At 43.4% G+C, this 288,358-nt stretch overlaps 3 protein-coding genes, 2 long non-coding RNA genes and 1 pseudogene across 6 annotated transcripts; 2 read left to right on the plus strand and 4 right to left on the minus strand.

Annotated features, from left to right (window-relative positions):
- Positions 1–1,693: 1,693 nt before the first annotated feature.
- On the minus strand, positions 1,694–6,999 carry LOC124035134 (survival motor neuron protein 1-like). Of its 2 annotated transcripts, none has more exons than XM_046348554.1 (9): positions 6,854–6,999; positions 4,211–4,282; positions 3,841–3,960; positions 3,569–3,760; positions 3,226–3,393; positions 2,919–2,993; positions 2,635–2,742; positions 2,134–2,211; positions 1,694–1,846 (listed from the first exon to the last, which is right to left on the minus strand). In XM_046348554.1, exons 1-8 carry the CDS (start codon positions 6,899–6,901, stop codon positions 2,158–2,160), a joined length of 837 nt encoding a protein of 278 aa, XP_046204510.1. In that variant the 5' UTR covers positions 6,902–6,999; the 3' UTR covers positions 1,694–1,846; positions 2,134–2,157. The 2 variants fall into 2 exon arrangements, with proteins under 2 accessions (XP_046204510.1, XP_046204512.1); XM_046348556.1 differs by having other exon boundaries at positions 1,694–1,931.
- An 11,969-nt stretch (positions 7,000–18,968) lies between these two features.
- LOC124035991 (drebrin-like) lies at positions 18,969–78,564 on the minus strand. Its single transcript, XM_046350015.1, has 12 exons — positions 78,223–78,564; positions 36,237–36,292; positions 35,044–35,156; positions 34,231–34,305; positions 21,817–21,954; positions 21,418–21,495; positions 20,820–20,971; positions 20,595–20,649; positions 20,387–20,461; positions 19,935–20,043; positions 19,240–19,766; positions 18,969–19,110 (listed from the first exon to the last, which is right to left on the minus strand). The coding sequence occupies exons 1-11, from the start codon at positions 78,306–78,308 to the stop codon at positions 19,312–19,314; spliced, it is 1,392 nt and encodes a 463-aa protein (XP_046205971.1). The 5' UTR covers positions 78,309–78,564; the 3' UTR covers positions 18,969–19,110; positions 19,240–19,311.
- Positions 78,565–100,895: 22,331 nt separating this feature from the next.
- Positions 100,896–165,661, minus strand: LOC124035992 (annotated as a pseudogene).
- Positions 165,662–190,624: 24,963 nt separating this feature from the next.
- On the minus strand, positions 190,625–199,957 carry LOC124035993. The gene is made up of 3 exons (XR_006838827.1): positions 199,376–199,957; positions 198,467–198,585; positions 190,625–192,127 (listed from the first exon to the last, which is right to left on the minus strand). It is a non-coding gene; the product is annotated as an uncharacterized LOC124035993 (long non-coding RNA).
- A 27,839-nt stretch (positions 199,958–227,796) lies between these two features.
- Positions 227,797–240,151, plus strand: LOC124035135. Its single transcript, XR_006838688.1, has 3 exons — positions 227,797–227,923; positions 239,718–239,751; positions 239,857–240,151. It is a non-coding gene; the product is annotated as an uncharacterized LOC124035135 (long non-coding RNA).
- Positions 240,152–254,162: 14,011 nt separating this feature from the next.
- Positions 254,163–263,418, plus strand: LOC124035994 (aquaporin-3-like). Its single transcript, XM_046350016.1, has 6 exons — positions 254,163–254,367; positions 261,328–261,454; positions 261,644–261,781; positions 261,933–262,048; positions 262,149–262,366; positions 262,637–263,418. Exons 1-6 carry the CDS (start codon positions 254,260–254,262, stop codon positions 262,824–262,826), a joined length of 897 nt encoding a protein of 298 aa, XP_046205972.1. The 5' UTR covers positions 254,163–254,259; the 3' UTR covers positions 262,827–263,418.
- The last annotated feature ends 24,940 nt before the right edge of the window (positions 263,419–288,358 follow it).

Genomic DNA, 288,358 nt, shown 5'->3' on the forward strand with positions numbered 1-288,358 from the left:
CGAGTATTTCAGGCCTAAACCGCTTCCCCTCCTGGTAGAGATAGTGCCAGGGCAGAGGGACTACGTTTGGCCTCCCCCCAGCCCAAGGTCTTGGTAATCCTATTTTGGCGTTGATGTTATACTAGGGGTGCATTCCTTAGTGCACACTGTAGCAAACAGTTTTGCAACAGAAGATGTTTCCAATGGAAACAGCTTTCTTTACCGGGAAGATTCAGGTAGGTCCCTCCCAGTTTCATCCCGTTTGCTTCCTAGTGAATACACCGCAGCTTTAGAAGCTTCTCTCATCAGGGAGCGAGGAAGACAGTTGTGAAACAAAAAGATGGATATGAGTGTCTTATTACAGATTATGGTCGGTATATGTTTATGAGATGTTGCTGGCCAACATTGAAAACAGGTGGCAAAACATCACTCACAAATTGACCTTTAGTTGATCAATTGACACGACATAATGATGTCATGCTTTGGGGCGGCAGGGTAGCCTAGTGGTTAGAGCGTTGGACTAGCAACCGAAAGGCTGACAAGCTACAAATCTGTCGTTCTGCCCCTGAACAGGCAGTTAACCCACTGTTCCTAGGCCGTCATTGAAAATAAGAATTTGTTCTTAACTGACTTGCCTAGTAAAATAAAGGTAAAATAAAAATAAAGCAGGAACTTTGAAACAATTGCTTCTTCAGTGTGTACAGGACTACCCTGCCATCTACTGGGGAGGAACTGTTACTGCAGCAGCGTAGCCTAGTGGTTAGAGCTTTGGACTAGTAACCGCAAATTCGAATCCTCGTGCCGACAAGGTAAAAATCTGCCCCTGAATTGTCATTGAAAATAAGAATTTGTTCTTAACTGACTTGCCAATTAAATAAAGGTCAAAAACAAATACATCAAGGTGATTGTACCAAAGATGGAAGCAGGAGGCGAGATCAGGACCATTCTAGCCAATGAGAGGGCAGATGCGCACGTGGAAATACAGGCACAACGAAGGTGTTTTTCTCAAAGTTAACAGAATGCCACGCACATCTGCTCATATCAGTACAAAACGTATATTCGATCAAATTAAGCCTCACGTAATTTGACACTCTCACATAAACCTCCATACAAAAAAAGGCGTGATCTCACGTGGACAATTGTTTTAGGCTTCCAGTTGAAGCTCGCATCCGCTACAAGACCATGGTGCTTGCCTACGGAGCTGTGAGGGGAACGGCACCTCAGTACCTCCAGGCTCTGATCAGGCCCTACACCCAAATAAGGGCACTGCGTTCATCCACCTCTGGCCTGCTCGCCTCCCTACCACTGAGGAAGTACAGTTCCCGCTCAGCTCAGTCAAAACTGTTCGCTGCTCTGGCTCCCCAATGGTGGAACAAACTCCCTCACGACGCCAGGACAGCGGAGTCAATCACCACCTTCCGGAGACACTTGAAACCCCACCTCTTTAAGGAATACCTAGGATAGGATAAAGTAATCCTTCTCACCCCCCCCCCCTTAAAATATTTAGATGCACTATTGTAAAGTGGTTGTTCCACTGGATGTCATAAGGTGAATGCACCAATTTGTAAGTCGCTCTGGATAAGAGCGTCTGCTAAATGACTTAAATGTAAATGTAGGTCAATTCAGCTCGCTTTGCCTCCTCTCTGATTGCGAGATCGACTAATTGAATACTCACACGTATTAAACAAAATAAAAGGTAACATGTAACAGCAACTTTTGAGCTAAGAGCCTTTATTTGGGTTTATTTACAAAGAATACAAAACATAACCCTGAAAAACATGGAGGCTTTGAAACAAGAGTTCATTCACACATGTTACAATTCATTCACAGCACTCCAGTCCTCTGCATCTGGGATGGAGACAAACACCTAGGACCCGCAGCAGAACACAAAGGTCATTATTTTTGTGGCGGGATTAACACAAACGGTTTGAAGATATTAGTTGACGGTTTGTCTGAAATGGCAAGAAAATGATCATTATATTCTTTCCATAAAGTGGCAATTGAAACATCAGAGGCTCATGGAAGTCGGTCTAGAAAGATTTCAATGGAATCCTTTCCCGAGCAGGTAATGGCTACAACACAATTAAAAAAAAATCCACTAAAGTAAGTCAGTTTAGTAAATGACAAAAAAACAGCTAATTATCATTTATTTACCAGGTAAGGACGAAGTCCCCCTTTTCACTTGTGCTGAGCCTTCTTTCCAGCAGCTTCTTTGCGGCCTTGCTTTAACCCCTATAACGGAAAAGAAAAGAAGCAACTTAGGCACAGACTTCCTTTTGCGCCGGAAAACCCGTTCACACCTGGTATTGAACTAAAAATGTATTTCCGATCAATCTTCACGCGATCCATGGAACCATGCTCCAGATCCGTCAGGTTTTCACATGCACAAGTACTGTGCACAAGTACAGTGAAATGCTTTTCTTGCAAGCATTAACCCCAACAATGCAGTAATGAATAACAATGTAATACTAAAAATAACAAAAAAAAGGTAGAACAAAAACAAACCAGAGTTATAAAATAAGAACAGAACGTGTATCCATGTAGATACCGCTATGCGTATTAGATAGTGAATTATTCAACTTAAACATCAGTAATAAGCAATTCCTGTCTCATCTACAGCATGCAAGACATGATGCGGATGGCATGCAACTGTACCAGGTAGTATCCGGTGTGGTATCCACTCATGTACCAGGCGATCAGCATACTTCCCAAGGCCTCATCGTCCTCTCCGTCTGGACTCATGGGGGGAGGGGGAGGGATCATCTGACAAGAGACAAAACAACCATGTTCAGACTGGTGCATCTTTCAGAACATCGCATGAAGAAATGTAACAGCGACACAGCTCAAGAAGCGTCATAAGATATGAGAATAGAGTCAGATCTCTACGGCCAACATTTCAAATGCCAGAGAATATTTCTGTGCTCTAGGATCTACCTTACCGGTGGCCCAGAGGGCATCATGGGATGCCATCCCGGAGGGGCAGGCCCGGAGGCCCCAGGTCGCCTAGTGTCTCCCTGTAGACAGAACAACACTCTAAAAATATGCAAACTCCATTGTCAAATAAAGGATTTATTCCATCCACACATACAAGATGCCATGTTTCAAATGCCACCTCTACCTGTTTAAGCAACTTCGAAATGAAAGTTAAAGCAAAAGTTCACCTAAATGTGTTGGGGCTTTTTCGTATGTTAAGAAGTAATGCACGGATGAACAGTGACTGACAACCTACAATTAGGGTCTACTTACCATTCTGAAGCCAGGCATGGGAGGGGGACCTGGGGGAAAGCCAGGGAAACCTGGACCCCACATTGGAGGTACTTTGGGGGATTTGGACTTGGGTTTAGAGCGTGGCACATGACTGTGAGGGGCGGACGACCGATCGCTCTCCTTTGTAGAAGACTCTGCTTCTTTGACCTGTATTACAGAAAGAGAAATAAGAACACTCCAAAAGATGTCCCCATTCAAAAGTAATTGAAGTCTGACTTCTATGCCTACTGCTGAGTTCCACTAGGCTAACCGTCCATTCTCTTCAGTAGTTACAAAACCAATCATACACTTTGGGACACCTTCACAAACATCCTTAACGTACCTTGTCGGGGGCTTCCTCCTCTACCTCTGAGCTCTCGGTCAGAAGGTCACAGAGATTCAGCTCCTCCTCGTTCCCATAGTCTGTGAACACAACTATACAGGTGCCCCGCTTCTCGTCTATGGAGGAGATAGTGGCAGCGTAGAGTTTGCCGTCTTCAGACCAGTAGGCACAGCAGGACTCGCCGACTCTCCACTGCAACACAGTAGTCGTTGTACATCTGTTAGGTTAGACCCTTTCATTTAAAAGTACTTGTATTATCGCGCAGTGCCTACCTCTTTATCGGAAGGAGCACTACTTCTCTTTCTGCTGCGGTTCTTTTTGTGGTTTTTCCGTTTCTTTCCGGGGTTGTCTTTCTTTGGGATTGTGGTGTCCTCCTCCCCCTTCAGGGCAGTCTGACAGTCAGGATCAATGGTTACAAAAAGGTATCAAAACGTGAGCATGACGTCGGAGGGGGATAAACAGGACATTTTCACAAAAGCTTTTCTGAGATGCTACTTCAGGAGACATGTTTGCCTGCCGTAATGCACAAACTGTAGCTGTAATGACCTGATACTGATGCATGTTTCTCAACCCAATTGTCAATCCATGTGAGGAAAATAAGAACACAGTCAACAGAACGCTATAATAACACTGTGGAGGCACCTTGAATGATGCAACTGCTTTGTCGTAGGCCTTTATCAGTGCAGTGTCATCCCAAATGTCAGAATCGTCACTCTGGGAGAAAAAAGAAATACAATCAGAGGAACAAATCAATCCTCTGAGAGACTTAGAGTAAAGCACGTCATTTATAATGAGGGTTACAATGGAGAAAACGGTTGTGGGTTCGCAGAGTACCGTGGACAACAGTAGGGGTGGAAAGATCTCCTTTATAGCAAAAGCACTGCATGAATCTATCATCGTATTTGCAGGTTCAAGAAAAAAAGAGCCTTTTATAAACATTTCATGCAATTCTCCACCATGTTACGTATTAGCAGCATCTTTTTTTCATATCACACAAATCACCCAAATTGCAGGCTAAGAATGGACAGAGATATAGGCTTGCGTGTTCATCTTATATTTCTCCAATGCCAAATCAGTGTGTCTTGTTTGCAACGAAACTGTCCCTGTTTGCAAATAGTTCAATCTGAGAAGTCATTAAGAATCTGAGTACGGTACTTTCAAAAGTTAGGCCTACCAGACAGAGTAGGCCTACTGACGCAGAAAAATGTGAACTTTAACTACTGGCTACTCCTTTACCGTGGTTTAACCTAACGAGAGAAGGTGTCAAGTGTTTCCCTAAAAGCTCTCTTTAATCAATTGGTAGTGACCAAATTAAATGACTTCCCAAGCAAAGCCTATGTTTAGTTTCCTCAGCTATAAAAGGTTGCATCTCAGCCTCAATGTCAAAGAAACAAAGCAATGATATTCCCCTATGCATCAGAGTCACGTCTTTCCCCGGCTGGTCTCATAGACTAAACGTAACACAGTAAATGTAAATCAGGGATACTCAAATTAGAGTGATATGTTACGGTTGGTATGGTTACATAAGTTAGAAGGTTCCTTAATGTAAAACCCACCCAAACCCACTCATTCCTTTAATTTAGGGTGTTGAATAACACTAATATGTGAGAATATATTTTTTTGTGAACAAATGTTTCAATTTGACATTATAATATGGTTGATAGCAAAACAGAAAATCATGGTGGAAATCCGTTACAGCTCAAGTCAACTAGAAAATCTACAATGCAATGCTCTCTCCATGGGCATGTAACGTAGCTAATTACATGACCCATTTCTTAAATAGGATGAAATAGGCTCCAACACAAAGCCCGCTTGTTGTTAGTAAAGTATAATTAAAATGAAGATGGTTGAAATGAATTTAGCCTACTGGAATTCGCTCACTTGCAGCACCATGAGCTGTCCATTTCAGATTGATTGTGCCGCGATGCTGTTTTTGAAGTTTCAGCACCACAATGTAAGGTACTTACATCTGGCTTATTGTGAGGTCATTAACGCAGAAAAATACATTTTTAATTTGACCTTTATTTAACTAGGCAAGTCAGTTAAGAACAAATTCTTATTCTCAATGACGGCCTAGGAACAGTTAACTGCCTGTTCAGGGGCTGAACGACAGATTTGTACCTTGTCAGCTCGGGGGGTTTGAACTTGCAACCTTCCGGTTACTAGTCCAACGCTCTAACCACTAGGCTACCCTGCCACCCCAAATGGGTAATAATGGGTAATAAACATACTGCTTTTAATACAAAACTATTATGGTAGTAGCAAACTATCAAAGTTGAACTCCGGCCCTCCATCTCATCACTACGCTCTCTTTCTCAAACTGAACAGAACATAGATAGTGCATAGGCCTAATGACATTTTTTTTTTTTGGGGGGGGGGGCGACCTTTGACTCTCCTCCTGAATTACCACCAATTGTTAGGCAGCACACAAAAAGTATTTGATCAGCAAGAGCAGATTGGAATATCCACAGCAGTGTAATGCAGTTGTATTTACACCATCCCAGCAGCTATCTTATAAATATAATTGCGCGCTGTGCTTCTCCGAGCCTATAGATAATTTAATTGAGACCACACTAAATAGCCTATAGGCGCACTTGAAATCGCGCCCAGCGGAGAATCAGAGATGAGGGGCAGCATCTGGCACACATCGATATATAGCCTAATAAGCAACTAATTCTAAAACACTGAGAAATATTGAAATGTAACAAATTATAAATAACACGACCCTCCCCTCGACTGAAATTGAAAAAGCATGACCCTGCCCCATTTTCCTCCAGGTAATCATTCTGTACATTTCGATCCATCCCTTACATTATGCTTTCTACTTGATAGACAAAATTCCATCTAGCTTGTCGTGATGCACTGCTCAATATTCATAGCTGCATAATAAATGTGTCATAACTAGTTGGCCAAGCTAACTAGCAGGTAATTGCTAGATAGTAAAACATATCCAATGCTATGTGACCTTCCTGGTTCCCGCTAACTACATTTGGAATTGGCCATCCGTCTTTTTAGTGACTGGTGCTGGCATATCAACTGGTAATCTGACTTGTTACCACTAACACTAACAAGATTATGAAAATTAACCCTACATCTGTGCTGCTAACACTAAAACTCCGGTGCTATACCGAGTAGCTCGCTATCTATCTAGCTAGGTGGCTAACTTAGTTGGTATCTAGCGAATCTGCAACCATTAGCTGAAATTCAACAATAGCTATTAGTTAGCAAGCCAATCTACGCAGTTATCTATCTACTTACTGAGTAACTATATAAATTATAACTTACTTGTCCAGCTCCACGAGCAAAAAGCATATCTTTACACCCATTTGCCATGAATAAGCAGAAATGTGGCTGCTCTCACAGCTTTGATTGTTGAGTTTTCACTGAAGCGTCGCTGACGTTCCTAAATAATGATGACGTTAAAAAGCTGCGACAAAAATTTTGGCACGTTGGCTTGGCAACGAATGTACGTCCCTCTGTCCACAAACACTATTGTTCACATTTTCTGGCAAGTCGTGATTTTTTCGGCAAAACAAATGATAGATCCAGCTTTAAATTCGTTGGGTGATCAGGTTGTCTTGGCTGCGCCCAGCTACGCGTCTACAATGTAACGACCCCGTTACAATACTAAAAAATGACATTCTTAAAAATCCCCTGTACCTATGTTTGTCCTCTATTGATGCGCGCCTTTGTTTTGCCTAAATCGATACGTTTTAATAAAACGTTAATCAATTACAACCGCTGACAGATTCCCTGTTGATATTCAATTTCCACATGTGCATTCACGCTCCGTTGCCATCTTAGAGCAACAGCATTTAGGAAATAGTCGATGGTTGTATTTGATTAACGTTTTATATATATATATATATATATATATATAAAACGTTAATCAAATACAACCATCGACTATTTCCTAAATGCTGTATATATATATATATATATATATAAATAAAGTGTATTTCAGCATTAAAGAAAGGCACACAACAACATAGGAAAAAACATGTTTTAAGTATTGACGCATAGCGAGTCAGAAGTTAATTTAAAAAACTAGCCGAGGTACTTGGCTTGGTGTATGCTTACTATAGTTTGATCATGCTTGAAATGTATATGTTATTTTGTTCTTGTTCTGTTTCAATTAAAAAATAAGACTTAAAATTGAGAAGAGCATCTCAGACGATGCTACTGACTTTGAGGCTATTTCAGAAAAAGGTAAGCAAAGCCACTCGATCCACAGTGCCTGAAAGCTAATTAAATCTGTCATGTTACACAGCAGTGTTGTAATCGTCATTGCATTTTCTTTACGGATTTGAACACACAGAGGGTTATCTTCAAACACATAATACTCCAGTGAGTTGACTATTCTAATCTAATGTGTATAATTGTACTACAAACATACATGGCTATGGGTGATTACAACAGCCTTGTTTTTTTCTCTTTACTACTGATTAGAATGACTGCAACACACTTCAACACATAATGCGCTTCATCTTAACCTCAGATATGACCATTTTGTCTCAGTACACAGGGTCAGTGTGGAGGGATGAAATCTATAGTACCTTTTCGTAATGTAGACCTTATGTCTGAATACCTAATATGTTACCAATTGCATAGCCTTGTTTATTTATCAGTGTATATTTTAATATTGAACCGGGATTGAATATGTAACATCACATGGGGCCCAAGGAATAGTTAGTTTTCACCAAATCTAAATTGTAACACAATCTGTTCAATAAACCTAGCAGCGACCATGCAAGGGGCATTTTGTAAAAAGGTAGTTTATGTAAACAGTGTTCACACAGATATATTACTTGATCCAGCGTGTACTCAAACAAAAAGTATAAAACCTGTGATTTTTTGGGCAAATCTGACTACTACTATCTGAAAAACATTATGCACTTGACCCCAAAAAATGGTGACAGTTGATGTGAAGTGAACAGAAGCTGTATTTAAAGGATCTCCACCTGTAATCTGTGTGTCCACCTTTAGTAATGCCAGATCACTATTTGATTAGGTGCACTATGGTAGTTATTAGTTATCAGGGTCATTTGTGTGCTGCAGAGTTAGTCTGGCCAAAGATGGATTTTTCAGAAGACAATTTCAGCTTACTTAACAGTGTTTTATCAGGGAATGATCTCACACTTCCTGTATAGTGAAAAGGTCTTCAAACAGCAGGCTAAGATAACGACCAAACTCACTTTATTGCATCAGTTAAAACATTTCTTACGTGCGATGATTCGTAGTCACACTTTAATCAAATTAGGCTATAACCTTTAGGCATAATCAAGGGCTTCAAAACGCCTTTATAGGTTTAGCAAATCATTATAGGCAAACATCATGTGGCATAAAGTCTGACCAGTCCTTGTTGGTTTTATGCAGAGTCACATGTTAAAATTGTTTTCACAGACCGGGGATAACTCTGCTTGTTTTTACAAAGCCTTGTATAGGTACTGAAGTTAGGGCCATTGTACAGTAGGGGGCAATATTATAGATACTAATCACAGATGTGAGATATCTAGAAATGTATAGGGAAACATTTCCTACAGTTGAAGTCGGAAGTTTACATACACATAGGTTAGAGTCATTAAATCTCGTTTTGCAACCACTCCACAAATGTCTTGTTAACAAACTATAGTTTTGGCAAGTCGGTTACGACATCTACTTTGTGCATGACACAAGTCATTTGTACAACAATTGTTTACAGACAGATTATTTCACTTATAATTCACTGTATCACAATTCCAATGGGTCAGAAGTTTACATACACTAAGTTGACTGTGCCTTTAAACAGCTTGGAAAGTTCCAGAAAATGATGTCATGGTTTTAAAAACTTCTGATAGGCTAATTGACATCATTTGAGTCAATTGGAGGTGTACCTGTGGATGTATTTCAAGGCCTACCTTCAAACTCAGTGCCTCTTTACTTGACAAGCCCGGGCCTGATCCGACATAACAGACATTGAATGAGCCCGAATCCTAAAAAAGGCCAGATTTCTAGTTAACTCGGCTATATTGATTTAAACTGATGTTGAGAACATCACAGCGGAGGAATAATGGTTTGGGGCTGTTTTTGATGGTTTGGGATAGGCCCCTTAGTTCCAGTGAAGGGAAATCTTTACGCTACAGCATACAATGACATTCTAGATGATTCTGTGCTTCCAACTGTGTGGTAATAGTTTGGGGAAGGCCCTTTCCTGTTTCAGCATGACAATGCCCCCATGCACAAAGTGAGGTCCATACGGAAATGTTTTTTTTTTTAGATCAGTGTGGAAGAACTTGACTGGCTGCACAGAGACCTGATGTCAACCCCATCGAACACCTTTGAGATTAATTGGAATACCGACTGGGAGCTAGGCCTAATTGCCCAACATCAGTGCCAAGCTCACTAATGCTCTTGTGGCTGTATGGAATTAAATCCCAGCAGCAAAGTTCCAACATCTAGTGGAAAGCCTTCCCAGAAGAGTGGAGGCTGTTATAGCAGCAGAGGAGGGACTAACTACATATTAATGCCCATGATTTTGGAATGAGATGTTCGACGAGCATGTGTCCACATACTTTTGGACATGTAGTATATATTAGCTGATCAAAACATTTTGCTATTATGTTATACAAGTCTCTTTGCACTTCACTTGTGTAGTAAGTAGCCTGTCCTACTCCTGACCAAAAGCCTGTGACTTGTCTGATAATCAATCAATGTGATTTTGTTTCACTGAATCTGTCTATATATTTGGTTAATTGATTTCTGGCTGGACAAGTGGAAGTGGTTGCTCATTTGTTCTTTTGCTCATCTATCACTGATCTGAAACATTTACCATGCAATTATGTAGGCTAAATCAACTGTAACCTATTATCTATTGACTCACGTAGTAGCTTTATAGCCTTATATACAGTAGAGCCTAGGATATTTTCCTATTGTTCCTAGCCCACTCAAATCCTGAAAATTCCTAACTTTATTCTGTAATCCATAGGTTGCATTATTAAAGCACGTCTCACCTATGCATGTGTGATAATACGGCTATAACATGTCCCCCGCTTCTCTGCTCGTATTGCTGCCCATATGAGAGCTTCGGTAGAGAATTCAATATTTTTTTTAAACAGAGTTTGTCCCCGTTAAGATATCTTGATATTTAAACAATTTCCTCTCTTCATCTCACCCTTATTCATGAGCTGATCTGCTATCTGTATAATCATTAACTCGATTTTGCCAAATAGGAGATCATCTGTCATTTGTTGGAGGTTATCTAGCAAGTTTAGCAATTTGGGTCATTTGACTTTTGTTTGACTGCCATTACAAAGTTGATATGGAGACAGTATAATGCCACTCTTAAATGTGCAGTTTTGTCACACCACAGAATGCCACAGACGTCTCAAATTTTGATAGAGCGCTCAATTGGCATGCCGACTGCAGGAATGTCCAACAGAGCTGTTGCCAGAGAATGTAATGTTAATTTCTTTACCATAAGCCACCTCCAACATTGGTTTAGAGAATTTGGCAGTGCATCCAACCAGCACCACAACCGCAGACCACGTGTTACCACGCCAGCCCAGGACCTCTACATCCGGCTTCTTCCCCTGCGGGATCGCCTGAGACCAGTCACCTGGACAACTGATGAAACTGAGGCGTATTTCTGTCTGTAATAAAACCCTTTTGTGAGGAAAAACTCATTTTGATTGGCTGGGCCTGGCTCCCAAGTGGGTGGCCCTATGCCCTCCCAGGCCCACCCATGGCTGATGTAAAATCCATAGATTAGGGCCTAATTATTTGATTTAAATTGACTGATTTCCTTATATGACCTGTAACTCAGTAAAATCTTTTACATTTTTGCATATTGTGTTTATATTTTTGTTCAGAATAAATATCTGTTTCCGAGCAGTATAATCTTTACATAGTGGTGTAGCCATGCTGGAAATGTGACGCAGCAACAATTTTATTTTGGGAGAATCCTGGAATAGTGACCACATCTTGGTTTTAAATGCTTTAAAATGAGCACTTCTGATTTTTGCAGTATTTCCAAGGACTTTTGGGATAAATATAAATCATTCCCGGTATTGAAACTATTCATTCTTAGTGTGAACCTAAAAGGTTTAGGACTCAGCCCAATGAGATGAAACTGTTAGTATGAGGTTGCCGTCCATGACTCCAAGTTACGTGAATGAGAGCTTTAAAAAGTGCTCTTTTTTATTTATTAAAGTGTTGATTTTCACCCATCATCCATGTTTAATCTGTGACACTTCTGTGACCTTCCTAACAATTTCTCGCTCTCAACGATTCAGAGGAAAAGAGACGAGTAGAAGTAGTTAAATATTAATCTAATCTGGTGATCCCAGCGCGCACGACCCACGTGGAGTTCCAGGTCTCCGGTAGCCTCTGGAACTGCCGATCTGCAGCCAACAAGGCAGAGTTCATCTCAGCCTATGCCTCCCTCCAGTCCCTCGACTTCTTGGCACTGACAGAAACATGGATCACCACAGATAACACTGCTACTCCTACTGCTCTCTCTTCGTCCGCCCACGTGTTCTCGCACACCCCGAGAGCTTCTGGTCAGCGGGGTGGTGGCATCGGGATCCTTATCTCTCCCAAGTGGTCATTCTCTCTTTCTCCCCTTACCCATCTGTCTATCGCCTCCTTTGAATTTCATGCTGTCACAGTTACCAGCCCTTTCAAGCTTAATATCCTTATCATTTATCGCCCTCCAGGTCCCCTCGGAGAGTTCATCAATGAGCTTGATGCCTTGATAAGCTCCTTTCCTGAGGATGGCTCACCTCTCACAGTTCTGGGCGACTTTAACCTCCCCACGTCTACCTTTGACTCATTCCTCTCTGCCTCCTTCTTTCCACTCCTCTCCTCTTTTGACCTCACCCTCTCACCTTCCCCCCCTACTCACAAGGCAGGCAATACGCTCGACCTCATCTTTACTAGATGCTGTTTTTCCACTAACCTCATTGCAACTCCCCTCCAAGTCTCCGACCACTACCTTGTATTCTTTTCCCTCTCGCTCTCATCCAACACTTCCCACACTGCCCCTACTCGGATGGTATCGCGCCGTCCCAACCTTCGCTCTCTCTCCCCCGCTACTCTCTCCTCTTCCATCCTATCATCTCTTCCCTCTGCTCAAACCTTCTCCAACCTATCTCCTGATTCTGCCTCCTCAACCCTCCTCTCCTCCCTTTCTGCATCCTTTGACTCTCTATGTCCCCTATCTTCCAGGCCGGCTCGGTCCTCCCCTCCCGCTCCGTGGCTTGACGACTCATTGCGAGCTCACAGAACAGGGCTCCGGGCAGCCGAGCGGAAATGGAGGAAAACTCGCCTCCCTGCGGACCTGGCATCCTTTCACTCCCTCCTCTCTACATTTTCCTCCTCTGTCTCTGCTGCTAAAGCCACTTTCTACCACTCTAAATTCCAAGCATCTGCCTCTAACCCTAGGAAGCTCTTTGCCACCTTCTCCTCCCTCCTGAATCCTCCTCCCCCTCCCCCCTCCTCCCTCTCTGCAGATGACTTCGTCAACCATTTTGAAAAGAAGGTCGACGACATCCGATCCTCGTTTGCTAAGTCAAACGACACCGCTGGCTCTGCTCACACTGCCCTACCCTGTGCTCTGACCTCTTTCTCCCCTCTCTCTCCAGATGAAATCTCGCGTCTTGTGACGGCCGGCCGCCCAACAACCTGCCCGCTTGACCCTATCCCCTCCTCTCTTACATTTAATTTACTCTTCTCCAGACCATTTCCGGAGACCTTCTCCCTTACCTCACCTCGCTCATCAACTTATCCCTGACCGCTGGCTACGTCCCTTCCGTCTTCAAGAGAGCGAGAGTTGCACCCCTTCTGAAAAAACCTACACTCGATCCCTCCGATGTCAACAACTACAGACCAGTATCCCTTCTTTCTTTTCTCTCCAAAACTCTTGAACGTGCCGTCCTTGGTCAGCTCTCCCGCTATCTCTCTCAGAATGACCTTCTTGATCCAAATCAGTCAGGTTTCAAGACTAGTCATTCAACTGAGACTGCTCTTCTCTGTATCACGGAGGCGCTCCGCACCGCTAAAGCTAACTCTCTCTCCTCTGCTCTCATCCTTCTAGACCTATCGGCTGCCTTCGATACTGTGAACCATCAGATCCTCCTCTCCACCCTCTCCGAGTTGGGCATCTCCGGCGTGGCCCACGCTTGGATTGCGTCCTACCTGACAGGTCGCTCCTACCAGGTGGCGTGGCGAGAATCTGTCTCCTCACCATGCGCTCTCACCACTGGTGTCCCCCAGGGCTCTGTTCTAGGCCCTCTCCTATTCTCGCTATACACCAAGTCACTTGGCTCTGTCATAACCTCACATGGTCTCTCCTATCATTGCTATGCAGACGACACACAATTAATCTTCTCCTTTCCCCCTTCTGATGACCAGGTGGCGAATCGCATCTCTGCATGTCTGGCAGACATATCAGTGTGGATGACGGATCACCACCTCAAGCTGAACATCGGCAAGACGGAGCTGCTCTTCCTCCCGGGGAAGGACTGCCCGTTCCATGATCTCGCCATCACGGTTGACAACTCCATTGTGTCCTCCTCCCAGAGCGCTAAGAACCTTGGCGTGATCCTGGACAACACCCTGTCGTTCTCAACTAACATCAAGGCGGTGGCCCGTTCCTGTAGGTTCATGCTCTACAACATCTGCAGAGTACGACCCTGCCTCACACAGGAAGCGGCACAGGTCCTAATCCAGGCACTTGTCATCTCCCGTCTGGATTACTGCAACTCGCTGTTGGCTGGGCTCCCTGCCTGTGCCATTAAACCCCTACAACTCATCCAGAACGCCGCAGCCCGTCTGGTGTTCAACCTTCCCAAGTTCTCTCACGTCACCCCGCTCCTCCACTGTCTCCACTGGCTTCCAGTTGAAGCTCGCATCCGCTACAAGACCATGGTGCTTGCCTACGGAGCTGTGAGGGGAACGGCACCTCAGTACCTCCAGGCTCTGATCAGGCCCTACACCCAAATAAGGGCACTGCGTTCATCCACCTCTGGCCTGCTCGCCTCCCTACCACTGAGGAAGTACAGTTCCCGCTCAGCCCAGTCAAAACTGTTCGCTGCTCTGGCTCCCCAATGGTGGAACAAACTCCCTCACGACGCCAGGACAGCGGAATCAATCACCACCTTCCGGAGACACCTGAAACCCCACCTCTTTAAGGAATACCTAGGATAGGATAAAGTAATCCTTCTCACCCCCCCCTTAAAATATGTAGATGCACTATTGTAAAGTGGCTGTTCCACTGGATGTCATAAGGTGAATGCACCAATTTGTAAGTCGCTCTGGATAAGAGCGTCTGCTAAATGACTTAAATGTAAATGTAAATGTATTAAGGTCGCTATCTCTAAGATTAATGAGGGAGAGTACATATGAAGCCATTTACAGTCTTACACAGAGGTAGAGACAGAGTGTACAAGCAGTGCACAGAATCTTGGAACATAATGGCTTCAATCGTAAAGCTCAGCATTCTACTACTTGCTTTCCTGAAGAAAACCATCCATGCAGACCAAGAATTCAATGAGATTGTGGCGGAAGGTGATGTTTATTCCCGTTTCACTGGCGAGACATTTCCACTGATTGGCAACCGTTTGATTTTCACGTATAAAACTAAAGAAAGCACGTTGCTGTGGACCATTTCTAAAACCTTCATCTGAGAATGTCATGCTGGCTGCTGGTTTAAAGGGATCGACTAAAATTATCTACCAAGAGATTACAGATCCATGATCTCACTCAGTCAGACTCTGGGTGGTACAAGCTTGAGTGCAAGGGGACCTAGTTGGTCATTGCAGCACACAATACCGCTCACCGTTTGCAGGGCTTTAAACTATAAACCACTACTGCCTGTTCATACAGGAGACATTAAACCTGCAGTATAAGGGTGCAAGGGGTGGGGACAACATGACAGTTTGATAGTACCAGGCAGGTTTTTGGCCAATGGGCAGATCCCGGGCGAACCTTAAGGAGGACGTAGGTAGCCGGGTGCAGCCGTCTGAGAAAAGCACCTCTCTCCACATCCCTAACCTTATCATTAGACGACTTTGCGTTTACAGTTGCCTGGTATGGGAGGGACCGATGTGTTCACTGATTTGTGTTAGGGAACTCCTCCCTATTTATTTCCTCATTGATGCCCAACCACACAGGGCATCACGAGTGTCGTGTGAATACGGAGTCGTTTATGACAGTGACAGAGGTGAGTTCAACCAAGGTTCCCAAACATTTGGGAACTTTTTCCCCTGTTGAACCCACCTCAGTTCAAAAGGTTTGATTATGTTCTGTTGGTCTGCCCCAAGTCTGAGCCCATCACAGAGTTCTTATCAGACTGAGAAAAAGGTTGCTCCCATCTGGAACTCTAATTCTACCGAGTCTGACAGGGTTGTGTGGTACAGACAAGACTGCTCAGGTGGACGGCGTCATTTTGGACACAGAATATGGACTAACAATGCCTAAGGATTTGGATGGCCGAATGAGTGTCTCACCCTCACTTCTCTGGTCCTGTGAGGAAAGTTTAAAAGGTGTAAATTGACCAATAGTCAAGTAAATGTCCACTGTGTGGACTGTACATTAGCCTCTCTCAAACATGCGAGGCTAATGTACAGTATGTTACCTGGTAAAAAGACAACTCTGCAAAATGATTTATATGTACATACCCATTATATTTCTCAGAATATATAAAAAAACAATTTCTCATGAATATGTGCAAGTGTTTTACGTTAAAAAAATACATAATGGTTGTTTTTGTTCAGTTCTATTAAATGAAATTAGAATTATTTTTCCAACATCACTTCTAGGTTTCTGTGATTACAAAGTAACCTGTTGTAGTATTTCCCTGTTGGTGGTTTAAAAAACAAAACAGTAGGATATGATTATGTAAAGTTACTTCCTGCTGCACGTTTCATGCTTTGTATGCTGTTTTTCATCAATAACGAAATATACCTTTAAAATAGTATTTTGTATTTTAATGTAGGAACAAAAACTAATGAGACCTGTAATATATATATGAGCTCGAGTTTAAGAGTATCATGAGTTCGTAAATGGTATAGGCTACTATTTGTAAATGTGGAGTAAATGCAGGGAACACAAACCATACACACTTGTAGAATGACAAAGCAAAATAAACCAAAATGCATGTCACTATACATTCTTATGTACGAGAGGTGTATTAAGACTGAATGACTTTAAAAAAAAACTCTCACTTCAAAGAGACAGTTTGATTTACAAGTAGCATTTTTCGTTTATGTTAAATTAGCACAACGCTATCAATTAGTATCAGATAGGAATACCATGCTGCTTGGATTAAAAAAATAAAAGTGTAGATAAAACACAGATTATGCACACATAAAATAACACCGATACAGGAACAAGAAAGACAGTCCCTTACAACATGGAAAACGCTGTTAAATGTACCAAGGGAACGACACATCCACACAGACAGTATGCTAATAGTAACAACAATCACCAGAATATTAGGTTGTAATAAGAGGGACTGATTGAGCCTGCAGACATCCCATCTCTGGTGCTCCCTCTCTTTCCCAGTCCTCCTCCTTGTGGAGTGAAGGATGGGAGGGGGGGGGGGGGATCTTGCTAGTCCACAACTGTGTGTTTCGGCCAGCTAGGAGTCTGCCAGTGGTTAGAACAGGAGACACTGGCTTCCCCCACAACACAGCCGAGTCGGAAGGGGAATGAAATTATCGCATGGAATCCAATGGAAGTTGTTCAATGTGCCTATTGAAGTTACGGGGTCTATGTATGCAGCATGTATACTATGGTGCTTTCACTATATGGGGAATGAGTGTTCAGTCCCTGAGTGTGTGTGTGTGTGTGTGTGTGTGTGTGTCTGTGGTGTGTGTGTGTGTGTCTAGATGGTCTCCACGTAATTGGCTGGGAAGAGTCCGAGGCGTCCATCTTTACTGAAGCCACGCCACCAGACCTTGTCCACAGTTTCCACAGCACTTATGATGTCACCTGGCTCAAAGGAGATCTCTGATTCGTCCTCTGTGGAAAAAAGAGAAAGCAAGGTTTAACACACTCAGAGAGCATCATAGAGGGGATAGGTGTGTATGTGACCCATGGTATGAGTTACACCTGGAACTGACCTGCTTGGTAGTCATAGAGAGCTCGAACACACATCTGTCTGTCTGGTGAAATCTGAAAGAAACAGCGAGAAAAGCTATCACAAATGGCTCCAGCCTGGGGAAAATTAAATTTTTCCTATTGTAGAGCCCTGTCTTGGTTCTCATCGACATGGCATTCATATTAAATGAGTCATTCTTCAATCCTGTTCCTGGGCTAGACTTGAAGCACAGTAGTAAATATGATGGCATAGCAGGGGACAGAGGCCATATTACTTTGTTGATTGTGTTACATTCCATACCTCTTTTCCATTCTCTGATATCTCCTGGTCCTCAATCTCTTCAACAAAGTCCTCCTCAATTTCATCATCGAAACAAACAGCCAACTCCGGAGTATCTTGGTCCCTTTCAGGTGGACTCATGGAACGTTCTGGAAAATAGGAATCATGAGAGGGGTTGGATTCTCATTCCCTACTAAACAAGCAAGTGTGTAGTATTTCAAACCCCTTCATGAGCTTAAAAATCCATGAGGAAGAGGATTTCTGGAAAAGGATAGGAAATTGTAACATAGCATACCGGTATGTCTATTCCACGTTATCTCATCAATATAAAAATTCATCCTGTTTGAGAGCAACTTGGGCAATGTAGGCTAGTGTAGAGTAGAGATAACTAAATGGGCAGATCCCGGGCGAACCTTAAGGAGGACGTAGGTAGCCGGGTGCAGCCGCGCTTGTAACGCCAGGGTAGTGGGTTCGATCCCCGGGACCACCCATACGTAGAATGTATGCACACATGACTGTAAGTCGCTTTGGATAAAAGCGTCTGCTAAATGGCATATATTATTATTATTATTATTATATATATTATTATTATTATTATATTATAAATGGCTGAGTGTGGTTACATACCTGTACCATTGTGTTCCACCAACTCCCCCTCATCTCTCACCCCATTGGTGGATGGGACCACAACCTCCTGTGTGATTGGCTGAAGAATAACCTCTGCATCTGAACATAACAAGACATGGGTTAGATTGTGTTAGTTGTGTCACTCTTTGCACAACATGTCACTCTTTGCACAACATTCTTATACATACAACTCCTCACTCTTCTTCTCTTTTAATTGTTGTATTTGACCTTTTTGAATTTGTATAACAGGACAGGCCTGTACAAGATACAAAACAATGTACTGTACCTGTGACAGCTGGCTCCTCATCCTCTTCTGAAAGCTCCACCAGCACTGGCTTACCAGAGGCCTGGACGTCATCTGATTGGTCCTCCTTCGCTTGTTCCTCTGCCACAGGCTCCTGCACCGATAAAGAGTCTGAATCTGGTGCTGAGCCCTCCTCTCCCTCCTCCATGTTTGGGCTTGGCTCTGTATTCCCAACACTGGGCTCAGGCTCTGCCTGTTCTTCCTCATCTTCCTCTTCCTCCACCAGTATGGCTTGTACGGCTGTGTACTGCTCTGGATTGGAGATAATGAACCATTGTGGTTTTAAGTACAGTCATGCCAAACTGACAACACAAATCTATAACGGCTTGACAGACACCATTGGTCATTCTACAGTAGGCTGTGTGTATGATGAGGACCTACCTGTTGACTGCAGTGGACTCTCTGGCAGGGGGACAGTGGGAGGCTGTGGTGCTGGGGCAGGCTCCAGGGAGACTAGTGGAGAGGGGGAGCACTCAGGCTGGGACTGGGGAGGGGTATCGGGGGGGAAATGGTGGCAGAACCTGAGCCTGGTACTGGTTCTCTGGAATGGTGGGGGTCAGGGTGGCTAGGAGGCCTGGAGAGGCTGGGGGGGCAGAGGGCTGGGTTGGAGGCTGAGACTGGGGGCTGGGTGATGGGAGGGTAGGCCGGGCTGAGACAGCAGGGGCGGAGTGGAGGGGTGATGTGGGAGGGGACACCAGGGGGGCGCGGGGGCTCTGGGGAGAGGTGATTGGGCGGAAGCTGGTGCTGGGTGGAGACATGGTGCGGTGGAAGGGGGAGGAGGGGACACGGGAGAAGGGTGAAACCAATGTTGGACTGCGGGGGGGAGGTCGGAGTGGGGCCGTCCCATTTCCCAAAGATGAATGCTGTGTCGGTCAGGCTGCGCTGGTACCGCCTTAATGGAGGTTTGCCTTTGTGGAGAGAGAGAGGGAGGGAAGAAAGACCCAAATTAAGAAATGCACTGCAACAAGACTGATAATGGTTGTTTAGGTTCATACCCTATTCATAATCACACACTGCGTAGACGAGCCACACCTTGGTTTGCCAATGCTTATTAAACAGACACACAGTGAATTTACCTGTACGGGGGGAGCCGGGGCTGGATGGGCTTTGGGACGATGATGATGACAGCTGTCTGAAGAACTCTCTGGGGTTCATGGAGCGCTGTGATACCAGCACTGCTGCCTCCTACGGGTAGGAAGAGGAATCACACCACACTGTTTTACCCGAATGATGTAAAGGAAACTACAGCCAGGTCTCAATAGTCTAAAGCTATCTCCTCTCCTCCTTCTTTCCTTTCCTTCATCTGCACTGGTGTGAAAGAAGTGGACAGGTTCCCATGATAGGCCATATTCCTTTTGACCTATCCTGTGTTTTCAGATCAGTGCAGATGAAGGACAGGAGACAAGGAGAGGAAGCCACTTCAGAGCGTTGGGACACACCATATGACATGAACAAGAGGTGAGGTGTTTAGGGAAGAGTAGTAAGGGAGTTTATTGGGATTAGAGAGGTCAGTAAGAGAGACACTCACTGCTGCTTTCTCGATGGACTCGCTGCGTCTCAAGCGAGCTCTCATGTCCTCCTCATGCTCTCTCTGCTGCAGCTCCTGTCACACACCAACAGAGAGGTCAGAGTTCAGACACACACAGGCACAGAGTTCAGCGTGAAGATGCATGCAACAACACAGAGTTCAGAAGTCAGAAACACCTAGAGGTCGAGTCGCCCAATAACTTTCTCACCCATCTTGATTTCTCCTGCTTCCTCACTTCTGCCTCCAGCTGGGCCTGCATTCTCCTGGGAGATACAGAGATGTCAGAAACCTCAGAATATTAGCCTTAAGTAGCCTTTACTTTGACAACACATTCAAATACCTGATAGTGACACAAGAGAATACCCTTGAGTCAGAGATTGTGTTAGTAAGTCTTGAGTCAGTGTGTGTGTGTGTGCGTGCCCAACTTCCTGACCTCTGCCCTTCGATCATCTGTAGTTTCTCGTTCATTTTCCTCTCCCTCTCGTCAGCCTCTTTCCGTTCCTTCAGCACTCTCTCTTTCTCCCAACGGCGTCTCTCCTCCACTGCTCGCTTCCGCTCTTCCTCCTTTCTCTCTTCCTCCTCACGCTGAGAGAGAGCGAGAGAGAAAGAGGAAGATGGAACACAATAGATGAAGACTTATTACAGTTGACAATGTGAACATTAAAGAGGTGACGTGTTGTGAACATTAAAGATGTGAACATTAAATATGTGAACATTAAAGATGTGAAGTGATATGAACATTAAAGATTTGAACATTAAAGATGTGACGTGATGTGAACATTAAAGATGTGACGTGATGTGAACATTAAAGATGTGACGTGATGTGAACATTAAAGATGTGACGTGATGTGAACATTAAAGATGTGACGTGATGTGAACATTAAAGATGTGACGTGATGTGAACATTAAAGATGTGACGTGATGTGAACATTAAAGATGACAACCACTTTTCTCCTGTTGCATTGACGAATTACTAGAAAAACTGTCTAAAACTATGAGGGTAACTGTGACTTCGTTTCTGTGTAGGCTACCTCTGCACGTGCCCAGAAGGAGTCTCTGTTGGCCCGTCTCATCTCCATGGCAGCGTTAGTCTTCCTGTAGTTAGTGCCCTAACAACAGAGAGCGGCAGATACAGAGGAAAGAGAGTGTGACTGGAGAACAACACCGTATGTACATATATAAAACCCAGTTTGTAACTCATGCTATTTGCATAAGGAGCCTTGGTTGTTTGTAACTCATAATTGCTAAAGTATTAATTATTTTTCAAAACATACTGTAGGTATAGAGGAAGTACAATGCATGACAGAGATTCAAACTGAGAGAATCTAACTGTGTGGGATCCTCCTCCATGTAAAAGCACAGTTCCGGGTTTTGTCCAGGTGTTAGCGCCCCCTGCTGTGGACAGATGGTATTGCAGGAGGAGCACTCACCACTGTCTCCTCCTTGTCCTTGGACCGACTGCTTCTTCTGACATGCTCTGTCTGGGGGCGGACTTTACTGATCTCAGTGCCTATCTTCTCCTCTGTGACATCCTCAGTACTCTCAGCACTGATAAACACATGAGCCTCCTGCAAAAAAAGGGGAAAAAAGAAGACAAGAAAGAAGAGAGAGAAAGTAGAGAGAAAGGAGGGAGAGAAAGAAGAGAGAGAAAGGAGAAAAAGAAGAGAGGAGAAAGGAGAGAGAGAAAGGAGGGAGAGAAAGGAGAGAAAGGAGGGAGAGAAAGAAGAGAGAGAAAGGAGAGAGAAAGAAGAGAAAGGAGAGAAAGGAGAGAGAGAAAGAAGAGAGAGAAAGAAGAGAGAGAAAGGAGAGAGAGAAAGGAGAGAGAGAAAGGAGAGAGAGAAAGAAGAGAGAGAAAGGAGAGAAAGGAGGGAGAGAAAGAAGAGAGAGAAAGGAGAGAGAGAAAGGAGAGAGAGAAAGAAGAGAAAGGAGAGAAAGGAGAGAGAGAAAGAAGAGAGAGAAAGGAGAGAGAGAAAGGAGAGAGAGAAAGGAGAGAGAGAAAGAAGAGAGAGAAAGGAGAGAGAGAAAGGAGAGAGAGAAAGGAGAGAGAGAAAGAAGAGAGAGAAAGGAGAGAGAGAAAGGAGAGAGAGAAAGAAGAGAAAGGAGAGAGAGAAAGAAGAGAGAGAAAGGAGAGAAAGGAGAGAGAGAAAGGAGAGAGAGAAAGGAGAGAGAGAAAGAAGAGAGAGAAAGGAGAGAGAGAAAGGAGAGAGAGAAAGGAGAGAGAGAAAGGAGAGAGAGAAAGGAGAGAGAGAAAGGAGAGAGAGAAAGGAGAGAGAGAAAGGAGAGAGAGAAAGAAGAGAGAGAAAGAAGAGAGAGAAAGGAGAGAGAGAAAGGAGAGAGAGAAAGGAGAGAGAGAAAGGAGAGAGAGAAAGGAGAGAGAGAAAGAAGAGAGAGAAAGGAGAGAGAGAAAGGAGAGAGAGAAAGAAGAGAGAGAAAGGAGAGAAAGGAGAGAAAGGAGAGAGAGAAAGGAGAGAGAGAAAGGAGAGAGAGAAAGGAGAGAGAGAAAGGAGAGAGAGAAAGGAGAGAGAGAAAGGAGAGAGAGAAAGGAGAGAGAGAAAGGAGAGAGAGAAAGGAGAGAGAGAAAGGAGAGAGAGAAAGGAGAGAGAGAAAGGAGAGAGAGAAAGGAGAGAGAGAAAGGAGAGAGAGAAAGGAGAGAGAGAAAGGAGAGAGAGAAAGGAGAGAGAGAAAGGAGAGAGAGAAAGGAGAGAGAGAAAGGAGAGAGAGAAAGGAGAGAGAGAAAGGAGAGAGAGAAAGGAGAGAAAGAAGAGAGAGAAAGGAGAGAGAGAAAGGAGAGAGAGAAAGGAGAGAGAGAAAGAAGAGAGAGAAAGGATAGAGAGAAAGGAGAGAGAGAAAGAAGAGAGAGAAAGGATAGAGAGAAAGGAGAGAGAGAAAGGAGAGAGAGAAAGAAGAGAGAGAAAGGAGAAAAAGAAAGAAGAGAAAGAAGAGAGTTGCTGTTAATCTTTGTTACACAGTGCCATGACACCTGCTCCAAAGCTTATAAGCATGACAGCTCGAGTCCCTTCAATAATCTGAGGTCCTGAACATCCTTTCAGTATTTTAGGTGAACATTCCAAGGAAGGACATCAGCTGTCCATTCTTTTGGCCTGCACACATCAACTTTGCCACAGACACTTGATGTCACTTGATCCTTTCCAGAATTTTTGGGAACAAGAATGTCATTTTTATTGGCTGCTATGATCTACGGTATCAAACGTGTGAAACTTCAAACTCCAATACAATTCTGCTACAGCATTCCAGATGAGGGAAAGAGAAGGGGATATTCCCCTCCTTTTCATGTACCCACTGACCCTGTGAATACATATGTGCACAGACGCACAAACACCCAAACTCGCATGCACGCACACACACACACACTCTCTACGAAAGTAGTTATTTGAAAGCTTTCCCCCCTCAGTGGTTCCTCTTGGCTGTGGCCTTTGGGCTGTAGCTAAACTATACAGTTGTGTATCAGCCTGTACCTAGTATCTGGCTTAAATACTAGAGAAGACAAGAAGGAATCTATTGGTTTGGAAGAGATAGATGGGGGGTGGGGGTGTAAACAGGAAAGAGTGTGTAGTGGTGAGGATTGGAGAATTCACAAAGAGCACAAGGAAAGTGAAATGAGGTGAGAGAGGATGCAGAGATTTCAACAATGACAAATGACCACAGAACAGTACACTGTGTTCCACTGCTAAACTGTCACTGTACTGATACACTTCAGATAGGCCTGTGTGTGTACGTGGGTACGTGTGTGTGTGTGTGTTTGCACCCAATTCTCTGTGTGTGTTGAGAAATATTAAAACACCCTCACAGGCCCAGCCCCAACTCTAAATCACACATACATGCACACACAGACACGCACACAGTGCGAGGTGCCACTGAGGGAGGATGGAGGGAGTTGTGGATGGTGAAGAGGATTTAAATGATCTCCTCTGTCTCTCCTAACTGTCTGCTATTATGCTTCAGACGATAGGCCTCTCCCTAATACTGTCCAACACGGCTAAGAGCGTGCTCATTAACCTTACACACACACAGCTGCTACACCTCCCCTCTTTTCCCCTGTCCTCTCCCACACACCCACCCCTGTCCTTTCCTCTTTCATAGATGTCTCATATCCTTCCATTCTTACTCCTCCCCTCTATCCTCACCTGTACCTTCCTCCTCCTGTCTTGTTCCCTTCATTCTCATCTTCTCCTGAATAGCCTCCCCCCCTCCCGCCCAAACTCCTTCCACTGTCGCGTCATTTAGCTGATGCTCTTATCCAGAGTGATTTACAGGAGCAATTATAGTGAAGTGCCTTGCTCAAGGACACATCGGCAGATTTTTCAACTAGTCGGCTCGGCTATTTTAACCAGCGACCTTTCGGTTACTGGCCAAAGGCCTACTGGTCTGTACAACATGATAGAATGTACACAGTCCACAATGCAGACGTCCTGCTCAATGCTAATCAATTACTCTCGTCGAGCAACAATGAGCCCATTTGCAAAAAGACTCCCACGCTTAGCTTCGGCATCACCAACTGATACAATAATATTGTTTCACATTAGGATACACATTCAGACACCGCTGGTGATTCGCCGTCTCTCACACGGCCCTCTGTTGCTGGTTGAGACTTGCAGAGGTAGATGGAGAGAAAGAGAAAGATAGACACCAGAAAATAGAAGTGCCACGGGGGCATTCTGACTGTCGAAGCACGTCCTAATCCCGACTATTCATTCAGAGGTTTTTGGGACAAACAAACAATAACCGAGTTCTCATTACTCACTCAATCATTAATCCTTCAAATCGACGCAAGGATTATTACTAAGCTTCAACACAGAGCAGGATCAGGCTTGCTGGTGGTCCTGCAGTGTCTACTGCACTCGTGCCATTTCCACCACACCACACATGGGAAATAAGACAAAACGAGGGCCTAACTCACCAAAGCAGGAGGTTAGGTGAGCTTTGTACTCATCAAATAACGCAGTACCACTGTAGGACACAGGTCTCATGTGGTTTTAGAGACCCTACAAAAGGCGATAAGAGAGAATAGGTTGACAAATATGTGTAGCATCAATGAGAGGCGGAAAGCCTAAGTCTCCCAGAATGGGGTCATCAAATATTGAGGACAGCAGGACTGCAATGTGAAGGGCTGTAAATTGCCACACAGATGCTTTCGTGTTTGTTTAATCGCTTTGGGGCACTTTTCACAAGTATGTGGGCAACTTTCACAACTCTTAGTACAAAACTCAAAAGATGATCGTCAAAAAAGGCAGTTGGTTCAAAATACGCACATTTTCAATTGACTAAGAACAATACAAAATCACAGTCAGTTTTTCACCAAACCTAATCAGTGTTTCATCTATGTGTGGCAGATAGCCTAGCGTTTCGAGCATTGGGCCACTAACTGGAAGGTTACTGAATTGAATAACCGGGCCGACAAGGTGAGAAATCTGTCAAAATGTGCCCGTGAGCAAGACACTTAAACCCCAATTTGCTCCAGGGGTGCCATACTACTATGGCTGACCCTGTAAAACAACACATTTGACTGCACCTATCTGGTGCATGTGGCGGTCATAACATTTTGTTGGCCTGGTTATTGTCATGCAAAAGTCTGCCAATTAATATAAAACACGTTTAGCATCTCTAATCCTCCACATGTACAAGCCACTGATTCGCGCCTTTGGAACATCTGCATGTAAAAAAAGTAGAATACAATCATTTAATATATCATCACAAATGAATTATGTATTTGTCAGGTCTAAAGAAACATGATATGAAGAAAATGCTCCATGCCATAGGCTGTAGGCTTCTTCATTTAGCTATCAAGATATCCTTTTAAATCCCATGCCATTACTTTATGATTTTATAGTAAGAAGAATATATACTGGACAAAAATAAAACTCAATGTAACGTGAAATAAAAGATCCCTGAAATGTTCCATAGGCACGAAAAGATTAGATCTCCAAAATGTTGTGCACAATTGTTTCCACCCCTGTTAGTGAGCATTTCTCCTTTACCAAAATAATCCATCCACCTGACAGGTGTGGAATATCAAGAAGCTGATTAAACAGCATGGTCATTACAGAGGTGCACCTTGTGCTGGGGGACACCACTGGTGTCCCCCAGGGCTCTGTTCTAGGCCCTCTCCTATTCTCGCTATACACCAAGTCACTTGGCTCTGTCATAACCTCACATGGTCTCTCCTATCATTGCTATGCAGACGACACACAATTAATCTTCTCCTTTCCCCCTTCTGATGACCAGGTGGCGAATCGCATCTCTGCATGTCTGGCAGACATATCAGTGTGGATGACGGTTCACCACCTCAAGCTGAACCTCGGCAAGACGGAGCTGCTCTTCCTCCCGGGGAAGGACTGCCCGTTCCATGATCTCGCCATCACGGTTGACAACTCCATTGTGTCCTCCTCCCAGAGCGCTAAGAACCTTGGCGTGATCCTGGACAACACCCTGTCATTCTCAACTGACATCAAGGCGGTGGCCCGTTCCTGTAGGTTCATGCTCTACAACATCCGCAGAGTACGACCCTGCCTCACACAGGAAGCGGCGCAGGTCCTAATCCAGGCACTTGTCATCTCCCGTCTGGATTACTGCAACTCGCTGTTGGCTGGGCTCCCTGCCTGTGCCATTAAACCCCTACAACTCATCCAGAACGCCGCAGCCCGTCTGGTGTTCAACCTTCCCAAGTTCTCTCACGTCACCCCGCTCCTCCGCTCTCTCCACTGGCTTCCAGTTGAAGCTCGCATCCGCTACAAGACCATGGTGCTTGCCTACGGAGCTGTGAGGGGAACGGCACCTCAGTACCTCCAGGCTCTGATCAGGCCCTACACCCAAACAAGGGCACTGCGTTCATCCACCTCTGGCCTGCTCGACTCCCTACCACTGAGGAAGTACAGTTCCCGCTCAGCCCAGTCAAAACTGTTCGCTGCTCTGGCCCCCCAATGGTGGAACAAACTCCCTCACGACGCCAGGACAGCGGAGTCAATCACCACCTTCCGGAGACACCTGAAACCCCACCTCTTTAAGGAATACCTAGGATAGGATAAGTAATCCTTCTCACCCCCCTTTAAGATTTAGATGCACTATTGTAAAGTGACTGTTCTACTGGATGTCATAAGGTGAATGCACCAATTTGTAAGTCGCTCTGGATAAGAGCGTCTGCTAAATGACTTAAATGTAAATGTAAATAAAAGGCCACTCTAAAATGCACAGTTTCGCCACACAACACAATGCCACATATGTCTCAAGTTTTTGGGGTGCGTGCAATTGGCATGCTGACTGCAGAAATGTCCACCAGAGCTGTTGCCAGAGAATTGAATATTAATTTCTCCACCAACATCATTTTAGAGAATTTGTCAGTTTGTCCAACCAGTCTCACAATTGCAGACCACGTGTAACCATGCCAGCCCAGCACCACATCCAGCTTCTTCACCTGTGGGATTGTCTAAAACCAGCAACCCAGAAAGCTGATGAAACTGAGGAGTATTTCTGTCTGGAATAAAGGCCTTTTGTGGTGAAAAACTCATTCTGATTGGCTGGGCCTGGCTCCCCAGTGGGTGGCCCTACCTCCCAAGTGGGTGCGCATGTTGCATTTATATTTTTGTTCAGTATAATTTAACGTCGCTGAAGTTAGCGAGTGCGCATATGAAGTGGCTATGTTGAGCGTAAAAGTGATCATTTGAAACAGGTCCTATATGCTAGATGTAGAGTTATTTGGCAACTTTAATTGTGAATAATACAAACCTTAGAATGTCTTAGAAAACAAAACATATAAATCGGTTGCATGGTGCGACTATAGGCTATTGATGATTTGAAAAAGTAGCCTTGCCTCCGGCTGCACAGTTATTCTCTCATCAAGTGATCAATATATTCACCCATCAGACTATTCTCAATTTAATCTCATATTTACTAATATCACAAATTAGTTTTGATATAGAATGCCTCATTATCAAATGGGCAGGAACAGGGGCAAAAATACATGTCATCTGTGTGCACTCGAATAGTGAATGGAGGCGGAGTGCTTTCCCACCCGTTTTGTAGGCGACTTCGCTTTTATGGCTGAGCTGTGCTTAACACGAGCAGCTGAGAAATACATACAAGAACATGTATTTCACTCCAAGCATGAACCACTGCTTGCGGAGCAAGTTCTCGCTGCCAACAGGTGATATCCCGCACAAACTGTTGCCCAAGGGCTCTCCAACCTTGTTCATGCAACTACCCAGTGCTTGATTTGGGAAGCTAAGTGAAATCTGTTCGGGAACATTGATAGTAGTTCTTTTCAACAAAATATTGTCACGGCCCCTCTGCAGTGCAGGGGTGGTTCCTCTTGCAGGCAGAGGACGCTCGTTAGTGATTGGAGTCACCGGTGCTCAAAGTATTTAAACTGTTTCACTAATCACTCTTGTCCCTCTCTCTCTCTCTGCTCCTCCAGGTACGATCCTGTTTTGTTTGTTCCTTTGTAGTTTTGCATAGTTTTCACTCAGTCATTCACATACACAGATTCATGCATCCCTGCACTTTACATACACCTTACATTATGATACTTTCACACCTCATTCCCTTTTCTTTGTTTAAAGTGAATAGTTTTGGTTTACAATAAAGAACCTTTTTGATTGGCCTATACCTGTTGTTCGTGTCTCCTCATTCTTGCCACAGGCTATGAGCCGGCCTGGGTCAATATAGTTCACTAAACTGTTGACAGCCCGTCTGCGCGCACGAGAAAGGAATAAAGTAGAGATAGGAGATGGAAACGCATGTCGGTGAGATATTCTGTATGGCTAAAGGTAATGTGTCACCCAATTAAATATGAAAATATAAAAACATGACCTATTGCTAGGCTATTCAAAATCAAATGCACACATTTTTGGCTAACTAAACCAATCAAGTAAACAACAGCATCACCTAGGGCTATACCTTCTCTCCGGGACTCATGGATATACATTTTGAAGGGTACAGTAGCACAAGGTAAGCAGTCCTTCCAGTATGCATAATAATACAGTCCACACTCAAAGGCGATTACTCAAATTTGTTAATATTGGGAGTATAGGCTAGACCTATTAAGTGCCAAAGACAATCTTAAATCAGTTTGATGTGTAATATGTGGAAGGCTGAGTATTGTATAACAGCACAATCATACTTTTAATTCAGTTTTGTTATTTTCATAAACCTATGCATAATCTCTAATATTCATGTGGGTGTTTTGAATTAATCATCATCTTTGAAAGCTACTGTGTTACGCTTTGTAGACATCCACATCAACCATGTTTTACACAGTTTCAACCTGCTGTTTATCTTCTTTCTTGGTTACTACATTACCTTTTGACTGGTACTGTGTATATATACACACGTTTCACATTGCAATACATGTTCATATGAAGTGATTGCCTTCCACAATGCTCACAGTACTTTTAATATGATTCTTTTCTGTTAAAAATACATTTTACTATTACCTTAATCCAACTGCTCTTAACTGACAATCACTAAAATGTTTGGTAAACCTATAGATTTGACATGTAAACCTGTTTGTCTACTACAGATTTGGTGAACTACATTATGAAAATGTATGTCTATATTGTAAAAACATTAAGTATGATACAGTGCCTTGCAAAAGTATTCGGCCCCCTTGAACTTTGCGACCTTTTGCCACATTTCAGGCTTCAAACATAAAGATATAAAACTGTATTTTTTTGTGAAGAATCAACAACAAGTGGGACACAATCATGAAGTGGAACGACATTTATTGGATATTTCAAACTTTAACAAATCAAAAACTGAAAAATTGGGCGTGCAAAATTATTCAGCCCCCTTAAGTTAATACTTTGTAGCGCCACCTTTTGCTGCGATTACAGCTGTAAGTCGCTTGGGGTATGTCTCTATCAGTTTTGCACATCGAGAGACTGACATTTTTTCCCATTCCTCCTTGCAAAACAGCTCGAGCTCAGTGAGGTTGGATGGAGAGCATTTGTGAACAGCAGTTTTCAGTTCTTTCCACAGATTCTCGATTTGATTGGATTCAGGTCTGGACTTTGACTTGGCCATTCTAACACCTGGATATGTTTATTTTTGAACCATTCCATTGTAGATTTTGCTTTATGTTTTGGATCATTGTCTTGTTGGAAGACAAATCTCCGTCCCAGTCTCAGGTCTTTTGCAGACTCCATCAGGTTCTTCCATAATGGTCCTGTATTTGGCTCCATCCATCTTCCCATCAATTTTAACCATCTTCCCTGTCCCTGCTGAAGAAAAGCAGGCCCAAACCATGATGCTGCCACCACCATGTTTGACAGTGGGGATGGTGTGTTCAGGGTGATGAGCTGTGTTGCTTTTAAGCCAAACATAACGTTTTGCATTGTTGCCAAAAAGTTCAATTTTGGTTTCATCTGACCAGAGCACCTTCTTCCACATGTTTGGTGTGTCTCCCAGGTGGCTTGTGGCAAACTTTAAACGACACTTTTTATGGATATCTTTAAGAAATGGCTTTCTTCTTGCCACTCTTCCATAAAGGCCAGATTTGTGCAATATACGACTGATTGTTGTCCTATGGACAGAGTCTCCCACCTCAGCTGTAGATCTCTGCAGTTCATACAGAGTGATCATGGGCCTCTTGGCTGCATCTCTGATCAGTCTTCTCCTTGTATGAGCTGAAAGTTTAGAGGGACGGCCAGGTCTTGGTAGATTTGCAGTGGTCTGATACTCCTTCCATTTCAATAGTATCGCTTGCACAGTGCTCCTTGGGATGTTTAAAGCTTGGGAAATCTTTTTGGATCCAAATCCGGCTTTAGACTTCTTCACAACAGTATCTCGGACCTGCCTGGTGTGTTCCTTGTTCTTCATGATGCTCTCTGCGCTTTTAACGGACCTCTGAGACTATCACAGTGCAGGTGCATTTATACGGAGACTTGATTACACACAGGTGGATTGTATTTATCATCAGTCATTTAGGTCAACATTGGATCATTCAGAGATCCTCACTGAACTTCTGGAGAGAGTTTGCTGCACTGAAAGTAAAGGGGCTGAATAATTTTGCACGCCCAATTTTTCAGTTTTTGATTTGTTAAAAAAGTTTGAAATATCCAATAAATGTGGTTCCACTTCATGATTGTGTCCCACTTGTTGTTGATTCTTCATAAAAAATAGTTTTACATCTTTATGTTTGAAGCCTGAAATGTGGCAAAAGGTCGCAAAGTTCAAGGGGGCCGAATACTTTCGCAAGGCACTGTATATCCTCGAATGTACTTCTATGACTAATATGATTAAAATAAAATCTAATATTGACAATATTAGAGCTGTACTGTATGTAACAAATCAAATCTCAATGTATTGGTTGTGTACAACGATTAGCAGATGGTACAGCAGGTGTAGCGAAATGCTTGTGTTTCTAGCTTCTACAGTGCAGTAATACAATACCAATAAGCAAATATTCCAGAATGTTCAAAACAATAAATAAATACACCCCTATTAAAACAAGTATCTAAAATTAAGTTGCTGGGGTCTTTTTGATGGGGGGTGTCACACCCTGACCTTAGAGATCCCTGTTTATTCTCTAAAGTTTGGTTAGGTCAGGGTGTGACTAGGGTGGGTACTCTAGTTTTTGTATATCTATGTTTTCTTTTTCTTCGTTGGCCTAGTATGATTCCCAATTAGAGGCAGCTGTCTATCGTTGTATCTGATTGGGGATCATACTTAGGCAGCCCTTTTTCCTACCCTCAGTTATGGGATCTTGTCTTTGTTTTGGCTGCATGTATTTTTGCACGACAAAGCTTTTCATTCGTTGTATTGTTTATAGTTTTGTTTCACTGGCTCACATTTCAATAAAATAGGATGAATTCAAATCACGCTGCGCCTTGGTCTACCCTTAACGACGAACGTTACAGGGGCGTTTCACACTGCTTTACTAAAACATCAGTGGCCAATACAGTACTGTAATACCATAATATATGCCATTTATGTAACAGTCCACACATTTTGGTATGTGTTCCCAATGAGGATAGAACCCACAACTCTGGTGTAACAAGTGCCATGTTCTTATGAGCTCAGCCACGTACAGGACCACTACAATACATAAGTACAATATAATACAAAATACAATACACAATTAATTCACCACAGACTTGTGAAAATAACACCGAAGCGACAATAAAAAAAAATGGTAATATGGCATTAGTGCAGTCAAAATGCTATATTGTATCTGACTGGAAGTGAGTGTGTGTGTGTGTGTGTGAAGCATACATGTGTGTATGTGTGTGTTCGGTTAGGGATCCTTCTCCTCCCACACTTCAGAGGGCTATTCCTACACAAATATGTGGGTTCAGACCCTGTCGACTACAGTGTGTCACCATCAGTATTTTATCAAGGAATGACCCACAGTGCATATAGAAACACACACATTCATATTACGTAATAAACACACACACACACACACACACACACACACACACACACACACACACACACACACACACACACACACACACACACACACACACACACACACACACACACACACACACACACACACACACAGTCTTGTATATCTGAGACTGGTGGTCACAGAGGTGCCTGGCCAAATACCTAATTGAGTGTTAAAAAAAGAGACAAAAACTAACATCAAACATTCCAGGGATGCTTCTGGAGTTGACCGGGTGATGCCTTAATATGGAAACAAGTTCAAATGGGGTCTGACTATAGGCTGAATGGACAACCCATAACCTTCTCTGCAGTTAGATGGAAATGTTAAATAAACACAGTTTTAGGGGCACACATGGAGGGACACAGCAGACAGAGCGACCAGCATCTGGCCACTTAACACACACACACCACACACCAATCCGCTCACACACACACACACACACACACACACACACACACACACACACACACACACACACACACACACACACACACACACACACACACACACACACACACACACACACACACACACACACACACACACACACACACACACACACACACACCCTTCTCCCTGTATTCCCCCATTCCTTTCTCCGTTTCCTGCCAGGCTCTGTCACCACTTAGTAAGTGGTTGTTTGTGTTGTGCCTGTCGGTGGCCCATCTCCCCATCTTGGTGGCACCAGGAACAATAGGGTCAGGAAGAGTGGACCCCAGCCTGGGTATGAGCCCAGCCCACAAATGGACCAGACCAACCTATGCAGTAGGAAGTGCTCTGAGGACAGGAAGACGTACAACAATGGAAGGTAAACTACTGTGTGTAAATATAGAGCATGTGTGTGTGTGTGTGTGTGTGTGTGTGTGTGTGTGTGTGTGTGTGTGTGTGTGTGTGTGTGTGTGTGTGTGTGTGTGTGTGTGTGTGTGTATCTATGTTTGTATGTGTGAGAGACAGAGAGAAGTTGTGTGTGTGTGTGCCTGCTGGTGCATATTTACTGATGTATGCGTGTGCACATAATGCACATGCTGGTGTGGGTTTGATGCGTGTGTGTGTGTGTTTCTAAGTGTGTGTGACAACATGACTATTCATTCCCTCGGGCCTGGTCAGGCGAGTTCCACCCTTCCCACACTAGCATCACCCAGCTCTCTCTGTATAGCCTTGACAGTTACTACCGGAGCCCGTTTACCCATTATTCATCGTTAGAGAAACAGAGTGAAGAGACAAAACAGCCACCCACGGAGAGCTACATTCCACAACGGTACCGACACGGGATTGTAGGAGATGGATAGAGAAAGTGAGTGAAAGAGAGAAATCTGTATCGTGCCTCTCCTGAATGCTATCAAATGCTGCAGCTGCAATAAGGCCCCTCAAACTGGCTGCATGACCAACAGACAAACTGGTAGCGCAGGGCAGGGATAGGAGTGGTGTGGTACCGTACCTTGAAGAAGGCCTTGATAGCGGGCACATGGCTGGCACATTCCGTCCTGCGGTATTCATCCACGTTTGGCCCGACCTGGAGACAAACACAGGAAACACACAGGGGGTGTTGAGCTCTTTTTAACCCAAGCCTCTGTTCACTATCAGAAAGTCTAGTTTCAGTCTTTTGTCATTAGGTACCTGCATGTACACCATTTGACAATGTTAGGGAGTAAGCATAACGTTATTAGCAAGTTACACATCTTATACGAGATAATTAAGGTACACTGACATTTTTTTGAGGTACAGTAGGTTTCACAATTTTCAGATTTGTGTTTGTTTTGCTGCCTGACTGGTTACAGATGCACCCCTGACCCACACCACAACATTCCACAAGGTCGCCATAGAGACGGGACCAGCGAAGCACATTGTGAAAATTCTAAGCATCTGCTCCCCTGCTTGTGTGTGTGTGTGTGTATCGGTTAAAATATTTGGTATCAGTCAGTAGATAGGCCTGGCGTCCCGAGTCCGCAAGTTCACTGACACATCACACACGTTGACCCCTGACCAACGGGCCAATCAAAACACATCCAACAGTAGCTAGAACCAGTGGGAGACGACAGCTTGAAACAGATTGCCTATAACCTGATACAGGGTCAGATATTTTCTCATCCTCCTAATGGTTAAGGTTAGGTTTGAGGGTAGAGAATCTGATCTGTGGTTATGGGCAACTTCTACCTCAAGCATCATGTCATTGGAGTTCATCAGGTAACATACTGTATGGCATGTCCATACGACTGTATGAGAGGGCCATGCTGTAGTGGATGACACTCACCCAGCAGATCATGGCGACCAGAGGGCCTCCTGTCTCGGCAGAGCCAGCCCTGCAGAGCCCATACAAAGGCCTGGCTATGTGGAACTTCCCTGACAACTCCACCACTCCACCCGCTGTAGGACAGACATGGGGGAGAGAGAAAGAGAGAGGAGAGAGAGAGCTTAATAAACACCACCAACTTTCCGTCTTTATCATTTAAAGGGGAAAAAGTCACAAAAAACAATGAAGTGGAAAGTTAGAACTGTCCAGTTAGCTTTAGTCATTTTCTGTCATTTCAGCAAGCCATGACACCCACCATCTCACATTGTTCTGAAATGGATTCTGTAGTGAGAAACAGGTAAGATTGGCATTCCTGAAACATTATTTTATTGAAATGTAATTTTATCTCAGATAAATTAAGCTAAATGATTGCACCCAAATTGGCTATTTTAATTTACAGGATTCAAATAACAATTAATAAATATATTACCAAACATCCAATTTGGACCAAAATTCTTGATGAGTAAGCCAACCACGGACTCCCCACACCCCGTGCCAATCCCACCCCAACAACCAACATACAGTATCAGCTATCTATGTTTGACAAGTAGTATGAAGCTGTGGCTTGGAGTATTGCTTCTCCATACTATGTAATGTATTCCCTGTGAATCTGGTGATTTTTCCCACCCCTTGTTCAGAGAAATGTGTAATTGATGTCCCTTGCATTATCTACCATAAAGTAATGTGAAAGTACCAGGTTCTGACAACTAGACACCGCTGTTCCTGCTATACCGCCACACTCGTTTATAAAATGTTGCTGGTGTCATTAATTATTATTATTAAATACATCAACATTTCCTTTGCAACTTTGGGTAGAAAACCAATAGATTCGGCTCATGATGAAAATAAATTGTGTGTTCATCCACACATTTCAAGCAAACCAGTTGTTAGGGTGGGATTGGCATGGGGTGTGGAGGGGGTCTGTGGGTGGCTATTGACTTTTTGGGGATTCCTCATCTTACTCATTGCAAGGAAGAAGTTTGGTCCAAATCGGATTTTGGGTACTATATTTATTGTCTGAATCCTAAAAATGTAAATGGCCAATTTGGGTGCAATAAATTAGCTTCTCAGATATCAAATTATATTTCACCAAAATAATGTTTCAGGAATGCTAATCGTATCTGTTACTAACTACAGGTGGAACTACCCTTTACCTCCAGAGTCAGCCAGTTTGAGGTTGTTGGTGACCCCATCGTAGGTAAATAGAGCCCTGTGGAGAGATAAAGAAAGACAGCTTAGGGACAGGAGCACAAACACACTACATCATCACAACCATGGATCCAGCGATTCAGTGAGCCAACATTTGGTTTGTTACAGCTTAGCACTAGTATCGCGTGGCAGGTAGCCTAGCTGTTAAAAGCATTGTGCCAGTAACAGAAAGGTCGCTGGTTTAAATCCGAGCCGAATACGTGAAAAATATGTTGATGTAAAGAGCAAGGCACTTAACACTAGCTGCCGAGTTGTGCAGGGTTCTAAGGCACTGCATCCAGTGGTGTACAGTACTTAAGTAAAAATACTAGTAGTATTAGTAGTTTTTTGGGGATATCTGTACTTTACTACTTGTACTTTTACTTCACTACATTCCTTAAGAAAATAATGTACTTTTTACTCCATACATTTTCCTTGACACCCAAAAGTACTCGTTACATTTTGAATGCTTAGCAGGACAGACAAATAGTCCAATTCACACACTTATCAACAGAACATCCCCGGTCATCCCTACGGTCTCTGATCTGGAGGACTCACTAAACACACATGCTTCATTTGGAAATGATGTCTGAGTGTTGGAGTGTGCCCCTGGCTTTCCATAAAGAAAACAAAAAACAAGAAAATGGTGCCACCTGGTTCGCTTAATAAGATATTTGAAATGATTTATACCTTTACTTTCGATACTTGAAGTATATTTTAAACCAAATACTTTTAGACCTCTACTCAAGTAGAATTTTACTTCAACTTGAGTCATTTTCTATTAAGGTATCTAGACTTTTACTCAAGTATGACATTTGGGTACTTCTTCCACCACTGACTGCATCTCAGTGCTCGAGGTATCATTACAGACCCTGGTTCGATTCCAGGCTGTATCACAACCGGCCGTGATTGGGAGTCCCATAGGGCGGCACACAATTGGCCCATCGTCGTCCGGGTTAGGCCGTCATTGTAAACAAGAATTTGTTAACTGACTTGCCTAGTTGAATAAAAGTAAATAAACCAAAATAAACAGTTTGAAGAAGGTTGCTAAATATCTCTAGTGCAATTGCTAACTAGTGGTGTTAGCGCAATGACTGGAAGTCTATGGGTATCTGCTAGCACCCAGATACCCATAGACTTCCAGTCAGTGTGCTAGATACACATAAACTTCCAGTCATTGCGCTAACGCTAGTTAGCATTGGCTCATGAAAATTCCCCTAACATAATGGACATGCATACAAATGGTATCCACAAGTTCATCTGACTCTGGGGAGGTAGATAAAGGGCCTCATTGCCAAAATATCATTTTAAGTCGACAGTACACGCACACACGCTCATACGCACTCTCATATACATGCACGTACAAACGCACGCATGCACACACGCATGCACACACACACACAGTTGGCATTGGTTGCGGATACTTTTGCCTAAATCCTAGCGAGCATTCCCAGAGAGTGATGCCTGTCCAAAATGTGCCAGCAGATGAGCTCTGTTCAAGCATGACTCTCTCCCTTTCCTCTCATTCCATCCCTCGCTCTTTTTTCCTCTCTGTTATGCATGTTCATTATTTTTTTTTTACCCTTATTTGACCTTGTTGGCGAAGGGCCCTGCGTAAGACAGTGAGGCACTTATTACACAACATCTGAACAATAGCACACAGTGACATTGTTCCCTCAGTCTCACCTGGAACCCATGTAAGCTATGCTCGGTGCACTGCAGGGTTTTCGTTCTACACAAGAAAACCTGGCCTGCTGCTCTCTGCTCACTCAAGTCACACAGTCTCTCAAAGAGGACTTTCATACCGTAATGAGATCCCTGAAAATACACAACACTACACACACACACGAGATGGCGTATAGGCATAACTGTAGGTTCATTCACATGACCGAGGCTGGTAGCATAGTCAAACATAGGACTTTTGTTTGGCTGTCCCATCAGACCACTTCACCAGTATCATCATAATATAAAATGTGTTTTGCTGTCCCATACACCGGATAGGTGCAGTGAAATGTGTTGTTTTACAGGGTCAGCATAGTAGTACAGCACACCTGGAGCAAATTAGGGTTAAGTGCCTTCCACTGAAAAATACTTTTTCCACCATCATTTGCAAATAAATTCATTAGAAATCCTACAATGTGATTTTCTGGATTTTTTCCCCCCTCGTTTTGTCTGTCATAGTTGAAGTGTACCTATGATGAAAATTACAGGCCTCTCTCATATTTTTAAGTGGGAGAATTTGCACAATTGGTGGCTGACTAAATACTTTTTTGCCCCACTGTATATAAATAAATACAAATAAGAGGAAGAGAGAGAGAGAATATGTGATCTCTATGCCCTACGAGCAAAACACCATGAACCATTCACCTCACTTTCAAGCCCATGAGAAACAGAACGGAAACAGTTTACTGTTGAGACAGTGCCTGCCAACCTCTCTCCGACTCGGATTACTTTATGGAGTCATATATAGTGTAGAGCATGACAGGACAGGTAACATTGAATATCACATCATTTGTTGAGGTTTCTCCCATTGAGACGTTGATAGATTTCTTTTTTTTAAAGAGCCCTTTCAAATTTCACCAGTATCAGCACATTGACAAATTAGATTACATCACACATTTGCCTTGTGTCTATGAGCTAAGGACAGAGGCAATGACGTTTTGCTATATGAATCTCCTATACAAGGCATAATACAGTAGAGTACAGCAAAGTAGGGACCTCAACAAAGACAGAATTAAAGACGTTATAAGGAAGAGATCACTGTGGCTTGTGCTGGCCAGAGGCAGGCCATTCTAAAAGACCCACACAGTAGCCCACATACACTGAGGACATTGATTGACCCTTAAACCTCACCTCTATAAAGACCTCAGCAGACAGGCTAACTGGGCAACCGTGTCTGAATTAGTGAATGAATGTGAAATCATTGTGCAAAATGAATAAGTCAGTGTGTGTGTGTGTGTGTGTGTGTGTGTGTGTGTGTGAGATGAGTGATGAGGAACAGTGTTGGGGAAATGGGATACAAAAGTAACATGTCACAAAAAGAACGATCTACAGTAATATATTACTTTTAGTAGTAACAGAGTAATTCAAAGAGTTACTGTCTTCAAATATTGTTATATTATTACAGTTTAAGCAAATGTATCCATTACTTTCAGAATCATCTCTCTCAGCGTGTTATATACATACAAACATACATATACACACACACAGTTGAAGTCGGAAGTTTACATACACTTAGGTTGCAGTCATTAAAACTTGTTTTCAACCCTCCACAAATTTCTTGTTAACAAACTATTGTTTACGCAATCTACTTTGTGCATGACAAGTAATTTTTCGAACAATTGGAAACAGACAGATTATTTCACTGTATCATAATTCCAGTGGGTCAGAAGTTTACAAACACTAAATTGACTGTGCCTTTAAACAGCTTGAAAAATTCCAGAAAATGATGTCATGGCGTTCAAAGCTTCTGATAGGCTAATTGACATCATTACAGTCAATTGGAGGTGTACCCGTGGATGCATTTCAAGGCCTACCTTCAAACTCAATGCCTCTTTGCTTGACATCATGGGAAAATCAAAAGAAATCAGCCAAGACCTCAGAAAAACTAATTGTAGACCTCCTTAAGTCTGGTTCATCCTTGGGAGCAATTTCCAAACGCCTGAGGGTACCACGTTCATCCGTACAAACAATGGTACGCAAGTATAAACACCATGAGACCACTCAGCCTTCATAAAGCTCAGGAAGGAAACGTGTTTTGTCTCCTAGAGATGAATGTACTTTGGTGCAAAAAGTGCAAATCAATCCCAGAACAACAGCAAAGGACATTGTGAAGATGCTGGAGGAAACGGTTACAAAAGTATCTATATCCACAGTGAAACGAATCCTCTACCGACATAACCTGAAAGGCCGCTCAGCAAGGAAGAAGCCACTGCTCCAAAACTGCTATTAAAAACAAAGAAAGACAGGGTCCTGAAATAGGGACGTTTCTTTTTTTGAGTTTATATATACACACACTACCGTTAAAAGGTTTGGTGTCACTTAGAAATGTCCTTGAATTTGAAAGAAAAGTTCATTATTTGGCTATTAAGATAACATCAAATTGATCAGAAATACAGTGTAGACATTGTTAATGTTGTAAATGACTATTGTAGCTGGAAATGGCAGTGTTTTTAAATGGAATATCTGCATAGGCATACAGAGGTCCATTATCAGCAACCATCACTCCTGTGTTCCAATTGCACATTGTGTTAGCTAATCCAAGTTTATACATTTTAAAAGGCTAATTGATCATTAGACAATATTTACCAAGTAGGCTAGAATAAAAAGTAAGAATGATGCTCCAGATACTCAACTCGTCTAAAATAGGCCAGTTTTTTCTTTCTTTAACAACGGTTTTCAGCTGTGCTCACATAACCCTTTTGCAATTTCCTAATGATAAATTAGCCTTTTAAAATTATAAACTTGGATTAGCCGTTTCCAGCTACAATAGTAATTTACAACATTAGCAATGTTTACACTATTTCTGATCAATTAAATGTCATTTTAAATCTTTCAAAAACAAGGACATTTCTAAGTGACCCCAAACTTTTGAAAAGGTAGAGTATATATATAAAACATGTTTAAATGATTATTTGGTTTGGGGCACCTCCGCCTTGCAGGTGGCTGCGGAGGTGTGTGGTATGCCACTGCTTATAACTATAACAAATAGTATCCAGCTCAGACCTCCAGCTATGCATTTGGTTTGCTAACCTGCTAGCTAAGTGGCTAGATGTCAAGGGCAAGCTTCTTGGTTACAGCAGAGATGTTCAATCCCCTCCTGGATCAAGAGCCCTGTTGCCTGTACGGTGCATTTCGGAAAGTAATCAGACCCCTATACTTTATCAAAATGTTGTTACGTTACAGCCTAATTCTAAAATGGATTTAAATCAAAATTCCCCCTCAATCTACAAACAGTGCCCCATAATGACAAAGCAAAAACAGGTATTTAGAAATTTTAGCAAATATATTCAAAATCAAACACGAAAATATCACATTTATGTATGTATTCAGAGCCTTTACTCAGTACTTTGTTGAAGCACCGTTAGCAGCGATTACAGCCTTGAGTCGTCTTTGGTATGAAACTACAAACTTGGTACACACCTGTATTTGGGGAGTTTCTCCCATTCTTCTCTGCAGATCCTCTCAAACTCTATCGCGTTGGATGGGGAGCGTCGCTACCCAGGTATTTTCAGGTCTCTCCAGAGATGTTCAGTCGGGTTCAAGTCCGGGCTCTGGATCGGCCACTCGACATTCAGAGACTTGTCCTGAAGCCACTCCTGCGTTGTCTTGGCTGTGTGCTTTGGGTTGTGGTCCTGTTGGAAGGTGAACCATTGCCCCAGTCTGAGGTCCTGAGAGCTGTAGAGTAGATTTTCATCAAGGAGCTCTCTGTAATTTGCTCCATTCATCTTTCCCTCTATCCTGGGTAGTCTCCCAGTCCCTGCTGCTGAAAAACATCCCCACAGAACGATGCTGCCACCACCATGCTTCACCATAGGGATGGTGCCAGGTTTCCTCCAGATGTGATGCTTGGCATTCAGACCAAAGAGTTCAATCTTGGTTTCTTCGGACCAGGTAATCTTGTTTCCCGTGATCTGAGAGTCCTTTAGGTGCCTGTCAAGTGCCTTTTTCTGAGAAATGGCTTTCATCTGGCCACTCTACCATCCAGGCCTGATTCGTGGAGTGCTGCATAGATGGTTGTCCTTCTGGAAGGTTCTCCCATCTCCACAGAGGAACTCTGGAGCTCTGTCAGAGTGATCATCGAATTCTTGGTCACCTCCCTGACCAAGGTCCTTCTCCCCCGATTGTGCAGTTTGGCCGGGCGGCCAGCTCTAGGAAGAGTCTTGGTGGTTCCAAACTTCTTCCATTTAAGAATGGAGACCACTGTGCTCTTGGGGACCTTCAATGCTGCAGACATTTTTTAGTACCCTTCTTAGTACCCTTTTTAGTACCCTTGTGCTTCAACACAAGCCTGTCTTTGAGCTGTACGGACAATTCCTTCAACCTTATGGCTTGGTTTTTGCTCTGACATGCATTGTCAACTGTGGGACCTTTTGTAGACAGGTGTGTGCCTTTCCAAATCATGTCCAATCAATTGAATTGAAGGATGATCAATTGTAACAGGATGCAACTGAGCTCAATTTTGATTCTCATAGAAAAGGGTCTGAACACTTTTTTCTTTTTCTAAACACCTTGTTTTCACTTTGTCATTATGGGGTATTGTGTGTAGATTGATGATCATACTGGTTTTTAATCAACTTTAGAATAAGGCTGTAACATAAGAAAATGTGGGAAAGGTCTAGGGGTCTGCAGACTTTATGAATACACAGAATCTCACTCCAGATATCTCCCTGGACTCATTTAGTAGCAGCTAGTTTTCGGAGGTCCGGATTGGATGCATGTAGGAACTGTCCCATTACAGAGAATACCCTAGCTCCATACAAGAAATTAAGGAAATGCGTATCTAGAACATTTTTGTTCAGAATTGATAAAAGATATCCCATGATATTGACTCTAACAGCCGCTGGATGCACGGACCGTAACAGCTTCTGGTTTGTCAGCATTTTGAACTTGCAAACTCGGAGATGTTTGTTCAGGGCACAGATGTCTAGAATGAGGCGTAAACCCCTGTCCCATTCCGGAACCAGGAAATATCGACTGTAACAGCCGAACAGGGCATCCGGGAAAGTCGCCATTGGTAACCCCAAGCTTCCCCAGGAATGCTTACACGCCTTTCCAGGGAGTTTGCATGCAGCACATGGCAATGCGCACATGGACTGGTTTGAGCGAGGGCTGCCTGAGCGTGTGAATATCTCCCAAGAGAAATAGTATAACCACACGACTGGGGGCATGATCTCGACCCTGAACCCGGCTTAGCCATTGTCGTCTCGGTTGCTTTCTTAGCCATCTTACTCATTGCTCCAGCAAATTGAAGAATAACTAAGTGTTTGTGATTAGGAAACTCGTGAGAACAAATACAAAAACTTCAGCACATAATATCAAGGGGTGAGCACGCTCTACCACTATGGGATAGTTTAGTTGGCGCAACATAAGACAGTCTCGTTTTCCAATTGTTTTGTTTTTGTACCACGAATCGTTCCTATCCAAACCGAGGTGAAGAGTGTAATAATTGATCGAGTGAATCCAAGCCTCGCGCTTATTCGCCTGCGGAAGGTGGGGCTTCCAGCGAGGCACAGATTTCATTGGCCTCGTCAGGGGTGATTGTAGATCATTCAACCAAAGTCGCGAGAGTGCGACTCCCAATAGTATGATGTACCGAAGTTGACTGACTGAAAAGGAAACCCCTGTTAGCGTTTGCAGTGTGCTGGCTCAGCGTGTGACAAGGCAGACTGACACAGCTCTCTCTGGGGGTTGTGGTGGGAACATGACCATACACAACACATTGAGTAGCCTGGCTTAGATTCAGCTCATCTCTACCAAGCACAACCACCACAAAAGCCATGCACCCATCCATTGTGTCTGTCTGACTGAGCCTTGTGTCGGTCTGTCTAGCTTCATCATATGAGTGACCTAAGTCTCTGTTTCCCACTTGAGATCAATTTGAATAATTTTGGTGGAAGCCATGCCCATGGCTGTTCCACTCTGATTAGTGCTAGAGGCATTCCCAAAGGTCAGAGGTCACCGTCTGCAACAGGGTCCGGTTCAAAGGTCACAGAGGCACGGAAGGAATCGTGATTGCATGCACAAATTCTCAACCCACAGGGAGTTGGCTGGCTGTGAGGGTCCACAGTGTTTAACAGTGTTTAACAGGCTTGCTTTGTTAATATGTGGGAGTCAGGCTCTCACATATAGAGATGCAAATTCAGGCCACAGACATGCTTCCCAGATCAAAAACGCCACAAGTGAATAAACAGATTTAACGATACAATCAATGTAAAATATGATTGTTGTACTTCACGTCGATAATAGGGTGTGGCTAAATAATACAGTGGATTCAACACATTTTTGCCATGGTGCAGAGAGAAAATGTTGCCGTTTTAAAGCTAATATCCTGCTATTCTACACTTTTTGCCATGGGGCAGGGGAAAAAAATATGGGATAACTAATAGGATCCTGAGCAAGTTAGAGGTCTCTGTCCCTCTCTTGCTCGTTCTCTCTCTCTCTCCCTGGATTTACATGAGTAAAATATGTCTAGTGGGATCTCACAAAATCAGATTTGCAACTTCCCTGGATGTGGTGTGGCCAAAGCCATAGTCCTACTTCATGTGTGGGTGCAGCTGTTAGCATACCGTAAATACCATCGTATATAGAGAAACAAAATAACGACCGCAATTCAATACAGGAGCTTCTCATCTAAACCATGTTGCACACTTGATTAATGCAATGATTCACAAATGTGTGGGGATTTTAAAAGCCTTTAGTTTTAAATTTTGCTAACAGAGGAAACAAATACTGTCTGCTAGCATTAAGGTTTTTCTCGCAGGGACACGTGGAGTGGAAGAGCCGTCGTCTTTACACTGTACCAAACATAGATCAGTTGAGCTTGTTCACTCAGGCCGTTTACCATATATAAAAAAAGTGTTAATTTAAGTCTACTTAACCATAGACTTCAATGCAATGCAATATCAGCTGGGTCTGGTCTACTTCGTTAATTCACTTTTCATTGAACGAGAAACAAAATGGAGGGGGGGGGACAGCGAGTGGGGTGTCTCACTTCCTTTTCAATGTCTGACTGTTCCACTCAGGGTTTGTGGTGTAGATGTCTCCCACAGTACATCCGAAGGTAGTGTGAGAGACATCTCTTAAAGAGAGTGATCTGATTCTAGATGCGCCTCTTTACACGACGTACTGAGTCTCTCCTGGACCTAGTTGGTGTCGTCTACGCCGTGTAATGTAAAGGTGTCCTGTCTTTCTCTTCACACATGTGGGTTTCCTGCGTGCACAGGCTGATTGGAATAACAGACCAAGCTCTGTACAGCAGCCCACTTCAACGCCAGCCAACTATGAGCTCAGACAGAGAGGGGGGATAGAAGAAGAAAAAAAAAAGGGAGGTGGACAGCGAAAAATGGGGATGTTGGGAAGGAGAAAAAAGAGGGGGAGGGGACCATTACCAAGGTGGGCAGTGGAGACAAAGTGAGGATAGGGAGAACAAAAGAGAAGGATTTGAAAGGAAGAGAGAAGAGAACGAGAAAGATGCTGTCATAACTAGGAACTTTGTTAATTGCTTCCACAAAAATATTTGACAATGGTAATTACATTACTGGAGCCGACCAAGCTAACCTCAATGCAGTCATAAACAAACAAGGCGAAGATTGAGCATGCACGTTGTCTTTTGCACACACACACACAAAGGGATTTCAATGGGTCTTTCTCTATTGTTTTATACTGTTCAATTCAACTTCAACCCAAAATCATTTTCAGCATTGTAATCCATTTCTGCATTTCCTGCACTCATTTGTGATCCTTTCCATACTACCACGGCTACATTGAATGTTTTCTCTTAGCTACTTCATGTAGGCCTGATTACCAACAATGATGAGACACCTCCTCCCTGTAGGCTGAGGGCCCTGGCGGAGTGGTGCCAGGAAAATAACCTCTCCCTCAACGTCAACAAAATGAAGGAGATGATCGACTTCAGGTCACAGAAGAGGGAGCACGCCCCTCTCCCCATCCACATGAAGGTGAAAATCTTCAAGTTCCTCTGCGTACACATCACTGACAATCTGAAATGGTCCACCCACACAGACAGGAGTCTCGTCAACCTCAGGAGGCTGAATAAATTTGACTTGGCCCCTAAGACCCTCACAAACTTTTACATATGCACAATTGAAAGCATCCTGTCAGGCTGTATCGCCGCCTGGAATGGCAACTGCACCTCCCGCAAGCGCAGGGCTCTCCAGAGGGTGGTGCGGTCTGCCTAACGCGTCACCAGGGGGCACACTGCCTGCCCTCCAGGACACCTACAGCACCCAATGTCACAGGAAGGCCAAAAAGATCATCAAGGACATCAACCACCCGAGCCGAGGCCTGTACACTTCGCCATCATCCACAAGGCAAGGTCAGTGCATCACAGCTGGGACCGAGAGAGAAAAACAGCTTCTGTTAAATAGCCATCACCCTGTTAGTCAACATTGCACCTAGAAGCTGCTGCCCTACAGTATGTACATCGACATGGCATCACTAGTCACTTTAATAATGTTTACATACTGCTTTACTCATTTCATACAGTTGAAGTCGGAAGTTTACATACACTTAGGTTGGAGTCATTAAAACTCGTTTTTCCACTCCACAAATGTTTTGTTAACAAACTTTAATTTTGGCAAGTCGGTTAAGACACCTACTTTGTGCATGACACAAGTCAATTTTCCAACAATTGTTTACAGACAGATTATTTCACTTATAAGTCACTGTATCACAATTCCAGTGGGTCAGAAGTTTACATACACTAAGTTGACTGTGCCTTTAAACAGCTTGGAAAGTTCCAGAAAATGATGTCATGGCTTTAGAAGCTTCTGATAGGCTAATTGGGCTAATTGACATCATTGAGTCAATTGGAGGTGTACCTGTGGATGTATTTCAAGGCCTACCTTCAAACTCAATGCCTCTTTGCTTTACCTTCATTGTAGAAGGTAAAGTAAAAACCCATACTGGTCCGTGCATCAATTCCGGTATATCGTAAAACACGGTAATACCGCCCAGCCCTAACACACACACACACCCACACACACAGGGAGAGAAAGAGAAAGCCAGTAACCTCACCAATCGTTTATTTTGGACAGCAGCAGAGCCTGTAGTACCTCCAAACACGCTCTGCTCGAAGAGTTCAAAGATGAACATGACATAAGCAGATGGTGCAGTACAGAGCAGATGGTGCAGTACAGAGCAGATGGTGCAGTACAGAGCAGATGGTGCAGTACAGAGGAGATGGTGCAGTACAAAGCAGATGGTGCAGTACAGAGGAGATGGTGCAGTACAGAGCAGATGGTGCAGTACAGAGCATATGGTGCAGTACAGAGGAGATGGTGCAGTACAGAGGAGAGAGCTAAGATTTTACTTAAAGACACACTCCAGGGGTTTTTGAACGTTTCCTGCGGAAAAGTGATATCCCAAGTATAAATACAATAAAAGTACACACACTAAAGGGTCATTGTAAAACATTTTGAGCAGAATATATATATATTTTTTTGACACAACTGCAAACTTCAAGGAGTAGAGCATGCATGGACTGAGGCTGATGGGAATTCGTGATGTCATCGGCCTCCCGCCTTGCTTGAAGAACAATAGATGAAAAGCCCCCCGCCCCACCACATGTGCTTTGTCATGACATACCTGGTAAAACAGCTGTTAAATGAGGTGAAAAGACTGGAATGTCACTTAATAGTCAGGCTTTTACCATTCCCTAGTCCCTCTCAGCCATTTTACTGTCTGTGTGTGTGTGTGTGTGTGTCGCACACGCGTGTGTGCGCACACGACACACCACACTGAACAAAGGTATCTTCCTGTTCCGAACTCTAAACAGACTAGGATCCTAATGTACACTGTATTACCGTCTTTCCGCCGGTGGCTTATTGCCAGATCATTCCAGAATGTTTTGTGAAGTTTCTAAAATTCACGTTTACATCCTTTACTTGAGTGATGAGAACAGCAACTCCATGTCTTGCAAAATACTGCCGTTGTACAACAAACCAGGTACATAACCCCCCAAAAAACAACCGGCATCATTTAACATTTTTTTAACTTCACCCTTTTCTTTTGTCTCACTCTCTACCCATCCTACACAAAAATGGCATATCTTTCCACTCTAACCCCCTTGTTTCCACGCTTTCCAGCCTACACCTTGCCTACAAAACAATAGTAACATCCCTAGTCACAGACAACCCCTCCGTTGAAGACAGTAGAGAGATTTGTAGGGTACAAGATACAACTTCCTGTAGACACAGAGATAGTGGGGACCAGATGGTTCGGTTTCATGCCAAGATATACTACTTAGAGCAAACTCTTAACGGGATATCTAGGGGAAGCCATCTTGTTTTTAATGGTACATCTGTGCTCTGGGTATGATAGAACATCAGTCAAGAGCGCTGCCTCCTTTTCCCCCAAAAGGTATCTCTTTGGTGATAACTATGGAGAGAGAGAGAATGAGAGGTTGTGTTGTGTCCTCCCAATCTTTTCAACCCCTACTTTCCTCTGTTCTTCTTTTCGGTGCCATCTATTGGTCTCCTTTTTTCTTTCTTCCCCCTGTTATTAATTTTTCCTCCTACATCTTCCCCTTCATGTTCATTTTCTCTTTCCTCCCCCCATTCTTCCCCTCCCTCTTGGCTCCTGTGTCTGAGTTGTGACCAGGCTTCTATTTATAGCCATTAGCCAGTCAGTCAAGTCTGTGAGTCTGAGTGTGTTGGAGTAGAGACAGACTGGAGCTGTGTGGAAGAACACGGAGACGTCGCTCAGCTCAATACTTGTTTCCTCTCTCCAAACACCGGACAAAAACAGCCAGACCAGAGCAGGCTTGGTGCCAGCACAGTGAACCTGTCGGTCAATGCCTCCGTCTGTGTGGAACGGCTGTGCAGTATACAGGGGTAGCTATGGGCTGCTTCTGTTTCTCCTCCGTGTGAGGTGATGGGGTATCAGAATAAACATTCTGACCGACTTACCTGATGCGGTGGAGAGCCATGGGGCGAACACATTCCTCTAACAGTGGGTCGGGCGCAGACAGAAATAAGTCTTAAAGACTTAAGTGTACTGTGAGCAGTGGAGGGGAAAAAGCGGGGGAAAAATATCAAATGCCTTTTTATTTTTACTATTTTCACCTGGACAATATTGCACTGAATGTGTCCACGTGGACACCATAACAACCAAGCCCTTTTCCCAATAGGGCTTCCGACATTGACCGAAGACCATCACAATAAGAAAGCCGTTCGCTTCAGTAAGCGCTGACAGGTGGAAGTCAGGTCAGGAGATTTAGACTGTGGCTGAGCCATGGTGTTCATGAAAACCTCCCTGAGCTCATCGAAACCCAATAGGGGAAATGACCTGTGAATAGAGAGATGGAGAGATGAAGGGGGAGAGATAAAAAAAGGGGTAGAGAGCCCCGCTCCAGCGATAGTGAGTCTGTACTCATGTACTCAATGACTGTTCATTCAGGTACACCGCAGACAGGGACAGACATACACAGACAGAGATCCCCTCACAGAGCCAGGAGCCATCCAATATAATGAGAGCTGGTGGGGGAATGCATGAGGAGGTACATACAGGGGGACCGGCACACAGAGACGGACGGGGGAATAAAGGAACACACATACTGTAGCCAAGAAAGGAGCAAGCCAAACTGCCTCAGGCCAACACATTGTAATATCCCCTTTATTGTCATCTCAGCTGCTGGTTAGCATTTAGCATGCTAGGCTAACCCCTACAGAGTGGAGATTGACGACCAGGGAGGCCCACAGGAGATGTCGCTGTACTTGTTGGGAAGAGAATAAAACGCAGCTGAGGTGCCATTCCCAGTGCCCGTAGTGTCAGAGAATGTGTTTGTCCATTAGTCTTATACTCAAGTCTCATTCTGCTTAAATATGTTTTAATTGACTGCATTTTAACTGACTGTAAGTAAACTCCAATCTGAGGAATGTTGGTTTCCCCAAACTATATACCCAAATTGTATGTGTATAACATGAATTCCACACGGGTTGTTCTTTAGTAAAGTCCCTTGTCCTTCCCTTGTCCTGGAGGAAGTTGTGTGTCGTCATAGAGGTTTCACTATAGAGACACCTTGGCACAGATATGCCCTACACTGTAGGCATGTTACTGTCTGGCACAGTATAATGCCAAAGTCCCAATCAGCACAGTTTAAAAGTGGCCAAACACTCTGGTAGACTCTGAGACCGGTCTACTGGTCTGCTGCACACAAGCCATTTACTCCCAACACTACACATATACATATCTAGTGTTGTATTTATCATTTGTATCATTGGGATATAATGTGCTTCATGTTTGGATTGAATATGACGGACGCCAAAGGCAAGTCCCTATTGTGAGCTGAACTTTTGACTTTTGAACACATTTCCTAATTCGTTGGGAAAAAACAAAATTTCCAATTTAATAATCATAACTCCACAGTTGAAATGGTGTGTGTTTCCTGTATATTTCCCACTGGTTGTAAATTCATACAGAGAGAACAGAAGGGGGACCTTGTGCCGCCCAATACGTGAGAGAGCAGTGGCTGCTGGGTTCTGGCTGGGCGAAGGACTCCCCAGAGTAGCCATTACAGGCCAGCAGAGCTATTTGCGGAGAGAGAAAAGGAATGATAGAAATACGAGAGAGGCTCCGTCAAGGGTAGGGAAGGAGGGAATGGAAAAGCAGGAGAGAGGCAATTGAGGAGAAAAGAAAGAAAACAGACCCAAAATGGAGAGAGGCAAGAGTGTCAAAAAGACATGCATGGGAAGGGAAAAGAGAGAAAAAGTTTCAAATAAAGAGAAAGGAATGGCTAGGGAGTGGGAGAGAGGGAAAGGGAGAGAGGGTTGGAATGTTGAGGGGAGGAATGGAAATGTCTGCCTTCAGCAAAACCTAGAGCCAGAGAGCTTTAAAAAAAATGACAATCCAAACAAACAAATATATATATATATATCTCTGCCAAGGATCTGTGAGACGTAACAACTGTACTGAACCAGATTAGAAAAAAGGCTGGGGGGGGGGGGTCCCCTATCAAAAACATGCCTCTGTTTTTTGACTGTCAGATTATCTAAATCTGGCTCAAAATATCATCTCTAATCACGAATGAAACCAAGATTATCAGGAAGAGTTGAGCTCTAGTTAAACCTGGACCAAACCGGTGAGTGGAGCATTCACTGTAAGGGCATGGACACGGTGCTCTGTCTGAAGGGAGTGGAGTCGAGCGTTGAGAGGACAACAGAAAGTCTGCTGTTACAGGGGGTGGCTACTAATCCCAAGATAACCTTATAACTTCTAATTGTGTAAGTGTGTCACAGAACAGTCATTACTTAGTTACCACAGTCCTCACTCTGTAACCTCATCTATACGGTGTGGTGTGTGAGTGTAATAAGAAAATGGTCATGTGGAGGGCATGCAGTTTATCAGTATATTCCAGTCCACCTCGAAAGCAACACCAGAAATATATTTCCTTGAGAGCATATAGGTCTTTTTCATGTTAAAGGGAAGTCGTCTAGGCCTCCCCTGGTGTCGTGATCAGTGTGTTAATGGGAGGTGATGACAGAGAGGGACCAGACCAGCTCCCATTTACACACACATGGCTATATGGAATCAATCAACACTACAATGACCACTATAGAGGGAATTCACTATACTGAATAACGAGCTATCATTTGGCAATTCGAATATCTAGATTCTTTTGGGTGAAAAGCCTATGGATGTTGATATGAATTCACGGTCTACCGCATTCAATGGATCTAGAGTAAGATCCCTGAGTTCTACTGTTGAGTGTACAAATGTTCACACTAAATTCAAGAAAGCGCATTTCCTGTGTGTACAGTACACCGATGCAGCCCTATTCTCCAGGCATTGATGATAAGAGTGTACTATTGTGGGCCCATGGGGGTGTGTTGCTAAGAAGAGTGTGTGAAGGGGTGCGTTAAGGCAAAGGGGGGTTAGACTACACACTGGGAGGGCTTAATGCTAAGGAGGTCTGGGAATTCAAACAAGCACTAAAGGCATAGGTTGAGAGGGGTGCATAGTGCATACAGGGGTTGCATGCTGCTGTTTACACACAGGGAAGGCTATATGGGGTGGTCGCGGGATAGGGATAGGGTGTGTGTGTGTGTTCAGAGGGGGGTACTGGTCCCGCTCTCTACAGATGATGGGACAGCTGAGGGGGACAGGTGAGGAAGGGGGGTGACTGATGGCCCAACCTGGTCTCAGAGCATTTCGTATTATTCTGTACGTAAATCAGTGTCATTCCATTTAGTATGATATATTACGTTAAGTATGGTAGGTATTCATTTGTGGATGTCCATCACCCATTTCGTATAATACGTATGAATTACAATTCTTATTATTTGTTATGAATTTCCAAAACATACAATATGTTACAAACTTGCAAAAAGTATAATATGTTATGAATTTGCCAAATGTATGACATGTTTACGAATTCTAGCTAGCTGGCTAGTATTAGCTAGGCAGGAGTTAGTGTTAAGGTTAAGTTCAGGAGTGAAAAATGGCTAATTAGCTAAAATGCTAAAGTTATTTGTCAATGTCAAGATTCAACCTCACAACCTTTGGGTTGCTTGACGTTGACGTTGTACCCATCCACCCTGACTAACCTCCCTACTTTCATGTTTGCTTTATGTAACCATTCCAAACGTAACATATGATATTAATTTGAGTGTCCCGCATTTACATTTACTATGTTACGTCTAGTCTATGTGACCAGGCTGGATGGCCAGATGGGCCCCTCTAAATTAGCACTCCTCTGGGACAGCTCTGGCATTTCCTGCCCAGGCAGTCACACACACTCACAATTGCACGCACACGCCACATACTTCCCTATTACGCACAATGTCAAGAGCGATATATACCGAAGCAAGAATCATACCCTTACCCTCAAAGTAGCCCCTCTACTTCTCGCTTTCACAAAACCTCTCCTGCTCTCTTTTTGCTGCTCTTCTTCTCTGTAGCGTACAGTTTAATCTCTTTCATCCTTTACTCTCCTCTTACTTACTCCTCCAATCTTTCCTCTACTACTCTATCACTCTGCTCATCTCAAACCTCTCACATTCTCCTCCTTTCCCCCCTCTATCTCTTCTGCTTCTTTTCGTAAAACACTGTCCTCTGCATTTCTTCCCACAATGCCTCTTCTTCTCTTGCTCTGTGTTCCTCATCTCTACCACTTCATCTCCCACTCTCCATGTCTCTCACTCCCCCTCTTCCCTTCTACTCACACAATCAACAACCTTGGACCTCCCGGCAAGGGTGAGCATGACAATGGTGCCCTGGAACGATTGTTCCAGTGTGAAGCCATGGCTACCACAGAAGCACACAGCTAGCTCGCTAGCCTTCAAACTGTCATGGAATCACTGTCTGTTTTGTTACCACTCCAGCGCTAAATCAGTATGTTAGCATACTTAGCTTTGACGCTACTTAACACCGTCAGACTGCTCGGAGCTGAGTGAAGGAAAGGAAAGGAAAAGAGAGAGAGAGAGGGGGGAAGAGGGTGAAGTAGAGGGATGTGCCTGATGATTTTATAACAGTAATTATTGAACATTATAACCCCGTTGAACATTGTGGAGAGATTTATTGCTGTCAAACGGTGCTAGGGCTGGTTTGGCACATGCACAAAGAACACTCAAGTCAAGCCAAACCAACACAAAACGAGACGGAGACCCTCCCAAGTTCCAGCATGCCTCGCCTCGGTTAGAATCCCTCGCGTCACTCCTGTCAGTCTTCACCCTGGCTCATCATTTATCAAACGTTGTTATGTAATGTGGTCTACCTCATTGACACGATCAAGAGATGTGTGTGCTGCCTCATGCAGCAACTGTCTAAACAAAAGGAAGAATTTGAGTTGAGCAGTGATCAACTTTTCAGGTCATATCTGGACTGGAATCATATTTGCTTAAGAGTCAGAACAGTTGAAATGTCTCCAGAAGATGACCCTCTTCCAGAGCTCTGGCTGAGGCGAAGACTTTAGTAAGAACATCATTTCCATAACCTCTTAGTTCCTCTGACATGAGCCATCTGTGTGGGAGCAGAACTGGAGAGCACAGTGGAAGCGCTACAACAGAGCACATTGTGTTTCTGTCGCCTGGCCTCCACACTTAGCCTCAGCCCAGGCAGCAGCAGCAGAGTGGAATGGGACAGTCTGCTTTATGGCAGCGTACAGTGTTTCCAGTCCCACAAGAGAGGTGGATTGAGGCCCAATAGGGAGTATGGGAATGAATACAATGTGTGTGTGTGAGAGGCTGTGTGTGTGTGTGTGTGTGTGTGTGTGTGTGTGTGTGTGTGTGTGTGTGTGTGTGTGTGTGTGTGTGTGTGTGTGTGTGTGTGTGTGTGTACTACAGCATATGGGGCGGGGCGGCAGGGTAGCCGAGTGGTTAGAGTGTTGGACTAGTAACGGGAAGGTTGCAAGTTCAAACCCCTGAACAGGCAGTTAACCCACTGTTCCCTGGCCATCATTGAAAATAAGAAATTGCTCTTAACTGACTTTAAGTAAAGGTAAAATAAATATGGACAGTGATGTCATGCCCGGTCTAGTTCAGACACCCCAGAGCAATGTCTCAGTAGGGCTGACACACATCTTATACTGACTCCAGATCAGCCTGTGTTTGGCGAGACACTGACACACAGCTGCCTTTTAGGGCAAAAATACCTTATATATAAATATATGGATGAGCAATGACAGACCGGCTGTATGAAATACATTATATACATATGAGATAAGTGATGCAAGAAATGTAAACATTATGACAGTGGCATTAACTTAAGGTATAGGGGGCAGCATTTTCACTTTTGGATAAATAGCGTGTCCAATTTCAACTTCCTGCTACTCATGCCAAGACTATAAAGATATGCATATTATTAGTAGATTTGGATAGAAAACACTCTGAAGTTTCTAAAACAGTTTGAAGCATGTCTGTGAGTATAACAGAACTTATGTAGCAGTCAAAACCCTGAGGTCTAACCGTTCACGATTTTGTTTTTTTTAGGTCTCTGTCTGTTCAATGAGTTCTCATTGGCAAACAATATTTCTTAGGAACTTGATTTCAGTTCCTACCGCTTCCACCGGATGTCACCAGTCTTTGAAATTTGGTTGAGGTTATTCATTTGTGCAATGAAGTACAGCCATCTAGGAACTGCATAACACTGTTGAGAGTTGCGCAAGACTTGAAAAGTAGCTTGGTTTGTTGTCTTCCTGTATTGAACACAGATAGACCCGTCTTCAATTCGATCGAATATTAACGTTTAAAAATACCTACATTTTATAGGCAACTTTTGAAATATTTTGTCGTTTGGAAGCTGTTTTTCTTCTTGATCAAACGCGCCAAATAAAATTGACATTTTAAATATATATGGACGAATTAATCAAACAAAATGACCAATTGTGATGTTTATGGGACATATTGGAGTGCCAACAAAAGAAGCTTGTCAAAGGTAAGGCATGTTTTATATTTTATTTCTGCGTTTTGTGTAGCGCCTGCAGGGTTGAAATATGCTACTCTTTGTTTACTGTTGTTCCATCATCAGATAATAGCTTCTTATGCTTTCGCCGAAAAGAGTTTATAAAATCTGACATGTTGGCTGGATTCCCGGTTTTCCCACGGTGATGCGTTGTGCAGACCTCACTACTCTTTGGAGATCCCTGCGGTTGTGGGCGGTACAGTTGCCGTACCAGGCGGTGATACAGCCTGACAGGATGCTCTCAATTGTGACACAGCCCAACAGGATGCTCTAATCTGTAAAAGTTTGAGGGTTTTAGGTGACAAGCCAAATTTCTTCAGCCTGTTGGAGGTTGAAGAGGCGCTGTTGCGCCTTCTTAACCACACTGTCTGTGTGGGTGGACCATTTCAGTTTTTCGTGATGTGTACGCCGAGGAAAAAAAATCCCCTTTGTGCATGTGCATAACTAAAGATAAATCCGATAAACTCTCCTGAGTGATGAGAGGATCTCAAAATCTCTGAGCAAGAAACACTTGGACGAACATCAAAAAACTGTTATTTTCTGGCAATTGTGCTGTTATGTGCCAGATGTCAAGACTACAAACCATTATAAAATAGCCCATTTGCGAGATTGACTTGTCATTTCAATAGGCATAAGCTACAGACTCAAATCTGGGTTTACGATTGTAATTCAATGTCCGAGCTAATTTATTTAATGCGCTCTAGTCCGCCCAAAGTTGTTTTCTAGTGTTTTGTCTCCATTATTTCTTGTTGTGCATCAGTTCTAGTGTATTAAAATGTTTTATGAAAAAGGGTTGGAAATATGTGTCTACATAATGACAATCTAAATAACTTTTTACCAGTTGTAGGTAGGCTCTCCTCTCGCTCACGTGCCTCAGCCAAAAACTGTAGTGCTCTCCCCCCCACCCTCAGTCACTCAGCAGCAGGTCACAGTGAAATATATATTATTTAAAGAGAAATGCCATGGCGGCCACAGTGAAACTTAGAAATAACCCAAAAACCCTGCAACCCGCGACCAATACATTTTCACCCGCGACATAGTCTTCAAAGTAGCCCAATTTAGCTGGAAAACTGCAAACATGGCAACACTGGCCGCATGAGCTCTGATAGGTTGGAGGACGTCATCCGAGAAGTTGTCATAATAACAAATGATTGTGTAAGTGTCACGCCCTGACCTTCGAGAGTCTGTTTATTTCTCTATTTGGTTAGGTCAGGGTGTGATTTGGGTGGGCATTCTAGTATGTCTATTTCTTTGTTGGCCTAGTATGGTTCCCAATCAGAGGCAGCTGTTTATCGTTGTCTCTGTTTGGGGATCATACTTAGGCAGCCCTTTTTCCCACCATCAGTTGTGGGATCTTGTTTTGTGTGTAGTTTCCTTCTGCGCTGCATAGAGCTTTACATTCGTTTTTGCATTTTGTTGTTTTTGGTATCTTTGAAAATAAAAGTAATGTGTACGCCTACGACGCTGCACCTTGGTCTCCTTCCGACAGCAAACGCGACAGTAAGTCTATGGAAGGAAATGAGAACCATGAGCCCCCTAGATTTTGTATTGAAGCCAATGTACCCAGAGGAGGACAGAATCTAGCTGTCCTCCGGCTACACCATGGTGCAACCCTACAGAGTGCTGCTGAAGACCTTCATTGCGAAACAGTGTGTTTTAATCAAGTATTTGGTGACAAAAAGGATCATTTTGTTTACGTTTCACTATTTTAATTTTTATGAAATTCACTGAGGATGGTCCTCCCCTGAGGAGCCTCCACTGGTGTAAATTGTTAAAAGTAGTCCTTGTGCAGCCTCCCAGGTGGCACAGTGGTTAAGGGCGCTGTACTGCAGCGCCAGCTGTGCCACCAGAGACCCTAGATTTGCGCCCAGGCTCTGTAGTAACCGGCCGTGACCGGGAGGTCAGTGGGGCGACACACAATTGGCGTAGTGTCGTCCAGGTTAGGGAGGGCTTGGCTGGTAGGGATATTCTTGTCTCATCGCGCACCAGTGACTCCTGTGGTGGGCCGGGCGTAGTGCGAGCTAACCAAGGTAGCCAGGTGCAAGGTGTTTCCTCTGACAAATTGGTGTGTCTGGCTTCCGGGTTGGATGTGAGCTGTGTTAAGAAGCAGTGCGGCTTGGTTGGGTTGTGTATCAGAAGACGCATGACTTTCAACCTTCGTCTCTCCTGAGCCCGTACAGGAGTTGTAGCGATGAGACAAGATAGTAGCTACTACAAAAAACAAAAAAATTGGATACCACGAAATTGGGGAGAAAAAGGGGTAAAATTAAATAAAATATATATATATATTTTTTTTTAAGTAGTCCTTGTATGGTTTGTTAAACTTTGAAATGGTCTTTGTCTAGCATATATTTTAATCTGAGTCTCAGCGCAATATCATTACAGTAGAATTGCCCATATATTCTGTAGTTTGAAACACACACACAGTTTGTATAAGAGTCATGTCTCATCATGCCAGACCTGAGATTCCCCGACAACAACCCTACACACATAAACAGTGTTTTAGAGAGCAGTAGGCAGTTGTTTAAAGATTAACATCACTTCAGTTTCAAAGCTGACTTAAACACGGGAGCCATGCCCTTTACAGCAACCCCCATCACTAGCATCATCATCAATCAACCTGCCACACACATATCTGGATGCCACCCTGCTAGGCCATCACCTGGGAAAGTGATGCCTAGAGAAAGAAAATAGAGAAATAATAAAAAGGTTACCATAAATACACAATAAATAACAATCATTTGGCTACATACACAGGGTACCAGTACCAAATCGATGTGCAGGGGTACAAGGTAATTGAAGTAGATATGTACATATAACTCGGAATAAAGTGACATGGCAACAGCATGGATAATAAACAGTAGCAGCAGCGGATGTGATTGTACAAGGGCAGAGCTGTGCACCTAACCTGCATACGGGATCCCCATCTCTTCCTGAATGTGTATTGATCAAGCCCCCATTCTCTTTAACCTCTCTCCCACACCTCACCCAAACGTAAACACATCCGGTACTGTAAAAAGCCCTCACCCCCCACCACTTATGATCATTAGAGTGATAACTAACTACACAGGGAGTGAGGTCTGGGTCCCTGCCCATAAGGACAAATGTCACGATACAATCATTTTGACACAAAAATTGTACAAAAACGATACCACTGCAAAAAAATACAAGGAGTAGTCACAGAATAACCTCTGGGTATCTTTTGAGTTTTTGTCGTACTTTGTGTGAAGTTCTAGCATGAATATAACGGTAGGCTGACTCACGTTAGCTGATGGAGTGGTGGGACTTAACGTCTGTGTTTAAAATAAGAGAAACCAATAATGTATAAGGACAGACGCCGGGGACAAGAAGCTGGTACAGGGAGTGAACATTTTATGAATAACGGACATGAAGCAGAACAGGAACAGAATATGGACAGCGTTTGGACGGGAAACGGAAACAACAAAAATGCTGATACAGAAAACACATGGGGAAGCAGACAGAAATAGGGAAGGCAATCAACAAATTAAAGGAATCCAGGTGAGTCCAATGATGCGCTGCTGCGCGTGATGGTGACCGGTGATGAAGCGCAGATGCGCGTAATGATGGAGACAGGTGTGTGTAATGAAGGCGGTCTGGCGCCCTCGAGCTCCAGAGAGGGAGAGCGGGAGCAGGTGTGACAGTAGGGGCGCCACCCGGCATCCCACCTGGGTGAGCCTGACGGGCCGGCCGAAGCATGGGCACTGGACAACCTGGCTGGGGCGTAGAAGCCTGATGAACCGGCAGAGGCGTGGGAGCCTGGCGAGCAGGCTCAGGCGTGGGAGCCTGACGATCTGGCTGAGGCATGACAGCCCTACGATCTCGTTGAGGCGGGGAGCCCGATGAACCGGCTGAGGCGTGGGATCCTGATGGCCGGCTGAAGCATGACTTGGGAGCCAGCAAAAGGTGTGCTGATGAGCTGACGGAGGCACCCCAGTTCCCTTGGCGACAGCACCCTGACGCGACTTCACCAAATAAAACAAAAAAACAAAAAAAACTCCCTGATGCTTCCTTAGTGGCATCAGCATTCTGTAATGACAGACGCAAGGGAAGAGAAGTAGGTACAGGGTGTGAACATTTAATGAATAACGGGCTTGAAACAGAACAGGAACAGAATACGGACAGCGTCTGGACAGGGGAAACGGAAACGACAACAACGCTGATACAGGGAACACACGGGGAAGCAGACAGAAATAGGGAAGGCAGTCAACACATTAAAGGAACAAAGTCCAGGTGAGTCCAATGATGCACTGCTGCGCGTGATGGTGACCAGTAATGAAGTGCAGGTGCCTGTAACAATGGTGACATAATGAAGGCAGTCTGGCGCCCTTGAGCTCCAGAGAGGGAGAGCGGGAGCAGGCGTGACAAATGAGATGCAGAAACGTAGCCTAAAATCCTTCTACAAAACTACACATGAGACTCAAAGAGCAAACAAAATAATTGTCCAAATTAATGTAAAGAGTTTTAAAATGTAATTTGATACATATCAATATATATTTCAAAGTTCATTTTAAGATATCTCACATTTCGAAATAAGACGTTGCCCCTTTAAGAAAGATTGAATCTGATCTCCAGGATCTATTTCACCGTGGGAATCTGGTGTGTAACTGTGAATAAGCATAGCTAGAGAAACTCCATGGATACGTGTGTGTTTGTGTGCGTGTGCCTACGGACAGCGTCTGTCTGTGTGTGTGTGTGTGTGTGTGTGAGAGAGTTTGTGTGTCTGCAGCTGCGATAAGCAGCAAGGAGATCTATGTGGCTCAGACATTGGGATAACTCTAAATAGCAGCCAGAAAGATAATGGTTGTTTAGGTTCACGCATGTTTGACTGTGACCAGCGTCATAATCACACACTGCATAAGAACACACCTTGGCTTCTCAGTACCACACACACACACTGCATAAGAACACACCTTGGCTTCTCAGTACCACACACACACACTGCATAAGAACGCAACCTTGGCTTCTCAGTACCACACACACACTGCATAAGAACGCACCTTGGCTTCTCGGTACCACACACACACACACACACTGCATAAGAACGCACCTTGGCTTCTCGGTACCACACACACACACACTGCATAAGAACGCACCTTGGCTTCTCGGTACCACACACACACACTGCATAAGAACGCACCTTGGCTTCTCGGTACCACACCACACACACACTGCATAAGAACGCACCTTGGCTTCTCGGTACCACACACACTGCATAAGAACGCACCTTGGCTTCTCAGTACCACACACACACACTGCATAAGAACACACCTTGGCTTCTCAGTACCACACACACACACTGCATAAGAACACACCTTGGCTTCTCAGTACCACACACACACACTGCATAAGAACACACCTTGGCTTCTCAGTACCACACACACACACACACACACACACACACACACACACACACACACACACACACACACACACACATAAGAACACACCTTGGCTTCTCAGTACCACACACACACACACTGCATAAGAACGCACCTTGGCTTCTCAGTACCACACACACACACACTGCATAAGAACGCACCTTGGCTTCTCAGTACCACACACACACACACACTGCATAAGAACACACCTTGGCTTCTCAGTACCACACACACACACTGCATAAGAACACACCTTGGCTTCTCAGTACCACACACACACACACTGCATAAGAACACACCTTGGCTTCTCAGTACCACACACACACACACACACACACACACACACACACACAAGAATGCACCTTGGCTTCTCAGTACCACACACACACACACACTGCAGTCACTTGCCCACACACATGCACGCACGCGCACAAACACACACAGCCCCCCCCCCAGACACAGGTGTGTCCTCCACCAGGTAACCTTAAGACACCAGCACCCTAAAGGTATCCCTTTATGCACCGACGGAAGGCCTCCAAAACACAAACACCTGGGATAAAATCACCAAAACCATTTCAAATCAACAGGTGATTCCTCTCACACAAGATCGAAGGCCTTAATGTGACAGATAGGACAGGGAGGGGGGGGGGGGCTCAGTGGGTTGTTTGATGACTTAGATGAATTGCATTACAGCATTATATTCCCAAAGACTAATCCACCGGATACACAGAATAACAAGGTATTCTAATTCAAACAGGTTAAGCAACATCATAGGGAAATAATATGTCAGAAAAAGGGAGGAAGAGTAGTGAGAATTGGAGGGATGAGGACTTGTTCATTCAGGCCTTTCATGAAACTATAAGAAGTCGTACATAACAGGCACTACTCGTTATATATCCAAAGACTGCATTTTGAGGTTTCTCCCTACCATGTACATGGCATGTGTGCCATCCTCTGGAAATGCATACACTGTCAGATCCTTGAGGAGTTGTCCTTGCCTGTTGCCAACAAGATGTCATTTAAAAAACATCTTCCTTGGAACAGGAAGATGAGTGAGTGTGTCACGCCAGATTCAAACCAAAGAGTGTGTGAAAACTATGGCTGGCACAATTACCGTTTAACTGTGGAACCAATGGTTATGGTTGAAGACCGTCATGAAAATAAAATAACTGTCATAACAATAATATAAATTATTATATAAAATAATAATAAATATATAATATATATATATATAAAAATTGTCCTTTTTTGGGGAAAAAACAGCTGACTGAAAACGGAATGGCTGAGCATTTGTGCGTTTGAGTACGTTTTTGCACTAACATGGACTCTTAAAACAACGTGATTAAACTTTGTTGCTCCTTGCTGAAACAACCAAGGTGTTGTAGAACCTTTAACCCTGGCCATTTGACCGGTAAACTCATGGATACACTAGCAATGGCTGCCTGGTATTGTGATGCAATCATTTCCATGGTTATGTAATGTTCATCCAAATTATGTTGAGGATGTGGCTCATGCAATGGAATGTATTATTTGTAATGTCAGTTGAGTTGAATCAAGAAATCACATCACAGTGGGTACACTTTAACTTCCTACTTTGTTCCTATGGGTACATTCACAATTGCCACCAGTCCGCCTGTTATGCCATAATTGACTTGAATGGGGATGCCCGTTCTATTAATTCTATTTCTATGGCAGTACATGCAGTTAGGAGCGGAGAAGAGAAAATGTGCTATTTGAATGGCTATTACAGAGACCACAGTCATTTGGCTGGCCAATTACCAACTTCCAAATTTCCCAAGACCGTCACAGCCTTAGTGAGAACACCAAAGCCAAGAAATTATAGAAAACACTAAAACCCAGATTGTCTTCGGACAGCCTGTGACCCTTTTAACACAATATAATAACACATTCTACCAAATCATTGTGTCATGACTGTCCACGAGAATCCAAATAGGTCAGATCAGGTTTGCAATGAATAACTTCAACCAGACCCCGTCTCCCCCTAGGGGGAAGGAAAGAACTAGTCGGGATTAACAACTCACACCCTGTTGTAAATCAAGGGAGAAGATTCAGGCCTGCGCTCTCAAGATTCACCAAAGGAATGTGCATGTTTCAACAGACTTTTTCCAGCTGAAACTCTAACACATTCAAAAGCGAATACTGGGACAAAATTTCTAACATTGAATTTGGGGAATGGTGGTGAGGTGATCCACTCCAGAGGTGATCTATAGACCACTAATGTCATTTTGTGATGTCAATAAAAAATATATATAAAATAAAATACTTTAACTACATATATGAAGTTTCCATACTCTGCGTTGTGCATGTAATATGAAAAATGATTAAAGTAATTTTGTTAAGAGAGGGAAGCTATAAGAGAGAAGCTATAAGAGATAATAGTTTTACCTAACTTTGCACAGTGAGTAGTTACCGCCCGGAGTGAGGTCAGAGAGCGTGCCAGCCTGCCACCCCTTTCCAGCAAACTGTATGAATGGTGGGTTAAGAAAAAAACATGTTTAAAAGTGGTTTGACCTTTGAATCTCAACAGGAGTTGGAGACAATAAACTCACCTCCAAGACAATCACTGGTACTGCTGATTAGCTGTCCTAAGTAAAGTATCTTCGAAAACGAATTTAGGTAGGACCAACCTGTTACTCTGCTCAAACCATTGATACGGCTGGCTAGCCTATCTTCAAAGAAGCATTTAACAAGAGCAAATGGAAGGAAAATAAGGTTACGACCGTTCAGAATAATTATATGATACGAGGTTATGATTAGTACGTTGACTGTTTATAGATGTGATAAGTAAAGACCTTTCAGAATTTCATTCTGGAGATGGTAACTCTTTAAAGAACTGCTCCCGTGGTGCCCCAGATCCTAATGAGATAATTGTTACATGATTCATTTAATTGGGTAACAATTAAACATAGTTCTCAGATTAATGTTTAAATCAAGTCATGACAATTGCAACTGCTCACAAACTTCTCAGTTTAGCTTTGGAAGCGAACCCATCTTCACTTCTCTTTTGAAAACACTATCACAAAAAAAATTAAACGGTTGAAATGTTACTTTGGGCCGTTTGGGAAGTTATCGAATGTGTACCGTATCGCCATCCAAAACAGCAGTGGTTAGATCTTTGCAACTAGTCAAAACCAACTAATTGTGAAAATGCTCCCCCACCCACGCCCATCCACAGTCAACACAGTCTGCCAAGAGCAGTGGGAAGAACAAGGTGTGTTTGACAGTGTTCAAAGTCACCAGAGCCCACAGATGGTTAGATACAGCTCACACCCAAAGGTGATGAATAGGGGTCGCGCCCCCATTGAGCTCTAAATGAATTCCATGTGATAATGTGCAAACTAAGAGCTGTACACTTTTAGTTTGATGAAACATCTATTTAGTGAATACCATTGGTGGTTAATATGAGGGTTTCAACATGAAATATCCTTATATATATATATATTTGTTTTACAAAGATGTATTTATTTTACTATGTCAATATGTACAGTGCATTCAGAAAGTTCACACCACTTGATTTTTCCCCCACTTTTTGTTGTGTTATAGCCTGAATTTAAAATGTATTAAATTGAGATTTTGTGTCACTGACCTAGACACAATACCCCATAATGTCGAAGTGGAATTTACTTTTTAGAATGTTGTTTTTCAAATTAATAAAAAAAGTCAAAGCTGACATGTCTTGAGCACAATAAGTATTCAACTCCTTTGTTATGGCAAGCGTAAATAAGGACAAGAGTAACAAAGACAACTGTGTGATATAACATGATGTTTAAATGACTACCCCATCTCTGCACCAAACACAATTATCGGTAAGGTCCCTCAGTCGAGAAGTGAATTTCAAGCACAGATTCAACCACAAAGACCAGGGAGGTTTTCCAATGCCACGCAAAGGAAGGCACCTATTGGTAGATAGGTGAAAATTCAAAAAAAGCAGACACTGAATATCCCTTTGAGCATGGTGAAATAATCAATTACGCTTTGGATGATTTATCAATACACCCAGTCACTAAGATAGAGGCGTCCTTCCTAAGAGACGTCCTTCCTAACTCAGTTGCCGGAGGGGAAGGAAACCGCTCAGGGATTTCCCCATGAGGCCAATGGTGATTTTAAAACAGAGTTTAATGTCTGTGATAGGAAAAATGTAGGATGGATCAACAATAGAGCTGTCCCCAACTAAAAAAATCTTGCTTGACCGAGAGTCATCTGTTCTTTCAAACAATCCATTTTACCATATACAGTGCCTTCGGAAAGTATTCAGACCCTTTGACTTTTCCACATTTTATTATGTTACAGACATATTCTAAAATTGTTTAAATTGTATTTTCCCTGATCAATCTACACACATTACCCAATAATGAAAAATAATTTAAAAAATAGAACATTTTGCACATTTATAAAAAATATCTAAAACTGAAATATAACATTTACATAAGTATCCAGACCCTTTACTCAGTACTTTGTTGAAGTACTTTGTTTGGCAATGATTACAGTAACGATTCTTCTTGGGTATTACGCTTGGCACATCTGTATTTGGGGACTTTTTTTCATTATTTTCGGCAGTTCATCTCAAGCTCTGTCAGGTTGGGTTGGGGAGCATTGCTGCACAGCTATTTTCTGGTCTCTCCAGAGATGTACGATCGGCTTCAAGTCCGGGTTCTGGCTTGGCCACTCAAGGACGTTTAAGATGGCGCTGACATACATGGCAGCTCTGCTTCTAGCTCCTAAGCAACTTTGCAGTATTTCGTTTTTTGGGGTGTTATTTCTTAGATTATCAGCCCAGAAAGTTTTTTATGTGTTATTACATACAGCCGCAAATAACTATTGGATATCAGAGCGGCAGTAACTCCCCATCATTACAACCAGGAATACAACTTTCCCGAAATTGATCCTTTGTTCGTACACCAGAGGCTGCTCCAAGACGCCATCGGCAGAGAAGAGGTATTCGGAGTGGACTTCTAGTCTGGCTCAGGAGGCGTGCCATTCACTGCTTCTGAGAATATTACTCACTAATGTTCAATCTCTGGACAATAAAGTAGACAAGCTCAGGGCGAGGATCTCCTTGCAGAGAGACCTCAGGGACTGTAACATATTCTGTTTAATGGAATCATGGCTCTCTCCAGATATACTGGATAGACAGGAATAAAAGAACTCTCCGGGAAGAAGAAAGGCGGTGGTGTATGTTTCATGATTAACTACTCATGGTGTGATTGTGGTAATGTACAGAAACTCAAGTCCTTTTGTTCACCCGACCTAGAATGCCTCACAATCAAATGTCGACCGTATTACCTCCCAAGAGAATTATCTTTGGTTATAGTCACAGCCGTGCATATTCCCACTCAAGCCGATACCACGGCAGCCTTCAAGGAACTACACTGGACGTTGTGCAAACTGGAAACCACATATCCTGAGGCCGCATTTATTGTATCTGGGGATTTTAACAATGCAAATTTGAGGTAAACACAACACATTGACTGTAGTAATCGCGCTGCTAAAATACTTGACCACTGCTACTCCCACTTCCGGGATGCCTACAAGGCCCTCTCCCACCCTCCCTTCGGCAAATCAGATCACGACTCCATCCTGCTCCTCCCTTCCTATAGGCTGAAACTCAAGTAGGAAGCACCCGTGCTAAGGTCTATTCAACGCTGGTCTGACCAATCATAATCCATGCTTCAAGCTTCTTTTGATCACTCTGACTGGGATATATTCCGGGTAGCCTCTGAAAATACCATTACAAAGGGAAAACCAGCCAAGTCGGACACCGACGTCTTGCTCCTAGACAAGCTAAATACCTTCTTCGCCAACTTTGAAGATAACACAGTGCCACCGACGAGGGCCACTCCCAAGGACTGTGGGCTCTCGTTGTCCATGGCCGACGTGAGTAAGACTTCTAAGCCTGTTAACCCCGGCCCAGGTGGCATCCCTAGCCACGTCCTCAGAGCATGTGCAGAACAGTTGGCTGGAACTGTTTACGGACAGATTCAATCCATACCTATCCCAGTCTGCTGTCCCCACTTGCTTCAAGATATCCACCATTGTTCCTGTATGCAAGAAAGCAAAGGTAACTGAAGTAAATGACTATCGCCCCATAGCACTCACTTCTGTCATCAAAGTGCTTTGAGAGGCTAGTAAAGGATAATTTCACCATTACCTTACCTGACACCCTAGACCCACTTCAATTTGCATACCTCCCCAATATATCCACAGACGATGTAGTCGCCATCGCACTGCACACTGCCCTATTTCATCTGGTCAAGAGGAATACCTATGTAAGAATGCTGTTCATTGACTACAGCTCAACCTTCAACACCATAGTACCCTCCAAGCTCATCATTATGTTTGTGGCCCTGGGTCTGAACACCGCCCTGTGCAACTGGGTCCTGGACTTCCTGGCAGGCTGCCCCAGGTGGTGAAGGTAGGAAATAACACCTCCACTTCGAGGATCCTCAAAAAATGGGACCCACAATGGGGTGCATGCTCAGCTCCCTCCTGTACTCCTTGTTCACCCATGACTGCGTGGCCACGCATGCCTTCAACACGCCTCCACAACAGTAGTAGGCCTGATTACCAACAATGATGAGACAGCCTACAGGGAGGAGGTGAGGGCCATGGCGGGTTGGTGCCAGAAAAATAACCTCTCCCTCAACGTCAACAAAATGAAGGAGCTGATCATGGACTTCAGGAAACAGCAGAGGGAGCACCCCCTATCCACATTGACAGGAATCCACAGTAGAGAAGGTGAAAAGCTTCAAGTTCCTCAGAGTACACATCACTGACAATCTGAAATGGTCCACCTACACAGACAGTGTGGTGAAGAAGACGGAACAGCGCCTCTTCATCCTCAGGAGGCTGAAGAAATTTGGCTTGGCCCCGAAGACCATCAGAAACTTTTACAGATGCACAATTAATGGCAACCGCAGGGCTCTCCAGAGGGTAGTGCAGTCTGCCCAACGAATCACCAGGGGCACACTGCCTACCCTCCAGGACATCTACAGCACCCGATATCGCAGGAAGGTCAAAAAGATCATCAAGGAAATCAACCACCCGAGCCATGGCCTTTTCACCCCGCTACCATCCAGAAGGCGAGGTCAGTACAGGTGCATCAAAGGTGGGACCGAGAGACTGAAAAACAGCTTCTATTTCAAGGCCATCAGACTGTTAAGTAGCCATCCCTAGCTGGCTACCACCCGGTTACTCAACCCTGCACCTTAAAGGCTGCTGCCCTATATACATAGACACGGGATCACTGGTCACGTTCAATTTTACATTCTGCTTTACTCATTGAATATGTATATAATATTATATTCTACTGTATTTTAGTCAATGCTACTCCGACATTGCTCGTCCTAATATTTATATATTTCTTAATTCTATTCTTTTCCATTTAGATTTGCGTCTATTGTTGTGAATTGTTAGATAGTATTGCATTGTTTGAGCTAGGAACACAAGCATTTTGCTACACCCTCAATAACATCTGCTAAATATGTGTATGTGACCAATCAAATTTGATTGATTTGAGACTTGTCCCGAAGCCACTCCTGCGTTGTACTTTGCGCAGCGAGTGTTGATGTCTCTGATGATCTGGTGAAATTTGCTCTACCCTCAACTTTCGGACTAGTCTCCATCTTGTTGTGCTGTTTGTTGCTCCTTGGCTATCTGACAAACTTTTTGGTTCTTACTTTGAATACATTTACCTACGTCTTAGTTTTTTCCTCATGCTACTTTTTTCATTCAACTTTTTTACCCCGGACGCTTTATCTGGACATGGTTCTACAGGACCTCCACCAGCCGAAAAAGCTAAGTAGTAACATTAACACTATACCATCTAATTGCAGTCGCTGTACTCATAATATAAAGGAGAACTATCACCTTATGGTGAGGATAGCCGTGTTGCAAGCACAGCTTCAGACGCAATCGTTAGGCAAGGGTAATTTAAGCGTAGTAGGAAAGGATGAAAAAGCGTTTGACCCACCAGTAAGTCCAGATAGTAGTATAAATCCCTCCGCACAGTCTCCGCAGCCAGACAATTTTCTCAAGGCTTCTGGAAAGAAATGCTGTTGGCATGCTCAACCGGTCTCGCTCATTCAGCTGACAAACTTTCAACCAGTTCTTCCCATTAATGCAACGAGTCAGAGTCAGAGGCCGAGCCTTCTCAGGTCTCCCCTCCACCCAAAACGGGGTCTGAGCTGTCGAAGCCTCCCACCATTAGCTCTGACAAATTGAAAACCCTAATCATTGGCGACACCATTACTCACAATATTAGACTTAAAAAGAATCATCCAGCAATCATACACTGTTTACCAGGGTGCAGGGCTACCGACGTAATGGCTAATCTGAAGATGGTGCTGGCTGAGGCTAAAACTGGCGAGTGAAGAGAGTATAGGGATATTGTTATCCACGTCAGCACCAACGATGTTAGGATGAAACAGTTAGAGGTCACCAAGCGCAACATAGTTTCAGCGTGTAAATCAGCTAGAAAGATGTGTCGGCATCGAGTAATTGTCTCTGGCCCCTTCCCAGTTTGGGGGAGTGATTAGTTCTACAGCAGTCTCATAACTCAATCGCTGGTTGAAAACTGTTTTCTGCCCCTCCCAAAAGAGAGAATTTGTAGATCATTGGACCTCTTTCTGGGACTCCCCCACAAACAGGACCAAGCCTGGCCTACTGAGGGGTGACAGACGCCATCCTAGCTGGAAGGATGCTCTCATGTTATCTATGAACATAGACATGGCTCTAACTCCTCTAGCTCCACAATGAGACAGCAGGCTATCTGGCCTGCACCCTGTTAGCCAGCCTTCCAGCTTAGGGGAGTCTGTCAATAGCACAGTCAGTGTTGTCAGCTCAGCTATCCCCATTGAGACAGTGTCTGTGCCTTGATCTAGGTTGAGAAAAACAAAACATGACAGCGTTTGCCTTCGCAATCTCAATGGAATAAAGACCTCCTCCATTCCTGCCATTATTGAAGGAGATTGTGATATCACACATCTCAAAATAGGGTTACTTAATGTTAGATCCCTCACTTTCAAGGCAGTCATATTCAATGAACTAATCACTGATCATAATCTCGATGTGAATGGCTTAACTGAGACATGGCTCAAGCCTGATGAATTTACTGTGTTAAATGAGGCCTCACCTCCTGGTTACACTAGTGACCATATACCATGCACATCCCGCAAAGGCGGAGGTGTTGCTAACATTTATGACAGCAAATTTCAATTTACAATACTTTTTCTTCACTGCATTTTGGTCTTTTGAACTTCTAGTCATGAAATCTATGCCTACTCAATCACTTTTTTTTATAGCTACTGTTTACAGGCCTCCTGATCCGTATACAGCATTCCTCATGGAGTTCCCCGAGTTCCCTGAATTCCTATTGGACCTTGTAGTTATGGCAGATAATAATATTCACATTTTGGTGACTAATATTCACGTGGAAAAGTCCACAGACCACTCCAAAAGGCTTTCGGAGCCATCATTGACTCAGTGGGTTTTGTCCAACATGTCTCCAGACCTACTCAATGCCACAGTCATACCCTGGATCTAGTTTTGTCCCATGGAATGGATCTAAATGTTTTTCCTCATAATCCTGGACTATGGGACCAACATTTTATTAAATTTGAAATTGCAAAAAATAATCTGCTCAGACCCCAACCAAGGATCATCAAAAGCTGTGCTATAAATTCTCGGACAACCCAAAGATTCCTCGATGCCCCGACAGAGTCCCTCCACCTACCCAAGGCCGTCAGAGTACAACAATCGGTTAACCACTTAACTGATGATCTAAACGTAACCTTACGTAATACCCTATATGCAGTCGCACCCCTAAAAACAAAAAACAAATATGTCACAAGAAATTTGCTCCCTGGTATACAGAAAATACCCGATCCCTGAAGCAATCTTCCAGAAAATTGGAATGGAATTATCGCTCCATCAAACTAAAAGTCTTCTGACCAGCTTGAAAAGACAGTAACGTGCAATACCAAAGAGCCCTCACTGCTGCCCGATCATCCTATTTTTACAACCAAATGAAGGAGAATGAAGAACAATCCAAAGTGTATTTTTGACACTGTCGCAAAGCTAACTAAGAATGAGTATTCAACAAGAGAGGATAGCTTTCACTTCAGCAGTGATAAATTCATGAACTTGTTCGATGAAGAGATCATGATCCTTAGAAAGCAAATTATGGATTCTACTTTGAATCTGCAATTTCTCCAAAGCTGCCACAGAACTGCCAGGACATAGGATCAATGGAGGATCAATGGAGACATTCAAGTTGTTTAATCCTGTATCTCGTCACACATTCATGAAAGTAGTTATGGCCTCTAAACCGTCAAGCTGCATACGGGACCCTATTCCAACTAAACTACTGAAAGAGCAGGAAGTATCCTGTGCTTGGCCCTCCTATATTGAACATATAAATGGATCCCTATCCACCGGATGTGTACCAAACTCGCTAAGTGTCAGTAATAAAGCCTCTCTTGAAAAAGCCAAACCTTGACCCGGAATTTTTGTTTTTACAAATCAGCCTATATCGAATCTCTCATCTCCCCCCAAAAATATGTTATGCAGAAACTCACTGCCTTCCTGAACACAAATATATGTATATGAAATGCTTCAGTCTGGTTTTAGACCCCAGCATAGCACTGAGACAGCACTCACGAAGGTGGTAAATTACCTTTAAATGGCGTCAGACCAAGGCTCTCCATTAGTCCTAGTGCTCCTAGACTTAGTGCTACTTTTGACACCATCGAGCACCACGTTCTTTTGGAGAGATTAGAACTCCTAATTGGTCTACACCAGGGGTGGGCAATTCCAGTCCTCAAGGGCCTGATTAGTATCCCAGTTTTGCCCCAGCTAGCACACCTGACTCCAATAATCACATAATCATGATCTTCAGTTTAGAATGCAATTTGATTAATCAGCTGTGTTTGCTAGGGATGGAAAAAAAGTGTGACACCAATAAGGCCGCTCTCCCTCACTGGCACTCGAGGCCCTGCATTACGTACTCCTACCACCATCATTACGCACACCTGCTTCCCTCGTTACACACATCAGCGATTCATTGCACTCACCTGGACTCAAATCGCCATGTTATTACCTCCCCTATATCTGTCTGTTCCCCAGCTCTGTTCCCCGCTTCTGCATTAATGTTTGTATGTCTTGTATACCTGGTTATGATGCTCTTCCTCTCTTGTTCATGTCTGTGCTAAATTAAAATGTTCAACTCTCCGTACCTGCCCTCTCATCTCCAGTGTTGGTTCTTACAGCGTGCATATATGTGCCAAACAGGGGCTGTTAGATTACAATATCATTTCTGACCATCTGGAACAATATACACAACACTAAATAAATGCTAAGCGTACCAGAGAGTCTGTTACAATTATTTATTTTGAACTAAACATTGCAAAGCCTTTATTACAGCAAACACTAAAAACAAATTGCATTCATTCGTGAACGCAATTTCCGACATGGAACAGTTTATTGTTTACGCTAATTATTCAAGGGTAGCTTTATTTTATTTTCAAACGGAAATGCTTAATTGCATTTCAAATCATAAATGACTCATATGCTGTGTGATGACATGAATGAATGATACAGTAGCCTATATACATTTTGAAATATAGGTTTAAGTTACGGTATTAAAACTAAACAGTATGTACTCTTTGGCCTAGAGCACGATGGTGGTTCTACAAGGCTGCTATACTAAGCCTACTAATGATAACAATATTACTTATTATAAATGATGATCATCATAATAATAATAAGTAATAATAACAAGGAGATCAAGAAAAAGGAGGGTTATTATTATACGTTTTATTTTTCTGACAATTTGGAGGAGAGTAAACAACACTAAATAACTTATAAGTAATACCAGAGAGGCTATTCTAATATATTTTTAAAAAGTGTAAAGCCTTTATTACAGTATTGCAAAGATTAAAAACAGACGAATTTGTGAAATTGTTTATCCCACATGTGGTTGCGTGGGGCTTGGTGCTCACAGAATCAGTAGGCTATTGATCATGCACTCAAACAGAAGCAGGATCTGTCTTATTTCTCTAGATATACAGTATATGGATGATTTACAGTATCAAGCCAGGCACATTTAACAATTAGGCTATTGATTATAGACCTATTGCCATTTCCGCTCTCCTCACTTTTCTTAGAAAAGTATGGCAAGTGCTGTTTTCTTGTCTCCTAACTCGGCTGCTGCCTCCGCCGCATTCTTCTCAACATCAATATGCTGGTTAACTTTGCTATTATGCACATAGCGTCATGGTCTAAGAAAAGACGGCAATTCAGTGCACTGATATTTCAGAACCACGGTCAGCAACCGCGATCCAATGCGAGAGAAAGCAAGATTAATAAAAAAAGAACATTATTTTTACGAGTGTTGCACTAATGTTTTTACGTAATATAACCATATACGATTTTAGTAGCACGTCTTAGTGATGGACTGTGCCATCCCCACGGCCTCCACAATGGATTGGTCCACTCAGACAGGCGCGAATCAGAGAAGTGTCTTGTACACCATGAAATTCTATATATTTTTTGCTACTGCTCGACTAAAGAAATCTCGACCGACCAACAGCCTATCAACTAAATGGCATCAGCCCTTAACAGCATTGTAAATACTAACCTAAATGACAGGGTGAAAAAAAGGAAGCCTGTACAGAATAAAATATTCCAAAACATGTATCCTGTTTGTAATAGGGCACTAAAGTAATACTACAAAAAAAAATAGAAAATAAAATGTACTTTTTGTCCTAAATACAAAGTGTTAAGTTTGGGGCAAATCCAACAAAACACATCACAGAGTACCACTTTTTAAAAAATATTTACAAGCATGGTGGTGGCTGCATCGTGTTATGGATATGCTTGTCGTTGGCAAGGACTGAGAAGTTTTTTGGATAAAAATTACAGTAATAGAGCTAAGCACAGGCAAAATCTTAAAGGAAGAACTGGTACAGTCTGCTTTCCAACAGACACTGGGAGACAAACCTCACCTTTCAGCAGGACAATAACCTAAAACACAAGGACAACTATACACTGGAGTTGCTTATAAAGACGACATTGAATGTTCCTGAGTGGCCTAGTTACAGTTTTGAAAATCTATGGTAAAACTTGAAAATGGCTATCAATCAATGATCAACAACCAACAAGAGCTTGAAGAAAATGTTCAAAGAATAAATGGGCAAATATTGTACAATCCAGGTATGCAAAGCTCTTAGAGACTTACCCAAAAACACTCAGCTGTAATCGCTGCCAAATGTGATTCGAACATGTATCGACTCAGGTGGTTGAATACTTATCTAAGCAAGATATATTAGCATTTAATTTTTCAAATATTTTTTTAAATCGGAAAATTCTTCATCCACTTTGACATTGTTGTGGATCATTGACAGAAAAGGACAATTAAATACATTTTATTCCCACTTTGTAACAAACAGTCAAGGATTGTGAATACTTTCTGAAGGCACTTTGTCGTCAATGTTCTGAATATTTTTTTTTAAGTTATTCAAGTATAAATTACCCAAAGTTACGATAGATTGGCATAGATTTTCTGTTAATTACCTAAATTATTGAAGATGCTGGTGACTTTGGTAAATTACTGGTAGCTTTGCAACCCCGGTTATACTGGATTGGTACAACAATACACTGTCTATTTGGTATTCCAACAACACTGCTGCCCATATATGCAGTCTGCCTGACAAGAGTACACCCAAAAACGTCGGCAGAGAAATTACATTTAGATCGTGAAATTCTGGCATAAACATTCCTCAAGTCTACACAGTGCCCAGTCCTTTTGGATGGAAAGTAAATTAAAGTGTGTCTGCCTTTGATCAGCATTAGGAGCATGGCTACTGACTGAGGTATTTTATGGAGTCATGAAAAGTGAGAAAGGGGAATTTTTCAGCCCTTAGTGTGCTGTTGCTAAAATAAGCTGTAGCTGTACTTTTATGAGGGTTACAATCAGAATGAAGAAGTATGTGAGTTAATAGTGTGCGTGAGGCAGCTTACAACGATTTCCATTTGCAGCCTTGTGCATTACCATATATGTCTCTTTGGACTTACAATAAGTGTCTGGTTTACAAAGTTACAGTAGTAGGGTGTATGTTCATGTCATTTTGACTACTGCTTCAGACACTGACACACACAAATAACACACACCAGTTTGGAGGCTGTGTGCGAAACAGTCTAGAGTCCACAGTCATTAAAGGGAACAAGGAGAGACCTCCGGAGCTGTGTTGTTTAATAGGCAGCCCCTCTATTCTTAGGTGCCTTCCCATACAGAGGCTGGTTCCCCATTCACAACACAAGGTCATTAGATAATACACAGTGGGACCTCAAGACCAACACGGTGGGGGTGGGAGGGCCACGCTACAAAACAACCTTTTCCCCAACTCAAACTCCCCCTTCTCGGTCTCTCTACACACAACACACACACAAGAATGATTATGTCATTATTACGCCCCCTTCTCAATTCAGTCCATTGTTATTCAGCCTTTCAGTGTGGGTTTCCGCTCTCTCGGTGTCTGTTATTAGAGACAGGGCATCAATATACGCTTCTACACCTGCATTGCTTGCTGTTTGGGGTTTTAGGCTGGGTTTCTGTACAGCACTTTGAGATATCAGCTGATGTAAGAAGGCCTTTAGAAATAAATTAGATTTGATTTGATAATGTGACCTACTGTCACAAGAAAAGGGCAACCAGTGAAGAAAAAACACACATTGTACAACCCACATTTATTTTCTCTTTTGTACTTTAACTATTTGCACATCGCTACAACATATGACATTTGAAATGTCTTTATTCTTTTGGAACTTCTGTGAGTGGAATATTTACTGTTCATTTTTATTGTTCATTTCACTTTTGTTTATGATCTACTTCACTTGCATTGGCAATGTCAACATATGTTTCCAATGCCAATAAAGCCCCTTGAATTGACTTGAGAGAGATATCTACTGAGTGTTTGGCCTCACTGGTCTCTCTCAGCTCCCAACATGCTCTATTTTGGTGATGACAAGAACTAATGCCGAGGGAGCACTAAGGCCTATTGATTTACACTGATGCTCAGCTCAGGAATGAGTGAGTGACAGAGAGACAGACCAGGTTGGAGAAACAGAAACAGAGAGGAGTGTGAAAACCAGCCAGACAAAGATTTGTAGTAATTGAGCAAACAATTAGGCTTGCGCCCTGCTTACAATCCACTAAAGCTGAAGCCTGTATTTTGTTTTATTGTACCTTTAGTTAACTAGGCAAGTCAGTTTAAGAACAAATTCTTATTTTCAATGGTGGCCTAGGAACAGTGGGTTAACTGCCTTGTTCAGGGGCGGAACGACAGATTTTTACCTTGTCAGCTCGGGGATTCGATCTTGCAACCTTTCGGTTACATGTCCAACACTCGAACCACTAGGCTACCTGCCACCCCAATTTTAATCCCACGTTGTAACATAAAAAGTCAAGGGTTGTGAATACATGTGTCATCAGTAGGGTATGTGGACACAGCATAGTGATGGTAACAGCCCAGTTCCTGTGGGGATAGCTTGGCAGCCAATGACGGTATGTCTGCCCTTCCTAGCCAAACGCTGTTTGGCTAAGTCACCATGACGACGGAGCTGCCAAGCCTCATTTCAAAAACTCTAGTCTGTGCTCAACTCTGTGGATGAAATCATCATGGAGTTGAGGTACTTGGCAATGACACAATGTACTCCTGCACGCGTACATTTCTCTGTCAACCTTCTCTTTGTCGGAGGGAGACTTTCTTAGTTCACTGTTTGAGAAAGCATACTTACTCTGGTTGAGTGTGTCAAGAGGTTTCTGAGTCAATAGAGCAGTTATTATGCATTCATGAATCAGCAACGTATTTTCTATGACGTTCAACATCATACGACCTATAACAGTTTGTTGAAAAACACAGCCACACAACCTCGGATGGGTGATAGATGGGTGGTAAACCACAAAGCAGAGCCCACAGATCATTATGACATCACCATGGCAACATATCTCTATTATCTATAATTGTGTGGGATCACAGTCAACTGAACAGAGAGATCACCCACATTCAGAAGTTCATCAAAGGAACATGGCACTAATTGGGCATAATTGAAGGTGTCCTAAATATGTGTCTATGAGCTATCCGCCACAGGGTTCAAACATGTGGGGATGCAGATTATTTTTTGTCTGCAGACGCTTATATCGGTCGCTAATACAAGACTAGTAAAGGCCCAGTGCAATACTTTTATGGGGTTTTTTCGATTTTTCAGGGGGTGCTGCACCACCCTCAGCCCTCGAACTTCTCGGAGCTTTGGGTTCAAAGGGAAAAATGGGTCCATTAAAGTGGATTTGCAAATATTTGCCCGCTAATAGAATTCAGGAGGGGAAATAAATAGGCTATTTATTTTCCATTACAATGCATGGTATTCTATGCGTCAATGCTGTTCGTGTGTGTCTCTATGTCTGTGGGTGCGTGTACTGTTTAGTACCTCTCTGTGCTGAATTACAGTCCATCTCAAAGATCGCCATGTAGGCAGACACCCGAGCTGTGCGCTGAGCACAAAGAATAAAGTCAAAGAGCCCTGGGGAGAATAGCCGAGTCACTCCACGCGAGGCCGGAAAAAGCGCAGGCCAGGTGCTAAAAGCAAGACGTGCACGCCACACAGGTAGCCAACAGTTTGGCACGCGCACTAACCTCCGTTGGTTGTATGGTAAGGACACTCTGCAGACTACCTGCACTAACGCCTAAATAATACCTACAGTGATTTGCGCAAAAAGGTACGCAGCATCACCTGGATGTGTGCAACAAAAGTTCAACATTCACCTTCTGTTAATATTTCTGGCAAGCTGTCAACACATACAATGTGATGCATAGCCTACGTTCGATAAATCCAAAGTATGCGCCACACAGAACTGCCTCTGCACTGCAATGTTGCACGGAAAGCGTTCCGTTCCATTGGAAATGCATGTTCTTCTGGTGTACCAGGGTGCACAAAACACTATCGGTGTGATCGAGGCGTAACTGTGCCACCTGAGTTGCCCTGACTATCACTGATACTATCACTATCACTTCCTCTATCTATGCCTAGCCTATATCTAGACCTAGAGCACCGTTTTATGTTATCCTTTGACGACCTCCATAATATTTCCACTCCTGGAACCAATTCAATCAAGTTTGAATTACACAACACCCTTTCTTCTTGTAAACGAGAAAACAAGATCCAAATGCTGGGACCGTTTACGTAGCTCTGAATGAAACCGGATATTTATGTAACGAACTATCAAATAAGTATTTAGAAACTTCCTTATGGGAGTTTAAAATGCGACTAAAGGTATACTCAACATGAGCTTGCAACTATATTCAGGCACTTAAGAGCAAATAAGGATGTTTAGGCCTACCAGTTGGTTGATGAGCGGGGGTTGAGAATGTCCTCTTTGGCCGTGAGCAGTGACAGGCTATAGGTATCGAGGTTAATCGCTCGCATCGTGATGGTGAAGTTTTCTACAATCCACTTCCGAAGATTTCTTCACTTCGCAAGTCGCACTAGAAACGTACTAGAAACTGAACACGGCCACACTGACGCGCTTTCACGGCCGGGAGAACGATTAGTAAGTAGGCTTATCTCATGCAAAGTAATGCAAGTTTCAAGTGGAGAAGAAGGTGACAGTCCGCCAGCAAGCTATGCAGGCTGCAAACACACACACTGGGTGGTTGAGGCTGTTGCAGACTTTCTGCAGTGAGATGGAAATACGTTTTCACTCAAAGCCCCACCTCCTCCTGACGAATGGGGGGGAAGCTGAGTTACATTCTAGCTGGTCCTGGTCCAAACTTCAACTTCACACACCATTCTCTTCACCTCCATTCCTCACTTTAATAATAAGGTGGAATTGTGGAAAATATATATTTTTTATAATTAAAGCTAGAATCCTTAAGTGAAAGAATAGCAAAGCTGACACCACACCTCTGTTTTGGTATAAAAGCAAAGGGATTGGCTTGGAGAAATGTAATCACTCTCAAATTAATAGACAGAGCTATGGATGCAAGGACTGACCATCCATGTTTTGAAGCTATACAGGGTTTGTTTATGTTCACATTGTTTACGAACATTGGAGTAAAACAAGATTATATTTCTGGTGGGGTACAAGAGTTGGACTAAGTTCATGAGGCATTTCTAGGTTCTATTCTTCAAGAATCAATCGGTATATACTGTATCATTAATTGATAGGTCCAAAATTGGAAGTAACTAAGGGTTCTAGCATTAACTTGCCTTAAAGAGACATTCTGAACTTTGCTGACTAGGGGTAAGTCATTTTTTTACCTCACGTTTTGTGTCAATGTGTAGTTCATACTTGCATTATATATGAGCAGAATTACTGTCTTACCTCAACTCGCCACGAAATATTTAGCTTGAAAGTGACTGTTTTCTGGAAGTTTTGCATGAACTTGGCCTTCTGGGCCAGCACCTAGCAATTTGAGTTCCAGCCAATGAGCCTCAGCCCCTGGCCATTTGAGTGACAAGATGCACATGCACATTGGACGACTTGCACAGTGAAAGAAGAAGGCTGGGCCAGGCCTGACCAGCATTATCCATTGAGGTTGCATAGCGGGCCCAATGGCTGAGTGACACAGCAGACAAAGCGAGAGAGAGCAATGATGTACTGCACATATCTGCACATATATGATGTAGTAGGACATTTTCGGGGACCAGTTTTGGTTCTTGAGCTTTACTTTCAGAACTACTGGCTAGAATGTATGAAAATCTTCCATAAAGTATCTTCAAGTGATGTGCATACAACCACAATTAACTATTTTGAGAGCCATTCATGTACATCATCTCTCACTTTCTGTGAGCTAACATTATCCAGAAAACAACGGCTACACAAGACAGCTGATGATGTCCCCATCAGCTATCCCCATTGAGACCGTGTTTGTGCCTCGACCTAGGTTGGGCAAAACAAAACATGGCGGTGTTCGCCATAGCAATCTCACGAGAATGAGCGTCTGCTAAATGACTTAAATGTAAATGTAAATGTAAAGACCTCCTCCATTCCTGTCATTATTGAAAGAGATTTTGATACCTCACATCTCAAAATAGGGCTACTTAATGTTAGATCCCCCACTTCCAAGGCAGTCATAGTCAATGAACTAATCACTGATCATAAATTGATGTGATTGGCCTGACTGAAACATGGCTTAAGCCTGATGAATTTAATGTGTTAAATGAGGCCTCACCTCCTGGATACACTAGTGACCATATCCCACGTGCATCCCGCAAAGGCGGAGGTGTTGCTAACATTTACGATAGCAAGTGTCAATTTACAACAAAAAAACAGACATTTTCGTCTTTTGAGCTTCTAGCCATGAAATCTATGCAGCCTACTCAATCACTTTTTATAGCTACTGTTTACAGGCTTCCTGGGCCATATACAGCGTTCCTCACTGAGTTCCCTGAATTCCTATCGGACCTTGTAGTCATAGCAGATAATATTCACATTTTTGGTGACTTTAATATTCACATGGAAAAGTCCACAGACCCACTCCTAAAGGCTTTCGGAGCCATCATCGACTCAGTGGGTTTTGTCCAACATATGTCTCTGGACCTACTCACTGTCACAGCCATACTCTGGACCTAGTTTTGTCCTATGGAATAAATATTGTGGATCTTAATGTTTTCCTCATAATCGGACCACCATTTTATTACGTTTGCAATCGCAACTAATAATCAGCTCAGACCCCAACCAAGGAGCATCAAAAGTCGTGCTATATATTCTCAGACAACCCAAAGATTTCTTGATGCCTTTCCAGACTCATTCTGCCTACCCAAGGACGTGAGAGGACAAAAATCAGTTAACCACCTAACCAAGGAAGTCAATTTAACCTTGCGCAATACCCTAGATGCAGTCACGCCCCTAAAAACTAAAAACATTTGTCATAGAAAGTAGCTCCCTAGTATACAGAAAATACCCGAGCTCTAAAGCGAGCTTCCAGAAAATTGGAACGGAAATGGCGCCACACCAAACTGGAAGTCTTCCGACTAACTTGGAAAGACAGTTCCTTGCAGTATCGAAGATCATCCAAAGCTCAGTTGTCCTGAGTCTGCACAACTCTGCCAGGACATAGGATCAAGAGAGACACTCAAGTGTTTTAGTACTATATCTCTTGACACAATGATGAAAATAATCATGGCCTCTAAACGTTCAAGCTGCATACTGGACCCTATTCCAACTAAACTACTGAAAGAGCTGCTTCCTCTGCTTGGCCCTCCTATGTTGAACATAATAAATGGCTCTCTATCCACCGGATGTGTACCAAACTCATTAAAAGTGGCAGTAATAAAAGCCTCTCTTGAAAAAGCCAAACCTTGACCCATAAAATCTAAAAAACTATCGGCCTATATCGAATCTTCCATTCCTCTCTAAAATTTTAGAAAAGGCTGTTGCACAGCAACTCACTGCCTTCCTGAAGACAAATAATGTATACGAAATGCTTCAGTCTGGTTTTAGACCCCATTATAGCACTGAGACTGCACTTGTGAAGGTGGTAAATTACCTTTTAATGGCGTCAGACCGAGGCTCTGCATCTGTCCTCGTGCTCCTAGACCTTAGTGCTGCTTTTGATACCATCAATCACCACATTCTTTTGAGAGACTGGAAACCCAAATTGGTCTACACGGACAAGTTCTGGCCTGGTTTAGATCTTATCTGTCGGAAAGATATCAGTTTGTCTCTGTGAATAGTTTATCCTCTGACAAATCAACTGTACATTTCGGTGTTCCTCAGAGTTCCGTTTTAGGACCACTATTGTTTTCACTATATATTTTACCTCTTGGGGATGTCATCCGAAAACATAATGTTAACTTTCACTGCTATGCGGATGACACACAGCTGTACATTTCAATGAAACATGGTGAAGCCCCAAAATTTCCCTCGCTAGAAGCCTGTGTTTCAAACATAAGGATAAAACAGAGATGCTTGTTCTAGGTCCCAAGAAACAAAGAGATCTTCTGTTGAATCTGACAATTAATCTTGATGGTTTAAGTCTTTACTGAAGACTCATCTCTTCAGTAGGTCATATGATTGAGTGTAGTCTGGCCCAGGAGTGTGAAGGTGAACGGAAAGGCTCTGGAGCAACGAACCGCCCTTGCTGTCTCTGCCTGGCCGGTTCCCCTCTCTCCACTGGGATTCTCTGCCTCTAACCCTATTACAGGGACTGAGTCACTGGCTTACTAGTGCTCTTCCATGCCGTCCTTAGGAGGGGTGCGTCACTTGATTGGGTTGAGTCACTGACGTGGTCTTCCTGTCTGGGTTGGCGCCCCCCCCTGGGTTGTGCCGTGGCAGAGATCTTTGTGGGCTATACTCGGCCTTGTCTCAGGATAGTAAGTTGGTGGTTGAAGATATCCCTCTAGTGGTGTGGGGGCTGTGCTTTGGCAAAGTGGGTGGGGTTATATCCTGCCTGTTTGGCCCTGTCTGGGGGTATCATCGAATGGGGCCACAGTGTCTCCTGACCCCTCCTGTCTCAGCCTCCAGTATTTATGCTGCAGTAGTTTGTGTCGGGGGCTAGGGTCAGTCTGCTATATCTGGAGTACTTCTCCTGTCTTATCCGGTGTCCTGTGTGAATTTAAGTAAGCTCTCTCTAATTCTCTCTTTCTCTCTTTATTTATTTCACTCTCTCTTGGAGGACCTGAGCCCTAGGGCCATACCTCAGGACTACCTGGCATGATGACTCCTTGCTGTCCCCAGTCCACCTGGCCGTGCTGCTGCTCCAGTTTCAACTGTTCTGCCTGCGGTTATGGACCTGTTCACCGGACGTGCTACCTGTCACAGACCTGCTGTTTTCAACTCTCTAGAGACAGCAGGAGCGGTAAAGATACTCTGAATGATCGGCTATGAAAAGCCAACTGACATTTACTCCTGAGGTGTTGACTTGTTGCACCCTTGACAACTACTGTGATTATTATTATTTGACCATGCTGGTCATTTATGAACATTGGAACATCTTGGCCATGTTCTGTTATAATCTCCACCCGGCACAGACAGAAGAGGACTGGCCACCCCTCATAGCCTGGTTCCTCTCTAGGTTTCTTCCTAGGTTTTGGCCTTTCTAGGGAGTTTTTCCTAGCCACCGTGCTTCTACACCTGCATTGCTTGCTGTTTGGGGTTTTAGGCTGGGTTTCTGTACAGCACTTTGAGATATCAGCTGATGTAAGAAGGGCTATATAAATACATTTGATTTGATGATGTGTATCTGTCTGGCATGGTTTATGTCAGGTTCATGAAAAGCCGCAGGAAAACACACCACTTTATGTAGGCATTCGGAGGGATGGGGAAAACGTCTGTGTGAGGAGTGCCAGTGAAGGAGAGGTTGTGATGCTGCTTAGGTTCAGAGGAGGCATGGGGGTGGGGGTGTGGGGGCAGGTATGGAGCTGTCACTCTCTCTTTGTCCCCCCAGCCATTTGAGTAGGCCCCAAGCAGCCCTTGGCAGCTGCCAGAGAAGCCATTTACAGTGAGGGCCATCTCCATCAAGACCCTTGAAGAAGCAGAGGGAACAATTTCTTGGGAACCTTGTCTGAGGTAGCCAGCATGTAAAACATTTATTTTTAAAGTACAGGGGCTCTTTTCTGTGTTTGAGAACAGCTGGGGGTCTGGACAATACATGCCCAGTGCCATACACACGCACACACACACACACACACACACACACACACACACACACACACACACACACACACACACACACACACACACACACACACACACACACACACACACACACACACACACACACACACACACACACACACACACACACACACACACACTTTCAGAATCAGTTCTCTGTTATTTGAGTGTAGGGGAGGGGGTATGCATAGACCTTACGTTTAGGAAAGTTTCTCAGTATTTTCTTCATTGTAAATTTGTGATAATTCAGTGCAGATGTGTCATTTGATAGATGGTATTTTTGTTTTTGGTGTGCCAATCCAGAGTTTCCCCTTAGATCTTCAGAGATTCAGTGGACAGACAGAGAGTGACTAAGCTCCAGTGAATATCTGCTCATCAGACTCTGGCATATCAAACCATAACCACCTTAAAATAAAAAATACGGAACCATGCTTTCTCCATCTTCCTCTTTTTTTTGTACAATCACCAGGCTATTGGGGACCCTAAGCGCAATTTGGTTGGAGGGCCCCCGACCTCGCGGCAAAACATTTTAATGGCCCCCCTCTTGACGGTGAAGAGAAGAATTTAAGTTTTAATGTTAATTTCCTGCAATTCTATAAATTTGCCATGGGGAGTAGATAAACTGTTGCAGTTTTGAAGGCCCAGTGCCGGCAAAAACGTGATTTTTCTTTGTGTTTTATATTTCTTATATTTCCACACTGAGGCTGAAATAATACTGTGAAATTACTAACATGAGACCACCTGAAATCTCTACCAGTTTTGGTGGGATGGAGTTTTGGCTTTCCATGGTGATATCCCCTTGCAATAAATTAGTTATCTGACCAATAAGAAAGAGAGTTCCAAACCTCTCTGCCAATAAGAGCATATATTTTTTACAATTTTAATTGAAAACAATCACAGTCAGGAATTGTTACCAAAAATGTATTTGATATTGAAATAAATACAGCTACATTGGACAATTGAAGAATGTTTTCTGCAATTCTACACACTATGCCATGGGATGGAGAGAAAACGTTGAACAAATGTCAGGCATTTCTACTCATTTTGCCATGGGGCAGAGATTATTTATTTTCTCCAGTTTTACAGATAATTTCCTGCAATTCTACCCATTTTGACATGGGGTGGAGAGATATTTTTGCAGTCTTAAAGTTAATTTAAACTCTAGACATTTATGTCTGTCACGATCATCGTAAGAACATTCGGACCAAAGCGCAGCGTGATATGGGTTCCCCCCCACCCCCCAAGTTGCGGACTCTGACCGCAAAACCTGACACTATAGGTGGGTCCGTATGGGCATCTAGCGTCTGTGGCGGCTCCGGTGCGGGGCGAAGTACCCACTCAGCTCGCGGAATCCGCCAGCATCGGGGGTGGCTCTGGTGCGGAATGGAGAACCCGCTCAGCTCGCGGATCCACCAGCTTTGGTGACGGCTCTGGTGCGTGGTGAAGAACCCGCTCATCCCGCAGATCCAGCCATGGACCTGGGCTGAACACTGTGCCTGGCCTGGACCTCTGTGTCAAGGAAGGCTCCTGCCATGGAGCGGGACTGGACACCAGCCCTGGCCTGGACATCGGTGCAGAGGAAGGCTCCTGCCATGGAGCGGGACAGGACACAATATCTGGTCTGAGCAACGGCGCAGAAGAAGACTCCGGCCATGGAGCAGGACTGGATGCCGTGTTTGGACTGGACACCGGCGCAGAGGAAGGCTCCTGCCCTGGAGCAGGACTGGACGCCTTGCCTGGAAGCTCTGAACCGTGGACCATCGCTGGAGGTTCCGGACTGTAGACGGCCACTGGAGGTTCCGGACTGTGTACCGTCGCAGGAGGTTCCCGGACTGTGTAACATCGCAGGAGGTTCCGGACTATGTACCGTCGCAGGAGGTTCCGGACTGTGGACCGTTGTAGGAGGTTCCGGACTGTGAACCGTCACCGGAATCTCTGGACCTAGTGCGTGGAGCCGGTATAGGTGGCACTGAACTGGTGACACACACTTCAGGACAAGTGAGTGGAGCTGGCACAGGACATACCGAACTGGAGAGGCACACTGGAGGCCTGATGCGTGGAGCCGGCACAGGTGGTACCGGACTGCGAAGGCGCACGGGAGTCCTAGTGCGTGGAGCTGGCACAGGACGTACTGGGCTGTGGAGGCGTACTGGAGACCTGGTGCGTATAACCGGCATCAATTGTACCGGAACGATGACACACTTCGCAAGGCAAGTACGAGGAGCTGGCACAGGACATACTGGACTGTGAAGGCGCACTGGAGACATGGTGCATATAGCCGGCATCAATTGTACCGGAACGATGACACACTTCGCACGGCGAGTGCGAGGAGCTGGCACAGGACGTGCTGGGCTGTGGAGGCGCACTGGAGACCTGGTGCGTAGAGCCGGCACAAATGGTACCGGAACGATGACACACTTCACGCGGCGAGTTTGGAGAGCTGGCACAGGACGTACTGGGCTGTGGAGGCGTACTGGAGACCTGATGCGTGGAGCCGGCACATATTTCACCAGACTCATAGCATGCTCCTCAGGAGGAGTACGGAGAGCTGACTCAGAGCTGACTCAGGTGGCATTAAACTGATAACACTCTCCTTAGGGAAAATGTCGTGCATCTTCCACCAACTCAAGAACTCTTTCCGTTCTCTCTCCTCCAATATATCCATCCACTCACTGATGGTCTCTGACTCTCTCCGTTCACTCTCCTCCAGTTTCTCCCTCTTCTCCCAGACTGGTTCACTCCTCGGCTCTGCCGACCACCCCTTGTGCCCCCCCTCCAAAATCTTGTCGGGCCGTTTTTTGGGCTTTCTTTGTGGCCGCAAACCCCGGCATGGTCCCTGTCCTCCCTTCTCTCCTTGCGTCTGCCGCCAAGGAAGGCGATCCTGTCCTGCCAGGATGTCCTCCCATGTCCAGGATCCCTTCCCTTCCAGGATCTCCTCCCAAGTCCAGGATACCTTCTCCTCCTGGGCACGCTGCTTGGTCGTGGTGTGGTGGGATCTTCTGTCATGATCGTCGTAAGAACATTCGGACCAAAGCACAGCGTGGGGCCTCCCGGGTGGCGTAGTGGTTAAGGGTGCTGTACTGCAGCGCCAGCTGTGCCATCAGAGTCCCTGGGTTCGCGCCCAGGCTCTGTCGTAACCGGCCGCGACCGGGAGGTCCGTGGGGCGACGCACAATTTGCCTAGCGTCGTCCGGGTTAGGGAGGGCTTGGTCAGTAGGGATGTCCTTGACTCATCGCGCACCAGCGACTCCTGTGGCGGGCCAGGCGCAGTGTGCGCTAACCAGGGTTGCTAGGTGCACGGTGTACCCTCCGACAAATTGGTGCGGCTGGCTTCCGGGTTGGATGCACGCTGTGTTAAGAAGCAGTACAGCTGGTTGGGTTGTGTATCGGAGGACGCATGACTTTCAACCTTCGTCTCTCCCGAGCCCGTACGGGAGTTGAAGCGATGAGACAAGATAGTAGCTACTACAACAATTGGATACCACGAAATTGGGGAGAAAAAGGGGTAAAATTCAAAAAAATAAAAAATAAAAGCACAGTGTGATATGGGTTCCTCATGTTAAATGAATGAAATGTACAAAAACAATAAAGAACAAACTAAACTTGAAGTCAATGAATAGCTCACAGGCAAATACACATAAACAAGATCCCACAAAACACAGTGGGGAAATGGCTGCCTAAATATGATCCCCCATCAGAGACAACGATAAACAGCTCCCTCTGATTGGGAAACATACCAGGCCAACATAGAAATAAACACACTAGATTACCCACCCTAGTCACACCCCGACCTAACCAAAATAGAGAATAACAAGGCTCCCTATGGTCAGGGCGTGACAATGTCACTTATGCCTGGAACCGGCCTTGTCAATCCCTTTAATCTGACAAGGCACTCTCTACACAGTCTTTACTACTGTATGTACAGTAGTGCTACCACAAACTCCTATCCACCTGTGCCACCTCTGCAGTCGATTTCACTGCATCGCTCCTTAAAAGGCTAAACCTCCACGGGAGCCCACCTACAACCCCCCCGCGCCTACCACCCCAGCCACCCCCTGCCTCCCCCTCCACTGGTTCATCGCCAAGGCTATAGGACAGAGGGCAAGACATCCCTATATCCCCATGCATCTATTATTCTTACAACTTCCTGTCATTAGGAGCTTCTCTCTGGCCTGTCTGGTGCCCCTGGCTGGATGTGAACTGTTGTGCTGTTACGCTTCACTTCAGACGGCTCTGGCATTTCCTCTGCTTGGGTGCGGTGGCAGGCAGTTTTTGTTGGATGTGGCTTTTAGTGAGAGAAGGGGGAGGTGAGATTCGGAGGGGGTTGTTTGGGGAGGCGGGGGGGTATTCATTTGACTTTTTACTGAAACTATTTCTCTCTCTAAATTGGCTTAAGAGAATTTGCTGTTGGATGCTTTCCTGTGGCCTGAAATACCCACACTGAGTTTGTTCAGGCTAACAGAGTATTGAGATGAGTATCCCAAAGGCAACATTCTGTCTCAGCTCTCTCGATTGTGTGTCTAGGCGGTTGTTATTGGTCACTATGTACAGTATATCCATTGCTAGAAATGGTAGGCTCATTCACGTTTATAAGCAGGGTTATAGGCATGGTTGATTACACAGTACATTGTTGCACGGCGATGTATTTCCTCGTAGTATTTAAGCAGAGGTTTTCAGCTATAGAAAGGTGTTCTATAATGAAGATGTTATTTTGTGAGTGAAGTGTAATGTGCACAGCTGCCCATACCTTACATGGCTAGGTCATTCTTCAGGAAGAGAATATCTTCTCAAAATGTACTTTAAAAACACGTGCGCAGTATGAGCTATGGCTGGTATGCTTTACTGTCTGCTTATTGAACCGATAAGTACAGCCTTTCCCAGGACATTATCATGTTTAGTTGTCTCGTGAATTTACTACTCACTGGAATGTTTCCTACCCTTGAAGGCTGTGTGCTGTGTTTTGGTCATTACCGTGCTACACAGCATTATCTATCCTCCAAGGAAAACACTGCCATAGGCAAATCAGCAGAGGGAATCATTCTCAGGCATCCAATGCCTACTGTAGTCTTTTCATCTATTCTGATCTATTAAGCTCACAGCCATGTTGAGGTTCAATTATGAATAACGATATGCAGGCTTGGCTGAAAAATATTTATCTTTACACATATCTCTCAAAGAAATCTGCACATGATTTGTATGAAGTTCCAAGCTACGTGATCATACACTATATGTAAAATTGCGCACGCAGCCATGCAATCTCCATAGACAAGCATTGGCAGTAGAATGGCCTTGCTGAAGAGCTCAGTGACTTTCAATGTGGCACCGGCATAGGATTTCCATCCAGTCAGTTCGTCACATTTCTGCCCTACTAGAGCAGCCCCGGTCAACTGTAAGTGCTGTTATTGTGAAGTGGAAACGTTTAGGAGCAACAACGGCTCAGTCACGAAGTGGTAGGCCACACAAGCTCGCAGAATGGGACCACAGAGTGCTGAAGAGCGTACAAATCGTCTGTCCTCGGTTGCAACACTCACTACAGAGTTCCAAAATGCCTCTGGAAGCAACGTCAGCACAATAACTGTTCATCGGGAGCTTCATGAAATGTAAAGTTTGCCGCCATTGGACGCTGGAGCAGTTCTTTGGAGTGATGAATGACGCTTCACCATCTGCCAATCTGACGGACAAATGTGGGTTTGGCAAATACCAGGACAACTGTAAAGTTTGGCGGAGGATAAATAATGGTCTGGGGCTGTTTTTCATGGTTCGGGCTAGGCCCCTTAGTCTCAGTGAAGGGAAATCTTAACACTACAGCATGCAATGACATTCTAGACGCTTCTGTGCTTCCAACTTTGGGGAAGGTCCTTTCCTGTTTCAGCATGACTGCTTTGGACTGTGCTTCCTAACCCAGCTGGGATGAGCTAACACACTGGCAGCCTGATACTAGGGTGTGTTCTGGAAGCACCCTTCACCAGGGTGTGAGTATGTGTGTGCAGGAGAGAGAGAAAGGAGGGAGAGAGAGAGAGAGACTGCACAGATTCTGTCAGGCCTGGGCCCTGACAGTAAATCTCAGTAGGACAAAAATAGTTGTGTTCTAAAAAAGGTCCAGTTGCAAGGACCACAAATACTATTACTATCTAGACATCAGCGCCACAGGTAACTTCCACAAAGCTTTGAACGATCTGAGAGACAAGGCAAGAATAGTTTATTTAATTTGAATTTATCCTTTGTTCAACTAGGCATGTCAGAAGGAGAAGGGCCTTCTATGCCGTCAAAAGGAACATAACATTTGACATACCAATTAGAATCTGGTTAAAAATACTTGAATCAGTTATAAAAACCCATTGCCCTATATGGTTGTGAGGTCTGGGGTCCTCTCACCAATCCAAAATTCACAAAATGGGACAATTACCAAAATTGAGACCTTGCATGCAGAATTCTGCAAGAATATCCTCTGTGTACAACGTAAAACACCAAATAATTCATGCAGAACGAAATTAGGCCCATACCTGCTAATTATCAAAATCCAGAAAAGAGCTGTTAAATTCTGCAACTGCCTAAAAGGAAGAGATTCCCAAACCTGGCTTAACAAAGCCATCACCTACAGAGAGATGAACCTGGAGAAGAGTCCCCTAAGCAAGCTGGGGCTGTTCACAAACACAAAAAGATCCCACAGAGCCCCAGGACAGCAACACAATTAGACCCAACCAAATTGGAAAGAATTAACAAAAAAAACTGAGCAAACTAGAATGCTATTTGGCCCTAAACAGAGAGTACACAGTGGCAGAATACCTGAAGGAAAGCTTTGACTATGTACAGACTCTGTGAGCATAGCCTTGCTATTGAGAAAGGTAGGCAGACCTGGCTCTCAAGAGAAGACAGGCTATGTGCACACTGCCCACAAAATGAGGTGGAAACTGAGCTGCACTTCCTAACCTGCTGCCAAATATATGACCACATTAGAGACACACATTTCCCTCAGATTACATAAACCCACAAAGAATTCGAAAACAAATCCAATTTTGATAAACTCCCATATCTATTGGGTGACATAACACAATGTGCCATCACAGCAGCAAGATTTGTGACCTATTGCCGCAAGAAAAGGGCAACCAGTGAAGAACAAACACCATTGTAAATACAACCCATATTTACGTTGATTTATTTTCTCTTTTTTACTTGAACTATTTGCACATCGTTACAACACTGTATATAGACATAATATGACATTTGAAATGTCTTTATTCTTTTGGAACTTGTGTGAGTGTAATATTTACTGTTCATTTTTATTGTTTATTTCACTTTTGTTTGTCCATTTCACTTGATTTGGCAATGTAAACATATGTTTCCCATGCCAATAAAGCCCCTTGATTTGAATTGAGGGAGGGAGGAAGGGAGGAAGGGAGAGAGAGAGAGAGAGAGAGAGAGAGAGAGAGAGAGAGAGAGAGAGAGAGAGAGAGAGAGAGAGAGAGAGAGAGAGAGAGAGAGAGAGAGAGAGAGAGAGAGAGAGAGAATGCAGGCCTGTAGTAGTATATATTATGTGTCTGCTCTCTGACAGGGTTGAAGCGCCTGGCCTCTCAGGTGAGGTCACCCCTCAGCTATGCGCCTCCCCAGCTACTCTGACTGACTTATCTTCCCCTGGAGCCCCAGTGTGTCTTACATACACACGCATGCACACGCACACACACACATGCGCACACACACACACTTTACACACACGCACTGGCAAAATACTTAGACTTACTAAACACATTGTATAACTCTCTCCCTTTCTCTCCACCTCTTTCTCTCTTCCGGTCCCTCTCTCTGTTTGACAAAGACTTTACTGATGAATCTTTGCTACTGACCAATCACCAACGAAGGGGCGTAGACTTTGGCGCCGAACATCGGCTTGCCTCCAGAAAGAAATGTTGGTGCCCGGACAGCCTGAAAAAACCCTCACCGAAATCCAAACAAACAAAAACGTCACAAAATGTCACCATAATGTACGCACAAACTCTACTGAACTGTTTCGGCTGGGAAGCATGCGGACGCCTTTAGAGTCCCCCGTCCATCACAACGTTGCCATTTCTCTGAGAGATGGGTTGAGTCGATTATGGATATTTTCATCGCAAGTTGACGTGCTTGCTCTTGAAACGTCAGCTCAAATACATTTCTTGTTAGCAGCATGGCAATATTCTCCCTCCTTTCTTCACAGATTCACATCCTCTCATCCTCTTCCTGGAGAAAGCTCTGAAACGAGAGCCACATGTGGTGGTGGTGATGTCACCATGTGTCACTAGCTCTTAGACTGCGTTAAACGAGGCTGTGGCGGCGGTGCTCAGTGGGAACGCTGAACACATCCCTGATAAAGCAGCGGACACAGGGTTAAGGCCTGTAATCACTGCCTCACTGACGTCTCTGGCCAGGCGACACACAGCAACCCAGTGGTCACCGCCACACACACACACGTTTGTAAATCCCCCCCATTTACTACAATATGAGGAGAAATGACGTCAGTTATAAAGGAGTTTGGGTGGCAGTCGGTTACTGGTGATGCCGGGGTGTTGTCAACATTGTGGCACATGTGAGGGTTGTTATTGCCATCGAACAATTTTGCATGCACGCAGACACAATTACACAGTCACGGGCACACACAAACGGGCCCGGATTGAGATGGCGTGGGTACAAGAACTCCATGACCTGTAACCACCCACCCACCCCCACTGCCCTTCTAATATTACCCATAAGCCACATCACTACAGGTAACCATGGCAACCCAGCAATCCCCAGCCCAGTTTGCGTGGCGTTTACTAAACGCTTACCAGACTTCCTCTATTAAAACACAAAACTCTGACGGTTGGAAAGACTATATCTTAATGATTCATGTCTGCTATGAATAGACCAGTGAGCAAAATGGCAAAGATTTGCGCTTACTCAGTGTACAGTCTGTCTGTCTGACTTCCAGAACCTTTCAGGAAACTCAGAAAGTAGAATACCATTCTGGATACAGGCAGAATACAAGATGTTTTGTCAGAAAGCCATTACATGTTGGAGGGAACAAGTAGAGCAAGCTGGGGAATGGCATTTCAAAATGAGGTAACGGTTTGGTTTGTGTGGGGATTGTTATTAGACAGTCCACAGCCATTATGGGGATATACAGTCACATCCAAAATGATTGACACCCTTGCAAAAGATGAGCAAAAAGGATTTTGTAACAATTATATTATTTTATACTAATACAATTGCTCAGCATAAGAGTAATTACTTTTTTTCTTTCAAAAAGATAAGTGTCAGAAATGTTGTCACTCCTAAAGATTCGTATAAATAAAATCAAACAAAAATGTTATCTGCATTGACATTCTACTTTTTCTCAATTTAAGGAACTGTATTGTGGCCTTCCATGTCTTCCTGTTTCACTGGGGTATGAAAATGAGGTACACAAATGTGAAATCCCTATGTCATCCATTACCATGGAAAAAGGCAAAGAACTCACAAACGAAAAGATTGGTAAAAAAATAAATATATACCACTTAATCCCTATTAGGGCAACAATTAAGAAGTTTAAATCCACTGGAACAGTGGTAAACGTTTCTGGTATTGGACTCAAGTGTATCTTGACGTACAGTGAGGAAGATGGTTTGTGATGCAAAGAAAAATCTAAGGGCCAATATATGAGAATTACAGGACTCGGTCACATCTTCGGGTCAACAAGTATCCAAATCTACAATTAGACTAGAAAAAAAGCCTTTATTGAGAGCGACCAAAAAATGTGAACGCCTGGAGTTTTCTAAATGGCATTGGCACTTGGATTGGAACCAGTACTATGGTCAGATGAGACAAAAATAGAGCTCTTATGCCACACACACTAGGGGGGTTTGGCATTGAAAGAAGGATACATATGCCGAAAACACCTACTGTAAAATATGTTGGTGGATCTTTGATGTTATGGGGCTGTTTCGCTTCCACTGGTGCCGGCGCCCTTGTTATTAAGGTCAATGGCATTATGAACTCTAGCATGTACCAGGACATTTTAGCCAACAACCTGGTTGACTCTGCCGGGAGGTTGAAACTTGGCTTTAAGTGGATCTTCCACGAAGACAATAACCCCAAGCACACATCAACATCCACAAATAAATGGTTAATTGACAACAAAATCAACATTTTGCAATGGCCATCTCAGTCCCAGACTCGAAACCCCATTGAAAAGCTATGGTATGAATTGAATAGGGCAGGCAATAAGGGCAGACCAAAGGACATACATGATAACTTATTAAACTAAATGGTTAAATATAGTATTTGTGTTATTTATTTCATAGTCTTATTTGCTCATCTTTATCAAGGGTGATTATTTTGGACGCAACCGTATAGGTAAACGGGCTATACTCTACTGATCAGTTCACTGAGTAGATGATCAATATCAATGGGTTGTGTTGATGATCTCCCACATTTCATCTTGCTCAAATGAGGAACTTCACTGGAGTTCTCGCTCTTTTCGTCTTCTTCCGCCTTCTCTCCACTCAATAATCTGTCTCCTTTATGACAATAGCAGCAGCAATAATAACAGAGCTTGAGGTGACTTGCTCAGTGTGCATGTTGTGGAGCTAGAGACAGAAACCCAGTGTGTGTGTGTGTGTGTGTGGTGCTACAGCTTCACGTCTTCCTACTCCATTCCCTCTGTATAGGCCAAGGCTGGGATCGTTCCAATAGGTCCACAGGCTGACTGAGACTCTGGCGTTGTTCCTCACTCCAAGGGAAAACTGGTAGAGCATGGAGATCACATGAGCTTATGTGAAGGAAGGAGAGCAGGGTACTGCTGTGGATCAGGTGTAGGTAGGCCCCACTTTTATAGACTGTAGCTAGGACCCAGAGTTTTTCCAGGTCAGGTTATAGGATAGGCCAGTTCTTATTCAAAACCCCTGGTGGAAAAAGTACCCAGTTGTCATACTTGAATAAAAGTAAAGATACCTTAATAGAAAATGACTAAAGTAAAAGTGAGTCACCCAGTAAAATACTACTTGAGTAAAAGTCTAAAAGTGTTTAGTTTTAAATATATTTAAATATCAAAAGTAAATGTAATTTCTCAAATATACTTAAGAATCAAAAGTAAAAGTTCAAGTATAAATCATTTCAAATTCCTTATATTAAGCAAACTAGACTGCACCGTTTTCTTGTTATTTTAATGTACGGATAGCCCTGTGGCACACTCCAACACTCAGACATCATTTACAAACAAAGCATGTGTGTTCAGTGAGTCTACCAGATCAGAGGCAGTAGGATGACCAGGGATGTTCTCTTGATAGAGTGCTTGAAATGGACAATTATCCTGTCCTGCTAAGCATTCAAAATGGAACTTTTGAGTACTTTTGAGTGCCAGGGAAAATGTCTGGAGTAAAAAGTACATTATTTTCTTCGGGAATGTAGTGAAGTAAATGTAAAAGTAGTCAAAAATAGTAAAGTAAAGTACCCCCCAAAAACAACTTAAGTAGTACTTTAAAGTATGTTTTACACCACTGTTAAAAACCAATAAAATGTCGTGATGTTAGGGCTATGCTTGACCCTTTAAATTCAATCCAGTATATCTGCAATGATGTGATGGTTGACTGTGGTTGATGTGGTTATGCAGTGTCCTATAAAACTATACACCCAATACCTTACCTAAACAGGTCTAAGTTTAAATACATCAAACTTTAATTCTCAAAAGGATCTCGATCTGTTGTGAGGATTGAGGCATTATTATGTCATAAACTGAGGCAGGAACTATGAGGAAGAAAGAGCAGGAGGCAACGTTGATCTCTACCCCCATCTACTGGTTACATAGATGAGTCTCCTGACACAGACAGACCAATGACTGTATATATGAACGCACAAAGCCATTGATCACATGACACCATTCATTCCTTTGTGAAGACTCAATAGCCACTGAAGACAAAAAGTTGGTTTAAGATGGCATCTCATTGAGACAGAACATGAGCTACTCCAGGAAGTGACGTTGCAGGCTAGCTCAGTGCTGCCCCCTCTCACTGAGCAACTCAAATTGAAGGCAACCCGGGCTACTGCAGCAATGTTAGCGTGGCTATATAAAGTGCATTCAGAAAGTATTCAGACCCTAAGATTTTTTAAACATTTTGTTACACTACAGCCTTATTCGTAATTGATTAAATAAAAATAAAATCCTCACAGCAATCTACACATAATAACCCATAATGACAAAAAGCATAAACATGTTTTTAGAAATGTACAAATCAAAAACAGAAATACCATATTAACATAATTATTCAGACCTTTTGCTATTAGATTCGAAATTGAGCTCAGATGCATCCTGTTTCCAATGATCATCGTTGAGATTTTTCTACAATTTGTGGTAAATTCAATTGACTGGACATGATTAGGAAAGGCACACACCTGCCTATATTAGGTCCCACAGTTGACAGTGCATGTAAGATTAAAAACCAAGCCATGAGGTCGAAGGAATTGTCCGTAGAGCTCCGAGACAGGATTGTGTCGAGGCACAGATCTGGGGAAGGGTACCAAAAATTGTGTGCAGCATTGAAGGTCCCCAAGAACACAGTGGCCTCGATCATTCTTAAATGGAAGAAGTTTGCAACCACCAAGACTCTTCCTAGAGCTGGCCCAATCGCCAAACTGAGCAATCGAGGGAGAAGGGCCTTGGTCAGGGAGGTGACAAAGAACCCAATGGTCACTCTGAGAGAGCTCTAGAGTTACTCTGTGGAGATAGGAGAACCTTCCAGAAGTACGATCTCTACAGCACTCCACCAATTAGGCCTTTATGGTAGAGTGGCCAGACGGAAACCACTCCTCAGTAAAAGGCACATAACAGCCCAAAGGCACCTAAAGACTCTCAGACCATGAGAAACAAGATTCTCTGCTTTGATGAAACCAAGATTGAACTCTTTGGCCTGAATGCCAAGCGTAACATCTGGAGGAAATCTGGCACCATCCCTACAGTGAAGCATGGTGGTGGCAGCATCATGCTGTGGGGATGATTCTCAGCGTCAGGGACTGTGAGACTGGTCAGAATCGAGGCAAAGATGAATGGAGCAAAGTACAGAGATCCTTGATGAAAACCTGCTCCAGAATTCTCAGGACCTCAGACTGGGGCGAAGGTTCACCTTCCAACAGGAAAACGACCCTAAGCACACAGCTAAGACAACGCAGGAGTGGCTTCTGGACAAGTTTCTGAATGTCCTTGAGTCGCCCAGCCAGAGCCTGGACTTGGAACCCGATCTAACATCTCTGGAGAGACCTGAAAATAGCTGTGCAGTAACGCTCCTCATCCAACCTGACATAGCTTGACAGGATCTGCAGAGAAGAATGATACAGAAACTCCCCAAATACAGTCTGCCAAGCTTGTGGTCATACCCAAGAATAATTGATGCTGTAATTGCTGCCAAAGGTGCTTCAACAAAGTACAGAGTAAAGGGTCTGAATATTTAAGTAAGTAAAAAGTTTCAGTTGTTTTCTTTTTATAAATTAGCAAACATTTCTTAAAACCTATTTTTGCTTTGTCATTATGGGGTATTGTGTTGATTGATCAGAATAAAAACCATTTGAATCAAATTTCCAACAAGGCCGTAACGTAACAAAATGTAACAAAAAGTAAACGGGTCTGAAAACTTTCCGAAGGCACTGTACATAGGGTACCAGTACCGAGTCGATGTGCAGGGCTATTAGGAATTTGAGGTAGATATGTACATTTAGTTAGAGGTAAAGTGACTAAGCAACATGATAGATAATAAACAGTAGCAGCAGAATGTGTTGGAGTGTCAGTGTAAGTGATGTGTGAGCAGAGTCCAGTATGTGTGCATACTGTCTGAGTTATTGCAAAAAGGGTCAACTATTTAGCAGTTTTATGACTTGGGTGAAGAAGCTGTTCAGGAGCCGTTTTCTCCTAGACTTTAGCGCTCTGGTACCGCTTGCTGTGCGGTAGCAGAGAGAACAGTCTGACTTGGGTGACTGCAGTCTGACAATTTTTAGGGCCTTACTATGACACCGCCTGGTATAGAGGTCCTGGATGGCAGGGAGTTCGGTCCCTGTGATGTACAGGACTGTACGCACTACCCTGTGCAGCGCCTTGCGGTCGTCTGCCGAGCAGTTGCCATACCAAGCAGTGATGCAGCCAGTTAAGATGTACTCAATGGTGCAGCTGTAGAACTTTCTGAGGATCTGAGTGCCCATCTTTTCAGCCTTCTGAGGGGTAAGTGGCATTGTTGTGCCCTCATCATGACTGTGTTGGTGTGTATGGACCATTATAGGACAATGATCAGCAAACTTGATGATGGTGTTGGAGTCGTGCGCAGACACTCAGTCGTGTGTGAACAGGGAGTACAGGAGGGGACTAAGCACACACCCATGAAAGGCGTTGAGGGTCAGTGTGGCAGATGTGTTGTTGCCTACCCTCACCACTTGGGGTCATCGCTTCAGGAAATCAAGGATCCAGTTGCAGGGAGGTGTTCAGTCCCAGGAACCTTAGTTTGGTGATGAGCTTGGAGGACACTATGGTGTTGTAAGCTGAGCTGTAGTTTACGAACAGCATTCTCACGCAGGTGTTCCTTTTGTCCAGGTGGGAAATAGAGATTACGTTATCTGTGGATCTGTTTGGGCGGTATGTGAATTGGACTGGGTCCAGGGTTTCTGGGATGATGATGTTGATATGAACCATGACCAGCCTTTCAAAGCATTTCATGGCTACAGATATGAGTGCCAGGGGCAATAGTCATTTAAACAGGTTACCTTGGTGTTCTTCAGCACAGGGACTATGGTGATCTGTTTAAAACATGTAGGTATTACAGACTGCATCAGGGAAAGGTTGAAAATGTCAGTGAAGAAAGACACTTGCCAGCTGGTCAGGGCATGATCTGAGTACGCATAATTTTAATCCGTCTGGCCCTGCGGCCTTGTGGATGTTAACCTGTTTAAAGATCTTACTCACATCGGCTACAGAGAGCGTGATCAGACAGTCGTCCAGAACAGCTGGTGCTCTCACATATGGTTCAGTGTTGCTTGCCTCGATGCGAGTATAGAAAGCATTTCCCTCGTCTGCTAAACTCGCCTCACTGGGCATCTTTCAGCTTGTTTTCTCTTTGTAATCTGTGATGGTTTGCAAGTTCTGCCACATCCGACGAGCATCAGAGACGGTATAATAGGATTCAATCTTATTCTTGTAATGACACTTTGCCTGTTTGATCATTAGTCGGAGGGCGTATCAGGATTTTTTTAACAAGTGTCCGGATTAGTGTTTCGCTCTTTGAAAGCGGCAGCTCTAGCCTTTAGCTCAGTGCGGATGTTGCCTGAAATCCATGGCTTCTGGTTGGGATGTGTACATACTGTCACTGTAGGGACCACGTCGTCAATGCACTTATTAATGAAGTTGGTGACTGATGTGGTAAACTCTTCAATGCCATCGGATGAATCCCAGAACATATTCCAGTCTGTGCTAGCGAAACAGTCCTGTACCTTAGCATCAGCTTCATCGGACCACTTCTGTATTGGGGTGTCACTTGTACTTCCTGTTTGAGTTTTTACTTGCAAGCAGGAATCTGGACGATAAGAGTTATAGTCAGATTTGCCAAGTGTGGGGTGAGTGAGAGCTTTGTATGCATCTCTGTGTGTGTAGTAAAGATGATCTACAGCCCCCCCCCCTAGCTGCACAGGTGACATGCTGGTAGAAATGAGGTAAAACACTTTTTTTTCCTGCATTAAAATCACTGGCCACTGGAAGCGCCGCCTGTGGAAAAGCATTTTCTTTTTCACTTATGGCCCTATACAGCTCGTTGAGTGTGGTCTTAGTACCAGCATCGGTTTGTGGTGGTAAATAGACATCTACGAAAACATATAGATAGACTCTCTTGGTAAACAGCATGGTCTAACTTCCTTAATATTAGAGATTGTGCACCAGTCTTTGTTGACAATGAGACACACCCAACCCCACCCGCACGGATCTTCCCGGACGCTACTGTTCTGTCCTGCCGATGCATGACAAACCCTGCGTATTATCCATGTCCTTGTTTATTCACTCACCACCGTAGTCTTGTCAATGTGCCTGTCCGGTGACCTCGATAACAACGTGTTTTCCTCTTCGAGTGTCGGGGATTAGGGTCTGCTCTGAGGTGAGCGCAGTATGTCCTGTGCCGAAGACTCATTTATTTAACCTTTATTCAACTAGGCAAATCAGTAAAGAACAAATTCTTATTTACAATGGCAGCCTACCCCGGCCGTACCCGGACGATGCTGGGCCAACTGTGCGCCACCCTATGGGACTCCCAATCACGGCCGGATGTGATTCAGCCTGGATTCAAACTAGGGACTGCCTCTTGCACTTAAATGCAGTGCCTTAGACTGCTGCGCCACTCATTGAAGTAGAAGTCTTCGTTCAGATTGAGGTGAGTGATTGCTGTTCTGATGTCCAGAATCTTTTTTCAGTCATAGGAAATTGGAGAAACCTCATGAACAAAAAAATGTAAGATCAGCGCAAACTAAATAACAAAATTGGTTAGGAGCCCAATAATTGCGGCTATGCATCCAAGCGCCATCTTTATACAACAATTAGCGTGTTAGCATTTATTGAGATGACTCATGTACTGGATGCAGCTATGCAGAGTGGTCACAAGCTGCATAGCCACAAAGTCATAAAATCAGATTTTAAACCTAACCTTAACCACCTTAAATTAAGTTCAGAAAGCACATTTTCGTTTTCATGAAGTTTTACAATATAGACATTTTTTTACTTTGCAGCTGGTCCGTCGAGCAGAAACCGCTCATTTCTGCCTCCAGGGCAAGACTCATGACAATAAATGACAAACTGAACTAAATGATTCCTTCTTCATGTGATTTTAAAATAATCAATGCAAGGACATACATTTGGTGTATTAGAAGCAACTTTTGGTAACATGATTGTCTTTCAAACATTTATTTTATTTACACAAAGATCGACCACAAAGATCACCTTTTTTAATTCACTATAATATAGGATCTTGTTTTGTTCTAAAGATGCCTGCAGTACCTGCGGTTGGCCTTGAACCTCCGTGGCAGTCGCTTTCCCCTGACACAGACACGACACACATTTTACTATCTTAGTGAGGACCAAACAACTGATTCACATTCAAAATCCTATTTTCCCTAATCCCTAACCATAATCCTAATCCAAGCTCCTAAACCTAATTCTAACCCTAACTCCTAAGCCTAAAATAGCCTGTTTCCTTGTGGGTACCGGTGAAATGTTCCCACTTGTCACACACACACACACACAGTTTCTAAAACATATCTGTGCACAAGAAGCATCATGGAGAATTGATATAGAACAATAGGCTCAAAAGACAAAAGGACAAATAGATAATATTTACTTAGGGTTTAATTAAAAGCCAGGTGAAACATTAAAATACTGAAACGGCAAAAGAAATATATTTTGTTTCCTTTTTTTTTTTTTTTACAAATCAGTGGTTAAAAAATATTACAAAGGATTATTCAAAACATTTTTGTAAAAGCAGCAAAACATTCTGATTGTTGTCTTTAAAAAAAGCCCTTAATATTGTGTGTATGTGGTGTTGTGTGTGTGTGTGCTTTTTCAGTTTCAGAAACATATTAACACAAGCAGTTAATACCAATATTCATTTGAAATGAGAATGAGGGAAACAGAAGTGCATATTAATACTATGTGTAAGTCACACTGAAAATGTCACAGAGCAGAGATACACCTACAACCTACCAAGGCTTCTGTCCCTCCCAGCTCTCTCCGTCCTGGGCTAATGACGCATTCATGTGCTAATTGGAACTATTAAAACTCTAAAAAATGTGTGACTTGCGAACTGCTGGTGGTTATACACGTGCCCTGTTCAACAAGTTAGCAAGTCGGAAATTTCGGAGTTTCCGAGTTCCTGACTAGCGAGTGAACGCGGCGTAACACACAGTTTTGGGTCAAACAAGTGGAGATCAGGTTTACAAAATTAACTGGAGAGTATTGTTGCAGCCGAGGAGCAGTTGTGCCATTTTGTGTAAAAAAAAAAAACGGTAGACACTGTAGTGCTCAACTTTCACATTTTGTTGTACTGTCTCCCTTCTTTATTGAGAGAGAGAAGAGAGAAGAGAGAGAGCCAGAGTTGGGTTGAAGCCATTTGTGACTGCCGAGGCAAGCTGGTAAAACTGGGTTTAATAATCCATTAGTACACACATGGTGTAAACTTAAGGCTACATAATAGACAGAAAGGGCATGCCTTGACAGACTGCCAAGTGCAAAAGATCAGTTTGTTCATGAATCTGAAATCTGTCGGTTCTCAATGTCTTCTCAACAATTTAGTATCTACAGCCTCGCTTGGTTTGGACGATGTGACGACAAGGTTTGGGTGACATATTTGTAAAGCTCCAAGTCAGGGGCCTTATGCACTGTGTACCCCACAGCTACTGTAGACTACTGTAGGCCTCAACAACATAGCCCCTTTGGTACACAGCATAGGATGGCGGAATCATTGGTCAATCCACAGGCACTAAGAGACAAGGAGGAAACCCGCCTGGTCCAATGTGTGTGCAGATGTGTTTTTAGCCTGCATGGTGGGTGCTAACCTGAACCCAGAAGGCATTGGTTTAGAGGCCCCTCCTCATATGTACAGTAAACCTATAGAGTACCATGGTACGAGTCATAATCGTTTTTCCACCATTCATTTTTACCAGAGGAGATTTTAGAAACACCGCAAATAAGGGCTGTGTTTCGTGTAAATCTCTCTAGGACAAGGTGACTTTTATCAAAATATTTGCCTGTATTTAAAAAATGAAATGCTAATTAGAGGCTAATGTGGCTATCATAAAGAACGACAAATGCTTTGATGATCTGGGCGAGACTGCCGAATCGAGGCAAAGAACATCTGGATTAACTATCTAATGTTAGCTAAATGTAGTTATGAAAAGCGTCAACATTTATATAAATTGACAATTATGTAAACGGTCTTGTGCATGTTTTAAATTGACACAAAACCAGTTAGCAAAGGTGTCAGTTACAGATGACGTGCATGAGCTTGCAGGGATTTGTAGTCTTTCATGATGTCTACTGTGATGCTAATTAGAATGTTCAAATCTGAATGTAAATAGAGCTAAATATAGTGATACAATTTATTTGAAGTGTTTCTAAAATTCCCTAACAGAAAAATGAATGGTGGAAAAAACGATCGGAACCATTTCCCTGTTTGACCGCTAGAGGCTCGACAAGAGGGCGCCAGCATGAGGTCATTATCAAAAGGCACAGGAGACGCCAGACCAGGGGCAAACAACAACAAGGGGTTCTCTGTCAATAAGCGGCATGGTCAAAAATATTCTTCAAATTCTCAGCAATACTCATGTTTTCTTTGGACAATACTACACTCTTGAGCTGATGCAAATTATGGTGATGTGAAAGTGACATCAAAAGAGTATGGACTTAATGGGGCGGCAGCGTAGCCTAGTGGTTAGAGCGTTGGACTAGTAACCGGAAGGTTGCGAGTTCAAACCCCCGAGCTGACAAGGTACAAATCTGTCGTTCTGCCCCTGAACAGGCAGTTTACCCACTGTTCCCAGGCCGTCATTCAAAATAAGAATATGTTCTTAACTGACTTGCCTGGTTAAATAAAGGTAAAATAAATAAAAATGTGACGTTTCAAATCACAGGTACAGAAATGGGCCAATAGGGGGCAATGTGGGTCAACTATTGACGGCTGTTCAAAGCCAAAGATCCACTTCGTAATTTGTTTCCCTGTGTATACATGCATTTCAGCCCAATCAAAATTCTGTAGCTCCCAAGGCTGCCCGATTTATAAATAGGACATTCCCAAGGTGTATGAATTCATAGAACGTGAGCACAACCTACCACAACTGTACCAGCACACTGGGGAAACCATGGTCCCACACCTGGTAAAATACTGCTTTAACACTGTACAAGAAGCAACACATCTTGCCAACGTCAATAACCATTGTCATTAGTTACTGAGATTCCTGTGTACCCTCAATGTCATGATGAGATCCCCAATGACGTTACATTTAGGCTGTACTCAAGCCAACTGAACGTATGAGGATAATATTATATACAATTACAATAGTATGACTGACTTGAGAGGCTTCACACATAATGGACAGAGGCTTTCATTTCAGTCACTAATACTAGGATACTACAGCTGAGCCCGGGTTGCCTTTGTATGTGAGCATGACGAGGTAGCTACACACTCAGTCAAAGCCCTAAGAAAGCCACATGGACAGTTGAAGGGAGAAAGGAAGATCCCATGCTACAAAATATCACGTTTTTAAAACAACCCGGTTAAAGAATTGTCCATGCCAAGCACAAAAAAGTCAGAGCTAAAAAGACCACAAAAGGAAGGAAAGTGCAACCCGATACTGAAAAACTGAGAAAAGTGCATTTACAAAACCAAAATTAGGCCATGATGCAAAAATAATAACCACATCCCACAAGTGTTGAACAGCATTCACACAAGGCAACCAGTATTCTCATAGTAAGCGTTCGCATCCCCTAGATCACAGGTGTCTAAACCTTGGTCTCTATTGCATTACAGAAGGTACTTACAATACTAACAGCCCCTTCGATTACTAACTTAAGGCCTGAGTTTCCACTGACCACCCGAAGACCCAGAAACTCTCCGGGAGTAGCGCTGGGGTCTGCAGCTCCAGAGGGAGACTCAGACGTGGGAGGAAGGCGAGGGAGAGGCCTGCCTCTCTGGCCTGGTTGAGGGTGTGAGACTGGGTGTGTAAGCATTAACCAGAGACTGAATCAATCAGCTCTACTATTATCCTTTGTAGAACCGGTCTGCAACTGTATACCACTACCTTACACTGTACATTTTGAGTATACTCCGTTTCCTAATATTGGATGTGCACTTCCATGAGGGAAGGCTTTGTAGGGCATGTCTACCATTAGTAAGACAACTTTAATAGCTCATCCATGGGGCACTGAAAGGGGACATGGAAGTCAAATAGCTCTATGTTCCTATGTCAACCCCAGATTAATGTTCCAATATCCTAGTCCGAAATAGGGGCGCAAGGACTATTTCAGTGTTCCAATTCCAAATATGCAGGTTTGCAGTTTTTTGGGGGGGTAAAAATCAGGCCAATTCTCACTTGGGTCTCATGAGATCCTATCGCATAGCTATTTCAGTAGCTGTTGATGACTAGAACACGCATCCCGTGAAGAAAAGCTAAAAAAAAAAACAAGTTTCACGCCATCCATCTATCTCCCACAGTCACCTGGGTAAAGGCGGGGGTGGAAATCTCAAACCCACAAATAGAACGAAGGAGGTAAAGAGAAACATGTTACAAAGTCTTCTTTTTTTCCACATAACTACCACTTTTGTGCAAAAAGAAGGCAATTAAAATACAGTAATAATGCTTTGTTAGTTATTGTTTTCTTCGTCTTCAAACTTGCCTGTTGTAATACAACGTCTTGGATTCATTAAGATCTTGACGGTGCCGTGGGTTATTAAGATGTTCTCAGCAGCCCAAATCCAACTCCATAGCACTCAACTAAAAGACAGTACTACACATTCCCTTTGTTAACAAAATGATTGAAGCAGCACACTCCCTCACAACCAAAACAGAACTGCACTCTGCAGCGCAAGAAATAAAAAAAAGCAAGTGAAATATTTGGTCTAGCGCGGCATTGAAAACGACAGAATGTCGTTAAATAAATGGAAAGATTCAACTGCAAAGCGTAGCTCTGCTCATACTGAAAAGACCAACATTGAAATTCATAATATTATGAATATATTCACTAACGTTAATGTCTATTAGACACCTTTTAATACGAAAAAAAATAACCTTAGTGCAGCACATCTGAATGTAACAATATATGGGCAGATTTAAAGGTTTATTAACACTGATAAAGGGCTGAGCAGACATAAACCCCCCAAAATAGTGGACCGAAAAGACTTTCTGTCTTTTTAGTGGACATCCTGAGCGCCATTTTCAATTCCAGCTAAAGGAGTGGAAGTCCTGCAGTGGCACCTGGGTTTTACTTGACATTGCAGCTTTATAAAAACATACTGAGAGGGGGGGGTGTCAAAAAGTTTATCTTCCTCTATTCCTTATTCCCTTCCTCCCCACATTTGCCATGTTATGGAGGAGGCAAGCAGAGGAAGGCAAGGAGACAGGAGGGAGGGAACATGTCTGCCTCATTTTTTGGTATAATACATGTGCTTTCAACACTCAGTGAGGACAAAAGACTACAGTTGACTTTCAAATACAGCTGTAATAAAATAAAGTTAAAAGACACTAGAATTAAGGATATATGCAGGCAGGGGAGAAAACTCCTGTTTGCTCCCGGTGAGGGTTGATGATGGAACCCTGAGCAGTGAGTTAAGGCAGGCTGGCTGAGGGGCACCCTAGTGGTCAATTAAGACAGAGCAAGAAGAAATCTGTTCAGTTCGGCTTCTTACTCCCTCCCATGGCAGTGGTATAAAATAGCCCTCTGATCCAGAAATGCTATCAAGTGTTCACTTTGAATGTCATTGAGGGGGATTTGTTCAGCACTGTTGGCCTCTCCTCTTGGTGTTATGTGGGGGATCACGATGGGTGCTTGAATCACAAACCACCACCTTTGCTTGAGCATCGTACCTCAACCCAGACTAACCACCTCTACTGCCTCTCCCTTGCACAGCTGATTCTAGAACAGAACCTCCAACACGGAGCTTCACTGGGATGAAACCCGGGAGAAAACAAAATGGTGTCAAACTTGTCCAAAGTGGATGACAAAGTCTGTGGAAGAGACGTCAGACAGGCATAGGTGGTGGTCAGAGACTCTGAGGCAAAACACCCAACTCTGGGATGGGCTCTACTCTAATTTCAAATCCCTAAGCGAAATAAAACCAAACAAAGCATCCTTCCATGTGTGTTGAAGCAGAGCTGGCGCCCCCTGGCTTCTGGTCTTGTCCAGTGTGCTAACAGTCTAATAGACATGAAGGCAGAGGTAACCTCCCCATAGGGGAGTCTTAGCAGTGGTCTGTGGAATGGTCTTTAGCTTCTGTGTGACTGAGGGGCAGAGAGAGAGAGTCCTTTTGTTCCCAGTCTCGTCACCCCCAGGCTGGTGGGTGGATCTCAGGTGGAGGAGGCAGGACTGGACTGGTCACTGAGGCCCAGCTAGGTGAGACCATCTTGGGCACAGAGAACTGGACTGGTCACTGAGCCATACACAATCGTACAGAAGGGAGACTTGGCTCTCCCGTCATGGAGAGGTGGTAGACTCATAGCTGGCTCCCTCAGTCTGGGGTGAGAGGTCAGAAGCAGGAGGGGTCATAGAGGGGTGACAGCCTCAGGAGACATGGGGTGAGGAGGACGGGTGTCTCGAGAAGCACCAGCCTCTCTTGGTGCGCAGCTTGCGTAGGATCTCCTCCTCGCGCTCGCGCTCCTTCTGAGAGCGCAGGTAGCGGTCCTCCTCCTTCAGGAACCACACCGGAGGCCACCGCTGCTTCTCAAAGTGCCTCTGGTTCTCTACAAACAGAGAGAGAGAGGGGGGGGGAGAACATAAGAGATGCATAAACAGACATAGAAAGAGAAAGAAAGCGTGAATACAAGGGACCAAAAAGTAACGTTAAAAACAAGTCGAGAGATGGGGAGCGAAGTTGGGGATCGGAGGTGGGACTGGAGGTACAAAAGAGATGAAAAAATGTAGAACAGAGCGGATGAGGAGACACACACAGACGTAGAGAAGAGAAAGGGAATGCGGTCTGTACCTGGAGACATGACCTTCATGTCTTTAGGGAACTTGCGACAGACGCTGTTGTAGTTGGTGCAGATGTGATGGAGACACCAGGCAGACAGCTGCTTGGCATTGTGGAACTGCAAGGGATGAATGAATAGGTGATCAGTCCATCAAAAAGGTCCAATGGGAAAAAAGACCTCAAACTTTCTTACTTTACAAATAAGAAAGATGAACTTGAATGGGAAGTGGACAAATGACTTTTAAAGATGAATGTCACCTGCCATTGTAGAACAAAGTGTTCTATAGTTGGGTATCTGATATAGGCCTGAGCTATAGGGTGGTCCGATCCTTCTTGGATATCAATTAGAATGTTCTCTCCAGTGAAATAGTATTTTCCTAACAACAGAATGTAGTATGTGTATTATGTGTATTACAGTAACAGTGTCATCAGTACAACTGTCATTCAGAGTATACGGTACGTGTAAAGACTCACCTGAGCCAACTCCAGGTAAGCCAGCACCTGTCCGTCGATGTCCACTCCCTTCATCGCCCACTGGAGCAGCTCATTCACAGCATACTGCTCTGTGAGGGCAACAAGGCGTGGCAGACACAGCCGGTTGGATAGGACGATAAGCTCAATAGGCTCCAGATCAGGACAGGGCGAAAGCAGCCCACAGTACATGAACTCCAACACTGCACGCATACAGGAGCTACTGGTGTCAGGGATGGACACCTGGAGGAGGGGGAGAGGGGGAGGGAGGGGAGAGAAAGTTGGATAGAGAGATTCAAATTTTGTGAATTAGAAAATAATAATACTATGTCTTCTAAACTCAGCAAAAAAAGAAACGTGCTCTCACCGTCAACTGCGTTTATTTTCAGCAAACTTAACATGTGTAAATATTTGTATGAACATAACAAGATTCAACAATTGAGACATAAACTGAACAAGTTCCACAGACATGTGACTAACAGAAATGTAATAATGTGTCCCTGAACAAAGGGGGGGGGGGTCAAAATCAAAAGTAACAGTCAGTATCTGGTGTGGCCATCAGCTGCATTAAGTACTGTAGTGCATCTCCTCCTCATGGACTGCACCAGATTTGCTAGTTTGCTAGTTCTTGCTGTGAGATGTTACCCCACTCTTCTTCCAAGGCACCTGCAAGTTCCCTGACTTTTCTGGGGGTGAATGGCCCTAGTCCTCACCCTCTGATTCAAATGGTCCCAGACGTGCTTAATGGGATTGAGATCGGGGCTCTTCGCTGGCCATGGCAGATCACTGACATTCCTGACCAGCAGTATGGCTGGTGGCATTGTCATGCTGGAGGGTCATGTCAGGATGAGTCTGCAGGAAGGGTACCACATGAGGGAGGAGGATGTCTTCCCTGTAACGCACAGCCTGCAATGACAACAAGCTCAGTCCGGTGATGCTGTGACACACCGCCCTAGACCATGAAGGACCCTCCACCTCCAAATCACCCCTGGTGAGATAAAACCGCGACTCGTCAGTGAAGAGCACTTTTTGACAGTTCTGTCTGGTCCAGCGACGGTGGGTTTGTGCCCAAAGGCAACGTTGTTGCCGGTGATGTCTGGTGAGGACCTGCCTTACAACAGGCCTACAAGCCAAGTCCTCAGTCCAGCCTCTCTCCGTCTACTGTGGACAGTCTGAGCACTGATGGAGGGATTGTATGTTCCTGGTGTAACTCGGGCAGTTGTTGTTGCCATCCTGTAGCTGTCCCGCAGGTGTGCTGTTCGGATGCACCGATCCTGTGCAGATGGTGTTACACGTGGTCTGCCACTGCGAGGACGATCAGCTGTCCTTCCTGTCTCCCTGTAGCTCAATCTTAGGCATCTCACAGTACGGACATTGAAAAGTGTTGCCCTGGCCACACCTGCAGTCCTCATAACTCCTTGCAGCATGCCTAAGGCATGTTCATGCAGATGAGCAGGGACCCTGGGCATCTTTCATTTGGTGTTTTTCAGTGTCAGTAGAAAGGCCTCTTTCGTGTCCTAAGATTTCATAACTGTGACCTTAATTGCCTACTGTCTGTAAGCTGTTAGTGTCTTAACGAGCGTTCCACTGGTGCATGTTCATTAATTGTTTATGGTTCATTGAACAAGCATGGGAAACAGTGTTTAAACCCTTCACAATGAAGATCTGTGAAGTTATTTGGATTTTTACAAATGATCTTTGAAAGACATGATCCTGAAAAAGCGCAGTTTATTCTTGAGTTGAGTAGTTATTTAAGTGATAATGCCAGAGAAGCCGGTGTTTGTCGGATATATTGGCACGGGTGTTGTTAAGCCCGAGACTAAGTTTGAGTACAAATTTGTTTACATCCCTGTTATTGTGTATTTCTCCTTTGCCAAGATAATCCATACAGTTGACAGGTGTGACATATCAAGAAGCTGATTAAACAGCATGATCATTACAAAGGTGCACCTTGTGTTGGGGACAATAAAAGGTCACTCTAAAATGTGCAGTTTTGTCACACAACAATACCACAGATACCACAGCCTCAAATTTCTCTACCATAATGTTTTTTTTAAATAGAATTTGGCAGTATGTCCAATCGGCTTCACAACCGCAGACCACATGTAATCACACCAGCCCAGGACCTCCACATCTAGCTTCTTTACCTGCGGGATCATCTGAGACCAGCCACCCAGACAGTTGATGAAACTGAAGAGTATTTCTGTCTGGAATAAAGCCCTTTTGTAAGGAAAAACGCCTTCCGATTGGCTCATGTGAAATCCATAGATTAGGGCCTATTAAATGTATTTCAATTGACATATTTCCTTATATGAACTGCAACTCAGAAAAATCGTTGAGATTGTTGCATTTTGCATTTATATTTTTGTTCAGTATAGACTGATATATAGTCCTATACTGTATATAGATGTCCTAGCCTACCTATTTCAGATAATTACATTCAATGCAGTATTGGCCTTATATTTAGCTAATTCATGATTGGTTATGATTAATAAGCCTATAACATATAACCTCTGTCTCTTGCACAATACACAAGCACCTGTGCTCTGCTGACCCTCCTTATAAAAAAATGCTCCTTAGCTCTTGGAGTCCCCTGCAGGAAAAACTAGACTAGAATAGCTTGTGGGACATCATTTTTTGCATTTCTTATACCAAGACTATTCCAAGGGACGCACGCTCTTTTTTTGCTGAATGTTAAATAGAGTAGCCCAATAGAACTCATGGATAGTTCGAAAGAAGAATGAACGCACGATGACAGTGGGCTATAGCAGTTATTTATTCAGACCCATAACCATTCAATCTTCGCGAAGAGAAGTGAAAGAGGAGGTAGGCTAATAGCATTAGGGGAAACATTATAAAAGGTATATATGTGTCAACCTGCTAATTATACAAATTATATTTCAAAATTAAAATCAAATTCAATAGCCTATACTTGTAACTTTTGACTTTGTAGGCTGCATGTGCTGAACCAAAATCGCATGTTTTCTGCCTTATCATGGTTTGAAGAGTGGATTCCGTCTGGCCACTCTACCATAAAGGCCTGATTGGTGGAGTGCTGCAGAGATTGTTGTCCTTCTGGAAGGTTCTCCCTTCTCCGCAGAGAAATCTGCGGAGATTGACCATCGGGTTATTGGCCACCTCTCTGACCAAGGCCCTTTTGGTCAGATTGCTAATGGTGGTTCCAAACTTCTTCCATAAGAATGAGGGAGGCCACAGTGTTCTTGGGAACCTTCAATGCTGCAGAAATGTTTTGATACCTTTCTCCAGATCTCTGCCTCGACACAATCTATGGACAACTCCTTCGACCTCATGGCTTGGTTTTTGCTCTGACATGCACTGTCAACTGTGGGTCCTTATATAGACAGGTGTGTGCCTTTCCTAATCATGTCCAGTCAATTTAATTGACCACAGGTGGACTCCAATCAAGTCGTAGAAACATCTCAAGGATGATCACCGGAAACAGGATGCACCTGAACTCAATTTTAAGTCTCATAGCAATGGGTCTGATTACTTATGTAAATAAGATATGTTTAAACATTTTAATACATTTGCAAAAATGTCTACAAACCTGTTTTTGGTTATGGGGAATTATGTGTGGGCTCTGTACTGCATTTGGTATTTTTTGGGCTTGGGCTCATTAAAGGTCATTAATGTAGGGCTCATAAAATGTATTTAATATATGTCTCATCAGGCTCAGGTAGCATCAGGTTAGATTTTTTAATGCTCTAATCCAATTAAATCATATTTATATGCTTTAATGCTTTTGAATGACACTTCCTGTTTTGGCGGGAAATACCGGGTTCCCTGGGAGAAAAGTGATTTGTTCTCCGGATGGAACATTTGTAAAATACCGGGAAAATATTAAACTCTAACACCAACCTTCAATGTAAGTGCATGGGTGGGTGGATCACGTAAGTAAAGTGATGTCAGAGTGATGTCACAGGAAATAGCGTGGGGTATGGGGTTGTGCAAGGTGAAGGGCAGTTCGTCTCCAGGCGAGTCGAACCTTTTGATCTTGCCAGAGATGAAAGCTCCGGGCCCGCCAGGGAGGTGTTGACGCTAGCTAGCACTGTGGCTAAGGGTAACAGCCTCAAAGCACCCCAGAATAACCCCACTCGGTCAGTCGCTGCACGTGTCACAGAAGGCTTGGATGTCATTGTGGGACCGAGCTTGAAGCAGAACTGTGGGATGGACCGAGGAGAAAACACCTCTGACTGGACCATTTACGTAAGCACATCCAAAACGGAGCAGTACACACAAAAAGAAAAGCGAATGCGTCCCCATATTACAGATAAAACAAGTACAAAAGTACAGCTACAGAAAATAAGGTAATATTCACTCACTGTTTGCTTCTCATTGTGTCCTGCTTCAATAAGATTGTCTGTTGTTGGAGCAGCAGCACACAGGCTGACCAGACCTACCCATACAGGCAGAATGGGCTGGGCTTGAGGTGCAATAGACATGTGGCTGTGTGGTTCTTTGAAGAGTTCGGTTCAGGAAAACAGTTAACCTCTCAGGAACACTGGATCAGTGTTAATTTTGTCAACAATAACCATGGTGAAAAATACTCTTCAACAACCTATTTGTCCTGACTAAAACTATGGCGATAATCAGTCGAAATGCCCTGCAAAACAACCTGATTACAAATCCCTTCTCATTTTAGTTGACGAACATCTAACGAGACGAGAATTCCATGTGAGATCAATGGACCGATAATTTGACATGAAGCTGCTTTTCAACAGTTATGTCCAATCCTAAACGTGCATGCAGCATATCATCTCATTGGCAGAATTGACATCTTTCAGTTGCACGGTCAGATTGAGCTGATCTGCCCAGCCCTCCTACACAGCCCCCAGGTGGTCACTTAAGTCACTCGTCAATCTTTTGAACTGATGCGAAGCCAGGTCCTTTGACTTGGAACTAACCTCAACTATAGTTAAAAATATAAACGCAACATGTAAAGTGTTGGTCCCATGTTTTCATGAGCTGAAATAAAAAGACCCCAGTAATTTTACATTACACACAAAAAGTATATTTCTCTCAAATTTTGTGGACAAATTGACTTACATCCCTGTTAGTGAGCATTTCTGGTTTGCCAAGATAATCCATCCATCATTGAAATTGATGCATGTTGCGTTTATCTTTTTGTTCAGTATAGAAGCGATGTTAAACCTCTCACTTTCATGTAGGCTATTTTTGCTTTTATCACATCTGAAGTTCTACTTTTCCATGTGCGTTTCTATTCATTAATCTGTGTTTCCTGCTCTCGTGCCGCGGTCCTCGAATGCAAGTTGCGGTTGCCTTATTCTACTGGGGAAATGAATGCTATTTGTTGAATATTAGGAGGACAGTAATAGTTTGGGGGATTTTTGGAAAGCTCAAATTCTACCCTTTAAGGAAACCAACTTATTTACCCCCTTGTTGGTTATGATGGGGAGAAAATCAGAGCTGTTAATTGTACAACCTGTAGCCAAGGCTTTAAGCCTATATGGTTAATTATGGCATTAGTTACAATCAGCTACAATATCAATGTTGCCAGCCAATCTATACGAGGGGAAAGTAGGCCTAATTGGACAAGCCATCTGCTAAATATTCATTATTTAATATAAAAAAATACAGACTATTATGTGACTAAAATGGTTGTGACTAAAACTAGCCAAACATTGCCTAGAGTTTTAGTCGACTGACAATAACTAAAACTAACAAAGGATGAAATGACTCAAATGTGACTAAGACTAAAACGGTATTTTAAGACTAAAACTAAATCTAAAATAGCTGCCAAAATGATCACTGCCCCACTGAAGAAAATTGACGGAGGAGAAGTTCTGTTAAGAAAAAGAAAAATACCAGATTCATGAAGACTACTCTATCCTTAGTGCAGTGTATGAGTTGACGGTAGGCCAAGACCCCCCCCCCCCTCCATCTTGAAACTTGTTCAGAACCTGGAGAGGAACCAAGTGTGTTTCTCTCCTGAGAGGAGAGCAAACAAAGGCACACTTATTCCCACAGCCACAGTGACGGCCAAGGAGTTTTACAGGGGGCGATTTTGGGAGGGATAGAAACAAAACCGCTGAGACTGCAGATTGCACCATCGGACCATGGTAACCCCTTTCTCTTCATCTTCTCCCACCCGCCCTCACACACACAGAGTATACATTTCTAAAAACGTCAGTGAAAATGTATGGAGTAAAAAGTACATTATTTTCTTTAGGAATGTAGTGGAGTAAAAGTAAAAGTTGTCAAAAATATAAATAGTAGTACAGATATAAAAAGAAAAAACTACATGAGTATTTTTAATGTTTTATTTTATTTAACTAGGCAAGTCAGTTAAGAACAAATTCTTATTTACAATGACGGCCTACCCCGGCCAAACATGGAAGACGCTGGGCCAAATGTGCGCCTCCCTAAGGGACTCCCAATCACAGCTGGATGTGATGCAGCCTGGATTCGAACCAGGGAAACAGTGACGCCTCATGCACGGAGATACAGTGCCTTAGACCACTGCGCCACTCACGAGTTTACTTTAAAGTACTTACAACCTCTGAAACCAACAACCCCTCGAAGTGCCTTATTACTATTAAAAACTGGTTATCAATATAATTAGAGCAGCAAAAATAAATGTTCATAATACATTATAACTGTGCTTAGCGTCATGTAAGTTCTGATCAAGGTACAATTACATTTTTTGTTTTACATGTCATCCTTTCAGCCCAATATGTTGGTCAAACGGTTCTATTAAAAGAACATGACATTTTAAAAAAGTCTCAGAGCAGTCTCAACACCACTATTGAGCAATGCCATGTGGTCTAGCCAGGAGAGGGTTAGAGGTGGGTAGAGCTATGGGAACCACAGGGGTCCTTCCTCAGTCCCAGGGGTGCCCCTCACCTGCCTGTCTCTGTGCCAATTAGGAGAATGTCAGCATGGCAGTGACCCTTTATTATGGAGGAAAGATCAAGGTAGAGACACAGGTGGACGCTCCTGTTCAAAGTTCTCTTACCCAGACAGAGGAGCGGGGGAATGTATGGACACAGCGCTAGGTCATCAGAGACAGGGAGACATAGGGAACATTATGGGGGCCCAGGGCAATTTAGGGATTTTCCTGTCATTCAGCATCCTTTCCCAACTCACCCTCATTGGTTTAGGAAGTGATTAGTGGACAGAAAAAAAGGTAATGGAGACAAGTAACTTTAGAGAACACGACAGAGAAAAGGTAGCCGAGGGGGAAAAAAGTTGAAGCAAGCCAGTAAGCCGTTTGTCAAAATGTCAAACGGCACGTCGTCAGAAACCACCATGAGAAAGATTTTGAAAGAGAAAGAGAGGAGAGAGAGGAGCTGGAGAGTGGTGGCAGTAACACCTCCTACCATTATACTTCTGTTGCAAATGTACACTGTCCCTCCCTCCCTCCCTTCACCCCTTCCATCGTGTCTCCTGTCACCGTTAGTCTTGTGTGAGAGGAATGTGACAGGCTTTCACACTCAACTAGTCAGAGATAAGCCACTGGGGCACACACACTCACATGGAAAACCACAGCGGTTATTATAGTTTTGTGATTTTTCTATTAGCTTTCATTTCTATTCGTTTTTTAGATTTGAATTTTAAATTCTGTTGAGTTTCAGTTAGTTTTCAAACTTGATTCACTCATTTTTATTTAATTTGAGTTTAATAAAATAATTTCTATTTCGTTTTGATATTTATAGTGTTATGGACAGAAAGTAGCCTTGCGTGTGGGAGGCTAGGAGTCATTTATGTGTAGTAGGCCTATAGTTTGTGTTTTTTTGGGATGTCACTTCTTGCCACTGGGTGATGGGCCAAATCATAAGTTTGGTTAGTAAAATATACTAAGAGCTGATCCGGGAGGACCATGAACAATGAGCAGTAGGTACCAGTGTATATGGTTCCACTGCCACAGGTCTGTCCAGCAAGAACAAGTCCAGATGTCGTTAGAAAAGGTTTATTACAGATAATGGTTCTTTAATGGATGACCTTATTCTGACTGGACATTCTGTAGTGGTTGCTACCAGCCTTAAGCCAGCAACTAAGGTTTCTTATTCCATTTATGGCCCTTCGACTCTCTACAACCTACCCCTATTTTCCAGATTGATTTATAATTTAAACCTATCTTAAAGTGACTTGGATTTAAAAGGATAATCGTCATTGTCCAACTCAGACTCAGACATTTCTGCCACACCATTCAAAGCTATGGCCAGCTCTGGAGGTTGAGCAACTCATGCTGTGCCTTGTTGGAGAAGGGGTGATAGAAGCAGGCTGATATGCCCATAAGCGAAACAGTCAGTCCTTTCTTGATCCATCGGTCTACACACAGGGTTATTTTTCATGGCTCTTTCAAGAATCTCATTAACTTCCTGAGTTGCTGTATCCATTTGCAAAACAATCAACTCGTTTACTCTAGCAGTGGCAGGACTTTTACATTTGGGATCAAGTGTTTGGTAGAATCTTCTGAAGGCTGGATAATCTTGTGGACTTGCCAGACTGGAGGAATAAATTAACCAGTGCTTCTTCTCTTTTTTAAACTAATTTGAATTAGGTTGTCATGTTTCTGCTCTTTTAATGCAAACTGCTAACGTTGGTTGTCCTGACATCCTGACAGGCTGTCTTAGCATGTCTTTATCCTGAAATTGTTTGTATGATTCTTTGTGAGTGCTGTTCAGATGAACTTTGATGAACTCCTTACTCATCATCAGAAGGGCATTCAAACCAAACTATCCAATCAGGGAGGGGCTTATTGAGTTTATTGTTGGCAGGACCAGAATAGCAGTGTTTTCACAGCACCGCATGAACACGAAGAGTGAGTCTAAAAATATGTGTGAAGGAAGTGAGAGTGGAGTGTGGCGAGTCAACTCAAAGGGAAAGGTGTTAAAGAAGGCACTGTGCTGGCTGATGGCAGACAGATAGAAATCCAGTCTCGCTCAAACGGAGGACAATTTTTTTGTTGTTGCTTTGCTTAGCAGCAAGGCCGTGGAACGACCGTTTTTTCAGGCTCCGCTCTATTCAGGAGGAAAATAACTCCGAGGTGGTCACGGTTGAAAAGAAGAAAGAAGAAGTGAAACTCGACACACTTTGAAACAGAGGCCCAAGATGAGTCAAGGTACACTACACGGTTTGGTCAGAGATTCCAAAGACGCACGCTTCTCCACGCGCACCCATCGCTCTGACAAAGACTCACGCTTCTCCACGCGCACCCATCGCTCTGACAAAGACGCATGCTTCTCCACGCACCCATCGCTCTGACAAAGACGCACGCTTCTCCACGCACCCATCGCTCTGACAAAGACGCACGCTTCTCCACGCACCCATTGCTCTGACAAAGATGCATGCTTCTCCACGCACCCATCGCTCTGACAAAGACGCACGCTTCTCCACGCACCCATCGCTCTGACAAAGATGCATGCTTCTCCACGCACCCATCACTCTGACAAAGACGCACGCTTCTCCACGCACCCATCGCTCTGACAAAGACACACGCTTCTCCACGAACCCATCGCTCTGACAAAGACACACGCTTCTCCACGCACCCATCGCTCTGACAAAGACGCACGCTTCTCCACGCACCCATCGCTCTGACAAAGACGCACGCTTCTCCACGCACCCATCGCTCTGACAAAGACGCACGCTTCTCCACGCACCCATCGCTCTGACAAAGATGCATGCTTCTCCACGCACCCATCGCTCTGACAAAGACGCACGCTTCTCCACGCACCCATCGCTCTGACAAAGATGCATGCTTCTCCACGCACCCATCACTCTGACAAAGACGCACGCTTCTCCACGCACCCATCGCTCTGACAAAGACACACGCTTCTCCACGAACCCATCGCTCTGACAAAGACACACGCTTCTCCACGCACCCATTGCTCTGACAAAGACGCACGCTTCTCCACGCACCCATCGCTCTGACAAAGACGCACGCTTCTCCACGCACTCATCGCTCTGACAAAGACGCACGCTTCTCCACACGCACCCATCACTCTGACAAAGACGCACGCTTCTCCACGCGCACCCATCACTCTGACAAAGACGCACGCTTCTCCACGCGCACCCATCACTCTGACAAAGACACACGCTTCTCCAAGCACCCATCACTCTGACAAAGACGCACGCTTCTCCACGCGCACCCATCGCTCTGACAAGTGCTCTCGCCTCCCACGCCCTTTTTCAGAAGTCTCTTTTCAACCTTTCGTTTTGTTTTCCTTTCACTAGTCGAGTTAAACTTCTTCTTTCTTCTTTTCAACCCTGACCACCTCTTTGAGTTATTTTCCTCCTGAATAGAGAGGAGCCTGAAAAACGGTCATTCCAGGGCCTTGCTGCTAAGCAAAGCAACAACAAAGAATTGAACTCCGTTTGAGCGTCTGTGTTAAGTGCTACATCAAGTGTCTTGCCTCTGCTCCATTGAGGCTGGCTCAGAAAATAGCCAGACATTCACCTTTATTTAACCAGGTAGGCTAGTTGAGAACAAGTTCTCATTTACAACTGCGACCTGGCCAAGATAAAGCAAAGCAGTGCGACAAACAACAACACAGATTTACACATGGAATAAACAAACATACAATAGAAAAAAATCTATATACAGTGTGTGCAAATGAGGTAAGATTAGAGAGGTAAGACAATAAATAGGCCATGGTGGCGAAGTAATTACAATTTAGCAATTCAACACTGGAGTGAAAGACGTGCATGAGATGAATGTACAAGTAGAGATACTGGGGTGCAAAGGAGCAAAAAAATAAATAACAATATGGGAATGAGGTAGTTGGATGAGCTATTTACAGGTGCAATGATCTGTGAGCTGCTCTGACAGCTGATGCTGAAAGTTAGTGAGGGAGATATGAGTCTCCAGCTTCAGTGATTTTTGCAATTCGTTCCAGTAATTGGCAGCAGAGAACTGGAAGGAAATGAGGCCAAAGGACAAATTGGCTTTGGGGGTAAACCAGTGAAATATACCTGTTTGAGCGTGTGCTATGGGTGGGTACTGCTATGGTGACCAGTGAGCTGAGATATGGGGCCAGTGGAGCCAGTGGGTTTGGCAACGAATTTGAAGCGAGGGCAAGCCAACGAGAGCATACAGGTCGCAGTGGTGGGTAGTATATGGGGCTTTGGTGACAAAACGGATGGCACTGTGATAGACTAAATCCAATTTGCTGAGTAGAGTGTTGAGGGTATTTTGTAAATGACATCGCCGATGTCAAGAATCGGTAGGATAGTCAGTTTTACAAGGGTGTTTGGCAGCATGAGTGCACAATGCTTTGTTGCGAAATAGGAGCCAATTCTAGATTTCATTTTGGATTGGAGATGGTTAATGTGAGTCTGGAAAGAGAGATTACAGTCTAACCAGACACCTAGGTATTTGTAGTTGTCCACAAATTCTAAGTCAGAACCGTCCAGAGTAGTAATGCTGGACAAGCAGGTAGGTGCGGGCAGAGATCGGTTGAAGAGCATGCATTTAGTTTTACTCTCATTTAAGAGCAGTTGGAGGCCACAGAAGAGAGTTGTAAGGCATTGAAGCTTGTCTCGAGGTTAGTTAACACAGTGTCCAAAGAAGGGCCAGAAGTATACAGAATGGTGTCTTCTACGTAGAGATGGTTCAGCAGCAAGAGCAACATTATTGATGTATACAGTGAAAAGAGTCAGCCCGAGAATTGAACCCTGTGGCACCCCCATAGAGACTGCCAGAGGTTTGGACAACAGGCCCTCCGATTTGACACACTGAACTCTATCAGAGAAGTAGTTGGTGAACTAGGCGAGGCAGTCATTTAAGAAACCAAGGCTGTTGATTCTGCCGATAAGAATGTGGTGATTGACAGAGTCGAAAGCTCTGGCATGGTCGATGAATACGGCTGCACAGTATTGTCTCTTATCAATGGCTGTTATATCGTTTAGGACCTTGAGAGTGGCTGAGGTGCACCTATGACCAGCTCGGAAACCAGATTGCATAGCGGAGAAGTTACGGTGAAATTCAAAATGGTTGGTGATCTGTTTGTTAACTAGGCTTTCAAAAGACCTTAGAAAGGCAGGGTAGGATAGAAATAGATCTGTAACAGTTTGGGTCTAGAGTGTCTCCCTCTTTGAAGAGGGGGATGACCACGGCAGCTTTCCAATCTTTGGGGATCTCAGACGATACGAAAGAGAGGTTGAACAGGCTAGTAATAGGGGTTGCAACAATTGCAGCAGATAATTTTAGAAAGAGGGTCCAGATTGTCTTGCCCAGCTGATTTGTAGGGGTCCAGATTTCACAACTCTTTCAGAACATCAGCTATCTGGATTTGGGTGAAGGAGAAATGGGGAGGCTTGGGCAAGTTGCTGTGGGGCGCGCAGGGCTGTTGACCGGGGTAGGGGTAGCCAGGTGGAAAGCATGGCCAGCCGTAGAAAAATGCTTATTGAAATTCTCAATTATCATTGATTTATCAGTGGTGACAGTGTTTCCTAGCCTCAGTGCAGTGGGCAGCTGGGAGGAGGTGCTCTTATTCTCCATGGACTTTACAGTGTCCCAGAACTTTTTGGAGTTAGTGCTACAGGATGTAAATTTATGTTTTAAAAAGCTAGCCTTTGCTTTCCTAACTGCCTGTGTATGTATATTGGTTCCTAACTTCCCTGAAAAGTTGCATATCGTGAGGGCTATTCGATGCTAATGCAGTACGCCACAGGATGTTTTTGTGCTGTTCAAGGACAGTCTTATCTGGAGTGAACCAAGAGCTATATCTGTGCCTGGTTCTACATTTTTGGAATGGGGCACCCTTACTTAAGATGGTGAGGAAAGCACTTTTAATGAATAACCATGCATCCTCTACTGACGGAATGAGGTTAATACTAGAGGTCAACCAATTAATCGGAATGGCCGATTTCAAGTTTTCATAACAATCGGAAATCGGTTTGGCCAATTTTTTTTTACACCTTTATTTAACTAGGCAAGTCGGTGAAGAACACATTCTTATTTTCAATGACGGCCCTAGAAACGGTGGGTTAACTGCCCTGTCCAGGGGCAGAACGACAGACTTTTACCTTGTCAGCTCCGGGATTCAATTTTGCAACCTTACAGTTAACTAGTCCAACGCCCTAACCACCTGCCTCTCATTGCACTCCAAGTTGCTAGCTAGCATTAAACTTATCTAATAAAAAACAATCAATCAATCATAATCACTAGTTAACTACACATTGGCTGATGATATTACAAGTTTATCTAGCGTGTCCTGCATTGCATATAATCAATGCAACGCAGGGGGATGATTTAACAAAAGCGCATTTGCAAAAAAAGCACAATCGTTGTACCTAACCATAAACACCAATGCATTTCTAGAAATCAATACACAGAAGTATATATTTTTAAACCTGCATATTTAGCTAAAAGAAATCCAGGTTAGCAGGCAATATTAACCAGGTGAAATTGTGTCACTTCTCTTGCGTTCATTGCACGCAGAGTCAGGGTATATGCAACAGTTTGGGCAGCCTGGCTCATTGCGAACTAATTGATCAGAATTTTACATAATTATGACAGAACATTGAAGGTTGTACAATGTAACAGGAATATTTAGACTTAGGGATGCAACCAGTTAGATAAAATACCGAACGGTTCCGTATTTCACTGAAATAATAAACGTTTTGTTTTCGAAATGATAGTTTCCGGATTCGACCATATTAATGACCAAAGGCTCGTATTTCTGTGTGTCATTATGTTATAATTAAGTCTATGATTTGATATTTGATAGAGCAGTCTGACTGAGCGATGGTAGGCAGCAGCAGGCTCCTAAGCATTCATTCAAAACATCACTTTCGTGCGTTTTGCCTGCAGTTCTTCGCAATTCTTCAAGCATTGAGCTGTTTATGACTTCAAGCCTATCAACTCCCAAGATTAGGCTGGTGTAAACGATGTGAAATGGCTAGCTAGTTAGCGGGGTGTGAGCTAATAGCGTTTCAAACGTCACTCGCTCTGAGACTTGTAGTGGTTGTTCCCCTTGCTCTGCATGGGTAACGCTGCTTCGAGGGTGGCTGTTGTCGATGTTTTCCTGGTTCGAGCCCAGGTAGGGGCGAGGAGAGGGACGGAAGCTATACTGTTACACTGGCAATACTAAGTTGCCTATAAGAACATCCAATAGTCAAAGATATATGAAATACAAATGGTATAGAGAGAAATAGTCCTATAAATACTATATTAACTACAACCTAAAACCTCTTACCTTGGAATATTGAAGTCTCATGTTAAAAGGAACCAACAACTTTCATATGCTCTCACGTTCTGAGCAAGGAACATAAACGTTAGCTTTCTTACATGGCACAGATTGCACTTTTACTCTCTTCTCCAACACTTTGTTTTTGCATTATTTAAACCAAATTGAACATGTTTCATTATTTACTTGAGTCTAAATAGCTTTTTATTGATGTATTATATTAAGTTAAAATAAGTGTTCATTCAGTATTGTTGTAATTGTCATTATCACAAATAAATAAATAAAAATTGTCCGATTAATCGGTATCGGCTTTTTTTTTTGGGTCCTCCAATAATCGGTATCGGTGTTGAAAAATCATAATCGGTCGACCTCTAGTCAACACCCTTCCAGGATATCGGGCCAGGTCGATAAGAAAGGTTTTAGGGAGTGTTTGACAGTGATGAGGGGCGGTCGTTTGACCGCAGACCCATTACGGACGCAGGCAATGAGGCTGAGGTGTATTTCGAGGGTTATTTCGAGGGTTCTGCCTGGTAGGTTCATTGATCATTTGTGTGAGATTGAGGGCATCTAGCTTGTAGGACGGCCGGGGTGTTAAGCATGTCCCAGTTTAGGTCACCAAACAGTACGAGCTCTGAAAATAGATGGGGGACAATCAATTCCCATATGGTGTTCAGTGCACAGCTGGGGCAGAAGGTGGTCGAGAACAAGCGGCAATCGTGAGAGACTTGTTTCTAGAAAGGTTGATTTTTAGAAGTAGAAGCTCAAATTGTTTGGGCACAGAACTCTGCAGGCTATCTCTGCAGTAGATTGCAACTCCACCCCCTTTGGCAGGTCTATCTTGTCGGAAAAGGTTATAGTTAAGGATGGACATTTCTGGATTTTTTTGTGGCCTTCCGAAGCCAGGATTCAAACAAGGCTAGGACACCCGGGTTGGCAGAGTGTGCTAAAACACTGAATAAAACAAACTTAGGGAGGAGGCTTCTAATTTGAACATGCATGAAACCAAGGCTTTTACGGTTACAGAAGTCAGCAAATGAGAGCGCCTGGGGAATGGGAGTGGAGCTAGGCGCTGCAGGGCCTGGATTAACCTCTACATCACCAGAGGAGGAGTAGGGCTAAAGGCTATAAGAACGGGTCGTCCAGTGCGTTAGGAAGAGAGAGAGTAAAAGGAGCAGGTTTCTAGGTGCGGAAGAATAGATTCAAGGCATAATGTACAGACAAGACTATGGTAGGATGTGAATACAGTGGAGGTAAACCTAGGCATTGAGTGACGATCAGAGAGGTTTTGTCTCTAGGGACACCCTTTAAATGATGAGGTCACCGCATGTGTGGGAGGTCGAACAAAAGCGCTAGCTTAGGCATATTGAGCAGGGCTGGAGGCTCTATAGTGAAATAAGACAATAATCACAAACCAAAACAGCAATGGACAAGGCATACTGACATTAGGGAGAGGCATGCGTAACCGAGTGATCATAGGGACCAGTGAGTAGCTAGGCGAGCTGGAGACACGGCGATTCAGACAGCTAGCATGCTGGGGCTAGTAGAAGGGCCTTAGGGGGATGTCGCGACGGAAGAGTCTGTTGTAGCCCCCTCGGACAGTTACGTCGGCAGACCAGTCGTGATGGATCGGCAGGGCTCCGTGTAGGCAGTAAAAGGGTCCAGGACAATTGACAAAATAGGTATTTTAGCCCAAGAAATTAACTGATGGACCTCTTCAGCTAACAGTCCGATATACTCTAGACAGCTAGCGGGCCGTGGCTAGCAGGCTTGCGGATGGGCCTTCAGGGGATGTTGCGACCGGAGGAGCCTGTTGAAACCCCCTCAGGCGGATTACGTAGGTAGACCAGTCATGATGGATCGACGAGGCTCTGTGTCGGCAGTAAAAGGGATACAGGCCAATTGTCAAAATAGGCATTGTAGCCTAAGGAGTATCTGATGCACCTCTTCAGCTAGCCGGGAGATGGGTCTAGCACGAGGCTAGGTCCAGGCTAACTGGTGCTTACTTCGGGAGATGCGTCTCAGACAGCACGTGGAAACGCATTAGTGACAAGGGGACCCATCTGCCTGCATCAGGCACAATGGCACTGCTCACAACCACAGCCACATTGGTGCCACTCCAACAGAGGCTTTGTCCATGCACCGCAGGGCCTGCCAGCTAAGCAGTGAAAAAGAGGGATGTGTGAGGGTTTTTGTGCCCGAGATTTCAAACTGAGGTGAGTGTGCAACCGTAAGCATCTAGGACTCTATCCCACTATCCTGGCTGCTCCACTATATAAATCTCACATGCACACACAATGACGGCATCACATTGTCCAGTTTCTCAGTCTTTGTTAGATGTGCACCTGGCCACTGCACTGTGCCAGTGAAACACCATAAAGAGTGCCACAATGGGACAAACATGAAGCTTTCAGGGTTACCATGGATACTGGCAAGCATCCCAGTAGCCTCCACTGTCGACCCCCATACCCACACTGCTTTTAGTGTTTTACAAATGTCCTTATAGACAAAATGACCCTGTCCACTCCACCTTAACCCCCAACCCTCCCTCCCTGTAGATTCTGGCTGTAAGAGCATCTATCGGACCATGCCAGCGTCCTGGGGCTGCCGGCTTCCTGGAAGGGCTGTAACCCAAAGCTTGTAACCATACCTGGGGGATCTAGTTCATCAGAAGGACACAGGCAGCAGACACCCACAGCCCCCAGAGACAGGCGTTCCCCTCCCTGGGTGGGTTGGCCCGGTCCGTAGCCCTGTCCTGGAGGAGTAGTGTTTCTAGAAACCAAGCCGTCAGAGAGAAACTGGGGGTAACCGGGTATGGGGCTCGGAGAATCCGGAACCTGATAAGAGAATTCTGTTCTCCTGTTCATTACCCAACTCAATTATATTACTCTCAGTCTGTTATATCAGGATTTGTAAGATACGGATGGAAATGAAAACAGACAGAGGTCCAGCTAAATGGTCAAAAAGGTTTATTCACAGAACGTTCTAAAGTCAAGAATACAAAACAATACATTTTATACTGACTTCTCACACCCACAAACATACGCACACACGCCCTGCTACGCACACACACTGTCTGTCTCATTACCCAGCCAACAGAGATAGTGACCTTGTCCTTGAGACGTACTCCCCGTTCTCTAACCAAATCTCTAATCAGGTCGGCACCAAGCTCAGACAGTCTGTGTTTAAAATACCATAAAGACGTATTGCTTTACCCTAATTCTGACTAGGACTACACATTTATTGATTATGATTTTATACATTCTAATCAATTCCATGCAATTATATTTTTCAGGGCGGAATATTCGAATCATTCAATTAACAGACAATTCTCACCTATCAGTTCCACAATATCCTGTGTCATGACGTTGGCCTGGGGGTAGGTTTATGACAATCATAAATACCTCTTCCCCCCTTTTTTCCTCTCTCTACCCTACTGATGTTACATTTGCAAACACCTTGGTTAACATAGAGATTCTGGGAACATCAGAAGGTGGGGGGAAATAAACTATATTCTGGTAATCAACCAATTGAACATATGCGGTGGTACTTAATGAATATGATGTCAGTTCGGTTGTCATCTGAGACATTCACATCAATGATAAGATGACAAACTCTACAGTGGAAAGTCTACACATCAGAGTTATCGGATTCACATGGAATTGTTGTTCAATTTAAATGTTTGAATATGAAATTATTCGTGATGGGATAAAATGTGAGATTTGGGTTTTCATAAGGTAGGGCTCTGCTCAATCAGTGGCCCGCCCCTGTGAAGGGACATGGGTTGTAAAACCTTTCAAACACGCCCTCCTCTCCCTTCCTATATAAAGCCTTGACGACAATATAACCTCCTGTTCCGAGGATGTGAGGACGACGGTCCGATGTCAGAATGGTTCAGATAATAACTACAGAACGAAGCCAACGTCAGCGTGAGCTTTGGTTGCGAATGGTATGAACGTTGAACTCTTATTCACTACAGAAGTGATACCTCCTAGCCGTTGAGTTAGCAACAGCAGCTGCAAACGCAGGTTAGGAAGGAACAGACAGAGTATTCCGTCTACCACACAACGACGTTACTACAACGTCACTAATTTACCAGCAGAGACATTCTTCAAAGGACTCGGTTGGGCAACACGGCCTTCCATCTACCAAAAACCTACGGAAGCGCAGCTCAGAGTAAATATTTATTGCATTTCCCTTTTCCAAATGGGTGGTAATTTAGAATGCATAAGATTCTGTACTTACGATAGCACAGATTTACTCTTTGTTCCTCAGTTTTCCCGCTCTTTCACTCAAACCCAGCCCTTTTCTTTTGTGTAACCTGCTGTCATATCTTTTCCGCCCGCTAGCGACGTTTTCCTTTATGACGTAATTTGTAATCAAGTTATGATTAATTGTGTGTATGTGTAATTCTTTGTGATTAGTTTGGTAGTAAATAAATAATTAAACCCAATTTTGTATTGCTGATTCAACTTGTTAGCCAGGGTTCGTGCAGATAACCAAGAATTTACAACTTTCAGATGAGACTGAATTAAGATGATGATTAATCTTGACTGCTATTGATGTAAAATATTACTAGGTCTTTAAGAGTTTATTCGGAAGATAACAGCTCTATAAATATTATTTTGTGGTGCCCCGACTCTCTAGTTAATTACATTTACATTATTAGCTCAATCAGGTAATATTAATTACGGAGAAATTACTTTAAAGAATAACATGTCATATCACTTAATCCGGCATAGCCAAAGACACGACACCTGTGTTCTAGCTGTTCTAGTGTTCTACTATATATAGCCTGTTGTGTGTTCCTGGATTGTTTCTCATGTACTGCTCATGGGTAGCTCTCTAAAGTGAATGCATGTCATGTTACACCGTTGTCTTGGGAGCAAATGTCAAAGGAAAAATAGCTCCCTTTGCGATACATACTGTCTGCTACTCTACCATCTCTCTCAGCCTCCCTAAATAGCCTCTTCTTGATCAGTATGTTGATACCAGGCAGGAATGCAGGCGGTATGTGTGGTTAGTGCTGTGATATGATACTTCTCACGATTCCTCTTGTCCAGCAAGTATGTGTAGACAAGAAATGAAACAGGAAGTCCCGAGGTGAGTCTGCTCAGACGTGGAACCCTGTCTGCCTGCTGCTTTAAGCCACTCATCTGTCTGTACTCCAGGCCAGGACTCTATGTATTGTCAGTTAGCGTGGCAGCTAACTCTGTGAGCCCTTAGAGGTGAAATAGGTTAATAGATTGGAGTGCAGAATAAGGCTGTTACGGTGACCGTATTACTGCCATAACGTTTAGTCACGGTAATTAGGCTTCTCCAAGCTCTGATGCTGCTGATGGTCATTAGTAGCCTACCAAACTTGCTAACTGCCTGGAACTCCGCACTCTATTGTCCCTCTAATCACTCTGACATCAATGCAAATGTAATCAAACACTTCTATAGGCTATGTAATTGTGTGAGAAAACAGAGTTTTGATGGCCTCTATTAAAAAGAGGAGGATCCATCAGCTTTCTATAGGCTAGGTTTCCAAAATATTATTCATCAACTTTTCTAATATTAAGCACATTGATTTGCTTTAACACAGGAACACAGCGTACCTGGCTGGCATGAAAACGAACCATGGGAAAAGCGTCCTCTATTCGTTATTTAAGTGCATAGATGACATGTATTTTTTTCTCATGCCCCTATTCCGAGACAGGTGCATGATAATGGTTCATTCTAAATCAAAACAAATTTCACACATATTATTGTGAATTGAATTAAATTAAGAACAGTTTGATGGGTGACAATATTAGCCTATCACTTGTGAATGGTGTATTATCACTTGTGAATGATGCCCTGCTTGCGCATTATTAAGGCACGAAACAGAGCATACCTTTTTTTTGTGCAACTTTTTCAAATCATACTCGCACACCTCATGTATCCTTGCCCATAGGCCTATATGTTTTATATCACAACTAAATGGCCAAAAAACGTCTTAAAATTAAGCACATTAATCCGCTTCATAACCAGTGTAAAGCTTAACTGGCTGTGCATGAGTTTCAAATTTGGAGAAGATCATTTTCACCATAAAAATGCACCTAATCGCATTTGCAATCACTTTCAGAACAGTGTTTTATGCATATTGCTGCGCTTATAATGTGGAAAATAATTGGCTAATAATACATCAAAATTTTAAGCTAAATCAACCTCATTGCTTTTAAATGTTTTTTAGGATGCGAGTGGTTCTATTAATTTGGCATCTATCACATCCCACAACTGTCCCAGAGTATTTATTTCTTGCACAGAAGTTGATCAGTAGAAAAATACAAAAATAATGGCACGGAATTCTAAGCATATCTTGTCTGTTAAATGAAACAGTGTAGCCCACAGCCAGATGGCATCGCCATATCAGGACCTAACATAAGGCCAACGCAGAGTATGCTATTCTGTTCTTCTGAAATAGACTACATTTTCTTCATTCCATGTTTCTTTAGACCTGTCTAAAATAAATAATGTATTTATTGTGATGGTGTAGACTATATAAAATTGATTTATTCTACTTTTAAAAAATGTAGATGTTCCAAAGGTCTGGATCAGTAACTTGTAAGCTATGCGTGGAAGCCAGGAAATGCTAAACGTGTTTAAGCTAATTAACAGGTCAATTACCGTGAGACCGGCAGTTATTTGCTTGACAATCACCAGCTCATGTGTCCAACACAATAATAAGTTCCCCACACATTTAGCTTTAGCTAACACTTTGATATTTCTCCTACTGCTTGGTTCAACTGGGAAATGTGTGTCTGGTTTGACATTGTAACCCCAGCCTCTCTCTCTCTCTTAAGGGAAGAAAATTGAATTGCGATTTAATTTAACCAAATATTGCGATTGGACTTGAACTGTGTTGCTCGAGTGACAGGGGACGAGGCTTGGTGTGTGTGGGAAGCAGCCGCAAGAGGAGAGAGGGAGACGTCGAAAAGAGCAAAACATACAAATGGACGTTACACATGGCTGAGTGGCGTTTGAAAATATTGCATGCAATATGGATCTCTTGCGATATGGATATTGCGTATATCAAGATTGCAATTTCGATGTGCATTTCGATTATTTGTGCAGTCTGACTCCTGACTCACCTCCTCGATGTAGCTCTCCATGAAGGATCCCCGGAACATGGCTGCCATCCAGTCGCAGCTGGAGATGAGCAGGGGCTTGTGGGCCGGCAGGTATCCATCGTCCAGGTGGAACACCACATCTAAAACCAGGGGGAGGGAAAAGACTGAGCACTCATCTCGGAGTGAGCCACAGAGTCGAGCATCTAGACAATTTTTCTAACCTCTCTGGATTACAATAAAATTATGATAAGTGTACTATATTTAAGCAATAAGCCCCGAGGGGGTGTGGCATATGGCCAATATACCACGGCTAAGGGCTGTTCTTATGCAAGACACAACGCGAAGTGTTTGGATACAGACCTTAGCAGCAGTATATTGGCCATATACCACACCTCCTCGTGCCTTATTGCATAAATATACGACAGCTGTCAGCCAATCAGCATTCTGGGCATTGGATATGCATTGGATCACAAAAAAATACAACTTTTACATTAGCTTGTAGTTTACCAATAAAATGGTCTGATGGTGAAGTGGAAATACTCATTCAATCATATCCCGAAAGAAAAAAATGATCTCAATACAATACATTTGAATAGAAAGTTAGCAAAAATAGTTACGGTCTTGCTACAGTCGAAAGGAAAATACATGTTTTTGGAAAACTCCCAGTTTACCCAATTGCTTATGGCCTTGCATGCACTTAGAAACATGTTTTTGAAATTATATGAGCAAAAAGGTTTCAATTTGACTTAGAACGGCATGCCAGACACCTTGGCAACGATTACAGCATCGAGCCTTGAGAAGGACGCTACAAGCTTGGCACACCTGTATTTGGGGAGTGTCTCCCATTCTTCTCTGCAGATGCTCACAAGCTCTGTCAGGTTTGATAGGGAGCTTTGTTGCACAGCTATTTTCAGGTCTCTCCAGAGATGTTTGATTGGGTTCAAGTCTGGGGTCTGGCTGGGCCAATCAAGGACATTGAGACTTGTCCCAAGGCCACTCCTGTGTTGTATTGGCTGTGTGCTTAGGGTCGTGGTCCTGTTGGAAGGTGAACCTTCCCATCAGTCTGAAGTCCTGAGCACTCTGGATCAGGTTCTCATCAATGATCTCTCTGTACTTTGCTCCATTCATCTTTCCCTTGATCCTGACCAGTTTCCCAGTCCCTGCCTCTGAAAATCATCCTCACAGAATGATGCTGCAACCACCATGCTTCACCGTAGGGGTGGTGCCAGGTTTCCTCCAGACGTGACACTTGGCATTCAGAACAAAGACTTCAATCTTGGTTTCATCAGACCAGAGAATCTTGTTTCTCATGGTCTGAGAGTCCTTCAGGTGCCTTTTGGTAAACTCCAAGCAGGATGTCATGTGCCTTTTACTGAAGAGTGGCTTTCGTCTCGCAACTCTACCATAAAGGACTGATTGCTGGAGTGTTGCACAGAGGGTTGTCTTCTGAAAGGTTCTCCCATCTCCACAAAGGAATTCTAGAGCTCTGTCAGAGTGACCATCGGGTTCTTGGTCACCTCCCTGACCAAGGGTCTTCTCCCCCGACTGCTCAGTTTGGCCGGGCAGCCAGTTCTAGGAAGAGTCTTGATGGTTCCAAACTTCTTCCATTTAAAAATGATAGAGACCACTGTGTTCTTGGTGACCTTGAATTCTGCAGAAATGTTTTCGTACCCTTCCCCAGATATGTCTCGACACAATCCTGTCTCGGAGCTATAGAGACAATTTCTTTGACATCATGGCTTGGTTTTGGCTCTGACATGGACTGTCAACTGTGGTATCTTATATAGACAGGTGTGTGCCTTTCCAAATCATGTCCAATCAAATTAATTTACCACAAGTGGACTCCAATCAAGTTGTAGAAGCATCTCAAGAATGATCAATGGAAACAGGATGCACTTGAGCTCAATTTTGAGTCTCATAGCAAAGGGTCTGAATACTTAAATACGGTATTTGTTTTTATTTTATACATTTGCAAACAATTTCTAATAAGCTGTTTTCACTTTATTATGATGTATTGTGTGTGGATTGCTGAGGATATTTTAGAATAAGGCGTAACAAAATGTGGAAAAGGCCAAGGGGTCTGAATACTTACCGAAGGCACTGTATATATTGAATATGAACTCAGTAGAAATGATTAAATATTAAAGCATTATACCTTTCATTAAAGGCTTCAGTCATCCAAAGGTTATAATTAAATCCGACCTGGTTCTTTAGCAGACTAGAAAGAATGTCTCACCCCATGTTCAAGAATGCCCTTTATTCAGATTACAACCTCTCACTTTTGGTTATTTGAAAATGTAATTAGCTACAAAATATTGCTATTTTTAAAACAAGCCATAGAAAGTTGGTTGCAGTTTCAGTTTAATCCACCAGAAAACACAGAACATTTATTACAACAAATATTATGGTTAAACTAAAATATACTAAATTAAGCTGGTTGAGAGAATGCCAAAAGTGTGCAAAGATGTCATCAAGGTGGCGACTTTGAAGAATATGAAATATCAAATATATTTGGATTTATTTAACAATGTTTTGGTTACTACATGATTCTATGTGTGTTATTTCATAGTTTAAATGTCTTCACTATTTTTCTACAATGTAGAAAATAGTAAAATAAAGGAAAACCCTGGATTGAGAAGGTGTGTCCACACTGGTACTATACGTACAGTTGAAGTCGGTGGTTTACATACACCTGAGCCAAATACATTTAAACTCAGCTTTTCACAATTCCTGACATTAATCCTAGTAAAGATTCCCTGTTTTAGGTCAGTTAGGATCAGCACTTTATTTTAAGAATGTGAAATGTCAGAATAATAGTAGAGAGAATGATTTCTTTCAGCTTTTGTTTCTTTCATCACATTCCCAGTGGGTCAGAAATGTACATACACCCAATTAGTATTTGGTAGCATTGCCTTTAAATTGTTAAACTTGGGTCAAACGTTTCGGGTCGCCTTCCACAAGCTTCCCACAATAAGTTGGGTGAATTTTGGCCCATTCCTCCTGACAGAGCTGGTGTAACAGTCAGGTTTGTAGGCCTTCTTGATCGCACACGCTTTTTCAGTTCTGCCCACAAATGTTCTATAGGATTGAGGTCAGGGCTTTGTGATGGCCACTCCAATACCTTGACTTTTTTGTTCTTAAGCCATTTTGCCACAACGTTGGAAGTATGCGTAGGGTCATTGTCCATTTGGAAGACCCATTTGCAACCAAGCTTTAACTTCCTACATTTACATTTACATTTAAGTCATTCCTGACTGATGTCTTGAAATGTTGCATCAATCTATCCACATAATTTTACTTCCTCATGATGCCATCTATGTGTGAAGTACACTAGTCCCTCATGCAGCAAAGCACCCCCCACAACATGTTGCTGCCACCCCCGTGCTTCACGCTTGGGATGGTGTTCTGCGGCTTGCAAGCCTCCCCCTTTATACTCCAAACATAACGATGGTCATTATGGCCAAACAGTTCTATTTTTGTTTCATCAGACCAGAGGACATTTTCCCGAAAAGTACAATCTTTGTCCCCATGTGCAGTTGCAAACCGTAGTCTGTCTTTTTTATGGCGGTTTTGGAGCAGTGTCTTCTTCCTTGCTGAGTGGCCTTTTATGTTATGTCGATATAGAACTCGTTTCACTGTGGATATAGATACTTTGTACTGTTTCCTCCAGCATCTTCATAACGTCCTTTGCTGTTGTTCTGGGATTGATTTGCACTTTTCACACCAAAGTATGTGCATCTTTAGGAGACAGAACGTGTCTCCTTCCTGAGTGGTATGACAGCTGTATGATCCCATCGTGTTTATACTTGCGTACTATTGTTTGTACAGATGAACATGGTACCTTCAGGAGTTTGGAAATTGCTCCCAAGGATGAACCAGACTTGTGGAGGTCTACCATTTTTTGGTGGGCTGATTTCTTTTCATTGTCCCATGATGTCAAGCAAAGAGGCACTGAGTTTGAAGGTAGGCCTTGAAATACATCCCACAGGTACACCTCCAATTGACTCAAATGAGGTCAATTAGCCTATCAAAAGCTTCAAAAGCCATGATATCATTTTCTGGAATTTTCCAAACTGTTAAAAGGCACAGTCAATTTAGTGTATGTAAACTTCTGACCCACTGGAATTGTGATACAGTTAATTACAAGTGAAATAATATGTCTGTAAACAATTGTTGGAAAAATTACTTGTGTCATGTACAAAGTAGATGTCATAACTGACTTGCCAAAACTGAAGTTTGTTTACAAGAAATTTGTGGAGATATAAAAAAAAAAGTTTTAATGACTCCAACCTAAGTGTATGTAAACTTCCGACTTCAACTGGATTTGATATAAACTCAACGAAAAAAGAAAAGTCCTCTCACTGTCAACTGCGTTTATTTTCAGCAAACTTAAAATGTGTAAATAGTTGTATTATCATAACAAGATTCAACAACTGAGACACAAAATTAACAAGTTCCACAAACAAGTGACTAACAGAAATGGAACAATGTCTCTTTGAACAAGGGTGGGTTCAAATCAAAGTAACAGTCAGTATCTGGTGTGGCCACCAGCTGCATTAAGTACTGTAGTGCATCGCCTCCTCATGGACTGCACCAGATTTGCCAGTTCTTGCTGTGAGACGTTACCCCACTCATCCACCATGGCACCAGCAAGTTCCTGGACATTTCTGTGGGGAATGGCCCTTGCCCTCACTCTCCAATCCAACAGGTCCCAGACGTGCTCAATGGGATTGAGATCCAGGCTCTTCGCTGGCCATGGCAGAACACTGACATTCCTGTCTTGCAGGAAATCACACACAGAACGAGCTGTATGGCTGGTGGCATTGTCATGCTGGAGGGTCATGTCAGAATGAACCTGCAGGAAGGGTACCACATGAAGGAAGAGGATGTCTTCCCTGTAACGCATACCGTTGAGATTGCCTGCAATGACAACAAGCTCACTCCGATGATGCTGTGACACACCGCCCCAGACCATGAAGGACCCTCCACCTCCAAATCGACCCCGCTCCAGAGTACAGGCCTCGGTGTAAACGCTTATTCCTTAAGCGATAAACGGGAATCCCACCATCACCCCTGGTGACACAAAACCATGACTAGTCAGTGAAGAGCACTTTTTGCCAGTCCTGTCTGGTCCAGCGATGGTGGGTTTGTGTCCATAGGCAACATTGTGCCGGTGAGGTCTGGTGAGGACCTGCCTTACAACAGGCCTACAAGCCCTCAGTCCAGCCTCTCTCAGCCTATTGTGGACAGTCTGAGCACTGATTGAGGGATTGTCCGTTCCTGGTGTTACTCGAGCAGTTGTTGTTGCCATCCTGGACCTGTCCCACAGGTGTGATGTTCGGATGTACCGATCCTGTGCATGTGTTGTTACATGTGGTCTGCCACTGCGAGGACGATCAGCTGTCCGTCCTGTCTCCCTGTTGCGCGGTCTTAGGCGTCTCACAGTACAAACATTGCAATTTATTGCCCTGACCACATCTGCAGTCCTCATTCCTCACTGAAGCATGCCTAAGGCACGTTCACGCAGATGAGCAGGGACCCTGGGCATCTTTCTTTTTGTGTTTTTCAGAGTTAGTAGAAAGGCCTCTTTAGTGTCCTAAGTTTCCATAACTGTGACCTTAATTGCCTACCGTTTGTAAGCTGTTAGTGTCTTAACGACCGTTCCACAGGTGCATGTTCATTAATTGTTTATGGTTCATTGAACAAGCATGGGACACCGTGTTTAAACCTTTTACAACGAAGATCTGTTTAGTTATTTGGATTGTTACAAATTATCTTTGAAAGACAGGGTCCTAAAAAGGGACGTTTCTTTTTTTGCTGTGTTTATATATTTACAAAGCAAATATATGGAGGATTGAAAATGAAGCAGACAAGTACATTGATGGAAGCCACAATCTATTTGCTACAATGATCTGCTCCCTAAAAATACTAAAATCAACTTTACAGTTGGCACTATGAATTGGGGCAGGTAGCATTCTCCTGGCATCCGCCAAACCCAGGTTTGTCTGCCAAACTGCCAGATGGCGAAGTGGGATTCAGCACTCCAGAGAACGTTTTCCACTGCTCCAGAGTCCAATGGCAGTGAGCTTTACATCACTCCAGCCGACGCTTGGCATTGCGCGTGCTGATCTTAGGCGTGTGTGTGGCTGCTCGGCCATGTAAACCCATTTCATGAAGCTCCCGGCGCACAGTTCTTGTGCTGACGTTTGGAACTGAGGACAGACGATTTTTACTCGCTATGCGCTTCAGCACTTAGAGGTCCCGTTCTGTGAGCTTGTGCATCCTACCACCTCGCGGCTGAGCCGTTGAAGCTCCTAGATGTTTCCACTTCACAATAACAGCATTTACAGTTGACCGGTGCAGCTCTTGCAGGGCAGAAATTTCACTTACTGACTTGTTGGAAAGGAGGCATACTATGACGGTGCCACGTTGAAAGTCACTGGGCTCTTCGGTAAGGCCATTCTGCTGCCCATGTTTGTCTATGGAGATTGTATGGCTGTGTGCATTTAAAAAACATTTTTTTTTTTTACACCTGTCAGCAACAGGTGTGGCTGAAATAGGCGAATCCACTAAATTGAAGGGGTGTCCACAGACTTCTGAGTATATTGAAAAATAAATACCCACGGAAACAGACACAATGACTATAAAATAAGGATTGTGGCATGCCAGCTGATGGTAGAAAAGTCTACAGTTACTTTAGAGATGATATAAGACTCTCACCTTGAGGTAAACGCTATAGCCAACATGCACACACACACACACAAACCAGAAATAAGTGACGTAAAGAAACACATGGGCACGGCACACATACGGAGAAAGCGGAGAAGTTCAGCGACACATATTTAGATCGATGACACCAAATGAAGGACAGGACACACAAACAAAATATTGCAGATAGGAAAAGCAATATCTTGGCCACAGATCCAGATGTGTGAATTCATGGGAGAATATTGGAATAAAGTGGGAATGCTAAACGTGCTGTGCACACACACACAAACGCACACAAATGCATGCACACTAGCTCTGAGAACACAGTATGTCAAGGCAAGTGGGGGCAGTGTGTTTACCAGCGAAGGTACCCTTGCTGAGGCACTCTTTGATGCGGTTGGCTCGGCGGACATGGAAGGCCTTGGTGATCTCCTGGTTCATGAAGCTTTCACGGTTCAGCACGTTGGCCACCATCATCCTCAAGTCAAACACCTCCAGCAGCTCGGCGATGGTGGCCACCTGCATCAGGCCCCCTCGGCTCTCGTCCAGACTGCCTGTGTACAGGTACTGCAGCACCGCCTGGAACCACAGCAAAGTTGGAAAAATAATAAACACCCTCTCGGAATTGAGTATTAAGCCAAGCAGTGGTATAAATTAAGTTAATAAATACCATTTGATGTGTTTGGATTAACTTCACTTTAATGACCTTTAATTCTCCTTTAAAATGTCTTTGTTGCCCTAAAATGTGTTATGGTTGGAATGACCAGTAGGGGACATTCTTCACAGTGAACTAAAATGATTATACAACCCTGGAACAGTGATGGGAATGGGAACTTCACGGTGTAGCTGGTTTTGCATGATTTAATATAGTGATTTAGCAGACGCTATTATCCAAAGCATCTTGCAAGACTTGTTTTGTTGGTATCTGATCTTACCTGGAAGGGTTCTTCCTGTATGAGGCCGTCCATGGAGACCACAGTCATGAGGCGAAGTCGCCCCGTCTCAGGGTCAGCTATGTGCTCCAGGTACACACTCAGGAAGCCCCTCCCCCATCCCGAGAGGCCACGGCCGGCTCCCAGGGGCCCCAGAGGGCACTGGCTCCTGGCGGGGAGGGCGTTATCACTTTTGGAAGTCCTCAGGGACCCCTGCTGGAGCATGGGTGGCCGTTTGAGTCCCCTGGCGCCCCCCCTCCCCCTCCTTATCGATGTCCAAGCTCTTTGTGCGCCCCGCCTGCTCTTTGGCCCCTCTCCTGCTCTGCTCGTCCTCCTCCCCACTCTCGGCTCGCTCCTCTCCCTCCCAATCTGACTCAGTAGCCAGCAGGTCCAGGGTGAAGAGGTCATAGAACTTGGAGCAGGATGTGGCCAGGTAGACTTTGTGTGCGAAGACGCGCGTGGCACCGCCCTGGAGGAGGAAGAGGACGTCGGCGCACAGCGACTGGCAGAAGAGGGAATCAGGGGCCTCTCCATCGATGGGAGGGGGGTCGGGGATGCCAACCACAGGGCGAGGGGGACGGGGGGGGCAGGAACGGGGCCTGGAGGAGGGGCCGCTGGACTCTCTTCAGGTGGGACTTCCAGAACTGGAGGTGGCGACGGGAGATAAGGGCAGAACGGATAGCATTGTCGAACACATCCTTTACCCCAAACTGGGCCACGATGCTGGTCTCAAAGTAGGGAATGCCCAGCTCCTTTGCCACCTCGTGGCCTCTCTCTGGAGGTAGGATGTCTGTAGGCTTGATGGGTCTGAGAACAAAGGGAGAGGGTTAGAGAATTAGCAGAGATAGATATCTAATGAAATGATTGTGCTATAACTGTGCTATCGTGGGCTGTAGCTGAGTCAAGAATGTATTAGACAATAACAAGGAAAGAAACTATGGACATCGATTCAATCAAATGCCAAACATCCAGCCAATGGATGTGATGGGACTGCTGCGGTTAAGGTGGTCCAGACCTGGGTTCAAAAACTATTTTAAGTATTTCAATTACTTTCAAAGAGTCAAATATTGCCATTTATTTGAAAATACTGAAATACACAGACAAGTGTATTTTCAAACACAAATATTTAAATACTGCATTTGTTCCCTGGTCTGTTTTGTCCTAGGGGATACTTGAGATATATTTGGAAACAAATATTGTTGGCTATTTGAAAATAGTTTCAAATAGTAGATCTATTTCTAGGAAATAATTTGAAAATACTTTCAAATACTTCAAATAAAAGTAGTTGGATATGGGCACATTACTTGAAGATAAAAACGTAAAATAAAAAAGTAAATATGCTTATAATGGCGCCGGAGGGGATGGGTGACGATTTACAGGCTCCTAACCAACTGTGCTATTGTGTGTGTTTTTTCGTACATTATTTTGTACATAATGTTGCTGCTACCGTCTCTTATGACCGAAAACAGCTTCTGGACATCAGATCAGCGATTACTCACCTTGAACTGCACCAACAAGCTATCATGTTTAAACACACCAAGACAGTTGTGAAGAGGGCATGACAAAACCTTTTACCCCCCCCCCCCCCCCAGGACACTGAAAAGATTTGACATGGGTCCCCAGATCCTCTAGAAGTTCTACAGCTGCACCATCGAGAGGATCCTGACCAGTTGAATCAGCGTCCGACTAAGGCGCTAGAGGGTAGTGCATACTGCCCCCCCGTGATTTTACACTGCTGCTACTCGCTGTTTATTATCTATGCAGGCACTTCACCCCTACCTACATGTATAAATTACCTCGACTAACCTGTACCCCCGCACATAGCCTCGGTACTGTTATTTTCTTGTGTTACTTTTAATTTTTTACTTTAGTTTATTTAGTAAATATTTTCTTAACTCTATTTCTTGAACCGCATTGTTGGTTAAGAGCTTGTAAGTAAGCATTTCACGATAAGGTCTACCCAGGTCTGACATGGACCCGTCTGTATTCGGCGCATGTGACAAATACGATTTGATTTTAAACCCAGGTCTGACATGGACCCGTCTGTATTCGGCGCATGTGACAAATACGATTTGATTTTAAACCCAGGTCTGACATGGACCCGTCTCAGGAAGACCAGGGTGATTGTGGTCTTACTTGGCTAGGGGTCTGCGGGCGCGGTTGACAGCCTCCAGGTCGGCATAGCGCAGGTCCAGCTGGCAGCCCACCAGGATGATAGGGGTGCGGGGGCAGAAGTGCTTAATCTCAGGGTACCACATGGTGCGGACGTGGCGCAGGGAGTTGGGGTTGGCCAGGGAGAAACACAGCACCACCACGTCAGACCTGTGTCACACACAAATAAGAGAGGTAGAGAGGAGTGCGAGATAGTTGGGGAAAGGAGGGAGGGAGTAAGAGAGAGAGAGAGAGAGAGAGTACATTCCTGGAGGTCAAAAACATGTCTGAAAAGAGTCTGCACTAGTGCTGCTAGGCACAGTGAATATGGATGGCGACACTGAGCGGGCTGGGGTGTGAGGTCATAGGGTTGTGTGTGTGTGTGTGTCATGTCTACAGGCCTCTGAGGCTGGTGGGCTATGAAGCCCCTTTCTCTCGCTTATGTAAGCCCACTAAGGCTGCCAATGACACAGAAAGTGGCTAATAATAGAGCAACACACACACACACACACACACACACACACACACACACACACACACACACACACACACACACACACACACACACACACACACACACACACACACACACACACACACACACACACACACACACACACAATAGCTTCAGTGCAGCATCATTTACTTACTTCCTCAGCCAGTCAGTGCGATGGGCCAGGCTGACAACAGGACTTAAGGCTGTTCTCAACCACTAGTGTCTCTGAGGCACGGCTCTGACGGGCATGTGTGTGTGGCTTCCCATATGTGAATGAATATGCCAGCTACCACATAACCAGCACAACACAGCACTAAGGGAGCCTCTCCACTCTTCCCTGATTTCAGACTAAACAGAGCACTCCGTTATAGTGGCAATGGAAATGGACTTCAGTAAAGATAAATAGGCTAATTGTTATATTTTATTGGGATTTATCCGGAGTCAAAACATGGATTTCACTAAATATATTATAATATTTTGAATCAATAAGTAGGGCTGTGACGGTCACAGAATTTTGGATGACAGTAATTGGTATAATGGCATAATTGGGTGGACCATTGCGAGTGTATCTATAGGAGCGAAGAAGGAATTAAAAGCAGGAAGTCAAAGAAGGAAGTGTATGTGCTGATAATATTGTTGATTCAACTTAGACATTACAAAAAATAAATTCCATTGCACGAGCCTCATAAATCAACATAATTAGAATTCACATTCTACATTTCAGCACGGAGCAACAAAGTTTTAGTACGTTGTTAAGATTCCATGTTACCGCAGAAATGGACTCAACTGCAGGAATGTCCCGCTGACCCGTCTTCAGTCAGCTGTTCGTTCCATAATCATTGGTTACACAGTTATACAGTAATTATGCCAGACCTAAGGCCAACAACCATGGTCAGATTAAAGGGTTATTAACCCATAAGTGTCTAAATCCTGTCTAAGCTGGCAGGGGAGTGTGTGTGTGTGTGTGTGTGTGTGTGTGTGTGTGTGTGTGTGTGTGTGTGTGTGTGTGTGTGTGTGTGTGTGTGTGTGTGTGTGTGTGTGGGGGGGGTGTTCTACTAAGCTATATGGCAGCCTTTCTTGAAGTATGGGTTGCGGCATGTCAGAGTAAATGTATAATTATTCCATGAAATGATTTGGCCAAGTGCAACTGCACTCTCTGTTCAGTGCGCTCTGATTAGCAGCGTTTTCTCTACTCAGTTTGGCAGCTGCGTCAGTGGACGGGAGATCCCAGTGTGCTTCGAGGTTTACCTGATCTTTTTTTTCTGCAGTTTTCTTGAAGATCACTCCGCAGTACTGTCATACAGCAGCAGATGATGGTGCGCCATCAGCCACTTGCCGTGTTCAAGACAACTGGGAACTCGGAAAAATACGAGGTCAAATCATGATTTCAGTGATCTTCAGGTTGGAAATGTGTAGCTATAGAAAGAGGCCGAATTGATTTGACCCAGTTGGAACTTGTTTTTTCCCCTCAGAGTTCCCAGTTATATTTAAACAGACTGAAGCTAAATGTGGGAGATTTCCGAGTTCCTGGTTGTTTTGAAGCGGCAACTGAATTGTCATTCCCACTCGCCACCACTCACCGCTGTCATCAAATGGACTCAAGCTAGCAACATGTTCTGACTGAGCTCAAATGTCATGAAACGCAAATACAGTGATGAGTTTCTCTCTCTTGGTTTAATACCACACTTTGAGAAATAACGAGGAGCGCCCAATGTGTTTTGTGCGGGTTAGTGGTGAATGAGTCTCTCATAATGGAACAAATTAAAACGACGCGTCCCGACCAAACATCCATAGCATGACGGTCAACCCAGGGAGTTCTTTCAGGACAGGGCAGAATGCTTCAGGAAACAGTGCTTCGACAGTGGATGACTAAATCAGGTGATTGTAAGCAGACATGAGGGAGTATCTCTCATAGTAGTCGATGTGAATTTCTCTTTCAAACAATCTCCTTGTACACAGCTAATAGCTAGCTAGCTAACATTAGCCAAAGCAAGCTAGCTAGCTACTGACAGTGAAATCATAAGTAACAGTACATATGAAGATGAAACATGATCAGGCCTACTGTATAAATTATTGTTGAAAACAAGTCTCGGTTGGAACTGTTGCTGTTTAAATACAAGTCTTATGTTTTATTCTGAACTGCTATAAACTGCAAGGTGGTTTTTGAGGCAAACACACACACACACACAACAGTTCTGGGTTGCTGATCTACAGCAGGAAGCGGTCTCCTGCCTGGCTGTTCTGACCTAGTTTGGCACCACATATTTATGTGAGACAGGGTTCTGGATTCTGGCATACTTCAAAAAACAGCACAGAAACAGATCCAATGCTGAGCATTACCTCAGGCTTGCACTGTCAAAAACTAAACCCAGAATAGACACGCTTGTTGAAGACTTCAACCAGTCGCACACCTCTCATTAGGACTGTGTGCGCGTGTGTGTTTTCTGGTCTATATCTGTGTGAGGCCTCAAAAAGCATCTGGCTTCAATCAGTTTATTCCAGTTTCTGAAAGAAAAAGATTTATTTGTTTTTAATAGCAACAGTTCCAACCTAGACAGATATGCAAGAGTGTTTTTAATGGGACAAAACAAACATGAATAGTTAATTAAATGGGTTATTTCATTTCATTGTTATTTGTCTGTATTGCATTTGTTTTAGGCAATGAAATGTACCAATATTTGCATATAGTTGCATGTTTTCATAAGCTTGAGTCCCAGGAAAACACAGACTTTCTCATTTGGATCTCAGGCTGAACAAGTTTAAGAACCCCTGGTATATGTAATTGTTTAAGTATGTCATACCAAGGATCATTTAGCTATTTGATTTTGAAGACCCCTTGAAGTATCAAACAAAAAAAAGAAAGTTTTGGTGAGAACACTGATTTTCTGGATGTCTCATGGTCTGACAAACACAGCTCTAGCCCTGACACTTTTCACCGCAGATGCGGAAATGTAACATAGGCGTATCCAATGCAACAAAAAATAGATATCTCTAGCTTAAACTGACATATTTATGGGGATTTTTGTATTATGCTAATTCGATTTCGGTGGTGCGTGGACATCAACCTTAGGGGTTAAAGATGATAATGGAAGATGAAACATTCGGGGGATGAGCTCAAGTTCTACTGAAACGTAACCGGTCAACAGAGTCAACTAGGTTTAAACAACTAAGTAATGCACAGCCAACATGATAGAAGCTAGAAGCTAGATAGAGTCGTTGGCAAAATAGACAACAGAATAACACCTGTTCCACAGACCACAACTTAACTTCCACCAATATGTAACCTACGGACAATTACACCTTCTCTAAATGTTCGACGTAATCCTGTGCTAAACCATGACATCATAGGGCTAGTACTGACACAGTACGCACAAGTCCACACACAAACAGGAATTCCCATTAGCATCCTGTCAAAGTGTCATTTCCATGGCTCAGACTGCTTCAATCTATGTTAGTGTGTTTGTGCTTTTGCCCTTGTGGTAAGGGTTGTGACTATCCCTGCATCTGTCTGATGAATCTGTCCGTGTGAATGTTCATACGTCCATATATGAGTCAGAGAGGAGAAGACAAAACACGCTGACACACATTGGGAGTCTATATAGCTCACTGACACCGTTGGCCAATCATTTACCAACTGCACGTGAATAAGAACTATTAGAAGTTTTTTTTATTGAAGTTTCATCTGGGTACAGATCTAGGATCCCCTCCCCCAAACCTAACCTTAACTAGTAGTGGGGGGAAATCCAAAACTGACCCAAGTTCAGCATCTAGGGGCAACTTCACCCTACTCTGTCAAGTCAATCTACAAAGGTCAGCAGGGCTGCTAGCTAACATTATGTAACCAAAGCTAGGTGTTAAGTGTTTTTCAGGATATAGAGCGAGGCTGAGCTCAAACTCCTGACTGACTGGCTGACTGCTTGGTGTATACACAACCCAGCAGAGATCCCTAGATACAGACACACACATCCCACTGTTTTTAAGAGATTTTGCAAGCACTATGTCACTTCATAATGGTGACAGAAGTGTTAATAACTCACCTATTTAGTCATTAGAGTGTCATACTGTGGGCATTAAATCAATAATAGCCTAAATTCTTGATAACGTCTTGATACAAATAAATAAGTAATAAATAAATTAGTAATTGAGACTATAATATACACATACATACACACACTACCACTCAAAAGTTTGGGGTCACTTAGAAATGTCCTTATTTTTTAAAGAAAAGCACATTTTTTGTCCATTAAAATATCATATTGATCAGAAATACAGTGCAGACATGGTTAATGTTGTAACTGACTATTGTAGCTGGAAAGGGAAGATTTTTATATGGAATATAGGCATACTGTGCCCAATGAGACTGCCCATTATCGGCAACCATCACTCCTGTGTTCCAATTGCACATTGTGTTAGCGAATCCAAGTTTATCATTTTAAATGGCTAATTGTTCATTAGAAAAACCTTTTGCAATTATGTTAGCATGGCTGAAAACTGTCTCACCGTCAACAGTGAAGAGGTGACTCGGCCTTCTAGGCAGAGTTTCTCTGTCCAGTGTATGTGTTCTTTTGCCCATCGTAATATTTTATTTTTATTAGCCAGTCTGAGATATGGCTTTTTCTTTTCAACTCTGCATTGAAGACCTGCATCACAGAGGTGCCTCTTCACTGTTGACGTTGAGACTGGTGTTTTGCGGGTACTATTGGAATATAGGACTGATGGATGCTGATAATGGGCCTCTGAACACCTATGTAGATATCACCCCCCCCCCCCCAAAAAAAAAATCAGCCGTTTCAAGCTACAATAGACATTTACAACATTAACAATGTCTACACTGTATTTCGGGTCTATTTGATGTTATTTTAAATAGACAAAAAAATGTACCTTTCTTTCAAAAACAAGGACATTTCTAAGTGACCAGAAACTTTTGAACAGTAGTGTAAATATATATACGCCCTATGATCAAATAACAAACCCTATGAAATACTCTTGTACACAGAGAGGACAGTGTGAGCATACCTATAAGTAGTTGATTGGGGGAAGTTAGGAACCAATATACACAGGCAGTTAGGAAAGCAAAGGCTAGCTTTTTCAAACAGAAATTTGTATCCTGTACCACAAACTCCAAAAAGTTCTGGGACACTGTAAAGTCCATGGAGTAAGAGCACATCCTCCCAGCTGCCCACTGCACTGAGGCTAGGAAACACTGTCACCAACTATAAATCCACGATAACTGAGAATTTCAATAGGCATTTTTCTACAGCTGGCCATGCTTTCCACCTGGCTACCCCTACCCCGGTCAACAGCCCTGAACCCCCCACAGCAACTTGCCCAAGCCTCACCATTTCTCCTTCACCCAAATCCAGATAGCTGATGTTCTGAAAGAGTTGCAAAATCTGGACCCCTACAAATCAGCCGGGCTAGACAATCTGGACCCTCTCTTTCTCTGCAAACACATTCATCTTCTGCACATCTATCACTCCTGTGTTTGATTGCTAAATTGTAATTATTTTGCCACTATGTCCTATTTATTGCCTTACCTCCCTTATCCTACTTCATTTGAACACACTGTATATAGACTTTTCTATTGTGTTATTGACTGTATGTTTGTTTATTCCATTTGTAACTCTGTGTTGCTGTTTGTGTCGCACTGCTTTGCTTTATCTTGGCCAAGTCGCTGTTGTAAATGAGAACATCTTCTCAACTAGCCAACCTGGTTAAATAAAGGTGAAATAAATAATACTAAAATAAAAATAAGGTTGCTTGCATGGGGTGGCATGGCGATCAGATAGTGGGTTTAGGGCAAGATGTTGAGCCCCACAACGCCCAGACAGGCAGAGAACAGCTGATCTGGCACTGTGCTATCAGCTGACTGCAGGCTGGCTGAGCAAACACAGACAATGAGTCACTGACAATTTGAAAGGGAGCAGAGCCACACACACACACACAGCCGCGCACGCATGCACACTCTCTGTCACTCAAAACATCCTGCTCTCTCTGTGTGTGTGTGTGTGTGTGTGTGTGTGTGTGTGTGTGTGTGTGTGTGTGTGTGTGTGTGTGTGTGTGTGTGTGTGTGTGTGTGTGTGTGTGTGTGTGTGTGTGTGTGTGTGTGTGTGCGTGCGCGTGTGTGTGTGGATTAAGTCCTGCTAGCTGGCTGGGTGAGGATCAGTGCTATGTCTGAAAGGTCTGGGTGAGAGGGATAGAGATGATCCCGTTATGTCTGTCTGATGGAGGAGAGTAAATATACATGTACGTCTTCCTTGGAATATAATAATACCCAGCACTGGAATGAGTAGGTGTGTCCAAACTTGTGACTGGTACTGTACTATATGTATGTATGTATGTATGTACAGTATGTATGTACAGTATGTATGTATGTATGTATGTATGTATGTATGTATGTATGTATGTATGTATGTATGTATGTATGTATGTATGTATGTATGTATGTATGTATGTATGTACAGTTGATGTCGGAAGTTTAAAACTCATTTTTCAACCACTCCACAAATTTCTTGTTGACAAACTATAGTTTTGGCAAGTCGGTTAGGAGATCTAGTTTATGCATGACAATACAATTTGCGTAATCTCTAGGTCCATGCGCGTTCCAATTTCTTCAGAGCAGAAACCAAACTGCCACGAGTGATTTATCATCGATAGATATGTGAAAAACACCTTGAGGATGGATTCTAAACAACGTTTGCCATGTTTCTGTCGATATTATGGAGTTAATTTTGAAAAAAGTTTGCGTTGTAATGACTTAATTTTCGGGGGTTTTCTTACCCAAACTTGATGAACAAAACGGACCGATTTCTCCTGCACAAATAATCTTTCAGGAAAAACTGAACATTTGCTATCTAACTGAGAGTCTCCTCATTGAAAACATCCGAAGTTCTTCAAAGGTAAATTATTTTATTTGAATGGTTTTCTGTTTTTTGTGAAAATGTTGCCTGCTGAATGCTAACGCTAAATGCTATGCTAACTATCAATGCTGTTACACAAATGCTTGTTTTGCTATGGTTGAGAAGCATATTTTTGAAAATCTGAGATGACAGTGTTGTTAACAAAAGGCTAAGCTTGAGAGCTAGCATATTTATTTCATTTCATTTGCGGTTTTCATGAATAGTTAACGTTGCGTTATGGTAATGGGCTTGAGGCTGTAGTCACGATCCCGGATCCGGGATGGCTCGACGCAAGAAGTTAATTAACAAGAAATTTGTGGTTGAAAAAGCGAGTTTTAATAACTCCAACCTAAGTGTATGTAAAAATCTGACTTCAACTGTATATATATCAAGAAATAAAGTTATGAATGTTTTAATGAATATCGCTAGCAACAACAGAGTAAACTCATTTTGAATTACCTACCTACAGTAGAAATTTGTAGAATATCTCCTTTCTAATGATCTCAACTTTATTTATCAACCCCTAGTATTGAGTAAATTACAGTCATTGGAGCCAATAGGCTTTGAAAATCACCCACAAATAGGCGGCCAGTGTGGAAAGCTTTCTTGACTTGGGCATAAATTTTCGCCTTCACATGTCTAACCTTTGTTTAACCAGCTAAACAGCTGCCCTTAGCAAAAACGTATTTGTAGTTACCTTCCTAGTAGCCTTAACGCGAACGAGGCTTCCCTAATGTGACAACGATGTGGTTTTGGAGGTATGGCAACGTGAGACTTTTGTAGCTATTAGGCTATACTCATACTTATGGTATGAGGTTGGCCAGCCTCCCCAAACCACAGCACCAACCTTAACCATTTGGAATTAATGCCTAAACTGCTAACTTTTGAGTTGCTTCTGTTTTAACCCTGTAGCCACGCGGAAATAACTCTGTAACCACACAGAATTACTGCGTAACAAATAGAAGTTCATCCATAATACGTTGAATTTCGAAGGGAAACTATGAGATCTTGTTGATACTGTATCTAGAATTCAGTACGCACATATCAGCCACAATGACCACGTGTGACAGTGCGTGTGTATATGTAATAGTGTGTGTGTGTGTGTGTGTGTGTGTGTGCTTAAGCCCAAAAGCCACATCAGTCTCCTGAGGTGAACGGTGGGGAATTTGGGTAGATTTTAGCCAAATTAAATATTGTCAATCCTTTACAATGCCATGGCCTTAGACACTGGAGAGGGGGTGTTGCATTGTAGGGGGTTGCATTATAGCCAGGCAGGTTGAGTTATTAGGTCAGTTACCAGAATCTGTCAGGACAACAAGTACCCTGACCTGAAAGTAGCCACGGCCTCTCAGTGAGTGTGTGTGTGCATGTCTGTGTGCCTCCTCACCTGCCGTACGCGAAGCGTCTGTCTTTGTGATGGTCACCGAAGGTGTCCCATAGTCTCAGGGACACACTGACCTCATCCACAACATCCCGTGATCTCTCCAACACCTAGACGGACAGGCACACACCACACCACAGCATGAGACAATTATTTTCAGGCTGTGCCTGTGTGTGTGCGTGTGTGTGTCGCATGGGTCCATGCCCACCTCCTGGCACACGCGGTACTGGTCAATGGCCCAGACAGTTGGCACGTGGGTGGCGAGCAGCTGGTACTGTGTGAGGGTGGCATTGCAGGCGCGGGCACAGATGAGCCTAGTCTTGCCCACCGCGTTGTCCCCTACCACAACACATTTAATGGTTTCCACGTTGGGCCGCTCATAGTCTGTGTCTATATCCATGGAGAGGGCCCTGGGAGAGAGGGAGAGAGAGAAGGAGAGAGCGGGGGTTAGAAAGTAACTCTGGTCATAGAATATAGAACGACACATTGACACATCCATACCAAAGCGGAATGTTTAAAAAAAGACTTACTAGTCACCAAAGTTCCAGAGCATGTCTTTGAGTGAAGTATTCAGGTACAAACGGAACAATACTAAACAGCTTTTGGCCAAGACAACATCCAGGGTAACTCCTAAATCAATCACCAACAGAAAAGCTTGGCCAAGGCTAGAAGCCCGAGTCCGCACTGACCAGTAACGAGCAGCTCCAGCCAAACTCCTCCAGAGTGAACACATGGTACGGGGGCAGAGAAATAAAAAACTGAGTGGCTATTTATGTCATAACAGAAGGAGAGAGAGAGAGAACAAGAGGCAACTATATAAACCAGAGCACAGCCCCAGTGGCAGATTTTTATTTTTGGAGGAGTGAATGATGATCCCATCTGCTGAGGGGCACTCATGAAAGACACCACCCCCTTCCCCCTCTGCCAGGTGATATATTGATACAGCTGATATGGGCAGACCAAACCTGCAATCCTGTCCTACCACTCTGAACAAACCGTGGTCCCATAAATAGGCCGTTTTGAAAGATTCATAGGCTTATTATTATTCCACTGACATAGATGCGGCGGTGTGGCACTTCGTCCCTGCAGTGACACACAGTAGCGGCCCAAAAAAATGGCACCCATTCATCGGACACAAGAGACAAATGGACAGCGGCAATCCCGCTTGCCCCCCCCACTCATTCCCACCAACACCTGCTCCTCTCATACATTTTATGTCCCATTTGCTACAGATCGAGACAATATTGTTTACAGGCCTAAAACAAGCCTAAAACAAACAATGTCAGGTCTTGCTTAATAAAAGCTACAAAAAAAACACAATGTTCCCATTTGGAATATTCCATGTCCATTGAAGTCCTAGAGCTGCCAAAGCCACTGAGCGGCAGGTGTTCAGGTGCGGGGCCAAAACAAAATGGTACTGTACAGCCTACCGTAGCCTATGTGAGTAGGGGAAGAGAGTGAGCCAACCCTGAGAGATTCCGAGGGAACAGAGGGAGTTCCTGTCTACTCTAGGATTTATCTGTGCTCCATCCCTAGTTCTCCTCTCCTCGGTCTGTCTAAGACACATAGTGAGGCACGTGGGTTTACATCAGTATCGCAATAGAGGGAGTCGTAAAAGTTCCTACATCTTATCCTTATGTAACAGTTCTTCACGTAATGGCCAAAGAAGCTGCAAGAGGAGTGGACCAATAACCGCTCTCTCTGAGAGTTGTACGTGGACAAATAGGAGGGAAAGGAGGAGCGGGAGAGAGATCGCAATATTAAATCAAATGGTATCACAGTGAAATGCTTACTTACAAACCCTGACCCAACAATGCAGTTAAGAAAAAATACGCACTACCCTCTGTAGTAGAGGTCGACCGATTAATCGGAATGGCCGATTAATTAGGGACGATTTCAAGTTTTCATAACAATCGAAAAACTGTATTTTCAGGCGCTGATTTGCCAATTAAATTTTTTACATTTTTATACTTTTATACTTTATTTAACTAGGCAAACCAGTTAAGAACACATTCATATTTTCAATGACGGCCTAGGAACGGTGGGTTAACTGCCTCGTTCAGGGGCAGAACAACAGATTTTCACCTTGTCAGCTTGGGGGATCCAATCTTGCAACCTTACAGTTAACTAGTCCAACGCAATAACGACCTGCCTCTCTCTCGTTGCACTCCACAAGGACACTGCCTGTTACGCAAATGCGGTAAGCCAAGGTAAGTTGCTAGCTAGCATTAAACTTATCTTATAAAAAACAATCAATCATAATCACTAGTTAACTACACATGGTTGATGATATTACTATATATTATCTAGCGTGTCCTGCATTGCATATAGACTGACTGAGCATACAAGTATCTAAGTATCTGAATGAGCCGTGGTAGGCAGAAGCAGGAGCGTAAACATTCATTCAAACAGCACTTTCGTGCGTTTTGCCAGCAGCTCTTCGTTGTGCATCAAGCATTGTGCCATTTATGACTTCAAGCCTATCAACTCCCGAGATGATGCTGGTGTAACCGATGTGAAATGTCTAGCTCGTTAGCGCGCACTAATAGCTTTTCAAACGTCACTCGCTCTGAGCCTTCTCGTAGTTGTTCCCCTTGCTCTGCATGGGTGACGCTGCTTCGATGGTGGCTGGTATCTCTCAAGAGATGTTAGATCGGGTTCAAGTCTGGTCTCTGGCTGGGCCCGATGCTTCTCCTGCGTTGTCTTGGCTGTGTTCTTAAGGTCGTTGTCTTGTTGGAAGGTGAACTGTCGCCCCAGTCTGAGGTCCTGAGCAGGTTTTCATCAAGGATCTCTCTGTACTTTGTTCCATTCATCTTTGTCTCTATCCTGACTAGTCTCCCAGTACCTGCCACTGAAAAACATCCCCACAGCATGATGCTGCCACCACTATGCTTCACCGTAGAGATGGTGCCAGGTTTCCTCCAGACATGATGCTTGGCATTCAGTCCAAAGTGTTCAATCTTGGTTTCATCAGACAATCTTGTATCTCATGGTCTGAGAGTCTTTAGATGCCGTTTGGCAAACTCCAAGCGGGCCGTCATGTACCTTTTTCTGAGGAGTGGCAACCGTCTGGCCCCTCTACCATAAAGGCCTGATTCGTAGAGTGCTGCATAGATGGTTGTGTTTCTGGAAGGTTCTTCCATCTCCCCAGAGGAACTCTGGAGCTCTGTCAGTGATCATCGGGTTCTTGGTCACCTCCCAAGTTGTAGAAATATCTCAATGAAAACAGCATGCACCTGAGCTCAATTTCGAGTCGCATAGCAAAGGTGCGGAATACTACTGTTGTTTTTATAAACATTTGCAAACATTTCTAAAAAACTGTTTTCACTTTTTCATTATGGAGTAAAATTATTTAACCCATTTTAAATTAATGCATTCTGGAGAGACACGCACCATATCTTCGCCCCACTCCCCTCTCCTTCTTGATGCAACATTTTATACTCAAGACATTACTTTTGCACATATTTTCGAAGCTTTTCACTCACAGCCGCGACTATCAGATCCACCTATTGCCACGCGCACTACTCAAATCGCAAGCTTCCCAAACACACTTGTGATTCAAAACAATCCACAGAAAAAGATTTTTAAATAAACTAATGGTTCTCTGTGTCTGTCATGCTCTCTGGTGAAGAATTTTGAATGATTTTATTTAGACAGAAGTAATTATACAATTAATTTAGGGAAATCCAGCATCCTAACAGTTCACTGTGCAACCACCAACTTCCCTTTACAATTCACAAGCGGCTGTATATAATGACAAGATGCTCATGTCTCCACCCTAACAATCGGAGTGTTTGTCCCTAAGGTGGGAAGGTAGGGGACAAGCTTAGGTCTGCATATTTTTTCCTTATGTAAGATGGCACTGATAGACATGGCAGCTTTGCTTCTAGCTCCAAAGAAACTTTGAAGTCTTATAATTGTTTGTGTATTATTTCTTACATTATTAGCCCAGAATGTGTTTTGTGTTATGTTATTACATACAGCCGGAAATAACTTTTGGATATCAGAGCGGCGGTAACGCACTAGCATTACGAACAGGAATACGACTTTCCCCAATTGGATCCTTTGTTCGTACCCCTCAGGGCAATTGAACTTATTCCAGAGGCTGCTCCGAATCACCGCGGGCGGAGAAGAGGTATTCGGAGTGGACTACTAGTTCAACTCAGGAGGCGGGCACACCATCCAACGGTTCCCGATTATATTACTAGCTAATGTTCAGTCTCTGGACAATAAAGTAGATGAGCTCAGGGTGAGGATCTCCTTCCAGAGAGACATCAGGGACGGTAACATATTGGGTTCTCAGTTCATCAGACCGGAATAAAGAACCCTTTAGGAAGAAGAAAGGCTGGGGTGTATGCTTCATGATTAACAACACATGGCGTGATTGTGACAACATACAGCAACTCAAGTCCTTTTGTTCACCCGATCTAGAATAACCCACAATTAAATTAAATTATCTTCGGTTATAGTCACATCAGTTTATATTCCCCCCAAGTCAATACCACGACAACCCTCAAGGAACCTCACTGGACTTTATGCAAACCACATATTCTGAGGCCGCATTTATTGTAGCTGGGGATTTTAACAAAGCAAATTTGAGGAAAACGCTAGCGAAGTTCTATCAACACATTGGCTGTCGTACTTGTTAAGGGAAAACACCTAAACCACTTGTCACGTTCTGACCTTAGTTCCTTTGTTTTGTCTTTGTTTTAGTATGGTCAGGGCGTGAGTTGGGGTGGGCAGTCTGTTTTTCTATGTTGTATTTTGCATTTGGCCTGGTATGGTTCTCAATCAGAGGCAGGTGTCATTAGTTGTCTCTGATTGAGAATCATACTTAGGTAGCCTTTTCCCACCAGTGTTTGGTGGGTGATTGTTTTCGGTGTCTGTGTGTTCCACACGGAACTGTTTCAGTTTTCGTTTCAATTTGTTATTTTCGTGTTGCGATTTTGTTCATTAAGACATGACGAACACGTACCACGCGGCATATTGGTCCGATCTCTCATACTCCTCGCCAGAGGAGGACGAATCCCGTTACACCACTGCTACTTGCCTTTTCAAGATACCTACAAGGCCCTCCCCCGCCCTCCCCTTCAGCAAATCCGATTACAATGTAGGAAGTAGAAAATAGTAAAAAAATCCTTGAATGAGTAGGTGTGTCCAAACTTTTGACTGGTACTGTATGTGGCAGGGTCTATAGACAATCACAGATTACAAAGGGAAAACCAGCCAAGTCTTGGACATCAACATCTTGCTTCCAGACAACACTTTCTTCACCCACGTTGAGGATAACACCATGCCATTGACACGGCCCACTCCAAAGGCCTGCGAGCTCTCGTTCTCCATGGCCGAAGTGAGTAAGACATTTAAGGGTGTTAACCCTCGCAAGGCTGACGGCCCAGACGGCATCCCTAGCCGCGTCCTCAGAGCATGCGAATACCAGCTGGCTGGAGTGTTTACGGACATAGTCAATCTCTCCCTATCCCAGTATACTGTCTCCACTTGCTTCAATATGTCAACCATTTTTACCGTACCCAAGAAAGCAAAGGTAACTGAGGCTAGTTAACAGCTTCTATCCTAAGCAATAAGACTCCTGAACGGCTAATCAAATGGCTACCCAGACTATTTGCATTGTCCCCCATTTTTATGCTGCTGCTACTCTCTGTTTATTATCCATGCAGTCACTTTACCTCTACCCTGTACATGTACATATTACCTCAACTAACCTGTGCCACTGCACATTGACTCAGTACCAGTACCCCTTGTATATAGCCTCGCTACTGTTATTATATTGTTGTTATTTTTCTATTTTTAATTGTTTACATTTTTAAAACTTCCATTTATTTTAGTAAATACTTCGAAAACACTCATTTTTCTTAGATCTGCATAGTTGGTTAAGGGCTTATAAGTAAGCATTTCACTGTAAGGTCACTATTCGGCGCATGTGACATACAATTTTATTTGATATAGCCTCGTTATTGTTATTTTATTATGTTCCTTTTTTTAACTTAAATTTATTTAGTCAATATTTTCTTAACTCTTTTATTCATTTTTAAACAGAATTGTTGGTTAAGGGCCTGTAAGTAAGCACCTAACTGTAAGGTCTAACTGTCGTATTCAGTGCATGTGACAAATACAATTTGATTTGAAATGTTGTTGTTCCAAACAAGAACGATGCTGCTTTCCACTTTGCTTCTTAAATATAAATCATTACATTTCTATAATTCCAACAGTTCACCCAAGTGTTCTGGTATATATCGCAAGTCAAATCACAACTACAATATTTGAAAAAATGTATAACACTCTTCGCCCATGTCCTGCAGACCTTGTGTGTGTGTGTGTGTGTGTGTGGGGTGGGGGTTGGGGGGGTCGTGGGTCTGGCATTTTAATAGGCTTAGGTAGGCTGTGAGGCATGGGGAGATGTGAGCTGTGATGTAACTGGGAGCAGTGGAAAGTTTCTCAGGGGGATCAGACAGAAGTCCTGGAGCACTACACCATCGCCCTGACTATGCAGAGGTCTCTCACACGCACGCACCTGCCTCTCACAGCCAAGCCGTAACTAGACACTGTGAGAGCAGTGTAGGGTTTCATTCACAGCCAGTGACTGATACTATACATATCACGTGTAAAGCAGCAGTCTAGACATTTAATTTTATTGATTTATTTCACCTTTATTTAACCAGGTAGGCAAGTTGAGAACAAGTTCTCATTTACAATTGCGACCTGGCCAAGATAAAGCAAAGCAGTTCGACACAGAGTTACACATGGAGTAAAACAAACATACAGTCAATAATACAGTATAAACAGGTCTATATACAATGTGAGCAAATGAGGTGAGAAGGGAGGTAAAGGCAAAAAAAGGCCATGGTGGCAAAGTAAATACAATATAGCAAGTAAAACACTGGAATGGTAGTTTTGTAATGGAAGAATGTGCAAAGTAGAAATAAAAATAATGGGGTGCAAAGGAGCAAAATAAATAAATAAATGAAATACAGTTGGGAAAGAGGTAGTTGTTTGGGCTAAATTATAAGTGGGCTATGTACAGGTGCAGTAATCTGTGAGCTGCTCTGACAGTTGGTGCTTAAAGCTAGTGAGGGAGATAAGTGTTTCCAGTTTCAGAGATTTTTGTAGTTTGTTCCAGTCATTGGCAGCAGAGAACTGGAAGGAGAGGCGGCCAAAGAAATAATTGGTTTTGGGGGTGACTAGAGAGATCTACTTGCTGGAGCGTGTGCTACAGGTGGGAGATGCTATGGTGACCAGCGAGCTGAGATTTTTTTTATTTTTTTAAGGGGGGACTTTACCTAGCAGTGTCTTGTAGATGACATGGAGCCAGTGGGTTTGGCGACGAGTATGAAGTGAGGGCCAGCCAACGAGAGCGTACAGGTCGCAATGGTGGGTAGTATATGGGGCTTTGGTGACAAAACGTATTGCACTGTGATAGACTGCATCCAATTTGTTGAGTAGGGTATTGGAGGCTATTTTGTAAATGACATCGCCAAAGTTGAGGATTGGTAGGATGGTCAGTTTTACAAGGGTATGTTTGGCAGCATGAGTGAAGGATGCTTTGTTGTGAAATAGGAAGCCAATTCTAGATTTAACTTTGGATTGGAGATGTTTGATATGGGTCTGGAAGGAGAGTTTACAGTCTAACCAGACACCTAAGTATTTGTAGTTGTCCACGTATTCTAAGTCAGAGCCGTCCAGAGTAGTGATGTTGGACAGGCGGGTAGGTGCAGGTAGCGATCGGTTGAAGAGCATGCATTTAGTTTTACTTGTATTTAAGAGCAATTGGAGGCCACGGAAGGAGAGTTGTATGGCATTGAAGCTTGCCTGGAGGGTTGTTAACACAGTGTCCAAAGAAGGGCCAGAAGTATACAGAATGGTGTCGTCTGCGTAGAGGTGGATCAGAGACTCACCAGCAGCAAGAGCGACCTCATTGATGTATACAGAGAAGAGAGCCGGTCCAAGAATTGAACCCTGTGGCACCCCCATAGAGACTGCCAGAGGTCCGGACAGCAGACCCTCCGATTTGACACACTGAACTCTATCAGAGAAGTAGTTGGTGAACCAGGCGAGGCAATCATTTGAGAAACCAAGGCTGTCGAGTCTGCCGATGAGGATGTGGTGATTGAAAGAGTCTAAAGCCTTGGCCAGATCAATGAATACGGCTGCACAGTAATGTTTCTTATCGATGGCGGTTAAGATATCATTTAGGACCTTGAGCGTGGCTGAGGTGCACCCATGACCAGCTCTGAAACCATCATCTGTTAGGCTGTCACCTGTATTACAGGGATTGAAAATGAAATAGTGGAAAGCAGACACACTGAGGAAGGTGCAGGCCAATACTTTGGGTGTGCTACTGGGACATGTTGCTGTGGAAAAGAGCATACACAAATCCAAATATCTAATATATCTCTATATCAGTGCTGGCCTTATTCCAACCTCTATATTTCAACCTCAACCTCTTCGTCTGATAATGGAAAAAGCGAGTAATGAAAGGTGGTATTAGATGGGTATGGCTCCATGTGAATGAGAATCCAGTTGTTTCTCTGGTTTGATCAGCTTCCCTTCCCCCAATCCTTACCTTAACTATTAGCGGGGAAAATTCTAAATTGACCCAAGAGCAATTTCTAGGGGAAACTTCACCTTACACACCCTGTGGTGCAGCGGTCTAAGGCACTGCATCTCAGCGCTAAAGGCATCACTACAGACCCTGGTTCGATTCCAGGCTGCATCACAACTCGCCACACAATTGGCCCAGCGTCGTCCGGGTTAGAGTTTGGCCGGGGTAGGCCGCCTAGTTAAATAAAGGTTCAATAATTATTGACAGACGTCAGACTGCAGTGAGAGGATCACTGTGACACTGCCTGCTGCCCCCTTCATCCACAGACTTAAACAAACCTTCTGCTTCACTCCGTCTGGCCAAGGAGCAAACACACACACACACACACACACACTACACACTAGGCTTGGGTGATAGGGTGATATACCGTCTATACCGTATACCAGGGTATTTAGAAATACCGACTGTATTTCAATACTGATTATCAATAATGCGGGATGCGTGCTACGCCACTGCTTATAAGTTAAGTATAACTAAAAGAAATCTATGATGTGTTAAATAAATTATATTCAGCTCAGGGCTCCAGCTATGCCTTTGGTTTGCTGACTTGCTAGCTAAGTGGCTAGATGTCAAGAGCAAGCTTCTTGGTTACATCAGAGACATTCAATCTCCTCCTGGATCAAGATCCCTGTTGCCCCAAATAATGTGTGCGTAAAAAAATATCTGTTTAAGGTGCACTTTGAAGATGCTAGAATGATCCAGATTTACTTTTCCTCTGCAAACGAGGAATGAAGAAAAATCTGACAACCCCATATTAAAATGGTTTATGTATGTACCTAGTCGGCTTGTTGTTATGTGTTCTATGCGAGATAAATATTCCTCTCTCGAGGCGCAATCAAGTTACGATAGGGAGAGAAACCTGCATTCTGACAAGCAGTTAATGCACAACAATTCTTGCAATCGCGGGGAAAACTAATTTTAATGGCTTTGTTAAAAAGGGGGTGATGTCAGCTTTCCATTCCTACTTTATTTATTTATCAAATCATAAATATGCGGGAACTGCACCATTTTAAACCCCAGTTTATTTGAGCAGCATCATGATGAAGCACTTTACAATTCACCCTGAGTGCATAGGGGAGAGTGGGGCTAAATCTAACATGTGCCAATTGTAGGGTCACTTGGGGTAAAATGCCACCCTACCTCAAAATCTTCTTTTTTTGTGGGGGGGGGGGGGGGGGGGGGGTCACTTAAATTGTGATGAGAAAGATTTGATTTATAGTTGAGCAACCAGGGAAAGTGTTTAAGGAAAAAAAAGTGATGAGGTTTCCGTGAGAAGTACAGGCATGATGTGGTTTCCGTTAGAAGTACAGGCAGAGGTGCCACACCACAAGTTACCCTAACATGTAGGCTTAAATTATATTCATTGCGTTTATGTATGTTTTTGGGGAGCTACTAATTAAAATATCTTAGGGGACCCTCAAAACAAAGGGGGAAGGGAACTCTCCTTCAATGCAACCACCCCCCCCCCCAATCCCCTAACCACTGGTCTGTAGTGCTACTGTCACTGTGCAGGTGGTCTGTGCAGATAAAGAACAGACAAAGACAGCCTCATGCATATTTGAGAGGAGTGTCTCAGTACAGGTTTGGGTCAGTGCAGTGCAGTGGGGACTTTCATAGAGAAAGACTGAACAACTCAGCTCCCCACCTCCTCAACTCTCCCTTTCTCCATCCACTACTTTTTTCTCTTTCACTGTTTCCATTGCTCACCATCCTTGTTGCCCTTTTCTCTCACTAGGCTCTAATTTTACTCTCTGTCCTTTCGACACCCACCATCTCAGATTGTTCTGAAACTGTTCTGTAGTTAGAAACAGATAAGATTAGCATTCCTGAAACACAGTGAATATAATTTAGGCATACCTGTTATGGTAACTTGAGGTAAACCGCCACCCGGGGTAATGCTCCCTGCCTGTACTTCTCACAGAAACCCCTTCATGTCACAATTTCCCCCCCAAACAAGTTCCCTGGTTGACACTACTCTTTAACAACTAAAAATCTAATCTGTCTCATCAAAAAATGTTCAGTCACTAGGCATATGTCGCAAGTCACAACTTTACAGGAGAGCCTTTGAACAAACATTTTGTTTTTTTTAATCAAAATGTGCTTTTTGGCAGAAATGCCTTCTCGAACATGTGAACTTTCATGTGCCTTAATAACAAACTTGAATGCCATCTGTAAATACGAATACAATTGTTAAAATTACGAGCCTTGTTGGTTAAGCCAAAGAAAAGTTAGCAACCTTCCCACTCTAGCCATGATTGCCTGAGATAATGAGTGGGCTGGACATGCCAAGAGAGGATTTCAGATTGGTCTGCCACATTGAAGGTGTCTGTCTATTTGAGCTCATCAGTCTGTGTTGGTAATCCTGTCAAACGTGGCTTTAAATGTATTGTGTAGTGGAGCTGCATAAGTGTTGCTCTCCATTTTCTGGAGGATCAAATTTTTGAAATGAGTGGAATTGGAATATGATAGCAAAAGAGATGGAGAAAACACTTGTCTCCGGATTACATTTTCAAATTATGGGCAACCGTGGTATGGCATTCCCGACAGAGAGACACGCCCATGAGGCATGTTGATGTATGCAGGGAAGATAGCTAGATACATTTTCATATTTTACACATTTCAAATTTTGACAGAAAGTGGTTTAGTGTTCTGTTAGCTAGCTAGGTTCATTGTTTACCTACAGTTGAAGTTGTACATTTACATAGGTTGGAGTCATTAAAACTCATTTTTCAACCACTCCACACATTTCTTGTTAAACTACAGTTTTGTTAAGTCGGTTAGGACATCCCCTTTGTGCATGACACAAGTAATTTTTACAACAATTGTTTACAGACAGATTACTTCACTTATAATTCACTGTATCACAATTCCAGTGGGTCAGAAGTTTACATACACTAAGTTGACTGTGTCTTTAAACAGTTTGGAAAATTCCAGAAAATGTCATGGCTTTAGAAGCTTCTAATAGGCTAATTGACATAATTTGAGTCAATTGGAGGTGTACCTGTGGATGTATTTCAAGGCATACCTTCAAACTCAATTCCTCTTTGCTTGACATCATGGGAAAATCAAAAGAAATCAACCAATAACTCATTAAAAAAACAATTGTAGACTGGTTCATCCAGTCTGGTTCATCCTTGGGAGTAATTTCCAAATGCCTGAAGGTACCACGTTCATCTGTACATACAATAGTACGCAAGTATAAACACCATGGGATCACGCAGCCATCATACCGTTCAGGAAGGAGACGTGTTTTGTCTCCTAGAGATGAACGTACTTTGGTGTGAAAACTGCAAATCAATCCCAGAAAAACAGCAAAGGACCGTGTGAAGATGCTGGAGGAAACCGGTACAAAAGTATCTATATCCACAGTAAAACTAGTATTTTATTGATATAACCTGAAAGGCCACTCAGCAAGAAAGAAGCCACTGCTCCAAAACCCCCATAAAAAAGCCAGACTACGGTTTGCAACTGCACAAAGAGCGTACTTTTTGGAGAAATGTCCTCTGGTCTGATGAAACAAAAATAGAACTGTTTGGCCATAAGGACCATCATTATGTTTGGAGGGAAAAGGGGGACGCTTGCAAGCCGAAGAACACCATCCCAACAGTAAATCACGGGGGGTGCAGCACCATGTTGTGGGGGGTGCTTTGCTGCAGGAGGGACTGGTGCACTTCACAAAATAGACAGCATCACGAGGAAGAGAAATGATGTGGATCTATTGAAGCAACATCTCAAGACATCAGTCAGGAAGTTAAAGCTTGGTTGCAAATGGTCTTCCAAATGGACAATGACTCCAAGCATGCTTCCAAAGTTGTGGCAAAATGGCTTAAGGACAACAAAGTCAAGGTATTAGAGTGGCCATCACAAAGCCCTGACCTCAATCACATATAACATTTGTGGGCAGAACTGAAAAGGCGTGTGCAAGCAAGAAGGCCTACAAACCTGACTCAGTTACACCAGCTCTGTCAGGGAGAATAGGCCAAAATTCACAAAAATTTCACAAAAATTCAACTTATTGTGAGACGCTTGAGGAAGGCTCCCCGAAACATTTGACCCAAGTTAAACAAATTAAAGGCAATGCTACAAAATACTAATTGAGTGTATGTAATCGTCTGACCCACTGCGAATGTGATCAAAAAAATAAAAGCTGAAATAAATCACTCTACTATTATTCTAACATTCACATTCTTAAAATAAAGTGGTGATCATAACTGACCTAAAACAGGGAATTTTTACTCAGATTAAATGTCAGGAATTGTGAAAAACTGTTTAAATGTATTTGGCTAAGGTGTATGTAAACTTCTGACTTCAACTGTAGCTAGTTAGCTATATGTCTTAAGCTGAAGTGTACTGTTGGCTAGCTAGCTAACTTTAGCTGGCTGGCTGGCTCCCTAGCAGAGGTTATTATTAGTTTCCCAGAGTTGTTTGCTTTTCTAGTTCGAGCCTAATGTTAGGCAGTGTTGGCACTTTGTTCATTGTTGCTTACCTAGCTAACGTTAGCTGGCTGGCTTGTTGGCTAACGTTACGTGACGTGTGTACAACACCTGTTGAATATGGCCGGTGTCAGTAAATGTCTGCAAAAAAGCATCATGAAATTGTTGCCAGTGGAGCTGGTTCGGCTGTTTTCATGTTATTTAAAGGTAAACAAATCATTGGCCAGAGCGTCAAGTGTGGGTTCCGAGAGTGACATGAGATGGGTGGGGCTAAAGCTTAACAGGGTGTGAACGATGCTGAATGCGTGTAGACAAAGAAGAGCTCTTCACTAGATACCAAAACATTCAAAGGCGATTTTCTCTAAAGTGAGTTTTTCAAGTTGATCAACTTTCAAAGCAGAATTGCTTACCTATTGTTCCACAAATGCAGTGTATGATATGCCATTTTGTAGCTCTGAGTCTCTACTTTTATCCAATGTAAAAAAACACAATTTCACTAAATAAGACCGAATCCAGGTGGTGAGTCATAATTGTAAAGTGCTTCACCACGATGCTGCTAAAAAAAAGTGCAGTTCACATATTTAGGAGTTGATACCATAACTAGATTCACAGGGAATACATTACAAAGGTTGAAGAAGCAATACTCCAAGCAGCAGCTCCATATTGTCAGACATAGAGAACTGATACTGTATACTGGTTGTTGGGGTGGGATTGGCTTCGGGGGTCTGTGGGTGGCTATTGATCATTTTATTGGATTCCTCAGGTATTACTAATTGTCAAGAAGAATTATGGTCCTAATCGGATGTTGGTTACAATATTTATTTGATATTATATGAATACTGTACATTAAAAATGGCCAATTTGGGTGCAAACAATTAGCTTAATTTCTCAGAGATCAAATTATATATTTTAAAAAATGTCACAGGAATGCTAGTCTTATCTTCTTCTAGATACAGAAACCATTTCAGAGCAATCATGCAAAGGTGGGTGACATGACTTGCTGAAATTACATGGAATTACCCATTTCTCTTTCCACCATACTCCCCTCTGTTTCTCTCTCTCTCTGTCTCTCTCTCTGTTAGGGCCATGTGAGGAGCAGCAGGCAGACGCGTCTCTCTCCACTCTCTCATGTCTCTCCCTTTGAGTTATGTAACCGTTCCAGTGGTAGCAGCCGTTCGACCCCAGCGCTTCATAAACCCGATCTCTCATCCTGCTCTTCCTCCCCCACCACCTCCTCTTCCTCAGAGCTAGAGTTCACCCTAACACCATGACACAGCTGGCTGCCTGTAACCCCCCCATGAGGTTGACCACATACACAACAATCCCAAGTACGGAAAGACAGATGTGTTATTATAAATGTATGACATTTGCAGAAACTTGGAACATTTTAAACTGACTGTTAAGTCGCCTCCCTTCATGGAAAATTACTAAATGGCTGATAGGTAGGACGCTCACACCTTTGCAAAATGTGAACCATAGGCTATGTATTGATGCAGTTCTGTGTGTGTGCCATGTCTGTGGATCTGTGTGTGTGCGCGTGTGTGTGTCTGAGAGAACACAAACAGAGGGATCTGTGGCGACAGCGGCTGCCACAGGCGAGGGTGCACAGACTGGTTATATAAGGCGGTAGTCTGGTCTAGTCTGCGGTTTTTGCCTGGCTGTATACAGGTCCAGGGGAGAGGCAGGGGCACCCAGCTACATCATCCTGTACTATTAAACTGCCCTGGGGTTTTGGCACACAAATGTATGTACACAATACACACATCAATACACACATTCACACTTCAATATGCATGCAGCGCTTCATAAGCGCCATGTACACGTCAGCAAAACATCACCTGGGAATACCACTACCACTAACTTCATAAGCGCCATGTACACGTCCGCCAAACATCACCTGGGAATACCACTACCATTAACTTCATAAGCGTCATGTACACGTCACCAAAACATCACCTGGGAATACCACTACCACTAACTTCATAAGCGCCATGTACACGTCACCTGGGAATACCACTACCACTAACTTCATAAGCGCCATGTACACGTCATCAAAACATCACCTGGGAATACCACTACCACTAACTTCATAAGCGCCATGTACACGTCATCAAAACATCACCTGGGAATACCACTACCACTAACTTCATAAGCGCCATGTACACGTCACCAAAACATCACACGGGAATACCACTACCACTAACTTCATAAGCGCCATGTACACGTCACCAAAACATCACCTGGGAATACCACTACCACTAACTTCATAAGCGCCATGTACACATTATCAAAACATCACCTGGGAATACCACTACCACTAACTTCATAAGCGCCATGTACACGTCACCAAAACATCACACGGGAATACCACTACCACTAACTTCATAAGCGCCATGTACACGTCACCAAAACATCACCTGGGAATACCACTACCACTAACTTCATAAGCGCCATGTACACGTCATCAAAACATCACCTGGGAATACCACTACCACTAACTTCATAAGCGCCATGTACACGTCACCAAAACATCACCTGGGAATACCACTACCACTAACTTCATAAGCGCCATGTACACGTCCGCCAAACATCTACTGGGAATACCACTACCATTAACTTCATAAGCGCCATGTACACGTCACCAAAACATCACCTGGGAATACCACTACCACTAACTTCATAAGCGCCATGTACACGTCACCAAAACATCACCTGGGAATACCACTACCACTAACTTCATAAGCGCCATGTACACGTCTGCCAAACATCACCTGGGAATACCACTACCTTCATAAGCGCCATGTACACGTCCGCCAAACATCACCTGGGAATACCACTACCACTAACTTCATAAGCGCCATGTACACGTCATCAAAACATCACCTGGGAATACCACTACCACTAACTTCATAAGCGCCATGTACACGTCACCAAAACATCACCTGGGAATACCACTACCACTAACTTCATAAGCGCCATGTACACGTCACCAGAACATCACACGGGAATACCACTACCACTAACTTCATAAGCACCATGTACACGTCACCAAAACATCACCTGGGAATACCACTACCACTAACTTCATAAGCGCCATGTACACGTCATCAAAACATCACCTGGGAATACCACTACCACTAACTTCATAAGCGCCATGTACACGTCACCAAAACATCACCTGGGAATACCACTACCACTAACTTCATAAGCGCCATGTACACGTCCGCCAAACATCACCTGGGAATACCACTACCATTAACTTCATAAGCGCCATGTACACGTCACCAAAACATCACCTGGGAATACCACTACCACTAACTTCATAAGCGCCATATACACGTCACCAAAACATCACCTGGGAATACCACTACCACTAACTTCATAAGCGCCATGTACACGTCCGCCAAACATCACCTGGGAATACCACTACCATTAACTTCATAAGCGCCATGTACACGTCACCAAAACATCACCTGGGAATACCACTACCACTAACTTCATAAGCGCCATGTACACGTCACCAAAACATCACCTGGGAATACCACTACCACTAACTTCATAAGCGCCATGTACACGTCCGCCAAACATCTACTGGGAATACCACTACCATTAACTTCATAAGCGCCATGTACATGTCACCAAAACATCACCTGGGAATACCACTACCACTAACTTCATAAGCGCCATGTACACGTCCGCCAAACATCACCTGGGAATACCACTACCACTAACTTCATAAGCGCCATGTACACGTCACCAAAACATCACCTGGGAATACCACTAACTGCTTAGACATATGTAAACACCAAATGCACTTAAAAACACAAACTAACTGTCTCTGCAATCTCAAAAGAGGCGACTTATCATTAGAAAGAACCTCCCTCGCAACAGTTTAACGTGAAAGCATTGCACTCACAAATGTACCAGGAAACCAACTGCCCACGCGAACACCGTGTTACCTTGGACTGCAGGATATTTGTCACTCTTGTGTCACACCACTCAGCTCAGGCCTTCAGCTTGGGTGCCTCTGCTCTGTCATGGTTTGCAGTCTCAGCCTCTGGCATTGGGCATGACTCTGCCTGTCTGCCACAGTCACCCTCACTAGCCTCTCGCTCTCTGTCACTGCGGTAGCCACTCAAGACATACACTGCTGGCTGCCTCTTCCATGTGAGTCAATGCAGCATGTTATCTCCTAACTGTTGACACAGACAGAACAGGCCCTGGTCACTATAGTGGCTTGCTTTGTCCTGTATCCTCTATACATATGATACATATGATAGGGTATAGAATATGAACTAAAGGCAGACATTCAATGACAGGAGCAGCAGACCATTTTTTTTGGTCAGGAAACTACACAAAGTCCAACGTCAATCGAGTTAGAATTGATAGACCAAAGCACATTAACGTAGCGGGTAAGTGGGATACAACCCAAAATAGATGCATTGATACTCTTGCGTAACGGACCCAGCCTATTGCTGCACCACAACGAAATGCAAGCAGCTTTCAAGCAGCAGGACACCTGCGCACAACAACAAAAACTACCGTCATTATTCGTGTTACATTGGAGCCTACATGTCTCCCGGAGCGAAGAGGCTAATTGTAGCCTATTGTTGACAGTTCCAATTTTTCGGAACCAGTGAGATTATTTCATAATCTCCTAAAGCAAACCGAAACACAAAGTGAACACGTGACCATGTGCATGCAAAACTGCTGTACTGACGTTTCCCCCCTACCTTCCGACTGTTCCGGTATTGACCCACATGCCACTCCGCGCCAAGTTCGACCGAGCACAGGAGACGAGCGGAGGCGAGAAGACTAACTCAAGACTAACTAACTTAAGAGCCTTGAGAGAACCAACGTTACTGTGAATGTTGCCCAAAAACTCAGCGCTGTCACAAAGATAGCATCTTCCTTCTTCTCGCTTTTCTCTTGCAATGATTCCAGGCCGCTCACTAACTCCTTTGCATCTAGCTAAAGCACTAACTCTGAATTTTTACCTAAAACTGGGGTTATTTGGTGAAATATTAACCATCGCTAGTTCTAACTATGTCACCTATGAGGCACCCGTCTGTGTTTTTGTTTCTCCAGCTGATTTGTTCTAAAGCACACCCCCATGGGTCTGCGTCATGAGATCGGGATGGATGGGAGCCAATGGTAAGGAGCTGTGCTCTTCCTGTTACCACTTTCCCCACCCCGTTAACTCAAAACACGCCACTTCTGTCTCCTGTCTTTCTGATTTATTTATAAACAGCAATGCCACAAATTCAAATCGTGTCTTTTGACGCACACTGTAGATGTAAACAGTCAGGTTGAATATCTATCATTTTGAAATACTTGACACAGCCTATTACACAATTATTGATGTCTCATTACTTGATCTAATATTGCAAGCTAACCAAATGACTGTAGGGTACTTCACTCACCAAAAACAACACACAAACATTTCAAATTCAGCTAAATGTTTGCCAAACATCACTGTGAGGCTCTCTGGCTAGTTAAGTAAGTTCAATGGTATGGCAACTACATACCACAGACAGTGACACCAACAGTCATGTGCTCAGCCACTGCTGTAAATATAGGAGCACATACTGTAGAGGGCACTGTAGATGAGAAAGGTAAGCCTCCCCACCTGTATAATGAATTAGCCATTCTTTATCATGGACGGAACGCCTGGGAATTCAATGCCTGGAATGTTAAGCTTTCCCTCAGGGGAATAAATGCCCAAAATAAAAAATAATCTAATGGAATGCATTACTTTGTATTTTCATTATAAGGGCACAGATTTAACACTTAATACCCATACACTGTGACCAGACAATGTGTCCTGTAGGATGTTAATTTTGGCATCACAGGTCATAAGGTCATTACTATGGTTACGATAATAAAAGTCACCCTTAGCCTTTGTCCTATTCATGACAGTGCTGAGGTTGGCCCACTATTGACAATGTGCACATCCGATTCATAGTAAATCAAGGAAGAACAGGTTGCCATTATATCTGAGTAGTCTCGAACCTACATGTCCAATGTTTGATCAAACACTATAACCTTGTTCAACATTCAAATTAAAACGCCTGTGGTCATATACACTTATGTAGGTATAGTCCAAAATGTAGGTGCCTGACTAATGATACATACATACAAGAACAGAAAGGCCCTCACACTGTATGCTACTAATTACCTTCTTTAATGAAATCAAACAGGACCTGAGGAAGATGACCTCTGACCTCTTCATGAAAATGTTGTCATTAAAGGTGGGAATTAGGACCAACATTTAAATGAGCTACCCAAAAAGCCTTCTCTACTCCAGTGTTTCCCAACGCTGGTCCTCAAGTACCCCCGGCAGGACACCGTTTCGTGGTAGCCCTTGACAAACACACCTCATTCATCTCATTGAGGGCTTAATGATTAGTTGACAAGTTGAATCAGGTGTGCTTGTCCAGGGTTACAATAAAAATGTGTACTGTTGGGGGTACTCGAGGACCAGGGTTGGGATACACTGCTCTACTATGTATAAGGAAAAGGCTGACATCCCCTGGTGGATCTAGGTACTGCATTGTCCAAAAGAAAGGCTTGAGGAGTCTAGCCTGTTATTGCTAGGGAACAGCTTAGTTTACGCCCCCTGTTCCCACAGTCTTGTCAATGCATTCACTCAGCCCTGTCCGTCAGCCGACACACACACACACACACACACACACACACACACACACACACACACACACACACACACACACACACACACACACACACACACACACACACACACACACACACACACACACACACACACACACACACACACACACACACACACACACACACACACAAAGCCCTCACCATACAGGGGTGGGAGCAGTAGAGGTGCAGGGGTAAAATCACAGTGGAAGCCATGCCAAGCCAGTAAAGAAAAGCCATATCACAACCTATGTCGTGATAATTGCGTTGTTTGTTCTATAACCCATTCGTTCATACGCCACCATGATATATAATAAGGCTGTGACAACAGAAAGACAACAGTCTCACAGTGCCAGAATAAATGAAACTACACATACGTCACAAAACTGGAGAGCAATATCTGTTCGGTGAAGTCCACAAAGCAAATATTGCATGTATGACCTGCAGCATGGTCAAGCAAGTTAATGTTTTCGACAGTTTTACTAAATAACTACTGATTTAGAACCCCCAACTAAGCACAAAGACAACAGGAGCACTGCCTGGCAAAACGCTCTATGGCTCTGTCATACAATACGCTTTCAGTTTTTATTGTCATAGTCTACCGAGCTAAAATACTTGCCAGCCTAACTTCCTCACATGGGCATCAAGGAAGCAGCTAAGTTAGCTAACTAGTTAACTTGTGCCTACTAGGCGACATCTAGGCTACATATTGAACTTCAATCGTCTCAGGCCAGTGGCCTAACATATTAAATGATCCGAATCGGAAGAGACAGAGGGGCGCTGTTGCCCTCGCTCGGATGATTTCTCCGGTGAGATTCAGCCACTTGCTAATTGACTAAAAATTATGAAAACGCAGAGCTACATTTAAAAAAATATTTTTTTAATGGTCAAATATTTGGAGAAGCCTGGCTTCCCTTGGCATCCATGAATACATGCCACTGACTGGGAGTGCCTATAGCAGTGCCCACAGCAACCAGTCCTGAGAAAGTGATGCCCCCTGGCCCCTCTGGCGTGGGTCAAATGGAACGCCATGAATGATGGGGTTGGAATGTTGTATAAAACGGTTTTGCAATCGGGGTCATAGAATTTGGAAAGGCAGCGCTTGTTAAGGAGAGACCTTGTGAGCGAACATTCAAATGCATGCTGTGGTTCTGGCTGCCCTATTTCAGTTGCAAGAAGCACAAGGCTTGTATCAGTGTTTTAGGACTATGTTATTAAAACTGCAGGCCTGCGTAACATTATTGTTAAATGTCTCCTTGCTGGTGTACTGTAATGAACGGTGGGTTGAGAATGAGATGAGGCCATAGATCAAGGAAGGGAGGTATATAATTATCAAAACAAAGTCAATTCTTTAAAAAAAAAACTTGCAAGTGTTCTTAAGGAGACTCTGCCATATGTTGATTTAGCTCTCTTAAGTGCGTGCTCGCGCGCGCGCGCACACACACACACACACACACACACACACACACACACACACACACACACACACACACACACACACACACACACACACACACACACTACATCAAGGTTGGAAAACATATTGTATTCCCAGAATGCTGAATCAGTAGGGGTGCCTGGATGACCGGGCCACAGAGGTCAGTTTGAACTGAGTCGTTCTCTGTATGTTCTAGTAATGTCTGACTGCCTGTCTGTATCTCCTCTCTGTGCCCCGAGAGCCCCTGACCCTGAGACATACGCCCCAGAGCTCACCAAAAGGAGGCACATTCTTTCACACACAGACACTACTCTCAAAAGCCTGTCAGCTCACCCCAATGCCCTATGCCCAATGCCCATACTGGAGCTTACATCTAGCTGTCAAAACACCAAGCATCTTCCACCACACCCACAGAGAGCTTCCCTCAGTTAGACACTATGCCAGCGGCATCGGCCTCCACACTCTGACACAAGTAGGTCCGTGCCAAAGTGGGCCAACACTTGAGGATATTTCAAAGTCAGTAGGGAGGGGGCTTGTTTTTTTTCTTGCACAGGGAAGTGGAGTTTGCTGCTTGCTTGTCCTCAGGGAAACTTAGAGGTCAAGGGTGAAGGGTGATGATGGTGTTATTGGAGGGGCAGGCAACCTTGTCGAAAAGAGTGAAGCTGGCATTCCTAAACATGCACGCATGCACGCTCGCTCGCACACACACGTCGCACTGGGTCTGAACCCCCCCTGTGCAACTGAGTCTTGGACTTACTGATAGGCCAACCCAAATGGTGAAGGTAGGCAACAACACCTCCACCATGCTGATCCTCAACACAGGGGCCCCACAGGGGTGCCTGCTCATCCCCCTCCTATACTCCCTGTTCACCCATGACTGCGTGGCCACGAACGTCCCCAACTCAATCATCAAGTTTGCTGACAACACAACAGTGGTTGGTCTGATTACCAACAACAATGAGACAGCCTACAGAGAGGAGGTGAGGGCCCTGGTGTAGGGTGGTGCCAGGACCATAACGTTCCGCTTTAAATTACTTTCGGCTCATAAAGCCTTCATAATGCCTTCATAAACACAACATAAGTGTTACAAAGCATCTATAACTGTATGCCATGCTTTATAAAGGGTTCATAAATGTGGCATAACTGGAAAATAATCATCAATATCAAATGTGACATCAAATCAAACTTTTTGTCACATGTGTCGAATACAACAAGTGTAGACCTTACCGTGAAATGGTTACATACAAGCCCTTAACCAACATCGCATTTCAAAAAGAGTTAAGAAAATATTTACCAAATAAACTAAAGTAAAAAATAATGAAAAGTAACACAATCAAATAACGAGGCTATATACAGGGGGTACCGGTACAGAGTCCGTGTGCGGGCGTACATTTTAGCTGAGGTAATTTGTACATGTAGGTAAGGGTGAAGTGACTATGCATAGATAATAAACCGAGAGTAGCAGCAGTGTACAAAACAAATGGGGGGAGGTGGTGTCAATTTAAATAGTCCGGTGGCCATTTGAATTTTTATTAATTGTTCAGCAGTCTTATGGTTTGGGGGTAGAAGCTGTTAAGGAGCCTTTTGGTCCTAAACTTGGTGCTCCTGTACCGCTTGCCATGTGGTAGCAGAGAAAAAACGCTATGACAATTTTATAGGCTTTCCTCTGACTCTGCCTATTATATAGGTCCTGGATGGCAGGAAGCTTGGCTCCATTGATGAACAGGGCGGTACTCCCTACCCTCTGCAGCGCCTTACGGTCAGATGCCAAGGAGTTGTCATACCAGGCGGTGATGCAGCCGGTCAGGATGCTCTCGATGGTGCAGCTGTAGAACTATTGAGGATCTGGGGGCCCACGCCAAATCTTTTCAGTCTCCTGAGGGGGAAAAGGTTCTGTCGTGCCCTCTTCACAACTGTCTTGGTGTGCTTGGACCATGATAGTGTCCACATCACCAATGAATTAAGTAACTTGAAACTCTCGACCCACTCCACTATACCCCATCGATGTTCAGCCTGTCTTTTCCTGTAGTCCACGATCAGCTGCTTTGTCTTACTTACATTGAGGGAGAGGTTGTTGTCCTGGCACCACACTGCCAGTTCTTTGACCTGCTCCGTATAGGCTGTCTCATCGTTGTCGGTGATCAGGCCTACCACTGTTGTGTCGTCAGCAAACTTAATGATGGTGTTGATGTCTTGTTTGGCCACGCAGTTGTGGGTGAACAGGGAATAAAGGAGAGGACTAAGTAACCACCCCTGTGGGGCCCCAGTGTTGAGGATCAGCGTGGCAGATGTGTTGTTGCCTACCCTTACCACCTGGGAGAGGCCTGTAAGGAAGTCCAAGATCCAGTTGCAGAGGGAGGCGTTTAGTCCCAGGGTCCTTAGCTTAGTGAGGCGCTTCGTGGGCAATATGGTGTTGAACGATGAGCTGTAGTCAATGAACAGCGTTCTCACATAGGTGTTCATTTTGTCCATGTGGGAAAGGGCAGTGTGGAGTGCGATTAAGATTGCGTCATCTGTGGATATGTTGGGGCGGTATGCGAATTGGAGTGGGTGTCGGGTATCCGAAAGGATGCTATTGATGTGAGCCATGACCAGCCTTTCAAATCACTTCATGGCTGCCGACATGAGTGCTACGGGGCAGTAATAATTTAGGCAGGTTACCTTCGCTTCCTTGGGCACAGGGACTAATTTACAACATTAATAATGTCTACACTGTATTTCTGATATTTTGTAGTTTATTTTAAATGGACAAAAATTGTGCTTTTCTTTAAAAAACAAGGACATTTCTAAGTTACCCCAAACTTCTGAATGGTAGTGTATATGTTTCAAGCCGACCACCATTTGTTTTTTAAAGAAAAGCACAATTTTTGTCCATTAAAATAAACTACAATTTATCAGAAATACAGTCTAGACATCTTAATGTTATAAATTACTATTGTAGCTGGAAACGGCCGATTTTTTATGAATATCTAGAAAGGCGTACAGAGGCCCATTATCAGCAACCATCACTCCTGTGTTCCAATGGCACGTTGTGTTAGCTAATCCAAGTTTATAATTTTAAAAGGATAATTTTTCAGTAGAAAACCCTTTTGCACTTACGTTAGCACAGCTGAAAACTGCTGTTCTGATTAAAGAAGAAATAAAACCGCCCTTCTTCAGACTAGTTGAGTGTCTGGAGCATCAGCATTTGTCGGTTCGATTAAAGGCTCAAAATGGCCAGAAACAAATACTTTGTTCTGAAACTCGTCAGTCTATACTTGTACTGAGAAATGAAGGCTATTCCATGCGAGAAATTGCCAAGAAACTGAAGATCTTGTACAACGCTGTGTACTACTCCCTTCACAGAACAGCGCAATCTGGCCCTAACCAGGATGTAAAGTGGGCACCAGTGTACAACTGAGCAAAAGGACAATACAAGAGAGTGTCTAGTTTGAAAAACAGACGCCTCACAAGTCCTCAACTGGCAGCTTCATTAAATAGTACCCGCAAAACACCAGTCTCAACGTTAACAATGAAGAGGCGAGCTCTCTAGGCAGAGTTGCAAAGAAAAAAAGATATCTCAGACTGGCCAATAAAAATAAAAAATGAAGATGGGTGTCACGCCTTGGTCATTGTATTTTGTGTTTTTGTTATATGTTTGGGTAGGCCAGGGTGTGACATGGGTTTATATGTTGTTTTTCGTATTGGGGTTTGTAGTATTTGGGATCGCGGCTGATTAGGGGTGTTGTATAGGCTTGGCTGCCTGAGGCGATTCTCAATCAGTCAGGTGATTCTCGTTGTCTCTGATTGGGAACCGTATTTAGGCAGCCTGAGTTTCGCTTTGTATTTCGTGGGTGATTGTTCCTGTCTTTGTGTAGTTTCACCAGATAGGCTGTAATAGGTTCACCTTCCGTTTGTTGTTTTTGTCTTTCAGTTATTTCATGTACTGCATTTTCATTCATTAAAGTCATGAGTAACCAACACGCTGCATTTCGGTCCGACTCTCTTCTTTCAACAGACGAACACCGTTACAATGGGCAAAAGAACACAGACACTGGACAGAGGAACTAGAAGTCCAGCATCCCGGAGTTGCCTCTTCACTGTTGATGTTGAGACTGATGTTTCGCGGGTACTATTTAATGAAGCTGCCAGTTAGTACTAGTTAGGCGTGCATCCTTTTTATCAAACTAGACACTCTAATGTACTTGTCCTTTTAATCAGTTGTGCGCCGGGTCCTTCCACTCCTCTTTCTGTTCTGATTAGAGCCATAATTTCTGGTCAATTTGATGTTATTTAATGGACATAAAGTGTGCTTTTCTTTCAAAAACAAGGACATTTCTAAGTGACTCCAAACTTTTGAACAGTAGGTTAGGTATTACAGACTCGGTCAGGGAGAGGTTGAAAATGTCAGTGAAGACACTTGCCAGTTGGTCCGTGCATGCTTTGAGTACACATCCTGGTAATTTATCTGGTCCCACGGCTTTGTGAATGATGACCTGTTTAAATGTCTTTCTCCTATCGGCTACCTAGATCGTTATTACACAGTCATCCAGAACAGCTGGTGCTCTCGTGAATGCTTCAGTGTTGCTTGCCTCGAAGCGAGCATAGAAGGCATTTAGCTCATCTGGGTTGTCTGAGGGCATAGCACGTTTTCTTATAAGCGTCTGGATTAGTGTCCCACTCCTTGAAAGCCGCAGCTCTAGCCTTTAGCTCGATGCGGATGTTGCCTGTAATCCATGGCTTCTGGTTGGGATATGTATGTACGGTCACTGTGGGGATGACGTCATCGATACACTTATTGTTTAATCCGGTGACTGAGGTGGTATACTCCTCAATGCTAATGGATGAATCTCAGAACATATTCCAGTCTGTGCTAGGAAAACAGTCCTTTAGCATAGCATCCCTGTCATCTGACCACTTCCTTATTGAGTGAGTCACTGCTACTTCCTGCTTTAGTGTTTGCTTGTAAGCAGGAATCAGGAGGATAGAATTATGGTCAAATTTGCCAAATGGTAGGTTGGGGAGAGCTTTGTACGCATTTGTGTGTGTGGAGTAAAGGTGGTCTAGAGTTCTGCCAGTGCATCTAAGGTGGTCTATCTGTTCTGCCGGTGCATTGAAAATCCCGCCAGCTCTATATTATCCGTGTCGTCGTTCAGCCATGACTAGGTGAAACAATAGATATTACCGTTTTTAATGTCCAGTTGGCAGGATAATCGTCGGTCATCAATTTTATTTTCCAATGACTGCACTTTAGACAGTAGAACGGATGGCAGTCAGAGTTTACTCGCTCGCCTACGTATTCTCAGAAGGCATCCTGACCTGTGGCCCCCTTTTCCTCCGTCTTTTCTTCACACAAATGACGGGGATTTGGGCCTGTTCCCGGGAAAGCAGTATATCCTTCTCATCGGACTCGTTAAAGGAAAAATCTTCTTCCAGTAGAGGTGAGTAGTCACTGTTCTGATGTCCAGAAGATCTTTTCAGTCATAAGAGTCGGTAACAGCAACATTATGTACAAAATAAGTTTAAAAAACAAGTTACAAACAATGCAAAAAACGAACAAATAGCACAGTTGGTTAGGAGCAAGTAAAACGTCAGCCATGCTCTTAGGCGCCATCTTAACATACCAACTATGTCGAATATGATATAAACATGTACTCTATGAAGGGTGACATGTTGAGCTGAAGGACAGTATATACTCTAAAGTGAAGTTATGTAAGTCACATAACACCTAATCTCATTCGGTTAGTGCTATCTGAGATTCTTGGGACGTCCCTCTCCTAAACCCTAACCCCTACCCTAATCTTAACCATGACCCTTACCTAATCCAAACCTTAACCATTTTAAATTTCACTTTCAATGGGACGTAGGGACATCCCAAGGATCCCCGAATGGCAGAGAAACAATTTCATTCCCAGACACTTCCACCTCAAATGTGCAGAAAGGTCTGTTAGACCAACACGTCAAACTTGGCCTTTGTTAACCAATGCAGAGTGCCCAGTTGAATCTCCCGGCGCATTACTCTTTGGCTTAATCTACCAACCAATCATCTCCCACAACACCTTCCACCATGTGTCTTTTGCATCAAATCGGTGCGACATCTTGGCAACAAAGAGATTGTGTTTTGTAACTCTTATTGGTATGGTTTTCCCCACAAGCGTGACACACATCGAGCACAGATTTTAAGGGTGTAATCTTTCTTCTTCTCGGTGGAGCCATTAGCTAGCTAGCTTTGTCCTTTGCTAATAAGATAGCTGGAAGGTAGGACCTGGACCTGTTTTTTTATCCCTTGAGGCCAGGGGGAATGGCTTCCACTAGATAGCACGGCCACAAAGTCAAAATTGGCTAATATCATAAAGATTTATGAAAACAAAAAATGATATTTTTGGTCTTAATTTAAGGTTAGGCATAAGGTTGTCACTGTTTTTAAGGTTAAGGTTAGTTTTAAAATAACATTTTAAGAAGATACGTTTTGGAAATGGGCGGGGTTTAGCCATAATTAAGGCTTTGTGGCTGTGTTAATTAGTGACGACCAGGGGAAAATGTTTTTGCTGGCCTGATGACAAATACTTTAACGAGTAAGTTCACTCCCATAGAACAATATGGTCACTCCCACTAATGCCAACTTTGACTGGTTGATATCCCAGGCATATACAGTGCATTCGGAAAGTATTCCGACCTCTTGACCTTTTCCACATGTTGTTGCTTTACAGTCTTATTCTAAAATAGATTAAATTGTTCTTTCCTCAACCTATACACAATACCCCATAATAACAAAGCAAAAACTGAAATATCACATTTACATAAGTATTCAGACCCTTTACTCAGTACTTTGTTGAGGCACCTTAGGCAGGGATTACACCCGTTGGTCTTCTTGGGTATGACACTACAAGCTTCGCACACCTGTATTTAGGGAGTTTCTCCCATTCTTCTCCGCAGCTCCTCTCAAGCTCTGTCTGGTTGGAAGGGGAGCATCGCTGCACAGCTATTTTCAGGTCTCTCCAGAGATGTTCGATCGGGTTCAAGGACATTCAGAGACTTGTCCCATAGCCACTCCTGTGTTCAAGGACATTCAGAGACTTGTCCCATAGCCACTCCTGTGTTGTCTTGGCTGTGTGCTTATCCTGTTGGAAGGTGAACCTTCACCCCATTCTGAGTTCTTGAGCGCTCTGGAGCAGGTTTTCATCAAGGATCACTCTGTACTTTGCTCCGTTCCTTTCCCTCTATCCTAACTAGACTCCCAGTCTCTGCTGTTGAAAAACATTCCCACAGCATGATGCTGCCACCATTGGGATGGTGCCATGTTTCCCCCAGACTTGATGCTCGGTATTCAGGCCAAAGAGTTCAATCTTGGATTCGTCAGACCAGAGAATCTTGTTTCTCATTGTCTGAGAGTCCTATAGGTGCCTTTTGGCAAACTCCATGCATATGTTTTTTACTGAGGAGAGGTAGTTCTATCTGGCCACTCTACCATAAGGGCCCGATTGGTGGAGTGCTGCAGAGATGGTTGTCCTCCTGGAATGTTCTCCCATCTCCCCAGAGGAACTCTGGAGCTCTGTCAGAGTGACCATCGGGTTCTTGGTCACGTCCCTGACCAAGGCCCTCCTCCCCCGATTGCTCAGTTTGGCTGGGCGGACAGCTCTAGGAAGAGTCTTGGTGGATCCAAACTTCTTCCATTTAAGAATGATGGAGGCCACTGTGTTCTTGGGGACCTTCAATGCTGCCGATATGTTTTGGTACACTTCTCCAGATCTGTGCCTGGACACAATCCTGTCGCTGTGGTGTACGGAGAATTCACTCAACCTCATGGCTTGGTTTTTGTTCTAACATGCACTGTCAACTGTGGGACCAAATATAGTGCCTTTCCAAATCATGTCCAATCAAGATAGTTTACCACCGGGGGACTCCAAACAAGTTGTAGAAACATCTCAAGGATGCTCAATGGAAACAGGATGCACCTGAGCTCAATTTCGAGTCTCATAGCAAAGAATCTGAATCCTTATGTAAGTAAACAAGCTTTTTCAGTTTTTTTTACATACATTTGCAAAAATGTGTAAAACCCTGTTTTTGCTTTGTCATTATGGGTATTGTATGTAGATTGATGAGGGGAGAAATGCATTTAATCCATTTTAGAATACGGCTGTAACTAAATTTGGAAAAATTCATGGGGTCTGAATACATTTGCGCAGTCTTACACAACTTTCCCCACCCCTGGCACATTTTATGGCTGGCACTCACATTGCCTTCATTGTTGGCTTCCTTAAAAATAATAACTTTGGACATGTGTGCTGTCATGAATCTCCTGTGACGATCTGAAGGATCCGGTTACAGTCGGTCCCCTCTACTCTCCCGTTTCTGGATATTTTGAGACTGTAATCGAACCCACGGACCCACAAAACAATTTCAGCTGTGCTAACATAATTGCAAAAGGCTTTTCTAATGATCAATTAGCCTTTTAAAATGATTAACTTGGATTAGCTAACACAACGTTCCATTGGAACATAGGACTGATGGTTGCTCATAATAGACCTCTGTACGCCTATGTAAACATTCCATAAAAAATCAGCCGTTTCCAGCTACAATAATCATTTACAACATTATCAATGTCTACACTGTATTTCGGATCTATTTTATTTTATTTTAATGGACAGAACAAGGACATTTCTAAGTGACCCCAAACTTTTGAATGGTACTGTATGTATGGAGCATAATGTATTTACAGTTTTATTCACGTTTTCATGTACTGTGGACAATTCATGCATACCAATTTATTGCATAGATTGTAATGGACACCTATGATGTGTGTAAAATACTTTTTTGAAGGTTGTACTGATTATGATAAGCTAATTTTATTTTTTTACATTTTTATTTCATCTTTATTTAACCAAGTAGGCTAGTTGAGAACAAGTTCTCATTTACAACTGCAACCTGGCCAAGATAAAGCATAGCAGTGTGAACAGACAACACAGAGTTACACATGGAGTAAACAATAAACAAGTCAATAACACAGTATAATTCTTTTTTAAAGAGTCTATATACATTGTGTGTAAAAGTCATGAGGAGGTAGGCGAATAATTACAATTTAGCAGATTAACACTGGAGTGATAAATGATCAGATGGTCATGTGCAGGTAGAGATACTGGTGTGCAAAACAGCAGAAAAGTAAATAAATAAAAACAGTATGGGGATGAGGTAGGTAAATTGGGGGGGCTATTTACTGATGGACTATGTACAGCTGCAGCGATCGGTTAGCTGCTCAGATAGCAGATGTTTAAAGTTGGTGAGGGAGATAAAAGTCTCCAACTTCAACAATTTTTGCAATTCGTTCCAGTCACAGGCTCCCGCGAACTGGAAGGAAAGGCGGCCAAATGAGGTGTTGGCTTTAGGGATGATCAGTGAGATACACGGGTGGATGAACGGTGAACGGAGCTTTACCTAGCATGGACTTGTAAATGACCTGGAGCCAGTGGGTCTGGCGACGAATATGTAGCGAGGGCCAGCCGACTAGAGCATACAGGTCGCAGTGGTGGGTGGTATAAGGTGCTTTAGTAACAAAACGGATGACACTGTGATAAACTGCATCCAGTTTGCTGAGTAGAGTATTGGAAGCTATTTTGTAGATGACATCGCCAAAGTCGAGGATCGGTAGCATAGTCAGTTTTACTAGGGTAAGTTTGGCGGCGTGAGTGAAGGAGGCTTTGTTGCGAAATAGAAAGCCGGTTCTAGATTTTATTTTGGATTGGAGATGTTTGATATGAGTCTGGAAGGAGAGTTTACAGTCTAGCCAGATACCTAGGTACTTATAGATGTCCACATATTCTAGGTCGGAACCATCCAGGGTGGTGATGCTAGTCGGCGTGCGGGTGCAGGCAGCGAACGGTTGAAAAGCATGCATTTGGTTTTACTAGCTTTTAAGAGCAGTTGGAGGCCACGGAAGGAGTGGTGTATGGCATTGAAGCTCGTTTGGAGGTTAGATAGCACAGTGTCCAAGGAAGGGCCAGAAGTATACAGAATGGTGTCGTCTGCGTAGAGGTGGATCAGGGAATCACCCGCAACAAGAGCAACATCATTGATATATACAGAGAAAAGAGTCGGCCCGAGAATTGAACCCTGTGGCACCCCCATAGAGACTGCCAGAGGACCGGACAACATGCCCTCTGATTTGACACACTGAACTCTGTCTGAAAAGTAGTTGGTGAACCAGGCAAGGCAGTCATTAGAAAAACCGAGGCTACTGAGTCTGCCGATAAGAATATGGTGATTGACAGAGTCGAAAGCCTTGGCCATGTCGATGAAGACTGCCTGCACAGTACTGTCTTTTATCGATGGCGGTTATGATATCGTATAGCACCTTGAGTGTGGCTGAGGTGCACCCGTGACTGGCTCGGAAACCAGATTGCATAGCGGAGAAGGTACGGTGGGATTTGAGATGGTCAGTGATCTGTTTGTTGACTTGGCTTTCGAAGACCTTAGATAGGCAGGGCAGGATGGATATAGGTCTGTAACAGTTTGGGTCCAGGGTGTCTCCCCCTTTGAAGAGGGAGATGACCGCGGCAGCTTTCCAGTCCTTGGGGTTCTCAGACGATATGAAAGAGAGGTTGAACAGGCTGGTAATAGGGGTTGCAACAATGGCGGCGGATAGCTTCAGAAATAGAGGGTCCAGATTGTCAAGCCCAGCTGATTTGTATGGGTCCAGGTTTTGCAGCTCTTTCAGAACATCTTCTATCTGGATTTGGGTAAAGGAGAAGCTGGGGAGGCTTGGGCGAGTAGCTGCGGGGGGGGTGGAGCTGTTGGCAGAGGTTGGAATAGCCAGGAGGAAGGCATGGCCAGCCGTTGAGAAATGCCTGTTGAAGTTTTTGATTATCATGGATTTATCGGTGGTGACCGTGTTACCTAGCCACAGTGCAGTATGCAGCTGGGAGGAGGTGCTCTTGTTCTCCAAGGACTTTACAGTGTTCCAGAACGTTTTGGAGTTAGAGCTACAGGATGCAAATTTCTGCTTGAAAAAGCTGGCCTTTGCTTTCCTGACTGACTGCGTGTATTGGTTCCTGACTTCCCTGAACAGCTGTATATCGCGGGGACTATTTGATGCTATTGCAGTCCGCCACAGGATGTTTTTGTGCTGGTCGAGGGCAGTCAGGTCTGGAGTGATCCAGGGGCTATATCTGTTCTTAGTTCTGCATTTTCTGAACGGAGCATGCTTATCTAAGATGGTGAGGAAGTTACTTTTAAAGAATGACCAGGCATCCTCAACTGACTGGATGAGGTAAATATCCTTCCAGGATACCCGGGCCAGGTCGATTAGAAAGGCCTGCTCGCAGAAGGGTTTTAGGGAGTGATTAGGGGTGGTTGTTTGACTGCGGACCAGTAGCGGATACAGGCATTGAGGCAGTGATCGCTGAGATCCTGATTGAAGACAGTGGAGGTGTATTTGGAGGGCCAGTTGGTCAGGATAACATCTATGAGGGTGCCCTTGTTTACAGATTTAGGGTTGTAGCTGGTGGGTTCCTTGATGATTTGTGTGAGATTGAGGGCATCTAGCTTAGAATGTAGGACTGCCGGGGTGTTAGGAGACCTAAACTGGGATATGCTTAACAGAACAAACTTTGAAGCTAGATGGGAGGCGATCAATTCACAAATGGTGTCTAGGGCACAGCTGGGAGCTGAGGGGGAAGGGGGGTCGGTAAGCAGGCGGCAACAGTGAGAGACTTATTTCTGGAGAGAGTAATTTTAAAAATCAGTAGTTCGAACTATTTTGGGTATGGACCTGGAAAGTATGACATTACTTTGCAGGCTATCTCTACAGTAGACTGCAACTCCTCCCCCTTTGGCAGTTCTATCTTGATGGAAAATGTTATGGTTTGGAACAAACTCTAAAGCTAGATGGGGGGGCGATCAATTCACAAATGGTGTCCAGGGCACGGCTGGGAGCTGAAGGGGGTCGGTAGCAGGCGGCAACAGTGAGAGACTTATTTCTAGAGAGATTCATTTTTTAAATTAAAGGTTCGAACTGTTTGAGTATGGACCTGGAAAGTATGACATTACTTTGCAGGCTATCTCTGCAGTAGACTGCAACTCCTATCTTGACAGAAAATGTTATAGTTGTGTATGGAAATCTCTGAATTTTTGGTGGCTTTCCTAAGCCAGGATTCAGACACAGCAAGGACATCAGGGTTGGCAGAGTGTGCTAAAGCAGTGAGTAAAACAAACTTAGGGAGGAGGCTTCTGATGTTGACATGCATGAAACCAAAGGTTTTTTCGACCACAGAAGTCAACAAATGAGGGTGCCTGGGGACATGCAGGGCCTGGGTTTACCTCCACATCACCCGCGGAACAGAGGAGGAGGAGGATGAGGGTGCGGCTAAATGCTATCAAAACTGATCGCCTAGAGCGTTGGGGACAGAGAATAAAAGGAGCAGATTTCTGGGCGTGGTAGAATATATTCAGGGCATAATGTGCAGACAGGGGTATGGTGGGATGCGGGTACAGCGGAGGTAAGCCCAGGCACTGGGTGATGATAAAAGAGGTTGTATCTCTGGACATGCTGGTTGTAATGGGTGAGGTCACCGCATGTGTGGGAGGTGGGACAAAGCAGGTATCAGAGGTATGAAGAGTGGAACTAGGGGCTCCATTGTAAACTAAAACAATGATAACTAACGTTTTTCTCACATCGGCCATGGAGAGCGAGATCACAGTCAACCGGAAAAACAGGGGTTTTAATGCAAGGCACAGTGTTAAATTCCTCTAAGCGAGCATAAAAGGCATTTAGCTCGCTTGGGAGTTCCACATTGCTGGGAAACTCATGACTAGGTTTCATTTTGTAATCCGTTATCGTCTTCAAACCTTGCCACTTACGACGAGTGTCGGAGACAGTGAAATAGGATTCCACCTTCCTCCTATTGTATGTTTGATATCTTTGTCAGAGGTCGTAGAGGGCTTTTTTGTATCTGCCGATGTCCGTGTCTAGTTCCTTATAAGCGGTAACTCTAGCCTTTAGCCCAGTGCGGATATTGCCTGTAATCCATGGTTTTTGGTTTGCACATGTTCTTATAGTCACTGTGGGGATGACATTGTCTATGCACTTATTGATGAAGCCCACGACTGTTGTGGTAAACTCCTCAATGCTATCGGATGAATCCTGGAACATATCTCAGTTTGTACTAGCAAAACAGTATTGTAGCCTTGCGTCTGCTTCATATGACCACTTCTGTATTGAGCGCATCACTGGTACTTCCTGTTTGAGCTTTTGTCTGTAAACAGGGAAGCAGGAAAGTGGAGTCATGTCAAATTTGCCAAAGAGAGGACGAGGGAGGGGGTTGTATGCGTTTCTGTGGGTAGAATACAAGTGGTCTCGAGTTTTAGCACCCCTAGTGGGGCAGGAGACGTGTTGGTAGAAGTGAAGTAGGACAGTTAAGTCTCCCCGCGTTAAAGACTCCACCCAGCCGAAAATCTGCCTCTGGGTGAGCTGTTTCTTGCTTGTTTAAGGCCCCATATACACGCACAGAGGGTGTCTGAAACAGGTTGGCAGAGCAGACATGCTGGGACTTGAGTGTTTTGCTGATTGGTGAAGAGCATGTGAGCATCGTGTGAAAACAACACAGAGTTTGATAAGGCCAGAGAGAGGGCGAAAGAGAGGACAAATGGGAGGAAAGAAAGAGAGAAAAAGATGGAGAGAGATGGTGATGACATGGATAGGGAGGTGGGGGGAAAGATGTGGAGAGATATAGAGAAAGGAAGAGTAAACGAGTGATAGAAAGTGAGCTAAATAAAAAACGTGAAACATTGTAAATAAAATACAATTAAAATAAATAAATAAAATAAATTGGTGCTTTATCTCATGCAGATTGCATTATCAGTCAATTTCAAACTCTGTGTGTGTGTGTGTGTGTGTGTGTGTGTGTGTGTGTGTGTGTGTGTGTGTGTGTGTGTGTGTGTGTGTGTGTGTGTGTGTGTGTGTGTGTGTGTGTGTGTGTGTGTGTGTGTGTGTGTGTGTGTGTGTGTGTGTTAGCAACCGGTGGGTAGGACAGCTGTCAGGAAACAGTGTGTCTCACTGTGTTTTAATGGAGACTTATCAGTCACTGCACACAACAGTGAGCATCCCCGGACAACTGTAAGTGCTGTTTTTATGAAGTGGAAATCTCTAGGAGCAACAACGTCTCAGCCGCGAAGTAGCATGACACACAAGCTCACAAAACGAGACTGTCGAGTGCTGAAGCACGAAGGGGTTGCAACACTCACTACCGAGTTCCACAAAGCCTCTGGAAGAAACGCCAGTACAAGAACTGTTAGTCGGGAGCTTCATGAAATGGGTTTCCATGGACGAGCAGCCTCACACAAGCCTAAGATCACCACGCGCAATGTCAAGCGCAGCCTAGTGTGATGTAAAACATGCCGCAAATGGAGCAGTGGAAACGCGTTCTCTGGAGTGATGAATCCCGCTTCACCACCTGGCAGTCCGACGGACGAATCTGGGTTTGGTAGATGCCAGGAGAACGCTACCTGCCCGAATGCATAGCGCCAACTGTAAAGTTTGGTGGAGGAGAAACAACAGTCTGGAGAAATGTCCTCTGGTCTGATGAAACAAAAATAGAACTGTTTGGCCATAATGACTATCGTTACGTTTGGAGGAAAAAGGGGGAGGCTTGCAAGCCGAAGAACACTATCCCAACCGTGAAGCACAGGAGTGGCAGCATCATGTTGTGGGGGTTCTTTGCCGCAGGAGGGACTGGTGCACTTCACAAAATAGATGGCATCATGAGGCTGGAAAATTATGTGGATATATTGAAGCAACATCTCAAGACATCAGTCAGGAAGTTTAAAGCTTGGTCGCAAATGGGTCTTCCAAATGGACAAAAACCCCACGCATATTTCCAAAGTTGTGGCAAAATGGCTTAAGGACAACACAGTTAAGGTTGTGTTGAAATGCCTGATGTATATTAACAGTGAGAATCGCAGAATGGTGAACTTAACTAAACGACGGAGAGTTTTGACTGTGTGATATTAGATTGCTTCTTGTGTAAATATTTTCTGTCTGGATTTTAATTATTTGTATTTTCATCACAAAGCCCTGACCTCAATCCAATAGAAAATGTGTGGGCAGAACTGAAAAAGCATGTGCGAGCAAGAAGGCCTACAAACCTGGCTCAGTTACACCAGCTCTGTCAAGAGGAATGGGCCAAAATTCACCCAACTTATTGTGGGAAGCTTGTGGAAGGCTACCCAAAACGTTTGACCCACGTTAAACTATTGAAAGGCAATGCTACCAAATACTAATTGAGTGTATGTAAACTTCTGACCCACTGGGAATGTGATGAAAGAAATAAAAGCTGAAATAAATCATTATCTCTACTATTATTCTGACATTTCACATTCTTAAAATAAAGTGGTGATCCTAACTGACCTAAGACAGGGAATTTTTACTGGGATTAAATGTCAGGAATTGTGAAAAAACTGAGTTTAAACGTATTTGGCTAATGTGTATGTAAACTTCCGACATCAACCGTATGTGTCACGCGGTGGGTAACTAGTGCAGTGAATCAGGCGCAGAAGAGCAGAAATGAGTGTACAAGGTATTTACTTCCACGACAGCACCAGTATACAGACAATACTCAAGGTGCGGAGAAATACTGGTCACTCGAAAATAACGGGCGTAAATACATAACCCGGCAAACATAACCAGCCGACAAGTACCAACATGAACAATCAATAAACACGCACATTAACATGTGGGAAACAGAGGGTTAAATAATTAACATGTAATTGGGGAATAGAAACCAGGTGTGTAGAAAACAAAGACAAAACAAATGGAAAATGAAAAGTGGATCGGCGATGGCTAGAAGACCGGTGACGTCGACCGCCGAACGCTGCCCGAACAAGGACTGACTTCGGCGGAAGTCATGACAGTATGATAGATGACTATAATCCACATGTCCAGGTCTGTAGCTGTCATAAGAGGTTGTGATAGGGAGCTATGCAGGGAATGTGAAGTGACACTAGAAGGAGGGGGTCGTGTTGTGTTTAAATACCTTGTGTCTCAGTGCATTAAAACAGGCCTCAGATGATGATGCCAGCAGTGAGTTTTATCAGAGGTATCATCCATGCTAAGCAGAGCTGGGTGCACAGCCAACTGGACCCAACCCCCCGACATGCCATAGAGCAGAGCAGGCAGTCCTTTCACACCAGGGGCACTGCCCATTTATGTGGCATCTCTGCTCTCTTACCCTCATCCTTTACCTCTAGATAAAAGGAGGAGGGGAGGGGGAACATGGGAGGAACTCAACTGTGAAACTCCTCACAGTGCTCAAGTATAAACACTTCAGCCAGAGACTCCAGCCATTCTTTGCTAGCGAAATAGTTTCTGTTTTGCTTCAGCCTTTGAAATGCCACGGCCCTGAGCGCAAAACAGTTTATAACAAGGAATGGGATAGGGGAGGTAGAGGCGGAGGGGGTTTGAAGTGGATGCTCTGAATTCTTGAGAGGCACAAAGCTGCTTTGATAGAGAAACTGCACGGAACGATGTCTGTGGATGGCCTGCCGTTTGTCCGCATCGACCCCCAACTCACTTACACACAGACCCCACCCTATACCTACTGCCTCGAGGGGAACGAGGTTGGTCAGGCAGGTCTTATAGGGACAAACACACACACATCATCTACTCAGCAGGGAAAGGGACACACAGGTCAGCAGAGGTGCTCCTTATTGCATGGCCCGGTCAAGTGGCAGGTCTAATCTGATTAAGGATCCACTCAGCCTCTGTTCTAGGTGCTTAATTACGTGATGGGGCTGGGTCCCGGCCAAACACAGACACACACACACACACACGCGCACACAGGCACGCACATAAAAACACACACACGTTTGTTTTACTGTCCTTGTGGGGACCAAACAATTTATTCCTATTCAAAATCCTATTTTTCCTAACCGTTAACCCTTAACCTTACCCCTTACTCTTAACCCTAACCATAAACCTAACCCCTAGTTTAAAATAGCCTTTTTCCCTTGTTAGGGCCAGTGAAATGTCCCCACTTGTTCAAATGTTCTTTGTTTAACTATCCTCGTAAGGGCTTCTGGTCCACACAAGGAAAATAAAACCAAAAACACACACACACGCAACCACACACACGCAACCACACACACACACACACACACACACACACACACACACACACAATCTGCTTCTGCACTGGACACGCACACACAAAATGCTCATTGGGTACCTCACCCAGGTAGGCCCAATGTATGATACAAGCCAGCCAGGGACACACCCACAACTCTCAGGTTTAGTGATCAAAACATCTACGTCCAAAGATGAGTGTTTAACAAGTACAATCCAGGGAACATGTTACTTCTATCGGCCTGCATAAAAAAATCACACACTAACCACTCGATCCATGCGTCCAGTGATCAGTGATCAGTCCTGAAATTGAGATAATCTGCTAGAATTGTTCCCTATCAACCTCATTTAGTGCATCCTTTAGTTGCCCCATCACCGTGGAGCCACTTGACATGGGCTGCCGTGTCATCTGCATACTGAGAGGATCCTGACACAAGCAACCCTGCTTCTGGGCCTTTAATCTTTCCACAGGCCTGGCTCAACATGCACTTACTAAGCATTTGCAGGCCTGTGCTACTTCTGGGATTGTTGGAATGTTCTTAACCAGTGTGAACGTCGGACAGATCCAAGCCGCTAATCACACTTTGGCGAGGACGTGTCACTGTAGACCTTGGGCTGGGCTTGAGAGCTTGAGACGATACAACAGAGGCAGAGATAATGAATCTAGCACTGATGTTGCTTTCCCCCAACTGACCATCCAGGATGAGGAAGAGAATGATACAATGCTGCTGGACTGGGACACGGTTGATGATAAATGGTCCCTTATGTCATAGTAATGACATGATGATAGATCTATTGATGTGTTTAGGAGGGGGAGTTGTACGCTACCTCTGTAAAAGTGAGTGAGAAGATTAACGGCTGAACAAGTACTACCGAGCAAGATCTGCGAGAAGGAGAGAGAGAAAGATGGGGGGGAGACGGCGAGGGAAAGAAAGAAAAAGAAAGAAGGTGAGAGAGAGAAAGGGAGAGAGAGAAAGACTGAGAGAAACATACTGATGAAGAAAGGGAGTAAGAGTGATATTAATTGAAGAAATAAATGTGCTAGAGAGACGGCGATAGATAGAGGCCTTGGAGAGTGGGGCTAAAACACCTCTGCACTTCAGCCTGGTGGTCCCACTGATCAGGTTGTACACACTCACAAGCCTTCTCACAGTACAGCTCTTTATTCACACTAACACACTCAGGTCTTAACACACTGGAATGTTTCAGAGAAAGTATACAGAAAGAAAGAGAGAAAAAATAGAGAGAGAGGGGAGAGGACGGGACAAGGAAGTGAGAGAGAGAGATGGGGGAGAGGAAGAGACAGGGGAAAGAGAGAGAGAGGAGGGAAACACAGAGAGAGAGAGAGAGAGAGAGAGATGGGAAAAGGAAGAGAGAGAAAGAGACAGACAGACATAGAAAACATACTGTGTCACCAGACAGTCTAGTTCAGGAAGAGAGACCCCAGTCCCCCACTGCAAACAGGAAGGGCATTTGTTGTGATTAGACCAACTAGTTTGAGTGTTGTTTGTCTGATTCTGTTGCTCTGTTAGTGTGTGTTCCTCTACACACACACACATACAGGCACACACACAAACACACACACTTATTAGATAAACACACACAGCTACATCTCGTTCATTGACAGTCTGGTGCACTCGGCTACACAGTCAGAGTGAATGGTACGCTCTAAAAAGAGTCATGGAAAAATCTATACTGGAGTCCGGATATTTCTGGACCAAGCGGTCGCCTGGCGTTCTTCATTGGCTACCGACGGTCACCACACACTGTGACCACATGTCAATGACCGCGACACTGAGTGCACTGGAGCAGAAGGAACCAGATTATTGTAGGCCTACAGCAAGACCATTTGACTGTGGTTGCAGTAATAGTATTTCCCTATGATTTATGACACATTTGTATCTTACAGTTTGCATTTTGGATAACAATTGACTGTAGGTGTCTTATGCATGTACTCATGTAAAGCCTTTATTAAAGCCATATAACACATTATAATATTTGCCCGTAAACTGTCATAAGTAGTTTTAAATAGTTATGAGTCAAGGCATGAGATGCAATAAGACCGTTTATAACGGGTGTTGAAAATGACTGTTCATCCAGTCATATGGTCTAACATCAACATGTTAATAACAACTGCTATTGTACAGTCTGCATGACAACATACGTCATATGTTTTTACATGCTACATAAGAGTCCACATACCAGGGTGTTATGTCATTTACCAACCTCTGTGTCACATTATTACATTGAATGGAATGATGGGCACCATAACCATGTCATATGCCCTTATAGAGTGTGTACAGACACCTTAAGTAAAGTGCTATTCATTTGAGGTGTTGAGGTGAAACAGTAAATGTGCTTAGATCAATTCCTCAGTACACACAGTATGTCACCAGAACGCACCGTTAATCCCTGTCATTTCGGTAGAAATGGTCGGATAAATTGTAAGCTTCCGCAAACTTGAAACTCACACACCTATGGTTTTTACTATAACACCCTTTGTGTGTGTGTGTGTGTGTGCACAAGGTCCTGTGAAAGAAAATGGGCCCCTCGCCTAGGGAAATCAAATGCCCGTCCAACTGATTGGTTCTGGTGACGGCCCTAAATCCCACTCTTCTTCTTCCAATTTCAGCAATATGATTAGCTGAAACAAGAGCTCTCAATAACTTTACATCGGCTCTGCAAATTGTCTATTTGTGTCAGCAAATAATATAGCTGAAATTTCATGAACAGTTTGGAGAACCATCGAAACGTTACAGAGCGTTTGTGCCAGCGAATCATATCGCTGAAATCGGAAGGAGGGTGAGATTAACATTAAATGGGAGAAGAGATATTGGCTCATGTTGCAACTGAAACAAGAGCTCTCAATAACTTTACATCGGCTCTGCAAATTGTCTATTTGTGTCAGCAAATAATATAGCTGAAATTTCATGAACAGTTTGGAGAACCATCGAAACGTTACAGAGCGTTTGTGCCAGCGAATCATATCGCTGAAATCGGAAGGAGGGTGAGATTAACATTAAATGGGAGAAGAGATATTGGCTCATGTTGCAAACCTAGCTGGCTAGCTAGCTACTCAGCAAATAACATGGATAGCTAACAATAGCTTGAGTTAAATAATGTGTATTAACAGGAAAAGGTCATTGCGTTTAAAGTGTAGGAGGATGTTAATGTGCTACAGAAGAGTATGTTTTTTAATTACACCTGTAGCTAGCTAGCCATCGGTAGGTTGATGTTGCAATTCTCAAGTACATCTGTGCTCCCATTTCCCCATGTTTCTCACTAGTGTGTGATGCAGCCCACAATTCCGTGCGTTCCTCCCATGTAGGGATTCCTGCATCTGCAAAGCTCAAGGAAAAGATTGGCTACTTTGTAGAATCTCAAATATAATATAGATTTTGATTTGTTGAACACTTTTTCTGGTTACTAAATGATTCCATATATGTGTTATTTCATACTTTTGAGGTCTTCCATATTATTCTACAGTGTAGAAAATAGTAAAAAATAATAATAATAAAAAACTCTGGACTGGTACTGTATATTTAATATACTCTATATACACTTAGCAAATATTACTGCCCACTAAAGCTTCCCATCTCTTCCTTCTGTCATGGTGAAGACGATCTGCATGATGTTGTACAGGCTCTGGATAAGAGCGTCTGCTAAATGACTTAAATGTAATGTAATGTACAGTTACACAAGCTAGTAGGAGTCACCATAGATCTGAATGACCAAAGATCTGACGGAGTCTATTATCAGAGCTCTGAAGATTTATGAGCAGTCAAAATCTTTATTCACACGGAGGAAATGACTCACACCTACATATAGTGCTGTGTGACTTTTGTCACTACACCCATTGTCACGCCTTGGTCATTGTATTTTGTGTTTTTGTTATATGTTTGGGTAGGCCAGGGTGTGACATGGGTTTATATGATGTATTCGTATTGGGGTTTGTATTATTTGGGATCGCGGCTGATTAGGGGTGTTGTTAGGCTTGGCTGCCTGAGGCGATTCTCAATTAGAGTCAGGTGCTTATCGTTGTCTCTGATTGGGAACCATATTTAGGCAGCCTGAGTTCGCTTTGTATTTCGTGGGTGTTTGTACCTGTCTCTGTGTTGTAGTCACCAGATAGGCTGTAATTAGTTTCACGTTCCGTTCTGTTGTATTTAGTTTCAGTTATTTCATGTACCTCGTATTTTCTTTCATTACAGTCATGAGTAACCTACACGCTGCATTTCGGTCCGACTCTCTTTCTTCAACAGACGAACGTCGTTACACCTGTGCTATACCCTAACCCATGGACACTGTTTTATTGTATCCAGGGGACCTCCTTGACTTTTTCTCCTCCATGGTAAATGCAGAGATTATAGTTGTTCCACAGTGACCTCCCACTAGTATCAGTCGGGCTGGGAGTAGGCCACAAAGGCTGACGGAGAGAGAATGTGGGAGTCTCTCCCACTGAAGAGACTCTCCCACTCAACCTGTGGTTTGGGTGTCTGACTCATTCACTATAGCCGTGATGTTACATCAGTCTTCCCAATTAAAACAAGTGCCCTCTTACACAAGCTTGATTAGGAAGGCCAATCTTCTGGTTTCTTGGATGGCTTGAGTTCGTGCATGCGTGGATGCATGCGTACACGTGTGTCCTTTCAAAATCCTGTTTTGTTTTTTTACATGTCTTGTCAATGCTGATTGGTGGTAATTGCCAACCTCCTGATTGTCAAACACTATTATGGCGCAATTCCACTGGATGAACGAAACCATGGTGGGCTGTGCCGGAACCAGAACAAACTAGCCTTGTTGGTTCTTGTTTGTTTTCCATTTGCAGTTGAACTGGAAACAGGACTAGGTTTAATTTGAGAAAAACTGTTAGTGTAAATTTTAAGACAGCGACCGATGACGCAATTCAACAGTGAAATTGTTGTGATCCTTGGTGACTGGCATTTTTAAGTATGGAGGAGTTGGCCGGGCTATTTTGTGTCATCCTTTTAAAATGTATTAATGGGCAGCAATCTAGACTGAATGAGAGGAGACAGCTGAAAAGAGATGGAGAAATACACCATGTAAGTTATTAACATGCGAGGAGAGGATCGAGTCAGCCGGTTGAAAGACCAGCTTACAAAACAAATGCTCCGTGAGAGGTACAGAATGTGCTTTTATTTGTTTAGCTAGCTGTTGTGTATCTGTCTTTGTGAATTCCTCAAAACTTATTTGGAATGAGGCCAGCCATTATAGTTTCTTGCAATAAGATGCAGTCCTGCAATACGGTATTACTCTTGCAGTATGCTGTGTGTGACAGGACCCTAGGAAGTATGCACAATGTATCTATCTAGCTGGCTACATAATGTGTATCTGTCTTTGTGATAGATATACATTGTACATACCTAGGCCTACATATTGCAAGAGTAATAATGCAGGACTGCACCTTATTGCACGTGTAATAGCTAGCTGTCCTCCTTCAATACTGCAAGAGTCATTTAGCACTCCTATGAGAAACACTTCCTGACCTAATCAGATGATAAGTAATCAACCCAATCAACTATCATTATCTCCAACTATGCTATGGTGAGTTGATGTCCCACTGACAAACAAACACAATGTTTAATGACAGATTTTCTTTTTTCCTTCTTTATGATTTTCTCAGACACCCAACTCCACCAACACAGTTTGGACAACAAAGCGCCTGGACCAAAACCAAACTATTAGCATGACAGACCAAGCCTGGCCACTTAGTTCAGTGGGTCTCTCCCTTTTTGGTTACTACACCCCCATCACATGATTTTACCCTGATTAATAAAGTACTGATATACTCCCTTGTGTTCATTTTACCATTAGAGATATGTTCTTATAAGTTTTGTTTCTTACTTCCTGTGAATAACCTACTACACAAGTGTATCTTCTATGTTCGACCAACGTTTGTTTTTTAATAAAAGTGTGTAAATCATGTCTAATCTTTATTTCCTACATTTAAAATCAACACAAGCATGTTTAAGAAATGTATTGCTCCAACATGTATATTTTAATTGTTTAACCGTAGGCTAAATTCAATGAACACTAATTGAAAGCCACATTCACAATGCGTTTGGTGTAGAGCAAATTTAAGAAAATAAAAAAATAAGCATTTTACATAAGAACTTCAGCCAGTTTAGTCTAGTGACACGTTGAGCTTTTATGGCTTGGACAAACTGTCGAAATACAGCTATGTAGGTGTTATTAAATTAGGCGGTCTGGGCCATCTCTGGCTGTCCTGTCTGCTGCCTCATCTTCACACAGCTGATTAAAGAGCTGATCCTGCTGCTGACACTGGGCCTCAAGTGTCTCCAGGTATGAGTCCTCAGTCTCACTCACGAAATTCAGGTATTCACTGGTTTTGCTTGCAGTGCGTTTTCTCTTCCCCTGGGAAAATATTTAGGCAGAAGTAATGACATGTTAAAAGGTCAGGAATGATAAGGTACACACTCCAAAGCAAACCTGAGGGCAGCGAGTGTGAGTTCAGTTTTGTTCTCCAGCCGTAACTGTCTCATCAAATGTATTCAATATTATCCCGGAAAGGCCACTCTGGGGCCAAGCAGATCAACCAGATACACCAATGATGCAAATAAAGGCAAGGTATTGGGCCATAATTTGATTCATTGAATCAGTGTTAACAGTTTTATATATAAATTCCTAGATCCACACTCCTTGAATAATTTTTAGGATCATAATCCTGCCATAACAAAATCCCTCTGTGGATGAGATTGCCCACCCCTGTTGAAGACTGCTAAGTTGTGCGATTAGGGCTAAACAATTGACAGTGAACTGTTTACCAACCAAGAATGGACCCTTGGTGCCTGGGGGTGCAGGGATCAGGAGTTGCAGGAGCATTGATTGTGTCGATGGACGCCGGGTGTCTGGGGGTGCAGAGCTCTGAGGTCGTAGGTTCACTATTCGAGCATGCAGCTTCCTCTGAGTCAGTAGGTTCAGGAATGTCCTCTATGTATGTTTGTATAATGTAAAGTCAGATACTCCGGCTAACGTCAAACATGTACTAAGTCCACAGCGTTGGCCTTCCATGGATATTTACATGACATGTTGTCATCCCTAGTTCACGTCTCGCACAGTGCTCACTCTCACAAGCTACAGCTAGCTACGCTGAAGACATTGGTAGCTAGCTAGATAGTAATTTGGCTAAAAAAACAGTGTATTGCCGTGCTGATCATCGCTGCTCGGCGTCATCATGGCTTCAAATATCCCTGTCTGATCCACTGTTGCTGTTGTGGTCTTTTTATATTTTTATATTCTTGTTGGAGTTTCTGAACTTTTTCCCTGCACTGTTTAACTGACCGATGGAATCCCATCTAGGCTACTGTATCCAGTATGTTTTTGAAGATCTTTTCATTCCTGGTGGGAGAATCCAGTTGCCACTGGATTCTCCAACTGACCAATTTGCTGCTTCCATTATTTGTTTTTGGCTTGAGAGTTATTCACTAGTGTCGCTGTACCAAGTTCTATCTTTGGCTGTACCGTTCGTGGTCAGATTGACCTTCTCTTATAAAAATGGCGCCAGTGACTTGTACATGAGTGCCAACATACGCGAGCGACACTGCGATATAATTGCACAAGACCAATCATTGAGTACGGCCATTTGTAAACCCACCCACCAGCCTACTTGGTTCGAGGTCAGTACCAGATATCAAACAAGACTGAATATCCTGCTTGGTTCCAGGAATCAAGCGGGCCGTGGGCAAATGGAAATGAAAGAGGAACTGTGATATTCACGGCCCAGCACGGCCCTGCAGTGGAAAAGCATCACTAGTTACCTAACAGTGTGAGGGCAGGCAAAAGCACAGTAGGACAGAGTGTGAAGGGAACAAGAGTGAATGGCCCTCAATGTATAGTAAGGGCATTTGAGGACACTGCCCACCACTGCCCAATTGCAATAATAATAATAATAATAATAAATGCCATTTAGCAGACGCTTTTATCCAAAGCAACTTCAATATCTAGTATCTAGCATACTATAACCTACAGGCATCAATATCCAACACATAAAGCAGATATTTTTCACCACTTCTTAGTGTTCACACAGTGAGAGCATTACAAATGCAGAGGGATAATGTCATTAGGAACTGGGTAAGTGTATATGGTGTACCTTTGAATTGCCAAAAGAGGAAGGTGAATGTCTTGAACACTCAATATGCCTTGGACACTGTCTTGGACACTCAAGTCCGAGGCAAGGTTAGGCCGCATGTAAGTATCACCAGGAATGGCTTCACCTGGTCTGGCTGATGTAACAATGCTACAACCCAGTGTCGGAAGCCAAAATACCCATAGAGGAAACAAGACACACTTAGCTGTGCTGAACCTTTGGCCCAGAAGCGCTGAGCTCTTACCTCATAGTGTGTCAGTTGAGAGTTGAGCAACAGGCAGGCTTATCTGTTACGTCACCCTGGACCTGGGACCCAGACTGGACATCCACTCAGGCCCTGTCCCTAGCCCAACCTAGGGCTCTCAGAGCGGGGGAGAGGTCAGAGAGAGAGGCCCCCCTCTGGGAACACCAGCTGGGCTTATCTCTACTGCTGCCCCTCTCTTGTCCTCTGTGTGTCTGTGTGTGTGTGTGTGTGTGTGTGTGTGTGTGTGTGTGTGTGTGTGTGTGTGTGTGTGTGTGTGTGTGTGTGTGTGTGTGTGTGTGTGTGTGTGTGTGTGTGTGTGAGAGATTCTGAGTACTATTGTGAGTTTCTGTGTATGTATGCACTATACAGAGGGCTTGAATTTGTTTCTGTGTGCTTGTGAGCATACAGTTGAAGTCAGAAGTTTACATACACCTTAGCCAAATACATTTAAACTCACGTTTTTCACAATTCCTGACATTTAATCCCAGTAAAAATTCCCTGTCTTAGGGCAGTTAGTATCACCACTTTATTTTAAGAATGTGAAATGTCAGAATAATAGTAGAGATAATTATTTATTTCAGCTTTTATTTCTTTCATCACATTCCCAGTGGGTCAGAAGTTTACATACATTCAATTAGTATTTGGTAGCATTGCCTTAAAATTGTTTAACTTGGGTCTAATGTTTCTCATAGCCTTCCACAAGCTTCCCACAATACGTTGGGTGAATTTTGGCCCATTTCTCCTGACAGAGCTGGTGTAACCTAGTCAGGTTTGTAGGCCTCCTTGCTCGCACACACTTTTTCAGTTCTGCCCACAAATGTTCTATGGGATTGAGGTCAGGGCTTTGTGATGACCACTCCAATACTTTGACCTTGTTGTCCTTAAGCGATTTTGAAACCACCACTTTGGAAGTATGCTTGGGGTCATTGTCCATTTGGAAGACCCATTTGCGACCAAGCTCTAACTTCCTGACTGATGTCTTGAGATGTTGCTTCAATATATCCACATAATTTTCCTTCTTAATGATTCCATTTATTTAGTGACGTGCACCAGGTGGACGGTGGATATAGATACTTTTGTACCCGTTTCCTCCAGCATCTTCACATGGTCCTTTGCTGTTGTTCGCACCAAAGTACGTTCATCTCTAGGAGACAGAACGCGTCTCCTTCCTGAGCGGTATGATGGCTGCGTGGTCACATGGTGTTTATACTTGCATTCTATGATTTGTTCAGATGAACGTGATACCTTTGGAAATTGCTCCCAAGGATGAACTAGACTTTGAGGTCTTGACTGATTTCTTTTGATTTTCCCATGATGTCAAGCAAAGAGGCAATGAGTTTGAAGGTAGGCCTTGAAATGCATCCACAGGTACACCTCCAATTGACTTAAATGAAGCTTCTAAAGCCATGACATCAGTTTCTGGAATGTTCTAAGCTGTTTAAAAGGCACAGTCAACTTACTGTATGTAAACTTCTGACCCACTGGAATTGTGATACAGTGAATTATAAGTGAAATAATTTGCCTGTAAACAATTGTTGGAAAAATTACATTTGTCATGCACAAAGTAGATGTCCTAACCAAAACTATAGTTTGTCAACAAGAAATTTGTGGAGTAGATGTCCTAACCAAAACTATAGTTTGTCAACAAGAAATGTGTGGAGTAGATGTCGTAACCAAAACTATAGTTTGTCAACAAGAAATTTGTGGAGTGGTTGAAAAAACTATAGTTTGTCAACAAGAAATTTTAATGACTCCAACCTAAGTTTGTCATGTAAAAAACTTTTAATGACTCCAACCTAAGTGTATGTAAACTTCCGACTTCAACTGTATGTGATTAACATGAATGTAAGCTTTCATGCATGATATACAGGACATGAATTTGATGTGTGTGTAAATATATAATTGTATATTATTACAAACGGTATATTTGTTTTTACTACAATAAAATATGCAAATCCAAAAAGATGTATCTATTGGAAAGGCAGTGCTTTGTAGATGTGTTATTACATAACTATGCACAAAAGTTGTGAAGTAGCAGCTGCAGTAGCCTCAGACCTCTGACACGTACAAAGTAACTTGAGTGTCCTGAATAATGAAATTCAGATGTCCAATGGATCCCTAAGAGGCTCTACGTTTTAAGGGGCTAATCCAAACTTCCACTGAAGTCTTCCTACGAATTTTCACTTAGTCATGCATTAATATCAATGGGAGACTGAGTGAAGATTCTACTTAAGTGGAAGTTAGGATTCACCCCGAAGAGCAGAGGACGCTGGAAAGAACTAGAAAGCTAGCGGCCTACTACTGTAAGAGACATGGCAAGGAGATTACTCTGTCTGTCCGTCTGTCTGTTATGCAGAGCATCGGGTTTTCTATGTTTTTGCACAAGGTGTTGTAACTGACCTAGTGCCTGACTCCCAACTCACACAATATATTGTACTGGCAAAACAAAGGCTTTCCCAATATCTAGCCCTCTTGTCTCAGTGTCCGGTTGTGTGTTACTCTCTGTTCTCTGTTGTTCCCCTGGCCATGTTACCCCAGAAACGCAAACTTGTCCTTTCTCTCTTCCTTAGGATCTGTGCTCTTTCTTTCCTCTCTGGGCAAACACTATCCCGGCTCCAGTTCTCCTCTCTGCCACCATACAAACACACACACGCAGGCCGCGCACACATTCTTTGCACACGGACACCCTGTTTAAAAAACAAAACCGGGTGGCAGCCAAACAAAGAGAGAAAGAATAGAACAGAAACTGTATGACTGCCATCCCTCTCTCTCTCTCTCTCTCACAATCACCTGCTTCTCTTCCACCACCTTCTCTCATTCTCTCCCTCTCCCTGAGACGACATTACTGCAGCAGAGTGACAAACATCATGTGGTTTAGAGAGAAGAACTTTGATCTGGCGTATATCTTTGTGAGTCTCTCTGTGAGTGTTTGATTGCCAAGGTGACAAGGGGTATGTATGTGTGAGAGAGTTTCCACATGTGTGCACTATGCAGTCTTTGTGTGTCTTCCTTTGTCTTTGCATGTAACTTTCCAAGACTGAATCAGACTGTTATGAAACATCCCTTGGTTTTGGCAGCTCTCTGTCCCTTGATAGAGAGTAGAATGCACACACACACAGCCCTCCCTACGTCCTCCTGCCCCATGCATTGGTCGGGGTATGCAGAGTTGAACAGTGGGGGGGGGTCGAAGGGTGTGTGTGTGCATGCTATTGCTCAACACACAGACAAACAGCGTCTTATATGGTTCCCATCTGCACGGAGCTGGCCCGCTAACCCTCCATTCAGCAGCATGGAATGTTTGGTGATCAACTCCACTGGAAAGCCCCGTTTATCAATACACACTCCCAGCCCCCTCAGGAGACTAACATATTCCACAGAGCAGGAAAGGCCTCACCCAAGGAAGAGAGGTTCAAATTCCACAGCTGATACAAAAACAGAGCAGAGGAACCGATGTCAACACTATCTGAACATCCCACCATTCACATCTCATGCAGTGGAAAATCAGACAGGGAGACAGGGAGAGAGAGACAGGGAGAGAGACAGGGTGAGAGAGACAGGGTGAGAGAGAGAGAGAGAGAGAGAGAGAGAGAGAGAGAGAGAGAGAGAGAGAGAGAGAGAGAGAGAGAGAGAGAGAGAGAGAGAGAGAGATAGATAGAGATTTTGGTCACACATGCTCCTAAATATTTGACCAAGTGGTCAAAAATGTCCATTTCAAAAAAACTTTTTTTGATCCTTCTGAAACTTTAGGACTATGTCAAGCAACAAGTTGTTGACAAAAATAATCTGAAAACATAAATATGGAGCCATCCCAGATTTGCCAAGCCCCAGCCACGATAACAAAAAAAAAAATATATATATATATAATAATTCAAATAGATATTTAGCTCCCAGTCAATGTCAGTATAACAAGACAAGAGTCTCATCTATTCAAATGCAATTGGAACCGAGTACATAGCCCGTAGAGTTCCAAAGATAGAGCCAAAAGTCTGATGGCACCGGCGCCCATATCGCCCATATCATTGGCCATTTTAGGTCGCACTTTCTGTCTCTGACAGAAAGTGTATTTCTTTTTTACCATCATTTACAATTGGGTGGGGGGGGGTGTTAAAGGACCCACATATCATAGATATTGTCATACAGTGGTGAATAATTATAAAGTAGGCCTCGCTAATTGGTACACAAAACAACATTTTTAAAAAGTTGCTGTTTAATTATTCATGTAATAGCCTAAGGTAGGTTATAAGGTTATGCAATCCAATGCAAGCGTGGTCAGTTACTTCTGTTACGTTTTTGCTGCATTGTTTATTCTTGTGATAAGACCTAGGTTAAATTCTATAATTACGGCACTCAACCAGGTGCTTACCTTCAATGGTCATTCGCCTCTGGAATCTTCACTGTTCTGCGTGGTCCACTTCACAGTCCTGGCTTTCCCTGTATTTAAGTTATTTTGGACAGCGCTCGTCTATTTCTCTTTCCATTTAGCTGCAAGGCACAACACACAATAACGATTCAGTAAACTACAATCCTGTATGATACGACATTTGTGAACACTTCATTTCTACTTGCAAGTTTTCCTTCTTGGTGAGACTTGACCCCTGTCTTTAGATGCCTTTTGAAGTGGTTTTGCTGGGACCACGACGCTCTGATACACTCCAGACTTTTCAGACGCCAGAAGGAATGCAATTACATGGAGCCTATTGCATATTGCAAAAAAAGTGTAGACAAACTTGTATTTTCCGGATATAGTCTTAAAATTATGAAAGTGTCATCCAATAACAGTCGCTATCAGGGCTGTCAAATCTTTCGTCTGCCTCTCTTGTCTGGGTGTTTGTTTACTGGTGCTGATGCGAGTTTTTCCACTTCCCTTTTGTTTCTTTCAAACCTAAACATGGGCTTTGTAGAAGCCTGCGCCCGACTTTCCTTGTCTAATTCATTCTCTTGCCTCCACCAAGACAACGCTGTAGACTACATATCATTTTGCGGATATTTCTTTATTCGCCTATTATCTATTCTAACCAGTGACTGGTCCTTTACTACGTTCCAAATCGAACTACTGCCTACGCGCAAATGTGTTTGCAATTAAGCCTATGACGAAAACACACGTGGTATCCACAACGTGATTCGCTTTTACATAAATAAAGGCTATACCAGTATTTATTTGTCAATGATGTAGGCACATTGAGACAAAAAATATATAAATTACATCTCAAGTCCTTGTTTCACCTCCAATCACACCCCATGCATGCGTTGCAAGACTGCGATGTATCCTCACCAAATTGGCCCGAAGTTCCTGGAGTCTCTGTGGTCTCTCCGTCCTGTCTCTCGCTCTCTGTTGCCACATGCTGTAAATGAACCCAGTTTCGCTCCAGCCCATCCAGCGACACAAACGCCAGTGCCTATCAACGAGAGCCGTGACGGTGACGACAGCCCGGCGCCAGTTCGCGAACGATTGGTTCTTTTTGAACGACTCTTTCTACTGACTCGAGAGTCATGATTCGTGTGATTCATGATTCGAGTGACTCGTTCGTTTTAGCTATTTGTTCGATCTCATGGACGCAATGAATTATACAGCAGGGTTAATACTCGCCCATCCGTTGACTCTAGAGACGTGCTCCAACCGACAACTGGCTGTCTGGTCCGGCGTTATGGGCCTGGCTCGCCCTACCGTACCGTGTTGTCCGTCGAAATTAAATATTGTAATATTTATCAGTTATTTGACCGAGACGCGCGCGGACAGAAAGACGCATAAAAATCTCAGTTAAAGCGTCCGAGCGAGCGAAACAACGCCTCTCTGTCTCAGTATATGTAGACTATGTATCTGATGCTGTCTGGACAAAAAGAGCAGCCTCTGGCATGCCATATTATTTCTGTCCAGGCAGCATCACATAGATGGGCTACATATATATAGTAAGACAGAGGTGCACTGTTTTGCTCGCTAGTTTCAGCAGAGAGGAAGAGGCGAAGCGAGCAGGCTCACTCTAGCCAACATCCGTCCAGAATAAACCCAATGCGTTTCTATGGGCATAATATGCAGACCCAAACTTGTCGCCTGCATTCCCTCCTTTGGTACAACGACTCCCATTTTTAGGGATGGTTTTAATACAGTCGTACCCTGTTGCATTTGTGGTTGGTTGTTGGAGAGAGAGGTGAATTAAACCTGATCTAAATGCTCAAGCTATAGCCTACCAACTATGCCAATTGCCAGACTTGATGACATCTTTATAGTGACTATGCTTAATCAAATTCACGGCATCTCTGTCATATTCTGTACCTCGGGATAAATATATTTGGCCTAGTATGCATCCTGAGTATTATGTATCTCTCTTCCTTGCTCAACCCATGTGTGTGTGTGCGTGTGTGTGCATGTATGTGTGTGTGTGTGCGTGTGCGTGTGCGTGTGCGTGTGCGTGTGCGTGTGCGTGTGCGTGTGCGTGTGTGTGTGTGTGTGTGTGTGTGTGTGTGTGTGTGTGTGTGCAGTGAAGACATGCCCACGTTTTATCATGATTATTTCTAATTAGTGTCATTGGAAGGAACCCCCAGTAAGGGGTTCCTTCCAATGTGAACAGAGCAAAGAAATGCTGGGCAGATTGTTAGATACTCAAGTGTGTGCAGTATCGTCAGTGGAGGAGGAAAAAGAGTGTATAGTGGAGCACAGCGTTTGGTTTGATTTTAGATGCCGTTGATGTGATTTTAGATGCCGTTGATGTGATTTTGATGCCGTTGATGTGATTTTAGATGCCGTTGATGTGCAGTCCTCACAGGATTTGTGTTAATAAATTCAGTTGATCAAGCTACAGTATGTAGTCTATTAATTCCTTTTTGATTAATAAATAAACTGACAGGTTTTGTTGTTTCTCTGTAATACTAGCCACCTAGCAATTTTATGAAGTTGGCATACACAGCAAATTTGAGATCAGAATTTTAACACCAACAGGGTTATGTTAAACACTTCCTTGGTGTGTATATGTGACCCACTGAAATAGTCTGAATTTAAGGAAAGAAATTTCACAAATTTACATTTAAGAAGGCACACCTGTTAATTGAAATGCATTCCAGGTGACTACCACATGAAGCTGGTTGAGAGAATGCCAAGAGTGTGCAAGGCAATGGATGGCTACTTTGATGAATCTTACATTTAAAATATATTTTGATTTGTTTAAACCTTCTTTGGTTACTACATGATTCCATATGTGTTATTTCATAGTTTAGATGTCTTCACTATTATTCAACAATGTAGAGAAAAACCCTTGAATGAGTAGGTGTGTCCAAACTTTTGCATGGTACTGGGGTGACAGGGTAGCCTAGTGGTTAGAGCATGGACTAGTAACTGAAAGGGTGCAATTTCGAATCCCTGAGCTGACAAGGTACAAATCTGTCGTTCTACCCCTGAACAGGCAGTTAACCCACTGTTCCTAGGCTGTCATTGAAAATAAGATTTTTTTCTTAACTGACTTGCCTAGTAAAATAAAGGTAAAATTAAAAAATTAAAAATATATTTTTTACATAGAATTAGGCATAATGATTATGGCTATAGATTGCTGGAAAAATATGTTTCAGGTGTTTGAAAAATGCAAAGTTCTCCAACCAGGACTTAGTGCCCCCTCTAAGTACTAAGTACTTGACGCCCATGTGTGTGTTAACTAACACTGAGAATTCTAGAACGTTGAGTGAAGTTCAATCTTGTGCTTTTCTGCGCGGGCTAATATTTCTCCTGCACTGCAGTCCTGGTTAGAAATGACATTGCCCCTCACTATAGCTGCACTTTTACACATGGCAAGACATAGTGGTCTTCTCTCCTTTAAATGTTCTTCTGCTTATCCTTGAAAGCCATAAGGTCTGAATTAGACACCAAAGTCGACATACTGTACAGGCTAAGTAATACAAAATTATTTGTTGATCTACTGCTATGCTAACTATCTAGCTAAAGTGTAGTCAGTGGCTAGCTAAGACAGAGAAAGGGGATGGAAGAGGATCAACACTTTGTTCAATTCATTTCAATACTGCACATTGATTCATCATGGACTGGGCACAGGTCTCCGATCGTGCTGGTGAACGGTAAATGACAGTGTCGGCTAGAGATGACGTGCAGGAGCTTCCTGCAGGGATTTGTCTCACTGAGGTCTTCGTTGTAAATTAGCATTTGGAATTTGAGAGCAAATTGAGGCAAATATACTGATCAAATTCACCTTGTCCGAGGTAAGCCAACACCAAACACATACTTAGTTTGAAGTGTTTGTAAAATTCACAATGTGAAAAATTATTGGAACCATTTCCGTGTTTGACCGCTAGGTTTGATGGGTATTTCTCCAAGTCACAATTGAGCTTCAACACCGGCGTTCATACTTGTTTCGCTGCCTATACGACACTTATCTTTGAATTTACATTTTTCTCCAAACAGCTAACCCCACTGTCTCCCTCTCCTGTGTGGAGGCAAACTGCCGATTCCAGGGGTGGGAAAGGCCTACATCGGCTAAATCCAACAAAGCTGGGGTGGCTCATGCCACAATCATGAAATGGTGGTACTAATCCCACCCAGATTGATTTCACTCAGAAACTCTTTCTGTGCCACAGAGCCCAACCCATTCTGTCTGCTGATCCCTCTGACAAAGCAACGTTACAGAAGTGCCAATTGAGCTTGAACAATCGCTTACAAAAGGGAGGCACTCACTCGACCCACCCCACTGACCATACGTACCCTAGCACACTGGGTAGCAGCCAGCCAGCCAGCCAGCCCTGTGTGCTAGGGGGACTGGGTGCCCGTTGTTCACTGTTCAGCTGAATTAGATAATTTTGCCCATGTGTGTGACACACCAATTGATTGGAGATGAATACGCTAGTAGGTCAGTGTGTAAGAGAGTCACTACCATAAAACTGACTCACAGCTAGGTGAAAGGAACAAATACAATCTATTCTACAGGATCAAAGGTGATCCTGGATGCAATCCAGAGCCTGAGGTCCCCTTTTGTGATTGAAAGCTCATAAGATTTGGGTCATAAGCTCTGTGACTAGACATAATACGTTCTGTCTCTGTAGGGCAGTACGGAGAGCAGGTGTCACTCCCAGAGTCTGGAGCAGGATCAGAGCGAGAAAGAGATCAGGTCCACGCCGTGTCCCTTCGTACACCTGCCCACTGCCACACCACCGCCTGGGCCCTCGTCTGGACTCCAGAGAGGGGGGTATCAACCACCCTCGTCAGGACCCAGCATCTGAGCCCAGTCCTGGCTCGGTGCAGAGTGCTATGAATAGCCACGCGCATGAGAGGAGCCAGGTTTTGGCACGTGCGGCTCAATGCCGCTCAGCATAGCACTCCCAGTCGTGTCACTACTTCAACGGTACTTTGGGGTTGCCATGGAAACAGGGACCAGTACCGCTGCCACTGCCCTGACATGGTTGCATGAGCTGACTGAAGATTCCTATTTCACGTTGAGACTCTCGCTCTCTCCCTATATTCTCTTTCTCCTTTATCTCCTCCCCCCCTCTCTCTCTCATCTCACCAAACTGGTGGGATTAAGACTTGTGAAGCTCAGAGAGGAACTAGAGATTTGAAATGTTTTCTGGGGGTTATCTACTCGGTGTCTCTGTCACTATGTGTTTCTGGGTGCATAGCTGCAGTGGCATGTCATGTTCTTCCTGTGAAACTGAAAGGGGCACACCTGAGAATGCTCATGATTGTGTGTATGAGTATGTGTTCAACAAGCTGTTAAACAGGAGCTTCTCAAACTCCACAGATACAAGGGGGACTGCCACGTTGCTCTCTTTCTCCCTCTTTCCCTGCTAGCTTGCTTGCTTCCTTCCCTCCACAGCCACACAGAGTATGAGGGATCCCCTTAATGGACATCTCTGTGTGTTTGAAGCTTTGACCTTTTATTGATGTCTAGCAGTCCCCCTGTGTTCATTTGTTTTCTATGGCTCTGAGGCCAGGCTGTGTGCTCAGTGCATGCATTGCTAAATTACTAGATTGAAATGTTATCATGATTGTACCCTGGCAGGCAGATGGGCATACAGGCAGGAAGGTATGCAGACAGACAAAAACAGCTTCTATCTCAAGGCCATCAGACTGTTAAACAGCCACCACTAACATTGAGTGGCTGCTGCCAACATACTGACTCAACTGCAGCCACTTTAATAATGGAAATTGATGTAAAAAATGTATCACTAGCCACTTTAAACAATGTCACTTAATATAATGTTACATACCCTACATTCCTCATCTCATATGTATATACTGTACTTACTATATCATCTACTGCATCTTCATGTAATACATGTATCACTAGCCACTTTAAACTATGCCACTTTGTTTACATACCCTACATTACTCATCTCATATACTGTACTCGATACCATCTACTGCATCTTGCCTATGCTGTTCTGTACCATCACTCATTCATATATCTTTATGTACATATTCTTTATCCCTTTACACTTGTGTGTATAAGGTAGTAGTTGTGGAATTGTTAGGTTAGATTACTCGTTGGCTATTACTGCATTGTTGGAACTAGAAGCACAAGCATTCCGCTTGCACAAGCATTTCGCTCTCACGTACATTGAATATAGTTGCGGAGATCCTAGGTTCAGATCATCCAGGCAAGAAAAAAACATCACCCAGATACGCCAGTCATGTGAGAAACTCGTCCTTATGCAAGCGGTCAAACAAGTGAAAATGGTCAGTGAAGAAAACTTTAAGCTCGTCTCTCAATTTTAAAAAACGTGTCAATAATTTGCCCCTTGATAACCAGCGCACTTCCGTATGTTGTAAAAGTGTTACATGGTCGCTGCTCATATCATTGCATAATGCAGAAAATACATGAGAGTCCAGGGACCTTGCAACTGCTTGCACGCGCATTACCACTCCACTACGGTCTCTCTGTCATGGCTTTTGCGCCATCAGTACAGATACCAGCACATCTTGACCACCAAAGTCCATGTCACAAAGATGTCTAGTACTTTAAAAAATATCCTCTTCTGTTGTCCTGGTTTCCAGTGGTTTGCAGAAGAGGATGTCTTCCTTAATTGGCCCCCCATAAAAATCACGACATATACCAGGAGCTATGCCAGGCCCGCCACATCTGTTGACTTATCCAGCTGTAACGTATAGAAATTCAAAACATCTCCTGTCATGTCACTGATGCCAGCTGTAACGTATAGAAATTCAAAACATCTGTCATGTCACTGATGCGTCGTGAAAAAGTGTTGTTTGATGAAGGTATTGTCTGTATTGTTTTCTGGGCCTTTTCCCTCAGCCATATCTGTGGCAGCAGGAAGAATTAAGTCCTCCACAATAGTATGGGGCTTGTCTGTCCTAGCCACTCGGTAGCTCACCATATAAGACACTTCTAGCCCCTTCTTATTAATGGTATCTGTTACTTTTATACATGTCTTACTACTCGAAAGAAGTCTTCATTCTCGCTCAAAAATCTCATGTGGCTTATTTTTCAAATTGGCATGTTTTGTTTCTAAATGTCTGTGCAAGAGTGAAGGTTTCATCGAGTTGTGAGATTGCACATATATACACACTGTGGCTGAGCAAAGCTACTACTCCCAATATAAGTGAACCCCAAATCAATGTAGTTCTCATCATATTTACGCCTCTTCGATGGGCAACATCCCTGTAGGTTGCTCGGTGCGTTACGGGGTAAGGAGGGGTAAGGAGGCAGTAGCTCTTCGGCTACAACAGATTCACAATTGCCATTGTGTCCATGCTAGCAACAAATGACGCTGATGCTACCATTGGATGTGCTCGTGGAAGCAGAACAACTTATGGTCGGCGACATGTGCAGGTGTAGTACTGCTGGTAGTAGCAGTACTACTAGTAGAGCTGGTACGTGTCTGTGTGGACATGGGCCTTACTCTTTTGAACCATTTATCAATTTTCGAGCAAACGGAATGAGCAGCAGCTATGTTTGTCTACATACGGACTGTTAGTGGAATTCCCGCAAGAGAGTAACGGTTAATGTGATTGGATGTTAATTATATGACATTAAGGCTACCTGTATTTGACATTGTGTTGTTATTTTACTTTTTGGCAGTGAAACAAGGCTATTCAGGCGAGAAAGAAAACATCACCCAAATGTATAGCCCCCGTTGGAAAATCTAAATGGACTGTTGTGAATGTGAATCACATTTTTATTTGGCAGAATTGTGCGTACCCTTGTATCTCTAAAAGGTTATTAATGATGTAAGGTACAGCGGGGTTTTTTATAAGAGAGCTTTCTAAATGAAAAGAGATCAAAGCATCAACCTACATGACAGAGGGCCAGACTATTTTCTGGTAGAGAATGTACTGATGGGTACTAAACCTGTCGCCCATAATAAAGCGAACGGCACCACAGTAAACCGCTGTTAACGGCTTTAATTAAGTGGCAGCATTATTCATAAACATGAATGAATGGTGCACTTCCTACTATTAAGCGAGCGGCTTGACCTGTTTCTACAGAAGAAGCCCATTTTTACTCTCAGCTTCTTAACTTACTCATCAATATGCTTTTTAAAAAGACAGCTTCCCGTCTATCCAGATGCCTAGATATTTGTAAGCAGGGACACGATTGATGTGGGCACCATCCAAAGTACACATTGTATGCTTAAGCCATTTGTCAGGACCCGGTTACGAACCCAGGTCTCCAGAGTGAGAAACAGTCACTTAACCAACTGAGCCACGAATAGGCAGCAGAACCCAGAAGATGAGGCAGACACAGCAGTACTTGAGACGGTGTATTTAATGAAGTAAAAAGTGAAGTCCTTCAGGAAAACATGTAACTCCACAACCTCAAAAGGAATTCCACAAGAACAAAGGTAATCCTCCAAGACAAAAAGGTAAATCCACAAGGTGGTAGGTATAGTATAAAAAGCCTCAAAAGATACTCAAAAATAAATAAACATGAACAAAAAACAGAATTCCACAAGAGAGTCCACCGGGATCAACAAGAGTTCACAGAATACTAGGGCTGGGTGCTAACATACAAACACAGAGAAAAGAACTGAGGAAAACTAAGGGTTTAAATACAATCAGGGGAAACGAGGCACAGGTGCAAATAATAATGGGGATCAAGGGAAAACAAAAGGTCAAAAAGCACAATGGGGGCATCTAGTGACCATAAACCGGAACAAATCCTGACACCATTGTCATATGCTTTAAAAAACAACATTGCTTTACCCGCATTTAATACTATTTTAAAAAGGACCGAGTTTCCGTTTATGCCTTTCAGAGACTAGTGTGTAGTGTGCACGTACAAGCACACACACACACACACCTGCAGTGTGAGTGACAGAGCAGCTGGGACATGAGTTATGTAATACCCGAGCAGGGGCTCCATGCTGTCTGACTTGTGTGATGCTGGATCCCAGGAACCTACAGTAATATGTGTAGGAGCCTCATATGAGACAGAGACTCATCTGTGAGGAGAAACAAACTATAATGAGTTCATGCAATGCCTGATCAAGTGACCTTGAAATGAATAGTGTGAGCATACATCCCTAGCCATACAGGACCTTTCGCCTGCCTTTTGTCCGTACAGTGCCCTTTGAAATTTTCCCCCCATTTTGTTGCCTTACAACCTGGAACAAAAATTGAATTGAATTTAAATAAGACGTTCATAACTATTCACCCCCCCCAAAGTCAAAACTTTGTAGAGCCACCTTTTGCAGCAATTATAGCTTCAAGTCTCTTGGGGAATGTCTCTATAAGCTTGGCCCCATCTAGCCACTGGGATTTTTGCTCATTCTTCAAGACAAAACTGCTCCAGCTCCTTCCAGTTGGATGGGTTCCGCTGGTGTACAACCATCTTTAAGTCATACCACAGATTCTCAATTGGATTGAGGTCTGGGCTTTGACGAGGCCATTCCAAGACATTTCAATGTTTACCCTTAAACCACTTGAGTGTTGCTTTAACAGTATGCTTAGGGTCATTGTCCTGCTGGAAGGTGAACATCGCTACAAGTCTCACATCTCTGGAAGACTGAAAACAGATTTCCCCTCAATAATTTCCATGTATTTAGTGCCATCCATCATTCCTTCTATTCTGACCAGTTTCCCAGTCCGTGCCGATGAAAAACATCCCCACATCATGATGCTGCCACCACCATGCTTCACTGTGGGGATGGTGTTCTCGGGTTGATGAGGGGTGTTGGGTTTGCACCAGACACAGCATTTTCCTTGATAGCCAAAAAAAATAATTTTAGTCTCATCTGACCAGAGTACCTTCTTCCATATGTTTGGGGAGTCTCCCACATGCCTTTTGGCAAACACCAAACGTGTTTGCTCATTTTTTTCTTTAAGCAATGGCTTTTTTTCTGGACACTCTTCCGTAAAGCCAAGCTCTGTGGAGTGTACAGCTTAAAATGGTCCTATGGACAGATACTCCAATCTCCGCTGTGGAGCTTTGCAGCTCCTTCAGGGTTTTCTTTGGTCTCTTTGCTGCCTCTCTGATCAATGCCCTCCTTGCCTGGTCTGTGAGTGTTGGTTGGTGGCCCTCACTTGGCAGGTTTGTTGTGGTGAAACATTTTTTCAAAATTTTAATAATGGATTTAACTGCGCTATGTGGGATGTTCAAAGTTTCAGATATTTTTTATAACTCAAGCCTGATCTGTACTTCTCCACATCTTTGTCTCTGACCTGTTTGGAGAGCTCCTTGGTCTTCATGGTGCTGCTTGCTTGGTGGTGCCCCTTGCTTAGTGGTGTTGCAGACTCTGGGACCTTTCAGAACAGTTGTGTATATATACTGAGATCATATGATCATGTGACACTTAGATTGCACACAAGTGGACTTTAACTCTGTGACTTCTGAAGGTAATTGGTTGCACCAGATCTTATTTAGGGGCTTCATAGCAAATACATATCCAAGCACCACTTTTTAATATTTTTTTTTGTTGAAACAAGTTATTTAAAAAAATTCACTTCACCTATTTGTACTATTTTGTCTATGTCTATTACATGAAATTCAAATAAAAATCTATTTAAATTACAGGTTGTAATGCAGCAAAATTAGAAAAACGCCAAGGGGGATGAATACTTTTGCAAGGCACTGTAGCTATCGTAAAGTGGATAACCATCTTTTTTGTATATTTCTTCCATCACTCACAAGAGAAGCATATGTACTGTTGTGTCCTAAATATTCTACCTTGTAGAATATAGCAGGATTTAATCCAACAGTGAGTAGGACATTATTTATCTTGAGACTGTTCGAAACATCTGACCGGCCAGATTGATAAGTGAAACCAGTTCAAATTGCATGATCAATTCAGTCTCCCTTCAGTTAAGGCATTTGGATTAAATGTTCCACTGTTCTTATCTCAATAAATTAGCCATTTACCATTTGAGTTCAGCTCCTCTAGAAACGCACCAGTGAATCATGCCAAGCAACTTGTATAAGTTTGACATCAGTGTCATTCCATATACAGATAGGGAATGCATTGGTTGCGGGATGGTTGAGCTAATGTGATTAGCATGAAGTTGTAAGTAACAAACAAAAAAATCCCAGGACAAAGACATATCTGATATGGGCAGAAAGCTTAAATTATTTTTAATCTAACGGCACTGTCCAATATTGTTTTATTATTTCACCTTTATTTAACCAGGTAGGCAAGTTGAGAACAAGTTCTCATTTACAATTGCGACCTGGCCAAGATAAAGCAAAGCAGTTCGACAGATACAACGACACAGAGTTACACATGGAGTAAAACAAACATACAGTCAATAATACAGTATAAACAAGTCTATATACAATGTGAGCAAATGAGGTGAGAAGGGAGGTAAAGGCAAAAAAGGCCATGGTGGCAAAGTAAATACAATATAGCAAGTAAAACACTGGAATGGTAGTTTTGCAATGGAAGAATGTGCAAAGTAGAAATAAAAATAATGGGGTGCAAAGGAGCAAAATAAATAAATAAATTAAATACAGTTGGGAAAGAGGTAGTTGTTTGGGCTAAATTATAGGTGGGCTATGTACAGGTGCAGTCTTGATACAACATTTTGAACATAAATGCAATGGTTCATTCGATCAGTCTAAAACATTGCACACACACTGCTGCCATCAAGTGGCCAAAACCAAAATCACGCCTAACCTGGAATAGTACATCGTGACCTTTCTCTTGCATTACAAAGATGGGAAAAAATGAAATAAATCTTTGTTTTATCTTTTACCAGATCTAATGTGTTATATTCTCCTAGATTAATTTCACATTTCCACAAACTTCAAAGCACTTCCTTCCAAATGGTATCAAGAATATCCTTGCTTCAGGTGCTGAGCTACAGGCAGTAAGATTTGGGTGTCATTTTAGCAAAAAATTGAAAAAAAGAGTCCAATCCTTTAGACTGCTCCAGATTTCCTCTCCAATTTAGTATTGGTTTTCCCCAAAATTGACAGAGTTGCTCTGACCAACAGATAGTGTTATTTTGTACTTTGTATTGTATGGAATACCTCTATTACATTGAATGGCTCTAAAACAACCTCACAACCTCGCCTCCTCTGTAGCAACCAACTAACATTGTTAACTTGTTAATCTGCCCTGGGCGCTACCAGGGCTACCCACCATGTGCCTGTGTGCCAGGGCTACTGCCAATATTTAGTGAAGACCTGGTATACAGCTCATCCCTGCCATCCTTAGACCCCAGACGGAGTGTCCTGAGAATTGGTCAGCAGAATAGCCGGACAGGGATAGTATTAGTCTCAGATGGAAATGGATACCAAGCCGTGGGAGGAAAGACAGGTCCGGAGCTGGCTTGGGGGCCTGGGTCCGAGTCTTTGAGACCATGTTGGTGATGCTGGAATGAATATACTGCAGTGGAGGCAGCAGGGGATGTCGTCATTGTGTCCCTCGGGTGCGTGGTGTTGTCATGCAGTAGGCAACATGGGTGGAGGTGGATGAGGTTGTGGTCCTGGAAGGGAGAGCAGCCAGTAGTTCAGTGTAAGAAAAAGGGGCATGCGGGAGAGAGCAAAACAACAAGTTAGAGAACAATCATGGCTTGACGGACGCCATGCAATGACATGAAGATTTCTAGAGTGAGAAGGCCAGTCTGCAGGGTGATAGTATGTGGCCAATATATGGTTGAATTTTGCTACAAACTGATATGTGTGGCCTGCAGTTACATGGATTGTGGCAAGTGACCCTGGACATTAATTATTAATGGAATAATGAAAAGGCCAAGCAGAACTTTTATCAATTACCCTTAACGTGAATGGAAATTAAGCTAAACTTGATAAGGCTCGTAACTCACAGTGCCGTGCACTGCAGAACAGAAAGGAGGAATGTTAGTCTGGTCAAGTTTAAGCAGTGGTGGCAGAGGTGATAAAGTGGTGTTAGGACAGGTGTGGAGGCTGATTAGCAATGTAGCGGCTGGTGCTTGTTGAAGAGCTGCATTCAAGACAACTAGTTAGTGTCGCATTCAAGTCCTGGATTTTAGTTAGTTAACTCTGTCAATGGTGATGGATGCCAGGATATAGTTGATGTTGTGGTTCTATTTTGGGACTCGATGGTTCACACGTCACACTTGTATCATACCAGGGAATGGAGGATACCTTTCTGAAACCCTTACACTTGGAAGGGACGGACACACGCTAGAGAGATGTTAGAGAGTTAGAGAGACGTGGCTCCTGTCTGGAGCCTTAGTCTGGAAAATGAATCCATCATCATGTGAGTGCTGCCATCACACACACACACACACACACACACACACACACACACACACACACACACACACACACACACACACACACACACACACACACACACACACACACACACACACACACACACACACACACACACACACACACACACACACACACACACACACACACACACACACACACACACACAAAATCCTCAGAACACCCACGTCAGACCATCCAAACAGAACCCGGCCCTAGGCAACCATGTCATCCCAGCACAGATGGCAGTGGCTGATCATGTTTATTTTCCTGCACTTAAGCACAGACGACTCCCCATGTCTGCAAATTGGCATAAGTAGGGGTACGTATTGGGGTGCCGCTGGTATATTAATGTGGAGCATCTGTAACGTGAAGGGGAGAGTCAAGGAAGCAGAAAATGGCACTGTGACATCCAACCGTATGAATTAAATCCTGACCTACCAAAATGAAGAAGTGTGTGTGTGTGTGTGTGTGTGTGTGTGTGTGTGTGTGTGTGTGTGTGTGTGTGTGTGTGTGTGTGTGTGTGTGTGTGTGTGTGTGTGTGTGTGTGTGTGTGTGTGTGTGTGTGTGTGTGTGTGTGTGTGTGTGTGTGTGTGTGTGTGTGTGTGTGTGTGTGTGTGCTATGGTTTGCAGATATGGCAGTCTGGTGGCGTGGCAAGCTTGTTCTAAATCAGTGTGGATCTGCATGCAATTCTAAGTTGTTTCCATGCTGTTTAAGGTGCTGAACATCGACTTTAAATGGTTAACTTTAAAAAAGGGACAAGGGTCATCTTTCACTTTATTTCCCGATAATCTTCCCTTCCTTGTCTCCATCCCCTCTCAATTGTAGTTAGGTGGGAGAACATGATAGCTTTTTAGATTTCACCATATTTATTTCATGCATCAAGACTCTCAGACTTTGGTTAAGGTTGGAGACAAGTAGCTGATGCATATTGGAACAGTTGGTCCCAACCTCAGTGTTGGACTTTTCTCTTTCCTGTAACTCGAGTATCCCTGCACCTCCCTGCTTTCACTGATCTTCTCCAGCTGTTTTCCTCTGTGCTGTTTTCCAGCCATTTTCTCTTGCCCTTTCCTGTGGGTTGTAGTTCATGAGCCATCTGGTGAGTCAGATGTGTGGGAGGCAGCATTTCCCCTTAACGAGAATCCCAGGCAAGCTTTGGGTGTGTCTCATACAGAGGAGGCTGGTGGGATGAGATATGGGAGGACAGACTCATTGTAATGTCTGGAATGGAATTAATGGAACTGAGTCAAACACGTTTGACTACGTTCTATTTAATCCATTCCAATGAGCCCGCCCTCCTATAGCTCCTTCCATCAGCCTCCTCTGGTGTCATGTACAGCAATGCACAGCAACGTACCAAGTCTGCTAGGCTGGGTTGACTGAGGTTTGCCAACCATCCACCTGAGTCATAGGGCTTGGTTGTTATGTTGAAAAATGCTATTACCCTCAGTCTTTGAAGTTATAAAGGGCATTTTCTTAGTCACATGTAGGAACCGATCCAATGAATCATGTTTATATAGGTTTAGATAGCAGTATATACGGCTTTATGTAAGGAACAGCCTTTTGGAGCTCACTTCAGACCGGTGCTTATGCATCGAATTTTGACTGTGACCTCTCCTTCTTGCTGACAATAAAGAGTGCTTCATTTAATATTGACTTCCAGTGTCCTGGGTAAAAATGTCTACAATCAAGTTTATAGTATACATTTCTCCATGTCATTGCCTGTTTTCTATCTATCACTCATCTCATTCTGAGGAAAGATTCAGTCAGATACACATCACAGGTGCACGCTTCAGAAAGACAGGACCCCCCACTTTAAAAAACACTCCAATCTCCAGAGGAAAACAACCCTAATGAATCATTGCCAGAGAATTGAATGAAAAACACGGTTCTCACTTATGCTAAAACTCCACCAACCCCTTCTGTCTCCTTCGTCTCTCTCTTGTCTCTCACTCTCCCTCTCGGTGTGTTTTGATAGCAGTCTATTTGCACAGCGTGGCGTCTGTCTGTTTCTCCTTTTTCTGTGTGTTTGTTTGCCGTCCAGCTTGGAGGAGCTTTAGACTGTTCATCCCTTGGTGTGCTTCTTTCCCCAACAGGCTTTGCTGTAGTAGCCCAGGCAGCTGCCAGTGGGCTGGATGATTTTAGATTTGATTGGGATCCCCATTAGACGACACCAATGGCAACAGCTAGTCTTCCTGTTCTGGGACTGAAGAGACCCCTGGTGGCTTAAACACATCAAATATGGAAACCCACGTTTGACGCCATTCCATTTCGGCCATTATAATCAGCTCGCCCTCCTATAGCTCCTCCCACCCAATTTGGAAATGAACACTACATCTCTCACAAAAAACAAGAATTGATGCAGTTAATCTCTCATCAACCCTCAACCAGGAAAGACTGGCATGGATGTTGTCGATGAGATGTTAATGCTGTTCCTGGGCACATCCACATTTCACACCTGATTGATGTCTGAAGCCTTTTGGTTGGTGTTGTGGCTATGTCATAGGGCTTGGTCGATACCTCTGCAAAACAAGGGGCGGCTCCTAACACTCTTTTGATAGGATATTAAAAGGTGACATTTTTCCAGTCACATGCCATTTCAAGCTGTTTGTAGGTTCCGTAACAACTCTAGTTCAAAGGGTGAATGACTCTCTCCTTTGCAGAACTGGTTCATTGTTTTTCCACATAAAGCGTTGGAGATATTTTGCTATTCTTGTCCCTCATGAATAAAATATACCTGTGTCTGCTGGGTATAGTGAATGGGGTCATCACTTCTATCCCACCTCTACTGCGTACAGCACACATGCACACACACATTAAATGCCTGTCTGTACATAACATAGCTAATATGTCACACTTCTGGCAAACAAAACATTCCAAACCATGGTTGAGAGATGTAAGCTAGTCCCCATCTCCTCACCCATAAGTACACTGTATTGACTGGTATATTGTATTATGCTAAAATGGATGGCAGTACACAGCATACAGTATGTCAGGGGCCAGAATAACACAGACCCTCACCCAGCTGAGCCTGTCACTGTGGCCCGGTGACGTTTTATGTTGCTTCTATCCCAAAATTCCCTCATACCCTTAGAGCGTCTGCTAAATGACTTAAATGTAAATGTTATCGCTCACACCAGTGTCATACATGAGTTTTCCTATGGGGTTGTTCCATCTCAAAAAGCACGTGGATTTTGAGAGGATTTAGTCAGAACCTGGTAATATCTAGATGTAGGATGGGACATGAATAAACCTAAAAACTTGAATGACTAATTTATCTGAACAGGGACATTTTTTATATTTTATATTTTATTTTTTTATCACCAAATTCACTGGGAATACATTACTTAGGATGAAGAAACCATGGTCAGAGCAACAGCACCATACTACTTGTCAGACATAGAGAACTGATTGGTATGGAGGGTCCGTGGGTGGCTGTTGAACAGTTCTTTGGATTCCTCATGTGTAACTCATTGTTAGAAAAAGGTTGAATCCAAATTGGATGTTGGAGACTATATTCATTGAATATTATATGAATCCTATGAATCAAAATGACCAAATTGGATGTTGGAGACTATATTCATTGAATATTATATGAATCCTATGAATCAAAACGACCAAATTGGATGTTGGAGACTATATTCATTGAATATTATATGAATCCTAGGAATCAAAACGACCAAATTGGATGTTGGAGACTATATTCATTGAATATTATATGAATCCTATGAATCAAAACGACCAAATTGGATGTTGGAGACTATATTCATTGAATATTATATGAATCCTATGAATCAAAACGACCAAATTGGATGTTGGAGACTATATTCATTGAATATTATATGAATCCTAGGAATCAAAACGACCAAATTGGATGTTGGAGACTATATTCATTGAATATTATATGAATCCTATGAATCAAAACGACCAAATTGGATGTTGGAGACTATATTCATTGAATATTATATGAATCCTATGAATCAAAACGACCAAATTGGATGTTGGAGACTATATTCATTGAATATTATATGAATCCTATGAATCAAAACGACCAAATTGGATGTTGGAGACTATATTCATTGAATATTATATGAATCCTATGAATCAAAACGACCAAATTGGATGTTGGAGACTATATTCATTGAATATTATATGAATCCTATGAATCAAAACGACCAAATTGGATGTTGGAGACTATATTCATTGAATATTATATGAATCCTAGGAATCAAAACGACCAAATTGGATGTTGGAGACTATATTCATTGAATATTATATGAATCCTAGGAATCAAAACGACCAAATTGGATGTTGGAGACTATATTCATTGAATATTATATGAATCCTATGAATCAAAACGACCAAATTGGATGTTGGAGACTATATTCATTGAATATTATATGAATCCTAGGAATCAAAACGACCAAATTGGATGTTGGAGACTATATTCATTGAATATTATATGAATCCTAGAATCAAAACAAAATTGGATGTTGGAGACTATATTCATTGAATATTATATGAATCCTATCCAAATTGGAACTATATTCATTGAATATTATATGAATCCTATGAATCAAATCTGGATGTTGGAGACTATATTCATTGAATATTATATGAATCCTATGAATCAAAACGATCAAATTGGATGTTGGAGACTATATTCATTGAATATTATATGAATCCTAGGAATCAAAACGACCAAATTGGATGTTGTATATTCATTGAATATTATATGAATCCTATGAATCAAAACGACCAAATTGGATGTTGGAGACTATATTCATTGAATATTATATGAATCCTATGAATCAAAACGACCAAATTGGATGTTGGAGACTATATTCATTGAATATTATATGAATCCTAGGAATCAAAACGACCAAATTGGATGTTGAGACTATATTCATTGAATATTATATGAATCCTATGAATCAAAACGTTGATGTTGGAGACTATATTCATTGAATATTATATGAATCCTATGAATCAAAACGATCAAATTGGATGTTGGAGACTATATTCATTGAATATTATTGAATCCTAGGGCTTGGATGTTGGAGACTATATTCATTGAATATTATATGAATCCTATGAATCAAAACGACCAAATTGATGTTGGAGACTATATTCATTGAATATTATATGAATCCTATGAATCAAAACGACCAAATTGGATGTTGGAGACTATATTCATTGAATATTATATGAATCAGAATCAAAACGACCAAATTGGATGTTGGAGACTATATTCATTGAATATTATATGAATCCTAGGAATCAAAACGACCAAATTGGATGTTGGCAGACTATATTCATTGAATATTATATGAATCCTTGAATCAAAACGACCAAATTGGATGTTGGAGACTATATTCATTGAATATTATATGAATCCTAGTCAAAACGACCAAATTGGATGTTGGAGACTATATTCATTGAATATTATATGAATCCTAGGAATCAAAACGACCAAATTGGATGTTGGAGACTATATTCATTGAATATTATATGAATTAGAATCAAAACGACCAAATTGGGTTGGAGACTATATTCATTGAATATTATATGAATCCTATGACTCAAAACGACCAAATTGGATGTTGCAGACTATATTCATTGAATATTATATGAATCCTATGACTCAAAACGACCAAATTGGATGTTGGAGACTATATTCATTGAATATTATATGAATCCTAGAATCAAAACGACCAAATTGGATGTTGTTCCTTGGATGGAGACTATATTCATTGAATATTATATGAATCCTAGGAATCAAAACGACCAAATTGGATTTGGAGACTATATTCATTGAATATTATATGAATCCTAGGAATCAAAACGACCAAATTGGATGTTGGAGACTATATTCATTGAATATTATATGAATCCTAGGAATCAAAACGACCAAATTGATGTTGGAGACTATATTCATTGAATATTATATGAATCCTAGGAATCAAAACGACAAATTGGATGTTGGAGACTATATTCATTGAATATTATATGAATCCTAGGAATCAAAACGCCAAATTGGTGTTGGAGACTATATTCATTGAATATTATATGAATCCTAGGAATCAAAACGAGGATGTTGGAGACTATATTCATTGAATATTATATGAATCCTAGGAATCAAAACGACCAAATTGATGTTGGAGACTATATTCATTGAATATTATATGAATCCTAGGAATCAAAACGATCAAATTGGATGTTGGAGACTATATTCATTGAATATTATATGAATCCTAGGAATCAAAATGACCAAATTGGATGTTGGAGACTATATTCATTGAATATTATATGAATCCTATGAATCAAAACGACCAAATTGGATGTTGGAGACTATATTCATTGAATATTATATGAATCCTAGGAATCAAAACGACCAAATTGGATGTTGGAGACTATATTCATTGAATATTATATGAATCCTAGAATCAAAACAGAAATTGATGTTGGAGACTATATTCATTGAATATTATATGAATCCTAGGAATCAAAACACCAAATTGGTGTTGGAGACTATATTCATTGAATATTATATGAATCCTAGGGGAAAATTGGATGTTGAAGACTATATTCATTGAATATTATATGAATCCTATGAATCAAAACAAAATTGATGTTGGAGACTATATTCATTGAATATTATATGAATCCTAGAATCAAAACGACCAAATTGGATGTTGGAGACTAATTCATTGAATATTATATGAATCCTAGAATCAAAACGACCAAATTGGATGTTGGAGACTATATTCATTGAATATTATATGAATCCTAGGAATCAAAACGACCAAATTGGTGTTGGAGACTATATTCATTGAATATTATATGAATCCTATGAATCCAAATTGGATGTTGGAGACTATATTCATTGAATATTATATGAATCCTAGGAATCAAAACGACCAAATTGGATGTTGGAGACTATATTCATTGAATATTATATGAATCCTAGAATCAAAACCCAAATTGGATGTTGGAGACTATATTCATTGAATATTATATGAATCCTAGGAATCAAAACGACCAAATTGATGTTGGAGACTATATTCATTGAATATTATATGAATCCTAGGAATCAAAACGGCCAAATTGGATGTTGGAGACTATATTCATTGAATATTATATGAATCCTAGGAATCAAAACGACCAAATTGGATGTTGGAGACTATATTCATTGAATATTATATGAATCCTAGGAATCAAAACGACCAAATTGGATGTTGGAGACTATATTCATTGAATATTATATGAATCCTATGAATCAAAACGACAAATTGGATGTTGGAGACTATATTCATTGAATATTATATGAATCCTAGGAATCTTGATGTTGGAGACTATATTCATTGAATATTATATTCCTAGGAATCAAAACGAAAATTGGTGTTGGAGACTATATTCATTGAATATTATTTGAATCCTAGGAATCAAAACTGACCAAATTGGATGTTGGAGACTATATTCATTGAATTTTGGAATCCTAGAAAAAACGAAAATTGGATGTTGGAGACTGGTTCATTGAATATTATATGAATCCTATGAATCAAAACGACCAAATTGGATGTTGGAGACTATATTCATTGAATATTATATGAATCCTAGAATCAAAATGACCAAATTGGATGTTGGAGACTATATTCATTGAATATTATATGAATCCTAGGAATCAAAACGACCAAATTGGATGTTGGAGACTATATTCATTGAATATTATATGAATCCTAGGAATCAAAACGACCAAATTGGATGTTGGAGACTATATTCATTGAATATTATATGAATCCTAGGAATCAAAACGACCAAATTGGATGTTGGAGACTATATTCATTGAATATTATATGAATCCTATGAATCAAAACGACCAAATTGGATGTTGGAGACTATATTCATTGAATATTATATGAATCCTAGGAATCAAAACGACCAAATTGGATGTTGGAGACTATATTCATTGAATATTATATGAATCCTAGGAATCAAAACGACCAAATTGGATGTTGGAGACTATATTCATTGAATATTATATGAATCCTATGAATCAAAACGACCAAATTGGATGTTGGAGACTATATTCATTGAATATTATATGAATCCTATGAATCAAAACGACCAAATTGGATGTTGGAGACTATATTCATTGAATATTATATGAATCCTAGGAATCAAAACGACCAAATTGGATGTTGGAGACTATATTCATTGAATATTATATGAATCCTAGGAATCAAAACGACCAAATTGGATGTTGGAGACTATATTCATTGAATATTATATGAATCCTAGAATCAAAACGACCAAATTGGATGTTGGAGACTATATTCATTGAATATTATATGAATCCTAGGAATCAAAACGACCAAATTGGATGTTGGAGACTATATTCATTGAATATTATATGAATCCTAGGAATCAAAACGACAAAATTGGATGCAATCAAGTAGCTAACATTCTCAGATTAATTTCTCAAATAACATTTCAACAAAATAATGTTGCAGGAAATCTAATTTGATCTGTTTCTAACAGAAACTATTTCAGAGCAATGTGAGATGGTGGGTGTCATGGTTTGCTGAAATGACATGGAACAACCCTATGCTCTTACCCCCCCCCCTCCCCTCTCGGTCTCTCACATACCCTGTCCCCCATAACCTCTCTTGCTCCCCCCAGAGCTCTTTCTCTGCTCCAGTAGAGTTCTGTAATACTAATAGCACCCATGTGATTAGGGATCTCATCGACTCCACTGTTCCACTGTCCGACCAACCAGACTCCTCAGGCCATTCTAACAACCACCATCGATTTTCTGCTAGTCATTTGATCCCATCATCAATTATTAGTTAGCACACTGTGTCACTCATTGGTTACCTGCCACAGTTAAGAGGTTTACACGACTTGGCTGTGGTGTGGAGGCTTATGACAACCCATCAGCTGACATTCCAAAAGCAACGTTGACAACAATGACGAGGGAACAGACCACTGGAATGTAATATTCCACACTGACCTACATGTTGTTATCTTGTCGTGATAAGGGATTGTAGCTGCTTGGGATCAACCTAGATCCCGGAGATTGACTCAAACACAGTTGTTGAGTATAGGAATTTACACCACGTTTCCAGTGGTTGATGAGCTAATTATGAACAATTAATAAATGTAAGTTGTCTCCACAACACCACTGCTCAGAATGCTGCGGGGAGAAAAGGGGACTTTGTTACAGCCACTGATATAGCAAGCAGATGATGACATTAGTTTGAAAGTTGGACCTCATCCCAAACCGCTCTGCAACACCCTGAGCACACTTGGTGAGAGAATAAACAATGTTAAGTGACCTCTAAGCCCTGTGAGTGCTTAACTTTCTTCACATTTACTCTATTCCACAAAAGGATCCAACTCATTCCAACTATGTTGGCCAAGAACTGATGCGGAGCATCATCTACTGGCATATTGGTGAACTGCAATTCACCACATACCATTACATTTACAGGTACTGCATCTCAACATGGCAGCTTCTATTCTCAGCTGTTCCATTGCAGACGTTGGCAAATGTCAATTAAAATGAGAAAATGACATTTTCTGAAGAAAATGTGTGTGCTTGCATGTTTTGAAGTAGTTTTATGGGGGTTAAAAAATGTGTTATAGTAGTGGTAGTGACTGCAGTAGTTATGGACTGCAATAGTAGTAATTGCAATATTAAAGACTATGAGGCAGCAGTTTTGCCAACATCAGCCTGTGAGGCAGCAGTCACTTGTGCATTTCCTTTGACCAAGCACACACGTGTTGATTTTTAACAATATGTTTATTTTGAAGAAAACAAAGTATTTGTGCTCATCTTTAGGTATAGCTAGCTTCTGGCTCACACTCCATCCTGATTGAGTCATAACTCTAATCACAATAGCATCACATTTGATTATTTGATCTCAAATTTGAATTTGCCTGGAGTATTGAGGCCAAAAATTGAAATCCACTATCCAAATGGACATTGTAGACGCATCATTGCAGTTTCATCACTTTTGCTGCTATGTATTTTTTTTCTTATTTTTTTTTTCAGCAAGCACACAAAAAATACAAGATACAATAAATATTCAAGTTGATTCATAGTTACAGTACATTTATAAAGTGATGCTGTATATTTAAGACTTAATAATTTATTATTTATTATTATTATATTAATAAGGAATGTTACCTTTTAAAACTGCATGCTGAAGGAAGTCAACATAAACAACATCTAATACAGATACACATAGTACATATTAACAAGGCTATGCTGAGACACCTGATTCATTGAGCTGCTTTCAACCACACCAAGTGTTTACAGTATAGCCTCCTCCCTTTTATTTATCCATAAGACAGATTTATACACACTAATCCTGTTGTGTCATGGTCTGTTACTGCAAGCACGCACACACACACACACACACACACACACACACACACACACACACACACACACACACACACACACACACACACACACACACACACACACACACACACACACACACACACACACACACACACACACACACACACACACACACACACACACACACACACACACACACACACACACACACACACACACACACACACACACACACACACGCACACACACACACACACACACACACACACACACACACACACGCGCACACACGCACACACGCACACACGCACGCACACACACACACACACACACACACCTCAACATATGCCAGTGTGTGATCAGTCAAAATATACAAGCTAAAAATCGTACTAAAAGTCCTCTTTCTCACTATATATCATCAGATGTTTCACTCTTTCTTTAGCACATTGATGACTACAAAGACATTATACACTGAACAAAAAATATAAATGCAACATGAAAAGTGTGTGTCCCATGTGCTGAAATAAAGATCCCAGAAATGTTCCATACTGTCACATTCTGACCTTTATTTCCTTTGTTTTGACTTTATTTAGTACGGTCAGGGCGTGAGTTGGGGTGGGCAGTCTATGTGTGTTTTTCTATGTTTTTCTATTTCTATGTTTGGCCTGATATGGTTCTCAATCAGAGGCAGCTGTTTATCGTTGTCCCTGATTGAGAACCATATTTAGGTAGCCTGGGTTTCACTGTTGGTTTGTGGGTGTTTGTTTCCTGTGTCAGTGTTTGTGCCACACAGGACTGTTTCGTTTAATTTCACTTTGTTATTTTGTATTCTGTCGTGTTCAGTTTTTCTATTCAAACATGGACACTTACTACGCTGCGTTTTGGTCCGATCCTTGCTACACCTCTTCAGATGAAGAAGAGGAAATCTGTCGTTACACATACGCACAAAAAGCTTATTTCTCTCAAATTTTATGCACAAATTTGTTTATATCCCTCTTAATGAGCATTTCTCCTTTGCCAAGATTATCCATCCACCTGACAGGTGCAACATATCAAGAAGCTGATTAAATTGCATGATCATTACGCAGGTGTACCCTGTGCTGGAGACAATAAAAGGCCACTATAAAATGTGCAGTTTTGTCCCACAATACAATGCCATAGATGTCTCAAGTTAAGGGAGTGTGCAATTGGCATGCTGACTGCAGGAATGTCCACCAGAGCTGTTACCAGATCATTTAATGTTAATTTCTCTACCATAAGCCGCCTCCAACGTAATTTTAGAGAATTTGGCAGTATGTCCAACCAGCCTCACAACCGCAGACTGCGTGTATAGTCTCGTGTGGGCGAGCGGTTTGCTGATGTCAACGTTGTCAAGAGTGCCCCATGGTGGCAGTGGGATTCTCGTATGGGCAGGCATAAGCTACGGTCAATGAACACAATTGTATTTTATTGATGGCAGTTTGAATACAGAGAGATACGTTGACGAGATCCCGAGGCCCATTGCCGTGCCATTCGTTCATCTCCATCACCACGTTTCAGCATGATAATGCACGGAAGCTGAAAATGTGTTGCGTTTACATGATAGCTACCTACACAAATAGCTAGCTAGAACAAAGTGTTAATAAGATAAATTCATTTAAAAAGATTAAAAGCAATACAAATAAGTTATCCAGTAGGCCTACTCACCAGACATGTTTCCTTATATGAACTGTAACTCAGTAAAATCTTTGACATTTCTTTGTTCAGTATATGTAAGAAACTACTTAATTATGACAATATTCTTCTATCTGACCACTGGATTATTTTATTTACATTAGAATGCATTATGAAATAACATTACAATTATTTTCTAGCTTTTTCATGGAAATTCCAAAGCCAAAAATGATGAACATTCAATTGCAAAAATATAGAAAATATTCCGTTGTCTCCATCAGATCCATATTGGGTAGACATCAATAGAAAAATAGGAAATTACTATGAAATATTTCATTCAGTCATCTCATCTATTTAATTATTATTATTTTTTAAATCATGGCCGGCTGTGATACCCCAGACTGTAGTGGCGCCTCAGCACTATGGTGCAGTGCTTTAGACCACCGCGCCACTCAGAAGGCCATCATCTCATCTCAGCTCAGGCAGTAGCAGCTAACCAGACAGAACATTGAATATTCTCTGTGCTCCCCAAACTGTACATTTCTCTTTCATGCGGTTCTATGCAGTCTGTGTATCTAACCTAACATAGCAGGCGTAAAAGTGTATCCATCTCTGTCTGAACCAGAAAGACCAGGCGCAATAGATTATGGTTATTGTAATTCATTACCACTTTTCTGCTCTGAACTAGGTTGAATATTTGTTTAATAAAAACTACAACTCCCTTAAGCCCAGCGTCCCACATAGTTTTTGACTTGATTTATTTCGGGAATGATTTGATTTCGTTCAGCACATTGGGCTCACAAAAAAAACTAAACAGAATATCAAGCAATTGAAGACACATCTGTCAACAAACCACTCCCCCTCCCCCCGAAATATCGCTCAGCACTACTGGATCCATATCCATTATGGATCCATCCGACTCGTACATCTGGAACACAGACACACCTGTGAAGACCTGAGCAACGGGCAGAAACAGCAGTGGACGGCACTGTGTAAGGCCACTGCCTCACATGCGCACACACACCTGCATGCGTTTCTGAGAGGTGAGCACCAGGATATCACAAGAGAGGGGGACACACCAGGCTGTCTGTAAAGGAGTGACAGCAAGTTTCCCCTTCAACAAAAGATTGCATATGCATTCATGTCAATCTAACATGACCAATAATGAATAATGTACACCCATAGCATGATCCACCTCTTGGCCAGTGACAATAATCTACCTGCATGATGAGAGAGGAGCTGGCAGTAATGTTGACCTCGTTGGAATGCAGCTGGCGATGGGATAAGTTGAGTCTATCCCAAAAATCACTGACCATATTGGCGTGTACCACTGTGAAATAGGTCGTGCTCCACAGACACACAGTTCTTAATCTGGATGCTCTCCTCTTTGTGGTACATCTTTGAATTTGATCAATTCAAATAGGGAGGTGCAAACAACTCTCTCTTTACTGAAAGTAAGTATTCTTATCTAGATTAGCAAGCAACCTTTTATGTTTGTGTGGGTGCATTGTGTTGTGTCCACTTAGCCTAAGCCTGAGTGCTGTTCAATCACGACAGCTTCAAAGAGATTGTTCATTTCTTGTTACAAAAGGTGGTTATTGGTCTATCTAGCTTGCTAGCTATGTATGTGTCTCAAGACACGCTACCACAAAAACCCAACATGTGCATGAATTATGTGAACAATAAGCTCAACATAACAAATATTTTCCAAAATCATAGATAATTAATTCGTTCTCTGTAATAAAGTATAGCTTTTAAATGTTGGCATTATGTACTTTCGAGGAAAATAGAGATGTTTCTCGATTTATAACCTGAATTTTAAAAGGGTTTGTGTGAGGATAGCTTAGAAACTGACAAGGTAAACATGTGTCGTTCTGCCCCTGAACAAGGCAGTTAACCCACCTTTCCCAGGCCGTCATTGTAAATAAGAATTTGTTCTTAACTGACTTGCCTAGTTATTAATAAAGGTGAAATAAAAATAAATAAAATAAACTGCCTGATTGGTTGATAGCCTGCTGGACAGAGCTGTATAGTTTCTTCATTCATTTCCCCCTGGGATTCTTATCTACTCCTTTGCTAATATCTCTGCAAAGACAGTACAGTATGAAGATTGGCTAAAACTACTTCCCCCAATAGAAATCCCCGATCCCACTTGTAGGCCATGTCATGGCGACATTGGTTAGTTAAACTTCTGTGTAGAAACACATAAAATAAAACTTTCCCTTCAATGTATAATTGTCCGTGGGTGAGGTGTAACTCTCTCTCCTCTGCTCTCATCCTTCTAGATCTATCGGCTGCCTTCGATACTGTGAACCATCAGATCCTCCTCTCCACCCTCTCCGAGTTGGGCATCTCCGGCGCGGCCCACGCTTGGATTGCGTCCTACCTGACAGGTCGCTCCTACCAGGTGGCGTGGCGAGAATCTGTCTCCTCACCACGCGCTCTCACCACTGGTGTCCCCCAGGGCTCTGTTCTTGGCCCTCTCCTATTCTCGCTATACACCAAGTCACTTGGCTCTGTCATAACCTCACATGGTCTCTCCTATCATTGCTATGCAGACGACACACAACTAATCTTCTCCTTTCCCCCTTCTGATGACCAGGTGGCGAATCGCATCTCTGCATGTCTGGCAGACATATCAGTGTGGATGACGGATCACCACCTCAAGCTGAACCTCGGCAAGACGGAGCTGCTATTCCTCCCGGGAAGGACTGCCCGTTCCATGATCTCGCCATCACGGTTGACAACTCCATTGTGTCCTCCTCCCAGAGCGCTAAGAACCTTGGTGTGATCCTGGACAACACCCTGTCGTTCTCAACCAACATCAAGGCGGTGGCCCGTTCCTGTAGGTTCATGCTCTACAACATCCGCAGAGTACGACCCTGCCTCACACAGGAAGCGGCGCAGGTCCTAATCCAGGCACTTGTCATCTCCCGTCTGGATTACTGCAACTCGCTGTTGGCTGGGCTCCCTGCCTGTGCCATTAAACCCCTTCAACTCATCCAGAACGCCGCAGCCCGTCTGGTGTTCAACCTTCCCAAGTTCTCTCACGTCACCCCGCTCCTCCGTTCTCTCCACTGGCTTCCAGTTGAAGCTCGCATCCGCTACAAGACCATGGTGCTTGCCTACGGAGCTGTGAGGGGAACGGCACCTCAGTACCTCCAGGCTCTGATCAGGCCCTACACCCAAACAAGGGCACTGCGTTCATCCACCTCTGGCCTGCTCGCCTCCCTACCACTGAGGAAGTACAGCTCCCGCTCAGCCCAGTCAAAACTGTTCGCTGCTCTGGCCCCCAATGGTGGAACAAACTCCCTCACGACGCCAGGACAGCGGAGTCAATCACCACCTTCCGGAGACACCTGAAACCTCTTTAAGGAATACCTAGGATAGGATAAGTATTCCCTCTCCCCCCCCCTTTAAGATTTAGATTGTAAAGTGACTGTTCCACTGGATGTCATAGGGTGAATGCACCAATTTGTAAGTCGCTCTGGATAAGAGCGTCTGCTAAATGACTTAAATGTAAATGTAAATGTAATGTAAATGTGTTGTCCTAAGACTGGGGCAGGTGTTGTCTGATGATCTCTCTGGACTGGGGAGGGGTCTAACGGTCCTATCCCGCCGAAATGCGAATGTGCATGCCTTCAAATCAAAAGGCACTCCTTCCATATAAAGGTGTTTTTGACACAAATGAAAACGTGTTAGTTTGTCACTTTCGCAAGGTTGGAGTAATAACATGTTCAACTACTTAAGACATTGGCTCGAATCTAGGATGAGCTTTTAGATTTCAAGAAAACTAAACAACTAAGGAAGAATTGTATATTTGTCAATCCCAGCCTGGGCTGTTGGGTCTGTTTCGCAAGTGTTCCCGGAAGTCCCGTGATATTAGTCCCCTGGCTTTAAAAACTCTGCATCAACCCGAAACTGCTCAAAGCAACGCATGTTGCGCTTTATGGGAGGAGTGACACAGAAACGAGTCAATGTTAAAGCTGTGTTGCTTGTCGTAATGCGCTGACGTTTGATTGGCCCTGTCTACATGTGATAATTGAGCTGACAAAAACCAAAAGTTGTCATATGCACTGAATTAAAACTATTTCTTATTGATTGAACAACCAGTTACGGGAAAAAATGAAATCAACAGTTGAGGAGCAGGTACGTTACCTGGTGTACTTTTTCGTCTTTGGCATGTGGGCAATGGCAGCTAGTGGCAACGGGTACATAGCTAGCTGCTATACTTAGCCTAATACATCACTTTTATATCAATACTTGATATATAGTCTGAAACATAGCAATGCAAATCAAGTTTTCCTTACAAGCTGGAATGTTAAGCGCGATTAAATGTCAACTTACCTTGCCGATTGTCTGTGCGGTTGGTCTTTCAGTGTATGACATTTTGAGACAAAACATCGATAGGAAAGTATTGTTTACCCGACTTGTAGCCATATTCAGTGGTAAAGTAAAAATACTAACCTTAAATGATATTGTCAAAACTATCCAGTATATTTTCAAACAATATCCCAATAAGTAACTATCGACCCCCCCCCGCCCAATCACTATACCATACCAAATGTAATATGTCATAATAATTTGAGTATCCTGTTTACCATTACTGTCATGTTTGTCATTTATTATCATGTCTTGTCCCTGTGCTCCCCATTCTGTTCGTTTCCCTCTGCTGGTCTTATTGGGTTCTTTCCCTCTTTCTATCCCTCTCTCTCCCCCTCCCCCTCTCACTCTCTCGCTCTCTCTTCTCTCTATCGTTCCGTTCCTGCTCCCAGCTGTTCCTATTCCCCTAATCATCATTTAGTCTTCCCACACCTGTTCCCGATCCTTTCCCCTGATTAGAGTCCCTATTTATTCCTTTGTGTTCCGTTCCTGTCCCGTCGGTTCCTTGTTTAGTATTCACCATGCTGTGATTGCGTTTCGCCCTGTCCTGTCGTGTTTTTGCTGTGATTGTGTATCGCCCTGTCCTGTCGTGTTTTTTGCCTTCATCAGATGCTGCGTGTGAGCAGGTGTCTCTGTCAACTACGGCCTGCGCCTACCCGACGACCTGCAGTCTGTGGCCGCTTCTCCAGTTATTCCCCTCTACAGACTAGAGGATTTTTGTTATTCCCTGTTTGGACTTAAATAAACTCTGTTTCTGTTAAGTCGCTTTTGGGTCCTCTTTCACCTGCATGACAGAAGGAACCGACCAAGGAATGGACCCAGCGACTTCAGACGCTCTGTACACTGCCGTCAAGATCCAAGGAGCCATGCTCGGCAGACACGAGCAGGAATTGTCTGCTGCTCGCCATGCCGTGGAGAACCTGGCCGCTCAGGTTTCCGACCTCTGGACAGTTCCAGAGTCTACGTCTCGTGCCACCTGTTACTTCCTGGCCTGCCGAGCCTCCAGAACCTAGGGTTAATAACCCACCTTGCTACTCCGGGCAGCCCACTGAGTGCCGCTCCTTTCTCACGCAGTGTGAGATTGTGTTCTCTCTCCAACCCAACACATACTCTAGAGAGAGAGCTCGGGTTGCTTACGTCATTTCACTCCTTACTGGCCGGGCTCGAGAATGGGGCACAGCTATCTGGGAGGCAAGGGCTGATTGCTCTAACAAGTTCCAGAACTTTAAAGAGGAGATGATTCGGGTTTTTGACCGTTCAGTTTTTGGTAGGGAGGCTTCTAGGGCCCTGGCTTCCTTATGCCAAGGTGAACGGTCCATAACGGATTATTCTATTGAGTTTCGCACTCTTGCTGCCTCTAGTGAGTGGAACGAGCCGGCGCTGCTCGCTGTTTTCTGGAGGGACTCCACGCAGTGGTTAAGGATGAGATTCTCTCCCGGGAGGTTCCTTCAGATGTGGACTCTTTGATTGCTCTCGCCATCCGCATAGAACGACGGGTAGATCTTCGTCACCGGGCTCGTGGAAGAGAGCTCGCATCAACGGTGTTTCCCTGCTCCGCATCGCAACCATCTCCCTCCTCTGGCTTTGAGACTGAGCCCATGCAGTTGGGAGGGATTCGCATCTCGACTAAGGAGAGGGAACGGAGGATCACCAACCGCCTGTGCCTCTATTGCGGAGTTGCTGGACATTTTGTTAATTCATGTCCAGTAAGAGGCCAGAGCCCATCAGTAAGCGGAGGGCTACTGGTGAGCGCTACTACTCAGGTCTCTTCATCTAGATCTTGTACTACTATGTCGGTCCATCTACGCTGGACCGGTTCGGGTGCTACATGCAGTGCCTTGATTGACTCTGGGGCTGAGGGTTGTTTCATGGACGAAGCATGGGTTCGGAAACATAACATTCCTTTCAGACCGTTAGACAAGCCTACGCCCATGTTTGCCTTAGATGGTAGTCATCTTCCCAGTATCAAATTTGAGACACTACCTTTAACTCTCACAGTATCTGGTAACCACAGTGAGACTATTTCTTTTTGATTTTCCGTTCACCGTTTACACCTGTTGTTTTGGGTCATCCCTGGCTAGTATGTCATAATCCTTCTATTAATTGGTCTAGTAATTCTATCCTATCCTGGAACGTTTCTTGTCATGTGAAGTGTTTAATGTCTGCCATCCCTCCCGTTTCTTCTGTCCCTACTTCTCAGGAGGAACCTGGCGATTTGACAGGAGTGCCGGAGGAATATCATGATCTGCGCACGGTCTTCAGTCGGTCCCGAGCCAACTCCCTTCCTCCTCACCGGTCGTATGATTGTAGTATTGATCTCCTTCCGGGGACCACTCCTCCTCGAGGTAGACTATACTCTCTGTCGGCTCCCGAACGTAAGGCTCTCGAGGATTATTTGTCTGTGTCTCTTGACGCCGGTACCATAGTGCCTTCTTCTTCTCCGGCCGGGGCGGGGTTCTTTTTGTTAAGAAGAAGGACGGTACTCTGCGCCCCTGCGTGATTATCGAGGGCTGAATGACATAACGGTTAAGAATCGTTATCCGCTTCCCCTTATGTCATCAGCCTTCGAGATTCTGCAGGGAGCCAGGTGCTTTACTAAGTTGGACCTTCGTAACGCTTACCATCTCGTGCGCATCAGAGAGGGGGACGAGTGGAAAACGGCGTTTAACACTCCGTTAGGCATTTTGAGTACCGGGTTCTGCCGTTCGGTCTCGCCAATGCGCCAGCTGTTTTTCAGGCATTAGTTAATGATGTTCTGAGAGACATGCTGAACATTTTTGTTTTTGTCTATCTTGACGATATCCTGATTTTTTCTCCGTCACTCGAGATTCATGTTCAGCACGTTCGACGTGTTCTACAGCGCCTTTTAGAGAATTGTCTCTACGTAAAGGCTGAGAAGTGCTCTTTTCATGTCTCCTCCGTTACTTTTCTCGGTTCCGTTATTTCCGCTGAAGGCATTCAGATGGATTCCGCTAAGGTCCAAGCTGTCAGTGATTGGCCCGTTCCAAGGTCACGTGTCGAGTTGCAGCGCTTTTTAGGTTTCGCTAATTTCTATCGGCGTTTCATTCGTAATTTCGGTCAAGTTGCTGCCCCTCTCACAGCTCTTACTTCTGTCAAGACGTGTTTTAAGTGGTCCGGTTCCGCCCAGGAGCTTTTGATCTTCTAAAAGAACGTTTTACGTCCGCTCCTATCCTCGTTACTCCTGACGTCACTAGACAATTCATTGTCGAGGTTGACGCTTCAGAGGTAGGCGTGGGAGCCATTCTATCCCAGCGCTTCCAGTCTGACGATAAGGTTCATCCTTGCGCTTATTTTTCTCATCGCCTGTCGCCATCTGAGCGCAACTATGATGTGGGTAACCGTGAACTGCTCGCCATCCGCTTAGCCCTAGGCGAATGGCGACAGTGGTTGGAGGGGGCGACCGTTCCTTTGTCGTTTGGACAGACCATAAGAACCTTGAGTACATCCGTTCTGCCAAACGACTTAATGCCCGTCAAGCTCGTTGGGCGTTGTTTTTCGCTCGTTTCGAGTTTGTGATTTCTTACCGTCCGGGTAGCAAGAACACCAAGCCTGATGCCTTATCCCGTCTGTTTAGTTCTTCTGTGGCTTCTACTGATCCCGAGGGGATTCTTCCTTATGGGCGTGTTGTCGGGTTAACAGTCTGGGGAATTGAAAGACAGGTTAAGCAAGCACTCACGCACACTGCGTCGCCGCGCGCTTGTCCTAGTAACCTCCTTTTCGTTCCTGTTTCCACTCGTCTGGCTGTTCTTCAGTGGGCTCACTCTGCCAAGTTAGCTGGTCATCCCGGTGTTGGAGGCACTCTTGCGTCTATTCGCCAGCGCTTTTGGTGGCCGACTCAGGAGCGTGACACGCGCCGTTTCGTGGCTGCTTGTTCGGACTGCGCGCAGACTAAGTCGGGTAACTCTCCTCCTGCCGGTCGTCTCAGACCGCTCCCCATTCCTTCTCGACCATGGTCTCACATCGCCTTAGACTTCATTACCGGTCTGCCTTTGTCTGCGGGGAAGACTGTGAGAGCCGCCAATAAACGCAGGATTAAGAGTCCAAGGTATTGTTGCGGCCAGAGAGTGTGGCTTTCCAGTGTGGCTTTCGTAAGTTGACTCCGCGGTTCATTGGTCCGTTCCGTGTCTCCCAGGTCGTCAATCCTGTCGCTGTGCGACTGCTTCTTCCGCGACATCTTCGTCGCGTCCATCCTGTCTTCCATGTCTCCTGTGTTAAGCCCTTTCTTCGCACCCCCGTTCGTCTTCCCTCCCCCCCTCCCGTCCTTGTCGAGAGCGCACCTATTTACAAGGTACATAAGATCATGGACATGCGTTCTCGGGGACGGGGTCACCAATACTTAGTGGATTGGGAGGGTTACGGTCCTGAGGAGAGGAGTTGGGTTCCGTCTCGGGACGTGCTGGACCGTTCACTCATCGATGATTTCCTCCGTTGCCGCCAGGATTCCTCCTCGAGTGCGCCAGGAGGCGCTCGGTGAGTGGGGGGGGTACTGTCATGTTTGTCATTTATTATCATGTCTTGTCCCTGTGCTCCCCATTCTGTTCGTTTCCCTCTGCTGGTCTTATTGGGTTCTTTCCCTCTTTCTATCCCTCCTCCCTCCTACCCGTGGCCGCTTCTCCAGTTATTCCCCTCTACAGACTAGAGGATTTTTGTTATTCCCTGTTTGGACTTAAATAAACTCTGTTTCTGTTAAGTCGCTTTTGGGTCCTCTTTCACCTGCATGACAATTACGTCTACCCTTTAATCCAGGTTGAACTACTCAACTCCACAATTTTACGATGAAGTTGAACAGCGACTAGTGTGGGCAGACTGGAGATCCGATTTCACACAACTATGTTTTTTTTAAATAAAAAATTACGGATTTCAACATCCAAAGAATAGCATGCGATTTCTGAAATCTGTAGTCTTTCATAAATGATATGTTATGGGAAGTCGAAGCTCCAGGCCGTCTCACCGTAAATCGTGAAGTTGAGCAATGTTGGCTAGCTTGCTATATTTTTCACCACAGCATAATCAATATGTGTGTTGTATTAATATTACACATCATGTTTCTCACATTTTAAACATGGATCAATCTGAGTCTTCCAATCGTGAGGAAGATGAGGGCCCGACCAGGTCCAAAAGGGGTAAACCCGAGGTGGCCCAGGAAAGGGATTGGTTCCTCAGTCCCGTGCTGTGATCTGTACAAACCTCCCACTGCAGAGAAACTGAACCAACTGAAGGAGGAGGAGAGCCTCTTCCACTGCAGCCTGCTCAAGATGCAAGTGAAACCAGGGTTACAGTCGGGTGGGAGTCATGTTTTTTTGTGTGTAACAGTATAACTTTAGTCCGTCCCTTCGCCGGGCTCAAACCAGAGACCCTCTGCACACATCAACAACTGACACCCATGAAGCATCGTTACCCATCGCTCCACAAAAGCCGCGGCCCTTGCAGAGCAAGGAGAACCACTATTTCAAGGTCTCAGAGCGAGTGACATCACCGATTGAAACTCTATTAGCGCGCACCACCGCTAACTAGCTAGCCATTTCACATTGGTTACACTCACCCCCATTTTGATCTCCCCTTTTCCTCAGTAACCAGTGATCCGGGTCAACAGCATCAATGTAACAGTATAACTTTAGTCCGTCCCCTCGCCCCTACCCAGGTTCGAACCAGGGACCCTCTGAACACATCAACAACTAACACCCACAAAGCATCATTAAAAGTTCAAAGTTGATAGGGCCTGAATCAGGGCGGCTAGATGCTCTCTTTTGTCAGGCTCAGCAATCACTTGACTCATTGGCTCTAAGAGTCTTCTGACAGGCTTCACAACTCTTCCAGTTCGAGTTCTCAAAGTGCCTTCACTGGGTCTCAGGACTGTATCAGTGAACTCTGAAGTCTGGCTCTTTCTGCGCTCTACCTCTCTCTGGTTACTCATTCTCTTCTTAGTAGATCTTATGCATACAAAGCCGCTGACTGGTGAACTTCTACTGCTGATGCCATCTAGACTGCTCACCGACGTTGCTTTTCTACTTGCGTCATCTTCAGAAGGATCACTTGAATCATCACCAGGTATCCTTGAGGAGCTTCCTGTGCGTGAGTTAGCTGCTTGTCCCTAGATCATTTCCTTCCCTGGGCTTTGAGGATCAGCTTCTCACATGTTTACTCCATCTTCCAGTCCCAAAGATTTTTGAGCTTCAGCTTCCGTGGACCCCTCAGGGTTCTGGCCCTCGAGAATCCAGACAGCAGTCCTTCGATCCTCTGAATCCTCATCCATATCGAATACCGGCCTTTCGTCACCGCTGTCTGCATTTCTGTCCTCCTCTGAAGCAGTAGAGGCTATTGTGGACATCTCTTCTGTCTGTCCCACCGGAAGGAAGTTCACTGGCAGTATGAGGTTTCGATGAACTACCTTACTCTTCTTGGTAGTAGGATCTTCGACTCTGTAGATGTGCACAGACGGGTCTTTCCATGTGATCACATAGACCGTTGAATCCCACAAGTCGGCAAGTTTACCTTTCCCTCTTTCCTTTCGGTTTGCCAAGAGAACCCGGTCTCCAATCTCCAGGGCAGTATCTTTCACTCTCTTGTTATACTGTCTTGTTTGCTTTTTCTGAGCTTCAGTGGTGTTGGCCTGAGCAATCCTGACAGCCTCTCGTAGGTCCTTTTGGAACGAGTCAACATACCAGTCCAGAAGAACCTTTGATGCCCCGCTCCTCCATTTCCTCCAGCGTCTGCCTCAGTTTCTGGTAGTTGGATGGAGAGACCCACCTGTACGGCAGCCTGAAAGGCTTTTCATCTTTGAGTCGGATACGGTGGATGTCGTTCTTTGCTTCTCCACAGTCAAATCGGTCCCTGGAGAAGATGCCTTCATAATGAGCAATAAGGTCTACTAGTTTTCCTTTCCACATATCAGACACTTCACAGGACTCTATGTCAACTTCTGTTAAGCTCAACTTTTCCAACTTTTGTAGATACTCCTTTGTCCTTTTTCCACTAACTGAACATTCTTCCCCAGCTTGGGTGACATTCTGAAGAGCAGACTGGACCTTACTGGGGTTCTCAGCATGGCTGGAATAAAGCTCTAGGTCTTCTAGGGCTAGGCATGGGTGAACATCAGCCAACTTGGAGTTACGGCAGAGAACGATAGGGTGGTCCAACATGTTGATCACCTCTCAAAGGACATACAGTGCATCCTATTAGGACATTTCTTGGTGCAGATCGTGCTGTAGTGACCTCTATGACTACAGTACTACCAACTGATAGTGGCACCGTTTCTTTCAGTTTTCCCCAGACCAAATGTTCATGTTAAGGCATGAGAGTCACACTCTGCTTGAGCATTACGGTTCCCACTTTGTCTGGTATTTTGTCACCATGCCAGTGGTTCACGTTGGCTGGCATGCTGAGTAGAAGTCCATGTGAATCTCCTTTGGCAGGTTTGGAGAGGCTGTCCCAATACCACTTTGTTTTCTTAACCTGTTGCATTATGTGTTTTATGGCGTATTGTTGCATTATGTGTTTTATGGCGATCCAACTATCATACTGTCTGTCTGTCCAGGTACAGCTAAAACAGTCACTGCCATCTTGCAATCTAAAATATCAATGTTGAAGTCATATTCATACTTAGGCTGTGCCTGGTTGCCCACACAGCCTACAATAACTACTTGAGTTGGCTTTCTAGACTCTGGTTTTATCACATTCTCAGAAGTGTGTCTTCAACTGACTCACTTAAAGTGCAGGTCATAGACCCACTATCTATCAGAGCTTGAAGTTCTACAATTTTTGCACCATTACTGGATCATAGAAAAGACTGTCAATACTCTCTATTTTCGGATTAATCGCCTCGGTTTTCATTGTGTTTCCAGTCTGCAAGGAGCTGCCAGTCTGCAAGGAGCTGCCAGTCCTCAAGGAGCTGCCAGTCTGCATGGAGCAGTCAGAGCTGCCAGCCTGCATGACGCAGCCAGAGCTGTCAGTCTGCAAGGAGCTGCCAGTCTGCAAGGAGCTGCCAGTCTGCATGGAGCAGTCAGAGCTGCCAGCCTGCATGAAGCAGCCAGAGCTGTCAGTCTGCAAGGAGCTGTCAGTCTGCAAGGAGCTGCCAGTCTGCAATGAGCTGCCAGTCTGCAAGGAGCTGCCAGTCTGCATGAAGCAGCCAGAGCTGTCAGTCTGCATGAAGCAGCCAGAGCTGTCAGTCTGCATGAAGCAGCCAGAGATGTCAGTCTGCAAGGAGCTGTCAGTCTGCAGCTGTCAGTCTGCAGGGAGCTGGAGCAGCCAGAGCTGTCAGTCTGCAAGTCTCTGCAAGGAGCTGCCAGTCTGCAAGGAGCTGCCAGTCTGCAAGGAGCTGCCAGTCTGCATGGAGCAGCCAGAGCTGTCAGTCTGCATAGAGCAGCTAGATCCGCCAGTCAGCCATGATCTTCTAGATCTGCCAGTCAACCAGATTCTTCCAGATCTGCCAGTCAACCAGTCTCTTCCAGATCTGCCAGTCAACCAGTCTCTTCCAGATCTGCTAGTCAACCAGAATCTTCCAGATCCGCCAGCCAGCCAGGATCTACCGGAGCCTACTACCTGCCTGAGCTTCATCTCAGTACTGGGCTTCTTCTCAGTACTGGGCTTTCTCTCAGTACTGGGCTTTCTCTCAGTACTGGTTCCGGGCTGCCCCTTTCTGCCCCTCAGTCCCGAGCTGCCCCTCAGTCCCGGCTGCCCCAGTCCCGAGTTCCCCTCAGTCCCGAGCTTCCCCTCAGTCCCCTGCCCCTCAGTCCCGAGCTGACCCTCAGTCCCGACCCTCAGTCCCGAGCTGCCCCTCAGTCACGAGCTGCTCCTCAGTTCAGTGGGGTTCTGGGTGAGGACTATTAGGCCATGGTCGGCGGCGAGGGTGGATTATCCCAGGACGTGAAGGGGAGGAACTATGACTTTAATGGAGTGGGGTTCACGTCCCGAGCCGGAACCGCCACCATGGACAGATGCCCGCCCTGACCCTCCCTATGGTTTTGAGGTGCGTCCGGGAGTCTGCACCTTAGGGGGGGGGTTCTGTCACGCCTTGGTCTTAGTATTTTGTGCTTTCTTTAATTATTTGTTCAGGCCAGGGTGTGACATGGGTTTATTGTATTGTCGTATTGGTTTTTTTGTAGGCATTGGGATTGTGGTTGATTAGGGGTGTGTCTAGTATAGGCTTGGCTGCCTGAGGCGGTTCTCAATCAGAGTCAGGTGATTCTTGTTGTCTCTGATGGGGAACTGTATTTAGGTAGCCAGGGTTTCACTGTGTATTTCGTGGGTGATTGTTCCTGTCTCTGTGTAGTGTTCACCAGATAGGCTGTAACGTTCCGTTTGTTGTTTTGTATTTGTATAAGTTATTTCATGTATCGCGATTCATTCATTAAAGAACATGAGTAACAACCACGCTGCATTTCGGTCCGACTCTCTTTCAACAAACGAAGAACGCCGTTACATTGGGCTAAATTATAGGTGGTTATGTACAGGTGCAGTAATCTGTGCGCTGCTCTGACAGTTGGTGCTTAAAGCTAGTGAGGGAGATAAGTGTTTCCAGTTTCATAGATTTTTGTAGTTCGTTCCAGTCATTGGCAGCAGAGAACTGGAAGGAGAGGCGGTGATAGAGTGATAGACTGCATCCTTCTGTAGCTCAGTTGGTAGAGCATGGCGCTTGTAACGCCAGGGTAGTGGGTTCAATTCCCGGGACCACCCATACGTAGAATGTATGCACACATGACTGTAAGTCGCTTTGGATAAAAGCGTCTGCTAAATGGCATATATTATTATATTATTATTATTGTTGAGTAGGGTATTGGAGGCTATTAAGTATACAGAATGGTGTCGTCTGCATAGAGGTGGATCAGAGACTCCCCAGCAGCAAGAGCGACATCATTGATGTATACAGAGAAGAGAGTCGGTCCAAGAATTGAACCCTGTGGCACCCCCATAGAGTGCCAGAGGTCCGGACAGCAGACCCTCCGATTTGACACACTGAACTCTATCAGAGAAGTAGTTGGTGAACCCGGCGAGGCAATCATTTGAGAAACCAAGGCTGTCGAGTCTGCCGATGAGGATGTGGTGATTGACAGAGTCGAAAGCATGGCCAGATCAATGAATACGGCTGCACAGTAATGTTTCTTATCGATGGCGGTTAAGATATCGTTTAGGACTATATGTTATATGTTTGTTAGCAAGTACCTATTCAAGCAAGTACCAGTTAATTGGTTGTGTGTCAAGGGTGATTCAATGATATGACTATTTCTCCATGGAAAGATTCCTCCAGTTTCATCTTGAGGCTCCAACCCTACCATCCTCTGGGCTTCTTCAAGCCCAGCCTCTTCCACCCCCCCAGAGGAACAACATCCGCACTGACTGATACACTGGCTTGGAGAGCTCTCGGCCAGGTGAGGGGCACTACCGAAAGACGAGCATATATTTTTTCCTGTTCCAGTTCCATTCTGATCTGGAATGTTAATGTATACAGATGGTTACGGGATGAAAGCTGCTTGTTGATGGAGATAGTACACTGACCGGAATTATACAAGCGGTGCACTGGAGAGATGCTTCAGTTAAAATCAGACCTCAGCCTACATTCTCACCGATTCCTATTATGTGTGTTTGTGTCGATATGAGTGAGCCTCCACACTACAACAGCTCTGTTATATGTGACATGCTCCCCGGGAAACACCTGCTGTTCCTGACTGCTGTGAGCTCCCAGTGTACTGCCTTTGCAGAGGGAGTAGCCCTGCTCAAAGTGTGGCTCGGACAGAGGGAACTGGACCAGGTTTGGGCCCCTGCGCCATCAGCTCCCTCTCTATCAACACCGTTTTATCAGGCTGAACCCAGCTCTTACACTACTCTCTCTCCTCCCGTCCCCAGGGAGCAGAGTGTTTCAGTGGTTTCCTAGGCTCCATGTTGCTGGCCTACCTCCTCTCCTCCCGCAGAGTCAGCAACACCATGACCACCTACCAGCTGCTCCTCAACAGCTTGCACTTCCTGGGTAAGACGCATGACGTCTCAACCTACCTGTCTGTTTGCTCCTACAGTTGGAGTAACATCGCATGTACCATAAATACTGTGCCAGATTAACAGGAAGAAACAAAAACAAGAAGGGAAAAGATGATGATGAACTCTGAGTCACGGAAGTCTTGGAGCAACTTTGGAGAAGGCCCTGTTGCCGATGCTCTGAAGGGTAGACCTGGGAATGGCAAGTTGGCCTGCTGAGTGAACTTGTGGGTTGGTAGGGGAGATTAAGGTAAGGGGCTTCTGTAGCTCAGTTTGTAGAGCATGGCGCTTGTAACGCCAGGGTAGTGGGTTCGATTCCCGGGATCACCCATACGTGGAATGTATGTACACATGACTGTAAGTCGCTTTGGATAAAAGCGTCTGCTAAATGGCATATATTATTATAAGCCCTTGGAGAGCCTTGTAGATCAGTAGGAGGTGTTGATGCGGTGGGAGCCAGTGGAGTTCACCTAGGATGGGTTTGATGTGCTGCCAGATCTTAGTGTGGTCATATCATTATGTTTCTATATGTTTTCTTCCCTCTCATTTGTCATCCCTCTCTTCTCTTCCTCAGCTTCCACCGACCAGAAGACCCAGATTCAACAGCGGTGAGACAGGACTAATCCAAATGTCCTTAATGGGGGGATGAGTGTTGCGTAATTTCTCAATTATGGATCACAATCACATTTTATTCCTTTCTTTCCCTCCCTCAGCCCTCTCTCGCCGAGTTCCACAGTGCTTTCCAGGTTGTGTTTGTCGATCCCTCTGGACACCTCAACATGTGCGCCGACATGACAAGCTGCACCTACAATCAGTTGTGTGCCCTGTGCCAAGAGGGTTTCAAATTGGCTGGTTGGCAGTAACGTTTCCTCTGATTGGTTAACTGTACCCTATTTGGCTCTCAGGATCAGTACCACTTGGATGCCAGGTTTCCTACAGATGTGAAGCAGATGTGAAGCTTGGCATTCAGGCCAAAAAAAGTTAAATCTTGGTTTCATCAGACCAGAGAATCTTGTATCTCATGGTCAGAGTCCTTTTGGTGCCTTTTTCACAAACTCCAAGCGGGCTCTACCATAAAGGCCTGATTGGTAGAGTGGTGCAGAGATGGTTCACCTTCTGTAAGATTCTCCCATCTCCACAGAGGAACTCTGGAGCCATGTCAGAGTGACCATCGGGTTCTTGGCCACCTCCCTGACCAAGGCACTTTTCACCCAATTGCTTAGTTTGGCCCGGCAGCCAGCAAGAGTCTTGGTGGTTCCAAACTTCTTCAATTTAAGAATGATGGAGGCCACTGTGTTCTTGGGGACCTTCAATGCAGCAGACATGTTTTGTGGTACCCTTCCCCAGATCTGTGCCTCGACACAATCCTGTCTCGGAACTCTATGGACAATTCCTTCGACCTCATGGTTTGGTTCACTGTCAACTGTGGGACCTTTTTATATAGACCGGTGTGTGTCTTTCCAAATTATGTCCAATGAATTCAATTTTTTCGCTTTGTCATTATGGGGTATTGTGTGTAGATTAATATTAATTTAAACCATTTTAGAATAAGGCTGTAGCGTAACAATGTGGAAAAAGGGGAAGGGGTCTCAATACTTTTCGAATGCACTGTGTACACTTGATTTAGTCATTTATGCAACTTTAGTTGTGATACAAAAGCCTATATATTTTTTTTTCTCATAATACCTTCTGAGGTTGCATGATGTGACTAATGATGATTTGATAAAAGGTGCATGAAAGGCAAGCGTTCTGCTCTGTTTCTTGCGCAGGCTGCACACACTTCGTTCACATTTTGACAAGCACTTGAAAATATTCTCACCCATCAGACTAGTCTAAATGTAATCTGTTTTTTACATAAGCCTGCTAATACGTGTGGGATTTTTAAATTTGATTTAGAATGGTGTCATGTCTGGAATAGCAAATGCTGGTTACGTGCAGTTACGTTTTTAATATGCCAGGTAGGCTACACTGCTTGTAAAACAGATTAATGTGTTTTTAATTTTGAAAGAATTGAGCAATAAATATAGCAGCAAAACAAGGCTCGTGTTCTCTATTTTCTTTAAAAAAAGGAAAAAAAGTGTCTGGTCACAATTCTGTTTTCACACATGATTGTGCAATGACTGGGTTTATAAGAACACATGTTTCACTAGGCTCTGTAGGCTATGGACTATCCAACCGTGTCCCAGGGTTCTTGGACCTTTAGACTATAGGTTATTTAGCCACTTTAGTTGCGGTACAAACCTTATCAAAACATTTAGGCCTATGGGCTCGGCTACATGATGCATGCGGCTATGATTTGAAAAAGTCCCCCCCAAAAATACATGTTCTGTTTCTCTCTGGGCATCATTCACAGGTGATATTTTCACCCATCAGACTATCAATTTAGTCTTCTCTTTACATATACTGAAACAATTGTTTTGATTTACAATGGTCATTATGCACCTGTTGGAACTGGGGCAGGGTCAAAAAAAAAAAAAAAAACATGGCATCCACATGCACTTGAATTGCGACTGGAGGACGCTTTCCCCCCCGTTTCATTTTCATGCTAGTCAGGTAGGCTACTCCGATTTGGTAAAACAAAGGCAATGTGCTTAATTATTAGGACATTTGAGAAATAAATATAGAAAGCTGATTGAGATCCTCTTTTTAATAGAGGCCATCATCTCTGTTTTCTCATGCAATTGCATAGCCTATAGAAACACTTTAAAAAAAAAAAAAAATCATTCCATGAGGAGCTGGCTCTTGCTGAACAACTGGCAATAGTGGAAAAAGTAGCCAAATGTTATACTTGAGTAAAAGTATAGATTCCTTTTTAATAGAAAGTTACTCTAAACTACTACTTCTGTAAAAGTCTAAAAGTATTTGGTTCTAAATATACTTAAGTATAAATCTTTTCAAATTCCTTACTAATCAAAGCAGATGGCACCATTTTCTTGTTTAAAAATGATGCATTTGCATTTGTGTTTAGTGAGGCTGCAGATCAGAGGCAGTTCAGAGGATGACCACTTGTTAAGCCTAATGGACAAAAATTAATGGCAACTTATTGCCATTGGGTGAACCATATACACAATCGCATATAGCACTCAAATGGGCTGCAGATGGTGCAAAACATATTGCAAATGGGACATGGGACATGGGTGTAATAAACCAAAAATCCAAAAGGTGGCGAGCATGCTCCACCATCTGAAACATATATGGGAAATGGACAAAGTTACTTCTCAAGGGTGAAATGACAAACTTAAACTTGATAGAAAATGTGTTTTGGAACAATTGTATTTTTTCAGGCTCCAATTATACATTTACTATTTTTTTATTTAACTAGGCAAGTTAGTTAAGAACAAACTCTTATTTTCAATGATGGCCTAGGAACAGTGTGTTAACTGCCTGTTCAGTGGCAGAATGACAGATTTGTACCTTGTCAGCTTGGGGATTTGAACTTGCAACCTTTTGGCTGCTTGTCCAACGCTCTAACCACTAGGCTACACTGCTGCCCCAAATATGGCAAAATTAAGGCCTATGTTATATCCATATCAGGCATATAATAATGCAAATGTCCACTTGTCACACATTATACTCCAAATGGGTCAAATGTCCATTTGCCATATATGATCATAGGAAGTCAGTTCCGAACCCAAAAGTCAGTGAACCATGTCCAGATGGCTTGTATGATGACCAAATGATATAAACTCAGCAAAAAAAGAAATGTCCCTTTTTCAGGACCCTGAATTTCAAAGATAATTTGTAAAAATTTAAATAATTTCAGAGATCTTCATTGTAAAGGGTTTAAACACTGTTTCCAATGCTTGTTCAATTACCAATAAACAATTAATGAACATGCACCTGTGAAACGGTTGTTAAGACACTAACAGCTTACAGACAGTAGGCAATTAAGGTCACAGTTATGAAATCTTAGGACACTAAAGAGGCCTTTCTACTGACTCTTAAAAACACAAAGAAAGATGCCCAGGGTCCCTGCTCATCTGCGTGAACATGCCTGACACTTTTTCCAACTCGATGTAGAAGCCAACTATCACATATTTCATAGCGCCTTCTTTTAAAACCGTTAAAAACAAAAACCTTAACACGTAGTTACATTCGAGCTGTGGGTCCCGTTCTGACATTGTGTATGCCTAGCCGAGGCGACCCCAAGTTTCGGCTCGATAGGTAATTCAGAGCCTGAGCAGTGTAGAAAATTCACTTTTTTTCTGGGGACCCTAAACGAGCTATTGGCCAGAAACTTGTCAGGTCCGTTTCTATGGGCTGAGGTGGTTTCAATACACCTAGTCTTGTAATTCTCTGTCTTTTCTAAATGTTGTCATATTCTTGATGTTTTAAAATGAAATGAATATATTGCAAAGGGACAAGGTTGTTTCTCGTCCTGAGAATCTGAAACAAAAATCCAGAAAATCACATTGTATGATTTTTAAGTAATTAATTTGCATTTTATTGTATGACATAAGTAGTTGATACATCAGAAAAGCAGAACTTAATATTTGGTACAGAAACCTTTGTTTGCAATTACAGAGATAATTTGTTTCCTGTAGTTCTTGACCAGGTTTGCACACACTGCAGCAGGGATTTTGGCCCACTTCTCCATACAGACCTTCTCCAGATCCTTCAGGTTTCGGGGCTGTCGCTGGGCAATACGGACTTTCAGCTCCCTCCGAAGATTTTCTATTGGGTTCAGGTCTGGAGACTGGCTAGGCCACTCCAGGACCTTGAGATGCTTCTTACGGAGCCACTCCTTAGTTGCCCTGGCTGTGTGTTTCGGGTCGTTGTCATGCTGGAAGACCCAGCCACGACCCATCTTCAATGCTCTTACTGAGGGAAGGAGGTTGTTGGCCAAGATCTCGCGATACATGACCCCATCCATCCTCCCCTCAATACGGTGCAGTCGTCCTGTCCCCTTTGTAGAAAAGAATCCCCAAAGAATGATGTTTCCACCTCCATGCTTCACAGTTGGGATGGTGTTCTTGGGGTTGCACTCATCCTTCCTCCTCCAAACATGGCGAGTGGAGTTTAGACCAAAACGCTCTATTTTTGTCTCATCAGACCCCATGACCTTCTCCCATTCCTCCTCTGGATCCAGATGGTCATTGGCAAACTTCAGACGCGCCTGGACATGCGCTGGCTTGAGCAGGGGGACCTTGCGTGCGCTGCAGGATTTTAATCCATGACGGCGTAGTGTGTTACTAATGGTTTTCTTTGAGACTGTGGTCCCTCTCTTCAGGTCATTGACCAGGTCCTGCCGTGTAGTTCTGGGCTGATCCCTCACCTTCCTCATGATCATTGATGCCCCACGAGGTGAGATCTTGCATGGAGCCCCAGACCGAGAGTGATTGACCGGCATCTTGAACTTCTTTCATTTTCTAATAATTGCGCCAACAGTTCTTGCCTTCTCACCAAGCTGCTTGCCTATTGTCCTGTACCCTATCCCAGCCTTGTGCAGGTCTGCAATTTTATCCCTGATATCCTTACACAGCTCTCTGATCTTGGCCATTGTGCAGAGGTTGCATCTAAATATTTTGCTGTGTTACCTACAATTGCAATTTTGGAGCACCAGTGCACCTACAAGAGAAATTACTCGGATAAGATTTTTTTCTAATGATTATACTTCACTCTACTGTTGTTTTCCGAGTGCCCTAGAGAAACGATTGAGTGAATATTCGTTAGCATCATGGTTGTACCATTTTTACAATAGCAAAAAATGTATTTTTTCTAGCCCTAGCAGTCCAGACGATATGACCCAAATTACCCACACAACATTTTTTTTTCCTATAGCGGATTAGATGTCTGCGTTTTTACTTTCATAAACCATGCCTCGGGCCATTCTTCAGCTACTCGTGGGCCATTCGAGCGTCATGTCCAAATCATCCGAAAGTCTCTAAAATCGAATGTGAAGCTCAACAAAGTAATTAGTAGATGATTTGAACTTGAAACATGCTAGCATCATTCCTCTGACTTTAATAGGATTTGTGCCACAAATGCTAAACCGTTAGCATGTGGAAACAGTGCCAGGGGAAACTGGATGCTGTCCACAGACCGCTTACAGGGTAAGGAAACCAATGTAATTTGGGTGAACTACAATTGTCCATGTAATGCATCTGTCACACCCTGACCTTAGAATTCTTTATTTTCCTTGTTATTTTGGTAGGGTCAGGGTGTGACATGGGTGATGCCTGTGTTTTTTGACTTGTCTAGGGGTTTTGTATGTTTATGGGGCTGTGTCCTTTCTAGGTAAATTGTATGTCTATGGTTGCCTAGATTGGTTCTCAATTAGAGGCAGGTGTCTATCGTTGTCTCTGATTGGGAACCATATTTAGGCAGCCATAGTCTGTGGGTACTTTGTGTGTGATTGTCTATGTTAGTTGCTTGTGTCAGCACAGTTCTTATTATAGCTTCATGGTCATTATTTGTTTATTGTTTTTGTATTCAGTGTTCAGTGCTTTCTTTAATTAAAACATCATCATGAACACATACCACACTGCATTTTGGTCCGCTTCTTACGACGATTGTGACAGCATCTCAACAAGAAAATTGTGCTTTTATACAATGTTGAAACCTAATATTCTACAAATGCCATTTTAGCTTTTTATAAATTAACAAATATATTTACAGGGTTACATATTAGTTTCTAGGGCACAACATGTGCTTCAGAAGTATCTAGAATACATGTAGGCCAAATACAGGCTATAGCAACCGTTACATTTTTTATTTTTGACAAATATTTCCGGTGCTCCTAACTAGTCAATTTATGAATTGAGAGGCAGATTGAGCCGAAGCAAACAGGCACACGTATCAATGGAACAGCTATTAATTGTTCCATTGAAGCCCAAAGCCTTCAGCCCACTGCCTTCCAAGATAAAGACAGAAAAATCTCAATTTCGGTCATGTGTCTTGCCCTCTTCCAGACCTCACAGATGGTGGCTCATGGTGTTGAGGTGAGTGGGGAGGATTCTCACATTGTCCCCAACGTGGAGGCCATCAGGGTCATGGGCCAGGGTCTGGTCAAATCAGTGGAGGCAAGGACCGGTGAATGGGTGGTGTGGACTGAGCATGTGCGCAAACACACACAGAGACACGTACGGTAATTGCATTTTAACTTAAACAATCACATTTTGAAATGGATTACCCCGTAGCCAGCAAAACGTGTCCACTCGTTGACACCTTTTTGTCAAAATGAAATCAACATGTTGTAACGCAGTTCGTCATTGTATATCCTTATGTGTGCTAAACGCAAGCCATGCACATTTACTGGATAAAATAAATGTAAGAAGCTAACCATGTGATGTCTTTGTTTTCACTGGTGCTTTAACCATGTCTGTGTTACTGTTTTGTACGCACAGTGTGCTCCGTATGTATTGGGACAGTGACACATGTTTTGTCTCAACTCCAGTCTCAACTCCAGCACTTTGGATTTGAAATGATACAATGATTATGACATTAAAGTGCAGACTGTCCGCTTTAATTTGAGTTTTTTTTCATCCACATTGGGTGAATCGTTTAGAATCTACACCACTTTTTATACATCGTCCCCCTCATTTTAGGGATCAAAAGTATTGGGACATTCACTTGTGTATTAAAGTAGTCAAAAGTTTTTGTTTTTTCTCATATATTCCTAGCACACAATGATTTATATTATGCTTGTGATTACACTTTGTTTGGTTGCATTTGCTGTTTATTTTGGTTACGTTTCAGATTATTTTGTGCCCAATAGAAATGAATGGTAATTTCGGAGTCACTTTTTATTGTAAATAAGAATAGAATATGTTTCTAAATACTTCTACATTTAACATGGATGATTCTGGATAAGAATAAGCTCCAGTAAGATGGATAACTATTGAAAGATGGCTGAAATGCAGTTTTCTACACGGTGCAACCTTTTGGTAGCGTTTGTATATCACAGGAAAAGACACCGCATTTACACAAAAAAATGACTTATTGACATACATTGTTGTCGAATCAGGAGAGAAACACCATGTAGTACATCCTCCTGCAGGCTTTCTGTACCAGGGGAGGACGGCTCATAACAATAGTTGGAACAGAGGGAATGGTATCAATCGCATGGAAACCATGTATTTTATGCCATTCCACCAATTCTGCTCTAGCTATTACCACGAGCCCACCTCCCCAAATCAGGTGCCAACAACCTGTGCTCTGTACATAGATTTTTAGATTAGTGTAACCAACACAGGGTACGAGCCCAGGTCTCCTGCGCACCAGAAAAGCATAGGCCTGCTAAACTGAAGCCTAGGCATTGACTCTGTGAGCCAAAGCAACTCTTCAGGTCTTTGGTAAGGCCTACTCATACATGTGTGTGAACTGAACCTCCTCCGTTACAATTCACCATCCTTTGACCTCTTCACATTGACCCATCTGAGCCACAGCATAAATATGAGTGACGGTTCGAACAAGGGTCTTCTGCACATCAGAAGAGCACATAAGCCCGCTAAACCAAAGCCTACCCTCTGGGCAAAAACTGGTTGAATCAATGTTTTTTCCACGTAATTTTGAAATAAAAATGTGATGTTGAATCAATGTGAGAAACAGATTGGATTTGCAAAAAGTCATCAATGTAAGGGAATTTTGTATTTCACCTAACTTTAACCTAAATCCAATGAAAGGGTGACTTTTTTTCATATCGAGTTCTCTCTATTTGCCAATTCAACCGAATGTAAACAAAACTACAGATTGAACTGTGCCCAGTGGCTATAGCCAATGCAACTCTTCAGGTATCAGACATAGCCAATGCAACTCTTCAGGTATCAGACATAGCCAATGCAACTCTTCAGGTATCAGACATAGCCAATGCAACTCTTCAGGTATCAGACATAGCCAATGCAACTCTTCAGGTATCAGACATAGCCAATGCAACTCTTCAGGTATCAGACATAGCCAATGCAACTCTTCAGGTATCAGACATAGCCAATGCAACTCTTCAGGTATCAGACATAGCCAATGCAACTCTTCAGGTATCAGACATAGCCAATGCAACTCTTCAGGTATCAGACATAGCCAATGCAACTCTTCAGGTATCAGGTAAGATTACTCATTATGCGACTAAATAACCAGAAAGAAGTTGTTCGGTGACCACAAAGATGTGATGAGTAACTTTGCCTAGTGTTGAGTTTCTGCCTGAGACCAGAAAAAAAGCATTGGCTCCCCAGGTTGAATTACCTAAGAGTTGGTTTAGCAGGCTAAGATGTTCTTCTGGTGTACAGGACACCAGGTTCAAACCCCATCAGTTACACTAGTCTAATATCAATGGGCATAGTGTGTGACATGGCTAGGATATCACTGCATTGTGGTGTCGTGTTGCTCTCCTGGTTCACGCCTCCAGGAAGCAATTTGCATACCGTTTGAAAATGAAAAGAGAAAATGCTCAATTGGGCGGTTGGAAAATAAAAACACACACTCCATTTCACTTTGCACATAAGCAATTACCGTTTTCTGTTAACCTTTTGCCAATTTATTTACCATTTGCAATGATCCATTTTCATTTTAACATTGCAATTTCATTGTGGCATGAATCATGTGCACAAATATGAAAATATAAATGTGTTTATCATTTTCCCATTTCAATTGAGCATTTAAGCATGGCATTTTTTTGAACTGGCACTGACCCCTCCATGTAGGCCTGCTAAATGTATTTTCATCTTGAAGCTTTCTTTGGAATAAGCTCCTTGTGATTGCGATTCCTGCTAGTGCTATGTTCAGTTTAGCTCACTCAACTTCATTATCCCACGGGGGATATTAATTTGGTCATCACACTGTACACAGACGTTGAAAAGCGACAATCACCATGAATGCATGTATAAAAAATTTAAAAAATGTGTTGACATACTGACTAGATGTTGAGGAAATTCCAAGGAGAGGCGACGTGTTATACCTAATCACGCTCCATTGTGTCCATCTCCCACATAATCATGTCACAATGGACAGATAATTGTCCGGACTTATTATGTACTCGCCCAATGTTGTTAGCTATTTAATCATTACAGGATTTCCTGCTCAAATCGTGACTCCTCGCACGTTGGGAATTATCTGGTTGCCTGGTTCAACTTTTTCAACAGTCTTGTCCTTTACTTTATTTATTGTGTCCCCACAACTGCTTGCCTAACCAGCTGTGACTGAAGTTTGAACTCCCGTTTTCATGTGATAACTTGCTTTTGACTTGACTGTTGCATATTTTCCCATTTGGGATGTTTTATCACTATTCATCAGTGATTTATGTAGTTTTGTCGACAAAAACACGTAGATTGTTAGATCTGCACCGAATGTCTCCTGACCCCTCCTGTCTCAGCCTCCAGTATTTATGCTGCAGTAGTTTGTGTCGGGGGGGGGGGCTAGGGTCAGTTTGTTATATCTGGAGTACTTCTCCTGTCCTATCCGGTGTCCTGTGTGATTTTAAGTATGCTCTCTCTAATTCTCTCTTTCTCTCTTTCTTTCTCTCTCTCGGAGGACCTGAGCCCTAGGACCATGCCTCAGGACTACCTGACATGATGACTCCTTGCTGTCCCCAGTCCACCTGGCCGTGCTGCTGCTCCAGTTTACACTGTTCTGCCTGTGATTATTATTATTTGACCATGCTGGTCATTTATGAACATTGTTCTGTTATAATCTCCACCCGGCACAGCCAGAAGAGGACTGGCCACCCCACATAGCCTGGTTCCTCTTTAGGTTTCTTCCTAGGTTTTGGCCTTTCCAGGGAGTTTTTCCTAGCCACGTGCTTCTACACCTGCATTGCTTGCTGTTTTGGGGTTTTAGGCTGGGTTTCTGTACAGCACTTTGAGATATCAGCTGATGCACGAAGGGCTATATAAATACATTTGATTTGATTTGTCCCTTAATTGAACAAATACTTTGGGGGAAAATGAGCCCATCTATGGGATGCTGAAGTAGTGATGAGATGTGAGACCTGCTGAAGTGTAGTGTTGTCCAAAAAGGCTTGATCAGGGTGGGTAGTGAACCAGCTCCTAAGAGGCTATTTCCATCATCAGTCTGTAAACGATTGCATTACGAAAACATGTTTCACAAAAATGTCACCTATTCCAAAAGTGGATGTCTGGCCCTGTGAGGAATGACACAGACACGCTCGATCTCAGGTTTACCAACTAACTGTTTACATTAACCAGTTTACTCAGTCATTCAGAGTAGGCTACGCAAACTACTCACCTGCAGTTCCTCACGTGGCCATACATCCAGTTTTGGAATAGGTGACATTTTTGTGAAATATGTTTTCGTAAAACATAATGCAATCGTTTACTGATTGTACAACATTTTTGTGTTACAGTATCTCATGACAGTGTTTGGAAAAATAGGCGTTTGATTATCAGGCCAAATTAGGGTAAGAACTTTCCTGAATGTCACTCGGGGGGAGATGGAGGAGTAGCCTTGTCTGTATGAATGAATTATATATCAAATCAAGGTCACATGCACCGAATACAACAGTTGCAGATTTTACTGTGAAACACGAGTCCTTTTGCAACAATGCAGACTTGTGGAGGGGTACGAGGTAATACGAGGGTAAAAGTGACTAGGCATTCAGGATAGACTATAAACAGAGCAGCATTGTGTCTATGTGTTTGTCATCAGTGTGTGTGTGTGTGTTTGAGCATATGTACTGTCTGTGTGGGTAGACTCCAGTGACTGTGCATAGTGCAAGAGAGTCAGTACAACAACAACAAAAGTGGTCAATGCAAATAGTCTGGGTAGCCACTCGATCAACTGTTCATCAGTCTTATGGCTTGGATGCAGAAGCTGTTCAGGTGCCTTTTTGGTACCGCAGGGAGAACAATCTATGACTTGGGAGGTTGATGTCTTTGACAATTTCTATCCAATACCGCCTGGTATAGAGGTCCTGGATGGCATGGAGCTCGGCCCTAGTGATGCACACACACAATCCACTGTAGCGCCTTGCGATCAGATTCAAAGCAGTTGCCTTACCAAATAGTGATGCAGCCGGTCCTGATGCTCTCAGCTGTATAACGTTTTGAGGATCTGAGGGCCCATGCCAAATCTTTTCAGCCTCCTGAGAGGGAAGAGGTGTTGTCGTGCCTTCTTCCCGATTGTGTTGGTGTGTTTGGAGCATGACGGGTCCTTCTTGATGTGGACACCAAGGAACTTTTAAGTTCTCGACCTGCTCCACTACAGTCCCGTCAATGTGAATGAGGACGTCCTCGGCCCTCCATTTCCTGAAGTCTACTATCAGCTCTTTTGTCTTGTTGAGGTAGAGGTTGTTGTCTTGCCACCACACTGCCAGGTCTCTGGCCTACTCTCTATAGGTTTTCTCATCGTTTTCTGTGATCAGGCCTGAGGGGCAGCCGTGTTGAGGGTCAGCATGGTGGATTTGTTGTTGCCTACCCTCACCACCTCCAGGGCAGCCCGTCAGGAAGTCCAGGATTCAGTTGTAGAGGGAAGTGTTCAGTCCCAGGGTCCTTAAATTAGTGATGAGCTTGGAGGGCACAATGGTGTTGAATGTTGAGCTGTAGTCAATGAACAGCATTCTCATGTCGGTGTTGCTTTTGTCCAGGTGGGAAAATAGCAGTGTGAAGTAAAATAGAGATTGCATCATCTGTTGAACTGTTGGGGCGGTATGAAATTAAAGTTGGGTCGAGGCTGTCTGGGATGATGGTGTTGTGAGCCATGACCAGCCTTTCAAAGCATTTCATGGCTTTACATGTGAGTGCTACGGGGCGATAGTCATTTTGACAGGTTACCTTGGTGTTCTTGGGCACAGGGACTAGGCTCTGTTTGAAATGTGGATATTCCAGTCTGGGTCAGGGAAAGGTTGAAAATGTCAGGTTAGAAACTTGCCAGCTGGTCGGCGCATGCTGGTAATCCTGGTAATCGGCGCATGCTGGACATGTCCTGGTAATCCTTCTGGCCCTGCGGCCTTGTGAATGTTAACCTGTTTAAAGGTCTTACTCACATCGTCTATGGAGAGTGTAATCACACAGTCATCCAGAACAGCTGGTACTCTAATGCATCATTCTGTGTTGCTTGCCTTGAAGCGAGCATAGAAGGCATTTAGCTTGTCTGGTAGGCTCGCATCACTGGGCAGCTAGCGGCTGGGTTTTCTTTTGTAATCCATCATAGTTTGCCAGCCCTACCACATCTGACCAGCACCAGAGCCAGTGTAGGATTCAGTCTTAGTCCTGTATTGACACTTTACCTGTTTAATGGTTCATCGGCGGGCGTAACAGGATTTCTTATACGAGTCTGGATTAGTGTCCCGCTCCTTGATAGCGGCAGCTCTCGCCCTTAGCTCAGTGCAAATTTTGGCTGTAATCCATGGCTTTTGGTTGGGATATGTACGTATGTCACTGTGGTTTTTGTTGTAAACAGTAAGTTTCTGTGTGATGTTTTTTCAAGTTCATGCTGGTAGAAATTAGGTAAGACAGATTTCAGTTTTATTGCATTAAAATCACTGGGACCATGCACCTATTAATGAAGCCGGTGACTGATGTGGTAAACTCTTTTATGCCGTCGGATGAACCCCGGAACATATTCCAGTCTGTGCTAGTTAAAGAGTCCTGTACCTTAGCATCCACTTCCTCCGGCCACTTATGTATTGAGCATTTCACGGGTACTTCTTGTTTGAGTTTTTGCTTGTAAACAGGAATCGGGGATAGAGTTGTGGTCAGATTTACCAAATGGAGGGCTAGGGAGAGCTTTTTAGGCGTCTCTGTGTGTGGAGTAAAAGGTGCAAAAGTTTTTTTGCCTCTATTTACACGGGTTACATGCTGGTAGAAATTAGGTAAGACAGATTTCAGTTTTATTGCATTAAAATCACTGGCCACTAGGAGTGCTGCCTCTGGGTAAGCATTTTCTTGTTTTCTTATGGCCCTATATAGCTTGTTGAGTGTGGTCTTAATGCCAGCATCAGTTGTTTGTGGTGGTAAATGGTATGGTCTACAGCTTATAATGAGGTATCACAACTCAGGCGAGCAGAACCTCTAATATTAGGGAAGTCTTGACTTAAGTAGACTACTTTCACTCTGTGTGCTTTGCTACTTCACAACAAAATGTTCTATCGTGTTACAATCAGTGTTGGGGAGTTGTGAACTACATTTAGTAGTGGTAGTCTTGGTATTGTTTTCAGTAGTTAATCACTTTTTTTCCCATGTAGTGATGTAGCTAACTACTGGAAGCAAACACTACTTTTTTTTCCAAAAATAAAATATGGGTGAAGTAGGCAAGAATGTCTTCTTTTTTGATATCAGACCTGCCTAATTCTCACTTGAAACACTTTTTGTGTGCCTAATTCTCACTTTTTGTCTTTAATTGGCTGAACTAACATTCTGTTAACATCTGACTCCAGAGTGATCTGTTCTTGCAATTTGTAGTCTACGACATTTCAGATTTAGATATGATGATTTTTGACAAAGTAGTTTGTGCATCGTGAACTACTTTCTCTAAGTAACTTTAATGATCTTTTTCTTCATAATTCCTCTTAAAGGTAACTTTAGTGAAGTTTACTTCTTCCAGTGTGAAGTCATTGATAGCTTGGTAACTATATTTTCAGAGTATCTTCTCCAACACTGGTTGCAATATAAAATACAATGTTGGATATAGCAGATAACAGAAAAAAACATGAAGGTAGATCATATTTGATCAAGAAGTGAATGCTATCTATACTGTCAGAGTCAAGTGGAATGCAATGTACTCCAGTGCCTCAACAGAATAGACAAAAAAGTTATTAATGTTAGAAGCAAACCTTTTGAGCAGTTATGGGGATATAATGACTCACTCCTCTATTCAAACCAGACAAAGCAGCAAAAATACATGGTGATAAAGTTTCAGGTAGAGAGGAATAAAACAGGATGGACGAAAAGGAGAAGAGAGTGAGAGACAGACAGAGAGAGGGTGTGTTTGAGTTTGAATCAGTGAGAAAGATCAGAGCATGTGGGAGTTACGAGAGAAAGAGAAACGGAGAGAGACGGAGGACGGGAGAAGAGGGAGAGTGGGGGCTGGCTTTGGCAGGAATCACAGGAGGTCCAGGTCCTATAAGAGGAGGCCACTGCATTAGCCATCACACACACACACACAGTAGGACCTACCTACCCGCTGTCACCCAGTCATAATACAGGAGGTTAGCTGAGCAGCACTGAACCATGGGAAAACAGAAGATATTAATGGACAAGCTGGCACAGACTTTCCAGATCCGTAACTTGCTGCTGCGCCAGGCCATGGCAGAGTGTCTGGGTACCCTCATCCTGGTGGTAAGAGCTCTGCCATCTTTTCACCTCACTGACATCCTAATTTACCAAATCGATGTTCAAGTTATCCTCACTCGAGCCTTTCTCAGATGAGTAGATTGCATGTTTCACTGTGATGATTCGTTGCCACAAGAAATATTAGTTTGTGCGTATTCAAACCTGCAGACAAAATACTATTCGATTAACAAGAACCTGTGTATCAACTATTGTTGTTATGCCTAGATGTGAGAGTGATGGATACTGGTAAGTGAAACCAACGTTAGTGAGCTGCTCACAATAGATCTTCCTCCATGGCCCCACACCGGTCTCGAACCGGTGTTCCTCTGATCATAAACACGTGACCATCCTCCTTGACAACGTAACAACCATTTGAGTTATACAAAAGGAACTAATTGGGTTGCTCCATCGGCAATATTTCAAGCTAGATGTGGAGTGAACGTACTCTACGTTCTTAACACCATCAGATAAGCTCAGCATGGCTTTACAGCTTGTGCTATCCTTTGCACTGCTATCCTTTGCACTGCTAGCCTTTGCAAATTCTCTGGGGTCGGGAATGTGAGCCTCATAGGCACCTATAAATTACACTCCTTGAGTGTGTATGAAAATATGATTGCTCTTGTTGATGAGAACATGGACACATAATCTTTACTCTGCATAATGATCCAGGATTCACCTTGCAACCCCGTGCTCTCCTGCTGTCGTGTTTGAGGGGTGTGCATGTTTACAGTCCCTAAGGAAATAGTCTTTCACATTTGTCTGCCTTAAAATGAAGTTTAAAAAGGGAAAAAAATGAGATTTTATTTTCTCTAGCGATATACACAACCTACCCTACATTTTCAAAGTCAAAACACATTATAAAAAAAGTTATGTTTTCAGATGATTTTGCCGGGTTTTCCTCTAACTTTTTACCTGAGCTTTTCTCCTTTCTGTGGATATGGCCAGTGCAGTGCAGTGCAGGTGGCAGAAAGGCCATACAGATAGTACGGGTAGCCATTGATTAGCTATTCAACAGTCTAATTGCTTGATAGAAGCTGTCTCCAAGCATGTTGGACTTACACTATAAACATTTTGGCAACATGATGTTCAAATAAACATTTTTATTTGAATGTATTTTTAGCCTCAGCTTTTAAATTATTCCTGCAACATGCGGGTCTCGATCTCTTCCGGTATTCTCATTTTGACTCCTACGCACCTGGAACCGAAAATATTTAGTATGAGGGACCTTACAGTAGCACCGACGGTCTCCTATCATTTACATTCAACTGGTAAAAGTTGATTGTGATATGATTAAGTCTTTGGCAATTTTCTGTGTCTTTATTAGACACAGCCTGGTATAAAAGTCTTGGATGGCAGAGAGCTCGGCCCTAGTGATGTATTAGGCCATCCGCACCACCCTTTGTAGAGCCTTGCGGTCAAGGGTGGTGCAGTTGCCATACCAGGCGGTGATGCAACCTGTCAAGATGCTCTCAATGGTGCAGCTGTAGAACTTCTTGAGGATCTGAGGTCCCATGTCAAATCTCTTCAGGGGGAAGAGGCACTCTTCAAGACTATGCAGGTGTGTGTGGTCCATGTCAAAGGGATAATTCATGTCTTAAGGCCCATGGTGATAGATTCCACAATAATCCATTATTTACTTCTGGTTACAACCTGGAGTTAGCATATTAGCATCGTCAGATATCATGAATGTAATAAGACAGACCGACGTTAGCAAAGCTGCACCCGCAAGCCAAAACATTAACAAATACTCACAAAGAGCCTGACCACGTTGAATTCCCTTCGAGACTAGGTATTTTTGCAATAAAAGTCAAATTTTCAAACGTTTAATACCTTCTATGTTTACTGTTCAGTTTTGTTCACACCTGGTAATCAATCCAAGTCTATTTCCTGCCCCAGGGGGAGTGTCTTTACTCGCATCACTTTTAGCTAGCTACGCCCCATTGTTTGGACATTAGAACCTTGTTTGTTAGGGAGAGATAATAAACGAAAGAACTAAGATATGCCTGACTACTTAGAGGAAGAGGCAGAGCCCCCTCCTGTTTCCTGTAGTCCACGTTCAGCTCATTGGTCTTGCTGATGTTGAAGGAGAGATTGTTGTCTCTGACCTCCCTGTAGGCTGTCTCATCGCTGTCATGCTACCACCGTTGTGTCATCGTGATGGTGTTGGAGTCATGTGTGGCCACGCAGTCGTGGGGTGAAAAGGGAGTACAGGAGAGGGCTAAGTGAGTGAGGCCCCCCGTGTTGAGGGTCAGTGTGACCGGTCAGTGTGACCAGAGGTGTTGCTGCCTACTTGTAGCTTGGAGGGGGACTATTATGTTGAATGCTGAGCTATAGTCCATTAACAGCATTCTCACATTTGTACTCTTCTTGTCCAGGTGGGAAATTGCCATCTGTCGATCTGTTGAATTGGATTGTTGTGTGTGTGTGTGTGTGTGTGTGTGTGTGTGTGTGTGTGTGTGTGTGTGTGTGTGTGTGTGTGTGTGTGTGTGTGTGTGTGTGTGTGTGTGTGTGTGTGTGTGTGTGTGTGTGTGTGTGTGTGTGTGTGTGTGTAGAGCTTTAAATTGTCTTTAATGGAACTGACAGATAAAATCTCCCCTCGGTTACTGACAGAACTTAGCCATCCGCCATGTTAAATAAACAAACAAGAAAAACTAAACAACCCCTGCAATTTGTTTTTGTTATCTTGCTCTAGCAGTAAATGGCCACTTAAGAAAATGGATAGTAGTACTTTAAGCACCTACCAGATAATACAGCCAGTGTAGCCAACAACCTGCAGGCTTTTTAGGCAGTTAAGTTTCACTTTCTTTGCTCAGAGAGAAAAAAGTTGTTAGGGAGATGACTCAGTCTTTACTCACGGTCACAGGCTCTCTCACACCTGTTTTACAAAGCGTTTCTTCATTGCCTAATGTTATTGCAGTACATTCTCTCACGCTGCGTCAGGACCTCTACCATTGACGTCCATCTAGAAATGGCCTTGCATTTGGTTTCGCTAAAACAGGACCAACTTTCAGCGTGGGAAAAGTAACACAAGCATCAAACTCGTTGCACCGGTTAAGCGTTTTGTCGTTACAAGTTCCATTTTATTATAAGATTGTTAATGGACGTAGACTGGCGTTGCACTGCTAATAGAACAATGATGTAAATCTCCAGCAGGAGCATGGATGGAAAAGCACTGTGTATTAAACCTGTTATGTCTATGTCTAAGGCACTAGTAGCAGGTGTGGCATGTCTATTTAATAAGTGCTATGTCAATCATGGACTGCAGTATTGGGAGTGACAGCAACAGCGCAATGGGTGAAACCTGAACATGCCAAATATATTCACGCCCTCCAGGACATATATAGACGTCACCTGTCGTCAAGATATACTAATGACTGAGTAATGTAATGACTGCGTGAACAGTCAGGCGCTCTCGACTGATACTCAGGTAAAGGGAGGCGAAGGACTGGGCAGGGTGTGTTTATGTACGTGTGTGTTTGTCATGCACAGAGCTATACCCCTGCATATGGAGAACAGATCTCAGCAATGGCAGGATTTGGATTTACAAAAAGTAACGTACATTTTTTAAAGTTGCTTTTTCACACAACTTTGAACCTAAATCCAATGACATGGTGACATTAGTTGTTGATTTCGTGTTGAATTCACCTGAGTTGACAACGTAACCAAATGTAAATCAAAACTAAAAGTTGAACTGAAGACTGTTCCCAGTGGACTACCCGTGTCACCTGTGTGACAGATGGTTGGACACATGTCCTTCTGGCCCCAGCGATGCTGTGCATGTGCACCATCCAGGGAACAATGCAGTCCTTACATAAACCGAAGAGCTAATGGGTGGAGAAAACAACAGCAATACGCTTTCTCTTTATATGAAAGAGTCATTGTGAGCTATTCTTTGCTTAAATTGAAGGGATGAGGCACCACATGCTGCCACACGAAACCATGGCTTTACCACCCCGAATCATGACTTTCCGTACCATGTTACTAGGAGTGATGCTCCACTGGGAAAAGTCTGACGACTTTCTTCACACAGTATTTTATTCACACACTTCCCTCTTCATTTCCTTTTGTCCCAATAACAGTTTTAATATATCTGGATGTTGGAAAAGACTGGCGACATCAAAAGACTGGCGGCATTTCCTCTCCCTCTTCCCTCCCTCCATTGCTGCTCACTAAAAGGGAACGCATGAGTGACCAGGTGTAGCGGTAGACACTCAGAATGAGGACACAGCATGAACTGCCTGACAGTCTGGGGGAGTCAGTGTGCAATGTATTCATGTAATGTCATGGCGTAATGCTGTCATGACGTGCTGCCACTATCACCACCAGGCCACTTAGAGAGCTGTGATTTAATTTAGGTTATTATCCTGTTAGATGCCGTCTTTTAAAGGCATTTCTTACGGCGTCATGAATCTTAGTGAATAACCTTTTGGTGGAATTTGATCAGGCTAATTCAGTTGGCATTTGGCTCCATACTGACATGTTATCAGATGCTTCTGACATTAAGATCCCTTTGACATTTAACTTCATGCCTAACTAAAGATGGGCCCCTCTGAAGATTTGTATTAAGAGTTGTATTTTCCCAGCCAATTGGAAGCATGAGGCCCGCGGGGCTAATCAGGAGCCAGAGTTTACACTGACCCCAGCGATGTTAAACCACCCGCTAGATGCCAAGCCTTCTGTCGAGACGACAGTTCCTTGCAGCTCATCTCAACCAATGTGCCCTGTGGTCTGAGATCAATGCATCTGCTTCAGGGGGCCTTGCGACAGGCTGTTTCAGCACATGCCACACACTACTGTTATCCCCATAGTAATGGACACACACACACACACACACACACACGTGCACGTATATACAAGTCGGCGTGCAAACACACAATGTGGTATGACCACCTTGGCAACTCTATAGCTAATTCACGACCATGACAGCAGCTCCCGAAACGGACTTCTTCTCACTGCATCAATCCTTGTTTCCATTCTAGAGCATATAAAACACGGTGTTTCCTGCCAGCATATTTATATCAGGGCGGAAATATGTAGTACACTTGTTTCTATCAGATACATCGGTATCTGAAAAATGCCCATCATTTGGCCTGGGACCATCAAATCTCAACACGGACAACAATTTCACAATTTCCTCCCCTCATACCTGTTAATACACAATAGAGCCCATTTAAATCATCATGGCGACCAGTTTCACTGATAATCATTGTATACCCTTTCTGACCTGCACATACCTACAGGGATGAAAAGTAATACATCGAGGATATCCATTTGTTTAACATGTATACTGACAAAGCCTCTTGAGTGATCTCTAGAGTGGCTTGCGAAAGTATTCACCCCCATTGGCATTTTTCCTATTTTGTTGCCTTACAACCAGGAATTAAGAGAGATTTTTTTGGGGGGGGGTTGTATCATTTGATTTACACAACATGCCGACCTCTTTGAAGATGCAAAATATTTGTTTATTGTGAAACAACAAGAAATAAGACAATACTAGCCACTGGGATTTTTCTCCATTCTTCGAGGCAAATCTACTCCAGCTTCTTCAAGTTGGATGGGTTCTGCTGATGTACAGCAATCTTTAAATCATACCACAGATTCTCAATTGGATTGAGGTCTGGGCTTTGACTAGGCCATTCAAAGACATTTAAATGTTTCCCCTTAAACCACTCGGAGTGTTGCTTTAGCAGTATGCTTAGGGTCATTGTTCTGCTGGAAGGTGAACCTCAGCCCCAGTCTCAAATCTCTGGAAGACTGAAACGGGTTTCGCTCAAGAATTTCCCTGTATTTAGCACCATCTATCATTTTTTCAATGCTGACCAGTTTCCCAGTCCCTGACAATGAAAAACATCCCCACAGCATGAGGCTGCCACCACCATGCTTCACTGTGGTGTTCTCGGGGTGATGAGAGGTGTTGGGTTTGCGCCAGACTAACGTTTTCCTTAATGGCCAAAAAGCTCAATATTAGTCTCATCTGACCAGAGTACCTTCTTCCATATATTTGGGGATTCTCCCACATGCCTTTTGACGAAGACCAAACGTGTTTGCTTATTTTTTTCTGGACACTCTAAAGCCCAGCTCTGTGGAGTGTACGACTTAAAGTGGTCCTATGGACAGATACTCCAATGTCCGCTGTGGAGCTTTGCAACTCCTTCAGGGTTATCTTTGGTCTCTTTGTTGCCCTCTGATTAATGCCCTCCTTGGCAGGTCCTTGAGTTTTTCCCTCTCTTGGCAGGTGTTGTGGTGCCATTTTCTTTCAATTTTTTAATAGTCAATTTTATGGTGCTCCGTGGGATGTTCAAAGTTTCAGATATTTTTTAGAACCCAACTCTGATCTGTACTTCTCCACAACGTTGTCCCTGACCTGTTTGGAGAGCTCCCTGGTCTTCATGGTGCCGCTTGCTTGGTGGTGCCGCTTGCTTAGAGGTGTTGCAGACTCTGGGGCTTTTCAGAACAGGTGTATAAATGATGTGATCATGTGATACTTAGATTGCACACAGGTGGACTTTATTTAACTAATTATGTGACTTCTGAAGGTAATTGGATGCACCAGATCTTACTGAAGGGCTTCATAGCAAAGTGGGTGAAGACATATACACGCACCACTTTTCCATTTAAAAAAAAATCATATTAATTGAAACAATTTCTTTTCCATTTTTTTACTTCACCAATAGGGACTGTTTTATGTATGTCCATTACACGAAATCCAAATAATAATCCATTTAAATTACAGGTTCTAATGCAACAAAATAGGAAAAAACTCCTAGAGGGATGAATACTTTTGCAAGGCACTGTATGTTAACTGTATGTGTGTTTACATAGCAATGAGTAAATGTTTGGCTCTGCTCTGGCTTTAAACACACTCCTCATATGCAGTCTTTACAACCTTTTTTTACAGGCAATGTTGATGATCATTGTTTGTTGGTACCCATGTTATTTCTTTTTGTTTCTTCCCTCTCTTGACAGATGTTTGGTTGTGGTGCAGTGGCTCAACTGGTGCTTAGTGGAGGATCTCATGGCATGTTCCTAACTGTCAACTTTGCTTTCGGCTTCGCTGCCACCCTAGGGATCCTGGTCTGTGGCCAGGTATCAGGTACAAACCTCATATCAGCAATACATGCAGATGAATTACCTCACCAACATGTTTAGGTGTAGAGGTTCTCCTTGAACGGATTTTTTTACCATGAGTTATTCCAAGGCTGAGTCATGTCTCTAAGTCATGTCTCTAAATGTCTGTCCCGCTTTAATGTTAACAATCTGTCAACATGTATTTTTTTCCTAGGAGGCCATCTCAATCCGGCAGTAACCTTTGCCCTCTGCCTGCTTGGGAGAGATCGCTGGAGAAAGTTCCCAGTCTACTTCGTCTTCCAGACACTGGGAGCTTTCCTGGGTTCCGGGATCATCTTTGGTCTGTACTATGGTGAGTCCTCGGAAATGTCCATGGATGGACAGGAAAGCATCTGTCGGAGTCAACTCTTTAAAAAGTCTTAACTTAAGGTTGAATCTGTGTATAGCGTAACACCTCGTTACAGTTGATGTTATATCATAATGTGTGTGTGTTCTCCTCTCAGATGCTCTGTTGAACTATGCTGGAGAACTCATTGTTACCGGGCCCAACGCCACCGCTGGCATCTTCGCCACCTACCCTGGCAAACATCTCACATTGGTCAACGGCTTCTTCGACCAGGTAAGCCCCGTTCTTCCGCATACAACCCCCAAACTGGTTGGATCAGGAATTAGAACTATATTCGGAATTCTCCATGTTAATGGAGGTATCTCTATCACAGACGATTGGCACTGCAGCATTGATCGTCTGTATCCTGGCCATCGTGGACCCCCATAACAATCCCATTCCCCAGGGCCTGGAGGCCTTCACGGTGGGCTTTGTAGTGCTGGTCATCGGCCTGTCCATGGGCTTCAACTCTGGCTACGCTGTCAACCCTGCCAGGGACCTGGGGCCACGCCTCTTTACCGCTCTGGCAGGCTGGGGCACCGAGGTCTTCACGTGAGTCCTCCCACAATCCTCTTTCACTCTCTGCATGCATCTGGTTCTCTCTTCACCTCTATGCCCTCTTCACATGTATTCTACCACACGGTTTCCATTTCCTGGTTAGAGGTCTGTACATTATTGATATAACGATGAAACAAAATGGGAGATGGTGACGATGGATCAAACGGGTAAAAGCAGAGGAGGCAAAGATTAAGAAAGAATCTTCTCTCTCGCACAACTTCTTGGATATGTCTCTCTCTCACTCTCTCGCTCTCTTTCTCTCAGTGCCAACCAGTGCTGGTTCCTGGTGCCCATCTTCGCCCCATTCCTGGGCGCCATCATTGGTGTGGTGGTCTATCAGCTGATGGTTGGCTTTCATCAGGAGGGAGAGGTTCGTGACAGGAAGAGCCAGGAAGAGAGCGTTAAACTGACCAACATCAACTCAAAGGACGCCCTAAAGGAAGAGATGTTATGAGCCTCAAAACCTCCAGCGTCCTCCATTCTCCACCACTACCACTACCACTACCAGCATCCTATACCCCTAAACTCAGCCTCAGTGGGGTACAGTATGGTCTCCTCGAGGGCCGGTGGGTCCCTTTTCACTCTTAACTCTGACAGCTGTGTGTCTGTTAGTCTGTAAGGAGACAACTACAGTACGCACACACATTATGGACCTCAATCTTTCTCTATAATGTTGCAACAGTATATCTATCTCCAGGCGTCCTTTGTCTTACATTGTAGCTGCATAGTGTCCTTAAGTAAGAGGGGAGGAAGTAAACACTCAAACACAGAATTATATTAATTCAAAATGTTTGGAAATAATCCAAGTTTATAGCCTAGTGTCTTTATCTCTTCTGTTTGGACCGTATTTGATGTTTTATACTAACATAGCGTTTGAATGATTCCGTTGTATTTATATGCTGTGGACAGATAGTACATGTGTCCCGATCAAATGAAATATGTACGTTTTAGTGAGTCCATGAATTTTAATGTCAACCAGAGGCCTCATGTCATAAGATGTTTATACTTTATTTTTTATTCATGACTAAACTTAATTTTTAAGCCCACGTTTTATCAGAATTATTTATAAAAAGATCTGTCAGTGTGTTTCTCCCTAGTAAGCGTTTGCGTCCAAGGTGCACCATGGCGCAAAGATATGCTTGGCAGGATGCTATATACTCTAGTGTCTGCAGACAGTATCGTCAGTGGAGGAGGAGAGGGGAATGTTGAGTGACACACACAGATTTGATTTCAGCTGCAGGTGAGGGGCAGGACTTGATTATAAATTAATTTGATCAAGCTATGTAACCTATTGATTTCTTCTTGATGAATTAATTAATCTCTGTAATACTAGCCACATAGCAATTGTATTAACTTGCTTTAGCTAGCCAGCTAGAAAGGTTCCCAATCTCCTAGCCCCATAACTAGCTACCAAGCCATTTCAGGCTATCAATCAAGTTAGAGTAGCTTGTCTATCTTAGCCGGCATGCCTGCCGACAAGGTTGCTAGTCTTTAGGGTTATAATACTATATACCAGTGTGGCAGTTGTACTAAACTCCTAAGGCATAAAAGTTCTAAGGAATCAATGAGCATCATTCATTAAAATGGCAATTGAACAGGTAAAGAGGTATACTTAAATAACCTATGCAGAACAATATACATATTTTTTATAATATAATTTTACATAGAATTAGGCATAATGATTATGCCTCTAGATTGCAGGAAAAAGCTGTTTCAGGTGTTTGAAAAATGTTGTTTAGCAGATGTTATTGTGGGTGTAGCGAAATGCTTGTGTTCATAGTTCCAACAGTGCAGTAATATCTAATAATACACACAACTCTAAAAGTAAAATAATGGAAGTAAGAAATATATAAATATTAGGATGAGCAATGTCGGTGTCCGTAATATGTGTGTATATATATACAGGGTTGGGGAGTAACGGATTACATGTCATTACATGTAAGGGACCCCAAAAAACTGTAAATGTACCAGTCAAAAGTTTGGACACACCTACTTATTCAAGGATTTTTCTTTATTTTTACTATTTTCTATGTTGTAAAATAATAATGAAGACATCAAAACTATGAAATAACACATATGGAATCATGTAGTAACCAAAAAAGTGTTAAACAAATCCAAATATATTTGAGATTCTTCAAAGTAGCCACCCTTTGCCTTGATGACAGCTCTGCACACGTTTGGCATTCTCTCAACCAGCTTCATTAGGTAGTCACATGGAATGCATTGAAATTGCATTCCATGTTAAAAGTGAATTTTGGAATTTCACTCCTTCTTAATGTGCTTGAGCCAATCAGTTGTGTTGTGACAAGGTAGGAGTGGTATACAGAAGATAGCCCTATTTGGTGAAAGGCCAAGTCCATATTACGGCAAGAACAGCTCAAATAAGTGCTGGTTCCTGGTGCTCATCTTTGCCTCGTTCCTGGACGCCATCATTGGTGTGGTGGTCTATCAGCTGATGGTTGGCTTCCATCAGGAGGGAGAGGTTCGCGACAGGAAGAGCCAAGAGGAGAGAGTCAAACTGACCAACATCAACCCAAAGGACGCCCTAAAGTAAGAGATGTTATGAGCCTCAAAACCAACCAGCATCCCCACCAGCATATGTGGGAACTCCTTACATTTACATTTACATTTAAGTCATTTAGCAGACGCTCTTATCCAGAGCGACTTACAAATTGGTGCATTCACCTTATGACATCCAGTAGAACAGTCACTTTACAATAGTGCATCTAAATCTTAAAGGGGGGGGGGGGTGAGAAGGATTACTTATCCTATCCTAGGTATTCCTTAAAGAGGTGGGGTTTCAGGTGTCTCCGGAAGGTGGTGATTGACTCCGCTGTCCTGGCGTCGTGAGGGAGTTTGTTCCACCATTGGGGGGGCCAGAGCAGCGAACAGTTTTGACTGGGCTGAGCGGGAACTGTACTTCAAGACTGTTGGAAAAGCATTCCAGGTGAAGCTGGTTGAGAGAATGCCAAGCATGTGCAAAGCTGTCATCAACGCAAAGGGTGGCTACTTTGAATAATCTCAAATATATAAAATATATTTTGATTTGTTAAACACTTTTTTGGTTACTACATGATTCCATAGGTGTTATTTCATAGGTTTGATGTCTTCACTATAATTATACAATGTAGAAAATAGTAAAAATAAAGAAAAACCCTTGAATGAGTAGCTGTGTCAAAACTTTTGACTGGTACTGTGTATATCTATGTGTGTGTGTGTTTTCTGCATACCTCTTTACCTTTTACCTGTCCAATTATCCTTTTAACCGAGGGTGTCATTCTGACTGTTGTCAATCACACATCTCAATGCACTGCACTAACATGACTAGAATATTACATCCAAATTGCAACACAGTACATGGGATCATAACACACATCCTCAATACATGTGGTATATATCATGGCATCATAATTGATACACAAATATCATGATATTATCATAAGGTGGCAGATTACATTTTAAACAAAGTATTTTTCTGAGCTGTCTGTATGCTACTGATCATCCGTGTGTCTTTTTTCATAGTTTTGATGCCTTATTATTATTCTACAATGTAGAAATAGTAAAAATAAAGAAAAATCCTTGAATGAGTAGGTGTGTCAAAACTTTTGACTGGTACTGTATATATATATATATATATATATATATATATATATATATATATATATATATATATATATATATATATATATATATATATATATATCCATGATACTTGAAGAATATAACTTATAAATGCCTCATGAGCTTAGTTCAACTGTCTCATGAGCTTAGTTCAACTGTCACACTCCATGAGAACCCAAAACATAAGTTTGTTTCACTCCAATGTTTGTAACATGGTTAAAACTATACTTTTTATATAATGGATAGCTCTGTCTATTCATCTGAGAGTGGTTATAATTGACCGGTTTGTTATTGTTTCATATGTGGATTTGCCCTTCAATAAATCCTCTACTGACTCCCCATCCCACATGCGTAATCATCGCCTGACACTAATTAGCTTAACGCCATGGACATACATATCCCGAGAAAATATTCCTATTCATGAAAATCACAAATGAAATATATTGAGACACAGGCTTTTGTTGATCACCCTGACATCTCAGATTTTTCAGATTTTCAAAATATGCTTTACAGCCAAAGCTAGACAAGCATTAAGCTTATCGATAGCCTAGCATAGCATTTTGTCCAGCTAGTAGCAGGTAACTTGGTCACGGAAATCAGAAAAGCAATCAAATTAAATTGTTTACCTTTGAGGAGCTTCGGATGTTTTCACTCACGAGACTCCCAGTTAGATGGCAAATGTTCCTTTTTTCCAAAAATATTATTTTTGTAGTCGAAATAGCTCCATTTGTTCTTCACGTTTGGCTGAGAAATCGCCCGGGAATTGCAGTCACGAAACCGTGAAAAATATTCCAAATTAGCTCCATAATATCGACAGAAACATGGCAAACGTTGTTTATAATCAATCCTCAAGGTGTTTTTCAAATATCTATTTGATAATATAACAATTCGGGACAATTCGTTTTTCAGTAGGACCGATTGGAATAATGGCTACCTCTGTATTTTACGGAGAATCTCTCTGGGGGCATCAGGTGACCACTGACCACTGACCACTTACGCAATGTAGCCGCCTACGGCTATTCTTCAACATAAATGCGTAAAACTACGTCACAATGCTGTAGACACCTTGGGGAATACGTAGAAAGCGTAAGCTCGTTGATGGCTCATTCACAGCTCAATAGGGACTCATTGGAATGCAGCGCTTTTAAAATATGGGGCACTTCCGGATTGGATTTTTCTCAGGCTTTCGCCTGCAACATCAGTTCTGTTATACTCACAGACAATATCTTTACAGTTTTGGAAACGTTAGATTGTTTTCTATGTCAATTAAATGCATATTCTAGCATCTTGTCCTGACAAAACGGGAACGTTTTTTTTCCAAAAATGAAAACAGGTTTTAAACAGCTGCAAATTATCAAGATATCAAAGTGTCACCAAATAAAAAGGTAAACAAAAGGCCTATAGCAAATTCAGCAGCATATGGCATTCATTTTTCACATGTAAATAGCACTTTTCAGTAGTGCTCAAAGCAGGCCATTCCATGAGTGCAGCATTTCTTTTTCAACTTGAATCAATGAGCCCAATCAGTCCTTCATGACAGAGTAGGGTTGGCTAATAAATCCTTAGTTTTGGGGTCATGCTCAGGTAAAACAATTAGGCTAATCTATACTTCCATATTTCCAAGTGGTATAACATTTATTTGGCATAATTTAATCGTATTATTATATGTAGTAGAAAGTGCTGGGTTAGAAGAAGCCTACATAACCAACCCATGAAGTAAAATGTAACATCCTTATATGGCCAGCTAGGTAAACTTTAACATTGATTTATCCTGCAATAGATGTCGTTCAATTGGTAACATACATTTTGTCTTCTTCTAATGCCTCTTAAAGGGAAAGTAATCTAAAAGTAACAGAATGTAATCAGATTGAATTTCTGACTTTGGGTAATCAAAAAGTTACGTTACTGATTGCAATTTTGGACAGGTAACAAGTAACTGGAATGGATTACATTTAGAAAGTAATCTACCCAACCCTGTGTGTGTGTGTGTGTGTGTGTGTGTGTGTGTGTGTGTGTGTGTGTGTGTGTGTGTGTGTGTGTGTGTGTGTGTGTGTGTGTGTGTGTGTGTGTGTGTGTGTGTGTGTGTGTGTGTGTGTGTGTGTGTGTGTGTGTGTGTGTGTGTGTATATATATAGCGTTCAAGCAGCATCCTTTGATTGTTTCATGGCGACACAGCCTTTTGACATCTCATGGGTCAGAGAGGTGATTACCACTCTGTTCCGTTCCTTCATCAGCCAAACCTGATGGCTTTCCCAACATATGAATACAATTGAGTTCATTGGGTTCGATTGCCAGCATTTCTTGCTCGTGAATATTTGCAGTATTAAGACATGTCAATAAAACCATTGCTGTGTGTGTACTTTATGTGTACTGTTTTTTGTAGTTTCATGTGGCACTCTACATGTACTATTTTTACAGTCAATCAGTTTGTGGTCAAACTGTTGAATTCTGTCCTCTGAAAGCAGAAAACACATGACCTGTAACTCTTCATCTGGCTTTTGGTTTTCAACTGGAGAATCTGTGCCTTGTTTTTTTATTTTTTTATTTTGTTTTATTTCACCTTTATTTAACCAGGTAGGCTAGTTGAGAACAGGTTCTCATTTGCAACTGCGACCTGGCCAAGATAAAGCATAGCAGTGTGAACAGACAACACAGAGTTACACATGGAGTAAACAATTAACAAGTCAATAACACAGAGAAGAAAAGGGGAGTCTATATACAATGTGTGCAAAAGGCATGAGGAGGTAGGCGAATAATTACAATATTGCAGATTAACACTGGAGTGATAAATGATCAGATGATCATGTACAGGTAGAGATATTGGTTTGTGTTTAAAAGACCAGAAAAGTAAATAAATAAAAACTGTGGGGATGAGGTAGGTGAAAATGGGTGTGCTATTTACCAATAGATTATGTACAGCTGCAGCGATCGGTTAGCTGCTCAGCTAGCTGATGTTTGAAGTTGGTGAGGGAGATAAAAGTCTCCAACTTCAGCGATTTTTGCAATTCGTTCCAGTCACAGGCAGCAGAGTGCTGGAACGAAAGGCGGCCGAATGAGGTGTTGGATTTAGGGATGATCAATGAGATACACCTGCTGGAGCGCGTGCTACGGATGGGTGTTGCCATTGTGACCAGTGAGCTGAGATAAGGCGGAGCTTTGCCTAGCATGGCCTTGTAGATGACCTGAAGCCAGTGGGTAACTTTTTGGAGTTGGAGCTACAGGATGCAAACTTCTGCCTGAAGAAGCTGGCCTTAGCTTTCCTGACTGACTGCGTGTATTGATTCCTGACTTCCCTGAACAGTTGCATATCGCAGGGACTGTTTGATGCTATTGCAGTCCGCCACAGGATGTTTTTGTGCTGGTCGAGGGCAGTCAGGTCTGGAGTGAACCAAGGGCTGTATCTGTTCTTAGTTCTGCAATTTTTGGTGGCCTTCCTGAGCCAGGATTCAGACACGGCAAGGACATCAGGGTTAGCAGAGTGTGCTAAAGCAGTGAGTAAAACAAACTTAGGGAGGAGGCTTCTGATGTTGACATGCATGAAACCAAGGCTTTTTCGATCACAGAAGTCAACAAATGAGGGTGCCTGGGGACATGCAGGGCCAGGGTTTACCTCCACATCACCCGCGGAACAGAGAAGGAGTAGTATGAGGGTATGGCTAAGGGCTATCAAAACTGGTCGCCTAGAGCGTTGGGGACAGAGAATTAGAGGAGCAGGTTTCTGGGCATGGTAGAATATATTCAGGGCATAATGCGCAGACAGGGGTATGGTGGGGTGCGGGTATGGCGGAGGTAAGCCCAGGCACTGGGTGATGATGAGAGAGGTTTTATCTCTGGACATGCTGGTTGTAATGGGTGAGGTCACCGCATATGTTGGAGGAGGGACAAAGGAGGTATCAGGGGTATGAGGAGTGGGACTAGGGGCTCCATTGTGAACTAAAACAATGATAACTAACCTGAGCAACAGTATACAAGGCATATTGACATTTGAGAGAGACATACAGCGAGGCATACAGTAATCACAGGTGTTGAATTGGGAAAGCTAGCTAAAACAGTGGGTGAGACAACAGCTAATCGGCTAGCATAACAACAGCAGGTAAAATGGCATTGACTAGGCAACGGGGCCGACAGATAAAACAAACAAGCAGAATGGAGTACTGTGATTAATGGACAGTCCAGCGTGCATCAGCTATGTAGCCAAGTAATCAGAGTCCAGGGGCAGCGGTGGATGGGGCAGGGGGGCTGGGCTGGCGAGTGTTATCCAGGTTAAGAAAACTAACAATGACTAAGTAGCTTGTAGCTAGCTAGCTGGTAGCTAAATAGCTTGTAGCTAGCTAGCTGGTAGCTAAATAGCTTGTAGCTAGCTGGTTAGCTTCTGGAGCTTCTTGGGTGTGTTCTGGGCTAAACAAGCTAAACAAGCTAGCAGTTAGCATGCCGAGTTAGCAGGCAAGGAGATAGCGAGGGCTAGTGAGTTAGCCTTTGAAGGACGTTGCGATGGGGTGAGTCTGTTTATTCCTCTTCATGCGGTGACATCGATAGACCAGTCGTGGATCCGGGTATAGAAGCCCAGGTGTATGCTAGGAGCTCTGGCCGGGCTAGCTTCAAGCTACGTGGGTGGAAACGCTAGCCAGGAGTAATCAACCAGGGTTGCTGTTTAGCTCGATAGCTAGTTGTGAAGATCCAGCTGGAGAATGTTCCGTTTGTGGTGGGAATCCGGGGGTAAACAATAAATAGGTCCGTTATGCTCTGGTTAGCGTCGCGTTGTTCGAACTGGCGAGAGCTTTCCGAGCTAAAGGTTAGCTGAAGACCGCTAGCATAGCTGGCTAGCTTCAGTTGAAGGGTTCCGGTTTCGGTTTCGAAGTAAATATAACTACTTTAGGAAAAGTAGCTACATTGGCGGGTTGCAGAAGAGTATTTGGAAGCTTAGGTTTAGCAAAATGTTTTTAAAGATATGCGAAGAAAAAAATATCTAAAATATCTAAAACGAAAAAGAGACGATATTTACAGAGAGACGATACGACAGGACGAGTTACTGCTACGCAATCTTGGATACAGTCTATGGTGCGAAATGCCTGTGTTGTAAGGCCATTTGTATTTTATTAGTTGGTAGGGATATTTTTTTTACTGTCATTATAGTAAAGTGATTTTTATCATGTGTAAATGTAGGTAATGGGATGAGGTTTCATGTCTTGTCCTGTTCTCTTCTTCTTCTCCTTTCTGACGTCGGGTACTCACACATGACTGTCTGCTCACTCTGCTGCGTGGCAAGTAAATGTTGTTGCTTTTTGTCTAAACTCACCCGACGTCCCGTGTTTCCTCATTGTCTAGAAGTATAACACTATTCTATGAACATCCATTCATTTCAACTTCATTTAAATTGAGTGAAAACTGTAGTTTGCTGTGTCAAACCCAGTAAGTCAACCACCAGTTCCTTCTTACTGCAACTTGTATCCCAAATATCCGTAACAGTAAAGGGACTGGTTATACCCTGCACTTCATTCATACAGGCACTTCCATCATCTGTCCTCAACTGATCTGAATACAGATATTACAGACATATCCTTTCCCAAAGGGCAACGGAAGATGACATGGTTCCTGTTAACTCTTTACTACATTCCAACTGAGCTCAAGTTTTCCATAGAAGTGGCAGTAAACCGTAGTATACACCTTGCTGATTTATCGATGAGGTTATTGGATAATGAAAAATACTGGGGAGAAGAATATAATCCCCCTGAATTTGTATGATTGAGGTTTTGGCATGGCAACAGGTTAAAATCATGGCATAACTCATAAAATGCTACAGGTCTGAGCAGAAGCAGATACGCACAGGTCATCTGGTGATGTTATCGCAGATGCAGGGAAATGATTATGTTTCTAGCTCCAACTGGGCAGTAATACCAAACAATACCCATAAATCCCAAAAATGCAAACTAAGAAATATCAGAACGAGCATTGTCAGTGTCCAGAATGTTTATGATGGTGAGAATGTACATTATATGAATAGAAAAGGTGTGTACAGCAGTAGATATACTATAGGATGAGCCTTGACTAGAATACAGTATATACATATGAATTGGGTAAAACAGTCTGTGAACATTATTCAAGTGACCAGTCTTTAATGCATGAGCCAGCAGTCCCTAAGGTCTAGGGTAGAGTAATGGGTGGTAGCCGGCTAGTAACAGTGACTAAGTTCAGGGCAGAGGCCGACGAGTGGTGACTATTTAACAGTCTGATGGCCTGGAGATAGAAACTGTTTTTCAGTCTCTTTCGGTCACAGCTTTGATGAATCTATACTGTCTAAGTCTCTTAGATGCTAGCAAGGTGAACAGACCGTGGCTCGGTGGTTGAGGTCCTTGATGATCTTCTCGGCCTTGCTGTGACACCGGGTGCTGTAGATGTTCTGTAGAGCAGGCCATGTGTCCCTACAATACCACAAGTGTTGCTCTCAAATGATCAAATTCACTTTAAAGTCTTGCTCATACTTGGATTTCTCCCCTGCTTCTTGTTGACCTACAAAGACACAAAGTGTGTTATTGCAGAATGGGATCTGTGCTGTTACATTTTAGTGTTGGTGAATCCGGTAAATAAAACAAACAGCAACCTGTAAATAAATTATATAGAATAAGAGGAAAGCGGAAGTAAGTGGCTAATGAGACAACGGATACAAAGATGATCAAAGATGATCAAATTCACTTTTACATTTCCATCTTATATCTGTGATATGTTTTGTGTTTGTTGGGTCCTGCTGTGTGATGCACAGGTATGGAATAAGGACAATACGCCTGGTGTATTTATTCCTCTGTTAATGCTGTTTGAGTAGAGCAGCAAACACACACACACACACACACACACACACACACACACACACACACACACACACACACACACACACACACACACACACACACACACACACACACACACACACACACACACACACACACACACACACACACACACACACACACACACACACACACACACACACACACACACACAATCACACACACATTCTCTCATTCTCTATCTCTCTTACGTGACAGACACATATTTGGGTCAATAAGTCTGTCGTCTTTGTGGCCTGCATTTGGATTGAGCCATGTATCAAGTTAGCTGTTCACTAACAGGATCACTAACGTATGACTCGTTGGTAAGGTGTAGTAAACTCTGAGTATGATACAGTAGTTCATTGTGTTGCATGCCATGTATGCCTTCAGAATGTCTCAAGCAGGCATATCAGCTGAGCTTCTCTTACTAACCTCATATCACAGGTGACTGGTGGCACCTTAATTAGGGAGGATGGGCTCAAAGTAATCAAATAAATGTAATGGTATCAAACACATTGTTTCCATATGCTTGATACCATTCCATTCACTCCATTCCAGTCATTATTATGAGCCGTCCTCCCGTCAGCAGCCTCCTGTGCCTCATAGTTCTGCATTTTTTGAACGGAGCATGCTTATCTAAAATGGTGAGGAAGTTACTCTTAAAGAATGACCAGGCATCCTCAACTGACGGGATGAGGTCAATGTCCTTCCAGGATACCCGGGCCAGGTCGATTAGAAAGGCCTGCTCACAGAAGTGTTTTAGGGAGCGTTTGACAGTGAAGAGGGGTGGTCGTTTGACTGCGGCACCGTAGCGGATACAGGCAATGAGGCAGTGGTCGCTGAGATCCTGGTTGAAGACAGCGGAGGTGTATTTGGAGGGCCAGTTGGTCAGGATGACGTCTATGAGGGTGCCCTTGCTTACAGAGTTAGGGTTGTACCTGGTGGGTTCTTTGATGATTTGTGTGAGATTGAGGGCATCTAGCTTAGATTGTAGGACTGCCGGGGTGTTAAGCATATCCCAGTTTAGGTCACCTAGCAGAACAAACTCTGAAGCTAGATGGGGGACAATCAATTCACAAATGGTGTCCAGGGCACAGCTGGGAGCTGAGGGGGGGTCGGTAGCAGGCGGCAACAGTGAGAGACTTATTTCTGGAGAGAGTAATTTTTTTAAATTAGTAGTTCGAACTGTTTGGGTATGGACCTGGAAAGTATGACATTACTTTGCAGGCTATCTCTGCAGTAGACTGCAACTCCTCCCCCTTTAGCAGTTCTATCTTGACGGAAGATGTTATAGTTGGGTATGGAAATCTCTGAATTTTTGGTGGCCTTCCTGAGCCAGGATTCAGACACGGCAAGGACATCAGGGTTAGCAGAGTGTGCTAAAGCAGTGAGTAAAACAAACTTAGGGAGGAGGCTTCTGATGTTGACATGCATGAAACCAAGGCTTTTTCGATCACAGAAGTCAACAAATGAGGGTGCCTGGGGACATGCAGGGCCAGGGTTTACCTCCACATCACCCGCGGAACAGAGAAGGAGTAGTATGAGGGTATGGCTAAGGGCTATCAAAACTGGTCGCCTAGAGCGTTGGGGACAGAGAATTAGAGGAGCAGGTTTCTGGGCATGGTAGAATATATTCAGGGCATAATGCGCAGACAGGGGTATGGTGGGGTGCGGGTATGGCGGAGGTAAGCCCAGGCACTGGGTGATGATGAGAGAGGTTTTATCTCTGGACATGCTGGTTGTAAATGGGTGAGGTCACCGCATATGTTGGAGGAGGGACAAAGGAGGTATCAGGGGTATGAGGAGTGGGACTAGGGGCTCCATTGTGAACTAAAACAATGATAACTAACCTGAGCAACAGTATACAAGGCATATTGACATTTGAGAGAGACATACAGCGAGGCATACAGTAATCACAGGTGTTGAATTGGGAAAGCTAGCTAAAACAGTGGGTGAGACAACAGCTAATCGGCTAGCATAACAACAGCAGGTAAAATGGCATTGACTAGGCAACGGGGCCGACAGATAAAACAAACAAGCAGAATGGAGTACTGTGATTAATGGACAGTCCAGCGTGCATCAGCTATGTAGCCAAGTAATCAGAGTCCAGGGGCAGCGGTGGATGGGGCAGGGGGGCTGGGCTGGCGAGTGTTATCCAGGTTAAGAAAACTAACAATGACTAAGTAGCTTGTAGCTAGCTAGCTGGTAGCTAAATAGCTTGTAGCTAGCTAGCTGGTAGCTAAATAGCTTGTAGCTAGCTGGTTAGCTTCTGGAGGTTCTTGGGTGTGTTCTGGGCTAAACAAGCTGTGTTCTGGGCTAAACAAGCTAAACAAGCTAGCAGTTAGCATGCCGAGTTAGCAGGCAAGGAGATAGCGAGGGCTAGTGAGTTAGCCTTTGGAGGACGTTGCGATGGGGTGAGTCTGTTTATTCCTCTTCATGCGGTGACATCGATAGACCAGTCGTGGATCCGGGTATAGAAGCCCAGGAGTATGCTAGGAGCTCTGGCCGGGCTAGCTTCAAGCTACGTGGGTGGAAACGCTAGCCAGGAGTAATCAACCAGGGTTGCTGTTTAGCTCGATAGCTAGTTGTGAAGATCCAGCTGGAGAATGTTCCGTTTGTGGTGGGAATCCGGGGGTAAACAATAAATAGGTCCGTTATGCTCTGGTTAGCGTCGCGTTGTTCGAACTGGCGAGAGCTTTCCGAGCTAAAGGTTAGCTGAAGATCGCTAGCATAGCTGGCTAGCTTCAGTTGAAGGGTTCCGGTTTCGGTTTCCATATTGAAGTAAATATAACTACTTTAGGAAAAGTAGCTACACTTTTCCCTGCAGTTGATGTTTTTTTGGACGCAGAGAAGTTTATCCAGGGATATACACCAATCCCGTACAGGTTAGAGTGCCTTGTTGTCGTGTTAGCTGCTCATGAACTGGGGTGAAAACGTATTAAACGGCTCAACAAGGGCTACCGAGCATGTAAGACGCTGAGCAGACTGGATTGGCGGGTTGCAGAAGAGTATTTGGAAGCTTAGGTTTAGCAAAATGTTTTTAAAGATATGCGAAGAAAAAATATATATATATATATATATGGGTGTGTGTATATATATATGTGTGTGTGTGTGTGTGTGTGTGTGTGTGGTGTGTGGTGTGTGTGTGTGTGTGTATATGTGTGTATATGTGTGTATATGTGTGTATGTAGATATATATGGGTGTGTGTATATATGTGTGTATGTAGATATATATGTGTGTATGTAGATATATATGGGTGTATGTATGTATGTATGTATGTATGTATGTATGTATGTATGTATGTATGTATGTATGTATGTATGTATGTATGTATGTATGTATGTATGTATGTATGTATGTATGTATGTATGTATGTATGTATGTATGTATGTATGTATGTATATATGTGTGTGTGTGTATGTATGTATATATGTGTATATATGTATGTATGTATGTATGTGTATATATATATGTATATGTGTGTGTATGTGTGTATGTATGTATGTATGTATATATATATATGGGTGTGTGTATGTATGTATATATATATGTGTGTGTGTGTGTGTGTGTGTGTGTGTGGATACTAAAATATCTAAAACGAAAAAGAGACGATATTTACAGAGAGACGATACGACAGGACGAGTTACTGCTACGCAATCTTGGATACAGTCTATGGTGCGAAATGCCTGTGTTGTAAGGCCATTTGTATTTTATTAGTTGGTAGGGATATTTTTTTTACTGTCATTATAGTAAAGTGATTTTTATCATGTGTAAATGTAGGTAATGGGATGAGGTTTCATGTCTTGTCCTGTTCTCTTCTTCTTCTCCTTTCTGACGTCGGGTATTCACACATGACTGTCTGCTCACTCTGCTGCGTGGCAAGTAAATGTTGTTGCTTTTTGTCTAAACTCACCCGACGTCCCGTGTGACTGGTGGCACCTTAATTAGGGAGGATGGGCTCAAAGTAATCAAATAAATGTAATGGTATCAAACACATTGTTTCCATATGCTTGATACCATTCCATTCACTCCATTCCAGTCATTATTATGAGCCGTCCTCCCGTCAGCAGCCTCCTGTGCCTCATATTATATTTATGATCTCTTCTCCTTTTGGTAAATGTAGCCTTCCACCTTTCAATACAGTGTATCCACCATCTCCCCCTCTCTCTCTCTCTAAGCCCAGCAAACCTGGATTCATCCACTAACCAACTGCTACAGTAACTGACTGCCTGTGGTGGGGTTGTGTTCTCCATCATAAGCAGCATTTGCTCGGATGCATATCTTCGACTAGATAGGACTCATAACAGTGTTATGCATACCTCCGATTAGACATCCGATATGAGTCGTAACAAATTGTGTGTGACTGCAAGTTACATTCTCACCCAGAGGTGGAAAATGCTCATCCAGAGGTGGAGTTCCTTGTGGCCAATGATTTTAATGCAGGAAAACTGAAATCCATCTTACCTCATTTCTACCAGCATGTCACCTGTGCAACTAGAGGCTGAAAAACTCCAGATCACCGTTACTCCACACGCAGAGACTCCTACAATGCTCTCCCTCACCCTCCATTTGAAAATCTGACCATAACTCTATCCTCTTGATTCCTGCTTGCAAGCAAAAACTCAAACAGGAAGTACAAGTGACGCACTCAATACAGAAGTGGTCCGATGAAGTGGATGCTAAGCTACAGGACTGTTTTGAGCACAGACAGGAATATCTTCCGGGACTCAGCCGAGGAGTTTACCAAACCAGTCACCGGCTTTATTAATAAGGGCATCGATGACGTCGTCCCCACAGTGACCGTATGTACATATCTTGGATTACAGGCAGCATCTGAGCTGAGCTAAAGCCTAGGCTGCCGCTTTCAAGGAACAGGGTCACTAACCTGGATGCTTATAAGAAATCCTGCTACACCCTCCGACAAACCATCAAACAGGCAAAGCGACAATACAGGACTAATATCACATCCTACTACACCGGCTCTGACACTCGTCGGCTGTGACAGGGCTTGAAAACTATCACAGATTACAAAGGGCAACCCAACCGCAAAATGCTCCGTGACACAAGTCTTCCAGATGATCTTAATGACGTCTACGCTCACTTTGAGGAAATCAACACAGAACCATCTGTGAGAGCACCAGTTGTTCTGGACGATGTGAGTAAGACTTTTAAGCAGGACACATACCAGGACTACCAGGACGCGTACTCAGAGCATGTACTGACCAGCTGGTAAGTGTCTTCACTGAAATGTTCATCCTCTCCCCGACCCAGTCTGTAATACCTACATGTTTCAAGCAGACCACCATTGTCCCTGTGCCCAAGAATGCCAAGATAACCTGTCTAAATCACTATCGCCCCATAGCACTCACTTCTCTAGCCATGAAATGCTTTGAAAGGCTGGTCATGGCTTACATTATCACTATTATCCGAAATACCCTGGACCCACTCCAATTCGCATACCGCCCCAACAGATCCAGACACAATCTCCATTGCACTCCACACTGCCCTTTCCCACTTGGACAAAAGGTACACCTATGTGAGAATGCTGTTCATTGACTACAGCTCAGCATTCAAAACCATAGTGCCCTCCAAGCTCACCACTAAGCTATGGACCCTGGGACTGACCACCTCTCTCTGCAACTGGACCCTGGACTTCCTGATGGGATGCCCCCAGGTGGTGGGGGTAGGCAACAACACATCAGCCACGCCAACCCTCAAGACGGGGGCCCCTCAGGGGTGCATGCTTAGTCCCCTCCTTTACTGGGTGAGGCAGGGTAGCCTAGTGGTCAGAACCTCAAAGAGTTATACAGCTGCTCCATTGGGGCTATTTTGCCTCGCTGATCACCGTTGGTATGGCAACTGCTTGGCTGATCTGATCACATGGCGCTACGGAGGGTGGTGTGTTCGGCCGATGCTGGCGCTAAGTAGTTCTGTTGTTCATGTACCCTCAGTTTACAGTAATCAGACCCTATTTTCACTTGCAGTGCAATACCATAACCTTAGCTTGGGCTTGTATTTCCCTTAGGCCAGGTTGTACCAGCCAAGGAGGTTGTCTGATCAAAGTATTTTCACCTGGCCTAATGTCAGCATTGTACATCACGTTTATAAGCCAAAGGGATTGTGGGAAAAACGTATATTTTTTAAATGTTCTTCAATGTGACTTTATTTCATCAATCAGAGCAGAAGAAATACATGAAGACAGAAGCTTACCCACCTGAGAATGCATTGTTCTCAAACCTCTCCTATAAATGTCTAAACGATTCACTGTAACCTTTCATGTCAAAGGCATTGTACTGGCAACTGTAAACTCTTACCATTGGACAAAGTCTATGTTTGAGTGGGGGGGGGGGGGGGGGGGCGCTACATCACTAGTAGGTTCTCCCTCCTGATTGAGGAGATTTGCATCAATGTGCTCAGTCAAGAATTTGCCCTTAAGACAGGAAGTGAATCCAATACCATTCAGTAACAGCGTTATGTATCTTTTAATAACCTGTGAATGTTTTCTGTCAAAACTAAATTGTTATGATAGCTACTAACGACTTGCAGCTCAGACCACAAGTTCCAATTGACACAGAGTATTTAAAATCAGCTTCGCCCTACCTTACAGTCATTATATTGCTTTTTGTTTTGGCCTGTAAAAACATGTTTGTGTTGTTTAAGTGGGTTGTCTCCCGTTTAAGTGGGTTGTCTCGCACAGTATCTGCTCCAAGCAGCCTCTCAAACCCAGTTGCTGCTGGAGGGGGGGGGGGGTGTAGGACGCCATGTGCGGGCCATGTGTGCTGACCCAAAAATCCCTCTGTACCAGCACTCTGGTGCTATAATACACATCAAAACCCTGTCCAATAACCAATGGAAAGAACAGGGAATGAGTGAAAACAGAGGCAGTCATCTGTGGCCATTTGACAGGTCAACTAGTCAGCGTACCTGTACACAAAAGGATTTGGCCTTTGGGTTTGGCATGCAAGCATTAACAGTAATACTTTGGAAAGCAGCACGGAAATGCTTTCCCACATGTGTTCACTGATATATAGAGTGTGGTGTTTTGTTTGTCTGAGAATTCCAGGCAATTCCTGTAGTCCGCAAGTGCAGTCTAATTTCGCCTTTTTACCATGTGAAGAACTCTGCTCACTGAGTGAACTGTCTCTCTGTAGTGTACTATAGTCCTTACATCCCTCAGAGTGGACGATCCTCTCTCAATATGAAAGTCGAATGTGTCCTGCGGGCTGTGTCAAATATGGTGCCTTCCATTATTGTTCTTATGAGATCAACTTTTGAGAAGCACATACGTTCCCATAGCATTTTTGTGGGGTCTGGTCGTCAAATTGGTAAAAGTCACGCAGATAAGATTGAGGTAAACCACCAAGAACAGGGGCAACAGTTCACTTCCTTTTGCATTTCTCTGAAAGAAATCTCACCTGACAGTTCCGTTGTGTACCTCAGAGCATTGCACAAGTTACAGGTCTTTCTGAACGTTGCATGTCTTGCTCACTTGAAGTAGTGAAATGACCAAACCCTGTGAGACCAAACCCTTATTTTCTTAGATTCTGATTCCGACTTAGGAATTTTCCCATGCACTTATCAGTATTTGTTGTTCAGAATTACCTTATTCAGTCGTGTAATGGGCTCTGCAGGTATGGCTACCTTAAACACATTTTCTCGTGGAGTTTTCATTCAATAGGGTTTCTCAGTAGATGTATCTTAACTTCTTGCGTCGAGCCAACCCGGATCCGGGATCATGACTACAGCCTCAAGCCCATTACCATAACGCAACGTTAACTATTCATGAAAATCGCAAATGAAATGAAATCAATATGCTAACTCTCAAGCTTAGCCTTTTGTTAACAACACTGTCATCTCAGATTTTCAAAAATATGCTTCTCAACCATAGCAAACTAGCATTTAGCATTTAACGTTAGCATTAGCAGGCAACATTTTCACAAAAACCAGCAAAAACATTCAATAAATCATTTACCTTTGAAGAACTTTGGATGTTTTCAATGAGGAGACTCTCAGTTAGATAGCAAATGTTCAGTTTTCCTGAAAGATTATTTGTGCAGGAGAAATCGGTCCGTTTTCTGCGTCATGTTTGGCTACCCAAAACAAACGAAAATTCAGGTTATAAAAACGCCAAACTTTTTCCAAAATAACTCCATAATATCGACTGAAACATTGCAAACGTTGTTTAGAATCAATCCTCAAGGTGTTTTTCTACATATCTCTTCAATGATATATCGTTCCTGGAAGTGTGCTACTCCCTCTGTATCGCATGGTAAAATGATTGTCACCAATTTAGACAAAGGACACCGGGCGGACACCTGGCAAATGTAGTCTCTTATGGACAATCTTCCAATGATATGCCTACAAATGCGTCACAATGCTGCAGACATCTTGGACGAACGGCAGAGAGCATAAGCTCGTCCACAGCACATTCACAGCCATATAAGGAGATGATAGTAAAACAGAGCTTCAAAAATTCAGCTAATTTCCTGTTTGAGGTTTCATCTTGGTTTTGCCTGTAGCATCAGTTCTGGGGCACTCGCAGATCATATCTTTGCAGTTTTGAAAACGTCAGAGTGTTTTCTTTCCAAAGCTGCCAATTATATGCATAGTCGAGCATCTTTTCGTGACAAAATATTGCGCTTAAAACGGGCACGTTTTTTAAAATCCAATAATGACATAGCGCCCCATAGGTTGAAGAGGTTAATCCATCCCTTTAAATATGGTTTACCTTTTAGTTTGCATTTTGTCGACGGACTTTAAGGATTAAGGATTAAGGATTAAGGATTAAAGGATCAATGGAAGAAAAACATCTAAATATATGCATATTCGTCTCCGTTTCAGCACCAATTTCAGGTCAATTTCAAAAATACTCTGATCTTGTAGATTATTTAGGTTTAGGGAAGTATTTATGAATCATAAAAAACGGGTTTGGAGAGCCTTTACGCACAAAAGAAAGAAAACGGTAGTTTGATTAGTTCAGTTGTTCAACCCATGGCAATGTGGAAAGATGAGTCTACATAAAGTAGAATTATAATAGGGAGAATAGTGTACAATAGTAGGCTATACCACAGAGTTTCTAAACCCAGAGGTGCAACATCGCGAGACTTCCGGGAGCACTGGCAAAACAGACCAAGCAGACCAGGCTGTTGTTTGGGGTTTGAGAGGTCAATGAGAGAAGTGAAAAAGGATTCCTTAGTTGTACATTTTCTCAATCTGAAGGCACAACCTAGAATCAAGGCATTGTCTTGGGTAGTTGAACAAGTTATCACTCCAACCTCGTGAAAGTGACGAACTGACACATTTTCATTTTCCTCACCGCCTGCACTAACCATGGAATTGTGTGACGACATGGCCAAGTATCGCACCATGTATTTGTTTTTATATTATCAACCGTCACCAATGATCCTCAGCAACAACCACGCAGCCGTGACGGCATTTACAGAGGAAGGAAATTAAGATAAACTAAACAATGTAATTACATGTAATGATCCTGTAAGCTATACCAACTGAAGGGAACTAAGAGTACATTGGCAGTTGAATACGTGTTGTCATTAGGCCTACTGACGGTCAAGACTGATTGTGGATACTATTTAACATGATAGAAATAGGAAACAGAGAAAGTCAGGGTAGTCTACAATTAAGACAGTGCCCATCCCAGGCAAGTTAAAAGGCGGTATAATTTCATTTCTATTCTGCATAATGGCACAGCATTTCAACCTTGAGGTATACTGAACAGCCTACCGAGTCAGACATTGTTGGGCACTATGTTGATATGCTGTTATGCTTCAGTTTGCTGCCATTAGTGGCATTCATATTTACACTTCCTTATCCAAATGGATTACTCATTTATCTAGCGTTTATCAATAGCCCTTATCAAGCTGGAAATTACAGTGCATGGAGAAGAGTGTTATTTCTATTGAAAATAATAAAGTAGATGCTATTCCCACGTGGATCCGGTAGGTTCACGAGACCTCATTCATGGTTTCCTCACACACAAAGGTGATGGAATTATTTGGGAATTAAGTCAAGGTCAGAAAGGGCGTATCAGTAGACGCACCTCGGCCACACCTTAATTTATTCAATCTCCACACCAAATGAATTATGGGTGAATAGCATGCTATTCTCATGCTTAAGTTCAAAGGTCAGAATACGCAGAGAGAGAAAAGTGCATAAAAAAAGGGAGTTTTACATTCCATTTACGTGGTCTTAACTTGGGTCAGAAACGGGCCCATAGTGACCATCTCTAGACCGTGCTGCATTATGTGTTTGATGGGAGGCCCTGATTGTGGAAAGAGAACGAGACGGTCCTGGGGAAAGATAAGAGGGTGACGCAGGGGGCACGAAGGAGGAAACGAGACTTCATCCAATTCCAGTCACGTCCACACTGACTAGATCTGAAGTGATCTCAGTGGTCCAGGTTAGAAGCAGTCAAAACAAATAACTAATCACACTGACTGTTGCCTGGCCTGGGGACTGGACATGCTCCCAGAGGAAATTTTTGGGAGAAGGGGGAAATTAAATTGGGATATTGAATTAGTGAGGCCATCTTGGAGAGTACTGAAACAGGCTGACGTCAATGACCAGCCTTGTCCACGCTTTCCTCAATCAGATAGCCATTCAGCATAAACTCTCTGGGAGGAGATGTTTACTGTTCATTGGCAAACTTCAACTGAATCAGTGAGTGGGGAATTTTCTGTGATTTTCATGATAATTAAATGAAGTTTTACAAACTGGAATATGCCCAACAATATCTGACTCGGTAGGCTGTTCATTATACCTCATGGTTGAAAAAAAAACAACCCTCAGACTCAATCTTCCTCACACACCTCTTAAACACATAAGTGCCACACTTTTCTGTTCCAGCTGGAATCACATGCTAAAGAAAACTGGGGGTGTACCACCTATGACAATATACTCAGTGCATATTGAAACAGCAGGAGAGAAAAGGGACAGTGGGCATCCCCAAAGTGTTACTGTACTTTCTCCACCACAAGGTCAAAGTGCACCAGGGGAGTAAAACGTCAGAGGTGGTGATGATAGAGATGATACCTACTTCTGTGGGAAAGGACACACACATTCCAGCTGTAACATCTACAGTATAACATGACATGTTGGGCTCAGAGAACTCCTCTTTACTGTTAGCATTTTTCAATTTCCTAGAGTCAACGCTTACGCCTTTAAGCCCGCCCCTCATTCCTCAGTAATGCTAATTATTAACACAAATTATTCAATATTAAAACCTTAAACTTCGACACCTGCCTCTCCCAAAACAACAAACAACAACATAGAGAAGTAAACTGACTCCTCCTGCTGGGAGCTGGTAAACTTCCGTGCCACAGGGAATAATTAAAGAGCAGCATTAAAATAACAGTAGCGAGGCTATATACAGGGGTACCGGTACAGAGTCAATGTGCGGGGGCACAGGTTAGTCGAGGTAATTGAGGTAATATGTACATGTAGGTAGAGTTAAAGTGACAATGCATAGACAATAAACAGAGAGTAATCAGCGTAAAAGAGGGGGTGGGTGGGGGACAACGCAAATAGTCTGGGTCAGGGGTCTTACGGCTTGGGGGTAGAAGCTGTTAAGAAGCCTTTTGGACCTAGACTTGGCGCCGCTTGCCGTGCTGTAGCAGAGAGAACAATCTATAACTAGGGTGGCTGGAGTCTTTGACCATTTTTAGGGCCTTCCTCTGACACCGCCTGTTATAGAGGTCCTGGATGGCAGGAAGCTTGGCCCCAGTGATGTCCTGGGCCGTACGCACTACCCTCTGTAGTGCCTTGGGGTTGGAGGACGAGCAGTTGCCATACCAGGCAGTGATGCAACCAGTCAGGATGCTCTCGAGAGCCGCCTCCTCTGGATGCATGTTTTCCTGTCTGTTTATGGCCTTATACAGCTCATTGCGTGCGGTCTTAATGCCAGCATCCATTTGTGGTGGTAAATAGACAGGGTATCAAGTCAAGTCACGAGTCATTGGTGTTAAAGTCAAAGTCGAGTTGCAAGTCATCATATTTGTTACTCGAGTCCAAGTCATGTGACTCGAGTCCACACCTCTGCTAAATACTACTACTTTCAACCATTAACTAACTATTAACTACTACTAATCCTTTCTGGATGGTAGCCTATTGCTGTCATATTCACTATAATTGATAGAAGAATAAGTAATCAGAAACAACATTAGGCGATTAGCTTACATGTCGTAATTGAAAAGACAGTGCTTTAAAAAAATCCTGTAATGTACTGTATCCATGGTCTATGCCAGGAGTACTCAAATACTATTTGAGAAGGCCCGTTCACACAAATTTCCTAGTTGGCAAAGGTCCGGATGGATAATGTAATTTACTTAACAAACACAACATAGAATACATGTACTAGTACTTAAATAATAATTATTCTGCTGTTCAATTGATTAATATTTTTTTGTTAATGTTTTAATGTTTAATGTTACAAGATATAACTAGATTTGTTAATAACCCTCCCGTCGTCCTCGTATTGTGTCTAGACCCCGCGTCCTCCGGGTCACCCTGTCCCGTATTGGCTAAAGGCCCAATGGGCGCAAGTGTGACAGTATGCGTGTGAACATCCTTTGCAGATGTATTTCTTACACCTGCAGCACACCTTGAGTGTCTTGGAATCCTTCTTCGGTGGGCAGAGCTGACAACTCTTCCTCTTACTAGCCCCGGTGGCTGGGGCAGCGCACGGGGCAGCGGCCGGGGCAGCGCGTGGGGCAGCGGCGGGCTCCTCGGGTTGTTGATCACGAGCCACCGTAGCACCCTGTAGGACTTTGATGAGTGCTGACACCACTTCGGTGTGGGGGAGATGCTGCAGTGGATGCACTGCGGTGAAATGCATGGCCATGGTGGCTCGGGTCCACCGATTGGGTCCACTGAGCAGCAGCGGGGGAGAGCACGCGGCACGGGGGGTAATGATGACTTTGTGTTCCGATGTCAATATCAGTATCCTTTCTATGGCCAGCTTACGCTAGAGACGACGTGAATAGACGAGGCCCCTGTCGCGCCCTTGTCGCGTGTGTAGCCATGTGTGCAGTTCACCCATGCACCACTGGGCTGTCCTCTGACACACACACACACACAGCGGGGCATGTCTGGACGTGTGTAGCCCTGGCTGGGTCGAGCCCAGCGGGGGAGTCCCCAATTCACACAGTACACACAATAACATACACACCTTGCTAGTGCTGGCTGGCTGGCTGAGCAGATGGGTCACGCTGACCCCCAGGACCACGGCGCAGCGGGGGGAGCCTCGAAACTCAGGGCCTGGGTCACTCTGACCACCAGGACCACGGCGCAGCGGGGGGAGACACCGCACACGGTACACACAATAACACACACACCTTGCTAGTGCTGGCTGGTTGGCTGGCTGGCTCAGCGGTTGGGTCACGCTGACCCCCAGGACCACAGGAGGTTTAAACTATCTGAAAATAACAATATAAACATGAGATGTACGAGTAGCCTCAATTTATAGCTACAACGTAAGTAATCAATCGTCTTGTAACGGCTCTCGTTGGTAGTAGGAGACCAAGGCGCAGCGTGGTAGGCGTACCTCGTATTTTTATTGATGACACCAAACAAAATAACAAAGACAAAAAAATGCACGCTGTTCTGTAAGGCAACAGCAACTAAACAGAAAACAAGATCACACAACCTGGAAAACAGGCTGCCTAATTATGATTCCCAATCAGAGACAACGATAGACAGCTGCCTCTGATTAGGAACCACACTCGGTCAAAAACAAAGAAACAAGAAAACATAGAATTTCCCACCCAAGTCACACCCTGACCTAACCAAACATAGAGAATAAAAAGGATCTCTAAGGTCAGGGCGTGACACTTCTCCTCTTCTAATTGTTTGTTTTTAATGTTTAATGTTACTAGATATTTCTAGATTTCATACAACTATCTGAATGAAACGAGACAATGTGAATATTTTATCCTGGAGTAGTTCTCAAGACACGAGACAGTTCATTTAAAATAAAAAGGAGTCAAATGAAACTATTACGGTGTGTGTGCAGGCTGAGCATGGTGGGTTGAGCGTGTTCAGGATCTGTGTTTACTGGCATCTCTTGTTATGTGACTGACCACAGACTCACAGAGACATCAATGCCATTAGGCCTTTTCTAACATTTGCTGCAGATGATATATAAGTAATACATGAAGCGAAACAAAAGATGTGATAATCAAGCTGGCTACTCCATCAATTTTGCTTAGTGACTAGTTATTTTCAGGTAGGCTACCAGTCCTCCCCCATTTAACCCGCCTAAAATGCATGCTATATCGTCCATTGGTTGGAACGGGAATTTGTCTTCTGCCTTTCCCAACACCTGTAGATATGAGGGGTTAAATGCCTTGCTCAAGGGCACAAAGGCATAAGATGATACGTGGGATCAGAGACCAGCAGTCTAACTAAGCTACTACTTGTGCACGTGGCATTGCACTTGTGCACGTGCCATTAAAACTTCAAACTTATACAGTAAGCACAAAGCCCAGTAATAATCCCCAACCTCCTGTGGGAAAAGGTAACTGTGGCGATGTTCCTCTGCCAAAATGTACAAATCAGAGTTAAGAAGTACTGTTGCATCGTGGGTCTTGCCAGGCCATCCAACATAAGTATCTGTGAATATATATTGTATACAATTACAGTTGTATCACTGTAACATAGGCTAACCTTGCAAAATATTTGAACATATATATTAATCTTTCAATATTTAGCAATTTGTTTATATGAGTATTGACATTTTGCCAATATGACTCAATATGAATGAGTGTGATTGATATGGTTGTTAACATAACCAGTAATAATATTGTGTATTGAGTGAATAATAGTGAATAGTAGTTGCTTACCAATATGTGGGAGTACGATTGAGTGCCATCCTTTTTTTTGTTGTAATAATCAGCCTGATTTTCTTTAGGGGTAATAATTGGTATGTGTTTGCCATCTATAGTACCGGCACACATAGGAAAGCCTCTTCTCTGGAACCCTACTATGGTTCTATCAAGTTGAATACCTGTTGGCAATTTGATCTATGTTTAATTAGTATATTTTATTTACCCCCTTTTTCTACCCAGTTTCGTGATTACAATCTTGTCTCATCGCTGCAACTCCCAAACGGGCTCAGGATAGATGAAGGTCGAGTCATCTGCCCTCCCGAAAAATGACCCGCTCACTTAACCTGTCAGGAGGAAACACCGTTGCACTGACGACTGGAGTCAGCTTGCAGGTGCCCGGCCCGCCACAAGGAGCAGCTAGAGCGCAATGGGCCAAGTAAAGACGCCTCCCGGCCAAACCCTCCCCTAAATCGGACGATGCTGGGCCAATTGTGCGCAGCCCTTATGGGACTTCCAGGCACGGCCGCAATACTGGGATGCAGTGCCTTAGACCTCTGCACTACTCGGGAGGCCATTGATGTATGTTTTGTACATTATATAATTTACCACCCTACAGACTTTGTGCGCTAGACCACCTGATGCTGATATGCCAATGCCAACGAGAGTTGCCAAGGTCCGATATTCGCAAGTAGTTGTGAGCC

This window comes from Oncorhynchus gorbuscha, linkage group LG05 (assembly GCF_021184085.1).
Source record: "Oncorhynchus gorbuscha isolate QuinsamMale2020 ecotype Even-year linkage group LG05, OgorEven_v1.0, whole genome shotgun sequence".
NCBI classification, from domain to species: Eukaryota; Metazoa; Chordata; class Actinopteri; order Salmoniformes; family Salmonidae; genus Oncorhynchus; species Oncorhynchus gorbuscha.

What these genes read in the sequence shown, in the direction of transcription:
- LOC124035134 (XM_046348554.1), bottom strand. Translation starts at nt 6,901, where the DNA reads ATGGCAAATGGGTGTAAAGATATGCTTTTTGCTCGTGGAGCTGGACAA. An exon ending in TTGCTCGTGGAGCTGGACAA is followed by an intron (nt 4,283 to 6,853) that starts GTAAGTTATAAT and finishes TTTTTCTCCCAG; the next exon opens with AGTGACGATTCTGACATTTG. An exon ending in AGGAGGAAGCCCCCGACAAG is followed by an intron (nt 3,394 to 3,568) that starts GTACGTTAAGGA and finishes TCTGTAATACAG; the next exon opens with GTCAAAGAAGCAGAGTCTTC.
- LOC124035991 (XM_046350015.1), bottom strand. Translation starts at nt 78,308, where the DNA reads ATGCGAGCGATTAACCTCGATACCTATAGCCTGTCACTGCTCACGGCC. An exon ending in TGGTCGCCATGATCTGCTGG is followed by an intron (nt 34,306 to 35,043) that starts GTGAGTGTCATC and finishes GTTTGTCTCCAG; the next exon opens with GTCGGGCCAAACGTGGATGA. An exon ending in CCTTCTGGGCACGTGCAGAG is followed by an intron (nt 20,972 to 21,417) that starts GTAGCCTACACA and finishes GCTCTCTCTCAG; the next exon opens with CGTGAGGAGGAAGAGAGAAA.
- LOC124035994 (XM_046350016.1), top strand. Translation starts at nt 254,260, where the DNA reads ATGGGAAAACAGAAGATATTAATGGACAAGCTGGCACAGACTTTCCAG. An exon ending in GGTCTGTGGCCAGGTATCAG is followed by an intron (nt 261,455 to 261,643) that starts GTACAAACCTCA and finishes TTTTTTTCCTAG; the next exon opens with GAGGCCATCTCAATCCGGCA. An exon ending in TGGGGCACCGAGGTCTTCAC is followed by an intron (nt 262,367 to 262,636) that starts GTGAGTCCTCCC and finishes TCTTTCTCTCAG; the next exon opens with TGCCAACCAGTGCTGGTTCC.